This window comes from Neolamprologus multifasciatus, chromosome 16, assembly GCF_963576455.1.
Source record: "Neolamprologus multifasciatus chromosome 16, fNeoMul1.2, whole genome shotgun sequence".
NCBI lineage: Eukaryota > Metazoa > Chordata > Actinopteri > Cichliformes > Cichlidae > Neolamprologus > Neolamprologus multifasciatus.
The window spans coordinates 24,472,920-24,743,685 of record NC_140454.1 but is presented as its reverse complement, the minus strand read 5'-3'; the positions used below and the strand labels follow the sequence as shown (position 1 = coordinate 24,743,685).

General features: G+C 40.4%; 13 protein-coding genes across 30 annotated transcripts in view; 3 read left to right on the top strand and 10 right to left on the bottom strand.

Annotated features, from left to right (window-relative positions):
- Nucleotides 1-11,026, bottom strand: part of LOC146500889 (TSC22 domain family protein 1-like) — a 45,218-nt gene extending 34,192 nt beyond the window's left edge. Inside the window, exons 1-2 of one of the 3 annotated variants that reach the window (XR_014869816.1) lie at nucleotides 7,645-11,026; nucleotides 1,754-7,421 (exon numbers count right to left, since the gene is read on the bottom strand). Coding sequence is in view for 2 of the 3 variants with exons in the window: in XM_085135559.1 (XP_084991685.1) it covers nucleotides 7,422-7,455; nucleotides 7,645-10,250 (2,640 nt within the window). In the remaining variant the exon portion in view is untranslated. Of the gene's footprint in view, nucleotides 1-1,753; nucleotides 7,456-7,644 lie in introns of those variants that run through there. The other 2 variants (XM_085135559.1, XM_085135558.1) reach the window with 2 other exon arrangements.
- A 16,570-nt stretch (nucleotides 11,027-27,596) lies between these two features.
- Nucleotides 27,597-105,145, top strand: LOC146500887 (general transcription factor IIF subunit 2-like). The gene is made up of 8 exons (XM_085134796.1): nucleotides 27,597-27,764; nucleotides 28,999-29,072; nucleotides 29,308-29,326; nucleotides 30,118-30,262; nucleotides 96,801-96,882; nucleotides 99,043-99,142; nucleotides 101,035-101,178; nucleotides 103,186-105,145. Exons 1-8 carry the CDS (start codon nucleotides 27,699-27,701, stop codon nucleotides 103,312-103,314), a joined length of 759 nt encoding a protein of 252 aa, XP_084990922.1. The 5' UTR covers nucleotides 27,597-27,698; the 3' UTR covers nucleotides 103,315-105,145.
- Nucleotides 61,414-63,401, bottom strand: kctd4 (potassium channel tetramerization domain containing 4). Its single transcript, XM_085134795.1, has one exon. The coding sequence runs from the start codon at nucleotides 63,053-63,055 to the stop codon at nucleotides 62,279-62,281; it is 777 nt and encodes a 258-aa protein (XP_084990921.1). The 5' UTR covers nucleotides 63,056-63,401; the 3' UTR covers nucleotides 61,414-62,278.
- tpt1 (tumor protein, translationally-controlled 1) lies at nucleotides 104,828-109,121 on the bottom strand. The gene is made up of 6 exons (XM_085134797.1): nucleotides 108,966-109,121; nucleotides 108,276-108,349; nucleotides 106,637-106,821; nucleotides 106,442-106,547; nucleotides 105,524-105,640; nucleotides 104,828-105,314 (listed from the first exon to the last, which is right to left on the bottom strand). Exons 1-6 carry the CDS (start codon nucleotides 108,991-108,993, stop codon nucleotides 105,312-105,314), a joined length of 513 nt encoding a protein of 170 aa, XP_084990923.1. The 5' UTR covers nucleotides 108,994-109,121; the 3' UTR covers nucleotides 104,828-105,311.
- A 1,406-nt stretch (nucleotides 109,122-110,527) lies between these two features.
- Nucleotides 110,528-133,571, bottom strand: ranbp2 (RAN binding protein 2). 3 transcript variants are annotated; one of them, XM_085134782.1, is made up of 30 exons: nucleotides 133,352-133,571; nucleotides 130,743-130,810; nucleotides 130,543-130,654; nucleotides 128,735-128,887; nucleotides 128,206-128,436; nucleotides 127,914-128,047; nucleotides 127,219-127,414; nucleotides 126,899-127,039; nucleotides 126,634-126,793; nucleotides 126,330-126,511; nucleotides 125,808-126,004; nucleotides 125,180-125,303; nucleotides 124,439-124,600; nucleotides 123,910-124,047; nucleotides 123,512-123,643; nucleotides 123,134-123,361; nucleotides 122,952-123,035; nucleotides 122,667-122,808; nucleotides 122,434-122,528; nucleotides 117,860-122,348; nucleotides 117,367-117,444; nucleotides 115,261-115,437; nucleotides 114,355-114,441; nucleotides 113,987-114,162; nucleotides 113,564-113,804; nucleotides 113,013-113,099; nucleotides 112,758-112,915; nucleotides 112,388-112,661; nucleotides 111,850-112,205; nucleotides 110,528-111,613 (listed from the first exon to the last, which is right to left on the bottom strand). In XM_085134782.1, the coding sequence occupies exons 1-30, from the start codon at nucleotides 133,421-133,423 to the stop codon at nucleotides 111,308-111,310; spliced, it is 9,180 nt and encodes a 3,059-aa protein (XP_084990908.1). In that variant the 5' UTR covers nucleotides 133,424-133,571; the 3' UTR covers nucleotides 110,528-111,307. The 3 variants fall into 3 exon arrangements, with proteins under 3 accessions (XP_084990908.1, XP_084990909.1, XP_084990910.1); XM_085134783.1 differs by having other exon boundaries at nucleotides 113,564-113,795; XM_085134784.1 differs by lacking the exon at nucleotides 117,367-117,444.
- Nucleotides 133,572-135,558: 1,987 nt separating this feature from the next.
- LOC146500884 (LIM and senescent cell antigen-like-containing domain protein 1) lies at nucleotides 135,559-168,479 on the bottom strand. Of its 6 annotated transcripts, none has more exons than XM_085134792.1 (11): nucleotides 168,295-168,479; nucleotides 145,703-145,862; nucleotides 143,729-143,795; nucleotides 143,454-143,574; nucleotides 142,689-142,838; nucleotides 142,291-142,441; nucleotides 141,000-141,092; nucleotides 139,454-139,502; nucleotides 139,149-139,224; nucleotides 138,607-138,794; nucleotides 137,085-137,204 (listed from the first exon to the last, which is right to left on the bottom strand). In XM_085134792.1, exons 1-10 carry the CDS (start codon nucleotides 168,321-168,323, stop codon nucleotides 138,653-138,655), a joined length of 1,038 nt encoding a protein of 345 aa, XP_084990918.1. In that variant the 5' UTR covers nucleotides 168,324-168,479; the 3' UTR covers nucleotides 137,085-137,204; nucleotides 138,607-138,652. The 6 variants fall into 6 exon arrangements, with proteins under 6 accessions (XP_084990915.1, XP_084990918.1, XP_084990919.1 ...); XM_085134793.1 differs by lacking the exon at nucleotides 168,295-168,479 and adding an exon at nucleotides 163,727-163,919; XM_085134790.1 differs by lacking the exon at nucleotides 168,295-168,479 and adding an exon at nucleotides 159,373-161,863.
- A 2,599-nt stretch (nucleotides 168,480-171,078) lies between these two features.
- gcc2 (GRIP and coiled-coil domain containing 2) lies at nucleotides 171,079-191,709 on the bottom strand. The gene is made up of 24 exons (XM_085134785.1): nucleotides 191,486-191,709; nucleotides 190,880-190,942; nucleotides 190,547-190,631; nucleotides 190,383-190,462; nucleotides 190,188-190,292; nucleotides 189,506-190,010; nucleotides 187,533-189,388; nucleotides 186,569-186,644; nucleotides 186,339-186,439; nucleotides 186,001-186,099; nucleotides 183,780-183,899; nucleotides 182,746-182,910; nucleotides 182,456-182,560; nucleotides 181,607-181,769; nucleotides 181,096-181,196; nucleotides 180,813-180,890; nucleotides 180,581-180,718; nucleotides 179,313-179,431; nucleotides 178,645-178,821; nucleotides 178,158-178,366; nucleotides 176,233-176,460; nucleotides 175,876-176,015; nucleotides 173,181-173,382; nucleotides 171,079-172,307 (listed from the first exon to the last, which is right to left on the bottom strand). Exons 1-24 carry the CDS (start codon nucleotides 191,489-191,491, stop codon nucleotides 172,234-172,236), a joined length of 4,995 nt encoding a protein of 1,664 aa, XP_084990911.1. The 5' UTR covers nucleotides 191,492-191,709; the 3' UTR covers nucleotides 171,079-172,233.
- tmem223 (transmembrane protein 223) lies at nucleotides 173,415-174,658 on the top strand. The gene has a single exon (XM_085134794.1). The coding sequence runs from the start codon at nucleotides 173,755-173,757 to the stop codon at nucleotides 174,532-174,534; it is 780 nt and encodes a 259-aa protein (XP_084990920.1). The 5' UTR covers nucleotides 173,415-173,754; the 3' UTR covers nucleotides 174,535-174,658.
- Nucleotides 191,710-217,911: 26,202 nt separating the features above from the next.
- LOC146500881 (high-affinity choline transporter 1-like) lies at nucleotides 217,912-236,125 on the bottom strand. Its single transcript, XM_085136582.1, has 9 exons — nucleotides 234,391-236,125; nucleotides 232,949-233,201; nucleotides 232,559-232,672; nucleotides 231,992-232,147; nucleotides 231,675-231,823; nucleotides 231,224-231,367; nucleotides 230,828-230,981; nucleotides 225,290-225,507; nucleotides 217,912-224,308 (listed from the first exon to the last, which is right to left on the bottom strand). Exons 2-9 carry the CDS (start codon nucleotides 233,130-233,132, stop codon nucleotides 223,655-223,657), a joined length of 1,773 nt encoding a protein of 590 aa, XP_084992708.1. The 5' UTR covers nucleotides 233,133-233,201; nucleotides 234,391-236,125; the 3' UTR covers nucleotides 217,912-223,654.
- Nucleotides 236,126-236,223: 98 nt separating this feature from the next.
- Nucleotides 236,224-241,153, bottom strand: LOC146500880 (claudin-14-like). 5 transcript variants are annotated; one of them, XM_085136588.1, is made up of 5 exons: nucleotides 240,891-241,153; nucleotides 240,042-240,491; nucleotides 239,084-239,147; nucleotides 238,401-238,657; nucleotides 236,224-237,386 (listed from the first exon to the last, which is right to left on the bottom strand). In XM_085136588.1, exons 4-5 carry the CDS (start codon nucleotides 238,632-238,634, stop codon nucleotides 236,877-236,879), a joined length of 744 nt encoding a protein of 247 aa, XP_084992714.1. In that variant the 5' UTR covers nucleotides 238,635-238,657; nucleotides 239,084-239,147; nucleotides 240,042-240,491; nucleotides 240,891-241,153; the 3' UTR covers nucleotides 236,224-236,876. The 5 variants fall into 5 exon arrangements, with proteins under 5 accessions (XP_084992714.1, XP_084992710.1, XP_084992712.1 ...); XM_085136584.1 differs by having other exon boundaries at nucleotides 238,854-240,491; XM_085136586.1 differs by having other exon boundaries at nucleotides 239,084-240,491.
- Nucleotides 241,154-242,662: 1,509 nt separating this feature from the next.
- LOC146500879 (F-box only protein 47-like) lies at nucleotides 242,663-251,962 on the top strand. The gene is made up of 11 exons (XM_085136583.1): nucleotides 242,663-242,803; nucleotides 242,980-243,189; nucleotides 243,438-243,599; nucleotides 243,729-243,805; nucleotides 244,226-244,300; nucleotides 244,649-244,757; nucleotides 244,918-245,091; nucleotides 246,323-246,472; nucleotides 246,660-246,802; nucleotides 247,508-247,667; nucleotides 249,152-251,962. The coding sequence occupies exons 2-11, from the start codon at nucleotides 242,994-242,996 to the stop codon at nucleotides 249,250-249,252; spliced, it is 1,347 nt and encodes a 448-aa protein (XP_084992709.1). The 5' UTR covers nucleotides 242,663-242,803; nucleotides 242,980-242,993; the 3' UTR covers nucleotides 249,253-251,962.
- On the bottom strand, nucleotides 249,781-253,036 carry LOC146500878 (ADP-ribosylation factor-like protein 6). 5 transcript variants are annotated; one of them, XM_085136589.1, is made up of 9 exons: nucleotides 252,466-253,036; nucleotides 252,201-252,251; nucleotides 252,039-252,100; nucleotides 251,864-251,932; nucleotides 251,673-251,767; nucleotides 251,169-251,298; nucleotides 250,640-250,695; nucleotides 250,516-250,528; nucleotides 249,781-250,231 (listed from the first exon to the last, which is right to left on the bottom strand). In XM_085136589.1, the coding sequence occupies exons 1-9, from the start codon at nucleotides 252,586-252,588 to the stop codon at nucleotides 250,198-250,200; spliced, it is 633 nt and encodes a 210-aa protein (XP_084992715.1). In that variant the 5' UTR covers nucleotides 252,589-253,036; the 3' UTR covers nucleotides 249,781-250,197. The 5 variants fall into 5 exon arrangements, with proteins under 5 accessions (XP_084992715.1, XP_084992716.1, XP_084992717.1 ...); XM_085136590.1 differs by lacking the exon at nucleotides 250,516-250,528 and having other exon boundaries at nucleotides 252,466-253,026; XM_085136591.1 differs by lacking the exon at nucleotides 252,201-252,251 and having other exon boundaries at nucleotides 252,466-253,022.
- A 2,301-nt stretch (nucleotides 253,037-255,337) lies between these two features.
- LOC146500877 (ephrin type-A receptor 6-like) overlaps nucleotides 255,338-270,766 on the bottom strand; it is a 185,281-nt gene continuing 169,852 nt past the window's right edge. The window contains exons 10-17 of the mRNA XM_085136581.1: nucleotides 270,442-270,567; nucleotides 269,780-269,965; nucleotides 264,329-264,390; nucleotides 263,786-263,995; nucleotides 260,991-261,140; nucleotides 258,481-258,674; nucleotides 258,039-258,188; nucleotides 255,338-255,918 (exon numbers count right to left, since the gene is read on the bottom strand). Coding sequence (XP_084992707.1) covers nucleotides 255,804-255,918; nucleotides 258,039-258,188; nucleotides 258,481-258,674; nucleotides 260,991-261,140; nucleotides 263,786-263,995; nucleotides 264,329-264,390; nucleotides 269,780-269,965; nucleotides 270,442-270,567 — 1,193 coding nt within the window. The 3' untranslated portion in view covers nucleotides 255,338-255,803. The remainder of the gene's footprint in view (nucleotides 255,919-258,038; nucleotides 258,189-258,480; nucleotides 258,675-260,990; nucleotides 261,141-263,785; nucleotides 263,996-264,328; nucleotides 264,391-269,779; nucleotides 269,966-270,441; nucleotides 270,568-270,766) is intronic.

Sequence of the window (270,766 nt, the reverse complement as noted above, 5' to 3'; positions counted from 1 at the left end):
GTACACTTCAACTGTGAGAGACAGAACGTGAAAAAAAAAATCCATGAATTCACATGGTAGGATTTGTAAAGAATTTATTCGTAAATCAGGGTGGAAAATAAGTATTTGGTCACCTCAAACAAGGAAAATCCCTGGCTCTCACAGACCTGTAACATCTTCTGTAAGAAGCTTTTCTGTTCCCCACTCGTTACCTGTATGAATGGCACCTGTTTGACCTCATCATCTGTATAAAAGACACCTGTCCACAGCCTCAACCAGTCAGACTCCAAACTCCGCCATGGCCAAGACCAAAGAGCTTTCGAAGGACACCAGGAAAAGAATTGTAGACCTGCACCAGACTGGGAAGAGTGAATCTACAATAGGCAAGCAGCTTGGTGTGAAAAAATCAACTGTGGGAGCAATCATCAGAAAATGGAAGACATACAAGACCACTGATAATCTCCCTCGATCTGGGGCTCCACGCAAGATCTCATCCCGTGGGGTCAAAATGATCATGAGAACGGTGAGCAAAGATCCCAGAACCACACGGGGGGACCTGGTGAATGACCTGCAGAGAGCTGGGACCAAAGTAACAAAGGTCACCATCAGTAACACACTACAACGGCAGGGAATCAAATCCCGCAGTGCCAGACGTGTTCCGCTGCTGAAGCCAGTGCATGTCCAGGCCCGTCTGAAGTTTGCCAGAGAGCACATGGATGATACAGCAGAGGATTGGGAGAATGTCATGTGGTCAGATGAAACCAAAGTAGAACTTTTTGGTATAAACTCAACTCGTCGTGTTTGGAGGAAGAAGAATACTGAGTTGCATCCCAAGAACACCATACCTACTGTGAAGCATGGGGGTGGAAACATCATGCTCTGGGGCTGTTTTTCTGCCAAGGGGACAGGACGACTGATCCGTGTTAAGGACAGAATGAATGGGGACAAGTATCGTGAGATTTTGAGCCAAAACCTCCTTCCATCAGTGAGAACTTTGAAGATGAAACGAGGCTGGGTCTTCCAACATGACAATGATCCAAAACACACCGCCCGGGCAACAAAGGAGTGGCTCCGTAAGAAGCATTTGAAAGTCCTGGAGTGGCCTAGCCAGTCTCCAGACCTCAACCTCATAGAAAATCTGTAGCGGGAGTTGAAAGTCCGTGTTGCTCGGCAACAGCCCCAAAACATCACTGCTCTTGAGAAGATCTGCATGGAGGAATGGGCCAAAATACCAGCTACTGTGTGTGCAAACCTGGTAAAGACCTATAGTAAACGTTTGACCTCTGTTATTGCCAACAAAGGTTATGTTACAAAGTATTGAGTTGTATTTTTGTTATTGACCAAATACTTATTTTCCACCCTGATTTACGAATAAATTCTTTACAAATCCTACCATGTGAATTCATGGATTTTTTTTTCACATTCTGTCTCTCACAGTTGAAGTGTACCTCTGGTGCAAATTACTGACCTCTGTCATCATTTTAAGTGGGGGAACTTGCACAATCGGTGGCTGACTAAATACTTTTTTGCCCCACTGTATATATATACACACACACACACACACACACACACATACACACCACACACATACATACACATATACACCACACACATACATACACATATACACCACACACATACATACACATATACACCATACACATACATACACACATATACATATATACACACACACACACACACACACACACACACACACACACACACGCTGGATTCATAAGAGGTCTCACTTTTCCCCTCTTCAATCCAAAACTTTTCATACCTCTAGCAAATATCTTTTCATAGCCCAAATATCACAAGTGTTGCTATGAACCTTTAAAAAAAAATAAAAATAAAAAAATATAAAATGAATCGCTACTACTCCATTTAAATAAATAAACCAAGCATCTGGAATAACATCAGAATTTGCAATTCAAAGACGTCACCACAAAATTAAGGATGCACTGACAGTGAAATTCAGTGAACATACTGAAGCTAACTGCCAACACAAAGAAAAATCTTTAAAGAGAAAGATGCTTTCTCTATGCTTTGCATTATCTGAACATGTAGGTAGAAAAATAATGTTGCAGATAAACATCAACCACCGGCACTGGTTAATGTCTCATTATTTATTAACATGCTGATATGAATATCCAATATCCACCTGCATTCTCAATGAGAAAGTAGAAATATAAAATAAAAAATAAAAAATAACAGGACTGTCTTTAGGATAAAACATCTGAGTATCTGTCACACAGTCATCCGCCCAAACACTGCTGATTGGATATCCTTTACATTAATGTACCAAGATCAAGCCTAACCACTATCATCTGACTACCCATCAAATGGTTTCCTGGTTGGCACTGGACCCTGAGAAAGAACAAATTTTTAAGTGTGTGGGTCTTTTTTTTTGTGCTTCTCCTGTGTTATAGTGTCACACTAATTTGTCTCCTCTGCTTTGCTCACCATTAGCATAATAGAGAAGCAGACAGGTTAAGTGAAGATTAACACTACTCCACTTGACATACACTTGTGTACATCATTACCGTAAGTGCAATGAAAGCTTCCCCACAGATGTTAATCATTCTAAAACCAAAAAAGACATTAAACTTAACATTTGACATAACAATCCTTAAAGCTTTGCAGCCTTGGCAGGGAACCTAGTACAGACCCAAGTATTAGTCCCCCACCGACTTTATGTTACAGGACAAAATTTCACCCATATTCACTGCCTGAGAGAAAAAGCACCTTTCTAGACAATGAGGGCCAAACTTGGCACTTCTAGATTCTCAAAACATTCTGGCCTGGCTGGTAGAATATGTAGGTTGCATATGCCAAACTACACAGACAGGGGTACCTCTATCACAAATTCTAGCTAACAGAGACTGGTACAATTGACCATAAAGTAATCTCCGTCTTCAAGAAATATAACTTGCCTTTTCATTTTGATGGTTGCATCCACAGACGCGCAGAGATATGGGGCAATTGAGAGGGAAAAAGAGGCAGACATGTTGAGAGCAAGTCGATCAAAGCAAGTCGATAAACTGTATATCCAGACACTGATGGGATTCTCATTTCCCAGTGGGTCCTTTAGTGAAATTACAAGCAATACTGCTGAGGTGAGACAAAGGCACAAGAGGAATGCCAATAATAGTTAATAAACTGACCATTTTAATCTCAAAAAAGAAAAAACAAATAAATAAAAAGGAGGCTAAAATAGAGCAAAGTGTAACTGATGAATTGCCTCATTAAAGCTAAAGGGGGAAAAAAATGTGTTACAGTGGTGTGAAAAAGTGATTGCCTGCCAGAAAACATCTTGATTATCGCCAAGACTTGGGAAAATAACTCTGGATTGACAAGACAAAAGTTGAACTTTTTGGAAGGTGTGTGTACCATTATATCTGGCATAAAAGTAAGAGCATTTCAGAAAAGGAACATCATATCAACAGTAAAATATGGTGGTGGTAGTGTGATGGTCTGTTTTGCCACCTCAGGACCTGTAGGACTTGCTGTAGTCAGCTGTCTACAAAAGCTGTCTGGCCATGTGTTCGTGACCTCAAGCTGAAGCGCACTTGTTTTCTGCAGCAGGACAATGATCCAAAACAAACCAACAAGTCCAACTCTGAATGGTTTAAAAAATAAAAAATAAAATGAAGACTTTGGAAAATCTTGAGATGCTGTGGCATGATCTTAAAAAGCCATTTCATAATTCTGCCAAAATTCTCTACAGCGCTGTAAAAAACTCATTGACACTTATCACAAACACCTAATTGCAGTTGTTGCTGCCTAGGGTGGCCCAACCAGTTAGTAGGATTTGATTTTTGTTTTCCCCTTAATAATAAGCACCTTCATTTAAAAAACTGCATTTATACTTATGCTATCTTTGTCTAATATTTCAAACTGTTTGAGGATCTGAAATATTCAAGTGTGATAAACACCCCCCCGCAAAAAAAAAATTTTTTTACTAACATTTTACTTAACATTCTGCACACAGGAACATTTGACATTCTATTTTTAATCACTATTAGCTGCCAGTAAACCCCAGCAGTGGCATTCTCACACTCACACACACCTCATTAATAACTCGCAGGACAGACCCAGGGTATGTACAACAGACAAGCTCCCTCATTCAAAGAGACACATGCAGACAGATGAACTGGCACTCTGAGGACACCTAACTGTTAGCTTTGGCTCCGGAGGGGTTTGTGAGGACAGGGTCATCCCACATAACAAAAACTGAAAATATGGTCATCGACAGTCACAGAGAAGACCACAGGAACTGTACAACCCCAAATACAGCTCACAGATTCCCTGTTCACAACATACTTGTACACATATTTCTACCAGACAGAGAAAGCTAAGAAAAAACATCTCAGTGACAGCCTCTGCACAAAATTACCATAATGTTTCAGCAGAAATTTAAAGTTAGAACAGTCATTCCTCTGTTACTGCAACTAATGTTAGGGAAACAATTCAATAACAGTGGGCAGGAACTGTTAGTGACTGTTAAAAACATAAGTGTTTCAAAACTGTGTGTCCAAAACACACAGAAGGGCACAATGCCACAATGTTAAGCCATACCAATGAGCAAAGCAGTTCCTATGTTATCTGACATGTGGTCAGTTCCTCTTTTGATTGTAGTTTAACAAAGGGCACTTCTGACAGCCCATTTTCCCCCAAATGACCACTGAGACCACATCAAGTATTTCGTTGTTGTTTAAAACTCAGAATAAATTTGAAATTCTATTTTGAGAATGAAGTTGAAATGCTAAGAATAAGGTCAGCTTCCACAGTGCTTACTCTTGTTACCACTATTTATGTTCCAAAACGAAAAGAATTTCTTGTTGCCAAAAGACATTTTCAAGTATCATGTCACTAATTCATCTGCATAAGGCCTTTTGTAGAGGCTCTATATCTTGGGGAAACCTTTCTCAAAAGTCCAGCTAAGATATCTAGCTCCTGTAATACTGACCATGCAACCATTTTTCTTTAGGTGGAAAGCCGTGTTGCACTGGTGGCAAGGCTGCTCAATCATTGTGGCCATTATTGTAATCTTGATTATTCATTAATTTAAAAACCATGCAGTTGATCACAACAGCTGTTCATTTTTTGTCTTGGTAATAAGTGATGCTTTTAAATTAAGTTTTATTTTAACCCAAGAGGGTTGTCATTTAACATAATTTTACATAGCAGTTTGTGATTAATTTACTGTGTTTTGTCTGCACAAGTCCAAATTTAGAATCACAGGGGAAATACCTTTCTTGAAGTATGCCTGTTATGCAGTCACGGAAGTGCATTACTTTTGTCAGTGAACATCAAAGAGAGGCAGAGATATCAGTAATAACCAAAAAAAAAAAAAAAAAAAAAAAAACCGAAAAAAAACCCCTCAAGTTCACCATTATTTGTGCACAAATAATTGCTTTGATGATTAAAAGCTGCTGCCTTCAGTAATTTGCAGCAGAAATACTATAAATTAAAAAGCAATAAACATTGAATTTCGAAATTACTTCATTTTCACACCACCACTTTTGAGCTTTTAGGGAGGAGCCATGAAAACGAAACTATGTGGGGGAAAAGAAATACTGCAACGTTTTCATTTGTGTATAAGTGAAACGATTATCATCAGTTGCCTGTAACTGCCTCTGTCACCAGGTCTCACCTTGTAGCTACCATGAAGGCCTCTTGAGCTGTGCGAGGTAGCTAAGCTGATGTATGGGCTTCTTTGTGGCAGCTACCCTTGTTACACAGGCTTTAAAGTCAAAAACACCTGTTAGCCCAGGTCTGAAACTCTCAGACCTCATGTCTCCTACCAAGCTCATATCTTTTATTCTTTTTTCCCCCTATCATTTTTTTCTCCTATCTTCGAGGAAACTTGCTGTAAAAAGTCTGTTTTCTGTAACTGTACAGTGTTGAAATTACTGACAATAACAAGCAGCATGTTAAATAACTGAGGTTAACCAACAATTTGGATTATTATTATTTTTTTGCCATAATCATTATTTTGCCATAATCAAACAGCCTTAAGTTAAACTAATTTCTCATGTTGCATTAATGTACAGTGCCAGTTATCTGTTGGGTTAAAGTTGTTGCAAAGTTACCTGTCGATTGCCGGGCCCAGTGTCCTGGACCCACTCTTTGTCTCACTTTAGTTGTAAAGAAGCACAATGTTAGACAGGGCAGGTAACAGCCCTGCAAACCAGCACAGTTCTGTTTTATTTTCATCTGCAAAATGTAGGCCGCATCAAAGTAAAACACCTGACCGGAGACATGTTTATTTACACAATGCACAGGTGTTTGCGAGCACAGAAGGTAGCTCGTCCTAGCACTGTTAATGTTAGCCACACAAGCCACTGTATGGTGCAGACTGACTAGTCTAAAAGTAAGAAAACAGAGTATGATCCAGGAAATTAGTTACCAGGACCATTCCAATTCAAAATATTACCACTACCACTGATAGCAGGTAAACTAGACAGAATGAGCATAATTCACAGAGATAATCTGTAAACAGGGCTTTGGTTTGAGTGCTGATCAAAGACAATAATCCACCTGATCCCACATAGATTTCAAATTCCTCAGAGTTAAACATCATGTGATAAAAACCAGTCACCCTTTAGTATCTACCCAGCTGTCCCATAAAGGCAACCCCCCCCCCCCCAAAAAAAAAAAACAAACAAAACAAACTAACATAACTTCCATGTTACCCTCCACATTCCCAGCTGTACCTGGCATCACTTCGCTAAGCGCTGACTGAGACTCAGGTATGCTAAACATCCCTAAAGCTATGAGGGCAAAGGTGACAGTAACACCAACATATTCATAAGACTTCAGATTGTTAGGGGTGACGGAAATGAAAGCAAGTCCCTCGTGCTGCACAGTGATTAAAATTCCTGTCTAACCTCAAAATATGTTCTTAAAACTTCTTGTGAGGAATTTCCAAAGGATTTCAAGTTCGCCAGTAGCAGAGAGAGAGAGAAAGGGAAAAGGCTCTTAATGAAATCAATAAGCTTTCACTGGGGAAAAAGGGAGCCATGTGCCTTCATTTTCATGTGAATAAGCAACCTGGCAACTCTTGTTTCTTTCCTAAAGCAGAAAGAGCAAGACTTGCTTTGAATACAAAACAAAATTGACAATGGCTGTCAGTTTATTTCATACCTGTCTTATTTTATTGCTCATTAAGTCATTGACAACTGCTACTGTAATTTCTGCTTTTCAACACCAAAATGTGCTGAAAGTCTCTACAGGGAACAGTGTGCCCAGCAGAAAATGTGCCCTGTAAGGCAGACAGCCGGGATTTCAAGCAGGCGGGCGGGTGAGGTAAAATGTTGAATCACTGCAGCCACTTGATAAAGACAAGAAACGTCACATCCAGCTGAGCCCTGCGCTGTATCCCACTGACAGAGGACAGAGAGAGTGCAGCAGCTTGGCCTCTGTCAGCTGGTGATCTAGGATAACAACAACACTTTTCTTCCCTCACAGCTGCAACATTAAACAGTGAACTCATTCAGCTTCAAACAGACTTAAAATGCTGAGTACCATCACACAAAACTTTTTTAATACAATACCAAAAAAAAAAAAAAAAAAAAAAAAAAAAAAGCCATAAACCGTTTGCAGATAATCAAACAAATTTAAGAAAAGTGAGAAAAGTATAAAAATTAAGTCTCTTACCCATCCTCTTCTCCATCTACAGTCTTGAGACCAGCTGGTGCTGTTAAGGCACTGGCGGTGGCAGCGTTGCCCTCAGTTTCCTGACCATGGCCAGTGTTGGATCCAGTCTCTCCTCCAGACAGCTTGGGCAGCCCCAACAAACCCGACTGATGCTGGAGGAGCAGCCGCTGGGCATCTTGCAGCTGAGTGGTGGTGAAGCTCGGCAGACTGGCATACAGGGCGCTGGCCTGTGCAGCGTGAGCCAGGGCCTGGGCACTGCTGTGGTCATGGGTCAAGCTCACAGAAGACGGCTGGCTATGGGGAACTCCCTGCGGGGGCATCCGAGCAGTATTCCCAGTGTTGTGAGCTTGGGGTTGGGCCTGGGGATCGCTCTGAGGGTTGGGGGGAGGCACACTTGGTGCAGACGCCTGGCTCTGGTGGGCCGCTGTTGGCAGCTGGTTGCTCAGCCCTTGGTTTTGGATTTGTGTTGGGAGTGACTGCGGCTTTTGTTGCTGGCAATCCAAATGGCCTGGATGGCTCTGAGGCTGCTGGCCAACACCAGCTACCCCGACATGAGAGGGCATACTAGAGGTGGTAGACTGAAGAGAGTGGGGCTGCTGAGGACCTCCCATCATATGGCAGGCTCCGTTAGCCATCCCAGCAGATGTGGATCCAGCTTGGTTGGACAAAGGCTGGGAAGCAGCAGCAGAATGAGGGATGCTTTGCTGCGGCTGTGTGTACTCAGGTGGCCTCATCGACATCGTGTGTGCTTGGGGGGCAGCAGCTGGCTGTTGTGGTAGGGTGGCATAACCCAACTTCTGCTGCTGAACACCTACTGGGGGTTGATTAGCAACTGCCTGGGCATAAGTGAGCTGCTGCTGGGGCACAGCAGTGAGTCCCATGGTAGTCTGGTGGCTCTGCATGGATGGAGGCTGATGAACGTTTGTAGGTGTCGAGGGGGCTGCATTAGTTTTATCATGCTGTTGGGGTTGGGTGTGAGATACTCCCATGCTTAAACCGCTGGGGAGGATTCCTTGAAAGCCCTGAGGAGGGGAGTTGTAATCCTGTGCATGCTGTGGTCCACCAACATCTCCACTGCACACATTCTCGACATAATGGCTCAATGTACTCATAGTACTACTCACAGAACTCCCACTTGTGCTTTCTCTCTCCGACCCCCCAGCAAAGCTCTCAGAGACAAACTGCCGTATGCTGTGGGACGCAGGATCAGAAGAAGAAGTGGGGGCAGGAGCTGGGGTCTCCTTATCATAGAAATCAGTGCAAGTCCATCTGCCCTTCTTGAAGGGCTCAGAGTTAGAGTCCAGCTTCACCACTCTAAAGCGAGAGCTTGTGGTGGTGGCCACCACAGGGGCCGCAGGAGCAGATGATACAGGAGCTGTGGTCACAGCTGTAGCAGTTGCACTCACAGGCTGCTGCACAGCTGATCCAACTCTTCCATGGAGCCCGCTGGGGAGCCCTACGCCTCCAGAGGCACTCACAGCAACAGTAGTTGTAGCAGTCATAGCAATGTTGGAGTTTAAGTTTTGGTGTGGCTGGATCATGCTAGTGGGGGCCATAAGGTTGCTCCCAGCTGTAGCAGCAGCACTTTCTCCTCCTCCACTCCCTCCACTGCTGCTCATCACATTGACAGGATAGCCGCCACTGCTAGTGCTAGCACTCGTGCTGATCCCCCCTCTCACAGGCACGTTGGCAGAGCTCAACATATTCACATTACTAACACTGCTGGTCTGGGGATTAACTATGCTAACTGTATTGCCAGCAGCAGAGCTGTGCATTCCAGGGATAGATCCCGGGACTGCAGTCCCCGTAGGCTGAGTGGGGATACTTGAAGGAGCAGCCTGGGAAACTCTCTCTTGAGGGCCGCCCATATTAGAAGGCATTTTCTGGGTGACACAAGGTAAAGCTCCAGAGGTGAGACCAGACGAGGTGCTCCCGGGGCCAGAGGACAGAGTGTAGACCTGGGCATGGTTAGAATGTGGAGGATGTTGATGGTGTACAGTCCCATTCACCATGGCTCCACCGTGTTGCTTCTGTGCCTGGTTCAAGGTGTGGGGGTGTGAAGGCTGATTTGGAGAGACCGCTCCAGGGGTCTCCGCCTCATGGAAATTATTCAACGTCTCCTCTGAGGAGCTTCTCTCTGCTCCAACTACATCATTAGCTCGGGAGAGGGACACATCCAGAATCTCAGAAGATGACAGATCCTCAGTGTGGGACTCATCCAGGTCGTCGTAGCTCTCAGTATCCTCTGCAATGCTGTTATTGGTACTAACAGATACCTGTGCTGGAGTCACACTTGTGATCTGGAAACCACTCTTCTTTTTTATCTGAGCTCCAGTGGACTGTGTGGGCTGGGAGAGCAGATTTAGGCTGTGGGGGGGAGGAGGATGATGGGGACCCGGGGAGGATGAGCCAGCAGGAGGTTGAATCAACAGGGACGGCGGGTAGTCATCGCCTGGTACGTGGCTGTTATTAACCACCGGGTTAGCTGATGTTGACAGCCCGGGGCCGCTCCCGCTGCCAGTGTTGCTCCCCCTTCTGTGAAAGACAGCCTGGTGCGCCATCTTTCTAACACTGCCAGAGTCTCCTGCAGGGTCCGGATGATGCATTTCGAGAAGATCCGGGCGGTAGTTGGTCTCTGACAGTATGCAATAAGGCTGCAGCTCGTTAAAGGCGCCGTTTTGACAAAACTAAACTCAACAGACAAATGACCAAAAAAAATTATCTAGAAAAAAAACAATAGATAGTTCAACGAAGTGCGCAAATATGAGGCAAAAGTTGTGCCGATATTTACACCCTTGTCTTCTTTCACTCGCTTCGGCGTTATCCTAGCGAGGCAAAAGAAGCTAGTGGCCGCTAGCGTCAGCTGATGCCAGTTCGCCGGTTAACTACCAGAGCTGTCCGTCTGCGCCTTTATTAAACACAAGCTAACATTTCTGTATGTTTTGTTGAAGAGAAAAAGACGCCTCGCTGCAATGAACACAAAAAGCGGGCAAAAAAAGCTGCTGAGTAAGTTAGCGTTATATTAAAAGCTAGCTAGCTGCCACTCTCCATCACCGGCTAGCTAAACACAAACTCGGCTGTTTAAACTGCTGGGTTTTTTATTCTTATTCTTTTAACAAGAGGAAACGAAGTGAAAGCGAGCCACCTTTAATCCGCAGTTAGAAGCTTTAAAAGGCGAAACACTTCTAATAAAATCGCCGTACACGGGTTAAATCCATTCCTCTGGGTCCTCGTTTGGGTTTTGCTGTATCACTGGTCCGCCCCGGCGGTAGCGTCGTTCAGTATGGAGCCTCCCGCACAGCTGCCGTGGTCTGCGCTGTCTGTGACGGGGCCGGAGGGGAGGGGTGCGCAGTAATATGGCGACCGCGCATGGCCGCTGCTGCCAGACATAAAGCAGTCTGGGAGAGGCGGCCACGAGCTCACGTCAATATCCACGAAGCGTGCCGGAAAGTGCCGAGCCCAGCCGCTCCCTAAGAAAAAACAATTTAGGGCCATCACAATAGATTTTGTTGGTCTTTTTGAACCAGAGGAAATCAGTATGGAGTCATTATAGTTTTGTAGTTTCTCAGTACTTTAAAAGTTTATTTAATTTTGAGTTTTTTGTTTTTCATTCAGTTTAGTTTCAGTTAGTTTTCATATCGGATTTTCTTGTTTTTTTATTTTTGTTTGTATAGTTTTCCAAGTTCACAAAATTGTTTCAGTTAGGTTTTATTTTGTTTTAGAATCAGAATCAGAGAAACGTTATTAAGCCCAGAAGGAAATTGAGTTGTTGTAGCAGCATACATCAAACAGACAATAAACTATTCTTATAAAAAGTAGAAGTAGCATTACAGCAGTGGTACACTGGTATGGCTCACTCTAATATTCTTTGCAGAGTGGAAAAACCTGCAGGAAATACTCCAGTTTCATAAATAAAATGCATTACTGTTTCTGACACAGGGATGCCAACATAACACAGGAGTGAAAATGGAAGTACATTTAAACATATTTCTAAATCAAGGGAAGTTGTTTGAATTACAAAAACACAAAATACTCTTGTTTAGTTGAAAAAAAATATTTAGACCCTTAACTGAAAATCAACATCCACCTTAAGTGATGGATTACATACATGATGTGAAGAGCTGCTGAGCCATACAATAAAGCTATGGAAAAGACCTCAGGAAGGAGTCTTTGTGGACTGTAATATTTGCAGATGATGTTGTGGTCTTAGTGCGAGCAGGGAGCAGGTGGGAGAGAGTCCAGAGAGGTGGAGGTGTGCTCTGGAGAGAAGAGGAATGAAAGTGAGAAAAAGCAAGACAGTATGTGAGTGAGTATTTGTAAGACCTGCTATGATGTATCTCTTGGAGACGGTGGAATTAACAAAAATACTTTTTGGGGGGAGTTTAATAACTCAGTTACCTACATTAATACTAGTTTAAAGAGAGACAATTGTTAAAACAAAGGCTTGCCGTTTCAGGCACTAACTTCTAAACAATACAATAATAAACTAAATAATATAAACCTGAATTCTGTGTAATGATTAATTGTATGTCTATTTTAACGTACATGGGAAAATAATAAGTAATTCCATTGTTAGGTTATCATGTTCCCCTTTTATTGTAGAAAAATGTGATTTATTTTGACAGTGAAAAATACTGAAAAGAAGAGGAAAAATGATGGAGGGTGTAAACATTTGTTGTGGTATGAGCAAAACATCCCCACAGCAGTGTTTGTGAAACAAAGGTAGACAGAGAGCTGCTAGATCCCTCTGCAGACACAGGTGTCAACTACACTGAAGGATTATTCTACATGCAGGTGCTGTTTGGGGCCTCTCTCGCCCTCACTCTCTCCCTTTTAAACACAGGAGAGAGAGAAATGTACACATTTGTTGGTTGGTAATGTTGCCACAGCAGGTCAACAAACTCTGATCTCAAAATCGAGCTTCTCCATTTTCTGTGTTCCGGTGTTTTCTGTTCATCACTGGATATACAGAACCAGTTCTAACTCTTCTCAAACAATCTCTTCTTTTCTCTTCTCTTTGCGCTGAAATTTTTTAAATAATATGTTAAATTCAATTAATAAAGGCATAAAATTACAGTGCATATGTTTCTTTTGCATGTATTTTGGTTATCAGAAGCACGCTTTAAGGGAAATTGCATTTCTTTCACATCTAACCAGAGGTCAGAGTTCATGATCCACAGAGGTAGATGCTCTAAACATGATGCAGGTTTCAAGTAATGAGGTCAGCATATTTGCAAGGAATCCCTGACTGCTCCAAACTCTCAGGTTCAGAGATTTGTTGTTTTTTTTCCAATATTTTTCTATTGGATCAGTATGATGTCAAACAGAGTAGATATATCTAATATGGTCATCTCAGGTACACAGCAATAAGCACAGAAGTCAAACCAACCTGCTGTTCAAACCTTCTGTTTGTGTTGAGCAGCCAGTCACAAGGAAGTTGGGTTAAAGCAGCGGCTTTCAGAGCCAAGTCGAATGATGTTGATGCTGAAATGTGGGTTATTTCTTTTTTTAAAAAAGGGTCATGATTGGGGGAAACAATGGTGTTAAAATTAATGCTGGTGGTTTGAGAACCACTAGATTAACTCAGAATACAGAAGATAAATGGACTGGTTGCACCAATAGGCAGTGCAAGATAATTGACTTGAACTGTGAATCATAGAAGAGAAAAAATACTGGAAAAAAACACAATAGGTCCCCATGTAAGAAAAAATAGATGTCTTGTAGAGTTTGAGCAACACTGGCTGTCTGAGCTACTGTGAAATCATACATCATGACGACATCTGTGAGAAAAAACAAAACAAAACAGGGGAGGTAATGCAAAAAATAGAAAGAGGAGGAGCTGTGGTGGCTCACAGAGATAGGAGGGAGTAATAGTTAGTGAAGGAGGAGGAGGAGGGAAGAGAAGAAGAGATTAACTGTCAGGCAAGCAGACAGGCTATACCCATCGATACAAATGATAGAGGACAAGAGAGACAGCAGGAGCCTATTGCAGTGTAAGCGTCTGGTGCTGTCAGCAGCTTTAAATTACCCTGGCACTCCACAAAAAAAAAAAAAGCCCCAAAAAAACACAGCACTATTGTGCTGTGGCTCTAGCACTAATGATGAGTAATTTATACTCTGAACTCTGCATTGATTTTCTTTGCCCTGCTATGAAGAAAAGTAATCACTCAAAGGGGTTTCAGAGAAAAAGGAGAAACATGTTTTGTTCTTTATATCCGACTGAAAGACATCCAACTGTTGGATGTGCCCTAAAGCGATTCTTCCTAATTTAATTCAAGAACACCCAGGCAGTTAGGGAAGACGTATCTCGGGCAGAAGGTGAGTTCGCTTATTAAGTTTGAGCAGGCAGTTTGATTCCTCCCCCCTCTCTCTAAGCTGTAATGTAAATGGGGTTAGCAAGAAAATGTTATTTTCCAAAGAACAGGTGCTCATAAGAAGTGCAGACAGAATAAAAAAAAAAAGTCCAGGAAGTGGAGCAAGAACACTGCTGGGGATAGAACAAGACTCTAACCCTGATAAAAGTTTAGTGTTACTCTGCTATTTTGCCTCTGTAGTTAAAGAATAAATGAATGTGATTTCACTTGAAGATATATTGCCCTGTTATCCCTGCACCAATCAACAGGACTTCCTGGACTTTGTTATTTAATAGAAACTTCATCATTTCTGTCCAATGTGGTTGTTGTTACAATGACAAATTATAAATGAAAGAGGAATAAAAGGTCCAAAAATAACAACGGTAATTCAGCGTTTCTTGATTATGCGCTGCACAGTCAGAGGAACATTAGTGTGATAATGTGTGGACCGCAAAAGCTTTAAAACACTGCATGTTTTCTTTTGGAATGGGGCCATTTAAGTTTATTATTTGATTGTGTTTTCATCAAATCAGAACTGCGTCCACACAAGCTAGGAAATGCTTTCGGTGTGCTTGCACACAGCCCAGACCAAACACAGACGTGACTATTATGCAAAAATTAAACGAATTGAGGGATGAAAGGCTCTACATAAACAAAAAGAGCCTTTTGATTAACAAGTGATTTTTGAAAAGTGCACTTCAAAGCAGCGAAGCTCTGTGGTGCACTGCACAGTTTTGAGATGATTAAACCTCAAATATTTCCATCTTCTGATCATTACAATCTTTCAGAACTGGGAAATATTTTACTTTGTCCTTGTAACTTTGCAAAATACAAACAAACCTTTTTAAAAAAAATGCCTATTCTTTCACAAATAAAGTTTTGATAACCAAATTTATTTGTGAGTACATCTGCATTCTGCTGCACGTTTCCAAAATGTGCGATGCTATAGTAGTTACCTCAGTTATCTTGTTTAACCAACTGTAGCAGCAGGTAATGATTATAATGATTATTCTGCTCTGAATCTAGTCTTTGTTGCTTGTCGAAGTATGCTGGTGGAGCTTTAATGATAAGGAAGCAGATCTTTCAGACACGAGTGGCACTGATGGTGGAATAACTGAGCTAAAATGCTTGAATGCCCGGTGATGAGAACCAGGGTAGCTGAGTCTGTCTGAGGCTTGTGTCCACTGATGTGAATGGAGGCCAGAATAGATGCCAGCTTTATTTCAACCAGAGGAGCCACAACATTCATTCATGAGCCTGTTTTCCCACATTGCTGAGCTTGACTAAAGAAAGATTAGACTCCGAATCCCTTGCAGCAGGGTTGTATTGACACATTACCCCCCAAAATGAATTAACATATATACCTTCCGCTGATTTAGACATTTTACCTGTGATCTATTTCCCTATTCTCTCTTGCACATGAAGAGATGCATTGTTTCTTTGTTACTAATAATAAAATCAAAAAGTCTAGTTAATATGCTATAGATTGTGATGAGTAAAGCTCCTTCTACAACCATCTGTTGCACTTTTTAGGCCAAATGTCACATGGAAACCCAGATATGATGAACCATTTTAAACATGGTCAAAGTTTCAAATACTGAGATCAGTGCCTGTATAAATAATCCAGATTGTTCAGATTGTTTTTTTGTTTTTTGTTTTTTTATTTGGGGGGGGGGGGGGGGGGGGGGGGGAGGGGGTTCTCCTCTTGGCTGAATATGATGTAAAGAGAGGGCCACAGTGCCACAGGGACGACCGTGTTTGTGTGCACCAAAACAAGAGTTTGCATCGTCGCAGTTCCTTTAACAAAAAAGGCCGATGGAATTTTTTCACACACTTTTTAGATTACTGGGAAAAACAAGCTCTGTGAGCAATGGGAGTTTCTGTTTCCTCTATATTATGTTCAGAAAAAGATCATCTTTACAAAGTGGCTCCGCTTTGATGATATCCAAATGCAATCACCACACATGAAATGCTGTTGTGCATCTCTGTCTATTTTGCTGGTAATAGCTGAAATGAGTAAAGAAAATCAGCAGCTTATTTATGTAGGATAATTCATAATTTTATTGGGGGGGTTATATTGGTTGGGTTTGATTATTGGAGGGGGCATAACCCCCCTATCCCCCCTGGAAATTACACCCCTGTATATAAGTGAGACTTATAGTTTTAGTTTTTTAAATTCCCTGAGATGGTTTTATTGTAAATAAATAATGTCAACTGTTACCGTCTAGTTTTGTACTCCTTGGCTACCACCACATTTTACTTTCTAGCAGGTCGCCACCTGATGAAAAAGGACCTCGTGCTTCCTTGTCCTTTTCCCTCATTACACCATTCAACCGGAGTTGAATTTCTGATATCTGCAGATCCTTTTAGCCACTTATTACCAAACACATTTTATGGGACAAAGTATAGACATGAGTATTTTATGTCCCTTCCATTTTCTTCCACTTGTCGATTTTCAGGGTCACTCAGGGGTTGGAGCCAGTCCATTGGAGGGCTAATGGAAACACAGGCAGCCAGTCCCACTCATATATAGAATCACTGGCCATTCCTGCAACAGTCTGTATGGTCATCTTCAGCACACAATTCATGCTCATCAAATCATCAAAAATGCATTTACATATTTTAAAAAAATGAAAGCCCATTTATAAAAACTCTCAAAAAACCATGAGTACATAAACACACTTTAAAGTGAGTTTACTTTTTTGATTAATCCCTGTTTTATATAGAGGTGGCGAGAGAGTCAATTTTGTTTGTAGTGCTGTGGGTATAGTCGTCATGGTCTCTGAGTCTTGGACTCAGGGTTTTGAGTTTTTAGGATGTTTGAGGTTTTTTTGGTTCTGTACTTCTAAGAATATTTTGTAATATTCTTGGTTTTATGGTTCTTTATTTATCCCTTGTACCCCCCCCCCCCCCCATCTCTGTATCTGACTCAGTCTTTTTTGTGGCTGTTTACATTTTAGTCATTATGTGAAGTCTTTTGTCTCTCCCTGTTATACTTTGGTGGTCTTTAGTCTCTGCAGCATGTCTAGTTGTACTACCTCTGGGTCATCATCTGATATTAGTTTCAGCTTTTTGTGTCTTCCATGTGTGGATTCATTGTCTTCCCGTGCTCTTTGTTGCCTTCTCCCTCAAGCTGTGTGTTTCTTATCCTGTGTCACTAGTTGAATTCCTTTTGGTTATTTGTTGGCCCTTATGTCAGGCTTACTTTGCAAGTTCCCAGGAATAAAGCTTTTTTTTGGAGCTTTGAGCCATGCTTTTGGGCCCTTCTGTCTGCTACATTAGTATTCCCAGTATTTGCAGCTTATAGGAAAAGATGCACCATCCAACGTATTTTGTTATTAAAATGCTTTGATTTTAAATAAAGTAAGATATCTACAGGCTGTTTTCCTATTTTAAGAAGCCATGTTTAGTTAAAAGGTGACTCAGCTGTGGTGTAATGCCTCATGGGATCATCAGTGAAACTTAAATGCTAACATACTGATTTTTCCTTTATACCAGTGAATAAGGATACACTGTAAGGCCTCACCTTGCCGATTTATAGCTGCTTAAAGGCCAGTGAGATTCCCTTTAGAAGAATGAGATGTGACAAAAGGGTTTAAAAAGTTGTGCCACAGTAAGAACAGCTGTTTATTCCTTATTGCATTGATAGAGTAACATAGAGTCAGCACAATGAATTAAACAAAGCAGTAACCTTAGAGCTGCATGCCTGAGTGATGAGTGAAAGGGGAAACCTGAGAGGAGCCAGTGGAAATACTGCACTTAATAATGAAGGAGAGGATTTAAGATGCCACAGACTCACATTTAATGAAACAAAAACATTGTCTGATAAGACTTTAGTATTTTTGGTAAACTTAACAGTGAAGAAGTGAAATAATCAAAAACTTTAATATAACCATATTTTAAGGATTTTCACACTCAAGCAAGTGGCAGAATTATACTCAACCACCACCATTTGTCCTTGTTTTCATAACAATAATGTTAAATTTGATGTTACTTTTAGCTTGTTTTGATGCTGTACATGCAAAAATGGCATTTTTGATTAAATTTAAATCCCACTAGAAATTCTACATCTGTAGACAATCCTGACAACCACTTCTACAACAGTATTAACTCCTGTCTTTAAATCTCTAAAAACATGATAACTAAAAGGTGAGATTTGATTACAGCACCCCCATCAGGTTAGTCAGGGTATTTGATACATCAAAGGTTCAAATGGGCAAAGCAATGCTAAGTGGTTTGACATTTTGACAGGAATTTAAGAAATACAAGAGGAAAGTACAATAAATCTGTAATTCCTTGATTTAATAAAAAGCAGAGACAAACAAAAGTCTTCAGCCTTGATTTAAAAGCGCAGCCACGTTTCTACAGAAACCACTTCTGATGAGGCTTTAGTGAATGGTAGACGTGTAAACTGAATGGTCAGATGCATCGCTCAGGTCCTGTGTCAGCTACATTTTCATGTTTCATACAAATCTACCTTATGACTTTACACACTTTAAAAAAACATGTTCTCATCAGAGAAAGCCACATTCAAGAGAGAAAATATTCACTGAGTTCTCAGGCGCAGAGCGTTGCTACACCCAAGCCAATCTCTTGATTAGATTGAGGATTCAGCTTATAAACACATATAATCAGTGGCTTACTTTTTTTAAAAATTGCACATACTAATTACCAGCAAACATTCAGCTCCTCCAGAGTGAATCATGTTGTTGCTTTTCAATATAATGTGGGGCTGAGGAGACAGTTAGACAGCTGTGTCGCTGGGATATTTATAAGTATGTAGAAGAGCAGTGTCATGAATTATACAATAGTGATAGCAAAAAAATAAATAAAAAAATGGAAAAGCATCATCAAAAGTGATCAGGAGTCATTGTTGTGTTTTTTTTTTTCAAATAACAGTTTAGATGTACAAACATATTCTAATAACTTGTGGTTGACATGCTGTTAGGAGTGCTGGATTAAATAATCTTTAGGTGATTACTGCAAAAAAAAGAAAGTCATTCAATGTTGACGTCATAGATCATTGAAGTCATTGTTCTTCATAATTTTGCTTATATATGAATAATAATAACAATTAAAAATAAGCCGTTTCAGTTCGTTTCAGGTGGAAGATGAACTGAGGGGCTACACTCAGACCACTGACTGTAAGTAAAAGATGGAAGTAGCCACCATGATATAATCACGTACTGATTTGTGAAGTCCTGCCGCGAGGTAAGTGTTTTCAACATTGCGGTTCAACATTTTCTTAATCCCAAACGAGGATCATAATTTACAACATGCACTTCATGATGTGTTCACTAAGACTTAAAAACTATAGCGACAACATTTCCGGATACCATCATCACCAGAGGGCAGTGTCACAAAGAACTGGTCTGTGGGTTACTCATCCTGAACTGACCTGTTGTTGGTCCTCTACCCACTTGTAGAGCAGAGTGAGGTTATATCACACAACTTTAGAGTTCACACAGTAACAGACAAGATGACCATTCGCCTACAAATAGGATATTCAATTTGGAGCTACATGCTGTTAGGTCTTTGGAGGACTTCATTAAGGCATATTTGTGTTGGTTGTGTGCAGTTTTTGAATGTAACTGGCATCATACCATAAAACAAATTATAAAAATAAACAAACAAACAAAAAAGGAGCTGCAAATTTACTGAAATTTATCCAAAATGACAGAGCTCACCCCCTGCTAGCCAGTAGTAAGAATGCAGATTTAAGGTACTTTGCTAATTTTTCTTAAAAGTACAGCGTGCAAAATCTCACCACTAGATGTCAGTAGGATAAATAACTTTGGCTGCCGGTCATCTGTAGCAAGTGTTAGCTGTTGGATGGTGTTTACCTCAGCTGTCAATATGTGTCCACTTTTGTTTTCTCTTGAGGAGGCTGTAAAACTTTATGAAAGGAGTCCACTATGAGTCAAAGAGTTAGTGAAGCTAATTTTTGTCTGATGATAGTGATACATTGGTGAGTTTTTGAGGATATCCTGAACTTTTCTGTGAGTAAGCGCTGCTGTTTTTGCTGCTGTTAGCTGCTATGAGCATCTTTTAGCGGCTGTTAGTTGGCTTTGTAACACATCATTTGAAAATGATCTAACATTGCTGGACTGGGACACTTAGCAAATAAACTCTCATATAATATAAGAATGAAATCAAATTGTTTATCAGCGCCAGGGTGTGATTTTTAGAACACTTGACCCTAAAATTAGCTGGCCTACGGTTAGCTTATAACCAGCTTTTGTTGTTTAATGTCATTTGTTAAATGCACTGGACCTTTACAGGCTTATATATTTTACATTAAACAGAGTAAATTGTAAATGGAGCCGGTCTTATATAGGACTTTTCCACTCTGATTGAGCACTCAAAGCGCTTTATAATACAAGCCTCATTGATTCATTCACACACACATTAATCCAAACACTTTTTTCTAAGCCTAAGCGTCTAACATCCAAATATAATCACACTCCAGTGAACACTGTGATATTTATACACAGTTGTGGCTATGTATAAATATCAAGTCAGCATTCTCTGTTGTCACTTTAATTCAGTGACCTGGCTACATCAGTGTTTGAGTGAAAAGTTCAAGAATCTTTGTTGCCCATTGCAGAGAATTAATATTTAACAGTAAAGTAGCTGTAATAAACACTAGAAGCTATTTCCTCAGTATTTCCTTCTTCTTCTTCTCCTTTTAAAGACATCTGTCTAATAGGGGCTGCCATGGCAACAAACCCTGCAGCCCATCGCAAGCACTTAGCTGTAAAAAAAATTATAACAATCATGCCTTACATCACACTCACAGGAAAAGCGTGTCAGAGCCAGGAGATATTCTCATTGAAGTGAAAAAGCAGGTAATTACAATAAAACAACACTTTGCATGTCAGAATGTCTCCCCCGAGCTGAAGGTGAGATCTTGTCGATGGAGATGTCTTAATGTAAATCAAAGCTCTGGCATTTAATTCACCGGCTTAATTATCATCCTTGTCTTTCGCTGATATACATTCAGACTGCACCTAACTCAATGAGAGGATGACCTTGAGCGAGCAAAGCCAAAACTGCAGCCAAGTTGCTGCCAAGTTCATTTTATCCCTGATGAAAAGGCGTTTTTGAATCTTTCACCCAGCAGAGGACATATAAAGGACTGCAGGATTTTCACAGAGTTTGAACTTGTGTTACAAGAGGACGTTATACTTAGGATTTGTCGTCTCACTTTCAACACATTCCAATGATGCTGATAATGTGCGGTCATCGAATCGGTCACTTTGGACCCTCTGTCTCTCGGTCTTGATGTAGACGGCAGCTTTCACTGTGTTCGACTTTATGTGAATGTGCTGACGACCGGACAGTTGACAGAGGTGCGGCGGCTCTGAGGCAAGTCTTTGTGTTACAAAAACATGGATGCTGGTTGCAGGTCACACTGCCGAGAGATGTTTAGGAAAGTTACAGGAAGTTCTTTCTGCTGTTTGTTATGAAAAAGCACCCATCATCTGAACATGAGGGTCTTGTCTTACATTTAAAAAGTGTTTCTAAAACGTTTTCCTGGCAAAAAGATTACACCTTAACTCTACATTTTTAACCACCTATTAGAGTAGTTTTGCCTGAGTCACAGCTCAGAGTAATCCTTATTAATCCTATACAGTGCTTTCAGTTCATCATCTGCCTGAAACAAGCCATTTTAGCTCCTTCCCCTCTCCTTTTAACCTAACAGTCGTCTTATTGGTTTTCCCTTGAATGTCCCAACATGACAAGCACCCATCCTCCCCAAGTACCATGAATTCAGTTTGTAAGTCCCGGGATCCTAAATATAGCTTACTCTTCATCCCACATTTAGTTTGTTGTTCATTCACTCACTCATTCACTGCATTCCGTTCCAGTTCTAGGATTTGTCCACAAGATGGCAGTATATACAAATGAGCTTCAGTGCTGAAGTATGAATGCCGCCCAATCCACGACTTAATTAAAGATAGTTTCAGAGAACATGTCGTTTCAGATAAGCTGTGCCCCTCTGGGTGTGCCTCTTTGACTACTCACAACAACATGACGGTGATAAACGACTCTGATTTAGACTCATGATGTACTGAGAACAGCTACCATCTAAGTTTATCATCACTTATGATGTCACAGTTAATCAAACTATAAATCAAGTAAGGTGTTTAATATTAAGCAATATTGAGAGCACATGTTCAGTATCTCCATGAATTTATCAAGGTCTCCAAATTTTCTGAGCCAGTGCAGTGCAGTTTGCATTAATTACATGCAAGTCACACGCCAATGATTCATGTTAATAACCTCGAAAGCTAATCTTGATTTACTCTGGGCTCAAGCTCTACATGCATAATTTATGCAGTGAAATAATCACTGCAGAGCTCGGCTACCTTGCCTACTGATTCGCGGTCACAGACCTCTTATTTAAGAAGTCATCAGATGTTAAGTCTGAAGTGCAAGTGTGGCAAAAACACTCACCAGACTATCACAGTGCACATACCGGGCAAACAGTGAAGTATCAGAAACGATCTCCACAGCTCTCTTTTGAAGGATAAAGGTCAGTAAATCAGTCATAATCCTACACAGTGCCATCCACATTTGTGTTCCTGTTACTGATATTTCTGATGATGGTGTTTATCATGGTGCATTAATGTAAAATGTATTTGTGCCCTTTCATGAGGGTGACACATGAATAACACCTGCAGGGCAGGTGTTATAAAGGCAGAGTCGCAGGAAGCCGCTGGAGACAAGAGGTTTGAGGCTCCTAGTCTGTTTTTGTCTCCCCTTTCTCAGCTCTCTTTCTCTCTGTGTGTCCAGGTGTGGCTCTCTGTTCCTCTCCTGCATGCTGTTTGCTCACCTGCACACCTGTCGCTTGCTCATAAGGGATCACTGATTCATCAGGTCTTTACCTGCTCTGAGATGACTGTTTCTGTGGACTGGCACTATTTAAACATAAACCTGTGATTTTGTTCTCCAATTAAGCCCCCGCTGGCCAGGCTGTAAAGATTATAAAGGTGGTAGCAGAAGAAAAGACAAAAAAAACCAAACATGTTTACGTCACAGTAGCACAACTCTTATTTTGTATTTTCTTCATCTTGTTCATGTTTAACCATCTTCTCCTCATGCCTCATTGTGTTTGTTTGCTGCTCTCTCTCCCAGTTTCCAGAGTAGAGCTCTGCTCAGCTCGCCACTTATAAGACAAAAAAATGAAGCACTTTGAAGCACTCAGCCTTCCTGGAGTCTTTGAAACCCTCCATCTTTTCCAAAGACTAAAAACACAAAGCTCAGTTTCACAAAACCTTGAACTCCTTTGGAAAAAAAAGAAAAGAAAAACTTCAACCATGCTGGAACAGTTTTATTTATGCTCAAAACCAAATAAATGTTTCAGATCACACACACAGCCAGTCGTATTAAAAACACAGATGACCAGCCATCGCACACCAGATCAAGTAAGAAGGACGTGCGGCTCTTCCCCGTGGCTGGATTAGACTAAAATGGCAAAAAAAATATGAAGTAAAACAGAAACAAACCCCCTCCCCAGCTTCTTCTGTCAATACAAAGTGATGAAACATCAGGAAACAGTAAAAGTGGCAACAGAGGATCACCAATGCATGTATATGCCTCATACTATAATTTTCTTTTGAAAGTGACCATGCTTTCTCATAATTATATGAAAGATGACTCAAGTAAACATCATCTTATATAAGAAAAATGTAAAGGACACTTTTATGAAAAAAAACAAAACAGGTTTTATGTAAAATTGCTGTTCTGGAGCCGGCTCAGCAGCAACAAGTGTGGACAATTTTGAGTTGCTGTGTTTCAGAAATGGCATCTGTGTTGTGGTTTAATTTAGGCCACCTGTTGTTGTCATTATGCATCACAAGTTAATCACTGCGTAAAACGTGCTTTGTAAAAGGTTAAAACAGATCTGCAAATTGTGTCTAAATGCAGCTGAAAACTGTTTGAGGTGATTCATTCAGTGAAGTGGTTTAAGAAAAAACTGTGAAATTCAGCCCACAATCTCAAACGGGGACTGAGAGACATGAAATGTGTTTACGAAAACATTACATTAAGACAACATATATATATACCTGTGACTTCACTGGGTATATTTTGCTTATGTGAATTTGAACCCACTTTCAGCTTCTAGGCATCTTTTCTGTGGAAGCATCTCCCTGTTTGGATTTAAGATTAGGCTTTTTGATGAAGCATTTAGTTGTGGCTGGATCAGGTCACCCTGAATCCTCCCTTAGTTACATTGCAATAGACCTAGGCAGCTGGGGGCTTCCCGTGACGAGTGTTTCTTTTTCGCTCACCATGCATTCAATCATTAGCTAATTTTAATCACTGATACTCTTAAAACAGCTTGTTTTTGTCCCAGCTTCTTCCCCTTAACCCCGACCGGTTGTGACAAATGGCCGCCCCTCCCTGAGCCTAATTCTGCCAGAGGTTTTTTCCTGTTAAAAGGGAGCTTTTCCTTCCCACTGTCGCCAAGTGCTTGCTCATAAGTGGTCATTTGTTGGGGTTTTTCTCTACTTTCTCTGTATTCGTGTAAGGTCTTCCTTTTGAGATTTTGGTCCAGCAAACAGTTTCCTGTTTTCCTGCAACATTCCTGTTCAACCACATCCCAACGATGCACTATTAGACTGAGATTTGGTGAGTGTGGAGGACAGTTGAGTACTTGCTGTCATGTTCAAGTAAACAGAGATGACCTAGAAATAGCAAATTGGGTCAAATTGTGTTCAATGTGTTATACACTCAGAGATGCTCTTCTGCCAATTTGGTTGTAACAACTGGTTATTTGAGTTATTGTTGTCCGCAAGGCCATTCTCCTGTGACTTCTGACATCACAAAGGCACTTTGGCCCACAGGATTGTTGCTCACTGGACATTTTGCTCTTTTTTAAACCCCAGAGACAGTAGTGTTGGAAAATCCGAAAAGATCAACAATTTTGGTAAAATAGAAGTAAAGAAGCATATCACGTTCAGTCTCACTTAAATAACCTTTCTGCCCCATTATGATGGTCGGTGTGAACTTTAGCAGTTTGCCTTGACCTAACAATCTTTATGTTGGGCCTATGTGGTTGGCTGATTTGATATTTGTGTTAACAAGCAGTTGAGCAGCAGGAGCATACCTAATGAAGTGTCAGTGTATTGGGAAAGCAAAATAAAGAAACCTAAGGAGCATGCTGTAGCCAGGCTGATTATGGTGGGAGATAGAGGGCTTCTCCTCTCACCTCCTGCCTGTGACCCGGAAATCAATCTCAGTGCCCCACACTGAAGTGTGTCTCAACACTTTAAATGCATTTGGAGAAGAGAGGAGGCTAACCAGAGGAGATATAATCAAAGCTGCACAGGTCTATCCTCTACAGCAGTACTTTCAGTTTATACAAAAGATGCTGCAATATTCAAACCAGGGTGGAAGGACTCACTAAACAGCTCATCTTTGCATTGATAAATTGTTTTAGTTATTTAAGATGGTCACACTTTCAGCTTTTTAAGTGTTCCTGTGTGTGTGATTAAAAACAAGGATAACATTTATATATATGCCATATTTTGAGTTTAATGAAAAGAGGTTCTAGACAGCCGTGAGCTCAGTTACACCTGAGATATTAAAACATAGCTGCAGTGTTTATTATTACAAAATAATATGAAGCATCACAGTTAAATGACACCGCTTTAAATTGCTGCTGCTCCAAGGTGAAGGTGTCTCATTTCATTAAGCGACCGTCTCTTGTTCAGCTCCTCTACTTCCATCACTGGTGAGAGAGAGTAAGATGCAAGGAGAGGAATCGGGGAAATGAGAAGTTTTCATATCTGAGAACACTGGGCTCAGGTGTAGCTCATGCAGCTAATTGCCCTCCAATCAGCTCCTGCAGGACAAAACAGGGCACAGCACAAAACGACAACACAGACGCCACATAACCTCTCAAATTGCACATCCTCACTTGGTCTTTTTGTGTCTCTGTGCTTTCCTTTAAAGATGTGAGGAAGACCAATAAAGAGAGAGGAGATGAGACAGCAGACATGTAACAAAAATGAGACATCCTTCCCTTAGAGAATCCTTTTTAAGCCTAAGCAAAACAGGTTTTTTTATAGCTCAACTGCAGTTGTTTTTTATGACCACACAGCTTATCACAGGTGACTTCTCCCTTCATGGTTTGTACATTCCAGCTGTGTTCAACACCTATTTTAACACATCTGTGCAGTATTCATCATATCGCTTCCTACAGTGGATAGCTTCTTTCACTTCAAGATGCATTTTTGAGTGACATCGTTCAGCATTGAGCTACTGAGATTAATTTAAGGGTCACAAGCAGGAGGGAGATGAGGAGGTGCAAATTAGAGAAAATAATAATAATTAGTTTCATTTTTGAACGATTCCAGGTTTTCTGTTGATCCACATGATGATGGTACCAGTCAGTAAATGGTTTTGAATTAACACAGTTAGATAAATATGGACATTAGGATTAGGATGAATGAAAGTGGGCAATATGATAATTTAATGATCTCCGTACACATGAAACAAGTCATAAAGTGCATTAATACTTAATATAGTTGGTTTTAATGTCCTTTGGTACTGTATTTCCCTTGTTTTTAGACATGTAATGTCCAAAAATGCAGCATTTTAATGCTGAAGACTTGAGGAAATTTTAAACTTAAGGCACAGTAATTTGCAGCGGTCATTATTTTCACACCTTTGCAGACTGAGATGTCCGTCAATTTTGTACTTTTCACCAGGTTGTTTATGCTGTGATATAAGAAACTTGGAGGCTTCAGCAGTGTGTCCTTTAAAGCCACCTACAGCGTGCACATATAATGCTTTCATTGCAGCGCTTGACCCTGGACTTTAGTGGCCTGACAATCAGACTCTCTTTGCTCTCTTTGAATGTTGAGCGTGATGATTCAGAGGTCTAGACTGTCGTTCAGTCCTTATTTGACCTAAGTATATTTTGCTTGATGCAACCATATGATTACTTGCCCATTATGACAGAATTATTAAAAAAAAAAAAAAAAAAAAAGTGGACACAATTAGCTGTTGAGCTTCCTTTTAACATTTTAGCATTTTTTCTTTTCAATCTAATCTAAATATGCACATACTGAAGGCTTATTTTAGAGGAAATAGTCTAAGACTTGGATGGAGAAGGCTTAAGATCACGACCCTTAATCACTGTCTTGCTCATGGGATGTCATGTAATTTTAATAGGCGGCCTGTAGCTCATAAAATCACACAAGCCTGTGGCATTTGTCCCCGTCATGTCATTACTTCTCCTCCAGCAGATCCGTGATAAATGAAGTCTTTAAAGAGCAAACAGTCCCACATTAATCAAAATGTTGAGAGCTGAAAATGTGTCCACGGAAATGGAGGATGTTAAATAATAAAAAATTAAGATAACAAGCCCAAACTTTTTACATCTGTGCGTGAACCTGCAGATAATGGAGGAAAATAAAGTGGTTTTCTTTTCTCCATGAAAGGATAAGAAGCGAGGTATAATCAGCCTCAGGCTATTTTAAATAATAAAACCAAGACTTGACATTTCTGTGCAAGTATTTTTTTTAATCATAAAAATTCGTTTTATTTTGAAAGATAGAACAGGAAGTCTTATTTTGAAGCCTCCCTGTCTAATTGGATACTCCTGAGTAAATTGAATGTTCACCAGCCAGGCGTCCCTGTTTGTACTTGTTTATTTAGCCAATTCTCGCATTACTGTTTAAAACGATGTCAGAGAAAATGGAGGTTGACCTGACTGGAGTCAAACAAAGTAAAGGCGTGTGGCTTGTGAAGGTTTGTTTACCTGAAAATGATCAAATCACGACGTAATTTCATCTTCACCGACGTTCACAGGTGTTATCAGTTTATTGGTACACACAGGCACTGCTTTGAAAAGTGATTTTTTTAACAATTCACCTTAGTTATTAAAGGTGTTGGCTTGATCCAAGGATTGAAGCTACAGAACTTTTATTGCGCAATCATGTGGCGTGAGAATAATCGGAAAAACGAGCTTCCGGGTGGGGGTAACTTACATGAAATTGGAAAAACGTTTTTTTGTCGTGTTGTGTTGTGTGTGTTTTTTTTTAAGAAGTGCTAGTACTTATTGCTTTACAATAAGTGTTTAAGCGGAATATGTTTGTGAGTTTGTGACCAAGAGAAAAACCAACCTAAGCATTGACTTTACACGAAAGCCCACTTGGAAGAATCAGAGCAAGATTTTAAGCTGTCCTTTATCAATATCTAAGTCTAATAAATATTTCTTGCAATACAAGAATTACAAATAATTGTGACTTGAGAAGAGAATAAAGAGAAAAGGGATCCATATGCTTGATATTCAAAATAAATTAGAGGATGGCTTTGTGACTTATTCCCTTGGTTTTTCATTGTTTAATTCCTTAACGGGTGAGCACTTCCCTCGCAGATCATCTGAATATAAAATAAAATTTAAAATGACTGCAAATTTCCAGTAATAAAATAAAACATCTGTTTTCTGTAAATTAATCTTAATCCCAAATAACACATCAAAGACATTTTCTCCCTCAGTCCAGAAAGTTTAAGATGAAAACATTCATAAAAATAAGTATAGAAAATGTCCAGATAATGATGTTATACTCAAAAGTGGTTTCAGCTTTTCATCAGGTATCTTGGACTCATACCTCTGGGATTACATCAGAAACTGTGTTGTTTTCCAACTTCAAGGTGGCAGCTAATGGTGCCAGCTCCCAGTGCATGTGATACTTATGATTAGAGCCCTTTGATAAAGGGACTAAACTAGCCATTTGATCCTCTATCGATATCTGTATTTAAAACGGCAGCAATGGGAGAAACGTCCTTCAACCATGCTATGACCGTCAACGCATAGTTCACCCTAAATATGCACATCGGCAAATATCAGCATATAAATTGGTCAACTAAAATTCAGGTAAACACAACAGTCAGAAGAGCAACTCCCCAAACTCCACCGACCCCAAGAGCACATGAACGCACCCTTCTTATGATGCCTTTAAACTCGTATATTTCTCTCCAGGTTCCCAAGTATTTATCTCAGCAGTGGGACAAAGCTGCAGAAAAGGGAGAAGTTGGAAAGATTACCATTGGAAAGTAGGTACCGCAGTGTGGATGTGTCCGAATTAGTTTTTAGTGTTAGTGCTGCAGTGATTAGCTGATTGTTCAGCAGCTGTTTTAAAAAGTAATTTTTAACAAAAATGCCAGTTTTTGAATGTTTATATCATCATCATAAACTGAATCTTGGCTGTAGCTGTGGGAAAATTGTAATTATTGACTTATTGAGATTAATGAAATGTTAAATTATTCTGTTTTCTCACAATCCCGACAGGAAGCAAGGCAAAACAGAGGTGAGTCAGCTTTGGATGATTTGGTTTGTTGGTTAAATGTTTGAATAAAACACGCTGGTTTTTAACTACAATGAGATGACATTTAAAGGCCTTTCCGCCTGTTTTCTTCCTGTTTTTTAGATTAGCAGGTTGTTTCTTGTTTCTAATGATATACACACCTTCATACTAAATCAAGTTAGTTTCATATTTTTGGACATGGGTATCATTTTTAATATTTGACTTGTGTATCAAATATTTGCACTTACCTTATGAATTAATGACTTAAAGTGCAGACTCTGGTTTAATTTGAGAGTTTTAGGGATTACACCCTTTATAAGAAAAATTAAATATCACAAAGTCGAAAAAAATTTCTTGTTGGTGTCAAGTGTTTCAGGCTTCAGGTATTTATCGCCTGCAAAGGTTTGTCAACAAAGTATTAATAGTAAAGGTTTTATTACTTCAACGTGTAAAATAATGTGTTTAAAATGACTTTAAAAGTTAATGCAATATTGTTGTTTAACCAGCTGAGAGTCTGCCCTTCATTTGAGCTGAAACGTGATTGTTGCGTATCTGCTGTGATGGCCTATAAGCTGGAATTATTAAAATTGTGTCACTGTCCAAATATCCGCAGTCCCACCTATATATTCTATATTTAAAATCAAGGTTATATCACAGCTAGCTTTGTGTAATTTAACTCTTTCTTTCTTCTATATTACATCCCATCACTGTCTGCTGCTGCTCTGACCCACCTCCCTCTGATGGATCGATATAATTTCAGTGCATCGTGCTTGACCTCCAGCTTTGTTTCTCAGGTATGTTTCAGCCTCAGTGACGAGCTGATAGCCTTGGATGCTGTGGGTGAGAACGATGCATCACTGGAGGTCCCAAAGGATCATCCCTTTACAATGCACCCAGTGGGTGGACAGACCATGGCAGTCTTCAGCCACAGTAACACAGGTCAGTCTAAACCAGCTGTTCTAGCCCTCGTCTCCGTGCTGCTTTCGTGCCGGATCATGAAGCCATCTGGATCATGTTTGGTAGCTGGCTCGAGGGTTCAAACTGAAATAGACAGTGCATGTGATTCCTGCAGGGTGGTGCATAATAAAGTCGAGAAAGATCGGCTTTGATATAAGAGGGAGAAAATATAATAATTCTGTTTTATTTAATAATTAAAGAAACTTCTTTCTTTCAATACGAGCAAATCCTTCCTACATATTCATTGCAACAACTTCTCCAACCAAACAATCGTGATGCTTTTTTGTTTGCAGTGTTCGTAACAGTCCACATAAGGATTCCTGAATCAGCCTACAAGTGTCTTTCCACTTTTAAGAGGTTATTAAGAGAGAGGTGCAGCAGAGGTGGAACAAACGCGTCTTAATTTTGACCAGGAGATTGACTCTGGGGCCGTTAGACCACTTTTAAATGAGACCCACTAAAACCATTTCCAGCTCTGTATTTTTATTCTTGGATTCTATTAAAGTGCTTTGCATAATTCACAGTTTTCAGATTTAACAATGTTATACAAGGCCTTGGTGCAGTCCTGTTTTAGCTCTTGTTTTAAGGAGACCCTTGTTTTTCAGGTAGCTTTCTTTTTATTGGCTGCTACTCACAAACAGAAGGTTTCACTGGCTTACTGACTAATGTGAACATGGTAGGGATAACCACATACATCTATGCATGAGAACTAGTGAGTGTCAGAACCACTGTCCAGGATGAAACGACATGCACACAGGAGTAAATCAGGAAGATGGACATAACTAATCAAGTGCTTAGTGAATACCTCGAGCAGCAGAAAGAAGAGGGGTGAGAATATTAACCATCATTGAAGGACAGGGCCCTGCACAGCATGTACAGGTAGACAAAGTGGCTGATATTGATTAATGCTATCAGTGGGTTGCTAACTGGACTGTTAGAAAGCAGAGGCACTAATTATGGACAAGCTCCAAATACAAGATCGGTAAAGGCAGGGGTCTACCACATCAGGCAAGACCCCAGGTTTAGGCTGTGTAAAGATGCCATGTAGTTATACCAAGTGATGGCAACATGAGGAAAAAGGACCATGAGAGTCTGGAGAAATGTCAAGGACTGAGAGAGGAGCTCGAGAAGATGTGAAGGGTGAAGGCAACAGTGTTCCCTGTGATAATCGGAACAATCGGTGCAATGACCCCAAACTGGGTGCATGGCTCCAGCAGATCCCAGGAATGACATCCAAGATCTCTGTCCAGAAGAGTGATGTTACAGGAACAGCAAAGATGATGCGCAAGACCCTCAAACGCCGAGGCCTCTGGTCGAAGACTCAAGCTACAAGGATAAGACCGCCTGCAGGACAAGAGGGGAATTTCACTTTCAAGCATTGTTTACTTTTATTTTCTCTTGTGATTTGGTTATTTGCAGGCAGCAAAAGTGCTCGTGCATTTTGCACACACATGCTTCTGATTTTTTTTTCTTCCTATAATTACACAGTGAAGCTGTATGTGAGGATGCAAATGTCTGACTCAGATGAAATATAAAACCAGTCTTAACCTGCTGGCTCCCTAGTAGAAAGTCAGCTAATTGACTTGGCTGGTGAGTTATTACGCACTCATTAGCTGGTTCCAGCTTCCATGGTCACCGTCCCGCTGTCTGTATCCACACTTTTCCTGGGGCTAGTTCATCCTGCCCTCCAGTTCTTCTTACAAAAAGCGTCCCACTGTGCTGTTCATATACCACACCCGGCCACAAGCCAGCGAGCTGTGCTTCTTATGCATTTAAAGTTGGAGAATAGATTGAGATTGTTGAGGCTCAAAGACCTCTAGTCATTTACTTTGCCCAGTAAAACAGAAAGACTTGGCTCCAGGGATCCTGAAGGGAATCAGTTGTTTGAGAGATCGATTAGTCTTTCACTTCAAATCAGGTCAGGGGAACAATTTGCACGTCAGGACCACTTTGGGTCTTGACCAGAGCCTGGCTTTGCAGAGTTAGGCGAGAATGTAATGTGTATGGAGAATTCACAGCAAGCAAATAGGTATCGTGCGCACTGCCTCCTGTGAGCTGTACCCAGACAGCAGCTTCATCTAAACCTCAGCTAAAGTGAGACCACCTCTGTGCAGACTTGATTTTATCTATTATCTATTATCTGGAGTTCATGTGTGAAAACAGCTTAAATTGGGTTTAGTTACAAAAACGACTATGTTATGGTTAGAAGTTTAAATACTATTTTTTTACTTTGTTAAAATGTTTAGAAAGCTCAATTTTCAAGGTCAATGGGGCGCAGAGTCATTTTCTGAGGTAGCGTTGTCTGATTAAGAAAAGAGAAGTTGTTGTATAATCAGAAAAACAGGAAAAATGTGGTTTAGATCCAAGGCAGGCATCAGCATTAGAGTAGCTTCCTTGCACACTTGCAATATATTATGCTAATGCTGTGGAATGAGTTCCAGTCAAAGCAACCATAAAAGACATTTTCTGGTTCCTCTAATTGTAAAGTATTGATCGGAGAATAGAAAGAGAAAAGTCTTTGAGCTGCCATGTTGACGACTAATGTAAGGAGGAAGAAAAGCTGGGAATCTACTCAGGATGTGACATTTAAGTAGCCTTCGAGTCTCTTAGGTTTACTTGCACTGATGGAAAGCTGTTTTTGATATATTCTGCACTGATTGCACTGTAAAATTCATGAGGATACTCGGCTTCTGATTTGTGGAGGACGTTCGCTGCCAGGCACGATGTGTCATACCCCGTCTGAGCCAAAGGGATTTGTCGGGATTTGCATCAGACCAAGAGCTTAAAAATAGCTGCAACTGTATGGTTTGGTGTCTGGGAGTGTGTGAACCATGAATTACAATAGATTAGAGTGTTAATTTTAAAGGGATAACTTTATTTTAACACTTGAACAAGTCGAGTGAATCAAAAGTAAAGAACAATGAACTGGATTTAATTAACATTTCTGGGCAATACAAAGGGGAATAACTGAAAGTTAAATTATTAGAAAATGGAAAGAAAAGCTCCCTGACGTGGAATTTTTTTTTTTTTCTCAGTTCAGTGAAAACTTCCATTTAGTGAAAAGGTAAATAAATGGCAGGGGGGGTGGGGTGCTCAAATCAACAAAATGTCAAGAGCAATTCTGCAGCTCCCAGGGTGCCGGTGCTCAGTAACAACGAAATTACTGTTTGTGGTGGTGATGCTTTTTTTAAAAAAAACCCGATAAGGGGGCACGCATTTGGGTGGTGGTGTATTTCGAGCGCTCTCGGGCGTTACCAGATTAGTTTTGACTGGAGACCAGAAGTCTGTCCAGAGTGGAAGGTGTGAATCCGAATGGTGCAGTGAATACATTTCGTGGGCAGTTTGGAGAGAAAAAGAACAGATTTTTTTTCTTGTGGTTTTTTTTTTTTTTTTTAAATATTACATTCTACAGCAAAGAAACAGAACAGAAACACCTTACCGCAAGTAAATTTTAACTTAATCTTTGAAGATATTTTCAGTACACTAATTGGAAAAACAAAGTTTAAATGCTTGATTACTTTAATGTAGGGTTACTGCAGCTCTTGACCCTTTTCTTTTGGACTTTGAAACCTGAAGCGATACCTGAACATCAATATAACAAAAAAATATTACGGATGAAAGCCTGAAACTTTTACTGTCTTTTCTTACCATAAAAATGAACCAGGGGACAGATACCTAAAAAAAATATCTGAGTATTGATTAGATAAAATAGAGTTGCATATTTGAGTGCACACTAATAAAAAAAAAGGACCATTTCTGAATGGTTTACAGCTTTATTTATAAAACACACAGCATACTTTCAGCATGAAATTCTTAATCACAAAAATAAAGAAAATATATTGAATTTAACCTTGAGATCCACTTTATAGACAAGCATATTGCCCTGGAGGAGTCTAATAATTCAGGTTAAGATTAAAATGTGCTAAGAGGCATTAAAACACACATATGTAACAGTTGTCATATGTACAAATGAATAAATAAAAACCATTAAGAGTAATGAAAAAAGAATTAGTAACTCATTTCATGTGAGTAGCCTTGCAAGGTCAATTTGCTGTGTTCACATACTGAGATTAGTAGCCTGTATTATTGTAGGGTAACAATCCTACAGTAATACAGAGAAAACCCCAACAATCAGATGGCCCTCTCTGGTGACAGTGGGAAAGAAAAACTCCCTTTCAACAGGAAGAAACTTCCAGCAGAACCAGGCTCAGGGGAAGCAGCCATGTATAGAACGGCACAATATTTGGACTTATTTTCAGAAGTTTTATAACTCTTCCATGGATAAAGGCTTACCACGTGGTCATTCAACAGAATAATGTAATAAACAGCTTTTTCAACTATTTATGTCATTTAAGAAAATCAGTTTTTACAAGGGGTCCACAGTGTCAAAAGAGAAAAAAAAAAGAAATGGTGCACTTTCTGTGAATTAACAAAACTATATAGTAGCCTTTAAACTTTTGTTTTATAATTACAGGACAATCTGGGCCATGATGAGATTTACTCATTCGACCTGCCTAAGATCAGAATGGGCTGTATGTGGTCCACGATATTTGACATCCCTGATTTGGATGGTTGAGCAGAAAGACCACAATAATCTTCGGTGGAATGACTCCAGAATGAGCGGATGTTGGACTGTGTTACAGAGAAACCGAAGCCGTGCTCCTGCTTTGTGTGACTGACTTGCAAATAGTGACTCAGCCCTGCAGCTTGTATACATGGGTGTCAGTAACAATAGATTTTAAGAGCTGGAGCTGACATGAAGATGGCGGTGTAGCCAAACCATTAGTACAAACACATTCACCGTGTCAAATTTGCAGACATGTTGGTCATGTCTAGTTTGCTGAAAAGGAGGGCAGTGTTCACAGAGTAAATTTACTACATGAGCGGTTCAGTTGTAAGAATGGCTCCCACATAAGCCAGACATGAGCTCATGTGTTTATATTGGTTAATACTAATTTATACTTTAATTAATAGGCTTCAACACCACAAGCACCATTGGGAAATCCAGTCCACGAGTCAAGTTATTTGTCATACTATATTTATGTCTGTCTGTGTAGGGTAAAGGCCTGAGTAACAATCAACACAGACATGCTTGTGTGCAGTCTGTGTTGGTTATCAACAGCAGCCGTTGGCACTGCGCAGGGACAGGAAGGTGATTGGTTTATTTCAGTTTAAAGTTCACCACGAAGAGAAAGAAGTGAAGAAAAATCATTAAAGATCAAGAAAGTTTACATGAGAACTCTGGAAAGTGGATTTTTTAAAATTGTTTTTAACACTCATTAAGCAAGAGGACCAATTACAGCACAGATGCAAATGTTAGCAGCCCTCAGACAAGTTGTTCCAAAAAACTTTAACACTGCCCCCTGGTGTGAGTCTACAGCTATAGCATGTAGAAATGTGAGGATCTAGATATCAAAGTAGCATTGCCACTAATGATGCACACTTTAAAACTTTAAACAGGTTCAAGCCATAAATTTATTAGTTTTTTTTACTGCACGTTGACTTCATTTTTTTTTTTTTTTTTTTTGCTAAAGTATTAAAAAAAGTTAATTAAAGTAAATCCCTGTCGTTTTAAATCTGAACCAGTCTTTCTTTCAATATAGGAAAATTTCAGTTTCGATATTTATTTTCCAGTTCACAGAAACGAATCAATTCCCAAATCCTCCTCAACTCATGTTTCCAAAAAACAAATATGTCCTCCAGCATTTGAGAGTATTATGCAACCCTTTTAAATGTTTTAATGGGACCCTGTGTGCCCGTGTAGGAAAGAAAATTCAATTTTGGTAAAGAGATAATAGTTTAGGCCACTAGACTGACGGTGATGCAGCTTTTGTAGTTTTGCCTCTGTGCACCGTCGCTGTGGATTTTAAATCAAACAATAAAAATGCGACTGAAGTGCAGACTTTTAGCTTTAATTCAAGGGGTTTAAATAAAGTGATGCATTAACTGTTTGGCAGCATTTTGACAGATAGTCCTCCATTTCCAGCAGCTTGAAAACAATTTTTACAAAAGGTTTTTGTTTTTTAATACTTGCCGTCATTTTTGCCTGAAGTCTAGAACCTCCTTTGAAATGCTGTACTGTGCCTTTTCTCTTTAGTAACTGAAAACATGCTGTATTAGGTTGAGATCGAGTAACAAACATGTAGTATATGTTTTTGTTTTTTTATCTGTTCGAACAGTTTTGCAGCATTTGACCAAATTATTCACTTTCTGGGATCTTTTAGGTGTTTCTGTGCTGCGGAGCTGGCAATTGCACTCAGTCCTTTTAAGAATGCACCTGGTTGTTCATTTGAACACTTCTAAAGCCATTCCTCTGTCTCTAGTTTATTAGGTTATTGGTTTATTTTTGGTTTTTCAGCTTGAAGATGGCTTCCTTCACTTGCATTAGCATCTCTTTGAACCTCTTATTGAGAGTTGCCAGCAAACAGCTACAAAATGCAAGTTTAATATTTAGAATCAACTACAGATGTTTTTTTAAGCTTAAAAAAAATGACATACCAAGCCTCACTTGGCCATACAACTGCCTGTCAGTTGTCCAATGACTTTGGAGCATCTGAAAATAATGACTCTGTTTAAAAGGAAATCTCTTTCTTAAACAGTTAATGTGATACTTTTGATGAAATGCTTTAAATAAAGCTGAAAGTCTCTACTCAGTCACATCTGTAATATTTAAAATCCACTGGTTGTGCACAGAGGCAAAATTGCGAAAAATTGTCACGGTTCAAAACCTTTTGGACCTAATTGTGTTTATGAATATTTGCACAATCCCCAAATCACAGAATAATAATTAATATCGATGTTATCAGCCATCTGTCTCAGAAAACTATTACCAAACTGTAATGAAAATTAAAATAAAGCGTTGTCCTTATCGAGGTTTATTCTATCACCGCCTTCACGCACTTTAGATGCACCCACACTTGCATGTGCATGTTAATACCTCCTACATGTGATAATGGATATTTCAGTTTCTCTTTTTCAAGGCTTTTTTCTGTTCGTTCAGTCCTTTATTAAAACCAGAAACAGAAACACTTTAATACGTGCTGAACTGAAAATTTTCAGCGGAAGTTTAGAATTATTAATTTTTTAAAAATAATTTATATTTTTTTAAAGGGAGAAAAACATTATTGCGTTAGTCTACAGCAGCAGCAGCAGCTGTGGGTGGGCACAGGTGTCAGAGGATCACCAGGATTATAATCTTATGTTTGTGAATGTGGAAACGGCACAGGAGGCGTTTAAACCTCTTCATTTTTTCTAGAAGGTGTTGGTGCTCCAGATGGCTGGCCTGACTGCCAGAGTGCACTGGAAACAAGACGTAGGATAACGTCCTCTGAGATGCGGTGGTGTGTAGTCTCTATTTACCTGACCGGCGCTCAGCTCCACCCCCACTCGCCCACAGGAAAGGTGTACTGTATGACATCGATCTCCCACTCGCTTCCCCACAGTCTCGCACTCCGAAGCGCACACGTATAATCACAGCAGCTTTCCAGCCGTAACCGTACCTGCGCACGCACGCACGCCTGCACGGGTTTGATCTGCACTTGCACTCTCGCTCTCACACTTTTTGCCTCACCTACTCAAATGTTAACAGATTCTTGACACCTCGGCCAAAGCAGGTTCAGGCTATATTTTGAAATAATGGATTTTCTGTGTGATACATTTGGGAAATTATATAATCAGCTATTGGCATTTAAATTTCCACTATATTACCTTCTCTTGACTCCTTTTAGAGATTGCAGTGGGTTTGAATCCTTGTTAAACTCAATTTAATCAATGTTTGCAGTCATTGTAGATGTCACATGTTTATAAATGAACCTTTTTTAAGTACAGTTGGTCTGAACTAACTTAAAGGCAGAGACGATGCCATTAATTATATCATGGCTGCAGTTCTAGTCATTACTACTAAAGTGAATTGTAACTGAATTTTATTTTCAGTTACAGTTTTGGCTTCCAAACATTAATAAATCAAGAAAAAAAACCTGACTGTTGTGCTTTGTTTTGAAAACGTTTTCCTGTTTTGTCTTTGAGTGCATCCTTTTCATTTGCTTTGCTTTCAAATTCTCTTTCTACCAGACTGTCGCATGGTGACTTCAGTTCACATTTTATTATTTATTTATTTTTAATTTGAGTTGTAATTAAGGTTTAAGGAAATATGCTCAATTACAAAGCTAGGTTTCTTCTTTTTAATGAATCCACTGGGTTTTTTTTCAAAGTCTGAGAGTAATTTTGTTTAATAAATATATATCATGTTTTTTGTTTTTTTTCCTTTGGTCATAATCAGTCTTACTGCACAGCTGGATTACTGTCAGACCTACACATGCTGGTATTATTATCCACAGAATGTCATCAGCTATGGATCCTTATATAGAAAAGTCTTTGATCAGACTCAGCTTTGTATATGTACACATCGAGGGAACTGAACTTTAACTTTACCCTCAATGTACTCAGTAGAATAGACAAACAGAAAATAACAAGTATAGCATATTTATATGTATATTTCATTTTATAATTGTATGTGCATTTGTGCAGAGTGGAGATTGGGGTAAATTATGGACTAACTGGTTACTATACATGCACTGGACAGTGTAGATATGTATGACAAAGCAGAAGTACAGGATGTTGAAATTGCAAGATTTTAAGAAACTAAATACTAAAATTAGAGTGAGAAAATATCAGAAGCGGCATTATTACTAGTCTTAATTTAATAACAATTTATTCCCTTAAAATCTTGTGATTCAAGTGTACTTACTATTTGCAATCGAGTTTCTTTTATTTTTTTCGTTTGTTTGGTTGATTGATTTCATTGATTTGATCATTTGTTTAGTTTTCAATAGTTTCGATGTCACTTTTTTTTTTGTTTTTGACTGCTCCCTTTAGGGATCATCTCTGTGATATATTATCATTATTAACGCATGACGATGGCCAAAAAATCAAACTCCAGTCTTCAAAATGGGAACCCTCACACCTGCTGTACGTGGTCCGGCTCAGTTCATGACACACTAACTCTAAACTTGATTTCCAGTTGTGACTGGAGTGACTATTTATCACTGACAAACATCTATCTAAAAACCTAAAAAAATGTGTTATTCAGTTGAAGAATTGGAATAAAACGATATAAAACTGTGTGGCAATGATATGCAAATTACATTGTGACGCACAAGCGTTTCTTCCATTTAACGTCCCAGAGTTGGCTGGGCCTGCTTGAGCCATCTCTGTTTGTAAGGAAATATGTAATTTAGCCAACCACGCAGTGTCTAATCCTTATAATCCAAACATTTCAGACTCTGTATAATGCATTCCTCCACCTCTGCTATACAAGTATGCACTGATCCAACAATTGTAAAAGGTTTTTAATTGTGACCATCCATGATTGATACGAGCACAAATGGTGCCTGACATGCCTTTTGTCCTGTAAGGCTGCTAGCTAAATGTTCCTCCATTATTTCCCCTCTCGTTGTTCTGCTTTGTTCTGGCAAAAAGAACCAGGTATTGATTAAGAGGTTGCTAAGCAACAGGCTTAGCTGCCACAGTAGCGTGCAGAAGAGAAAAAAAGCCAGATGTAATGTGCTGCTCTGCTACAGTAGGACTTTACCTCAGCTGTCTGTGTGAAGCTTTCACTCCGACTTTGCAGTCCTTGAGTTCTTTGAAACTATTGAAAACCACAGAACAGTCTGTGCTCTTATTATCAGTGTTTACACAGCTACAGGATTCACTTTGAGTTCTTTTATAACTTTGCACACTTGTTGAAACACTCGGGTGTGTAGTCCCTTTTCCTTCCGGTATGTTCTGGTTCGCTTTACAGTCTGTTGTTTTATTATTTAATAGTCTCATCTTTTCTGAATAGATGTTTTATTTTGTAGGATTGACTCTACCGCTCTTGTGCGGTGTAATCATACAATTCTGAACCCTGTTAGTGTGTTTGAATACATTTTCTTGTAAAAACATTTTAATGCTAATCTATGTTTTAATGCTCCTAAAACTGATAAAGTTAACTTCTAATAAGCTCACACCTGCATACAACAGTCCTTTACCTGCATTTGTTTATGAAACTATAGTTGACTCCTCTTGTTTTAAAAAGTTGGAAAATATCTGATCACTTGATTAGATACAGAAAAGTGCAGGTAGCCCAAAGTCAAGAAGATGTGTAGCTCTGAAGGTAACTATTGATCTTTGAGTCCAAACCCTGCACTGCTGACGAGTGAAAAAGTCGATGCAGAGCTTTGAAGATGCTGCTCTTCCTGTGGTTTCCTGCTGTCTCCTGACACTTGAAGGCACCATTAGAAATATGTGGAAGTCAGTAGGGCTGTGCGATATGACCAAAATCTCATATCCCGATATAAGAATTCTATCATCTCGATAACGATATAAATCATAAGAATTTAACATTTTCTGTAAATTCTGTGAATCTCGGGCAGCTCGTCTTGCGTGAAGTGTTTCCAGCTGCGTGTCCTTTACCCGGAGTCGAGTGTTTTAACCGATGCATGAAACTATACATTTTTAGACATAAGTTGTAACGGCCGCCGTTTTCTTTGTATTTATTACACGGCGTGCTGCGGGGAACAGCCTGTTCTAACGTTTGAGTCTGTTTTTTTTTTTTTAGCACCTGGCGGCTCTTTTTTACTTCTCATCCGTAAATAATCTGCTTTTTCACGTGATTCAGTTTATTTTGAAAAGTCTCAACAGGATCTTGAGCTTTATTGTGAAAGGTTTATGTGGAACATAAACAAGCGGACACGCGAAGGTGTTACGTCGCTGTTGCTAACCACAACGCATAAAAACAGGCGCTTGTCTGTCAGCAGTGTGGTTATATTACATATAAGAGAAAGAGAGAACTTTAAGAAATTAATATAGCCACTACAGTGACCATCAAAACGGTGAAAAAACATTGCCGTAAACAGTTTATTTTGCGACACCACGAAACAAACGATAGCGTAAAATGAAACTATAGATGTTTTTATATCGTCATCTGATATATATCGTTATATCGAACCCTAAAAGTCATAAACATGGGTTTAAAGGTGTTTGTGATGTTAGCTGTCACATAAGTTATGTGCTTTTCATAATTTTATTTTCATAATTCTTTCTTATGCTTTCATTCCCTCTTCGTGCATGCTTACTCCTGCTCAGTGGAGAGGATGGTGCACAAGTCATTTACCGTTTTGATCTTTCTTTCTTTTTCTTAGTGATGAACTTTTTGAGCTTTGTTGTGTTTTCTCCTTTTTAGCGGTGATAGCAGCCTGCCCGTCTCTTTTAGTTTAATTAATAATTAAAACCTTTAATTTATTGCCAGTTTCGCCTCCTCTCTTAATTTCCTTTCAACATGGATACGTTTGTTAACTTAAAACATTCCCTAGACTTTTAGGGAAAAGTAACAAATGTACAAACTGTGTTGTTTGGTTCTTTGACTTCTGTCTTGCTGGTAGATGAAACTGTGAGTGCTGAATATAGAACTCTTCTATAATCGTGGGCAAGGATAAATTCTGAGATGATCTGTTTAGCAAGTAAACGGTGTTTGATTTTTTTTACCTGCCATGTGTGTTGCCTGCTGTTTTTGGAGAGAGGAAGTTGAAGATGGAGCCGCCTGGCAGGAGTAAAAGCGGAAAACCTAAGAGGAGGTTCATGGAGCTAATGAAGGAACACATGCAGAGGGTTGGTGTGACAGAGGAGAATGCTAAGGATGGGATGAGATGGAAGCCGATGATTTGCTCTGGCGACCCTTAAAGGGAGCAGCTGAAAGAAGGCGATCTGTGTGGCCTGCTGTCCACTGTATTAAAATAACAGGTTTAATTTTTATCTGAAAAACTAGTTAATGACAATAAACTCGAGTACCAGTCCAAAGCATCAGCACACCTCCACATTTGAGGATCTCTTTGTTGTGGAGCTGTATATTAACACTTTAGATGAACAGCTTTGTACACTCTCAACCAGGTCATCACCTGGAAAGCTTTACAACAGCCATGAAGGAGTTCTCACATATGCTGAGGACTTATTAGCTGTGTTTCACTCACGCCAGCTCATCCCAAACTCTTAGTTGGTTTCGGTTCAAGTGATTCTTTTAGGAGCCAGATCAACTGATGCAACACTCCACCACCACAGCCCCTGCAGAGACCGGAAGTCTGTTTTTAGGCAATGTCCAAACAAATAATAGTCCCCCTAAACACAAAAGTCAATTACGGTGCTATGAAAACACATTGATTTGTTTGTAGAGACATTGTAACAATGCGTCAATGTCTTTTAGTGTTTAATATTATCCTTACAAAGATTCCACTTACGTTTTATAAAAAGTAATATTTCAGTTCATACAGATATAATCATTCTACCAGACAGGCTGCAGGAGGACATTTAATACACGTGACAGACATGAGTGCCGGTGGCAGCCCTGCCAGTTCTGGTGACTGTCAGTCAAGCTGCACAGGCGCTGGGCTGTGGGCACAGGTCCCAACTTGAGGACGTAGGGCCCCCGTGCCATCTCCATGGAGTCTGTTTCTGACAGTTTGGTCACAAACATGCGCATGTGTAGCCCCCTGGAGGTCGTGTCTTCGGGCTCTGACAGTGTTCCTCCTGCTCCTTCTCACACAAAGGAGCAGATGCCAAACCTACTGCTGGGTTGATGCCCTTCTACGGTCCTGTTCAGCTCATGTTACAGCCTGTCTCATGGTACCACACTCTTTGAAACTGGGGTACAGAGAAAACCTTATGTCGGCACATATGGGAGTGTTTGTCTTATTGAAGGAGCTGGAGTAGCTGTGCAGCCTCAATAGGCTGCAGATATCATCTCAGGCTACCAGCAGTAATGAAAAGCGAAACGACAGAAAAATCAGTCTGGAGGAAAAAGGCGAAAGCTATAGTCTGTGGCCACCACCTGCAAAACAACCAAAGCAGGTGAAATGGATTCACAATGTTTCCTGACTGGACAGAGTGATTTCCCTGAAGGTTGACAAACTTTGTTATACCGTAAAGATGGTGTGTTTCCTTTAGTTCAAAGAACAGTACTGTATCAAGCTGTGAAGGCTTCAGACCACAAATTAATCTATTACTAAAGTCTGTGTGCTTTAGTAATAGATTTATTTATGCTGAAACGATATCAAGTATGTCACAAAGTTTTCTAAACACTTGAAGCAAAGGAAGCAGTTGCGGTGTATCTCGTTTGTTATATTTTAAGGAGCTTATCTTGAATGTGTCTGTGTTTCGTTGTTGATGAGATGTTATGTCACTGTGTAATTTGTTGTAGTGCGTCATCACAATGCTGAGAAATTTCTGCTGAGAAAGATAACCCAGGAAGAAAAGCAGCTGGCAAAGGTGATTTTAGTGACTTTGAACATGGCACGGGGTGGTGGTTGGTGCCACGCAGGCAGAAACTCCTGATGTGTTGAGATTTTACAAACAACCATCTCTAGAGTTTATACAAAATGGTCTGAAAAAGAGAAAATATCCAGTGAGCTGCAGTTCTCTTGTTGAAAATGAATTGTTAATGCCAGAGGTTAGAGAAGAAGTTGCCAGGCTACTCTGAGCTGATTTGAAGGCTACAGTAACTCAAGTAGCCACTCATTACTCATAACATTGCTCTGAATACACAACACATTCAACCTTTGGAGTAGATGGACTACAGAAGCAGAAGACTGCACAAGGTGCCACTCCTGTGGGAAAGGAACAAGAAACTGAGACTACTGTTTGCGTGCACTCACCAGAATTGGACAACAGAAGACAGGAAAAATGTTTCCCGGTCTGATGAGTAGTGTGCTGTGTGAGGGATAGCTTCTTAGCATACTTTGGTACTCTGGTACCAACTGAGCATTGTTTAAACTCCAAGACCTACCTGAGTATTGTTGCTGTCCATGTCCATCACTTTATTGCACCTGCTTCCAGCAGGATAACTTGGCATGTCACAGAGCTCAAATCATTTCAAACTGGTAGTCAGATTATCTCCACTGTCACCAGATCTCAATCCAATAGAGCACATTTAGGATGTGGTATAAAGGGAGATTCATGTCATGGACATAGAGCCGACAAATCCGCAGCAACTGTGTGATACGATCATGTCAACATGGACCAAAATCTTTGAGGAATGTTTCCAGCACCTTGTTGAATCTGTTTCATGAAGAAAATGCAGTTCAGAAGAAAAGGGGGACACACCTAAAATGGTCATTTCAGGCACAGGAGCCTGGCTGTGAGCGCAGGGGTTTCCACCACCTGCTAGTCATACCTTCAGTCTGAGAGGGGCAGCCAATCAGAAGAAAGCTGGCTTAAAGGGAGCATAGCTATAAACACGTGTTTTAAATTTTAGGCCACATGTGAACTGAGGGACTGCACAAAATAAGAAGTATCTTTAATTATCAAGAGAACATTTAAAGAGATAAATATGGAGCTAGAAATGAGCATAAATCAGTTTTAAGTGCGAGTGCAGATGGATTCTGGGCAATATTTGTCATTGCTCACATCGGCCAAGTCATTCTTGGAGGAACGAACGGAGGAAGGCTTTTAAAACTGTGTCTGTAATGGCGATCATTGCTTTAGGTTTTCTAAACGCAGCTAAATGCCTACTACTGTGATTCCTTATGAGAGCATCTATAAAACCAGGGCCTCCTCCCACTCTGCAGCTCCATATTTAAGATGTGACCCTGTGTGTTGGAGTGTGACAGCTTGATAAAGTCACCATCTGCAGTCTGACTGATAAATACTGATTGGCTTGGCTGTTGTTCCGAACAGGAAGCATCCGTTTACAACAACAATATCAGATCTCTGAGAGAGACAAAAGTGGAAATGTGGGCAGCGATTCAGAGGGCTGTGAGCAGGCTAAATATAAAGCAGAAATTGTCCTGTGTTGTTATTTGAAATCCCTGTTGCACAGTAGCATCACGCTCAAAAGTTCTGGAAGCGCGCAGGCTGCTGGTTGGATCCCGGGCAGACTGTCGTAGGTGTTTTATTGAAGGAGTGCGGGTGGCTTAGCTTTATAGGTTCATTCCACCAGTGTGGTTTATGAATTGCTGAGGCTTTAGAGAGGAATATCTCTTGACTGGATACCTCTTGAAAAAAAGCATGGCTTTGTAGTTAGATGACACTAACAGCCGATGCTTGGTTATATCTGGCTTCATTCAGAAGCGTTCAGCAGGCTTTCCAGTATGAATTGTTTGTATTCATCTCCAGCTTTCAGCCATCCTCTTGCCATGCTAGAAGTTGTGCACGAATAGTGGAAAGGCTGGGCTGTTTCCTTGGCTGATGTCAAGGAGCAGTCTTTCTGGTTTTTGTTAGGCGAGTCAAGGCTGCGGTAAGCCAGTGGGGAGGCTTCGGACTTGCTGCTTTCACTGGGCTCAAACCTCTTGGGCATCCTTGCAGTCAGGGTTGGTTGAAGCTGTCCGCTCTCTCCTTTTACACTGCTCTCTCGCAGCACAGAGCATATTTCTGAAAATATAATGTCACAAGTATTGTTGGAAGTAATTTGTTTGCAAGCTGACATTTGTTTTGCTGTGTTTATGTGTCTGGAGACCCTCACTTTCAGCTTTGTGCTTTTATTTCCTCCTTTGTCTCCCTCCTCTCATTTATTCGGGTCACGTTTGGGCTGGAAGCAGGAGCGTAAAAATCCATTGTTACTAATCAACACATACATTTTAAAAGCTCATGACACCCCACTGTGTAGGAAGGAACAACATATTTAGTGCCTGCTCAATTGCTTGCAAGTTAAGCAGAATCGTGAAAGCACCGCCTCATTTACATGCACTCAGTGCCCAATTTATTAGGTACAAATGGTTCAAACTAATGCATAAGTCCTGCAGTAAATTCCTCTGTGATGAAAGTGTTATATTTCCGTTGAAAGTGTTGTAGATTTGCATTAACTGAATTAATTTTTTAAATTAAAGAGTGTGGTTTGTGGTGCTTTTTTCAACTTTGTTGAATTATATAGAGAGGTGGTGGGGTTTGTTGTGTTGTTGTTGTTGTGTTTTGTTTTGTTTTTTTTAGCCTCTGTGATATAAATGGTTTGGACAGTTTCAGCTAAGTGCACTTGGTGATGGCGTGTGCAATTATGCCTAAAGAACAAATGCATTTGGATTATTTATGTGAAAAACATGTTTATATAAATTACATGTAACCAAGAGGAATGGTGTCATATAGCCAAAACCATAGACTGTATTTGAAAGATGGATGTCGTCACCATGATATCACCCACTGGTTTGAAAAGTCCTGTTTTCCTTCTAAAAACAGGAATTCTCATATTGTTTTTAGAAGAAGGTGGAGTGCCAAGTTGTCTGCTCACAGTTGCAGGCTTGTTTAGTAGGATGCACCCACTGTGTATGTTAGAGTTGTGGAAATGGGCGATGACTTTGTGGATCGTTAGTGGTCAATAACTCTCACTTCAAAGCAATTTTTCATCTTATTTTCCGTTGATGGATTAAATTAATATAATTATAATGATAATAAATTAAATCTGCCTCATTGCAGTTTTCATGTCTCCTTTTCTGCACATAAATGACACAACACAGACCCACAGCCCAGATGTGTGTGTGTGTGTGTCTGTTGTACAGCAACATGCAGCCATCATTATCTGTAAATGAGAGCAAGCAGAGGATGTTTCTGACTGCTGATTTGATTTTTAAATTAGAGTTTAATGTGACGATACTTGGAGGGACGGTCCTTTATCTTGTCCCCTTTTTTAAAATTCTTAACTGGATTTTTTTGTTGATTATAATAATAAAAAATTGCATTTTAAACCATTAAAAACTCAGAGAAAAACAGACTGGATGAGTCAGTAGAACTATAGGTGTGAGGTAAAAACCTACAGACTCATGTCTCAGACAGTCTGGGCCACAGAATAGTAACAATCAATATAATTCATAAGATCCATCCATCCATCCATTTTCTTCCGCTTATGCAGGGCCGGGTTGCCGGGGCAGCAGCCCAAGCAGAGAAGCCCAGACCTCCCTCTCCCTAGCTACCTCCTCTAGCTTATCCGGGGGAACACCAAGGCGTTCCCAGGTCAGCTGAGAGATATAATCTTTCCAGCGTGTCCTGGGTCTGACCCAGGGCCTCCTACCGGTGGGACATGCCAGGAAAACCTCCCCCAGGAGGCGCCCAGGGGGCACCCTTGTCAGATGCCCAAACCACCTCAACTGGATGTCCCAATTGCCAGTTTTGGTAGCCGGGGATCGGCCTGCCAGGGCCTCTGCTCCTGGCCGCCGCCCGACCACATTGCACCCTACCCCTACGGTGCCTCCTGCGGGTGGTGGGCCTGTAGGAAGATGGGCCCATGTCCCTTTTTCGGGCTGTGCCCGGCTGGGCCCCATGGACTTAGGCCCGGCCACCAGACACTCGCCCTCGGGCACCCTCCCCGGACCTGGCTCCAGGGCGGGGCCCCGGTAACCATATCCCGGGCAGGGTGAACTGTTCCCTCGATAGTCTTTTCAGAGGTCTTCTGATGTAATTCATAAGATATTTGCATTAAAAATTCTTTGAACGTGACTCCACAAATCCAATCAAGAGGTCTAGTTTTATGACTGTTTAACTGAAGCAAAGCTACCGGTCCTGTGCGCCTACCTGCCACTCAAAGCAGCCTCTAATAATGTATAATTCAAACCCTTAATAAGGTAAAAATGTTATTTTAAATAGAAAGTCAAACTCTCGAGATTAAGAATCTTTGTGAAAGTGTCCTGGGCTCACATTAACCCACAAAGTGGCATTAAACCAGCAGATTTATTTGAAAAAATTAAGGCCCCAAAAGGCTATCCCAAAAGTTGAGTTTGATATAGCAATTTTGTTTTTAAATCTGAACACTACCAAACTACCAAAAAGTAGCTCATCTGTGCTGATCTGAGCTTACCCACATGACCAACTCGCACAACCTGCAAGCCTTACAGGTTGTCAATTTCCAACCCAGTAAATCATTAAGTTGACCTTGAAGATTTTATTGTTAACATGACCCCACTCTACACCCCTACAAAGTTTTTCGTGCTATCATGTTTACAAACTGAATAACACACACACAAAAAGCTACAAAAACATAACCTCCTTGGTTTAGGTTGTGAACATCAAGTCATATTCAGTAACGCTTAAACTCACAATTTAACCAGTTCTCTAATCTGAAAAGGGTTTATTTGGGACATATGACATGAGGTTTGTATTTCCACATAGACTCTTGCAAAAAACACTGGCTTCCTGTTTAGACCCAGAATCAACATCCATCTTTTATATACAGTCTTCTGTTTTTAACATGACTCACTTTTGGAGCCAGCCTCAAGTTTTTTAAACTCTTCCTTGTTCACTCAATTGTTCACCCCAGAGGTTGGTGTTTGGCTAAATTGTATAAAACACTAATAAATATGAGCACTTAATTGTAAATTATCTGATTCAGTTACTTATAGGGGATACATGGACGCAGTATGCCATTGTAGCTTTACATTACTGAAATATTGGCAATATGTTTCTATTACCCACAGCATTAGGACAGGTGGGTGGTTTGTGCCTCGCTGTGCATAAAAAAAGCTACTGCGGAGAATGAAAATCAAAATATGTGGATTAAAATAAAACTTTTTTTTTGCACCCTGCAGGTTTCTCAAAAATGCAGATCTCACTTTTGTTTTTCCCTGTAGTCACAGTAAGGCGAATCACTGGCTCCCATTCTTCTCAGAGAAGCATGTTTTGTTTGGCCCAAGGTGAAAATATGACAGAGTGAGCCAGCAATTGTTTGGCTAGAGAAATGCCATGTGTGTTCTCGTTTCTGTTTTGCTTCTTGAAATAAAGGTTTATTCAACCATCCCCTGCTGCGCTCCCACACAGCCGACACGTGACACCCTGAATAATGATAGAGGGGCTAAAATGTGATGTTCTGTCGCCAGTAGATACAACGTTCGCCTCTGTCAGTGGGGTGCTGAAAGGCTGGAAAGGGTTTTTGTTTTGTTTTTTTAGTAATGCATGCTGGAGGGAAATGTTTTCTGTGAAGTTAGACGCGGAAAATGATGAGGTTTTGTTACTTTGATGACCCATGCTGCTGTCTACAAAGCCCATCATATTAATGGATTTCTTTTTCTCAACCAGCTTATATTTGGCATGTTGTTTTAAATGCATTTCAGTTTCTCTGGCTCTTTTAGACAAAGTGTTCAAAGCAGCGAAACAGAGAGAGCCTCCATGTCAAAATGATTTCTGATAATTCCCTCTTCTTTTCCCTGTTCTCCAGCTCCAATTTTTTGGAATCTGTCTTTTTGTATCTGAGCCTGCACTGTGCTTTATTTCAGCCTCTCCACAGCTGCATTTAAAATGAGGAATCCAATTTACTCTAACAGCCCATTTCTGTATTTAACATCCAGAGGCCGAGCTGACCTGCAGCAGTGGCTTTTTAGAGGTGTATTAGAGTCAACGGTTGCCTTTTGTAGAGAGTCATGCACGCTGACACATGAATAATTATTGTCAGGGCTGTGTGCGCGAGCTGGTTGGAAACTCTGGCTGACATTGGTGCTTCTTTTAAAAATGTAATTATATCCAGTCGCGGGGTTGTCCACATCAAATATTATCTACGCACGGGTCACGCAAACCATACGTTTGCGGCGCAGAAACTTGTCGGATTCTGCCTTAAAAAGCTCCTCACCCACCCGCCCGTGTGGATTTCATTAGAGATTTGTTGCTTTTAATTTTCCAAATAAATCCGGTGCTGCGCTCATTGTTCTCAGATTTCTGCCGCTGAGGATGAGCCAGACGTGGCAGGGATGTCTTAAACCGCTTGACTGCTGCATATTTTATGGCAGGCTCTCTTGTAGAGCCTTGGGCAGTTGTTGCTGTACCTCCTAAAGGCACAAAGACAAAGTTATTGAAGACACACAAACAAATCAAGATTGCACAACACACGCTGCAGGTACACGAATGGAATCGGCTCGCTTACCCACACCTCTACACCATTGTTACAGTAAAACTAGTAATAATACACAATTGATTGCTTTGCCAATATTATCAGCTGATATTGGTCTATCACAGATAAAACCGTGTTGCCATACATGCTCAGGCCCACTTCATTAGGTACACCTTTTTTGTTGCATTTAAGATTTAGCAAGGTGCTGGAAACAGCTCTACTGTATTCGGAGCTGGTGTTTGTACAGTGAACCTATTACCACGTTTAAGAAAGCAGAAAACGACATGGAAGGACATGGTCAGCAAAAATACTCACGTAGCCTCTGTTGTATGTGCCAAAAAATATCCCCAACACCAGTGCAACACCAGCCTGACCCACTGATACAAGGAAGCAGGAATCTATGCTCTCATATGTTTTTACGCCGAATTCTGAAATTACCATCCAACTGTTGGAGCATCTATTGACCTGTCAAACCAGGCAGTGTTTTTCAAATCTTCTGTTTTCCAGTGTTGATGAGCTTGTGCAAATGGCATCAGTTTCCTGTTTTTAACTAACAGGAGTGGGACCTGTTGTGGTCTTCTGCTGCTGTAGCATCAAGATTCTACGTGTTGTGCATTCAGAGATGCTCTTCTGCATACTTTGGTTATAACAAGTGGTTACAAGCTGGGGGATCAGCTTCCCAGCTCCCTCCGCCTGCATGTGGAAGGCAACATACTGAAACCTGTGATGAAACTGTATAGGAAAAAGCATTTTTATGATTGTGTGTATGTGATTGGATGAATGATGCTTATAGTAAAAAGCACTCAGTGCTCAGTTAGAGCAGAAAAGCACTATATCAGTACCAGTGCATTTATTTGAGTTATTGTTGCTTTCTTATTAGCTTTAAGCTGTCTGGCCCTCGTCCGATATCAACCAGGCATCTTCACCCACAGATGATCACTGGATGTTTTCTCTGTTTTTGGGCCTTTTTGTGCAAACCTTAGAGAAGCTTGTGTGGAAAGATTCCAATAGATCAGCAGTTTCTGAAACACTTGAACAGGTATACCTAATAAAATGACTGGTGAGTGATTGTTTTCTGATATGTGGCCATTTTTATTGCAGAACATAAACATAAAAAACAAAAACTGGGTTATTTGGAAATGGTGCAATCATGTAGTTTGTTGAACAGCTCAAAGCATCAAAGCAAATGTGCTGCAGCCTATCAGACATGGATGTAGCCACTGTGATGTCACTTTTTGGTTTATGTTGTTGTCTTTTTGATGCATCAACATTAGCATTTTAGCCATTGCTACTTTGTTTTTGTTTTTGTTTTATTGGAGGCAGAAGTGTCCATAATTGGACGATAGCGTGGAAGTAACAGATAAATAGAATCTTGGACTTTCACTCACCAAAAATGAAGCACAAATTTCTTGGATGAGCTGTTAAGAATACATAATTAATCCACCCTTGTTGCCAGATAAGTGCATCAAAACACATTCAAAAAGGTTTGCAGACATCTAAAAATTGAATTCACCCAAACTGAAATGGGCTTGTAATAAACAATGCATAATTAATTCATGCTAATTCATATAAATTTTAGGCTAATTTCATTAAAGGCACAACAAGTTTGCAAGCAATTGTTGGCCACACCAGTAATAATACATAACTTCCAGTTGTAAAACTAAATAGATACTCATCAGTATAAAAACAAGTCACCCTGGCTGCATTTCTCATGAATTTCACATGACTTTATATAATTCCTAAAAATGCCACAGATGGGCAGCGAGTGCAGAGTATCTGCATTGTGGTCCCACCTGAATAAATTCAGCACAAGTGAAACAGGTCGTTTTGTTTCACCGGCGTCATTCCAGGTCTGCGTGTCATTTCGGAGTCCTGAACGCTGCACAGATCATAAATTATGGAACGGAAACAGTGCAGCATTAATAACATCTCTCCAAAGAGACTTTTTTTTAAAATCACAGACGTTAATTAATTCACACGGATGCACGTAATGCACACAGCTACGCACGCACACTCAGACACACTCGTCTGATTCGGCCTGTGATGTCGTGTTGTGTCAGAGTGCGTTGATTACCACTTTCACACATGCTCTGGAAAGGTGGAGGGCAGGTTTGCTCTGATTCCCTCCTCCACATTATTCCGTCTCTGCCTCGCCTCTGCTGGAGATCCTTTTGGTATCTTTCTATTTCTGATCTGCCCTCTTTACCACTTCTATTGTCTGTGTTTCTGCCTGCCCCCATTTTTTTATTCAGAGTTTATTCATTATTAAATGCGGCGTCTTTTTCATTTTACAGTATATGGCCTATTCCACATTTTTCAGCTTCACACTGGTTCTGTGATATCAGCTTGTTTTTTTTTTTTTTTTTTTTACAACAGCGAGTTTGAGGATGTTTATTTGTTTCTACAACAAGCTGCAGAGGTGCACTGGGAACAAAGGCATTGGTCTCACGCCCAATGAGTGGCTTCAGGGTTGAATTTGAGTAAAAATGCTGTTGCAGGAGTGAGTTTTTAGGCCTTTAGAAAAAAATATAATTGTTTAGGAAAATGCAACTAATGACATCATCAGAAAAACAACTTCTTGCATCTATTTCTCATCTCTTTTTTTTTTGGTTTTCCAATTTGGAAACTGTTCTGCTGTAATTTGGTTACTTTATGGTCCGTAGATGGTGCTGTCTTTAGGTGCTACCTAATAACAACCAGTGTTTTCTTTTCTTGTTTGTGTTTGTTCTCTTTAGTCCTTGCAATGATGATCTTCTTTGTAGTGAAGAGAAACTGAGTATTAGAAACAATTAAACTGTCCACCGTAGCCATGGTCTGTGGTTGCCATGCATGCCATTTTAATCTTTAATGTGTTTTTGTTGTGTTTTTTGTTGTGTTTTTTGTGCTATGTCCTTGAAGAAGCTCTTAGCATTTGAGCACACAGTGCCACTGCCGTCAGGCTCTTTGATTAGCATCTCTGCATAATGGTTGATTTCCCACAGTTACCCTTTCTGCATTGAGCTACATAAATGTACACCAACATGAAACTGTAAATGGTATTTAACAGGCTGTTTATGCATGTTGTTTCTTTGTAGAGTGACACGGGGTGAAAGTGGCATCACAAGTAGTGTCTCGTGTGTGAATAAGTGTATCTGTGTGTATACGGGGAATTTAACAGGAGAATAAAAAGGAAGAAAAACAGTATTACAGCCAGCAGCTTAGGAGCAAAAAGAGCGATGGTAACCATGGAGTCACTTTTAACATTTCCTGAAACCATAAAACACAGAAATACTAAACCACAAATAAGAATGACTAAATAAAACTAACTAAATAAAATCTGAAGGTTAAGCAAAGAGAAAATTCATAAAGGGATCGTTAAAAAATAAAGTCTTTTTATGGAGCTGCAGAAATAATCCAGTAGCAGCCGGCAGCAGAGACGTGTGTCTCTTTTTGGCCTCCGGTCTCAGCGGTGCTGACCTCCTGCGCAGAAAAGATGCAACCCGCAGTTAATTATCCCGACACCAGGTCCCATATTTGGGTGATGAGGAGAAGATGGTACTCACAGGATTTCGGCAGAGGTTTAGTGCTTAATTTAGGTTTAGTGCACAATCTGTTTTCCTGTGATAGTGCCGATCACCTTCCCCGTTTCCATCACTGCTCCATGGGACAACACGCACATCTTCCGTGGCATTTTAAAGTGACACAAAACTCTCAACTTTTCCATTTAGAATGTGCACTACAATGCTAGAAGTATTCCCTCATCTGCCTTCCCGTGCATATGAACTTGAATGACATCCTATTCTTAATCCATAGGGTTTAATATGAGGTCTGCCCACTTTTTACAGTTTTAACAACTTCAACTTTTCTGGGAAGGTTTTCCACGGTTTAGGAGTGTTTATGGGATTATTTAACCATTCTTCCTGAAGTGCATTTGTGGGTCAGACACTGATCTTGGATGAGAAGGCCTGGCTCGCAGTCTCCACTCTAATTCATCCCATAGATGTTCTGTGGGGCTGAGGTCAGGACTCAAGTTCCTCCGCACCAAACTCGCTCATCTGTGTCATGACTGTCTGGTGTCCAGTCATGTTGAAATAGGAAGGGATCATCCCCAAACCATTCCCACAAAGTTTGTATGCAAGTATGAAATTGTCGAAAACCTCTTGTATACTTTCTGTCATTAGAACAAAGGGGCCAAGCCCAGCTCCTAAAAAACAACCCCACACCATAATCCTCCTCTACCACATTTTATACTTGACACAGTGTAGTTAGTAAGAAGTAAAACTATCTACAGACACCAGAAAAGATGCATTTTCAAAATAAAAGCATGAACATAAAAGCATAGAAGCTATAAAACTGATAAAACAAATAAAAACACCACATAAAATTTTAAAAAAAACCTCCCTCCAGAGACATGTGCAGCATTGCTGGGCTCTGCTTTGAGTGAGCATGTCCTGTTTCTGTTGTCATTTCTAAAATACGTCAGTGCACGAGTGTAAGGAGCCCAGGATTTCAGCAACAGTCTGCAAAGATCAGAGAAGAAAACCTCAAGGGCAAAGAAACGTCGCAATCTGTTTGTTTCCTGTTTTGACTTCTGTTCCTAATCCTGCAGTGAAGGCTTGTCTTTCCTGAGAAGATGCGCCTCTCGTTTAGGAGGCAACAGCAGTGAGTCATGAGTGCCTCAAGTAGAAATAGTTGTAGACGATAAGCGGTAACCTCATATGTGAGCTGGCTGCTGCTGCTGTTTAAAATCGGACTCGGATGCAGATATATTTTTAAAAGGTTAATAAAAAGCTAAATAATAATCAGACAATGATCTTTAACTGGTTCTTGGATAAATTTTAGCCAACGCTTCCAAGTTTCCATCAAGTCTATTAAAAGCTTGATGTCCCAGCTGTCCATATTTTATATATATATGCACAAAAAAAGCTAGAACTAACAATTGGCCTACTGTTGCATTAGGAGCTTTTACACATATAGCGGGTGAGAAAGGAATAAAGTACCAATGGAAATGTTAGAACTTAACACGTTTGACCTGTTCAGCTGGTATCAGTCCACTAATTACAAACCACTCTTTGCCCTGCATGAACAGTGTTAACCGTGACTCAGTGCTTTCTCAATGATACAGGCTGTAAAGTGGGAAATAAAAACCCTGTGCTGCAAACAGGAGCACACAAGGCTTCCAGTACCAAAGAATCCACAGATTCTGCACGTTCGTACTTGGATATCTCTTTTTGATATTACTGCTGTCTGCGCTGAGTCTGAAAGCAGTAGGGGCCTGACCTCCCCTCCCCCTCTCCTTCTTCATTTCATCCTTCCTCCACAACCACCACCTCCTCCTTCTTTGCTTTTGCTTCTCTCTCTGGGATTGAAAGATAAAAAAAAGGTATGTTAGTCATTTTCTGGCTGAGCGGCACCACACGACTGAGCCGTCATGATAAGGAGGGGTGTGTTGGAGCGACAGAGGGAGTTGAGTTTGCCTGGCAACAGGTGAAAAGACTGAGATAAGACTGTTGATATTTGAGTTTTCCCTCTCTGCTTTTACCGCCTCTCTCCTCATCGCCACCTGCCCCTGCTACCGCTCTCGTCGCCCTTTTCCCAGCTTTTGATGAGGCGTGGATCTCTTTGACTCCCGCAACTAATAAGTGGAGCAGTCATGCTCATAAAAAATGCATGGAGGTGATGTGCAATTAAAACCTGCCTCGAGTTTGATGTTGTTGACAGTAAAGCGTGAGTGACATGTGAGCATCACAGCTTCACTGGGCGAATCTCCTCTTCAAGGTGTTCGCGCTTTACTTTCCTACCATGTGTGTTTGTGTATTTGTCGTCTGTGCTTGTTTGCGAGGAGTGGGCTGTGGATTAGGTTCGCCTGATGTCAGAGGTTGACGTGGGCGTGTGAGTCATGAGTCGGGAGAGGAAGGTGGTGGCGCCTGGGTTGTCGGTTTGACGACATCTCCCTGCCGGAGCAGATGGTTTCGGCTGCCGTGCCGGGGGGAGCGCAGTTAGAAGTAAAACAAGAGCTGCTAGTCATCAGAAGGTGGCTGATTGTTGCTCTCCATATGGGCATGCTCGGTAACGAACAGATCCAGCAGAGGCAGCGAGAGGCAATGTAACTTGCTTCGTGGAGGATTTTCCACACCTAACAAGAAGAGGAGATGAATGCTTGGCACCATTTGGGATAATTGAATTTAAACATTTCCACTCCCACAAGTTTCCATAAATGGATCTTGACGCATCCCTCTTTGCATTGTTTGAATGTACGCCAGGCTTTGTGTGTGCGTGTGTGTGTGTGTGTGTGTTTGCTTGCTTTGGTGCTGGAAATGTCGCCCAGTACCAGCACGTGTGTTTAAACGCTGCAGCCATCACACGCAAACACTCAGTGTCTGTTATAAACCTGCTGGTTTATAACATGTGGGAGGACATGTGTGTTAAATAGTATGAACTGCAACTAAAATTCACTCTCTAAATATTTATTTTGATTTTAGTTATTTCTTTAGGGCAGGGGTCTCAAACTTAAATGACCTGTGGGCCACTGCTGGCACAATCATCTCATGTGAGGGCCACTTTAGTGTTCAAGTAGTATAAACAAAACTCAAACAAACAAGAAAACACCCACAATTATTTCTGAAAATATTCCAGACACGTGGCAGCGCTTCTGCTAAAATTTTGTTTGTATTTAACAAAAGGAAAATGCCAACGTAAGTGTACACATTACTTTTTGACTGCTTTTCTCTCACTGAACGAACACAGCCAATCCTTCAACATGTTTGTACTCTCTGCCTTCATTTTAAATAATGTTTTGCTTTTTAAAGAACTTATTTTAACATTGCACTCTACAACAAGCAAATCCTCCCTAACAAAAACAGTAACTTCAAGGGCCAAATTTCATCACATTTCTTCGTGTCAATACACAGGCCGCAAGTAGGGGTGACACGGGCTGCAAGTGGCCCCCAGGCCACAAGTTTGAGACCCCTGCTTTCGGGGTATGTGTTTAAATTTCAATTTTAAAGAGAAAGTACAGTAGTTATAGTTGCTACCATGCATTTTTTTCATAATGATTGAAATGACTGCACTACAGTGAATGTTTTGAATACATGTTATATATTTCTCCTCATCAGTGTTACTCAATCTTGTCTCAACTGTGTTTCTCGTTATTGTGTCTCTAATTCAGGGGTGTCAAACTCAAATACACAGTGGGCCAAAATTCAAAACTGGAACAAAGTCGCGGGCTAACGTTAATATTTATTGAAATATATTTATTCCTCCAGATATAAGAATGAATATTTTCTTATGTACTCAAACACGTTTTGCTGAAAAACTGAATATGGAACAAGCAAAGCTTAATACTAAACAATATATATATTAGCTGTATAATACCAGTAGGCCAGCTGTAATAGTAATTTGGTATGGCTTCGCAGGCCAAATGTAATTAGGCTGCGGGCCAAATTTGGCCCGCGGGCCAGAGTTTGACACCTATGCTCTAATTCATCTAAAAGTTGGCATTAAGAGCAAACTATGCACAGAGGATTTGTTCAGTTAGTGTTGTCGGGTTTTTCATTAGTTTATTTCCTTTTGATGTTGTCTTTTTATTTCAACTTACTTTCATTTAGTTTCTCGACTTCAGTTGCTTATATCAGTTTAGCTTTTCAGGGTTTTTTTGATTAGTTTGAGTGTTAGTTGAAGTTTAAAGCAAAGACAAACACTTAACTACAAATGACAAACGTCCAAGTCGCTTTATTAGGTTAATCTGATTAACTGCTTTTTAACACAAATATTTTAGCAGCCAATCACATGGCAGCAACTCATTGCATTTAGGTATGTAGGCGCGGTCAGGACGACCTCCTCAAATTGAACATCAGAATGGGGATAAAGAGGAGTTAAGTGACTTTGGCATCATTGTTGGTGCCAGTTGGGCTGTTGTGAGTGTTTCAGAAACTGCATATCTGCTGGGATTTTCCCACACAGTCATCTCCAGGGTTTACAGAGATTGGTCCAAAAAAAGAGAAAACATAAGTGAGCGCCAATTATCTGGGTGAAAATGCCTTGTTGATGCCAGAGGTAAGAGAAGAATGGCCAGAGTGCTTGAAGCTGATCAGAAAGCAGCAGCAACTCAAACAACCACTTGTTACAACAATAGTATGAAGAAGATCATCTCTGAACATGTTGAATCTTGAAGCAGATGGACTACAGCAGCGGATCACCCGATGCCACTCCTGTCGCCCAAGAACAGGAAACTCTCGTTATCAAAGATGGACAACAGAAGATCAGAAAAACATTGCCTGGTCTTATCAGCGGCGATTTCTGCTGCAACATTTAGATGGATGTTAAAGTTGACTGTAACTATCTAAGTTGGAAGCTGCCGTTTGTTTGGAAAGAGATTGACACACGGAGCAAATATCGTCATGCATTTTACATCAGAACAGTGGGAGTGAACATGAAGATCACCGCCATTGAACCAAGCTTGGTTAACCTGATTTATGTGTTTAAATATGTGTTTAAATATTTGAATCCAGTTTTAGATTTTAAACCATTTATGATCAGAATATTAGGCTCAGTGTAAACACAACCTCTACTTTTAGATCTGAAGCTAAGTTTGTATTCATCACGAGGAACTTGATTTAAGCGGTTTAGAAAGGAAATAGACTCATAGGAGAAACTCATTTGCATATCTCCTAGTTTGTTGTATTGATTTAGTTCTTTTCCATCCTTTGTGAAAGTGTAGGAGTAGATATTTGATGATTTACTGTCTAGTTATTTGCCTCACGGGCATATAATTCTACTTCTCAGTGCATTCAAATTAAAGAAGTTCTCCATCACTTAGCTTTGTACCTGTTTAATATCAGTGCCATTGATTTTCATTTTGTATATTATGTTTGAGCCAGGAATGTTTCACCTGATGAAATCAAAGCAGCATCTTCCATGTTTAGTCATTGATTTGCATTACAGTGGTCTCACAGAGTGAAATATGTTTTCCATTCCTGCAATCACGAACTTATGAAATTTCTGCATCATCTCCCAGGAGGCTGATTAGATCATTTTACTAATCCACCTGCTATTAAAATAAGCACACTGATGGTTAGCACTTTTGACCAGTACGATATTGCAAAGTTGGACTTTGCAGGTAATGATTACTTGTTACCTGTTACTAGCTGCTTAGATGCATGACACAAATCAGGGTACAGTGATAAAAGGGATAAAAAGAGATTCTCCTTGGGGGAGGAGGGCAGAATTCATCCCAGAGTCTGACCCAGTTTTAAAATGCCAAATATCTCCACTAGAGCTGGACGGGTTTGAAGGGGCTCCCTCGAGGCTGCGGCAGGGGAAGCTGCTGAACTGTGGAGGCAGCACGACGGCTGTCAGTTACTGTAGCAGGCGGTGTGAGGGTGAGAGCAGGGCATGTTTTGATTAGACTGTGTGACAGACACTGTTGCATAATAATGGGAGACTTTGCTTTAAACATAATGAGCGTTGTAACCAAGTTGGAGCTACTTACACTGAACTCATAGTTTATATTAGAGATCTTTAGATTAGAGATCTTGCAGGATTCCTGTGAAAATCAAAAAGAAATGCTGTAGAAAATATGATAGGAATGATTAAAAAACTTGAATATGAATATGAACCACATTAGCTAAAGAAGAACATCAATTTAAAACAGCGTCTTTTAGTTTATTGGCCACATTTGTTGAGCCTATAGGTTGTTTTTTGCTAGTAAAAGCACTGATTTTTCAAGTGCTCTTTGAAATTTTTCACCTGAGCCATAGAAAAGTGGGTTTTTGTTTTTTTTTTTGGCTTTTTCATCACTGTATCCCAGTTTCTCCACATTCATACGGTCTGTATTTACATGTAGATTAGTGGAAAGGCAGAAAACTATCACACATAGTTTTTTTCAGCTATTTTAATATTTTGCAACTTCATGATTCAATCAACTGTCGTACAGCTGGCAGATTACTTTACGGAAATATTACACTAGTTAAAGACTTCACTGCAATTTTTTACACTTTGCAGATGTCGGTGGGCTGAATTAGGACGCTTTTTGCAGACACACTGGTGGGGACACACAGTGAGCCTCACTTTATCACTGTTGACGTGCAGTCAGAGATTTGTACCAGAACTCCACGTCAGTCTTTCTCTTTATTTAACTTGTATAAATCTTTCTGTTTACGCAGCAGCACATCTGCATACTCTGCAGCGTTATGAGAAGTACTGACTTTTATATTGATGTCAGGTGCTCTCCTTAGAGTGGACCTGTTGCACTATTACTACTGTTTGCTGACTATAAATATGTTAATGTTATTGCTGTTATTTTCTATTTATTTTTTTTAATGTATCTGTATAAGAGAGAGAGGTTTGTTCATTTAGATATTTTCTAAAAAATATTTAAGAAAGCATGGTTTTGCCGCCACAAATACAGAGCATTCTAATTCTGTACTAACCGCTAAAAAATGTATCTGTAGCCCTTCTGATAGTTTTATGTGGCATATTGCAAGAAGGCAAATGAAACTATAGAGTTTTCTTTCAGATTGAATCAAAGTCCTTCTAGAAGCAAGTCTTGCACCTTTACTTTTCTGACAATTTATTATCGTTTTGTTAATTACAATTTCAGTGATGTGAAACTGCATTAATAACTGCTTTAACAGTTTCCACACTTTTTCAAAAACAAATTTTATGGCACCTTTTCACCCCCCTGGAAGCTCCTTTAGGAATTTCCTGTACATTATATTTCTGAGATCTTTGACTGCTGTGCCTCTATCTTACATTTTTGCTTCCATGTCTTGGGTTTTTTTTTTTTTTTTTTTTTTTTGCAGTTAATGATGTTTAGCTACTTTGTAGCGCTTTGTGATCTGAACAATACATCGTGAAACAGCATCACAGGAAATATTCTGAACAAGCTTGTTAATTTCTACAGGTTTCCACTGGCCGGCATGTAAAACCATGGAAAATGACTCCTTTCTCCTTTTAATTTTCCAGATGTGGAAAACAGTGTTTCACATGTTTGGAGAACTGCAGAAGTGCATCATTTATAGCATGGAAAAGTACTGGCTGTAAGCAAGAGCCAAGTCTGTGTATAGCTCCCATTTGGATACGTAACATTAATAATGCTCCTGTCTGACTCAGTGGGTAACAGTCTCACTCTGTACAGACTGTAAGTTCAGCAGGGTCAGGACTAAATGGTTATAAGTGTAGCTTTTAAGCTGTTGTATGAAAGAAAAATAATCTAATACTAAGACTTGCTGCCTGATAGTATAAAATAAGTTTCCTCATTAACGGAAGCAGTTTTTGTGAGGTTTGTCACACAAAAGCAGCAACATTAAACGTCAAAACACTCTGACCCAAGAGTTTTAGTCTCACTTTTATTTGTAAAATACTCACATTGAAAAGTAATAGGCATTTTATTATTTGTGTCACTGGCTTCACAGAGGCTCACAGCACTAACAAACACACAGTTTATTTAGTGCACATGCATCATGCTAGATTCAAAGCCCTTACAATAATCACAGTTCTTTGCACTCAAAACTCAAACATTTGGTTGTGAAGTTCACTTTGTCCATCCGAATCGATCCGAATGAGCTGTGGCTGTCCCTTCAGGCTCCGGAGAGGCTAATAAACTGAGCACAAGCTATTAAACCAACTAAACACAGCACACAGGGGTGGGTTTAGCAGTGGACACACACGCACGCCAGCACACATACACACACGTGCGCACACACAGAGAGGCTGTAGTAAAAGCTGAATGGCACAGCAGTGCACATCACGCAGCACAAGCAGTTTTTAAAACCTTAATTCGACGCGCTCGTCTTCTGTGTGAAAGGACTCGCCGTCGACTTTCGTGTCACTTAAACTTTTGCATGATACCTAACCAGATGCAGTTAAAGATGCTATAAATGTCAAGATGATATGGGTCATTTTGAGTTCTATAAATACAAAGCAGTGCAAACGGTGATGCTAAAATACCATTCTGCTCAGAACAATCACCCAAAAACATATCCCGTGTGTGTGTAAGCCACTATTGTGCAGTAAACATTTAAAACCTGCCCTGTACGACAGACCTACCCACCAGTTCTTCTATCAATGACACATTACAGCTCGGCACATCTTACAACACTTTCAAACCAATACCTCACAGGGTGGATATAGAAACGGGCTCTTTCCCTTCTCCCTCTATCTTCCCCCTCCCCGCCCCCTTCATCATCTTCATCCTACTTGACAAAATGCAGGGCCTCGGCCACCACCACGGAGCCTTTGCTGCTGTCAAGGCAGGTGACAAGCTTGAAGCCCGATCTCAATGCTAGCATCACTGTCTCTAGTTTCAGACAGTCAAGTGTGCACAGGAATGTGCTGTCCTCCTTCAGAACGAGCCGCGAGCCAGGCTCCGACTTGATGAAGTGTCGGAACTGTATCACGTTGGATGACACCACAAATTCTTCCGGAAAGCCATCCAGGCGGCTCTTGGAGATCTGCACCAGCCGCCCTTTGACCTTATCGATGAAGGCGGGGTCACTGCAGTACACCTTGAGGCCCTGCGACCTCTCGTGGCTATCCGTCACTTCCAGGAAGGCGGGTTCCCGCTGTGCCGCCCGCTGAGTTTCCCACTCGACCACAGCCTCCACCAGTTCAGTCAGGCGGTAAAAATCGGCCTCTCGTCGCAGGAGCCCCGCCTCCCGGAAGTCATCGGGCAGCTGGAGCTCTCCTGTTCGGAGGTAGTTGAGCACATGGCGAAAAACCGGACCATCTCTGTCGATGAAGGGGTTGCCCATGGAATCGGTGTGCTGGACCGCCTTCTTACCGTTGGCCACCTCCTCGAGAAACGAGCCCTGTTGCTTGGCAAGGGTGGTCCGGTGGGCCGTGTACAGGAACCCCCCTACGTTGAGGGTGATGGTGCCCGAGGAGGGCTTCTTGAAGCTCTTGCTGGGCTGCAGCAGGTCCGGGTTGATGTGCCTCAGTTCACTTTCCATCCTGCTGAGGTCCCATTCCATTCTCCAGACGCCCTCTCCAGCCTTGACCCAGCCTCGGAGCTGGTGTGTCTGCTCAGCTGTGCTCGTGTGTCTGTGTGTGCTCTGTACCAATCGAGTCAGTTTTTTTTTTTCTCTTCCCCCCTCTCCTTTGGATCTGACTTTGTGGGTCGGTGCGGCAGCAGAGGAAATGAGAAGGTGTTGTCAGCTGTCGGTATAGTGAGAGCAAATGTGTCTGAGAGCGTGTGATGGTGGATGGGTGAGTGCTGCCTGGCAGAGGAGCGACAGTGAACTGGGAGCTGAAAACAGACTCGCTCTCTGTTCTGCTCCGTGTCCCTCCTCTCGCTGTATCTCTCTCTCTCTTCTACTCTTTCTGTCTCTCTCTCTCTCTCTTTAAGAGTGGGTGGGCAGGCAGCGTCACATACAGGGAGGAGAGAGAGGGAGTATATGAGCAAACATCAGAGGAGTACAGACTCCAGAAGCTCGCTCTTTTTCTTTCTTTCACTCTGTCTTTAATTATCTTGGATAAAAAAGGTGCAAAGCTCAGCTCTAGCTGTTAGTTCACACACACATACACACACATGCACGCACGCCATGCTTTCACCAGATGGAGGGGGGAGGGTTGCTTCCATAATTTTTGTGGTGTGAAATTGTCTCAGCGTGTGTGAGTCTGAATATGAAACTCCTTTTTGCAGCCAGATCCATCTGTTTTACCACACAGCGCTTCATGTGAACTGGAATCTGTCTGAAATCTCCGGTCATGACGGGCAGAAGGAGGCGGCTGGCCTCGCTTCATGTAAATTTATGTGACTCTCCTGCTTTCCTTCTTGCGAGGTAACAGGCAGGCCCTCTGTCTTAGCAAATTGTTTATTGATCGCGCCCGTGTGTGCGCTCACTTTGAGGGCCTTGTGAAGGAAATGGACCAATTACAGTCCACGGTGGTCCGGTCATGAAGGACAGCTTTGGAATTGGTTAATGCTTTTGGCCCGTAGCCTCCTGTCAGGGGAAAAATGGTCCACTGGTCGCTCGGTACTAACGACTCATGCCGTCGCTGTTTATGTGTGTCCGTGTGTGCTTATTTTTGTTCTGCGTTTCACATATTTTGTGTCTCCTCCAGCGCGAGTACAAATGTGAAAGAAATCACAGTTCATATCAAACACGAGGAAACACGCAGAGCGGCTCCAGCAGTGCTGACTGGTAACGGCGTGTGATAAAAACATAAAAGTCTGCGCATACCACGCAGATGATTTGATCTGGTGCTTCATGCACTCTAACACACTAAACACTATGTTAAATAACTGTAGTTGGGCTGAAAATCGACAACAAAAATTACCATTCTAGGAAGCTACTAAATAAATAACGGTAAATGATACGTCTCAGCTTTGTGGTAGATGTTCATTTTATAGCAGAAGCTGCTCTAAAGTGTGAGTGTGCAAAATCAATGTGTACTTCAGCTTCCATGTGGTGATTTAATGATTTTGTTAAACATATAATCCATAAAAGAAACATCTTTGCATCAGTCTTATTATGCAGTCGCCTTTTAAGAACAGGTTTTCCTCGTGTCCTCTTTATTACTTGTTGGCGTTTCTATATTAGAAGTGGAAAATGTCAGCAGTCAGATTGCTCCCATGTTGAACTCCCTGCATTTCTTATTTATCACGCAAGCACTTACACAAACACTCAGGCCCGATAGCCTGCACACTAAATCCATGTTTACTCTTGAGTCTGACCCGCGCAGCTACTGCTGCAGAAATATTTCAGTGCAGACGGTTTGTAACCTACTTTAGATGTGTTTTTACACCAGGGAGGCAATGCCAGTTAATTTGCATAATTTATCATCACTTGCACAGAAGTCTGGCAGTGACAAAATACCTGGATTGTGGTGGTTTGTCACCGGAGGGCAACGGAGACGGGGCGCCTTCTTTTGCAGTGGTGTTTATATGTTTGATTACTCGCTAGCAAAATATTGTTAAGGCATTTAAATTTATTTGCCTTGTGAGAAAATTCAGTTATACGAGTAGTGGAAGATTAGGTTATCTTGATGTAACATTTAGCGGTAGCAAGCTTGTCGAAAACAAGTAAAGCAGGCTAAAAAACGCCCTTTACAGTGGGATAACTAAAGCTAGAGGTCAGAATCCAGCAGTTACGGGCAGATTTCTTGGTGCTGAGTATGTTGTGAATATTGCAGAGTTTTGTGAATGAATTGTATCTGCATTTGGGTGCTTTTGGATCTGTTGGTTATCTATTTATTTATTTTCTTTGTTTTCTTTCTGATACGTAAAATGAAGTCCTGCCTTATGCATGGCTTCTCTTTTACCCCACAATGGATCTAATGAGAATGAGGGGGGGAAAAATTTAAAAGGCAGAAAAGGAAAAAATGCATTATTTAAGAGGTTCAACAAAAGGATTATTGGTTACACCCCAGTGTCAAAAACCTAAAGCTATTCAGTTTAAAGAAAACCAGCAAATATTCACACTTGAGTTTCTGTAACTACTGAAAATTTTGGCTTTATTGCTTTAAAATATGTCAGTGAATAGCTGTTAAATCTAAATATATTAGAATGCAATACATTAAACTGAATAATCCCTGTTAGCATGAAAAATAGCTGCATTGCTGCACCTTTTAAGAATCAATAATGAAGCAGAAAGGTTATAAATCAGAGTATATTACATTAAAAAGTCTTTTTCATGTGTGTCTGCTTATTTGTAGATCCTCCATTTAATTATCCCTGCTCTTTTGCCCTTAATAACAGACAGAAATGAATAAAATAGGCTACACTGATTGCTTTTCCACCTAAAAAGCAACAAGTATGTTCCACTGATGCAACAGGTTATCACCCACTTACTCCTCAGAGCTGCTGCTGCTGCTGCTGTAGATGTAAATGAATCATGTAGGCAAGTGCACTGATTGAAGATTCACTTGAACTGAAACACTTTATTCAAACATGCGAGCGCTCTCTGATTGATGTGACTGAAATGCTTCTTTTCCTTGCCTACGTGGGGTAGTTGATCCCCAAAACGACGGCTCCTGTGCGTTGCCTCTGTGATCTTTCCGTTCATAAGTGATTAGTTGTATCATCGTTAACGACACTCAATTTGAATCGCAAATGAGGACAAGATGCAGCAGAGAGGATTGTGGGAGGTTTGACCTGCTTTCTGCTCTCTTTATAAAAACAGCCTCGCCGGGGACCGCCGTCGTCTTCAAACGTCGGTGGGAATCTGTTAGTCGCGGCTGTTGTCAAAGTGACAGCTTTTTGAATGTTTGAAATAAATTCCCCAAAATGCTGCTAGCAAGGACTCTCCTTCGCTCTTAAAGGTGGTGAATTATTCATAGAGCCGCTCTAAGAGCTTGTGGTGTAACATGGAGTCACTGACTGCTGTGAAGCTGGCATGGCAACCACTTAAAATGGGGTCTTGTGCGAGCTCGGAGCTGTCAATCTCTCGCTTTATTCATTATGGAAGTCTGTCTGCTGTAAAGGGTCTGCACATGTTAGTCCCAGTGGATCGAGCTGATCATATGGGAGCAGCGTATTTTTAAAATAATGACTGTGAATTTTGATTTGATCACAGCTACTTTTTCTTTTTATGAATATCAGCACCCTATCACCAATATTATTTTTTCAGTAATACAAACAAGCAAACAGAATATGACCCATGGAGGAGAAGGGGAAGTATATCATAAACAATGTTTAAATGCACACAGAGCTCCCATCTCTAAAAAATAAATAAATAAAAAATCAACAAAAGGCTGCCTGATTTGTGATGAAAAACTATCCTGACTTTAATCACCACTGATATAATCTGTCTGTTAGTTAAGGATGCTTAATATTACACCTCTTAAATATTGGTTTATTTGTATTTGTATGTATTATATGTAGTATTTGCCTCACAGAGCTGCTGACATGGGTGTAGAGCAGTTTTGTGTAACAAGTCAGAACTTCCTGAATAGAAAGAAACTGCTCAGGTATACATTCACCAGCCACTTTATTGGGTACCGGGTTGGATCGCTTTTTGCCTTTAGATTTATATAGTGCCAAATCACTACATTAGTCACCTCAAGGCACTTTATATTATTATGGTAAATATCCTACAATAATACAGAGAAAGCCCAAACAATCAATTGGCCTATGAGCAAGCAATTGGTGACAGTGGGAAGGAAAAACTTCCTTTTGACAGGAAGAAGCCTCGGGCAGAACCAGGCTCTGAGAAAACTGTCCTAATTCTTCATGGCACAGATTACAGCAATGTGCTCAAAACATTCCTCAGAGATTTTAGCTGTGTTGATGTGACAGCATCACACAGTGGCTGCAGAGTTGTCGGCTGCACATCCACGATCCAACCTCTCCTTCTGTCACATCCCATAGGTGCTCTTTTGGATTGAGATCTGCTGACTCTGGAGGCTTAGTACAGTGGGCATGGTCAGCATCAGTACTCAGGTAGGCTTTGATATTTAAATGCTCAGTTGGTGCTAAGGAGCCCAACATGTGCTAAAAAAATATCCCCCACACCACCAGCAGCCTGACGCTGTGTTTAGACTTCTGCAGGGAATCTTTTCAGAGCCTACGACTTAATGTACATAAGCAGCCAACGTCATTGCTGGCATTTATGCTGGTGCTGGTGCATTATGTGTTAACTACCATGTGGTAATGTCCCAGTGTTTTATATGCCCTCCCACAACACTGATAAGGATAAGCAGAAGGGGATGGATGGATAATTAGTCCTTATATTGAGATGATTATTATTCTCTAAACTATTTAAAAAAACAAGTGGACAAATGTATAGAAGGAATTGACGGTACTGCCCTTATGGGTTTTTTTTTTTTTTTTTTTTTGGTTTGGCTCTTTTGCCATCAGAATTATTGTCTAAAGGCGAAGAAAGATGCCCAACGGATTTTCTTTACCAAATTGACCATCCCAGCTTTGCCGTAATGGTCCATTTGATTCACCTTTTATTCTTTATTTTATTTTCACTTGCTGAATACGGGACAGACTTGACTGGGGGAAAGAAAAGGGAGAAAGAAAGAGGGAAAGAAAAACAGTTGAGAAGAGGGACGGGGGAGAAGGGCAAAAAACAAACACCAACAGAATAAGCAGAAAAAAAAAATACATATATCGATCACCTGGATCACCTGTTGAGAAAGAAAAAAGAAAACAAGCAGAAGAAAACGAGAGTAATACAATAAACAACATCACAATGATATATGGGAATATGACAGTAAATACTAAATATTAAACATTATTGTGCAGCACGTAAGATCGACAGCACAGTGTGCATTGAGGTAGGAGCCAAAAAGGGTGTAGTTTGTGTGTGTGATCACCCGTGTGTACACCTGTGAGCATGGACGCGCTTGTTTTCTTAAAAGGTTCCCTCATGTAATGATCTGCTAGAGGGTGTGGGGGGCCACTGCCCCGTCCTCCAGGGCATGAAGCAGGTATGGAGGAGATCAAAACTCCAGACATCCAGAGGCCCCCAGAACACAAGAGACCAAGGAAGACCAACAGAGGGGCAGCCGTGCCATTGTCCCAGAAAGAGCTGAGGAGAGTCCCAGATGAGGGGTCACCCAGCAGCCACGGAGCAGAAGCCAGGGGGGGTTGCAGTGACGTGCCCGTGAGCTCCGCCGGCAGCCAGCTGTGCCTGAGTGACCGAGCCCCAGGCCGAGAGGCCGGGGGCACCCCACCTCCGAAGTGGCCCAAGCGAGCCCCAGGCTCCAGGCCCCGATAAGCAGCCGCCAAGGAGTGAGCCGGTGTGTACCCGGACGCCCACCCCCGGACACAAAGAACCACCAACGCACCGATGTCTGAGGGAGTCCGCCTCCGGCAGGGGAAGTGGTGGGGGTAGATAGGCCTCCAAACCTTGGAGGGCCTGAGCTGTCCTCAGAGAGGTGGCGTCTGATACCCAACCTGACATATGGACACAGACATACAGGCACACACAGATACAAACATCCATTCCCACCCTCATGCTCTCATATGCACTTACTCCACACTCAACCAACGTGGAGACAGACATAAAGAGACGCTGTACACACAATCACACTCCCCAAGCGTACTCTACGAACCGGGTCTAGGTACCCTTGCCCCTGGAGGGGGGAACTGCACCCAGACCCAGGTTGTGTTACCCTTTTCCCTGCGGTGGGGAGAAGCAGACCGCCCCGACTCCGCAGCAGCAGGGAGGCCCCACATTCCGGACCCCAGTCGGACGGCCAACTCCTCCTCCTAGCCCCCCTGCTCCAGCAGACCGCAGAGAACGAGGGTGAGAGAAGACTCCTAACCTCCCTCCACCCACTCATTGTAGTGTTGATGTATGTGTGTTCTAAGGTGCATTTAAAACCCAGGAGGGCATGGAGCTACCTGCCAGAGAGCAGCAGGTAAGCGCATAGTCCCTCCTGCTAGCCCTCAATGTCTACGTGTATTTAAAATTGAGAGGTGGGCAACGACGCCAGGGGTGAGGTGTACACCCTGATGGTAATTGGGATTCCGTGTAGCATGCCCACCCCCAAGATCCTATATGTATGTGTAATGAGAGTGTGAGTAATGTGAATGTCTAAGTTGCGGGATAAAATTGAGGCAGAGGCAGCCAGAAGGGGACAGGGGGGGGGGGGTTACCTCCTCTGCACCCTGGTGACACACCCCTACTCCAAGGCCCTGCATGTGTGGGTGGTTGTGGTGGAGCGGGAAGAGGGAGGCAGCTGGAGATGGGGAGGGAAGGAAGGGAGGGGCAAGTGACCCCTCCCTGGGGCCAGCTCCCCCGCTGACCCCAGTAGGCACCCCCATACTCCGCGACCCGCCAGGAAAGGGGGGCCCAGGCCCATCCGAACCGGGGCCCAGTGCAGCGGCGCCGCCCGGCCCCACAGAGCCCGGGGCAGTCCACCCAACCCCACCACAGAGAAAACTGCACCCACCCCATCATCCACTCATCTTCCAGACTACATAAGACAATAGACGCCCAGGCTGAGATCTTCCTCCACCTCTCCTGTATCTCCCCCTCTTGCAGAGAGAGTTCCTGAGAGAGGAAAGCTCCTGCAAGATGTGACAACCCCCCCCCCACCAGTTGAAGAGCCCCCCCAGGTGGCTCGGCGCACCGGCGGCACCCTGCGCCAGTGGTGGGCCCCCATATACCCACCGGCCCACAACCCCGGCAACACACCAACCAGGACCCAGGCCCCCGAGGCCCGGCCAGGGCCCCAGGCCAGAGCTGGAGCGCCCCCAGAACCTCACGCCCGTCCCGGACCCACCCAGGGGCAGCCAGGCTACCAGGTCAGTAACCCCCGTCCGTCAGCACAGACCCTCCCCTAGCCCTGCTGCAAGTAGCCACGAGGAAACCGTCACCTAAGAGCCAACAGAGCCCCTAATTGGCCATGACCGCTACCCCGGGTTGAGCCCCCCAAGGAAGATGCTCCCGGGGAACCCCCCGACGCCCTAAGCCTGACCCTACCCCCACACCAATCACAACAGTGAAGGCGAGACCAAAATATGACCCCCCACCCCCACTAGGTGATGGAGCTGATCAGAGGAGCCCAGAGCGATTGATCTGATGTGGTGGCAGAGGCTGTATCAAGACTAATGTAATCTAATAGATAATTTCTATATTGGTTAGAATTAAGATTGTTTTTATTTTTCCAGTTCATGAGGACTGTTTTCTTGGCTATGCATAGGGCAGTGAAAACCATATGGGCTATATTCTTTTCTGAAGTGACATTATCTAAGCTGCCCAACAACAACACTAAGGGGGAAGTTGGAATGTTACATTTCAGACACTTTGATAAGTCTTCACATATCTCGCGCCAAAACTTCTGAACTGGTGGACAGAACCAAAGAGCATGGATATAATTGTCCGGTGAATTGGTTTGGCAGTGTGAGCAGTTGTTGGTAGATGCAAAGCCCATCTTGAACATCCGATGACCTGTATAGTGCACTCTATGTAGTATTTTGTATTGAATTAATTGAAGACTGGGATTTCTGATTAGATGAAAGGTTTTTAAGCAAATCTGAGACCAGAAGTTTTGGTCTAAGTTAACTGATAAATCCGCTTCCCATTTTGCAATAGGAAGTGATATTGATTCATCTGTTTTAGAAAGCATTCTGTATATTTTGGATAGTAATTTGGGGGTTTTAAGAGTAAAATATTGAACCACACTTGGTGGTGTTTGTAGTTCAACTTGACCCGGTTTAAATTTCTTTTTTATTATGGATTTAATTTGTTGATATTCTAAAAATCTTTTCTTGTTGATCCCATATTGTGTAACTAGTCTGTCAAATGAAATAAATTCTGTTCCTTCTAGTATATGTTCTACATATTTGATTCCTTTACCATTCCAATCTGAAAAGTTTATCATATTATTGTTTTGTAATATGTCAGGGTTGTTCCAGATAGGTGTACGTTTGCATGGGATTAATGAAGACTCTGTCAACTTCAGAAACTCCCACCATGCTGTCAGAGAAGAGCTGATGTTGATGCTTTTGAAGCATTCATGTCGTTGGATGTTTGAGCTGATAAATGGTAGATCTGAAATCTCTAGATTATTGCAAAGTGCTTGTTCTACATCTAGCCAAGGTTCATCTAAAAGGGTATGTTTTAGCCATCCTGAGATAAACTGAAGCCTGTTGGCTAAGAAGTAGTGCTGAAAGTTAGGTAGTTCTAATCCTCCTTTATCCTTGGTCTTTTGTAGTGTTTTTAAGCTTATACGTGGGGGCTTATTTTTCCAAAGGAATTTGGACATATATGAATCTAGAGATCTGAACCAATCTTGCGGCGGTTTAGTTGGGATCATTGAGAATAAATAATTTATTTTTGGTAATACCATCATTTTTATAGCAGCAACCCTTCCCATGAGTGATATGGGTAGACATTTCCATCTAGCCAGATCACCTTCTACTTTCTTTAAAAGTGGTGTATGGTTTAATTTAGTTAGATCTGCAAGCTTGGGAGAAATATTAATACCTAAATATTTTATATTTCCCGATTGCAGTGGAGTAGAAGAGGAATTATGGAAGCAGCAATTAATAGGAAGGACTGTAGATTTTGACCAGTTAATTGAGTAATCTGATATTCTTGCAAAAGAGTTTATCAATTCAATCACCCCAGAGATATTGGTTTGTGAATTTTGGAGAAAGAGTAACACATCATCAGCATAAAGGCTGATTTTATGTTCCACGTTCTTGCATTTTATGCCCTTAATTGCTGAATTCTGTCTAATTGCTGCTGCTAGTGGTTCGATAAAAATTGCAAACAGTGAAGGGGAGAGTGGGCATCCCTGCCTGGTGCCCCTCAGGAGACATAAGCTGGAGGATGTCTGGTCATTTGTTCTGACACAAGCTGTTGGGGAATTATATAATATTTTTAACCAGTTGATGAAAGAAGATCCAAAACCAAATTTGTGTAAAGTTGCAAATAGAAATTTCCAGTTAACTCTGTCAAACGCTTTTTCTGCATCTAAGGAAAATATTGTAGTTTCAAGTATGAGTAGTCTATCAAATTAAGTAATCTACGTGTATCTGTTGATGAGTGCCTACCTTTTATGAAACCAGTTTGGTCAGGATGAATTAAGAGGGGGGTTATTTTCTCTAGTCTCTTCGAGAGAGCTTTGCAGATTATTTTAAGGTCTACATTAATAAGAGATATTGGACGATAGCTTGAGGGATATACAGGGTCTTTGCCTGGTTTTAGCAGGAGATTAATGTTTGCAGAATTCATATTTGATGGAAGTCTGCCCTTTTCTTTGATTTCTAACAACGTTCTGTAAAAAACTGGTGCTAGAATCGTCCAGAATTCTTTGTAGAATTCTGCAGGAAAGCCGTCTGGACCTGGAGCCTTATTATTGGACATACTTATCAGGGCTTCCTGGAGTTCACCTGATGTCAGTGGCGAATCCAGTGCCATTGCTTGAGAGTCTAATAATTTTGGGAGAGTTATGTTGTCTAAAAATTGATCAATTTCCTTTTTAGATGGGTTTATTTGTGGTGAATACAACGTTTTATAGAAATCCCTGAAAATGTTGTTTATTTGTTTCGGTTCATATATTGTGTTCCCAGATGAATCTTGAACAGCACATATAGTTGTTTTTTCTTTATTTATTTTTAGCTGGTTTGCTAGAAATTGACCGGATTTATTACTATGTTCATAATTTTGTAAGCGTAGTCTTTGTACTAAGAATTTTGTTTTTCTATCAATTATCTCATTTAATTCTAGTTTTGTTTTGCGTATTTTGTTCAATGTTTCCTGATCTTGGTGGGACGCGTAGGCTTCTTCTAGTGATTTGATGTTTTTTTCTAATTCCTGAATATTTTTGTTTTCTTTTTTCTTTTTATGTGATGAGAAAGAAATTATTTTACCTCTCATCACAGCTTTCCCTGCTTCCCATAAAACAGAAGCTGATGTTCCGGGAGTGTCATTAAAGTCTAAATATGAAGTCCACTCTTTTTTAAAATATTTAATAAAGTCTTCATCTTTAAGCAGTGATGTATTAAATCTCCAGTTTTTACTTGGCATAGTATTATTCTTGTGCATTAGTGTTAAAGATACAGGAGCATGATCGCTGACAGCTATAGGGTGAATCTCAGTGTCTGAAACGTCACTCAGCAGTGAGCTGCTGACCAAAAAATAATCTAGACGAGAGTAGGAGTGATAAACATGTGAAAAAAAAGTATATTCCTTACTGGTGGGGTGAAGGGAGCGCCATGCATCGCAAAGACCAAAGTCGCTCATATACTGTTTGATTATATTTGTGGACTGCCAATTACGCTGAGTTCCTGCTGTATTGAGCCTATCCATTTCTTCATTCAGTCCAAGGTTGAGGTCGCCTCCAAGCACAAGTGTGCCATCTAAGTGTTCAGAGAGTGCACTGAAAAAACCGTGAAAGAATGAGGGATCATCAACATTTGGACCATATACACTTACAATACATAGCTTCTTATCAAGTATAGATAGTTTAATGATTAAGAATCTGCCCTCTGGATCTATAACTGTATCGAGTACTGTGAAATTAATTTTTTTATGGATTAAAATTGCTACTCCCCTTTGTCTAGAATTATAACAAGCTGAGAACACATTAGGAAACTCGGGTGTTTTAAGTTCATTCGAACCTCTAAGAGGTCTGTGGGTCTCTTGTAAAAGGACAACATCTGCCTGTAGTTTTTTGAGTTGGTTAAATATTTTTAACCTCTTTTCTCTGGAGCCAGCTCCATTTACATTCCATGTAACGAATCTTAGTGCACCCATAGATGTCTGTACATAACTAGGGGTGTACTCTGTGTGTGTCGCTTAGACAGGTGGAGAGAATACATCACTTGTTCATAAATAAGGAGAGGGAGAGAGAGAAAAAATGTGTGGCGAGATGCTCCCTGAGTCTGACTATGTGTTTGCATATTTACTAATATGAGTATGCTTGGCTTAAGTGTGTGTATCCTGTAGGTCTGTGTGCGCTGTCTGACTGATGTAAATGTGCTGCCGTTGAGCGCATGACTGTGCGTGATCGTGCAGTGAGTAAGTGTCGAAATAAATGATGTTGTTTGTGGATGAGTGTGGAAGCAGGTGATCGAAGCAGTGAAAGAAATAAAGAAAGAAACCAAGGACGAGGGTGAGCAGCATAAAAACAAGAGGGGGAAAAGAGAGAAAAAAAAAACGAGAAGAGAGAAAAGAAAACGTAAACATTCCAATTAAATCACTGACGGAGAGTGACGGTGTTAATACTGCTATGAAATCACACTTAAGATGCGATTTGATACCGGTAAGTTAAACAGATGTTAATGCAAGTTAGTGTGAGTGGATAGGTGTAGCGGATTCTTATCTGGTCTGAAGTTAATACAGCCACGGAGTGATGTTGGGGTCGCGGTGGAGCTGTCCGTCCACGTACAGCCGGTCCACAGCGATGACAGCGCGGGAGCCTTTCTGGATGAAGCCGCGTCGAATTGGGAAGAGGACCCTGCGTCGTTCCAGGATCTCTTTGGGGAACTGATCGTTCACGCTGAAGTCCGTTCCTTTTAATTCCCTGCCGCGGCTTTTCACATGTTGCTTTTGTTTGAAGTGGCCGAATTTGGCCACGATAGGACGTGGTCTCCCGGCCGTAGCCCGAATGGGGCCGAGGCGATGCACCCTATCGAAGACGATGTTCTTCACCGTGTCCTCCGGCAGCTTCAGGTGGGTTTTGATGAAGCTTTTTACCGTGGTCTCCGCGTCCTCTCCAGCGGCTTCTGGAATACCAGAAAATACTAGATTATCACGCATGCTACGAGCTTGTAGATCAATAACCGTTTCTTTTATTTTTTTATTTTCTCTATTGAGCTGGGTAACATTTTCTGTGAGAGATTTCACCGACTCCCTTAGCGTGGCATTTTCAGCAGCGAGCGTTTCCACTTGCTGCTGGCTGAACTCCAGGGATTCTCGCAAGCATTTAAATTCCCGGTGAAGAATCTCCACCAGGGACAGCCTTGCGTCGAAACTGGACAATCGCTTGTCGATTGACTCCAGTATGTCGGCAATATCTTTGCCAGCTGGCGATGTTGTGCCGGGGGAATCTGCCGGGCGTTGTCTTTTCGACGACGGCGTCTCAGATTTGGCCAGGGAAGCTGCACTCTGGGCCTTCTTCATCACGAGATCCTGAAAGCACTGATCAATATAATCTTGGAGAGCCTCTAAACTCTCCCCGTTGTTCTCCAGGGTGTTGGAGATTATTTAGACAAATATTGTTAGTTATGAGACAATTGATAAGTGTATTTGGTAATACTGAAGCTTAAAGAAATTTGTTCAAATCTAAACTACCATTTGCTTTAATTTTCCGCCAAAATCTCCGGCGTCTGACGTCAGTTACAACATGAGTCGCTTACCTTGACCGTCACTCCAAATAAACTTTATTACCAAAACTCAACATAACATGGCTCTGGTAACACAGCTCACCTCTCGTAACACGGCTCACCTGCCCTTATGGTACTTAGCATGAATCCCCCATCAGTTGATACGAGGCAGCATGCATTCATGCTTTCATGTTGTTTAAGCCTGACCCTCTCAGCCTCAGCTTGAAACCACTCAGTAGACATTTTCTCTTTTTTGGACTGTTTTGCGTAAACCCTTGAGACGGTTCTTTGGGAAAATCCAAGCAGATCAGCAGTTTGTGAATTTTCATACCAGACCATGTGGCACCAACGAGCATGCCATATTCAAAGTCACTTAAATCACTTTTCTTCTCCTTTCTGATGCTCAGTTTGAATTTCAGCAGTCAGACACCATAGCAACGTGCTCAGTGAGTACCTGCCAAGAAAAAGAACATAGACCTGGTCGGGAAGAGGCTCAGATTTATCCAAGCTGCTAAAAAGTTTACTTCCACAATCCTGTGTTCTACATCACAATTAAAGCAGTATAAATGAATTTTATGCGTTATGATTTATACATTATTAAAAATGTTCAGAGGTCAAGATTCATTCAGAGGCTTTATTACCAGCAGGTCCACTGTATAGATCGGATTTGCAGAACAACATTATTTTCTGTTGCATCCTGACTGACTCCTTTAATTAAGTTAACGCTGCTGTGCCACATGCGTAAATGAGCACATCACTCTCAATTTAAAGGAGGTCTTATTGTTTCTGCTGCTGGGTGATCCTTCAGGAAAATTTTACACGTGGCCATCTGTGGGCAACCAACAGGAAGTCACTGAGTTCAGTGATCCCTGAATAACATCATTGCAAGATTAAAGGACTTAACTGTCTTCAATTTTCTTTATGAATCAAGCAGCAACCTGAAATTGAGCCAAGATAAGAGCACATTTACAGGATAGTAAAAAAGCAATTTCTCATTTGAAAACTGACGAGTAGGGATGGGTATTGATAGGATTTTCACGATTCCGATTCCATTTTCGATTCTGTTTAACGATTCGATTCTTTATCGATTCTTTTTAAAAAAGGAGAACACTAAGGTCGATTAACTTAGAACTTTGTTTTATATCTTCTCTTCGAACAAGATAGAAATTTAGGAGTAACATGGCCTTACAAACCCAACAGTGACATCTTAAGAGATCCACAGCCTACAGCTCTTCAATGGGGCGTCACAGGGTCCCCAGGAAAAAAAATTGTAAATGTAAAATAATAAAATAAATATTCTTTTGTAGCAATAACAAAGTATAACATAAATTATTCTGTAGCAATTACACAAGAATATCCAGTAATGTCCCTGCCTACAATTAAACACATTCACTTACCAAAAATCGGGGCATCTGCTGTGGCAAATGGGTGCAAGCCTTTGACCACAAACTTAGTCACAGCTCGGTGACATTCGTCTATTCAATTCAATTTTATTTATATAGCGCCAAATCACAACAAATGTCGCCTCAAGGCGCTTCATAGATACAGAGAAAAGCCCAACAATCATATGACCCCCTATGAGCAAGCACTTTGGCGACAGTGGGAAGGAAAAACTCCCTTTTAACAGGAAGAAACCTCCGGCAGAACCAGGCTCAGGGAGGGGCGGCCATCTGCTGCGACCGGTTGGGGTGAGAGAAGGAAGACAGGATAAAAGACATGCTGTGGAAGAGAGACAGAGATTAATAACAGGTATGATTCAATACAGAGAGGTCTATTAACACATAGTGAGTGAGAAAGGTGACTGGAAAGGAAAAACTCAATGCATCATGGGTATCCCCCGGCAGTCTACATCTATTGCAGCATAACTAAGGGAGGATTCAGGGTCACCTGGTCCAGCCCTAACTATATGCTTTAGCAAAAAGGAAAGTTTTAAGCCTAATCTTAAAAGTAGAGATAGTGTCTGTCTCCCGAATCCAAACTGGAAGCTGGTTCCACAGAAGAGGGGCCTGAAAACTGAAGGCTCTCCCTCCCATTCTACTTTTAAATACTCTAGGAACAACAAGTAGGCCTGCAGAGCGGGAGCGAAGTGCTCTAATAGGGTAATATGGTACTACAAGGTCATTAAGATAAGATGGGGCCTGATTATTTAAGACCTTGTATGTGAGGAGCAGGATTTTGAATTCAATTCTGGATTTAACAGGAAGCCAATGAAGGGAAGCCAAAACAGGAGAAATATGCTCTCTCTTTCTAGTCCCTGTCAGTACTCTTGCTGCAGCATTTTGGATTAACTGAAGGCTTTTCAGTGAGTTTTTTGGACATCCTGATAATAATGAATTGCAGTAGTCCAGCCTGGAAGTAATAAATGCATGAACTAGTTTTTCAGCGTCACTCTGAGACAGGATATTTCTAATTTTAGAGATGTTGCGCAAATGGAAGAACGCAGTCTTACATATTTGTTTAATATGTGCGTTGAAGGACATATCCTGGTCAAAAATGACTCCAAGGTTCCTCACAGTGTTACTGGAGGCCAAGGTAATGCCATCCAGAGTAAGAATCTGGTTAGATACCATATTTCTAAGCTTTTCAGCGCCGAGTACAATGACCTCAGTTTTATCTGAGTTAAGAAGCAGAAAGTTAGTGGCCATCCAAGTCTTTATGTCTTTAAGACATTCCTGCAGTTTAACTAATTGGTGTGTGTTATCTGGCTTCATGGACAGATAGAGCTGGGTGTCATCTGCATAGCAGTGAAAATGTATGCTATGTCTTCTAATGATGCTGCCTAGGGGAAGCATGTATAATGTAAACAGAATTGGTCCTAGCACTGAACCCTGTGGAACTCCATAATTAACCTCAGTGTGTGAAGAGGACTCTCCATTTACATGCACAAATTGGAGTCTATTAGATAGATATGATACAAACCACTGCAGTGCAATACCTGTAATACCTACAGCATGTTCTAATCGCTCTAATAGGATATTATGGTCAACAGTATCGAATGCTGCACTAAGGTCAAGAAGGACAAGCACAGAGATGAGTCCACTGTCAGAGGCCATAAGGAGACGCTACCGGTAGACTGCAGCGAGAACTGCCAGCATCTGAGCCAGACTCTGTCTGTCTCTCTCATCATGGTCACCTAAATGCACAGTAATGGCAGGTTTGTAATAAGGCAGATCACGCAAACATAATATGCAGTGTTAGTTGATTATTTACCTGCCGCATTAACGGGAGAGGACGTGCAAACGTTACCGCTGCTGCTGGGACGAGATTCGCGAGTCCGGAGCGGAATTAAAAACATGAAATATCTACTTTGCAAGTTGCCCCGTTGTCATCCGTTCTCGTAAAGTATAATCAAACTTTTGGGCGCCGTGTTTCCTGCCAGGTAAATGACGCTCCGCAACGTGGTGACGTCATTCGGGGAGACTGGAATCGATAAGGGAATCGTTTGCAAAAATGGCAAACAATTCCAAGGTATTGAAACAGTGGGAACCGGTTCTCAACAAGAACCGGGTTTCGATACCCATCCCTACTGACGAGGTTGTTTTGATTGACACGTGTCCCTGCCACGGGCCTCACCTCGAGTAACAGCAGCCACTGAACGGGACCTTTGTACTGTGTTTGCGCTTTTGGTGCCTTTTTGGAGCATTTTAATGCAATTTTATGACATGGCTTTCTGTGCAGCACAGCAAGCCAAAGAGGTCAGTGCTCCAGTTTTGGTGATTGAAATATTAGTGCTTAATTAGTCTGTTACGTAGAAGTAATTAGCAGATTTGTGCTTTTATGTGTTGCACCTCTAACTGATAACCTAGCGCTTGACCCTCTCGTCTAAATATGGCTAATTCTGGCTTTAAAAATGTATCTCAGCAGCCAAAATGCTAATGTAGAAGTTTGAAAATGCAGTGCCCAGAAACCGTAGACTGTATATAAATGATGACTGTAGCAACCATGACACCACTCTCTGTTTTTAGCTCTTTAAAACCAGATGCCTCAAACACAGGGCAGATCTGACTGAAACTGTGGAACCAAGGCTAATGCTTTGTTAATCATATGTCAATAACTGATGATTATACCCTTGTTTATCCATCTTAGTGGATAATAATGACCATAATTTACAAAATAAACATCATCTTGTATTTAGAGTGACTTCAAAGCATCAACAGAGCCCATAAATTGGTCAGAAAAGCATTTACTGAGGTCACAGGTCCAAGGAGCCGTGAGGAGTCCCCCTCTGCAGGAGATTAAAAGAATCCAGCTTAAAGGCACTTATACAATGGATTCAGTTTTTAGACTGATCCATCTTTTAGGTAAAGCCTATAATCTTCATGGAAACTGCTCAGCTCATAACTATACTTTCATGGCTTGTATGCATCAATTAAAGTTCAGGTGTGTTTGTACAAAGACTGTCCTGAGAGGTTGGCAAATAATCAATGAAAGCTTCTTTAAGGGGTTTATAAGGTGGGCATATTTCATTTTCTACTGTTCTAGAAGAGAATGACCCCCTCCCAAAATGCAGGATTGTATGATACCTGTAAAGGCAGAAAGGTGAGATTTATAATAAAAGCCCACTCTGACATTAAATTCACCCTATTTTTATACCTTTTTTAAAAACTCTCAATGCTCTGTTTTGCCCAAGAGGTTTTAAGGTGAGAAACCGACTCATTTATGCCAGACCGGTCCACTCGTAATTAAATGGCCCAGCACTCCTGTGTGTATTTACGGCACTTCAAAGCCTACTTGTTGCATATGGGTGCTGCTAATCAACTTTAAAATCAAAATGAGTGGGTTGAGTAGAAGTGCAAACGTCAGAAAATCACTTCAAAGTTAACGAATGGAATCATTAAATTTCTTTAATGAAGCAGCCCCTGGGCTTGGCAGATATGAGCTTTAATGGGAAATTATATTTGGAGATCCAATCAGTGACTTTGCCCCCGTTATGTCCTTACCCACCCTAGCAAACTCATTGCTTGCTTGTCATTATGTTTAGACTAGCCTGCCACAGCTGTTGTATATGTATGTGTGTGCACACAGTGTGTTCATGTCTATTTCCCTTTGTCTGTTGTATTTAGTAGCTGATAAAGTAAACTCCCAAGTATAAAAATTTGACGATGTCTAAAAGCTAGATGCATAAACTTCATTCACTCTGTTAAAACCTTCAGAGTACAAAGGGGTGAATCAAAATTCATGTTATTGTTGTTTGAGCATTTATGAGTCGTCGTAATGCTTTAAGTACGGGAGCTGCCTAGATGATATTTTCATATTTCAAGATCTATTTTACTCACTCTGGGTGTCACAATAAATTCACAATTTACTGCATTTTTTTCTATAACTTTTCCATAACAAGCTACATTATTATCATGAGACATCATAGTTTCAGTAGGAAGTAGCTTCACAAATGTAATGTAAGATTAACATTGTAACATTAAAGTAAGAGAAACAAGCATTGGTGCCCTGGATGTCAAATTACCATGTGGGGTTAGTCAAAATAAGTTATCAAAGGTTTCCTTTCTTTCATGTATGTTCCGATAACAGGCTCATCTTCCAGTCACGATTCCTTCAAATATTTTCTAATACAGTGATATTTTAGAACTTTGTGTGGCCATGAAACGGACAAACACGCATGCTGATCATTCGAATTCAATTCAGTTTTTATGTATACAGTGCCAAATCACAACAACAGTTGTCTCAAGGTGATTTATATTGTAAGGTAAAGACCCTACAATAATACAGAGAAAACAGAGAAAACTGTGACAATCAGATGACCCCCTCTGAGCAAGCGCTTTTGGTGACAGTGGGAAGGGAAAACTCCTTTTTAACAGGAAGGCATCTCCAGCAGAAACAGGCTCAGGGAGGGGCAGTCATCTGCCATGACCAGTTGGGGGTGAGGGGGAGAAGACTGAATAAATGCATGGTGTATAAACAAGTGGGGGGGGGATGAAAGAAGAAGAAATGCTCAGTGCATCATGGGAAGCGCCCAGCAGCCTGTACCAATTGCAGTAACTAAGGGAAGATTCAGTGTCAACTATATGCTTTGTCAAAAAGGAAAGTCTTAAACTTGTTCTTAAAAGTAGAGACAGCTTCTGTCCAGATTGGGAACTGGTTCCACAGACTCCCAGTTGTCTAACATAGCAGTAATAAAGGCATGAACTAGTGTTTTAGCATCAATCTGAGGTTTCTAATTTTGGAGATGTTGCGCAAATGGAAGAAACCAGTCTGACATATTTATTTAGTACGCGTATTGAAAAGCACACCATGGTCAACAACAGACTCCCAAGTTTCCTCACAGTGTTCACAGTGTTACTGCAGGCCAAGCTAATAACAGAGTACCAGAATAAGCATCTAGTTACACAACATATTTCTAAGATTTTTAAAGCCGAGTGCAATAACCTCAGTTTCATCTCAATTTAGAAGCAGGAAATAAAGTCATCCAGGTCTTTAAGGCATTCCTGTAATTTAAATAATTGATGTGTTTTATCTGACTCCATAGATTCCACATATTCATTAGTCAAGTTCTGACATATCACAAGGATCAACCAAGAAGTAGTACCATCCATCCATTTTTTGTCGCTGATCTGGGTGCATATTTTGGTTGTAGCGGTCTAAACAGAGACACTGAAGTGTTCCTGAGCCAGCTGACAAATGTAATCTCTGCAGCATGTTCTGAGTCTATCCGGGGATCTCTTCCCAGTTGGATATGAAACGCCTCACCTAAAAGGATTCCTGAAGGCATCCTCGTCAGATCCCCAAACCACCTCAACTGGCTTCTTTTCATCAGTTGTTTGTACTCATGATGTCATTCTTTTGGTCACTGCCCACAGCTCGTGGTCAGGGTAAGGCTGGAAATGCAGATCAAACAGCAAATCAGCAGCTTTTTCCTCAACATTCTCTCTTACAAATAATAGTCTGGAAACAAATGCAAATATATATATTTCTTATCTTTGCCTTTTGAACACATAGAGAGGCCTGGAGAAGCATTTACTGTTTAAATAACAATACTTTGGTCAGAGTTAATAGTTTCACCACTTCTGTAGCGCCAGCAAAGGCCAAAGCAGCAGTCATTATGTGCAGAGCTGTGACTTTTTATAGCCCCATATTATTAACTCATCACATATAAACCATCATCAAGTGTGAAGTCATGAGGTTGATCATATAATAATGAACATTTCTCAAACACCAAAAAGGCTTTACAACAAAGTATAACAAGCTCATGAGCACCTGGAAAAAATGATCCCTACATCCCTACATGCATTTATTGATGATGGAGTCAAGAAGTGTAAAAAATCTATTTGGATGCAAAAAATGAAGAAGTAAGCCACAATTAACTGAGTAAAATAAGTAAGGAAGTGGATGTTTCAGCATCAAAATGATCTGAAGCAAAGCGAGACCTGCTGAAAAAAACTAGTCCAAATCTTTCCAAGGACCAGTGATGTCAGCGTGTTGATGCCCCGGAGAGGATGATCTGAAAGCTTTGCTGCTGAAACGCTGAGCAAAAATTTCACCTATTGCAGAAACTGACTCATTAAATACATATAAAAGCTCCCTTGCAGTTCTTTAAGATCCAAGATCTGAAAAACTAGTTACAGAACGTTGGCGTTTAATGAAGCCACTGTCCAGACATATTATTCTATATTAATAATACATTTATTTTTATGGAATATCTTAAATATCTTACCTACAATGACATTGAAGTTTGGCCTAAATGCACAAACACCTTTTTGGATTTCAGTAAAGTGTCCAGGTTTAACCATATTTTGCATATTTTGCATATCATGTAGCTGCTATAGTAAGTTTATTTGTAACACTTACTTAAATGAGAGTAACACTTCTATATGATGATAGGAATATCTCTGGAAACATTTGAGTTTTGGATCTCTGTTAACTGCAGTGCTTTTCTTTATTGTGCAGTGTTTTTTGTATATTTTTTTTTTAAGCATTGATTTGCTTGTGTCTTTTTTCACCAAGCTACAGTGCTCTGCTTTACGTACATACGCTTGTATTCATGATGAAATTAAGAAAGAGACTAATGTAGGATGAATTATGATACAGTTTGCATTGTTCTTTGTGCTGTTACTCTGCAGTTTTAAGAACAAACATCATATTTTCCTGCATCTCAACTATATAAAAGAAACTGTGCTGCTACATGTCTCTTTTTTTTTTTTTTTTTTTTTACAACTCCCATGTCTGCACTGCTTTCCACTGCACTATATTGTGGCTCTGACTGTGGCACTTTTAGATGGTATTTGTTGTTATTACAATATCAATCATGCTTAACTGTCCAAAAAACTGAACACAGTCACTTTGCTATACATACAATGCAATTTAAAAGCAACCCAAAGCAATAGATCTGCCACTACTACTACTTGGAAAATCATTGAGGTTGTAATAGTGCAGAGTGCAGAGCTGGGTTAGGCCACACAATTTCACTGACACTGAAAAAGAAAAACAAAAAAACAAAACGCTCATAACAACCTTTCAACAAATTTTTATTCAGATGGCATGAGAGGGAATCAGACAGCTATACTGGCTTTAGCTAATCTAGTCTGTGACAAGAGACTTCGGTTAATCAAAATCCTTTCAGGTTATCTGTATGAAAAGGAACGGTGTACACAGAAGGTAAGACTGTGCAGAGGACTTGAACCCGGGATAACAGGGTTGGAATCTTGTGCAAAGCCAAAACTGAGGATTGCCCTAATGCTTGCTTTACACCTTCCCAAAAACAAAAGTACAAGTCACAAAGACATAACCTCAACAAATGTGACTGGTATGTTTGGAAGTTATATAGAAGGACTGGTACGTGTCTGTGCTAAACACCAAACAGAGACTGAGACTCGACAACAAGATAAAAGGAACATGGAGAAAGCGTGATAACTGAAACAAGGAATATAATACGCACAATAGGGTTGGGCGATATGTAAAACTTTTCCGACCGGGTATCGTCAGTCGAACAACGTGTGATATATTTTTGTTTTTGATGGGCGGGGCAATGTAATCATGCACGGACTGATTTGCGCGTTTACAACACAGAAGAAGTCCAAAAATGGACTAACTAATTAAAAAAACAAAACAAAAAACGCTATCAGCGTTAACACAGCTTAAACGCGGTCATCACAATTAAAATTTTTAACAGTCTCAACCCATCTGGAGCGCAGAATGAACAAAATTTGGACAAACTGCTGAAATGTGTTGACAGAGAAGCCAGGAAAGGGCCATTTTTGTACATTTCTGCCTACTGCGGCTTTAATTGAACCATTTCCAGTTGAGATCTGATCTGCTGCTGCACTACATCACACCTAACTGTGTTTACGTCTTCTTGGTTCATGATTGTAAATGAAGTGGGTAAAACGTTAGTTACGTGTTATAACAAAATCCAGCACACGAAGGTATAAAAGTAAGCAGTGCACAACCAGAGTCTAGAAGAAATCAGCTGATTTTCACATGACCATACATCGATTGTAGATTCACACCTTATACTTCCATCTCCACTTCATCTTATCACCTACAGCTGGCTCTAGAAAACCATGTGTATGCCCGTGCGTGCGTTCTCACTGCACCATCTGTCTTTATGAACATCAGTTTGTGTGTGAAATTATTCAAATTGTGCTTTTTTTTCTGAATACTCGTGTGCCTACAAACGGTTCCTGAGAGCAAAAACTAGTGTAAACCCATAAAGATCACAGTTGGCAATATGACCAGGAGGTCACTGGGCTTCAATCCCATCCCAGCTGAGGTCAGAGGAAAGAATGCTGTTTTTGAACAGAAATAAAATTATAATAATAAAACAGAACTGGGGTCACCTGAAGAGCTTGGAGCACAGTAACAAAAGCTGCTTATGCAATGGGTTAGATCTTGTGTTTGTAAGAGCAAAATCTTTTTGTAGCTGCCGAATGAAGCTTGAGGTCAATAAACGTTGAAAAAAAATTAAAAATGGATGTGCTGTTAGGCGAGAAGAGAAAGCATCCGTGCCTGATGAATTTCTTTGACGTATTTATTGCTCTGATTCTATATGCAGGCTTTCTGCATGTTAGTGAAACAGATGAGAACAGATGGAGAGACGGTGTTGGTGGATGAAGGTCTAGTGGGCGGAAAGCTGTTTGTTGTTTTAACATTAGGAAGGTCACAGCTTTGAGGAAAGGGCCTCGGAGCAGATGGAGGTAAGAGATGAGCATGAGGGGGTGGACGAGTGACCTCCTTGTCCTCCTCGCGCTTGTGTCTCTCTTCCTCTGCCGTCTTCACTCGGACATTTTTCGCTTCTCTGCTCTTACAGAATTAGCTAAATGTAATGGCATTAAATGCATTTACACATCTGGATTATAGCTGATACAGGTCTTGACTTCTCCGTGGCCTATTTATTTTATTTTTTCCGTCATTTATTGGTAATTATTCAGCTGTTTAATGCTTTAGTTGTTGAATCAGACATGGCCTCTTATTCTTAAAAGCTTTGCCCAGATCTCAACAAATTTTAAATTATCATGCCGCTCTTTAATCAGCTAATTTACTTAATCTCCTGGCTTCTTTTGTATTAAGTGGTGCTAATATTATGAATAGATTGAACTGCAGTAAATGGGTGGGCTTTTTATTAAGAGGGAAAATATGCCAATGTTCTTGGCACTTTGCATTTTTGTCTGCTCGCCTAAATCACTGTGGGCACCACCACTGTGTACAGTAATTGTTAGCTCTGCTGCTCTGTGATAAAATGATTGGTGGTCATAAAAATATTACCCTTGAACAATTGCCTCACTGGAGCTTCTTTTGTCAGCTTTCTTTTGTCTTGGTTGCACTTTCAAACGTGAGGACATATTGAAGAAATCTGTTTGATTAATAATGATTGGGCGCCTTAGAAAAAGCAAACCCTGAAGACCGCTGAATATATTGAAATGTGCTGCAATTAGAGCCAGCGTGTGCGCTGATGGTCTTTGTTCCCAATCTGTTATCTGGCAGAGCTTCATCTGTGAGAAGAAAAAATGTATTTTTGAATAGATCTGTATGAAATAAAAGAACAAGGGTGCGTGAAGCAGTGGGCTAAAAGCAGAGGGAGGGATTTTCTTTGGGGGGGAACACATTGTCTGATACAAATTTCCAGTTCGAGTGTTTGTCTTTAAACAAAGAGATAAAAATGCAAAATAAAAATAGAAGAAAGGGTCCTTGAATTCAGTAAAGCTGTTATAAAAGAAAAAAAATCCTGTGATGCAGATGTGCTCAGCGGACGTCAGCTCTGATGTGGAGACACCTGAAGCGCTTTCTATTTTTATTGTAATAATTATGCAACTTACGATGTATTTGGCCTTTTTAAGCTGCAGGAACTCGGCACCCAACACAATATGTCTTTGGATGACATCACTGTCAGCGGCTGCACGCATACTTTTTCCTTTTGGGGATCGGACTGTGCCATCTGTATTCGGGATGGTGTTGTAAGTCGGCGTTAGGTTCCAGCCATTTTTGACATTATCTGTGTTAAATTCAGGCCTCTGTAATTTATAGTATGACATGATGGGCAGGCAGAGAGGAAGTGCGAGTGTTACGCAACAATGTGGGAGACGAGTGATTCCAGCTAAAACCTGAAAAAGAGTGAAGTGCATCTGGACATTTCTGTCTCTGCCACTGTTTTCTTCACATGTAAGAGACGCTGAACCGGAAAAGCGTTTTACTGGTCTTGAGTGCACTTTGCAGAGTGAGACTGCGACCTTGAATATATAGAAAGAATAAGGAGGAGTCCAGCAGCATGTGGTATGACCCCCCACAGAGCCCCGATGGCAACATCAGTGAGTCAGTCTAGGATTACATAAAGAGGCAGGAGACACTTAAAAAGAAAAGTTTTTTAGTTTCCTGGACTTTATATGAAGCCAGTTGATTTAAAGTCTCACTTTCAACTCTTTGAACACTGTAAAACACAGCAGAAAGTTACAAAAGTACAGTTTACTCAACTCAGTCTGAGAAAGTGTCTTGATGTAATCTTAAACATCCAGCTAAGGAAATCCCATAAAAGCTGAAATGTTTCTCCAACTGAAAACGCTATGCCCAGACAAATAGAATCAGCTTCTCGGCATGAGTCCGAGATTGTCCTTATCCCCCCAAAAACACCACCAAATTCTTATTTTGACCAACAGTGTAATGCTTTAAAATGAACCACCCTCTAGTGATGATGTGGAGAAAGTCACTGGTGGAATCACCATCTATAGTAGGGTGGGCGATAAAGCCTCAAAATTATTTTATGATTATTACATTTGCGATATATAAATTATACTGAAAATCATTTTATCTGTGACTGCAGTTCGCAGGCAGCAGCAAAATTAAATAAAGGCCATTTTCCACCCTTCTTTTCCAATCAGCTGTTGTCAGTGATGACACACTGCCTAAGTCAAAGTGTGAATCTACAAGCCACAAGCTCCCAAGACCAAGCATTATAGTGCAGTAGCAGTGACACAGCGTTTGTCGAATGTAAGCACTCTGGTTTTATCTGGTGTAAAATTATAAAATAACTGCTGAACACTTTAGTTATTGTTAAACTAAAGTGAACTTTACAGGAGCTGAACAATAATGTCATTAATAAAACTGAAAAATATCTTTTTCACTGGGTTTTTGCATGTTGGATGGAGCTTTTTAATTTTTACCACTGTGTAACCACATCAGTAACTTTTGTCCTTCCTGTCGTATGGACTTGTATTTCCTCCTCGCGGCCATTATACCCCGGTTGTACTCGCCATCGTGTTTTGTCTGAGTGGTGAAACAAGCGGTTTTCTTGCATGTTTTGCAAACCACTGGGCTGTTTTATGTTGTTAAAGTAGCTGCATTTGTAGGTACTAAATCATCATTGAGAGCGGACATACGTTTTGCTCTCAGACATGCCTGGGCTTGTCTTGTTATTGTGCAAATGTATACAGCTGGTTATGTTGCCAACTCTAATCTTTCTGCGTTTACGTTAGTTTTAGCTCTCAGAGCAGTTGATAGCTGTAGTTGTCTTTGGTGTTGCAGTTTTCTCCTGTGCAGTACCATCTAATCTCATAGAGTCATGCATGTATTACCTTTCCGTTCTGCCACCTGAGCTACAATAAGTCTATGTCATGGTTGTGTCTGTGGGTTAAATGAATCTAATGAATAGGATCACGCAGGTGGTCTCAGAATCTCATCTCTGCTTTTCACAGACGATGTGGTTCTGTTGGCTTCATCGGGTAGTGGCCTCCAGCTCGCACTGGAACGGTTCGCAGCCAAGTGTGAAGCAGCGGGAAGGAGGATCAGCACCTCCAAATCTGAGGCCATGGTTCTCAGCCTGGCTGCAGTGATGCGGACGCTGTACCGGTCCGTCGTGGTGAAGAGAGAGCTGAGCGTAAAAGAGAAGCTGTCGATTTACCGGTCGATCTGCGTCCCTACCCTCACCTATGGTCACTAGTAGTGACCGAAAGAACGGGATCGCGGATACAAGCAATGGAAATGAGCTTCCTCCGAAGGGTGGCTGGACACCCCTTAAGAGAGAGGGTGACAAGTTCAGACATCTGGGAAGGGCTCAGAGTAGAGCCACTGCTGCTCCATATCAAAATGAGCCAGTTGAGGTGGTTCGGGCATCTGACAAGGATGCCTCCTGGGTGAGGTGTTCCTGGCATGTCCCACCGGGAGGAGGGCCCGGGGCAGACCCAGGACACGCTGAAGAGATTAAATCTCTCAGCTGGCTTGGGAACGCCTTGGTGTTTTCCCGGACAAGCTGGATGAAGTGGCTGAGGGGAGGGAGGTCTGGGCTTCTCTGCTGCCCCCACGACCTGGGCCCGGATAAGCGGAAGAAGATGGATGGATGGAGGATCATGCAATTCTGCTGATGTCCAATTGTTCACAAAGATCCAAAACAAATAAGGGAGATGGGAGTCATGTGCAAAATCAAACTAAAGCGGAAGAAGACTGAAAACCCACCTCACATTGGGCTGTCCGATTCAGGCTTCTGTTCTAAACCAGTGTTGATAAGCTTAAATTATAAATCCAAACCTGATAACAGGACTGCCACAGTCAGCACACACTCAGGATGAATCAGAGAGGAGAGGACAGGTTTATTAGTTTTTGCTAGCATACAGAGGCATGCACAGCCTGATTCTGAAAACATCACACGATTTTACCCTTGGAGATTCTTTAGCCGTCTTCTGTGTTAGACAATGTTGATTTTAAAAAAACAAAACAAGTCATTCGACAATAACGATCATAATTTCAGCTGCTTTATTCAAGCATCCTCACCTGGAGATTTGCTTCATTCACATGTGTTTTATTCCTCAGGAATCCTAATATGGAAAAGGAAAAAATGACAAAGAGAGAATCTGTTCACGTTGGTGTGGTTGTGTTATGTTATATTCATGATTTCATTGATATGGTTGAGTAACAGCCATGACATTTCTGTATCACTGAAGAGTAATGAGGCCCTGTGAATGATATGTGCGTGGGAGAATTAAAATATCGATCGTCTGTTGAAGGTGTGGACCACAATATTCATGTAGCGCTCAAGTTTTATAGTAAAGCCGGTGTGCAGGAGTCTGCAGCTCGTCTCAAGCGTTCCACCCACACAGACGCCTGAAGCTACATTTGATGTGGTCAGTCATCATCCCATGCTGGTCCTCTCTCTCTGCTGTTCATGCTGTTCATGTTTACAAAGGCGCTTCTCTGCTACAATCAGTGTCCTTTCGGGCCTCGGAAAGAGGAAACTGAAAGACTTGAATGGCAGGAGGAAAACAATCCTCTTGTCCTTGAATCTGTTTGACCGCAACTACTTCATAACAGGGATGAAGGCGAAGGATGCTCAGCGGCGCGGTGCTTGTGTGCACACGTTTCTCATGTGTGGGTGTGTTTTTAGGCGTGTTGCTCTGGCACTCACTGGCCAATAATTGCACATAATTGCATCCATTAGTGGGGAAAAAAAGAGGAACATTAGTGAGAAATCTCTGACACCTTAGTGTTTGTCCCCTCAAGATTTAAAAAACGGACTCTTGGCGGGCAGTTGATGAAATGTTGTGTGACGGTTACTATGGTGACTGTGGCGTTGCACCTGCTTTTTGTTCAGCTTTGGTTAGTACTGAATACGTAAACATATATACATACATGCATGCATACATGCAGTCCCTTATCCTGCAGACAAGGGCTCCATTGTTGAATATAAAAAGTTTTTTGTTTTGTTTTTTAACACAAGCGAGCCGCAGCACTGAGTGACATTGTGCAAACTGAGTGCAAGTTTATCCGCTGCTTATAATAGTCCCCAACAAATTCACTGTTTCCACCTGTTTTCCCTGTTTTCTAAAATGGAAACTACACTACTAAAAAAAATGTAAAAAATTAAAGGACTGCTTTTTAATCAGAGTGTAGCATCAAGTAATTTAAACTTCTTGAATATTGATCTGGTCGGTTACGTAACAGAAGAGGTTGTTAATCAGTTTCAGCTGATTTGCTGTTAATTAAATTGGCAACAATGAGACAACCCCCAAAACACTTTTAAAGGTTGAGGCCACAGACTGATTATTTCTTCTACTCTGGTTTTGCATTTGGCTAAGGTCCGTGTCAGTACTGGTAGTATGAGACAATACCTCTCCCAGCACAGTCTCAAGAGCAAGTAGGAGCTCTCAGGAGACAGACAGTTACTCCTGAAGCACATGTGACAGGTGTGAAAAGGTCTGGAGAAGCCCCAGAGAACATTACCTTTCCTGTAACATCATTCAGTATGACCGGTTTGGTAGCACGTCAACAGTGATTTGGGGAGGGATGTCCATGGAGGGATGCACAGACCTTTACAGGCTAGGCAGCGGCACCCTGACTGCTATTGGTCGAAATCCTTGGATGCACTGTCATACCCTGGGTTTTCTCCCGGTGCACAACGACGTCCGGCCTTATATGGCGAAAGTATCCAGGCAGTTCATAGAGAAGGAATTGATACCTCTGACTGGCCCCCATGCTCACCTGACCTAAATCCAATAGAACACCTCTGGGACATCATGTTTCAGTCCATGTTTTGCTTTCTGCCACGTGTCCATTTCTCTATAGAAGGAAGCAGGTTTCCTGGATCACAAAGGAAGGGATTACGTTGTTCTTTGAGAGACGCCTGTCCAACATTGTCATGGACTTATGGCTCAGGTAAAATAAATAACTCAATACAATAATAATAACTTGATGTGGAGAAAAGAGAAGCCTAACAGAATAAAAATATCTGAACACAAACCACAAGAAACACTTGCTGCTTGTTTGCGGCTCTTGTGTTCTGTGCACCACTCTTTGTCGTCTTATTAGCATTAACACACAACCCCACAAACATGAACAGTGACCAGAGGTCATTAATTGCCTCAACAGTCTAAGTCATGGTGGCAAATTGGCAGCCACACTCAACGTCACCTTCAGACAAGCAGACAAGAAAACACTGGAGTTCAGATGATAAAGTAACAGTAACAATGAAGGACCAACAAAACATAACTACAATAACTGTCATAACATCTTAAATTAACAGATTAACATCAACATGAAATCCCATGAGTCTTTGCACTAGTGACCCCTCACCCCTCAAGGACCCCTCAAGACTGCTACAAGATAATAAATACATTTATATTGATATTAAATGGTATTAATGTCATTCCAGATATGCTGTTGGAATGATCATAAGCATTGTGTATGCACAAATGCGCACATGTATTCAAACTATGAATGAAGCTCACTATCTTCAGTTGCGTTCATGCACAGTGAGAGGGGAGTTCTCAACCTTGGTGGAGGCATGCAGTCTCACGCCTGTTATACGGTTCTGCATTCATGTCCATTTGCATGTCTATTTGCCTACGCAGAGCCCACACAGAGGGGTATGAAACCTAAGTAGGTACGCTTGCGTGCAGGCCTCCAAAGACCCAACAGATTGGTACTCAACATGGATGACATTGTGTGTAAATCAAACGCTGATTGAAAAGTGAGCCAGAACAGGAAGGGCAGCGACGACATCAGGGATCATCAAAAACAGCAGAGATGGTGGCTCCAATTTTCACTTTTTTTGTACAATCCTATCTGAACCACAGTTATATTTGCCTTGTTTCCTTGTTTCTTGCACTTTCATAATTAAAAACTTAGCACTGAGGTTTCCCTCAGAAGGGTTGAGCTTTTTATTAAATGATTCAATAGCTGTTACTTCGCCACAGCGCTACAGTTTATATCAGCAATAAATTAACTTCTAGAGTTTCTTATTTAATATCCTGTTAAAACTAATGGATATGGACAGTACAGTGTATATATTTGGTAGTGTATGTGGGTTTTTTTTTTATTCAGTATATAAAATCCTAAAATTTTCAGGCAGCCTGGATTAAAATGTAATTGTGCTTTCATTATGGGTTAGTAGAGCATATGCATGTGCTTTTAAGGGCCAACATGCAGAGACATATTTTTTTACGTTATTTAGTCATTTGGGAGAAGATCGGTAAAACAATAGCTGCCTCGCAAGCTATGATATGCACCCTTGTAATTATCTGGACAGGATGCTGCATTATCTGCGCTAACGCAGACGAGGGAACAAAAGATGCCGCGGAGCAGCAGAAGCCGACTGACAGGTGATCCTGCTGCGCCTCCGTCATCAGAAACTGACGTTTCTTCGGATGACGCCCGAGAGGGAGAGACGTCTATGCCGGGGGCCGTTTCTTTGCATTATGCCCCCGTTTCAAGTAGGAGGGACTGAAACAAAAAGGAAAAATGCACAGGGTGCAGATGGCTATGAGAGGGTTGGCATGTAGCCATCAAGGATTTACAGGATTTACCACCTCAAAAATAAGAAGAGCCTGTTAAAATAAGTTTGACAGCTGGTCTCTCCACTGCACAGGTCACTCAGGCCTATCAGGCTATTCATTATGAATGCCTCGCCAACTATTTGCTGGCCTCTGCAGCTCTCTGTAGACTCGCTCTTTCTGTTTACCCTTTGAGCGTCTCCGTCTTTCTGCTGGTTTTGTTAAATGATGAGTGTAAAATGTAGTGGCTTTTTGGACCTTTTTGAGCGTCCGGCTACAAACGATGCCAACAATGCACAAAAGCGAGAGCCGCTGCCAATCTGACGCCAACGCTCACCAACTGGACTCCGGCATTTCCTGAACGTTCAGAAAAAAAGAAAACTGAAAACGGCTCCCGATAATGATTGGAGAGGAGCAGAAGAGGCATCAAACGGTTCAGCAACAAGGTTGTGGGTTGGGCAGTTGGATAATTGGCTAAAGCACCTTATGAAAGAACAGCTTGAAAATAAATCTAACAAAAGAAAAACCTTTGTGCAGGGTGAATGACAAATGGCAGGAAATGTCAAGCTGTGAGTTCTGGCCGGACTATAAGTATGTTCACTTGATGCTTTATGCTAGTTGAAATGTACAGTTTCTTGAAGTGAAACTCTCTGGATGTGATCAAATAAAAGTCCCTTGCATCTAAAAGTATGCATAAAGATACAGCAGCTTGTCCGTTTCCAGTCTTATGAGCGAATCCTGTAATTATGCAGTTTGGTGCACTTGTTTAAAAGAGACAGCTTTACTTGATAAACGAGCTATGTAGTTTATTCAGTGCACTCAGCTATTTGTAGCGCTCCACTGACAGCAGTTACAGCTACGAGCATGTTTGAGGCTCCTTCTAGCAGCAGCAGCGCACACCTGGCTTTTGAAGCACTTGTGCTCGTTGCGTATTGTCTCCTGCTGTGGCAGATTGGATTGAAAAGTGTTGGTAAATTGCATTCTGTGTCTAAACTGATTTACAGCTGGGTTCAGGTGCTTTGTGGTGATTGAAGACATTCAGAGGTGTATCACAAATCTCAGAAAGTGTATTTTGGGAGAAATTAACGTAATGCGCTCCCAGAAAAAAAGAGTGTGACTAACTTTAATGCTGATGATTGAATTTTGAACAGATTACAGCAAGTGTATCTAAATGTTTTAACTGCCCTCTTCAACTGTTTCCTGTACTCTCCCCATGAGAGGTGCTGAAACGAGTATAAAGAGATGCAAAATGACCACAACAAGTATTTTTTTTTTTTTTTTTTTAAATTGTGTTTTGTGTCTCCTTGTTAAAGCCATGGGTTTGGCTCTTATGTTGGAAAAGCTCCTAATCGGTCCAGGTTGGGCCCTACTCGAGTCTCAATGGTGCCACCGATGAATGCACACTGACGTTTTTAGAAACACAGTGAGCTTTAGTTTCTGAAAACCAGGGGGCACCACAGCCCCCACATTAAATTACCTTCAATGAGGAATCCTCAAAAAGCTTTTATGCACAGGGGTAGTGAGAGTGGGCGTGCAGGCTGGTTGTTTTTGTTGCTTTAAAATGCAGGTAAACACTCAGTGTGAATATTTGGGAATCTTCAGAAGAGAAAAGGACGTGGTGTGGAGCAAAGGTGTGATCTGCTGTCATCAAAGACTGTCACATCCGTGTAACAACCTTTAATTATCGCGTTCAATTTCACTGTCACAGTCTCCCTCATCTTCATCATCTTCATCTGCCCTTTCCATTTATCCCCCACTGAAGACCTCATCTTCTGCTGTCTGCTGTCATTCACGTTAACCTTGGCCAACGTCGGGATGGTTTTGTGTGCCATTTTAGTTGTTTCTAAATCAAATTCAAGGTCTCACTTAAATGTTTGTTTTCTCCTTCTTGAATATGTACATATGTACAGTCTGTGGCTGAAATATATATCAGTGGAAATATCAGCCTACATTTTTAAATTAAAGACTTAAATACTATTAAATTAAAAAAGAGTAAATAACTAACTTGGTGTGCAGTAAATGCGCAGTATATGTTATCATTATGACAGCTTTCGGTTGAGAGAGTTCAATGTAGCCTTTTACATATGGCACAGTCTCGTCCCTTAGCTTTACTCTGTACAAGATCCAGCTTTAACAATCATCTACAAGGCTACATGATGTGACTATTTAGGAGTGATGGGAGCAAGAGGTTAATAATAACTAATGATTAAATGCAGAGTGGATAAACACTCAGTGCAACATTAATGGGAAAAGATTTTTGAATCAGATGAAGAACGTGGGCTGTGGTCTTGTTCTGTGACCGAGTGAGGAAAACTCTGCCAGGTAACATCAAACAAGCCCAAGATTTGAGGTTTTGCAGACAGGAGACCGTGACATGATGTTAACTTGTCAGCTATTTTGAACGTACATGGTCGCGATGGAATGAGGCCTAGCAACCACCTGTGGCTAGACTGTTTGCCTTCAAAGTTTTCGAACATGTAGTTTTCAGCTCCGAGACACAACATTTACTTCAAAGGTGAGCCGTCTCCATTTCTGCTTTCCATCGTGCTTTTTCAAGGTTTACTACTCCTCAGCTAGTAGTTTGTTAGCAGTCTGCAAACACACAGTCTGCTAGCAACCAAAGCAATCACCAGGAAGTTTCTTCTGCAGCAACATCTGATATCATCTGATATCAGCTGATATCAACCAACATTAAGGAACCACTACCGACCAGTCGGGGAATACATGTTTCCCTAGCAACTGGTGGCTGTATTGTGTCCCATATGGTGGACATCTCACGAGCAATGTACTCATGATGTCAGAAAACCTCAGTATAAAAAGCAAATAAAAATTAAGTAAGAAAGCAAGCATCTACAGCAGTCTGAAGTCTGAACTTCTAACAGAGATTATTCATGAATACCTCATTAAGTGAAACTTGGCCATTTTTTAAAGTATCTAAAATGCAACAGTTTAGATATATAAGATAAAAAATAAGGAAATACATTGCAAGTCCACTTCAAATAGGCTGAAGGTAGGAATGTGTGCATTCACCCAAGTTCTCAAGAGGTTAAAAACAGCTTCTGGTAGTTACTTGTAAACTGATTCTTCCAAATGTGCACTAAAGATACCTGCAGTTCAATAAATGTGTGTGTGTGTGTGTGTGTGTGTGTGTGTGTGTGTGTGTGTGTGTGTGTTGTTTGAGTTACACGTCAATAAAATGTGGATAACAAAGACTTCCCTCCGCTTACAGAATCTGTGTGTCTGAATCATGATTAAGCAGTTGAGTCATTGTCTTTGTTGTAGATGAAATCAGTCTGGAGGGGATGGTGGTGCACCGAGCTGAATGCAGACCAGTCGTCACTGACAGCTACATGAAGCTGAAGAAGTGAGTGAACGCTGAAATTTCTCTTCCAAATGCTGCAGTTTGAAAGCTGTTAAATTCATCTTGCATGAGATGATGTAATCCCGAAAACTTAAACATTACAGTGGTTCTTATTGCAGTTGATTAGAATAATATACAGACGGAAAGGAGAGTTAGGAACTCTATCGAGGAGGTAAGTGTATCATTGTCACATTCTACAACCAAGAGATGCCTTCATGAATGGAAATACAGAGAGTTTGCAGCAAGGCACAACAAGCTGGTTACACTCAAGAAGTCCAAATTAGACTTTGCCAGAAAACATCTAAAAACACAGTTCTGGGAAGAAAAAAAAAGATGAAGCCATGATTAACTTGTACTAGAATTAGGAAAGAGAAAAGTATGAACAAAGATGGAAACAGGTCAAACCATGTCATCTGTCAAACATGCTGGCACGGGCATGTACGTGGCTGCCAGTGGAACCTGGATCACTGGTGTTTATTGATGACAGGCCTATAATCTGTGCTCAGGTTCAGAGCAAATAAGTTGAAGGCATTAGATACAAAACTGAATGCAGAAAAAACAACAAACAAGCGGCAACTGAAGGTGGCTGCAGCAAATCCCTGGCAGAGCATCTCATCTCAGAACACAGCAACCGATTGGTGGTGTCCCTGGGTTCTAGATTGATTGTACGAAAAACAATCCTCATGTTTAAAATTCTGTTAGTTTGCCTAATTACTTTTCAGTCCTTGATAATAGGAGGCTGTATAAAAATATAAAAACAGTCGCTGCAAGTTCAGGGAAGTCAGATACATTGTGGCCCATCAAACGCAGATATTTTAGAGGTGCACTGGTAACAAAGTATGACATTTGGAGAGCATCAAACACAAATGTACATCAAACACACAAAGCAGTAAGGGTGTTATTTGTTGTTTTGGAAGCGTGCTGTTGAATTTGCTTCTTTCACCCCTGAAAAGCATGAAATCTATTCAAGTGTTGTGAATTAATTCCAGCATGAGTAGACAAGTTGGCAGCGTGTTGACAGGATCACGACTGCAACTGTTAATTTGTGTACACTAAACACTCGAGTCCACTCTGGCTGTTTTTTTTGTTTTGTTTTTTGTTTTTTTTATTTCCAAACTGGTTCCTGTCTCCTCTTCATTGGATTATGCTATTCCAACCAGAGTTGGAGGATGGCATTGCTATAGCAACAGCATCACTGTGGCAGATGCACTGCTACAATCCAACCAAAGGCAAACACAAAACACAGCAGTGTGTGAGACGCTTCCTCTGTCGACCATCAAATCAGCGAGGCACATTAGAACTAACAGAAAGCACCTTGAAAACTGAAGTGCAAAAAAGCAGTCTTATGTCCTCTGTCCCTAACATGGCCGGTGTGTGTTCATAACAAAGCTGAGATCCTCCTTAGACATTACAGGATGGCAGTATTTATCTAACACAGAGCACGGAGCTAACTTAGATCTGTCTGATTTGTACTTCGACACAAACTTGAGAAGAAAATTCTTCACTTTTGGATCCAGTTTTTTAATCTCCCAGTTGGACAGCAGCTGACAAATGGCCCTCCATCATTTCAGGCTACAGGATAATGAAGGACATTATGTTGTCATGGTGGCGTCTGTGTGTGTGGACACAATTCAAGAATAGTTTTGCTACATTTTCAAGTGATTATATGAAGCTTTTTGCCACCTTTTTCCGGTACATTAGTGAAAATATTCAATCGACTAAATGTATGCATTAGATCCAATTTGATCATTATTGGGTTTATTTATAAATGGGGAGGACAATTGGCTTCACTAATGGCAGCACTGAAGCAGGAGTGCTTGTGGCCAATATCAGTTATCACAGTGATTATGGCAGGACATCAGGGAGGCAGAGTGCTTTGCTGTTTGATTTGATGGTCAAACTATAATAAAAAATGTGAGTCAAGATTAATGAAAGTCAAAAAAATAAATAAACAAAGCAGGATATCTTCAAGCAAAGCAGCTGCCATTACTTGTTTGCTTAGCTCAAGCGCAAGGTGATGACAGTTGTGTTTTGTGCCAACAGGCCAATCTGTCAGCCGAGATCGCATTAGACGTTAGAGCACAGATGATAGAGGAAACTTTCTCTCTCTCTCACTCCGTGTGTGTGTGTGTGTGTGTGTGTGTGTGTGTGTGTGTGTGTCAGATTGCAGATTAAAGAGTCCATCAAGCCTCAGCGTTTGTCACAGCAGCTGGAGAGAGCCGTCACCACCATCTTCAAGCCTGTGGCCAACCATGATTTCAATGTGAGAAATAATATCAGCAGTCCTTGCATGCATGTGTCTGTAACTAGTTTGACTCATATTATCACTTGTTTGATAAAATGGTTTTAATCCTGTAAAGTCTGGGTCAAAGTGCAAGAAAAGTGCAAAAAAAAAAGAAATTGAATATCAACGTGTATATGTGAGTTTTAATTTGTATTACTGTTTGCTGCTCACAGTAGCAAGGCAAGGAAAAAATACCACTGTTGATGTAGAGGTCTTAAAAACTCATGGATCTAATATGATACACTTGGCATTGTCGGGTAAAAAAAAAGCTGTTGTGCTGACGTAATGTTGCCAGCTGCGAGGTCGTCTTTCATAAAGAAACTTAAAGGTCTCTCTCAACGAGAATGAATCACATCAAACTTCAGACAGCACATTATGTATTAATGACCCAGTTTTCATCACTTCACCAATCTCTTCATCACACAAGCAGATAATAATTTTGTTTGTGTTTTCTTTAATGCATTTTGATCTTCTAATGGTTCGCTTGCTGAACTTGATTCTCCATCAGCACCTTTACTTTTCAGTATTAAGTTCTTTCCCAGCTAAAGACGAGATATAAGATGAGTTCAGGAAGGAACTTTTTTTTGTTTTTTAATTCCTCAGCTTTGTTGTATTTGTTCAGTTCCATCTTAAAATATAAATATTTCATGGAAATTTTAAACTAAATTACTACAAAACAGCTAAAAATGCATTTTATAAAAGTTCATCTTATTGCATTCTTTTACAGGATTAAGGGGAATTCTTTGAAATTATATTTTATCTATTATAAGTTTTGGAAATTTTACAGGAACTGTTTGTATCCAGTTGTGGATCTTTCACGTGTTAGGTGAATGTCTTAACCGCTACAATGTGCTAAAAAAGGTTAACTAGTTCAGTTAAAAAATTTTTAAAATAAACAAGACTTCTCGTTTCCCACCTGCAGTACCTTCACGGCCCACCAAGAGGTTGCAGCCCACACTTATTTATGTATTATGTATTTAAAAAAACCCACACATATATATATGTACTTTTTGTAATGTAACCTCCTGAAGGGAATAATTATGGTATGAAAGGTATTTTACCTTCTGTGGGTCACCATTTTATTAATATTTTAAACTAACAGGTTTTCATAGACTGTACATAAATGATGGACATCCATTGGCTTGTGATGTCCATTTGAGTGTTTTGATCATAACCATTTAACTTTGATGAGTGAAACTTGGATCACAGCATTTCAACAAAGCATACTCCGCTTTATTGGTTAAATTAGAAGATTTTACTGGAAGAAAATCATTCTGTATTAAGGAAAATTTAATGAGCAACAAAGACTTAATAAAAACCTGTTTAAGGTTTTAAGATTATTTCTTCAGGTCAAGTGACCAGTCAGGTCATTTCCTCATAGTTATTTTTGCAGCCAAAAAAGTCGCCCCCTGCTGGCCGTTTGAGAGGATGCAAGTTTAAGCTCCACTTTTGCATTTTTCAGATACAGCCGCTAGACCCATCTGTGATCTGTATTTTCTGTGGTCTTCCAGGTTAATTGCCTCTGGCTCATTTTCCCCTTTGGTGGGGTTAATTAGTGGGGATATGACCTCAGAACCTGTTCCAAGATAACAACAAAGCGCTTCCAGGTTTAGGTCCTAGACTTTGGCTTTCAGTAATGCATTGTGGTTCAGTTTGAATTCTATGTGAAAACTGAACAAGCTAAGGGGGGAATGCAACAAGTGTGCCATCAGTTGCTGATTCAAATCAGGAGAAAACAGTCGGTGCACAATTTTTGGTGTTTAAATCCAACTGAAATGATCTTAGTTGTCTTTAGTCTGGCTATATTATATAGCATTTTAACTGTCACTAATGTTACTGTCATCAGTTTTAATACTGAGTTTGGGTCTAAGGTGGAGTATGAGAAGAAAAAGAAGACTGAAGGGAAGATGGTGAGAGCTGAACGTCAGCTCGTGTTGGACATGCTCTTCTCGGCCTTCGAGAAGCACCAGTATTACAACATTAAGGCGCTGGTGGACATCACCAAACAACCTGTGGTGAGCAGCGTGCACGCACACAAACCCATGTGAAACAGGCAACATGTACACACACTCAAACATGCACACATGCAACAGCATCGCTGTAAAAAGCATAAAAAAAAACAATACACCTGCCCACTATCCACCTTGCTTTGTTAAATTTGAACAAATCGCCCACGGTGTGACGTTCATGCCTGTTCACACTATCTGTTGTGGCTGAAATTTGGGCCAACGTGTGCACACACACACACGCACACATGGCATGAATCGATACAGTGCAGTGGATTCGTTCCAGCTCGCAGTGAACAGAAATGTGTAGGTGCTGATGAGACCTTTAGGTCCTCCTCTCCCTCTGATTGCATCTGATTGCATAACCAGTGGCTGAGTAGGAGTCAAACGCCCCAATACACTCCACACCATCATTTCTCTCCTAAAGCACTTGGCTAGCACTCAAATTAACTGAACTAAAGTAACCGAAATGCCCATTATGAAAAGTCTTGAAACACATTACGGTTATTCATCAGTTGGCGGCCACGTCTTTACAAGCTCAACAGAGACACCTGCTGGTCATTGCAGAGGATTGTCTGATCTACTAAAGAGTAGCCCCTGCTTGTGAGTTCATGCCTGCTGAATAAACCAAAAGTCAATGTTAGCGCATGATTTAAAGTAAGAAGAAACAGCTTTTTGGCCACTTGTTTCAAATAATGAGTCAGTGTATGTACTTGTTTGATATGATCCTTAAATAAGTTTGTTACAATTGCAACAGTATGCTACAGGTGTTTTTGAAAAAAGAAATAAGGAAAAGCATATCAGGTCCACTCTAACCCTCTGACAGCTAAACCAGGGTTGTTTTTGTGCCTAAAGGGGAATATTTGCTCACTGCACATGTCTTTGTAGCTGGTTGTTGATTATTAGGGTTATCCAGTTGCCTAGGTAACCTACTACGTATTTGCCACCCTGTCATATGTCAATCAGTGGCAGTTTTCCTGAAGACACTTCAGTCGCTTACCTCGAAGTTCAGAAAAGTTTGACTCGGGACCCACAAACTGCAACTATTTCTGTTCTTTTTTTATTATTAGTCCTTTATTTATCCAGGTAAAAAATCTCATTGAGATTAAAATCTCATTTCCAAGAGAGACCTGGCATCAGTTGTCAGTTGAAGTTGCTGATGTCATCGACTTTTTGTGGTTTCTAGTTTCTGCTGTTCACTTCCTGCGTGAACGCCCCTGAACCAAGAAATGGATTATACCTAACCTTAGACTAACTGCTTCTACCAGTGGAGCTCTTTTTAGTACTCTGGGAATATACTTGATCCATAACTGAGGGGGAAAAAAGGACACCAGAAGCCAGAAATCTCATATTCTTATAGCATAGAGTGATTGTGGAAACAGATCAGTGATTTATTAGACCTCACAATATTTCCCCTGTGGATCTCAGGGGAAATTTTCTAAACAGTGGTCACCACCATAGTGGCTCGAGTCCATCATGAGGAGATCGAGAGACACGTTCTCTCTCATATGCACTGGGTTTCCTCACAGTTCAACAGCTCACCTGGGAGGGGCCATAGACACGTGCCTAAATCGCCTGAGCTGGCTTCTTTGGATGCGAAGGAGTTGTGGCTCTTCTCTGAGCCATTTGTGAGCGCCACACCCCTGTATGTGGGATGGCCCTCCTGTGGAACCACAACATGCAGGAAGAGGCACGTGGATTTGTAGTATTGTGGATCAGGCAGCAGACAAAGGCAGGGAGTCAATCACCAGCTCCCAGTAGTGTCCTATACTAATAACTGGTACTTAAAGATAAATATGAAGCCAGTACCGGTTTAGCAACTGGTTTAGAACAAGCGCAGGAGAAAGTGGGTGTGAACTGAAAAATGAAGGCATACTTTTGTCTTTGTGTGGGTTAAAGTAACAAGGTGCAAATGTTTGCTCTTTGTGCTCAGTTAGTTACAAATTGTCCACCAAATCATGCAACACATCTGTTTAAATGCACCATGTTTCAAGCTGCTTCTTGTGTCTGGCACAGACCTACCTGAAAGAAATCATGAGGGAAATCGGCACATACAACAGCAAAGGCGTTCACAAAAGCACCTGGGAACTGAAGCCGGAGTACCGACACTACCAATCTGACGAGGAGGAGATGCAGACCACCTAGGCCGAGCCAGAGTCCACTGAAGTATCTTCTGGGCCTCAAATTTGCAATAAATTTGTTTTTTTCAGTAATTTTGTTTTATGTTAACAGGATTATGGGGAGAAAAAGCTTTGTGTGCACTCAAACATAACTAATATGGCACGATGGTGTAAAATCTTTATTTTTGTGGTAGGATAAATTTTTTGTGTGTATTCCAAGAAAGAAATAAACGTCCTCTGCTGAGGAAAACAAAGATTAAGGGGCAAACTGGCTCAAAACTTCTAGTATGCTGCCTCTTTATAGGAGTGTTACTATGGCAACTGTGAACAGCCCTAAACTATGGTTACAATGAATCACACCAGCTGCTGCTGCTAGTCTGACTGCACCCCAGCTGTTAAATGTGTGTCAGCAGGTCTCATTCCCATTAGTTTCAAGTGAGAACAACTTTCTTTTTTCCCTTTTTTTTTTTTTTAAAGCCATGCAATTTGGTTTTTGTAATTAACAAAAGTATTAACTCTTCTGTAACCAGCTTGTTTTTTCAAAATGTGATCTCATCTTCACACAAGTCACAAGTATAGACAAACACTGTCTTTAATAGACAGTTTTACCTCTTTTATTTCCCCCCACCAGCACAGTGCAAAGCAGTTCTGCTTTGGTTGCTTTTGAGAAGTAGCCCACATTTCAAAAGGTTTGAGACCCTTTGAAAATGACACATAACAGCAGTTGGGGTAACATCCATGGGGAAGAAGACAAAAAAAACAAAAACAAAAAAACATGTTTAAGGTTATCATCTAGTTGAGACTAAAGACCACCTTAGATAAACTTAACAAATATATTTGATGTCTGTGCTGTCCTAACAACCAGGTAATTTGACAGTTGGCTACACACGTTTCTTTGTACTGCAGTCCTTCAGCAATGGATTAAACTGCAGATCACTAGGCTGCTCTGAATCACTACTGTAAAACTATGGATGATCAAAATGAATTAAGTCATTAATAAAATTGGAAATTGTATTGAAATTAGAAATTGATATTTTATTACTGACATTTAATGTCACTAATTTCAGCACTTGTTGCCCTCCATATAACTTTCACACATTTAACACCAATCTCATCAGCAACTTCTCATTCAGTAAATTGCATTCCTCATACACCCGACCTTGGGCCAACAGCACTTAGTTCACTCCTGAACAACCTCTGTACGACCAGCTCTAGTCGTCCTACTAATTTGTTTTTATTCATTACTTTGTATGGCAACATTTTTTCTTGAATTTCGCTTTTATACATAAGACTCCTTTTATACATGAAGCTCACACATTACATTGCCAGCAGCTACTGGCAGAGACTGTTCTGCACTTCACAAAAATCTGAGAATCAAAAAGGTGAATGAGAAAACCCAAGGACAACTGCACATGAGATCAGCTTGTCAACGCTACAAAAGCATCTTTTCAAGCAATTCAAAAAGGATATTCTGAAATCCAGCCTACAAACTGCCTCTTTGCAGCACCAGAAGTGAAGGTTGACACAGAAATGAAATGGAAAGTTGTGGTACTCGTTTTTATTCATTTTCAAATTAAACCATAAGTCTTTTTTGTAGATGGAATCTTATTTAATGCAACCACAAACCCAAACTCAAAGCGGTCTGGTGATGCCAACCTGTATGGATTGTTGCTAAAACAGTATGCAGACAGAAGGAAAACAAACGTCTTCTTTCAGCCAGTCAGAGCTTTGCTCGCTGTCCAAGCCTTTTTGTTTCAATCACAAAAACTGGGCCAATCCTGGGACAAAAATCAAACACTGCAAAAGCCAAAAAAGAAAAAGGTTAAAAACTGTATTTGGTGACTAATCATGTTTGATTCACCCCCCAGGTTTGGGAGCGGTTCTGTGGGCCGTAATGTGAATATTTAAGAAATTGGACAATGTTTCTGTTCAGGCATGATGCAAGGTAATGCTCCTCCAGTCTGCTTTGTAGGCCATTTTGGAAGCAGCAGTCAGGTGAACAGCAGATGTAATTCCAGGTAGTTACTGTTTGAAAGAGAGAGGAACAGTGTGTAGTTATTAAATTTAACTATCTACACCCAAGTGGACAGCAGGCAGGATTTTACAAACACGGAACATTCATTTAGAAATCCAGACTGAATTAGTGTGTGTACTGTGGCATACTGATGTTCTCCAGCAGAAACACTTTGTAGTTCGAGAAATGTATCAAGTCTTTCCCACTTCATAGCACTTACGCATTTTTCAATCTCCAGGCCATCTTTGAAGAAAAGCATGAATGGTGTGATGCCATCCTCACGGTAGTCCAGCAGACCAACCATGCCCTCTGGGTTCATGGACTCTCCTGTGAAAAACTGCAAGCAAACAGCAAAGTCTTTAATTAAAAAAAGAAGTTCAGATTACAAAGATTTGCAACTCTTAAACCCATAATTTATTCACAGTAGAACACAGAAAATGCCAATTTTTTTTTTAAATCTAATAAAATTTCATTTCAAATTTGGCAGCTTTTCTTGAATTTGGTGGCAGGGACAAGTCTCCCCATCACCCCCCAAATGTACCTTCATTGAGTCTCAGATTAGGTATGTTTCATTAACAAGGTTTGGAATGCTGGCTGTCAGCCACAGATCAACATGCCAAAGAACTGACATGTTTATTTCAAACAAGCAAGCTGGTTAAACTTGTCTTTTTGACACTACTTAACAGCAGCACCCAGTCTAGATGTCAAGTATTCACACTACGTTATCACACACGGTCTATAAAGCTACTAACTGACAAATGATAGAGGCAAATCCACCTCCGGGATGAAAACATTAGCAATTGATGATGACTCACAAAAGAAAAACCTGTCAGCTGAGAGTCTCCCATAAACTGAATTCTCCTGGTGCCAACATGGTTATTGCCACAGTTTTCAGAGCTTCAGCTGCATGATTCAACTCAAGTGTTGTATAGACACACTCCGAAAGTGACATGCAGGCCTTTCTACAAGACTTGAAAATGTCACTCAGACTCAAATTCCACACATTGTCTACACTCCTCACCCTTCCCGTTGGCTTTTAAGGGTTTCCAAAAATACCGTAGTTACTGTATTCGCAAGGCAAAACTTTATATTTAGTGTGAACATGGTTTAAAATGCCATTTCATCTCTGTATACGTACCTGGTAGTTCTTGATGTTCCCCAAGATTTTCTTGACTTCTGGTTGGATGTCAGCCATAAAGCTCTCCACTCTATCTGGTTTGGTCTCTTGCAGCTTGGCTTTAACACTAGACATGCAAACAGACACATTCACTTAACAGAGCTGAAGATCATTCAAAACCAGAACTCCTCCTCACTGGCACATCAAGCTACTCACGCCTTCACATAATCCTTAATGTAAGTCATGTACTGCTTCTTGTCAAAGCCCGTCTCCTGCAGTTTGTGGTTCAGGACGATGTCGACACCGGAGATTGTGGAAGACTCGTTGCCCTCGGTTGCTTCCTCAGCAGAAGCGTTGGCTGCAATTAGAGAATCATCAAACCCTTCTGTCCTGGTGACGGTCTGTAGTTGAGGAGAGGAAGAAAAAAAGAAAAAACAATTATTACTGGTGCATCATAGCAAGGGCAATAGTAAATGATTGGGAAATACCAATAGATCAGTTGGCCTCATATTCAGTATTTGAGCCATTTAAAAATGTATAACTAACAAGAACAGCCGGCTGACTTAAATGTCGTAGCCTGCAACAGTTTCCCAACCTCTTCGAGGCTAAACCTCATTGCTATAGTATTTGTCATTATACCTGAAGCCCAGTTTATCTGTTGCATTTATGTACTTATGAAAAAAAAAAAAGCATACACATAAATACAGCCCTTCCTCATATACATCTTAAAATTTACAACAGGATATTATTTAGCAAAACCCCGATCCGCCATCCTGATCTGAATCACATCTTTTTTTGTTTAAACCTAAAAATGTTACTTTTTATTAACTTAAAAACAAAGCTTTATTTAAGTATTTGCTTGGTAACTACTTCACCAAGTTTCTTTGACTAATTTTAAAGTATGCTTAAAGACAAACACCAAGCTAACATGATACTTCAAACTGTTCTAGCATTTAAATTTTTTTTTGTGTGATTCTGAGGCAGGTTAAGGACCTTATAGTTACGCCATTGGAGACCTGCAACTATGAGTCATCTTCAGTCATAGTCAATATGACGTCATGGAAGTACAGCCAGAAATCACATGACTCACTCCAAAAAACATCTACCAATCTACTTTAAACATAAGTAGTGGCCCATCCCGAATAATAATACCAAAGCTGTAAGAGAAATTACAAAACTGGGGAATAAATTTAAAAAGAGCATACGCTTTATTTGTTAATTACCATATGATTGTGTCCCGGTGTTTTAGATGCAAGCTCAGCCAAGACAGAAACAAATAAAATGCTAGTACCTTTATTTTTTCCCCACCCCCCTTTGTGGTCAGCTTTCCCCACCCCCATTTTCTCTTTCTGGGTGTGTGTGTTGGTATTTGTCCCTCAAATTCCAATTGCTTTGTACATATATCCATTCCAACAGCTTCAGCAGTCTTCTTCCAGTAATTAGCCGTTTCTATGTTACATTAAACGATGATTATTATTCCTTAGATTGAGATAATGATGGCTACTCTCTCAGTAATGAACTCAAAAACTGGTTAAAAAGTAGCCAGAAGCCACTCACAGAAGGAATGGACAGTACTGAAAAGGCCAACACAACAGTCTTGGGCTGTATTGATCTAACGTGTTGTTACATTTCTAGTGAGGTCTGCCAGATAACAGTTTAATTTCCCACCAAAGCATAAATCCCTAATAAGGGAGCAGCTTAAAGCAGCTACTTATTCTCCGAGGTTTTAAAACACCTTAGTTTTGGGTATATGCCAACTACACTTTAAATTTCGCTGTAAAGCAGCAATGAACAAGCTGTTGGAAAAGGGTGAAACTGGCTAAATCCTCTGTTGAACATGTGGTTTCGAACTCACCTTTCCTTCAACCTCAAAGAAGATCCCGTTTTCACTTTCTTTGACTTTAAAGGCATCTGAGAACATCTCATCACCTGTAGAAGGAAAAGGGAGGAAGGAACATATTACAACACTCCAAGCTAACATCATCATTTAAAAGAACAGAAGCAGCAGCAGAGGCTAAAAAGTTATCCACAATTCAAGGCTGAATCTTGTGCGATTAAAATAAAATGTGAGGCGTAGTGGCGGGGAAACACCAACAATGGCAAGTCTAGAAAAATCTGCCGGACAAAAATAAAACTGCAGCAGAGGGGGGATGCTGAAAGGCCACATTCACCACGTTACTTTACCATGACGAACCCCAACAGGAATAGCCCCAACCCCCGGCAACTACCAAGCTACCTCACCGGTGACTGAGCCGGTGCTCTTTTAGACTTTTATAAAACTTTAATTGAGCCGAAGTGTGGGCAAAGCTAAAAAGCTAACCGGCCACAATCACCGGCTAGCCTAACAGGGTGGCTAACTCCACATACTCTTCTGATTGAGTTAGCATCTGGCTAGCTAGCGCTAACTTCCGAACCATGACAACACGAGTTAGCTTGTTAGTGTGACCAACTCTCACCTATAACATCACAACAAACGTGAAATAACACACGCGACCGTCACGCTACCCGGTCAGCGTGAAAGAAGACACGTAAAACAATCACTCACCGCTGATAAGGTCCCTGTAGATGATCATTTTGCTGCTTCGGTGTTAATTCTTCCCAGAGACAGAGAGCAGGCCAACCGCCCAAACAGCACGGGAGAGGAAAAAGACCGATCAGGCCGCGAGGCGCTACATTTACATCCTGCTGACGTCACTGTGGGTCGGCTCCTGCTCCGGGTTCTGCTGCCACTTGTGGGTGCAGTGGTCAGACGTGGTACTACAGCTGTTCTGAACTAGGAAATTCTGGATCATCACAGCACAAAAGGAGCAGCTTGTAGAATCTGTTGCATGATCTGAAGCTCTTCTGAGGCTCTTTCTTTGAGATTTTTCCCCATGTGACAACCTCCATGGTGGACAAATTCTCATTTCAAGAATCATCTTTACACAATCATTGAATAAGATATCAGTCGGCAATCGCCCCCAGGAACCATTAGTTGCTGGGGGAAGATGTGTGTTCCCTGACCAGTTTACAAGTTGTTCCTGGGGAGAATTAAGGGGTGCTACAGCAAAAGCCTTTAGATTTCTTTGGTTGTTAGCAGTTACTGATGTAGCTTGCATGAAAGACACCAACCTGAGGAATTGCAAGGAGGTTTTTGGTGTAGTACCATATTTGTTGCAGCCAGTTTTAACTAGCAATTGGTAGCAAACTACAACCATAGTTTTCAGGGGGGTTGCTTGTCTCTAGGCCTGTGTCACTGGGGCTTTATGTTTTGTGCATGACAGATTACAAAAATGCCCAAACTTCTTTTTAATGCTGCAATTATCTGACTAGCTTTATGGCTTAACTCAACACTCAACCATTGAGTCTAGAGTGGATCTTTTATATACAGGTTGTAGACCAGGGGTGAGCAACTCCAGGCCCCGAGGGCCGGTGTCCTGCAGGTTTTAGATTTCACCTTGGGTCAACACACCTGAATCACATAATTAGTTCGTTACCAGGCATCTGGAGAACTTCAGGACATGGTGAGGAGCTAATTTAGCCATTTAAATCAGCTGTGTTGGTTCAAGGACATCTAAAACCTGCAAGGACACCGGCCCTCGAGGCCTGGAGTTGCCCACCCCTGCTGTAGACAACTTAATGCACAGGTGTCGAACTCCAGGCCTCGAGGGCTAGTGTCCTGCAGGTTTTAGATGTGTCCTTGATCCAACACAGCTGATTTAAATGGCTAAATGACCTCCTCAACACATCTTGAAGTTCTCCAGAAGCCTGGTAATGAACTAATCATTTGATTCAGGTGTGTTGACCCAAGGTGAGATCTAAAACCTGCAGGACACCAGCCCTCGGGGCCTGGAGTTCGACACCCCTGACTTAATGCAACTACTCACTTTAAGGTTATACTACTTTAAGCTCTGAATTAAAAATACCAGTGGTAATGGAAAGAAAGAGTGCAAGTTTCCAGTTTCCAAATAGTTTGATGCTCATCCACGTTGTCACATTAAATACCTGAATGCAAAATCTTTTAAGTGGTGAAATAAAGTCGATAGAAGTCTAAAAATACCCCGAGTGAACCTGCAAACTGTATCCGAGCAAAATGAAGTCAACAAGGACAAGCCATAAAACCATCAATTATTCGTAAAGCAACTTTATTGTTTAATAATAAGCATATTTTGGTACAAGCGGCACCATTTCAGCCTTTATTTCTCTCAAACTATACATAAAATGAATCCCCTTTGTAAAATTCAAACCAGATTATCATTGAGCCACCACAAAGTGAGATTACTTCAAGTTGCATGGGCACATATGAAGTCCAATTACCTGCATTGTGGAATCCATTGAAACAGAAAAAAAAATCCTGTGGGTGCCCAACAGTTAAAAGTACAGGGAGGCAGCATTTGGAGGAAAAGGCAGGGGAGCAGTGGCTTAAGACTTGTTCAAAAGGGGGGAAAAAATACCAGAGTGGAGCTCATGGAGGGAACAACTGCATTGAAACGGAGCACATGCAAGACAAAAAGGAGGAACAAACATTTAGAAAAAGAAAAAAAAATAGTCCATGTACATTTATACACACAAAATACACATGAGAATTTATTGACAAATTATAAAGACGCAAGTGCAAAAGTTTACAACATTTGTTCCAAAAGCCTCCACTCCTTTACCAACTCGCTTCTGTTTTTGTGAATATGTCAGGACAGTGAAAGAATATCTAATTCAAGGCTACTGTGGACAAGTTTCTGTGACGAACAACTTAACCAGCAGCCCTGTGATCGATGCCTCGTGATTAAAGATTCCGTTTTAGCAGGAATGTAAGTACTGCACAGGGTACACACTGCTCTCATCCAGAGTCTAAGCTGATCTTAACTTAATAACCTACACCAAGCCGTAAAGCTTTATCTTAACATTAAAACGCTACAGCTGTCCGCAGTCTGTGATGATGATCTTCTTTGTGGGAGTGCCTGCCTTTGAGCCCAGCTCTCCCATCTGCTGCACCACATCCATGCCATCCCGAACCCAGCCAAAAGCCACATGTTTGAAGTCCAGGTGTTCGGCTTTCTTCAGGGTTATGAAGAACTGCGAGTTGTTGGTGTCGCGCCCGCGATTTGCCATCGACAGGATGCCCGGGCCTGTGTGCCGGACGTCAAAGTTCTCATCCTCAAACTTGTCGCCGTAAATGGACTTGCCTCCTGTGCCGTTATTCTTGGTGATGTCACCACCCTGAAAGACCAATGGAGCACTTGTTAGTGATGTTAGAGATTTTCTCCTGAAAGTTTTCTTTTAAACAACAGGACTGATTTTCATGGCATCAATAAAATACTTCATACATCAAACTACAGAGCTGTGCTATGATTACAAACAGCAACCAGGGTGTATTTTTGTCAACCCAGAGTAAATTCCACTTTGTTGTAATCAAACAAGTTTTACATTCATCTGATCTTGAAAGTTTTCCTCACCTGACACATGAAATCTGGTATGATCCTGTGGAAGATGGAGTCCCGCAGCCCGAAGCCTTTCTCACCAGTGCAGAGAGCTCTGAAGTTCTCTGCAGTTTTGGGTACAATATGTAAGAACAGCTCTATAGTGATTGTGCCCAGAGGTTGGCCATCAGCTGCCAGCTTGAGGAACACCTGTGGGTTAGTGTCTCTGGAGTGCTCCTGAATTCTGGACATCTGTGGCGAGCACAGAGACGAAGCATCACCATCAATTTGCCCCATCCGGTTCTGACACTCGCAGAAGGTCTTTTTGAAGGATTCAGCTATTTCAGGGGTTTTGAACTTGGCCGCCAGCTGCTCAATCACACCTTCGCCATCTGGATAAACAAAAAGGGGGCGAGGAGAAAGAGAGCAGGTGAAGAACAATCCACATGTTGCCTTAAGAAATAAACACATGCAAGTGGTTTAAAAATCCAAGATGAATGATTATTAGTGAGTATTTACAGACAAATCACACAAGGCAGCACAATACAACATCACATCGATGCTGTATGTATACCTGAGTAATCAGTGGCAGTCCAGATCAGTGCGTTTGCTGAGGCGTTCATGGGTTTGAGCTCCATCGCCTCTGAGATGTTGTGGTTGGCGCAAACCCGCAGCACCTGTTCTCTTCTCATCAGGATTCGGTAGAAATGTTTGGTTGGGTGGAAGAGGATCTTGATGTCACCGATGCCGCGCTCCTTCCACTGGCCGATATCCCGGTCCCATCGATACAGTTTGGCGCGCTCCTTGAACAGGATCTCCTCGTCCTCCTCTCCAGACTTCGTCTCCACCTGAGTGATAAATACAGTGATAAATACAATTTTATGGAAAATAAATACAAGTTTACTAATTGTACTAAAATGTTAGGGCTTAGCACATTTATATACCTCGGGCAGAGATACTATGGGCTCAAAGTGAATGTCCACATTTTTAGGAGCTCCTTCTTCTTCATCACTTCCCTCCTCATCAGCATTGGTTTTAGGCTGAGAGGTCACTGGAGATCCAAACACTGTTGCTCCAGCATTTGCCCATGAGAAATTAGCATCTACATTTTTTTAAAGAGAAAATTAAAATAATTAGAAGTGAAACAAAACAACAGTCCAGATAAACAACTGAAGAAAATGTTTAATGTTAAAGCCAACCTTTTGATCCGAATGCAAATCCATCTGTATTTTTGGCCAACTCAGCAAAAGAAAAGCCAGATGCATTGAAGCCAAAGGTGGAGAGGTCTGCAGCCAGAACAACAAAGACATTAAATACTTAAAAGCCTTTCACCCCCATATCTGTCAAAGTTAAAAGGTTAATACAGGGATGATGTATTCTCTAAGTTCATAAAGCATATTAGAATCAAGCTGTGTTCAGAGTGATAAATGAAAATATCTGAAAAGATGGTACCATAATTATAACATTGACAGGGGGAAAAAAGCCTTTTTAAAATCATATTTTGGGGTAACTCATTTGAATAAGTCTTCATAATAACTCCCCAGAAACATTCTGAGTTTAAAAGAAACCCTCAGCTGAAAATTCTGTCTGCAAAAATGTATTCAATATTTATCATCCAAACTAGCTCCTCATTTTAACATTTTTTTTCAAATTAAAGTTAAAAGTTGGAGCGAAAACGCATAAAGTATGTGGCTGAAGATGGAGAGTTATGTTTCATTTGAAAATACTTATGCCGTTTTTCACACTTTACCTTGACTTGTTGTAGCAGTCAAAGATGCAGGTTTACTCTCAGTGTTGGACTCCAGCTCGATACTCTTCTTAGTTGAGAGGTCAATGGGAGAGCTGCTGCTTGGAGTTGCTGTGGTCTGTTTGTCTGCTGTAGATGTGCTGTCGGCAGCCTCTGCTCTGCTGGATGATGGCCCTGATGCTGGCATTTCAGGGGTCACAGCAGGACTGCTGGAGGCTTCGTTAGATTTGTCTAACTGAGCAACCTGATACACATTTCCAAATTAATAACATGTTCCAAATTAATATCCATCTTAAGATGTCTCTGAGTATTACTGACAGAGTAAAATAATTTAAAAAGTTAACATTTGTTTCTTTTTTTTAAAAACAAAAGTTGAGTTCTCTGCTTGTATAATTTGAATTATCTATGTAAATTCGGCGCCATTACCAGGACTTCATGTACTTTGCGGACTTCTGTCTCAAAGTCTTCAGGCTTATCCTGGTCCGGGTCGCTGTCCGTGGTGCTCAGGCCACAGAAGAAGGTGGGTGGAAGCTGGAGGCTTTTGGCTTTTTTCTCCTCCTCTGGTGTTGGCTTCTTCTCCCAAACCACTTGACAGTCTGACTCTGAATGCAGCAAACAGCAAGTTTAGGCTCAAAATCAACATAACATTTATTAAGGTACACAAATTTTGGACTGTATGACTATAACAGATCGACATAAAAGCCTTTAACATAGTAGCAGAATTAAACCAAACCAATTGTCTTTTGAAAAATGAGTTGGATATAATAACATGTAACAGGGTTTAGACTACATACCATCACCACAAGCTGCAGCGTTCTTCTCAGGAGGATCAGGGTAGAGCTTTCCATTCAAGGCCTTCACTGCTGATTCGTAGTCTTCATCTGAAGTTTAAAACAAATGTTTCCTTTAATTATGTTTGCAAAGAAAATTATAGCGTTTGTTCAGACTTCAACCTATAATGAATTAAAGATTAAAGTCAATTTTGTATTCTCAGATTTAAAACCAAAGAGGCATTACTGAACTTTGATGTCAAAGGAGACCCCCCCCCAAACAAACAAACAAGAAGTCCAATAGGTCCTTTCTTCGCTTTCTGAATGGGACAGTAACTAGTTTGTCTTATAAAAGCAGAAATTACAGTTTCAATTAATAAAATTTAAATAAAAATTCACTCCAAATAACATGTTTTAATTAAGGTTAAGGTTCCACTTTGATATTTATGTCAGGACAGATGTATATCCTTATAGAGAAATACCGTGCACTACTGCTACCTTCTGGCTCTAATAGCTCATTACATCATATGTGGGAGCAGTTCAAATATTCAAAATAAATTACCAATTATTAAAAAGAGTCATGTACACCTCTTATACCACCCTTATTTCTCAAAACTGTCAAATAAGGTGACATTTACCAGTGCCAGCAGCACTTCGGCTGTCACATTCATTTTTGCACTGGATACATTTTTTGGGGTTCAAAAGAAAGGAATAAAAACTGAAAGGCTAACAAAAAATGTCTATATGTGCTATATTGTTATTTTTAACACTGGTATCCATTTCTGTCCAAAACTTTAGCATTCTCACTTTCTTACATTGTCTCCTGGGAATGTTAACAATTCACAAATAAGCAGATTTATTTCAGCAAGTCATATGTACAACCACTGATGTTCACTTTAACAAACCCTCGTTCCATATCTTGGGTCTCACCGTCAGTTTCGTCATCACTGATGTAGCCTGGTTCATTCTTGTAGCAGAAGAAGGTGATGGGCAGCTGGAGCTTCCTAGCTAAAGCTGCCTGCTCAGCTGTGGGTTCCCTGACGTACACAATCTCCACCTCCGAATCCTCATCCGACCTAGCACTGCTTCCCTCTGCCTGAGGGGATCCTATGATAGATGGATATGATAGGAGTAAACAAGTCAGGCTGGGAAAGAACTGTTGGAAGACAGGCCAAAATGTAAAAATTAAAAGCCTTTGCAACCACAGGTGTTAATTACACACACACACACACACACACACACACACACACACACACACACACACACACACAAAATCATGCACAGCAAAACAGAACATCATGCATTTGATTTACAACAGTGAGACATGTTTTATAAGCAGAGGATTTCTGCATGGTCTCGTTTACACCACTTACTCTTGGACACATGGTATCGTAACATTAAACAGCATAAATACCTGAGCTTTAACTCTAATTAGCCTTTGCTGAGGTAAACATCACTGCGAGAAATCAAACCAGATGAGGAATTACATTCCATGCTGTTGCTACAGACCCAGCACTAAAAATGGCACATGTGACGTTTGCACAGTACATTCCTCTCTAAAGCAACGCCCTTTGCTCTCAGCTCACCTTTCAGAAGACCTTTCTGCTGCTAGTCTAACTGCCCCACACTACAATTGTGGCATCGCTGTACTCTTTAATTTGGCCTCTCTGGTATATACAGAACATGAAATGAAGCGCAGTGTAAGACCTTCAATCCAGACTGAAGACTCATATGAAAGAATAATATAAATATAAGTGAACATTTGTTTTTTGCCAAGTCAAATCAAAGAACCTACGTGTTTCCCTTTTGTACAGATTGTCTATAAGAGATGGATGTAGCCACCATGAAGTAACTGACCAGTTTGTAAAGCTTTGAGTTGGGGTCCACACTTCTCTCCAAGTTGAGAAGTGTGGATCTAGCCATGATGCCACCCATTTGTTAAAGCCTCGAGCTGAGGACTTTCATCATCTAGGTGTTTTAAAGCTGAATGTGACAAAACAAGGATTTGATCTGGCTGCAAACCTGAATGCTCACTGGTCAACAATTTGTGGTTGACAGCTCTTTAATTGTGGTTAACCCTGCTCCAAAATTGACTTAATGTTATAATTAGTATAATCTGATACTAGCAACTGAGCCCATAAAGGCATCCGGAAAGTGATTTTCTATTCAACCCCAAATCATTTTGAAACTACTGGTCGCCCCCTGGTGGCCACTAAATAGAAATCTGTAATGTTCTGTGTTGAAGTTGCTTTTAAGAAACGTCCATCTTTTATACCGACTCACACAATTTGTACAAGTGCCTATACTTCACTGACATTTGGTCAAAAAAAAGCTGCTTGCCTGTTCCTGTTTTGACACCCCCTAACGTAGACCAATTTCCAGATTGAATATGTGAAACATGACGTTCAATGAGGCTAAAAACTAGCGACTGAGATCTTTAAGAAATTACTTACTGATGTCATAGATCAAGGGAGTAGTTGGAATTTTCCCATTCAGGTCTACACAATCTAAATTCTTTCCGCAACCAGAATAGTTGCCCCCTCCTGGTCAATCTAAACAGTGCAGTTACATTTCAGCTTCACCCTTCAGACACAGGGGCTACCTCTATCTTTCATCTACTTTCAGCTAATATAAACAAAACTGCGAGCCACACTATGAAAATGACACTCAAATGAAAAGATTGTTACATTTAATTCCAAGTTTTATTTTTTCCCTTAAATATTTCAGTGCTTTAAACACCATTTCCATGATGATTCAGATGAAATCAGATGAAATATTTTCTGCTTTTATGCATTATTTGCGTGCAAAACTGTTTAATCTTGTGACACAAGTGCTACTTAAACAACTACAATTAAAATTACTGAACAATAAAAACTGCACCTTCACACACTTGGCATGCAACACATTAGCTTGACCGTTTTGCTTTTTTTTTTTTTCCCCCTCCACTCCGTGCATCCAGGTTATTTCTTTGTAGTAGTAAGGGCCAGTCACGTGACAGCTGAGAAGTGTTAACACACACTGCAGTGATTAGAGTACCTGGGGGTTCAAATTGGGTGGTTGATGAGCTGGTCCAAAAAGCCATTGGGTTATCTTTGAAAAGCCTAAAATCCAGCCCTAAAGGATGGTGGGTTGTTGAGTGAAGAGAGACTAATTGTGAGGCTGGTGTCATAATCAGAAAATGCCAAAATTGACTGAAAAATGTGAAATACTGTAGCTGTGCAATGATTGATTTGATAACAATCTTATTAACCCTATGGATATGTAAAATATGTGCAGTATAGTCATGTTTTTTTGTCTCTAAAACTTCCACTAAATGTGCATGTTGCAAAACAAATATAAAAGGGGAGCATGTCGACGGAGGAAATACACGTTGTGTTCCAGTTAAAAATGAAAGGTGTGGGCAATGATGAAGCAGTGAGATGCAGATGAAGTAGGACGATCGGGTAAAAATGAAATGAACTGAAACTGTTGAGATACTCATTCAAAAGTAATGCAAATATAATTCAGACCTCCCTTTTTTTATTCTTACCTTTCTCTGGGATTTTGAATGCAGGAACTTGAAGTGAAGTCTTGGCAGTATAACCAGAGTCGTTGGCTTTCAAACCAGATGCTGTAGATTGCTCAGGTTCAGAATGAGATTTAGGAGTGCCAAAAATCTTCTGAAGGGTATCAGTGCCAAAAACAAACTTTGGGGGAGACACCACAGTCTTTCCGGGATTGACAGGACTGTGTGACGCAGATGCATTTGATCCAGTGTCTGTAGGAAGCTCAGTACGTTCCTTAATCGTCTCTTCAAGAACGGCAATGGCTGCTTTGCCACATACAGCTGGAGTGGTCTTTGCAGATCCTGGTGTTCCACTGTCTTGTGGTGCAACCACTCTAGATGTCACTGGAGTCATGAGTTCTTTTTTTCCCTGAGCAACATTGGCTTCCTCAAAAACTTGTTTGAATGTATTTGCGGTTTCTTGCAGCTTGAATCTCACAGCCAGCTGCTCAAGCTTGCCCTCTCCTTCCTCAGCAAAGTCCAAAGCACTCCAGACCCAGGCCTTCTCTGCACCCTTCATAGGTTCCAGCTTCATGATTGGACTAATCCAGTGGTTGGCACAGATCTTCAGCACCTGATCCCTTCTCATTACCAACCTCGCTCGTTTGTTGTTATAATTCTGCAAGATCTTGAGGTCTCCAATTCCTCTCTCCTTCCACTGTTTTGACTCTTTATTATAGCGATATAGTTTGGCTCTGTGACTGAAGACCACCTGCTCATTTTCCTCTCCTGTAGAAGTCTCCACCAAATCTGGCAAGGGGACCACAGGTTCAAAGTACTGGCCGTCCCGCTCTTCATCCTGGGTGACATCCTGCTCATCATCAGTACCCACTGAAGCTCTGCTCTGGTTGAGCTTAGCAGGAGACTTTGAGGGGCTGATGCCAGGTTGAAAGCTAAAGCTGAACCCACCAGTGGATTCCCCGAAGCGGAATAGGTTCTTTCTCAGGGGGCTGCTGGCAAGAGGGGAGGCATAGACGGACGAGTCAGCCGTGTCATCTAAAGCATCTTCTCTGAGGTCGTAGTTGTCCCACTCCAAGGTAGGGCCGGTGGTGTCACCTTGGGGCTTGATTACAAGGCTTGAAATGTCACCAGCTGTTGCAATGTCTCCCTGTGTGTCATTGTCTTTTATCTTTGTTTTCTCGTCAGTCAAAAATGATTTCAGGTCTTTCAAACCAGACTTCATTTCCTCTGCCTTCTGAATGAGGTGTGCTGTTCTACCTGTGTCAACCAGCTTGTGGGGAGTTTGTAAAGGGATGTCCAAGAGAAGTCTCTGACACTCTTCAAACTTTTCCTTAAACTCCTGAGCAAGCTCAGGGCTTTTAAACTTGGCAGCTAACTGTTCGAGTTTAGCATCTCCATCAGAGAAGTCATTGGCCAACCAAATCCAGGCTTTGTCTGAGCCTGCCAGGGGTTTAAGGTTCATGGTGGTGGTGATCCAGTGGTTGGCACAAACCTTGAGAACTTGTTCCCTTCTCATCAGCACCCTTAGCCGACCATTTGTAGTGTTTTTCAGGAATTTGAGAACTCCCACACCACGCTCTTTCCATTGACTGGTACCCACATCAAATCTAAACAGTTTGACACGCTGAGAGTAAAGAACCTGTTCATCCTCCTCCCCAGTTACCAGGTCCACCTTCTCAGGCATCTGGATCACTGGTTCAAACTGGATGTCATCATTTTCCTCTGTTTTATACATATCATCATCCTCAAGTTCATTTGAGGCTTCTGTCTTGGTGGGGGTTGCTTGGAATGATGTGAACAACTGCTCACCAGCTCCAGAAAAACCTTTGAATTCTGGATCTTTCGTGCCAAACTGAAAGTTTCCTCCCGCAGATTTAGCCAAGTCCGCAAAACTGAACGTATTTGCTTTTCCAGATATTAATGGATTTTGTTCTTCCTCCGTTTCCTCTACTGAGGGTGTAGAAACAGTTTCTTTCTCCTTGTGCTTGTCAGCTATACTTTTGAGCATACTGGAGGCTGACCCAGTTTGAGTCTGATTATCATTTGAAGGGGATTCTTTTGGAGGGTCTTGAACACCAAACTTGAAGCCACCAGGCCCAATGGGCATTGAAAAAGAGAAGCTTGACGAACTGATTGTACTAGATCCAGTCTGGGGAGCTTCAAATTTGAAAGAAGCAGGTGAGCTTTTATCTTTGCTCTGACCAAACTGAAAGGTGCCCCCACTTACAAAAGGTATTGTAAATCCAGTTCCAGCAGGCTGACTTGACGAACTCTTTGTTCCAAAGGTAAATTTTGAGGAGGACGATGAGGAACTAGTGCTGCTTGTGCTTTTAGCGTTAGGATTTAGGGTCTGACAGGACACACATTTATCAGCCGAGGCTTCGTTTCTCACGAGACAAGTGTTGCAGTCCCATTCTCCATCCTTCTTACCAAATCTAGCTGCTAAAGATGCATTCTCATTTGGAGCTTTGCAGGAAACACATTCAGCAGCTGATGCATCATTTCTGACCAGACAGGCATTGCAATCCCACTGCCCATCTTTCTTTGCAAAATCAGCTTGTGGTCCCGACACTGTTGGAAGATTTGACCCTAATGAAGCCCCCTCTGTTGGCTTAGCAGCAGGGTTTGGACTTCCACAGGATACACATTTACCAGCAGAGGCTTCATTTCTTACTTCACACACATCACAATCCCACTGTCCAGGCTTCTTACTAAACTTGGCAGCAACCCCAGCAGAGTCAACACTGGACAGAACGGGTTGTGCTGCAGGTGCACCAGCAGCTGGTGCAACTTGTGCTGCGGCAGCTGTTTTAGCCGAGGGTCTAAGAGCTTTGCAAGAAACACAACTGTCTACGTTGGCCTCATTTTTTATAGAACATGATTCACAGTCCCACTGCCCTGGTTTGCTGGTAAGTAGGGCTCCAAAGCCACCAAATGTACTGGAACCAGTGTCTGTAGGTTTTGAGGAGCTGAGACCGAATGTGAATGAAGAGGCTACAGAAGATCCAAAACCACCAAATCCAGTAAATGTGGAGCCAGAACTACTTGGTTTTGCTGAATCAGTGCCAAATTTGAATGTAAAAGAACTAGGTTTAACTTCCCCAGCAGCCTGAATGTCTGGCTTTGAAGAGGCGTTGGGATTAGGGCTTTGACAGGATACACACCGTACATCTGTGGGTTTATTTCTTACACAGCACACAGAGCATTCCCATTCTCCTTCTTTCAGTGCAAACTGGGCTGCAATCGATTCAGAATCTTTCACGGTTTTTTCTTTCCTCTCCTGTTGATTTGTCTTGTCAAGTGATTTGAGTACAATCTTCTGGGCTTCCTCAAACATGGCTTTGAAAAGTGCTGCCTCATCTACAGTTTTGAAACGGATGGCCAGCTGTTCAGGTTTAGGCTCCTCATCTGCATAATCAATAGCATTCCATACCCAAGATTTATCAGAGCCGGCATTTGGTTTCAGCAACATATCAGGTGTTATGTAGTGATTTGCACAGATCTTAAGGACCTGTTCCCTTCTCATTAAGAGGCGGACCTTGCCTTTAGTGCTGTGTTTTAAGATTTTAACATTGCCGATGCCCCGTTCCTTCCACTCTTTTGTCTCTGTGTCAAATCGATACAATTTTGCCCTGGTGCAGAAAATCTCTTCCTCTTCTTCCTCACCCGTTTTCACATCAACCTTATCGGGAAGAGGGACAATAGGTTCAAAGTGAGGCCCATCTTCATCCTCCTCAGCATGAGTACTATCATTGTCACTCTCCACTGCCCGTTCCTGCTCTGCTGTAGGCTTTGACATTCCAAACGCTGGCTTGGACATGTCCCCAAATTGAAATGGTTGATCCACCTTCCCAAACAGGCCTCCAGTGGCTGTGCTCTGTGCAGAATCAACAAATGAAAAGCTGGTAACATTTTTGTTTCCAAAGGTGAAGATGCCCGTTTGGGTGGTGGGCTGCTCCTGAGTTTGTGGTTTCTCTGGAACGGTGTCTGTTTTACTGGGAATGTCTGATGTGAGAAGGCCAAGCAAACTTTCACTGTGCTTATTTTGAGAAGCTGAGAATGTAAAATCACCATCATTGGATTTAAAATTGGAGTTGAATTTAAAAGCAGGTGAGGGTGTTGACTGGGCAGTTACACCTGTACCAAAACTAGGCACTCTGGGGACTTCAGCGGGTGCCTGCTGGCTGAAGGAGAGCTTTCCAAAGTCCATGGGCTTTCCCTCAATGTTCTTTGGTTGTTGAACTGGGACTACAGGTGGCTTGGTGAAATAGCCAGGTTCAGGTAAGGTAGGGTTACTGGTTTGTTGGGTAACACTCTGGCCATAAAAATCTTCACCATAGGGTGAAAGAAGACTTGTGGCTGGTGATTCAAACCGCAGAGGTGCACCAAAGACTTGTTCTTGAGGAGGGTAGATGCAGGCTGGGGCTGTCTGCAGTGGAGGTGTATGCGTGGGCTGCTGGTAGGCATACATATGCTGCTGAGGTGGCATGCGGTTTACGCCATACATTGGGGTCTGTGTAAAGATAGAATAAAAATAAACTTAACAAACTCCATTTTTTAAAGCATTAAAGCTTGTTCAGCATTAAAATGATGATTACCTTGGTGGGGGTTACATTTGCTGCTGTGCGCAAGAGATACTGAGAGTTGTAAGCTTGTGACTGATTGTAGTACACAGAGGGGCCTGTGGTGGCCACTTAAAAAAAGAAAGAAAGAAAAGACATCCAAAAATGTTTTATGTCACTAAACTGCTTTGGTAAAGATGACCAAGTAAATTAAATCTTGTGTTTAAATATAAAATGAATCATGTTTCAGATCCGTGTATCATACTGACCTGTTAGGGGGGCTCCATGATAGGACTGAACCGGGGTAAATGGTTCCTGCAGGCCCTCAGCCCCGTAAGTCTCGCCATACATTTTATGGTGAGGAGAAACTGTAGTGCCTGATGAGTTGTGTCTCAGATCATGAACCTCATTCTGTAAAACAGGAGCATCATGTGAACTCAATCTGAAATGTATTGATTTAATCTGAACTGAAAGTAACACAACAAGTAACAGTGATCACAGTTTAAAAACAAGGGACAATGTTACAAAATATTAACTTAAAAATGAATTCTGACCTTAAGGGCTTCTACTTGCTGACACAACATCTGAAGGAGACTCTTCTGGTCCTCCACCCAATGAGGTTGTGTTTTGGGAGAAATCTAAACAAAGGATGTGAATAAATTATAAAGAGTAAATGATTTTTGTGTTTGACTAAAAACACAAAAACTGAGTCATTTAAATAACAATATGGACCTACCAGTCTTTTTGAAGGAGAAACAATGCTTTTGTTTGGAGAGGGAGTGGAGAACTTAATGTGGGATATGGTTGCACTAGTTTCACCGAGATGAGCAGGGCTGGAGTGGGCTGGTCCTCTTAGGACCCCCTCTTCCTTCTCATCCTCTTCATCCATGACCTCCCCGTTCTCCCCCAGCTGCTGGTTCACATCATTTAGGAGGTCCACAACTTCCTCCATAGAGACAGGCAGCTGGGAAAGAAAAAGTTTAGACTTTAAATTTCACACTGCTTCTACTTTAGCAAAAAATAAATAAATAAAAAAAATAAAGTGTCACAAGTTAAACATCAGTCGTACAAATTTATAGTTTTTGTTTTTTGATTCTTCCAAATTGGGACTTACCTTTTCAATGTCATCTGCATTGGCGCTGTAGATCTTTGACAGGTATGCCCTGAACTTTCTCAAGAACATGATGCACCTGTCTTGAGTCTCCTCAACACCATTGCTGGCCTCTTCTGACAGCCGCTGATAGATCTGCCAAAAAATAAATTATAAAATCACTATACACTCTATATAACACCTCTACAAGTGTTAGAACCACTAACTTGAAACATCTGAAACCACATAACAGTGGACTGTATGAGGTTTAATAGTCAATATTATTTGAAAATCTGTTTTTTACATTTTTTGTTTTTAAGAGATAGACAAAACAAAAACCACAAAGCCAAACAAAAACCATAGTACCCAAGTGCTTCTTGTGGTGTGAACAATAAATCCAGGTAAATATTTTTTATGCTTACCTGAGCTAAATGCCAGATGGAGGACATGTTATTGATGCTTTCCAAGGTAGAAATGGCCTCCTCTGTTTTCCCTTCAATGTCAAGAAGAACTGCATATGCTATCCTTGCTTCCTCTTCATAACTTTTCACAGAAGAAATCTGAAAGGAACACAAAACATAAATTTATGAACCAACGTGGTACATCTTGGTGGCAAATCCTTCAATATAAAAATAACTTCTATTAATGTGAGGACATAAAATTTGCTATGGTTATTTTTTGTGGGATTTCTACAGACCCAATGAGGTGAAGTGCTGACCTAAAATCCTTTACTGAAACTCACACAAACCTTTCTGACCTGACACTTCTGGATTAAATGCATATGAAAGCATTTCACTACAATATGTCACCACAGCAAGATTATTAAACAAAGAGGTAAACTCAAACTGATTTTCAGGTATAGCTGAAAGTGTCAAGGTCTTTAGGGACTAAACCTGAGGCTAAACATGACAACTCTACTCGGATGCAAAAAGAAATGAGAACATTGTTAACCTGAATATCTTTGGAGGGAAAGTGTATAAAGAGAGGGTCAAGAGGTTCTGGTATACTGCGTCTGTTTTTGATCTTCTCCAGCAGTGGAAGGGCAACTTTCCAGTAGTGGACACTGCGGCCAATGTACTCCTTCTGGTCATAGTAGGAGTTCACCCCATCCCCCTGGTTATTAAAAAACAAACAAACAAAAAAAAAAAAACCACACAGAAATTGAGTCTGGCACATGAGCAGAATGGTACACAGAAGCCTTTTGTCACAACTCATTTCTTAGTGGTTTTAAATCCAGCAGACATGCAGCCAAAGAAGTGGCACATGTGGCTGTTTGGACATCTTGCACTTAATTCTGTTTAGCAGCTGCAGACTGAGTGACAGAAAGGAGCAGGTGTGAAAGCCGAGAGAGCTCCGAGTTACCTACATGCTTTTAACTGTCAGTGCAGCTTGTGACTGTAGATGACTGCTGTCTTTTTAAAGCATATGGACTTACTTATTAATAAAGTAAGTATTAAATAAAGGAAGTTGATGACATTCATGCAGCACAGTCAGAATATGCTGGTTTTCCCATTATAAGCTACAATACAAGGGGTACAAAGGTACAAGGGACTTTCTAAATGCCTTATTTAAAAAAAAAAAAAAAAAAAAAAAACATTCAAAAAGAGATACATTAGAATTTTAATCACTTTACCATCCGGCAACTCACTGAGTTTAAGCAAACAGTGTATGCATCTGTGTGTGTTTCTGTACCGTCTGGCTAAGACACTGAGCCCAGTGGATGACCAGTGCTGGTTGAAGCCCATGTTTTTCTCCAGCTCTCAATGTGCTCAGCCCATGCTGCACAATCATTCGCAGCTTTCCTGACACACCAGGTCTGCAAAGCAAAAGGCCACACATCAAAAACACTGAATATATGAACATAGCCAATAATGGGACTATAAATTAATTGCAGTTAAATGTTAATGTACTGTTTTGATAGGTTCATATCACTTATTGAAATGAGGTTTTAGAAATGTATTTTTAAATGAGTTTAGCCCTGTTAAGTACAGTTTTCTAAGATTTAAAACAGACTACAGATAATGACCACTGATTTGAACCATTTTGGGAAAATACTGAGGAAACAAAATGGCTAAATCCATCAAAAAACAATTTGAAAACCAGAATAGAGAGTTGTTATGCAATTATATAAATCACAGAGCTCAACATACAGGAACAAGACAACACTAATTTGAAACAAACTAGATTCAAATCGGGAGAGATCCTCAAAATAGTGTTTAAATCAGTTTAAGTAAACACAACATAACCAATCATATCCCTTTTGCTTATGCAATAGTTCTGGATGTTTTTTCATTTGGCTCTCGACAGTAATAGTACTCACGCTGCTCGCTTGTGAATGAGGCTGTAGATGGCATCCCACCACTCCCTCTGTCTGTCAGTGGTCAAGAGGCGGAGGAGAGGAAGAGGGAGGCAACGAGGCTCAAAGAGCTGTTGTTGTGACTGATTGACTCCAGCATTGATCTTTGCCGTCCTCTGAAGCTGACAGTGGCTACAGAACACCACACCATATAGAAACACCTTGAAGGAGCAAACACAAGAGAAAAAAAACTTTAATACTGAAAGAAATACCAGAACAAAACTGTGTTTATAAATTAAAAGCAGTGCTGTTGGCCTGTCGAAGTTTCATTTTATTTCATTCTGTCTCCTAAGACTTTTCCACAGCCTGCTGTAAGTAAAGTGCCAACATAAGTTTATGAAAATGAACCAAAATGCAACAGGAAAAACTCCAGAAGTCCAAGATCCAGATTTTCATTGAAGTAAAACTTTTCTGTGCTTTAGCCAGGAGGAGGTTTACAGAGTATGTTAGACCAGTACACACAGAGCAGGAGCAGCACCACCTCACCTCTAGGTCCAGCAGGCAGATTGACTCTGGCGCATTGGTATCTAGTTTGGAGGTTTCCAGCGTAAGCCGAGGAAAGAGCTGCTGTAGCCATTCCCGCAGCGGTGGTCTTTGGTCCAGAAGGTTCCACTGGAGTCCCAACCAGCTCAGATGTTGCAACTGACCACTGTGGAGCAAGATGGAGCCTAAAGAGAAAGCAGCAAAGTTATTATACTAGTCACTACTAAATGCTTCTTTAACTTCATGGGAAAACAAACAAACAAACAGAACAGTTTTTTTATTATTCAGGTAGCTAACTGGTTCATACCAGTGTCCCATTTGGCCATTTGAGAGAGCTCTGGAGCCATGGCAGTAAGGGAATGAATGTCATCATTGGCGATAAAAGACAATCCAGCAGAGGCCTGCGGACCCCGCAGGAGGTCAAACAGGGAGTCCTGACCACTCCGGTTCCCGAAAGCTTCCACCACCTACCAAGAGAAAAATAATTAAACACTGACGCATGACGTACGTCATGTTGACATACGAACGCTTCAGTGAGAATCATGTGAAATCACGTATAACCAAGGTCAGACCTCACTGATCAAGGCAGATGAATCTGTACTCAGATTGAACAACATGTGGCCGGCCTGGCTCTGTCGGTCATTCGCCAGCAGCTCCAGAAACTGTGGGGCGGTCTGATCTCTTTTGGTCACTTTTGTCTTTGGTCTGGGGACCTGGAGGAAAAACAAACTTTAATTAAAACAAACAAAACTGCGAGAAAAAAAAAAAAAAAAAAAAAAGAGAAAAAAAAGGTAAAAGGGACAGCACAGTTGCACGATGGTACAACTACTGGAATATAGTTAAAGTAATGACAACATAAGTAAATGAATCTGCTCATTTGGTGTGTCACTACCTGATATGCCAGTAGGTAGCACAGTGCAGCCAGGTCACGAACAGCCCTCCAGGTTTGTTGGCGATCCTGAGCCAGCTTAAGCAGCAGCGTGCCTGCATGCAGGTAGAGGTGCCCTCTCATCTCCACAAACACCTCAAGGAGCTCGTCTGCACTGCGGCCTGCAACGCTGCTCACTTCCTGCATAGCTTGGTCAAACCTACAAGCACAATGCAGATGAACAGTTTACAAAAAAGTTGGAATGCTAAAAACACAACTAACAACAACAATGTTAGCCTTTGTTGAAACAGCTGCAACAATTTGCCTTTTTGACTTGTAAATAGTCAAAGCTTGAGACTTATTTGCTTCTCTTTCTTGTAGATCAGGTGCAAACAACGCCTAACACAACGACAAAACAACCTGTTACACCTAAACAGACTGAACTTTTACTAAAGACCAGAACTTAATGTGATTCAATTACATTTTATGAGGTTGGCAAGTTTTTCTGACATCAGTAATGTTTGAGGAAAAGAATCTGAATGTTAACTTTTAACTATATAACTTTGTTTTTTTTTAAACTTTACTACAAGGACACGTGGTCACCAGAATACACGGGAGAAATTAGGTCGTAAATTACTCCTTAATTTAAAAAACAAAACAAAACAAAAAAGCCTCAGATTTTAGTCCAGTTCTCTTGAAAAATCCAGGACCCGACTTACTCTCTAAGTGCATCTACACTTGGCTGCACGCTGCTTTCAGATAGTGTGATTCTCAGCAGGCTGCAGCGGGTCAACAACAGCTCTCTCTGAATACATCGACTCATCTTCTCATTGCTGAGCTGAGCCAGGTACTCCTGAAACAAAGGTCATCCATTCTTTAGAAAAGTTTATGCACTTATAAAGGTGGGAGGATGAGTATAAGGCCCAAAATAGAAGTACTTAAAGCATACGGGTCCTGCCTATTCAGGTACACTTTAATTTAGCAGGACACTAGTGCAAAGTCTATACTAACCTTCAGTGTGCACACCACCTCAGTGTACCAGTCCAGACTGTTGCGCAGCATGGCTCTTTTCTCAGCAGCCAGGCAGTGTTTAACAGCCTCTTCCAGCCGGCCATCCTGACGGAACAGCTGAACCAACTTCACGTTCACGTGGGCGTCAGCCGGCCGCGCTGCCAGCTCGGTCTGAAGGAGGTCGAACAACTGGTTCCAACCCTGCTGACCCTGACGACTCAACAGGCGCTCCTAAAAGCAGCAGTGGCAATGAACAGAAGACATTCAGTGTGGCATTCTTTCTACTTTTAATTAAGTTGTACCCTCTTCTTGGACTGTTTTTGTAAACCTAAATGACATTAAAACTCCCACTCATGAAACTGGAAATTTTAATTTAAGAATATTAAGCAAAGTGATGGACGGATCAGGCTGTGAACTAGACAACAGTTTGTTAAACAACCTAAAATAGTGGGATCAAATGACTTCACAGCTGACAAAGGCAATGCTTAGTGGATGTAACTGGAACTAAAGAAGAAAGGAGGAGCTTCACCTTAAGGTTGAAAACCGCCGGGTTTCCTGGTAGCAGCTTTGCAGCTTTCTCCACCCAAAACTCTGCCCTGCTGTCACACTCCTGCTTACTGACAAGCAGCTCTGCAACCTTCAGCACCAGGTCTTTCTGGGCTGGATTCAAATCCACCGACCGCTGCAATAAAAGCAAAAAACATTGAGTCTGAAGCTGAACATATGCATCAAAAGCTCTGCCAGTTTTTTCTCTCTCCCTGCTTTATGCTAAGGGATTAAAAACTAATCACCTCCTCTTCTTTCTCACACTGTGCTGATTATTAATTTCTTTATTACAGCAGCAACTGGAGCCGTTTACGTCCAAGTAACAGGTTGCACTACAGTCAGCCAACTGTGCATAAAAAACTGTGTTTTAAGTGGGCCATTTTCACCTCCCACAGGTGGACAGAGCACAGCTTGAGTGCATTTAAAAAGATTGGAAATGTACAGCAATTATATAGCTGATAGTGTTTTGATGAGTCTCAGCACTGACTCTGAATCACTTTGTTTCAGCTCATTAACTGAGAACCAGCTTCATTACAGTACACATCAGTTTTAGTGTTCAGGTGCGAATGAATCAGTAAAAAAAAAAAACCTCCCTCAAGGTGAGTTTAATGTTCTTAAAAGTTACTGCTACAAGAAGGGAGAGCAAATAAATCACAGTTTATTTTTCTCAATTTTCTGTCATCATTCATCTTCTAGATTTGATGCTATAGCAATAAAACCTAACAGTGCCTTTGGGAAGCTGATTATTGATTCCCGAATGTCAGAGAGAGCTTGGTGATTCATCTTTTAAAAAGTAAAACAACAAAGAGCATTTAGCATTCAGTTTGATAGACTACCCAGTGTATTTAAAAAAAAAAAAAAAAAAAAAAGAATCACACACCAAAAGGCAGACAGAAATCACATCTAAAGCCTTGTTGTTTGCTGTGGGAAATTACCCATAGTAACAAAGAGGATACTTATTTTTAACTTTTTTTTTTATATTCATTCATCACAACTAACCAAATTTATTCAAAGTGCATGTGGGTATTTTCCCTTTCGTGTCCAGGTAAATATACGAGTTTGGCTGGTCCATTTAAATTGGTGTGAGCATGAATCAGCAGTTGCACCGACAGCACTTATAGAGCAGTTTTTAAACCATCCATCCATTCGCTTCCGCTTATCCTTTTCAGGGTCGCGGGGGGCGCTGGAGCCTATCCCAGCTGTCATAGGGCGAGAGGCGGGGTACACCCTGGACAGGTCGCCAGTCTGTCGCAGGGCCAACACACAGGGACAGACAACCATTCACACTCACATTCATTCGCACATTCACACCTAATGGCAATTTGGATTTTTCCAATTAACCTATCCCCACAAGCTGCATGTCTTTGGACGGTGGGAGGAAGCCGGAGTACCCGGAGGGAACCCACACAAACACGGGGAGAACATGCAAACTCCACATAGCAAAGACCCCGGCCTGATGTTGGAATTGAACTCAGGACCTTCTTGCTGTGCGGCAACAGTGCTAACCACCGTGCTGCCCAGTTTTTAAACCCACACACATATTCACTTATGTACATAGACAACTGGAGGAATTTTAGGTCAATCATCTTTCTGATTTCTCAAACAAAAGGAAGCTGAATCTGAAAATCAAAGATTGTAACTGACAGCAAATACAGGGTTTGTAGAAGCTGTTCATCATTTTGTCCTTTAAACAATGTTTCCTCATTTCATACCTGAATCTTATGATTTCTTAAACCACACTCTGACACACTTTTAAAGGGAGAAATGCTTCCACTAAGATGTTCTTTTTACCTTGTAACATCCAACTGCTTTGTTGATATCTCCCTCTCTCTCGTAGAGCTGTCCAAGGAACTTGTGTGCTTTAGGATCCCTCTCCTGGACCTTGAGATAGTCTGACACATGCCTAGGAAAAGCATGAAAGACAGGAATTACAAACAATATAGCAATACACAAGCATTGGGTCAAAACAATGGAGAGGCTCACATGCTTACCTTTTTGCAAGATCATATTCCTTTGCTTCAAAGTACAATTTAGCAAATAAAAACCCTTTGACTGGCTTCTGTGGAGAGAAAAAAAATATGTGGACCAGGATGAGGAAATGGATTCATCTTGTTATTATAGTGAGAAGATGCAATTACACATGTCCTGAAGAGTTATCTGGCTTACTGGGATTTAAATACTCACCAGTACTCAGTACCTGCTTAGTAACAATACCCAAAGGCCCATTTTTAGCCACAAATTTATTTATTTTTTTAAAAATCCTGCAGATGGAGCTGCCAGTGCCTAGTTAAATCATGCCCATCCATAATTTTTATAGATGGTTCAAGTAGTTTGTGAAGTGGGAATACATCAGAATAGTGAAAGATATTTTGTTCATTATCCAGTTTTGATCAAGTGATCAGCATTGTGGTATTACACACCCCACCCCACCCCCGCAAAAAAAACAAACAAAAAAAAAAAAAAACCCACAACCAAAACATCTTTTATCCTGAGGAATTAACTAAATTGTAGTTTTGGGAAATTATTCCTCCCAGGGGCTAAAGTTAGTAACATCTTAGCCATCGTGATTACAGCATTACCCATTGTCAGATTTACTGCTAGCTTCTCCTACCCACCACACTACAACTATTATCACTGACTTTTTCAGTGTCAGGTGAACAACGTAGAATAAGTTGATAGTAGATAGTGCTCTTCTGGCTATTCCACAGACCCATTTCAAAACAAAGAGGGATCACGCTTTCCAAACCTTAGTGTCAAAACTGTGGAACAGTTTACCTCCCCCTCTATGCACTATGACTCTTTGGCTTCTTTATAGTAAAAAAATAAAAACAGCTGAAAATTCATCTATTTAGACAGGCATTTGGGTAATGCTCTTGTGCAATACGTTGTTTTTGTCTGATGTATTTTTAAATTCCCTGTAACGCACTTTTTAAAAATAGATTCCCGTCTTAAAAAGTCCTTCATAATTAAATTTTATTTACAAATCACAAAAACATTTAATTTCTGTATGTTTGTTTAGGAATGCATTTTGCTGATGAGAATACAGGTTTAAGCTCTGAACAGCATGACACCCAATGTTGTGATTTAATTCTTCAGGCAAATGTCATCAGACTACACACACTACCGTACACAACAAAATGCACAAGGAGACATTTTGCAGGTATGTGTAGTAGTGTGAATCTATTGTCAAACAAAACTACATTTTTGGCTCTACTGATGCAACTCTACAAATACCATTGGGCTAGACTGTTAATCTTACAATACCAAGGTTTCTCCCGACTGAAAACAAGCCTCTGGTAGGGTGACTATGCATATAAGAACAACAGGTGGCCTAACTTTTTACTTTTTCTATACATATTTCTGTACATTGTTACCTGTATATATACGAACTTCAGTTGCTTATGTATACAGGACCACTCTGTTTCTTCCTTTTATATTCCCGTTGCTCTAAGAGCTGTAACACCTAAATTTGTCATTCGTGGGATAATAAAGGTTTATTCTATTCTAGAGGTCCGTGCATTTTTTTTAATTACTTTTGATCTTAAGCACAAAGTGTATTCTAAGCTTGAGTACAATAAACCACACACACTACATCAATAAAAAAAAAAAAACCCACAATCCTGATAACTTTACTTTGACCAAAATATCGTTGGAATTACGCAAAAACAAAACCCTGACTAGGTAAAGCAACTTGAGAGCATGGTTAGGACCACTGACCACATTTACTCAAGTAATTGACTGATCGACTAGCATATTATGCTGCCATGGTGTAGGTGTAGATATGTATAAACAATTAAACCAACATTTTCAGCTGCAACATTAAAAGAGTATCTACAAAACAAATTATCACAATCTCATAATAACACTAACATATATTTTCTGTCCTTTCAGTACACTTTCGAACTAATCACTATTAGTTAAGCCTCTTTCAGACTGTTGATAAGCCTGGATTCTGATGCATTCAATGTTTTCTTACACTGCATTTATTTCTCATTAAATATTCTGATTTTCTGTGGGTGTAACAGTTTCCCCCGTGACATCCGATCCAAATAAATAAACGAATAAACAATGCTTAAAAAGAACGAAAACAAATCAAGAAACCTTGGAACTGTGCCTGATTAAGAGACAAGTCTGGTTGCAATTAAGCTAAAACCACCAGTTTTTGAACAAAGTTAGGCTTGCTGCTCCTGATACGATGAAGCAACGAGCATTTTTAATTGTTTTCTGAACCGAAACCTCGCTTTTCCAGAGAAATGAAACTTGCACACCCTATCCAACTAGCTTTGTCTCGCTGTCGTGGCTAACTAGCATAGCTGATTAGCTGGCGCTGTTCAAGGGATCCCATGCCGCGCATTTTCCCGAGTATAAAGGGGAGGACACGACGGGGCGTCATCACGCCGGCCGGTTAGCTATAGTCTTTAAGACTATCCGGGGACGGGGGTTATACAGAGAACGACATATGAGTCAACCGAAATACCGTCATCATAATTAAAAAAGCAACGAGTGCTCATTGAACATGTGAACAGGTCGTACCTCATACCGGCTGATCTGACATGATGGCAGCAGCATGCTAACGTTAGCCTCGGCGGGCTTAACTTACCTCTTTGAGTGAGGGAGAGGAACTCTGTACAGAGGAAACGTAACGGTCCACTTCAGCCTTACTTCGCCGCATAGCTTCCAAGGTCAGGGGCTTCTACAGCGGCTGAATGTGATACATAGAAAACCAGAAATTCACTAAATATTTAAAACAAAACTGACGCGAACATCAGCTCGCCTGACGTAAACTCCCCATGATGGTATTGCGCAGTCTCAATGCCGTCAAATGGCAGCTGTCACGTGACTTCTTAACCAATGAGAACAAGAATTCAGTTTGACGCAGACTGACGCATTTCAGTTTGAAGGGTTCTGTTACAAATACCTGAAAATCCGAATTTCTCCAACAATTAAGCCTTAATCCTTAATTTGATAAATATTTTGGCTAACTTTTGTTACATAAATTAAATTAAACAAACACATATTTAAACCCTGTATATGTGTAACCAATACTATTAACTTAAACAAATCATGCTATATCATGCCCATTTTTATAGGCTGATACCTTTGCAGATTTTTCCTGTCTGTTTCTGTTGTTAAGCTTCAGTCAAGTATTTTATTTTTAAGAACATTTTTTAGTCACCTGTTTTATTCCAAAGTGTTCTCATCAAAACCTCTGCACACGTGAATGAGTAGCAGTTGTCAGAGGAAAAGCTGTGATATGCAATGCCCATTTGAACTTTATCAGCTACACACACATTCATCACCCATTATAAACTGAGCATCAGAATGGAGAAGTGATTTGGGTGATTTTGCATGTGACGTGGTTGTTGGTGCCAGATGAAGTCAACTGAGTATGATTTCAGAAACTGATTATCTACTAGGATTTTTACACATAATCACATCTAGGATTGACTAACAATAGTCAGAAAAAGAAAAGTCTTCAATGTTCCATTGCACAACAACAATAAAAAAGATTCTGATTCCCGTGATGCTGTAATGGTAATTATAGGCACACTTGGGGCCCTTTTGTACCAACTCAGTATTGTTGAAATCCAGCAGTCTTAGGTGTTGTTGCTAATCATGTCCATGCACCTCTCTTCTGACGGTTGCTTTCAGTAGCATGACTCTCCATGTCACAAAGCTCAAATAATCTCTTTGCTTGCTTTCTCGAACATGACAGTGTATTCACTGCATTCAAATGGCGTCCACAGTCACCAGATCTCAATCCAATAGAGCGCATTTGGGATGTGTTGGAACAGGAGAACAAATCTGCAGCATCTGCGTGATGCTATCATGTCAGTATTACTCAGCAGCTTGTAAAAAGGCCACCACAGCAGGTAATTCTACATATATTTGATTTAGTAGATTTTTTGTTTTCTCCTGCAATCAAACCAGTAATCTCTTATTTATTGAAAATGTAAACCATCATTTCAACATAAACCAAAATCTCACAGAAATGTTTTCAGAACTTTATTGAATTCATGCCACAGAGAATTAGGGCATTGCTGAAGGCAAAGGGAGGTAGAATATAAATGAAAATACTCCAGCTGGTGTACTCTGAAGATATGTATTAATAAACCTGATGTTCTTTTGCCTGTAAGTATGTATCATCTTGGATGTTGCCTTTCTTTAGTTGATATTGTGCACTGATTAATCTTCCGGTATTTTTTTTTATCTTTAGCTTTATTCCCAAAGGTTTTATACTCTGCATGATTGTCATTGTATAAACTTACAGCATAATTCTAGTAATAAATATTTATTCTATCAGTTTATGTTTTGAACTGGTATTTTAATAGTCAAACATGTTGCAGTTGTATTTCTAATTATTTTCTGTTAGCTTAATGTGACTGAGAGTTAGCTAACATCTGGATATAGCCAACAATTTTGTCTTGAACTCTATTGATTTGTGCTCTTAATAACTCTTAAGTTAGATGGATGCTGTTTCAGATTATGATTGTCATGTTGACTATCCTGCAGATGCTAATGGCTGTTTAGTGTTGCACACATGCGCATAATGTCCATTAGTAGTCCTCTGAGTAATTTCATATGTGTGTGTATATGAGAATGTGGAGATGCTGCTAATATACTTGATAAACGTAAAAATCAAGCGTGTTCCCATTTAACGTGGACCCGAATGCAACATATGTGAAAATTGGGGTGTCATTAAACATTACGCAACACTTGTGAATCCTGAGCCTGCTGCTGGTTTCACGTTACACTTCGAGAATGGTAAGAAGCTGTAAACCAAATAAATCACTACACACACACTGGTAGCATTGGCATATGTGTTTATTCCGATGAAGTGTCAGAACGACATTAAATATAATAAGAAACAACTTTCCAAATTTCAAGTTGAGAACATGCACTTCGGTGTGTTAACATGAATAAATCTGCTCGCAAACATTGCAATGATGGTATCCAGTATCAGAGCAGTATCTGTTTGCACAGAGTCATCTCAGTCCATCAGAGTAGTAAAGTATCAAATAAAACCATGCACTGAACTATTTGTGGCTCGAGGTGCCGAAATTCTGCCTCACAACAATCAGCCCAGAGGATAGTTTCACTTCTATATGACATAGAGAAAGTTGTGCCATCTGCACTGAAATGCACAGCAGTAACATACACTTTATAATGATAAAATAGTGGAATGTGTTTATCTATAGAGCTTGTATTTTAAGCAAAGCTTTGTGATAAAATGCAGCTCATGTGAAGCATTCTGCAAGAATGAGACCAGTTTGGCTTTCTTTCCTAAGTGGGTCTGAGCCCCGAGGAAGTCGGTACACCTTCCTAAGAGGATCACTTTCCCTGGATTACAAACAACAGAGGAAACGTTCAAATGTTCAACATCAATCCCACATCCGGTCTCTGTACATGCTACAAGCCGTCATGTTGTAACACACAGTGAGTTTGCAGTAACCATTCAATAAATCCTGTGGCTCAGACGCTTGTTATGATCAATATTTGTTGACAGCACATCGGTTTTATAGAACACTGGCAGGTAACAGTTATTCACTCACATGTATTTAATAAATCAAAATTTCGCCCTCGGCACTTTGGCTGTATTGAATTAATTCAGATTGTAAACGCAAACTTAAAAAATGCAGAATAAATACCAATTTGCACAGAGATCATGCCACACAAAGATGCATAGCACATACAGTAACAAGGCAATCTAACATACTGCAGTCGATGGTCGAGTCCACCTCTGTAGCATGTTGTATAATATTAAAATGTAGGTCCAAAAAACAAAAAAAAGGCAGACAAAATACTTATTATGCATACTATTAATGGAAATAAACACTACTATTACATAAAATGATACAAGTTGGAAATATTTGAGGTTATTTACACATTTAGGACATTTTCTTTTTTTGGGCTTACTTGATTGTTATAATAATGAAGCAGTAATATTTTTCAATAAAGGTTTTTTGGCATCACAAGACAAGGTGGTGGCAAAGCTTTTAAGTCATCATATTACCTCCAGCTTTCTATGTACTCTTAAAACTCATATGTTACTTTTTTAAATACAGGAAATTAGCAGGCATGTGTAAAACACACAGTGGAGCAATTCTGCAAAAATGGTACAAGGCACAATGTTAAAGCTGTCTGACCGACAATGTGACTGCGGAGCTGCCGGCTGCAGGCACATGAAATTGAAAGCGCAATGCTTTCAAGCTATAACCAACCCAAATGCAACATAGCAGTTGCAAAACACACAAATTCTTTATTTTAATTCTGGGCTTGTACACGGCCACCTCACGGTCTCGTCTATCTTTCCCTCTCCAGCTGCTCCACTGTGTTTTTACTTCCTTGCAACAGTTTCAGACAGCTTTTTCAGTCTCTTCTTCAGCTCCAGGGGGAATTTCTCATAGCACTTCTTACACACCGGCTTCATGTCAAACTCCACAAACTTGTTCCTGTGGGAGAAAGAGAAACAGCTGTATTTCAGAAGACTGGTCAGTGATTAGTAGAGGATATTGTCTCCAGGTGAGAGGACCTGTTTGCTATTTTGTAACATATGATATGTGTAGCATCACTGTATTGATCTCATTCCTTCCGAAGCCCGTTTCTGACAAGTCTCAGACCTACTGAGACTTGAGATTACTTTTAAAATCCAATTTTTTGAATACATTTTAATTCCATCATTAAAACTCTGATTCCTGCAAAAATTGGACGTAGCAACGTCTGAATTTTTAATGTTATTTTTCAGACCTTTATTTCAAAACCCCAAATCCTGGACAAAGATACACACCTTCCCATGTGTGTTTCTGGTAGGGTGCTGCAATTAATCATATTTTTATCTTTAAAGACAATACACAAGAAGAAGACAACTGTCTTAACTTAAGACTTAAATTTGGATATTGATACTGGTATACGGGGATTCTAAAAATCACATTATACTCTGCATTCAAAGTATCATGTCACATTTGACTTCTGACCTAATATTTACATTTCGCATCTGCCTTTCTTTTAACTTGACCTCATCTTTTCCCACCCTTCATAACAAAAACTGACACCCTACAAGGCTGAGACATGATCAAGATGACAGAAACATGCATCCCTCTTTTAATAATTGCAGTCTCAACTTTAAATGAAGTCATTCTGATCATCGTTTTTCAAGCAGTCCCAATTTATGTCTGTTTTAGCGCTGGGATTCATGGGCATTCTCAATGCCTTTTGACGAATAACAATTCCCGGAATAAACAGAATCTTGCCTGTGTTTTCCTTGACAGAAATCACTGTGTGTGCTGACACAGAGTTACAAGAAAATATTTACAGAGATGTCGGAGGTCTTTGGGTGCCTTCTGATTGTGTTCACTTCTACTAACTTGGCCAGCTCCCTAACCAATTCCCTCCAGCTGCCCCTGAACAGCCTTTCCTCCCAAAGTAGATAATCGCTGTATGGAGCGGCGCACGTGTCATAACTGTTAGGACCTCGGAATTTCAACAGCTGATGCCAGAAAGCTGCCGGAAATGATTACGGCTTTGCGCCTTACACCAGACAGACTGGGAGACCCATGAAACAAAGCTTTCCCTTCAACCTGTGATTGATCTGATTTTCCTGTTTGCACAGCAGAGGTTACAAGAGTACCGGCTTAAATCCTTACTAGCATTTCCGACTAGGAAAAGAACATTTTGCTGAAATGTTCCCGGTCTTACGTCACTCAGATATACTCAGTGATCTACAATTCTCTGCTTGTATTTTTGTTTCATGCCTTGGAAGCCAACTGAACTCAGTGTATCAGTGATCTAAGGGTTAAAAGTGGCATGGAAAGTAGGAAAAAACTGAAACAGATAGCAAGGAAGACAAAAACTGACCAAAGGAAAAATCAGCTGAAGTAAGGAGAGAGCAGAAAGAGAGGGATCACAGACACATGGGTATCAATTTCTTCTTCTTCTCTTTTGAGTCACGTTCTCGCTTGGCCAGCCGACGTTTCATGTCATCAGGGAGGCGCTCATAGCAGTGTTTGCACACCGGCTTCAGATCCACCTCCACAAACTTATCCCTGATAGAGCAGGGAGGAAGCAGAGATGGAAATGTGAAAGAGGAGGAAGACATGAGGAGGGGCAGAGAGAGAAGATGAAGGGAAAGGAATGAAGGAGAGGGAAGGGGAAAAGTGGGACAAGACAGGAGGACGATGAAAGGAAGGTGAGGGGAAGAAATAAGCCATCAGAGACACAGCATAAGAGAAAGGTAAGAAAAAAACAGTTTGGTAGCAGCAGCAAACAGTCTCATATGGAGGATAGTGAAAAGAAACGTGACAGACTAAACAGAGAAACTCTCAGACATATCACATGTGAAAGTCTACAGAGAGCCTTCAGAGATTCATAATTCAGTTTGAATTGTCTGCAAAACTTACTTCAGGGTGAGCTTGGTGTTGCAAGTAGAGCAGGCAAAACAGTTGACACACCACGCCTTGTTAAGAGCAGACACCACTGGAAAAAAAAGCAGAAGGAGCAGCCACATGAGGCAGATTGTAGACTTATAGTTTAAATTAAACTAATGTTGGTGTGAAGTTCAGGCTACAAATAATTCTCAAGGCAAAACATGAGAAGAAATCAAGTTAAACTCAATATAATAAAGAAGCAGTAAAAGTAAAAAAAAAAACCAATGCTGATGTAAACAGCCATTATACATTCTATTTATTAAAATTAACTTCCTCACCATCGCCTTCAATAACACGATTGCAGTGGTAGCAAACATCTCCAAACAGCTGCATGTGATGAGGAGAGAGAAACAAAAGATTAACAATGCACTGATACATCTTATCAGTTTTTATTGAGGCTCACATGACACACAGTACTGTGCTCAGAAGGCACAGAAACAAGCACAGGCTACAAGGCATTTGGAGTGAAAAAGAAAAAAGATCCAATAAAGCTTTCGAACACCAGGTGGAGTTGTTACATTGACAATCATCTTTGAGAGCCACTGAAGTGAACACTAATGTAACGTGTCTCATATACAGAAAGACGAGCTTTAAGGCTCCTTTACGAAGAAAAAAAATGATCTCCTGATTAATTTTTGGAAAGCCTGCTTTCCTGATTGCTCCCCACCAAATCAGTGCCTATAATAGCAAACTCCTTACGATCACGGAAGTCTGTGCCGAGCTCATTAGTAGAAAAAACACCAGAAACTGAGAAACCTGAGCTTTTTGCTCGGCTCGCTTCTACGTGCGTTTATCTCATTATTGAGATTTTAGTCAATAATGATTTAGATGATAAAGAGATAAAGTCCACCAAAAAATGTAAGCATTTTGATATAATATTATAGATCTATGATCATGATCATGCTAATTGCATTGGGACAAGAGAAATATCTCTTTCAATGTTACACATATCTACCTGTGCAAGTGGTTTAGACTCACTGGACAAAAACTAATACGTATATATCTGGAACAGATCCATAATGCTTACATACACTTATGGTCACTTTATTAGGTACACCTTTGTTAGTACCTGGTTGAACCTCCTTTTGGAATCTTAACTGCCTTAATTCTTCATGGCAAAAATTCAACAAAGTGCTGTAATAATTCCTCAAAGATTTTGGTGCATATCGACATGACAGTATTACACAAATGATCTTCCATTATGTCCCAAAGGTGCTCTATTGGATTTAGATCTGGTGACTGAAGGCTATTTGAGCACAGTGAACTCGTCATGTTGAAGAAACCTGTTTGAGATGATCTGAACTTTGCGACATGGTCTGTTATCCTACTGGAAGCTGCCATCAGAAGATGGGTACACTGTGGTCATAAAGTGATGGGCATGGCGCTATACAAATACAGGCCATTTACCATGGTCAGGAACAATACTGAAGTAGGTGTTTTAATGATTCTCAAATGACACCAGGAGCCTGAGCTGTTGGTACAGGGCAAGATGGGGCGATGCTTTCATGTCAGCTACACCAATTTGTTGATCAGGTGTACCCAATAAAGTGTCCAGTAAGCATATGGAAAAAAAAAATTGTCCATTTCGATGTTCGACTGCAAATTTTCACGTTTTCATCTTTAATTTATACTTCAGCGGCTGTGGACGAACACACAGTTCCAGTTCACTGCTAATGTAAACTCTGTTACTGATACTGATGGAGTCATGCATACCATAAACTAAGACAGATATATGTGAGTTTAACAACAGGCTAAACATAATAGCATGTTTCAATTTCTATTTTGGTGTTCCACATTAATATTTCAAATACCAGTGTGTGTTACCTGGTTGTAGTGCGTTTCGCAGTAGGCCAGGCCCTTGCGTTCGTAGTGACGGTGTCCCAGGAAAGGTTTCTCACACTTAGCACACACAAAATGCTGCAAGCAAACCCAAGCCAGGCACACATGGTTAGCACAGCCATCAGTCAGTACAGTACCACACTCAGACTGTGTTAAAGGTAGCAGCACAGTCCGTCTTAAATATTATCAGAACATAAATAGATCAGTTGTTTCAAATGTTTTGTTACTGCATCCATACAGAGAGTTGAGAAGTCAGAATAGTGACCTCTAGAGGATATTGGGAAAATATAACATTTTTATGATGGTAATGAATAAAAATCATATCTCAGCTATGAGATATAACATATTTTTGATTAATTAATGTGAGGGCATGGATTTTTTAAATAGCGGATTTTGGTGGATAGTTTTATGATCCACTTTTTAAATGCTAACATTCATTTACAAAATAAATATTATATATATACAGCCAGTATCGTTTTCTGGTAGCACATATAAACTCTCAGACAGAGCTCTAGATGTCACAGGACAATAAAGCTCTCTAGATACCCTTAAATGTTAAGTCAGGAAAAGCACCTCGTTTGAAATTAAGGTGGAAGTATGATTAGGCCCCAAGAAAAAAGTTTGCCAAGATATCCACTTTTTAGTTGAAAGACTGATTAGAAAACTTTTATACTTGTGTAACCCCTTGTATGGAGGCCGGGTGACTGTAGCCAGGCAGGGAGGTGGGGCGGTAACCAACGTAAGGCCGGTGCTTAATCCCCTCACCATATCAAAGTGTCTCTCACAATAGGCACGACCGCCTCGCTCATAAAACGGGTGACCCTGAAACGGGCGCTCGCACACAGTGCACACATGATGCTACACGTGGAGGAGGGAAGACAGAAAATATGCAAGGGAATATGTAAGAATAGAGATGAAAATAGGAAAAATAAAGCCAATAAACGTAACTGTGGAGGTAAAAAATATGGATAAAAAGTATGGCACATTTTTCACTAGGATAAAATATAGATAATAGAAAGCAATCATTTTCTTTTCTCTATGAAATCCAGCTGAGAATTACTGTGTTTGTTCTAAATACAGAAAAGGAAAATAACCAAAGAATACATAATTTAGATTTAAAATAGATCCACATACAATCTGACGAATCATACTAAATAAATGAACACACTGAAATATTATCTCCTTCAAGGTGACTCTATTTTCAGTGAATAAATTGAGTCAAGTTAATGTAACTAAAGCTGTTTTCATATGCTTTTTGGTTGTTTTATTATCACACCTCCACATGCCACTGCTTGCCCATTGCATTAACCACACGGCCTTCAATGGGTCTCCTACAGGCTCCACAGATCGGGACGCCCATCTTGTCGTGGCAGGGTAGACAGTAGAGCTCCCCCTTCAGCTCCCTTGCATCAGCTGTCAGCTCCTTACTGAAAAGGTAAAAAAACCCCACAATAAATAATCCCAGTACAATTTACTGTAATTGAAGAGATGTATTTAGCTGTCATTTACGTACACAACACAATAGAGCATATGTGAATATGATTGGATAGCTGCAATAACACAACCTGTCCAGCAGAGAGCAATAACACGCCTTTCTGAAAATGCTCCTTGTTTAACAATTGTTTCAAACATGTTTGACGGTGATTTTCTTTTTAATAGAAAGTCTCTGTTTACCCGCAGTTGTTGCAGTTGAAGTGATCAGGGTGGTAGGGGTCGTTCTTGAAAAGCAGAGGCTGCTCCTCAATAATGGCGTGGCACTTCTGACAGATGTACTTGCCGAGGCCCCGAGCTTTCTCTCTGTTGTGACATGGGCGGCACAGATGCCTGGTGGGACAGCAAGGGGGAGAGAAATATAGAAAGAAGGATGAATACTTGTTTAGATGCTTTATCACCTAATTATGAGTATTGTAGATCTTTCTACATCTGGTTTTGTCTTCTGTGATTCAAGTGAATCAAACAGATACAAGTATCCTCCATAAATCCTTCTCACAGGAGTTAGATGTGTCCATGACATGTTTTTATACATTAACTGAGGCTAACAGTGAAAATTAGGTAGGACAAATGATGCTTGCTCATTGGTGTGAAAACCACCACACATTTATTTCGGTTGGGCAATAGATCGACTATTTATTACGAGGCTAGCAAAGTTAAACCAGTTTAATATGTTCCAGCTGTGCCAGATATTTTGGTTTTCACATTCAGCGCTGTCGGAAGGTGTTGGAAAAAATTCAAGGCTGTTTTACATCTATGAGCTTTGGTGTAAGATTTCAGAGCTGAGCCAAGACAATATAAAAGTCAGGGGAGAGTAAGACAGGCTCTATATAAAGTACCTGATAAAAAGCATTACAGAAAAAAAATGTAGCTTTCTATATCTGTTAAAAGACATAATTTACAAAGAATTGCAACCGAAACTGTGGTGACTTGATGTAGATGACTGACCTTCCAGCATTCTTAACAAATCCAACATCTGCGAGCACAGCCTGGCAGATATCACAGCAGAAACAGTCTGGATGCCAACTGTTGTTCATTGCCTTGATCACACGCCCAATAATGAACTCACCTGGGAGAAAAAAATACATTTAAATAGGTGTGTTCATGAGCAAACGTTACGCAGACATTAATTATGTCAAGTGAAACACAGTCTACATCCTCCCTTTGAAACAGATGTAGCAGGTAAAAAATATGGATGGATTTAATTAATTCCCTGTACTCACCACACTGGTGGCAGCAAGGTGCAAACAGCATCTGGAAGTCATGCTCACAGTACTTCCTGCCTTCAAACTGTCAACAGATCACATAAATAGATTAGAACAGTCATAACACTGATAAACAATATCATTAAAAAAAAGCTCAAATAGCTAAAATATGCACAAACTTCTAATTATTATACTGTGTGAACCACTGACTGTAAATAAAAGGTGGATATAGCCTTGAAGTTCTTTGTAGTGGCCAGCAGGGGGCGATTCTGGTTTAAAAAAAGAGATTGGACTGTATTGGGGTTTCTTACATGACATCATCTGCAGATTGCTTGAGAGATGTCTGCCGTTGCTGGTTGCTGGGTCTTACTGGGTGAAATTGGATTCAACTAAAATGTTGCACTAAAAACCTCCTAGTGATTGCCACGGCCACTGTTAGTACTTTATTGTTATCTGGACAAACTATACCTGCTAACTACTAGCCAAGCAGCAGTACAACGAATCGGTGATTTTGAGGGCAAACTGTTTGCATTTCTGGTTTGTGTTGCCCTTTCCGCAGTTTTACTACTGGAGAGTAGCTGTTAAATGTTTGTAGACAAGTCCATCACTTCTATTCAAAATACAACTGGAGCAATATGCTATACCTCAAAAAATCAGTTTGGAGGTTTTTGCCATTTTGCCTTAGTGACTTCCATGTGGCTTCCAGGGGTTCACTAACCGGTCTGTAAGTTTTAGACATTATTTACCCAGCAACTGCCATAAACCTCAAGCAACCACTTGCAACCACATGCATCACTAGTTTCAAGTGTTCAGCACAGCATGATGTTTATTTGGTTATTTAAGGTGCCAGTTAGAGTGACATTTAATGAAAAAGTACATATTTTGATTGACAAGTTGCTACCTTATGAGTGCACAGTGTCATTGTTTCTCAGTTGGAGTCAACTGAAATGCATAAATTGACTTCACGCACCACCGGGTAATCTCTCGTCCCACTGTCTGGGTGTAACAGCAGTGTCATGACCGAGCTTTCTAAAGGTTAATCTGGATGAGTGACTGCCACAGTTTATATTTTATTATATCATGAATGTGACTGGAAACACTTACAGGCTACAATCCAGTAACAGGCGTGTCAGAAAAATGGACCATCTAATGACGAAAAATTATAATTCCTTTGAACGATTAAAGGATATGCAGGAAAAGAAAGTGGGTTTGGGGGTGGGGCCAGTTCGGCAGGTGGAATTAAACCCACACTGTTGTAACCCAGTTTTAGAATATAAAAAGAATAAACAGGCTTTTGTACATATTTCTTTGTATACATTTAACTGTATTTAAACTTTATTTATTAAGACTTCCCTTTAAAACAAGAGTTTTATTATCATTCTTATCAAGAGGGTTTTTTTTTAAATCTACATTTTACAGTTAGTATCAACTGACAAAGCAGTGATGAGCAAAAGCTGACAAAATGACAAGAAGTATAGCACAATCATCAAGGATGCACAAGTTGTGAGGCTGATACTGATGCTGATACTTCAAAAGCAAAACAAAAAACTCATTACCAGTCATCCCAGTATTTACTGTCACACAATGGGGTGGCTAATCTTTATCTGAGTATTTATAGGAGCATGTAGCATGAGGAATGACATCTAACATCCTTGGCTTTGATGTTTATTTACTGATCAGAGCTAACATCTGGCCCTGTGTCAAGTATGCAAACGGTTTACTGGAAGAGAGCTTCTAATAGTCCAATAATCCTTTAAGGTTGTGCTCGCCCTTCTTTATTTACTTTAACTGGACAGTTCCCTCACACTAAACATTGATCTAACTATATAAAGAAGGCCAATTTATTGTTAAGCTGCATTGTAAGCTTTGTTAGGCAATGAAGCATATCTGCTATAAAACGTTGACACAATTAGCAGGTGTTTATTATAATGCACAAACCTGTCAGGTACCATCGTGCATATTTTATGGGATTAGTAAAGAAAAAGATGTTACCTCATAGAAGAGCCCCTCTGGGAACTGCTGGAAACACTGGGCACACACGAAGCACTGTTCATGGTAAAGTTCCCCGTTGCTGTTCACTATCTTCTCTACTGGGTCAAAGCCACTCTTGCAGCGCTCACACATGGCATTGGCCAGTGCATTGGCCATGTTGCTGAGGAGAAGAAAAACAAACTTAAAATCAAGGACAATGTATATTTCTGTACTCAAAAGATTAGTTGATATAAACCTTAAATACAATATAATCATTACAAAAAGCTTTTGCAACTGAAGCAAAACTCGCTTCGCTCAAGATATTATTGGCTTCAAATAAAGAAATAGTGCCATAGCAACAGGTCGCTAGTAACAAATGACATTATCATTCCCTTGGACAGAAAGACACATTGTGCTACCATGTTTGTTGATCTATCCAAGGCATCTGATTCTCTTGAGCAAACCCTGTTCTTAGGCATATCTTAGGCATTCATATCTCAGTCAACAGTATTCTTTACTCTCATTCATGGTTGCTTCAGTCAGTCGCAAAGTCTATCTCAGCTCCTACCTACCTATGGTTACCAAATATTCATTCCCATGGTCTCTGGTTGCCACTTCCCTGCAAATTGTTTTTGCCATACTGAGTAAACTACTTTCTTATCTGCATCAACTCCTATGGCTTACAAAACAACTGCTATTAATGTATGAGTAGTCCTCTAGACGGCTCCTCTTTAGGGTACCCAGAGTTTCCCCCCCTATTTAATAAGTCCAACCTTATTTCTCTAACTTAATTATAAAAAAATATTTTATTGTTTCCTACCATTGATTTTACATCTGTAAGGAATTTCTTTCTGTAACATATTTCCCTGAAGAAGAAGAATAATAACAAGGGTCATGCCAGGACACACCTAACACCTAATGTAGTATCGTCCACCAACATGATAACAGTTGAAAGAGAAAAGAGAAAGTAATGTGGGAAAGACCAGTCACACACACACACACACACACACACACACACACACACACACACACACACACACACACACACACACACACACACAGGGTTTGAGGTTTATTTTGGCTCAGCTGATTTGGGAAACAAACTAAAGTTACTGCTCATCCATCCAAGAAATGTGAGTGCATGCACTAACATGGATTCATACAGAAAACAAAACAGAACAGATGTAGTCTAATGATTTTTTTAAAAAAAGAAAAAGCTTGAAAACCTGAGACAGGCAGCAGCTATTGCTGTTTTGCTCGACAATCAGAATTGTTTGTTTTGAGAAACTTTGTGTTCCTCTGATTTCGTATTTTTGATTACTCTTGGTGTCATGGTTCTGTATTATGTTTGTTGACATTCGGGCTTTCTCTTATGATCTTATGGTTACTGTCCAATTATCTGTGCATTTAGTTAATTGAAGGTTGTGTATCCCCTTTGTGTATTCCCACTCTGTTCCTTGTCTTTGGTCTCCATGTTTTGTCTTTTGTCTGTGTTAAGCCTGGTTGTCTGTTCCTCCCTGTATCTTGTGTCTAGTTTTACTTCCTCCTTAGGCATTATGCTAGTTATCTCCAGCTGTGTTCTCATCTGTTTCCCATTCTCTCGTTATCCTTTGTTTGTATCTATTGCCTCAGTCTTCCCTTGTTTTTGTCACATCTTCTCTCATGGTTGTATTCTCCCTCGCATTATCTTTATTAAAGTTTTTTTTTATACCTTCCTTAGCTTGTGTTATTTTATACTTCGTTTTAGTTTAATAAAGGCATTTTTAGCTTAGTTTAATCCTCTTGTTTCCATGTGCTGTATTCTGAGTGCAACTCTGCCAGCCACACAACCAGTCCTTACATTTTTTTTACTGCTGTACTGCTAAAAACACAACTGTAAAGCATCACTGGGGGTGGGCCCCAGGCTAATATTTCCTTATGTTGCAAAAACCGGTGCCAGAACAAGCAGCACATTATGAGGCACACCCAAAAAGCTGCAACAGAGATTCATGAAACCATCCTCAAAAAACAAAAATAATTATTTACAATCTTTTCTTCTGTCATCTGCAAAATCTGTCACAACACACAGTTAAAACCCCCAAACTTTTAGTTCATTTAAATAAAAAGAAAATCTGACACATAAACAGCTGGCACACAGCTGGATGTTTTGATTTTGATTAACAAAATGGAAAACAAGCCAATCTGATCTGGCAACGGGCAAACTACGCTCTCTCTCAAACTGAATGAATCTATTATGAAAAATGTGCAACACATCTGTCAAACAGTCCCCAATCTCAATTCTCCCCAATCTGATCCTTTATATTGTCATAACTCTCCAAACCCACTTCTGTTACAAATTATACTCAGGCTGAACTTTGGACTACTTTCATCTCGACCTCAAGCACAGAAAGCAATCAAATGCCAAAACTGCAACATTCACTGTTAATTAATAAAAGCATATGCCCCCTGCTCAGAATAACAACACCTCCTAACACTTAAGACAAACTGGAGGTATATGGGAATGTGCAGACATTTGCAGAGATAAAGGAACAACGACAAGGGAATAGCGGGACTGTCCCGGCTTCGCTGCTTTGTTTTAAAGGTCACAATACCACAGTGTATCTAAGCAACAGAAGTACGCACACAAGGCCATTGAAGGATGTTTATGGAGTGATGCCATCTGTTCACTTAAACTCACACCAACTTGGGAATCATCAAGAATTCCATAAACTTCAAGACATTTTAACTCACTGTTTAGGGCTTTACTCTAAACTGGTCATCATTCCAAATGTCTGCCAAATGGCTTTAAGAATGCGCGCTACATCAAACGGATAGAGTGAGTGGAGGTTCTTTTAACATGAACACATTGAAACAAGATGTTTCCACTCCTCACATGCTTATCAGACGCATATTGTTTTATATGCCCTGTCTGGGCTGATATCAAACACACTGAGAGCCCTGCCCTGTCCACAGGCTTGGTGGGAGGAAGTGATACATCCTTTAGGCATTTCCACTCTGCTATCAGCTTCTAGCACTCTGTGTGAGCCAAAGACAAGCCAGAGATGCAGATCTCAGACAAAATACGTTTTTTTCTTTAAACCTGGTGCAATCAATGACAATCCGGCTATTTTTAAGGCCGTGTAGGCTGAAAAGAAATTCTCACCAGCTTCTGCATGAACTGCTCATATGGTCAAGTCAAGAGAGGGCAAATGATTTCTAATACAATTAAAATGGGTCCAGATTTCTTAAAACTCCACAGTGAATATAAAGTGGATAAGAGTGGATAAAGAAAATCATTTTTTTATGAGCACCATCTGTTCTCTCTACTCTGCCTTCTCTGGTCTCCATTTATCTTCAGGTCTTCTGATTTGATTTTTCAGCGTTTTCTCGTTCTTCTTATATCTTTAATATAAAAAACCTGACTGTTCTGACTATGCAATGGTAAATTTCAGCTTTTCTTAGAATGATTTCAACACAGATTTACAAATAAGAATTGCCTTATTACACTGGTGAGTGCTCACAGTAAAAATAGCCAAAGTTTTAAAAAATGAAGTCAGCACATGTGCCAGTAATCCCCGTGAACCAACAGCTCGGTTTCGTGACTCGGCCCCTGTATGATGTCATTGAGAACGGATATTCCTAACATGACCATTTTAGGCTGTGAGCACTGAAACCCCACCCATCTGCTGTTCAAACCTTTTGTTTGCTAGGTGCAGCCAGTCAGCGAAAAGTTGGATTACAGGGAGGGGCAGGCTCAAAGATAGAGCTAAAATCAATGGATGAAATGACTGTCTTAGCACATGAAAAGAAATATTATATTGAAAAGTTCCATTTCAATGTTTTACACGACTGACACGGCTCTTGCTTTCCTCAAAACAAAATTTTCTGTCTCTTCTGTCTCTATTGACTGCTTCCGATGACAGGCCTCTAAGCGTCCTTTGGAGAAACCTGTGGGTGACCCTACATTCATGCTTTCCCACATGTGATGATGTACCCTGATCAGTCAGAAATAAAGTATGTATATTTAGCCTTCCTGTGTTTCAGGCACACATACTTCAAATGCCAGCCAGCATATTCTGCTTTGCATAACAACTCCCCCCCTTGGCACAAAAATAACTCTTCCTGTGTGCTCCCTCCTGTAGCGTTCAGAGCTATCCCTGCACAAACATGGCACCTAAGGAAGCTTAAGCTGATAAAACCCAGTAAATAAATCAGAATTCTTCACATTCTGTAACACGGCTGTAAGCTCGGGGTTAACACACTAACGCTACGCCAGCAAATGAGCAGAGTAAAGTCCGTAGTAAAGTCCGTAACCCACAATTTCTCTGTCATAATCCCTTTTTGTGTGCACTGCTACCACTTCAATTGGCATGTTGGTTACAAAAAGCATATTCCTAAGCTGAGAATGAGATGATACCAGTCATCATACAGCCAGGCAAAGAAGACAACTCTTTAAGTCCTTTCGATATTTTGGCAGTGGGACAGCTGAAAGGGGAACGCAGAAGACTACTACACACCTCAAGGCACAATTTGCACATTCAACATCCAACACTGAGGTATATCTTTTCTCACTACACTCACAGAAATCTGTGGTTAGAGGTCTCCGAGTCACAATAAAATCTTACTTCCGATCTACTTACTAGCGAGCATAAAAATCACAAAACTCCTTGTAGACTTTGACATCACTCTTCCGCCTCTGTGATTTGGACACGGGGACCTCATCCTCTGCTCCATCTCCTCCACCGCCCTGAAGCCTCTGATGGTAGCCGTTCATCTCGCTGTGAGGACTGTGGTGTACAGCTTCTCCATCCTCAGGTATCGATGGAGGCATTCCACGTCCGTTCATATCCATGCTTATCTGAATGAACAGCAATAGTCCGTCTACCGCCGGCTCAAGGGAAATGCTATTAAAAGTCCTTACACTTCAGTAAAAATGCTTTGGGATGCTTCAGTGTTCGTTTCCAGCAGCAGGAATGCAGTAGGCAGGGAGAGCCGTAATCCACATAGCAAGAAGGAGAGCAAAACACCAATCACACTACGCTGGGAGTAGTCTTTCTCTCTCTCTCACACACACACACACCCTCTCTCATGGACATACTCCCCCCCTTTCTCTCACACCCCCATCAACTCTCAACACACACACACACTTTTCCAAACTCGCTGTCTATTCTTGGGCAGGTTGCTGAAATTGAAAGGCCCACCCTGACGCCTGTCCAGGCAGAGGTCACTGTGTCAGATCGCACTTACACACACACACAGCATTATTTTAATTTTTGAAATCCCTAATATATAAACTGTCTTCGCCTGATATCTCCTCATGCTATCAATCTGTGTATGTGTGTTTGTGTTAAACAGCTGGAGCTCTCAGCTTTCTGGGAGATCTAACAATGCGGCTCCAACTGAGGATTGCGCAAAGTGGGAATGTCAGACAGCGACGCAAAGAGCCTAAAAGAGTCCAGTACAAACCAGGAACAGAGAGAATAACAGTGTAACAGATTACTGTTTATTCCATCTCATGTAAGACATCATTGGATAAACACAGTTGTGCAAGCCTGCAGGGGCCAGACTTGAATGCATAATCAGCTTCCTGACACGAGGTAAGTAGCTAACACATGCAGGAAAAAACAGAAGTGGCTTTAATTGCACGCAATTCCCTTTGTTATTATTATTATTATTATTATTATTATTATTATTATTATTATTATTATTATTATTATTATTATTTCTACACACAAACATCCCTGTTTCTTCCCTTTCCAGCTGTTGTGTTGTTGTGCAAAGCAGGAAATTCACACACAAGAAAAAAAAAGTTTGGTATCATGTGAAAGTCTTTATCGATGCAAGCTGCCTCGCTGAGTCAGAATCCCTGAACACTTTCATATTCACTGGCTCCAAAAACACCTTTTATGAACTGCTTTTGTTCTTTAAAAGTCTCAGCAGGATTCAAACTTGAATTCAACTGAGAAAATACTAAGAATCTTCTCCAATATCAGTCTGAAACATCAGAAGCTGTCTAGGGCTACAATTATAAATTTGTTAATCATCTTTCTACCCTATATTGGTCCAAGCCAAGGGCATTCCTTTAAAACCACAATTCTCTTTGATAGCTCTTCATGTGGCTACACTAAGCTGCCATCTCAAATTAATGACCACTTCCCAAACCATCAAAACAACACCAGGCCATATCCGCAAATACGCTCCAGTGAGGCAAACATGTTTGACTCTCCACACTGGGGAGCAGCCAGTGTGTTAATCCAGCAGCAGTAAGGGATGACTGATGATTGCTTAAACCTGTAAAGCGTCAGCACCACGATGTTCTAGTCCCATGTGTCATTGTGCGTCCAGCTGAAACATGTCGGAGTCCTTCAGTATAAGTCTTACTACATGACTCCATTCTACAAATAGACACCCAGTGGAGCCTCGACTCCAAACTAGGTGCTGGCAGCTGCTGTTTTGTGTCTGTGTATGTGTGCGAGAGAGTTTGTATACATGATAGAGGCCAACTCTGTCTTCGGGGTAGAGGAAGGCTACATAACTTCACATTCAATTGATTGTATCAAAGTGTACAGGCTTTGATTTATAACCTGAGGCAATGAGTTTCTTGTGAGTTCATGGTCTCAGTTGCTAGTTTTAAGCTTGCTGAATAATATGTGGTGTTTAATCTGTAAATAACTTTCTTGATTTAGGTAAAGAAAAGAGGGGTAAAGTAGGGTAAAGTACTGATAAGGGGCTCCTAGTCATATTTACCCCACATGTGTCATGCCTGCTTTCCAAACATCAATATGGTGAAAAAGCTCAAGGCTTCACAACAGGACTATACTAACCCTTGGATGACATCTTGGTAGGTATGTCTGAACAATCTGGTTGTCATCAAAAGACAAAGTCTGGATTCATACATAGATGACATAATCAGCCAGACATATCACCGGGCACTATTTAAAGCCTCGAGCGCTTTTTCAGAAAAGAGCATTGTCTGTCATAATGTCACGTGGTCTGAGCGGGGAACCTTAGCCACTTGGAATCAGTATTGAGTGACCGGGGCACAATGGACGCAGGGTGGGTGCTGAACAGGAAGCTTTCCTCCTGATTACAGTCACAGCACAGTGTTCCACCCTAAAAAATGAAAGACTTGAATAAACAATTATTCAAGTTCTCTTGTGCCCACACTGACCATAGTTGTCTTTGCAAGTTGGTTATTTTCTAACCATAGTGTCAATTTGAAAATATTGAATGTGCCAATATTGAAACTGGAAAATTCAATTGTTATAACTTTTCTTCTCTAGATATTATTTAAAGGCCAAACAAGTGACTTCAACCCAGAGCAGAGTTTGTCATTACTCAAAATGACTATGTTTAGACATGTGAGGAGATGAAACCGCTCAAACTGTGCCTCTCGTTTTTGTTGATCATTTTAGACACTAGAAAATGTGAAAAAAAAAAACCTCACATTGGACTTTCTGTCTTAGATTCCTGAAGCATCCACGACACAATACTGACAGAGTTTTGTGGCTCTTTACAAGTCAGATTGGACAGTTAGTGTATAGTCTGATCCCAGCACTCAGCCAAAGAGCTTCTCAATACTAGTGAAAGAGAAAGAGAGAGAGAATGTGAGTGTTGATATGAACGTCAACCTGAGCTTAAAATTGGCTACAGCATCTGTCAGCAGTTGGATAAATGTCTCTGGTGTGTTCCTTTAACACGACAGGATTTTTAGGCTTCATTCACTCCTTGTTAAATCTGACGTAATAGTGTCAAGCACTACTGAGGGTTAAAAAAAGATACTCTAATACGGGGATCAGTGTAGCTGGTCTTCCAACAGTTATAATCAGGTAAATAATCAAGGCATCTATGAAAGAGATTTGCTATTTCTTTAATATTAAACACAAAAATGGTCAGCACAGTTTTAATTTTAGAATTGAACAAAGATTTTAAAAATCTATTCAAAAAGTAAAGACAAGATGGAAAAAACAACCTTTAACCATATTATGAGTATCAATGTTGCCTAGTTTGCCCACCAGAGGGCACTCCACAACATCCCTAATAGAAACAAAGTGGATGAGTAGAGCAGAGTCAGAGTTATCTGCGTAAACAAGTAATCCGAGACTTTTTTCCCGACACGTTCCCAGTTGGCAACATGCGTTTGGAACAAACACAAAAAACTGTTTTTGTGTTTGTTACGTTTAAACACGTAAATAAATAACTAAATAAAACAAATGCTAAGGCAATGTGTTTGTGCTTTGTGTATCTGAAAGAAAAAAAATATTTCGTAGATATGTTATTGGTTGATCATATTCGATTTTTAACTGAACAAATATCTGTGTCAGCATCGGCTGCATAACATAAAGTGAATAATAAAACATCAAAAAATTATATAAAGTAGTTTTAAGCTAACATTAGCAACAGTTTTCACTTAAATTAAGGGTCAATAAGTGTGGTACAGTGTCAACATCATCATGCGGGGGCGAAAGCACCAAAAAAGTAGTTTTGCAGTGTTGTGAATTATGTCATCTATATTTTGTTTTGTGGTTTGAATTGTTTGCCACAAAAAAATCATGTACTTTATCTTAATCCTCAACCAAAACCAGAACATGGGGCACTCGAGATAGTGTGTCCAGCATTAGCTTGAAAGTGTGCTATAAATGACCAGTGCTAATAAAAGTCTGGAGAGGGGGAATCACTGGAGGGTTCACAGGTCAGGTTCTAATCAAATGACTTGGGCTTGTCTCCAACTGTGGAGCATATTTAGACATTAGACAGAAAAAGGATAACAGATTTTTTCTTTATGATTTCTGTGTGGAATATTTGAGACCTTTTCTTTTCTTTTTTCTTTTTTTTACAAAAGGAACATTAGATGTGCTCAACCAACATTTGATCCCTTTATAGACTCTATCACTGTCCAAGCCCTTGGCACTCATGATAAGCATCCATTGATTACAAAGGAGCTGATGTTTAGATGTGCACTTTTTTGACTAGCTTATCCTAAAAAGACAAATACAGGTCCTCTATTTTTCAAATGAGCCAATAAACACGGCAGAGCTTCAGCAGAGTTCGGGAGCATACACCGATCAGACATAACATTATGAAGATCTGCTTAATATTGTGTTGGTCCCCCTTTTGCTGCCAAAAGAGCTCTGACCTGGTTTTCACGAGACCCCTGAAGGTGTGCCATGGTATCTAGCACCAAGATTTTAACAGCACTGATCAGTGACGTAGGGCCTTTATAGATCTGACTTGTTTGACCTACACAGTCAACAAATGCTTGATTGGATTGAGATCTGGAGAATTTGGAGGCTAAGTCAACAACCTCAAACTCATTGTTGTGCTCCTCAAACAATTCCTGAAACATTTCTGCTTTGTAGTAGGGTGTGTCATCTTGTTGAAAGAGGCTATAGCCATCAGGTAGTACTCCAATGGGTCGGATCCACTATTGGATTTGCAGCATTGCTTAGGTTTGTGGTATGTGTCAAACTAGCATCCAGATAGATGGAAGGACCCATGTTTTCTCAGCAGAACATTGTCCACACTGCCTTCATCCTTCATCCTCCTATTTGTTTTTTAATCTTAAGATGGAACCTAACCAGTTTTGTTGTTTTTATGTATAGATAATAACAATGCAGGTCATTTATTCATACAATATAATACAGAACATTTATGTTTAAATGTATATTACTGTAGGCTTAATTGGCCTCTTTCTGCAGGCACGCTTTAAAACTGGAATCAGCAGCAGTCCTGATTCCTCTCAGCTGATGCAACACAAGGAGTCTTAGACCAAAGAAACTAATCTGACACACCACCTGTAACATACTCGCAGTGTCAACAGCAGCTATGGAAACACAGACCTGACGTCTCTTTGAGCAAAACCTTTGGCACCGAGTCAAGTGTACACACACCAGCACAAGCATAAAAGTGCACACAAACGTAAAACTGAGCGAATCGATGAGTGTGCAAATATAATTCATGACTAACATTTCCTTTGTTTTGGGCGTTTTGTCCTGAGGGCCACTTTGACCTCCACTATCAAATGTTCATTCCCACTTAACTGCCCAGGACAGGAAAAACACACAAAGCATAACAGCAACATGTCACATGCTCTTTGTTATTAGTGCTGAGTTACTAGCAAGTTGCAATCTTCATCTTCGTTTAAAAATTATTTAACATCACCCCATCCCCAATAAATATGAAACAACTGATCATTACATGTAACGAATAAATAATTTTTACATAGTTATGGATGTTTTTTTGGTTTGGAAAATGTAAATGTAATCTAATCTTTGAAATTGCGGTGTTTGTTTTCTTTGTCAACATTGCAACTGCTCCACCTAATTCTGATGACGACAAGTGGAAGTGTGTAGGCGGATCTAACTGCAGGGCTGGAGGTAAGGGGTGGCCATGGCCACTGACAACAGAGATTAAAATGTGGCCACCCCTGTAGCCAAACCACACAACCAATAGTGAAGTAAGAGGTTATGCACACACTCATAAAACTCAAATTAGACTACTATTTACCGTTCTTCAAGCAGAACCTTTTCTGTGATATTAACTATTATTCCCTCACACGGATAGTCAACAATACATGAATTGTCATATGATTTATACCTATATAAACAAATGATTAGGCAATCAAATAAAAACTGTTTCCACCCAAACCTGTAATCAGTTTGATAAGTGTTTCCTTCTTTGTGTTTTTAATGATTCATTTTGCTCTTCTGATTTGCTTGTTAAGGTTCTCTATTATCAGCTTTACTTACAGCATCTGCTTCATTTCGGTTCTGCTGAAAATTTATCGGACTGGCACCAAAAATAGCCTAATAACCTGCCACTGTTAATCCTGTAGCACTGTTTCTTTGGTTATATTTCTCTCTGAAATATAAATATTATCTCTTTCCCCCTTGGACACCTGCTAGGAATAGCCCATGTTCCTCTTACTTGAACTGTGCAGTTTGTGTCATATTTCAAGCCTGCTTCTAGAGGAATATGACTGGGTATGTATGAGCTGTGCGTAAGCTTATTAGGGCTTGAAAAAACCCAGACCCTGTGGTCGCGTCAAGCTGCGTCTTTATTGATATATGTTGACGTCAAACTCGTCATTGAGAAAGGTTCCCAAAAAGTTGATTCTGTTCACCTGGACGTAGCGTTTTCAGTGGGAGAAACGTTTCGTCACTCATCCAAGTGACTTCTTCAGTCTCAGCTGACTGCAGGTTTCTCCAACCTTATAAACAGTACATTTGCCCAATGACTGAAACCAGCCCAGTGAATGAACAATGGTCTGTGAGGTCAGTTCCTTGCTCATTAATATGCACATTGTATGACCATTGATCGCCATAGCAAAATATGGAGAGTGTCCTCTGCAGCCAGATCGGAGAAGGATGCCACGCTGAGGATGTGGACAAATGGGTGAAAAATTTGTCTGACAGACAACTCATCCAAGCAGAGAAAAACATCCTTGCTAAAGGGTTGAACTTTGCTGTGACGCCGAGACAAATCCCGCTAGTGGAACTGATCACAGCCACAGAACAGCGATTCAAAACAACAACATTGCAGACGTGGAAGCAGAGCAACTACGGACAAAAGTTTCGGCCTGTCTCAGCAATGCAAAGCCCCCAGCATCCAACATCACCATGGAGGAGAGGAAGGCACTCACATCACTTAGTAATGACAACAACATTATCATCCTTCTGGCAGTCAAGGGTAGGTGCACGGTTGTGCTAAACCAGAAAGATCATCATGAGAAAATTTTGTAACTGCTTAGTGACAAAAATGCTAATGAGTCCCTGAAACGAGAACCAGGAAGTGGGTGATCAATTGTCTGAAGCTGTTAGCTATTGACCAGACCTCATACCACAGGCTATACCCAGGGGAATCTACACCAAGTCTGTATGGTTTACCGAAGATACATAAACAAACCAACTGTCTGTGTGATCAACTCAGTCACCTATACCATCTCAAAGTTTCTGGCTTCAATCCTCAACCTGCTGGTGGGCAGCTCTGAACACCACATCCAGAACACCTTGGATTTTGTTGAGAAGGTGAGAGATGTCATTATGGAGGCAGATGAAACCATGGTCTCGTATGACGTTACATCTCTCTTCACTTGCATCCCAGTCACGGAAGCGTTGGAGGTAGTCCGTAAGAGATTACAGGATGACCCCAACGTCAGCAACAGGACCACTCAGCATCGACCAAGTGTGTTTGCTTTTGAAACTGTGTCTTCATTCCACCTGTTTCAGTAATAAAGGCAGAAAAATTGGTGTGCCATGGGTTCCCCAGTTTCACCCATTGTGGCCAATTTGTACATGGAAGAAGTGGAAAAGAGGACTTTGTTATCCTACGCTGGAACACCACCAAGTCATTGGTTCAGATATGTGGATGACACCTGGGTGAAAATCAAATCTCAGGACATACCACAATTCACTGATTACATTAACTCGGTGGACTAACACATCAAATTCACCAGGGAGTATATGAAAAAGAGTGGATCAGAAATACAAGAGTAAATAAATGCGCACTGTCTTTCTCACCTCCGTTTTCTGACTTCTGTAGTTTAAAGCAGTCTTATCATTTATTGATGCTGCCTAAATTTAATTCTAGATAAATACAAACACTGCACAGTCACAACTGTCACAGAGATATTTAATTAATTTGTTATTTTTATGCACTATATTCATATAAGCTGTCTGTGACACTGCATTTGAATACCTGTTAAACACAGCAGCCCTGCTGAGTCGGATGTTATTGCCTCACCAAAGGTTTGATTTTAATTTAGTTGTTTAAATGTTAATTGCACCGCCTGCTCCTCAAACCCTTTTTCAGGGTTACAGGGCGAGGACGGAGCTTTTTTTTGGGTTAGGCTCAACATGCCTCTGAAGAGAGCCCTCTTTCTGTCCGCATTCCTGACATTTTTGCATTCCACATACGACTCAGCATCTCACACACACTCGCAGAAACACACATCAGAGGAGAGGGACAGCGCAAGAGACAGAGAGAGAGGCGTCTGACAAAAAGAAACCAACAGACATCCAAAACTGATGTTATCATATTATAAAAACCAATATTACAAAACTCTGTACATGTACACATCTGTTGCTGCTGCTGCTCACATAACTCACAGGAATTCAACCATCAACCACAATACTTACTGTTCAAACACCACAGAAAATATCACCTTATCCATCCACGCTAATACGCAACACATCAGTAAGTACTTTTCTTCAAAGAGCCTGTAGTAAAGATAAGTATCTGTAGTATACCACATGTGAGACTACAAGTCAGTGCTGATGATAAGGAAGCTGATAAGTTTGACAACACTTGGACCCCACACTAAAAATCAATGTTTGTGAACTGAGATTAAACCCTAAAAGAAACATCGAACAAAGACTTCAAAAACAGATTTGAAGAAGTTAATCGTTTGTTATCTCGCCGAACACTTCTGTCAGCACACTGCAGTACTTGACATGACCTTTGAAGAACCTGCACACTTTTAATGGTTTCTTATTTGAAATGCTAAGTGTCATTGTTGAGCCATTAAAAACTATTTACATGTGTGAAAACCAAAGTGGGCTCAACGCCCTGCGTAGACCACACTTACTAAAAACTGAGTGCTACAGACTGACAATCACATTTAGATGTCGGCCAATACAACACACACAATGACACAAGAAAACTGTGTGCACAAATCGTTATTTCTCACCGTAAATGTGACAGTTTGCACCCACCTGTAGCTGTCCCAAGCCAAACTCTCGCTGACATTTCCATTGTCTGGTTTTTCCTTCCTTCGCCTGTATAAGTCTGAGTTTGACAACTCTTTCAGCCTCAAAGAGTTCATCTCCCCTTCGCCTTGCTTTCTCTCTCTCCCTCCCTCTCTTCCTTCCTTCCTTCCTACCTCTCGTCAGCTGAAAACGCTCAGTCCCCAGTACGAATTGTTGAGTCTCGTCTCACTCCAGTACTTGTCTCTCACATACACCTCCAGGGCTCAAACCCTTGAGCACACAGAGGTGTGGTTATGTGGTTACACACCTATCAAAAAAGATATGCTTCCCCTCCCCCTCCTGCAGCAGGTAGAAGGGGGGGAATGCATCACAGGAAGGAGGAGACGAAAGAAGAAGAAGAGTCCTCGACCTTTCAACACTGTCAACGCAGTCTCTGTTCACCTCCTACATCTCTCTGCCTCAGCACTCTCTGTACAGCAAATAAAAGCTGGAGAAGAAAAGGCATGAACAGCTGATAAAAAGAAGAAGATTTATTTTCTCACACTTAGAATACACTCATACAGACTGTGAGTGCCTTCTGTATAATCCTTAAGAAGGCATTCATGTCAGAGCTTTAAAGTAAAAAAATGTCAATATTGCCAATAAGTATTTGTAGATGTCTTGTTTGTTCATAAAGAAACTGTAAAAAAACCCTCCTTTATTATGATCGATGACAGGAATATAAAGCCAAACTTCAAACTTCTTGTACTTTGGAACGCAGTAAGGACCAGCGCTGATATCTGATCACGGGTACACGGGTCGGCACGGATACTATTTTCACAGCTCCGGCTTCTCTTTTGTAAACTGAAATTATTTCCCAGCAACAAACAACAAACTATTGAGAAAAAGCAAAATGTCACTCTATGAATAATTCATCACAGAACTATGTGGGAGCGCTTATGTGGGAAGGGCTCCTCTCCAGCGAACACAAACCACAACAGATATTCAGGCGCAGACCTCTCAAAACATGAAGCTGTGATGTCATCAAAGAAGGGACGGGGTTCGGTAAACAGCATTCACAGCCATCAACTGACTATCTGCACGCTCTGTCAAGGAAGCTCCCTCACACAGAGCATTTCCTGAGATATAAAGTCGAATGGTGCGTGACTTCTTGCTCTGTGTGCTTATATGTGCTAAAGTGCAGTCTAGCGATCACATGCATATTTCTTTGTCGGCCTTGAAGCCCCCTGATCCTGCCGCGCTTTGCCACAGGTGAGTCTTTTGTCCCTCACGTTACATCTTGTATGAAAAGGCAGGAAGGTTGTCTTTAGCTAAAAGAAGACTATACTGCACAGATGGCCTGTTTACCTCTGCCCTGCGCCTAAATTTAAATACTTAAATGTCTGGTCGCAGGGCACACTATTAGTAGTTACTCTTAAGCACACTTAACATGTAAAAAAAACCTAATTTAAATATTTTACTGCCCACAAAACAAATATAAGGTTGCGTTCTCTTATTTCATTGGAGGATTTTAAAAGGATCTATTTATGTATCTGCAGCTACTCTTGCACATGCCAACTGAGTCTGCTGGGCTTGAAGAAGGTGCTGTGTTCTGAACTAGTAGATAAGACAGAGAACTGACCAGCATTCATCTTTGTCTGTGCAGTTTTACTCATTTTATGGCTAGTTCCTAGAGTTTGTGTACTCTAAACATCTGCGGTACTCTGCTGCATGCCAGAAAGCATACCTGGCTACAACAGGAAGGTGTTTAGTTCAAACTTGCAGAGCACAACAGGTAGCTGGGTTGGATCATGGTGTCACCATAAATGAACCCCTTTGGAGTTCATGTGACTCATTCATTTAACTTCATCTCCTCTAAAAGTGTCCCGGTGCAGCTGGTTTGGTGTTAACATCTGCACAATGCAACCACAGGTCGAGGAGAGGTGTCAAAACACCTTTGAAACAATTATTTCATTTATTATATTATTGTTTATTAGCACATTTTCTAGAAAGTTAACAGCTCAGCTATAAAGGAGCTGGTTATAGAACAACCTACTACTTCTCATGAGTTAATTCTGATTGCTTTCTTAGGAGTTCTTTTTATGATGTTTATATTAAATAAAATGACCATTAGAGATGCAAAGGTACAGCTCAGGTTTGAAAGCTGACAAAAATCATGTATCTCCTCATTATAAACAGACAACTACACGCAACATTTCCACCCCGCAGATTCACCTTCAACAGCCTGCCTTGACCTGTTCAGCATTCCACGTAGCCTTAACAAACACTTGCTCTCACACACACACTCATGCACAGAGTGTGAATTTTGAAATTTAATGTCAGCTTGTAACGTGCGGTGGAGATGAAGCCAGCCGCGGAGGTGTGCAGGTGGATAGCGAATGAGCAACAGCTTCTGACTTTCCAAAAAGTACTCATTTATTTACAATATCAAAAATAAAAGTGCTACCTCTACCACACATTACTAAAGAGCACACTAGTCCGCGTATACACGGGAGCATCCATTACAGGAGGAGAGCGAAGAAGAACAAAAAGGGGGTGACCCACCAGTCATGAGACAGGAGGCGCCACCATGTGGTGATACACTGCATTACAATAGCAACTGTCACAAGCTTCACATCCTGGAGCAGCTGGAACAGGGTCACAGCAGCTCCAGGATGTGAAGTATGCCATAACACTCATGATGAATCCCAGACCGTTCTCTCTCTCTTTCCTCCCCACTCTTCACATGCTTCAGTCAGTTTCTAAAAGTTTCCTCGGAACGAATAAAAGCGTGCCAGCTGTATTTCGAAAAGAGCAAAAGTGATGTTGTGCAATGACATTTGTGCAATTTGGAATTTAAGGGGATATGTTGAGTTGAGACTGACTCATCGTCATCACCGCACATACACACAAGCTGAGCAGACCTTTCCCACAAGCCCAACAAGCCTTCCACCATGAACACGCTGCGACTGTGTGGCCGTTGCTGATATTACAGCTACTCTTACTGACTTAGATCCTAGACTTTTCATATTCGGTTTGTGTGACATGCACCACTGCAGGTAAGAGATGAAACACATCACAGTGGGATTAAGAAACAGTGCTAACAGTAGCACAATGTTGCTTCTCGTTTAATTTAAGGTGTTGCATGCCAGCTCTGCGTGCCTATGTGTGGTTTACGTTCATACCAGAAAACAAACTTCATCACAATGATGATTAATATGATTAATAAGCTGACAGTGGAATTACAGCTTTTTAGTACACCTAAAACCACTGATGTACACTCACTCGAATCTCTGCAGAAAAGAGGAATGAAAGTCAGTAGAAGAAACAGAATAAATGTGTGTGAATGAGAGGGATACAGGTTGAGGGTAGATGAATTTTAATACCTGGGATCATCCAACCAAAGCAACGGACTGCACAAGAGAGATGGAGGAGAGAGTGCAGGTAAGGAGGATTGGGTGGAGATGAGTGTCAGGGCTGATTTGTGAGAAAAGGATGGGAGCAAGAGTGAAAGAGAAGGTGTACAAGATGGTAGTGAACCCTACTATGAAATATGCGATGATGGTTTGCAGGGCGTGGCAGTGAAAAAAAGATCGGAGGCAGAGGTAAAGATTTTCATTACGTGTAACCAGAAGGGACAAGATTAGAAATCAGTACATCAGAGGGACAGCTCAGGTTGAGGGTTTTAGCGACATAGTGGGAGACGCAAGACTAAGATGGTTTGGACATGGTTTGTGGCTGTAGTAAAGGAGGACATGCACGCATAGGTGTGACAGAGGATGGCAGGGTTAGGATGAGATGGAGGCAGATGATCTGCTGTGCCGACCCCAAAAAAGCAGCAGAAGAAGAAGGCAAAGACTTCAGGCCCTTAAGTATCAACTGTGCAACATTTAAGTGCCACAGCCTACCTGAGTATTGTTGCTGACCATGTCCATCCGTTTATAACCACAGTGTACTCGTTTTCTGTTTTCTGTTTCCAGCCAAGCCAAAAAGCCCAAACATCTGAACCTGTTTTTTTGACCACCTAACAATATGTTCATTGTACTCCACAGTCACCAAATTTCAAACCAATAACACACCTTTGAGATGTGGTGGAAGACAGGAGATTGTGCAGCTGACAAATCTGCAACAACTGTGTGATGCAATCATGTCAATATCAGGTCATTTCTGAAGGCAAAGGTGGTCAAATAGGTACACTATATAATGTTAAATTAAAATAATAAATTGATTCTTGCCAAGATTCACACCTGCTTGAGGAAGCACAGACAACTAAAACAGACGAACACCCTGACATGTCTTTCATTTGTGCACGTAGTAAAGCCTCACAGCTGCTAAAATCACAAAAAGTGATAATGAAATGTAAAAAAAACCAACATCTTACCAATATTTTGTCAGACTGCAGTTAGAATATTTCGTCCGTTGGTGCAAAGTCCGCTTTACTATAACTGCAAACACTCTAACAACCGTTATCTCAGTCGACACGGCCACATCACTTCCTGTTCACAGCTGTGTGTGTTTGTGGTCACTTGTGTCTACATGTCAGCACTGTGTGTGTTTGAGAGTGATGGGGGGGGGGGGGGGGGGGGGGGGGGGGGGGGGGGGGGTGGGGGGGAAGTTGTGGGTGGGGTAAGGGGCGCATGTTCAGGGCCACTGGCTCGCAGACTGTTTGCCAGGATGAAGGCAGGGTGTGAGGAGGACAGTTAAAAGGTCACATGGAAAAGGGGGAAAATGGAGGAACGAAGTGGTGCGAGGAGCTGTCAACGAAGGAGCGTTGATAATAAAGTAATTCTCACAGAGCTGCGAAATTTGGTGTTTCTCCCAGTTTTAATCAAGAGGGTAAGGGTGTGACTTCATATGTCTAACAACAGGCTGTTTCACTGTGATGAGACAAAGAGATTGCTAAATATCTCCCTGCTGAAATAACCAAGCGTCCATTATCTCTACCAACAATATGATTGGTTCAGTTTTTCAGTTCCCTGATTTAACTTAGATTAACTCTCTGGATACATAAATTCTTTGGAAAGATTCACTACTACAGGATACAGAGAGAGAGAGAAAAAAATGTTTTCTCATATCTTCACAAATGCATATCACATTAAAATAATAATTTTTAAAAGTCCTGATGTTCAGTACAACATATTACAAGCTAATCTTGATACAAATAATCAAGGAGGAGGAACTCAAGTCATGCACGGTGTGTAGGGAATCTTTAGCTCGCAGTCAATTGCAGCAAAAGATTCCCGGTTTGATCCCAGGAGGAAACACAGATCCCCATGTGGGCTATAAACAACAAAGCAGCCAAAAGTCGCTACTTCTTCTTCTGTCTGCAGGATTAATAATAGCTACATCTGCCTCACCCTATTTAAAGGCCATGTTTTCCACACACAAACACACACCACTGAGGAACTTCTGTAATTACTGTACGATCATTACACATCCTGTTGGTCCATACTTCCCCATGCATCGGTCAGGCTCCCAGCTGACTAACAGAAGAGTTTTTCTTGCTCTGAATGAGCCTTTGAGAGGTGACTACACATGACACCAGGCATGAGTGGAGCATTTATTAACCCTTTACCTCTTAAAAGCCTTCTAGGAGTAACCTTTCAAGCACACTTCTGAACTGAGCAGCTTCTGTCCAATTTCAGGCCTGCTTATAGAACAAAATGACTGAGTGTACATCAGATGTTAGTGAGAGTGGTCTCTGCCTCTGCAGAGAGGAAAAACAAAGAAACTATTCTAATGGCCATGAAATTGCATCTTTATAGATATATCCTGAGGTATCAAAACTTATCATTAAGGTTATAGGGGAGGCTGTCAAATGTCATCTTCATGGGGGAAAGAGTTAAAGGCAGAAGTCTGTGCTTTTTCCTGTCAAACACTTTAATACGTTGCAAACCAGAGGCTAAAAACATCAACGGGGTTTCATAAAAGCCGCAGACAATCCTTCAGCGTACTTACAAAGAGGAACCATAGTGTTTTAGAGCAGCACTGTGGCATGAATGGTTTCTACCTGTAGGAAAGAACTTTGGCGCCCCAAAAGGAAAAAAACAACAAAAACAATTGGGTTTTTTTTATCCGTTTTTTGGGGGGGTTGATTTACTTAAGTGTAATATAAATTTTTGCTCATTAATAATAATTTAAAAAAGCAACAGGAAAATGCAAAGACTTCTGTTAGATAAAATAACACAACCTCATTGCCTTTAATGTTTTAGTAGCAATTAGTCATTAGCCAAGAAAAAACTCTTGCTGTGGCGACGTTACCTTCGTTAATTACTGTGACTGAGGCTAACTGCTGCATCAGTTACAAAGTTATCTTCTTTTTATTTGGACTTTATTTATCAAAAACAGCAGTCCCGACACTTTTAACACTATGTTGTTTTCTTGTCATCAGTGGGTGGCCATAGCTCAGGTAGAGCAGGTGTAGTAATCAGGAGGTTGGTGGTTTGATCCCTGGCTGTGCCAAAGCATCCTCAGACAACATACTGAACCCCAAGCTGCTCTCCGGTGCATCCATTGGAGTGTGAATGTTAAACAGAAAGCAATCAGGTGTAGAAAAAAATTAGTTGTACAGATGAGGCATGCTTTCAGTCCTCAAGTTGAGTAGAAAAGCTCCATTTAAGTTTTGTCAGTTTGCTGTTCCGGAGGATTTGGGTGTGTGTTAAGGCAATGCTACAATCTTACCAGGAAAGAACGTCCCAGCAAATTCACCCCAATGCCAGAATGCACAATGCTCAGACAAACTGCAAACCCCCCCCTGAGCTACACTTCAGACTTTACAGGCCTAATTTAAAGAATGAATAAGTATGTGTTGTTAGGAAGGGTTTCCAGGAGAAAGCCTCCTCTCTCTAAAAAACAAACAAAACAAAATGTGGCGGCACAAACTTAGGTTTGCAACGCTGCATCTGCACAAACCACAAGATTTCTGGAAGACATGAATCCAAAGTTAAGACGTTTGACAATAATGCACAGCTCCACCTTTGGCAAAATCCAAACACCTCATACCAGCTGTCGTGCATAGTGTGAAGGGAGGGGTGTGTGATCTGGCACCTGGGTTGACCAAGAACTCCTCTGTAAGCCAAAGTATTCTAGAGTCAAATGTGAGGCCATCTGTCCAACAGCTAAAACTGGAATCCTGAGCACAGCAGCGAATCCATGACAGAATGGCCAAAAAAGAAATGAATCTTCATGCTGCAACAGCCCAGGCGTTGAAATCCTGTGGTGGGACCTTAAGTGAGCTGTGCATAAACAAATGCCCGCGAACCTCAATGAACTGAGGCGACGCCAAATTCCTCCACAATGATCTGACAGACTGATAAAGTCACACAGAGAACAATTCATTTGACTTATTGCTGCTAAATGTGGCTCTACAAGCTACTGAAACATGGGGTGTACTTGGTTTTTTCCCATGACTATAAATACTTTTTAATGAGCAGTAAGAGGTAGGTTCTCACTGTGAGACAACAGTGTAGACAATTAGAGAAAGCTGACTCAATAAATTACTTAATGGTGCATGGAGATTTTTCCAACAATTAATGATCAAATATATAAGAAGGAACTGTGTCGGAGGAAAATAAAATACCGAACTTATGTTTCTTCTTTTAAAACCTGAATCGTTTAAATAACTCCTGCATTTCAGAGTGATTGAGCACAGAATGAATAATCGCCCACACAGTTAAATCCACCATCACACAACTTGACTGCTTCCAAACAAGGACAAGTCCACACTGGAGACCGAGACGCTGGTCTAAGCTCTGGTTGTATCAACAGAATGTGGGATCAGATAAAAATGTAATGCAATGGGAATGCAGCAATCCTCAGGCTTTTAGAAGGGCTAGTCATCTTAGAGCTTTTAGTGCTTTATAAAAGCCATATTCATCCTAACCCATAATTAATTCTGTGGAAGCATTCATGCTGTTTGGAGAAACTACTGCTCTGAACAGCAGTCCCAAAGGGACTGTTTAGCCAGGAAGTGATTTGGAAAGCAGTACTGTCCAGTTTCTTTATATGAACATTCCAGGGCAGGGTGGAGGTCACAGAGAAGAGGAACATCCTCCTCCGTTTTTTTAAAACGAAAGAAAGAAAGAAAATATCCACAAAAATATATAATGTCTCCCTCTGGAGAAAAATATTCTCCAGGTTTTGAGCTATTGGAAAAACCCACATGTCTGTTTTCTGTGTGAGAAGGGTATGCATCAGTGACTTGCACACATGAGTACCAGGTCAACAAAAATGTATTAAATATAAACCCAAATTTTCAAAAAAAAGCTTGTTAAAAATCAGTCTTGGAGATTTTCATTTGGTGCAAGGCTAAAAACTCCAGATTTTGTGGCCTAAATTCTGCACCGTCATCTAAACACTACATCTCAAAACGGAAAACTTGGATAAAATTGAAAAATTAAAGTCGTAAAAAAAAACAGTAGTGCTCTTTAGAAAATTTGTTGCAATTATTAAAAATATTCAAACATAAGGTAACATCATTTTCAAACCTCCAGACCATGTCGTTGGCCACACAGAGCAACAGACCAAACAGATTAAACCGCCATTTAAACAGAGGTTTCTTAAACCAAACCCACTTCTGATTGCGTATCATTTTACATGTGACAGCTGGACGTGTTTTATTTCTAATCATATGTTATAAAAACTACGTTACCTTTTCCCACATTGAAAGTAACTAGGTAGGAGGCGCTAAAGAGGAGCTTAAGTTGTTCTAAAGATGCAATACAATAAATATGACTGTGTTACTAATGATCTTTACTATTACGTCTATTTTAGAGTATTGCCGCTGGAGTACATTGTGTATTTAAAAAGGTCAAACCGCCTTGGATGACTTATAAATTACCAAACTGCAGTTTTCCACTCCACAAAAGAACAGAGGATAGCGGACTGTCAACTTTTCAGACCAATTTCTCTCTTTTTAGAAAAAATAAAACTTTTTAACAAATCGCTCACCCGTTTGTCATTTCTGTAATGCCGAGCATCACTGTGCCCTCTCTCCCACCAGATGTGCGTCACCCGATCACTGTTGCAGCTGTCCAGATGTTGTGCAGTCCGGGATGTAACGTTGGTTTTCGCACAGCGGAGTAGAATGGCGAAAAGGGGCCTCGCCTCAGTCCGGCCGATCTCGCTCCAGTGAATGAGCCACTTCCAGGTGGAACCTTTCAGTGTAAAACAGCAGGCTTGCAAGATTCAAACAGGACCCTACAAATCGGTTTAAAAAGAATAAATTCCTCCCTTTTTGCACAAACTCGAGCAATACATCATCTTACGTGGGTCTCCCACGATATCGCACGAGACTATTAACACAAACTTAGTTTCCATTTAAGCTAATGAGGAGTCAGGAAAACTGCCTTAAAATACAGTAGGAAACAATTTTCCTTTATACCTTTAACCTGTATTTGTTTGTGTGTGTTTATACTGCATTCTGTTTGCCTCGTATTTACTATACAAAGTTTAATGCACATTAATATAAAATATACAGCAAAAAATATCAATGAATGAATGAATGAAAACATTTTGAAACATTTTTTATTTAGTATTGGTGCTAAAATGTTTTATTTATGGAATTTAAAGATTATATTCACGTGCCTTTTTGCAAATATATATTGACATTGGTCCCCACCCCCGACCTAAGTCACTAAATCACAATAATAACTCAAAACTGAGAAAACGACTTGGATTAATTGGGTTATTAAGACGAGATTCTAAGTTAATAATTTTACCTTTTGGTTTTTAAAAAAGATTTTTTCAGTGTCAGTGGGTTTTTGTGTTTTGTTTTTCTTAAGTGTATGATGCAAAGAGCTTGTTGGTCACTCTGAAAGATCTTATACTTGTTGCTCTTTGCTTAAAAAAAACACACACAAAAACAACAAAACAAACAAAAACTGATGATACTGTAAATAATTTTCCTTTCTTTCGCTACTTCAGACTACTACAGATTTCAGAACTGTTAGAAAGCAAAAAATTTCGATTGTCTGCCTTTCCCCCCTAATTTTATTTTATCTTTTTTTTTTTTTTTTACATTAGTGAGGCGATAAAACAGAGTCCAAACACGTTTGGGAAGAACAGAAAGCCAGCGTTATCACATCAAGTGCTTTTATTTTGGAGACCAGAGGCTCGTGGATTGTTGCACGCGGTCCAAGTGACTTTGTTTTTTTTTTCAGGTTTTGTTGGCAGGATGCACCTAAAACCACCCAGTAAACTCAGTAGGTTCTCTGCGCTCATTATCTCACTATAATATAAATGAGACGGATGCTGAGAGCCGCTTTTACATCCGCTGCAGCTTTACGCTGGGCTGTATCACATGAAGTATCTGGTCAGCATTGATGGAAAATCTGACTTTCAGTTTGCCACCACTGGGAGGACTGTAACTACAGTTCAACATGGCGGGTGGGAGCCCTGAAAAAAAAAAAACATCACAGAATCCACCACATAACAGTAGCAGGCAGGGAGACGGGGCTAACAGCATGTTTACATTACTTACAGTAAAAGATGCAGGAGTTTGTCATTTCCTCTCCCGATTGCGTCATGATAATGCACCCACCATTTTTTTCCTTAAAAGGGAAACCCCTAGACCCTGCTCCCTCCTTCCAGAGGGATGAAGGACTTTTAGAGCAGCACATAGACTGGCTACTGCATCTGTTCAGATGCCCAGCAGTAACACCAAAAACAGGATTATTAATGATGTAAATTAAGGTTCATCTTGTAGTTTTTATCTGCTCTTTTTGATTTAATGTGCAAAACATGTCCATAAAAGTGCTTCCTCACCACATGCATGCCCTCAAAAAAAAAGAGAAAAAGAAAGAAAAATTTAAAACATCTGGCTGCTGATTAGAAGCTGTAGATGCAATGCTACACTTCAAAAATCAATTATAAATAAAGGACACGGACTGAATGCAAAGCATGGAATCATTTTAATCTTTGTTAAGTTCTCTTTTTTTATAGTTGTAAATACACCAGAAAAACATACAAACAATCACTGCTGTAGTCTTTCTTGAGTACGATTTTGCAGTTCAGGTAATCTCTCATAGTTTCTGCCCACGTTAAGCATCATAAATATAAAAGTTTAGATATAAATACAGTCCATTGTGCTGGGTGAATCACCAAAAGCTGCCAATAGGGGGAGAAAATAAACCGGTTAATAATTATTTTTTATCACTGGTCAGCAGAAAACTGTATTCATATGAGTAAGTATATGTTTCACTGGGAGCGGGGTAGATATGAGGTGTTTTTCTAACTCAAAGCACAGGTCAAAAGTCAGAATGTAAGAATGTAAAATCAACACCATCTATAGGTCTGATGAGGAGCCTTGCTCAAGGACACTTTTGCGAGGCAGATGTGCTTTCAGCAATGGAAACTGCAAGATGCAACAAATCTTTGTTAAGGTTCAGTGATTAAATTGCAACACAAATGACAAAACTATAAAACACTCCCATAAAAGAGAGACAAACTATTAAAATAATAGTCCAATATTAAAGTCGCAACTAATATTACAAATTATTACAGGTCACAATGAATCAGAACTCAAGACATGGAAACTGTTAGTGCTCCTGAGTTGAGTATGTGATGATTTAACCACAAAACTGTAAAACCAGCCTGGGGAAAAAAAGGAAAAATGTTAAAAGTGTTCTATTATTGTCTGTTTTATAGACATATATGTATGGAAGTTTGGATTAAACACAAAGAGTGTGCAAATAAGCCCAGGCTTTATACTGCTTTAAACACTCATTTTCTTACACTCTTGGCTCTGTGTGATGTCAGTGAGGGGTGAAATCACTGATATGATCACAGGAGGTCCAACCTTTTGCTAGTGAGGGGCAGCCAATCAGAGGCTGTCTTAAAGGGAGTGAGAATCAAAAGTGGATGAAGGGCTGCATCAAAGCTGAGGATAAGACACAAGCATTTTTTAAAACCATGAAGTCTGAGAAACTACTCGAAAACAAAAGGAGCACAACAGGTCATCACAGTTCCTCACCAACAATCAGTAATGTTGAGGAGAACCTCAGACTTATAAACACACATCCCAGTGCAACTGAAATGAGATTATGGCAGTAATCTGTAAATTACGCACACGTTTCCTACAGCATACTGCCTTACAGATCACCTAATGCTTTCTTTACCTTCCGGGAAACAACCAAGTTAAAAGTAAAATCAGAGAATCAAATTTTTTGTGAAGAAGGTTCATTTCTATACGGCAGAGACCAGTAGAATGGCTGATATGAAGGCAGCTCAATCACATTCAACAGCCTACAAGTTTTAGGGGTACCTCTGAGAAAAGCTAAAATGTAAACCGTGTAAATCAAGCCCATCATAAAATGCAGGTAAAGTTGTCTTGAGAAGTAATTAAAGATCTATAAATCATATCAAGCAATACACCAGCACACATTTCTTCCCCTTGATTAGGTTTCCTTTCACAATTAGTTTGCACCCTTTTGGATTCAAAAACACTGCGATCATCACATAACATACACTTAATTTATTATGCCAATTCATTTTAGTAATGACGCTTTGTGATGCCTCACTGTGTAACCATTACGTCCAGTAAATGTTTGGAATACATGTTTATAGCACGCTGAAGGAAGACATATTCATCACAGTTATCAGTAAGAGACCCATGTAGCTATTGCACTGCAAACTTAAATTGTTATACATGTTGAATATTTTGGTTTTCTTCATCTTAATCATACACTCCTCTTTATCTGATACATTCCTTGGTCCCATCTACTGCATCCCACCAAAGTTGTAAGTGCCCCCAGTTAACCTCCCAGTTGTCACCGTTTTAAAAGTGCAGCTTCAATGACGAGGACAGGTTTTCACATTAAAAATAAAGGCTCGGTAATAACGCCGACTTTGTGCTCCCAGTGTTTTCTTGGCTTTGATTTGTGGTCGGTTTTATCTGATCCCAGACCAGCTGTGGAGGTAGGAGGTCCAGCCTGAGCTCCGAGACCCAGACGCCTCCTCCTCACCTGCAGAGAGGAGACACAAGAACAGGTGGTTAGACATTTATGAGGTATTCTGGATGCTATAACCTGCAGCACTTCAGAAAAGAGGAGATTAATTTAAAAAAAGGGGTTTTGTCTGAAGAAACAAAACAAACAAACAAACACAAAAAAATCAAAGACAGGTTGTCGGTGTGTGTTTGCTATTATGACTCAGCATGAAAATCAGTGTGACGCTGCTCTGTACAAAACACAGCAGAGACAAATTCTTCCAGCGGGGCCGTGCGCTCCTGTAAGTGAATTGGAAATAGTCTCTTTTTCAGGGTGGAATACAGCACACACCTTTAATGACTTGGCAGTTTCACTTTACCATCATAAAATGAGAATAAATTATTTTCAGAAATCACCAAGGCTCAAGCCTGCCACGAGCTGGAAACCTGTGGAGAAATGTTTGGTGATATTTTTGGAAGTGTAAATGTGAGACTTTCAAAACTAAGACTACTGTGACAGCTGTCAAGCATGGTGGTGGTAGCATATATTAATATTAGTTGGAGTGTATGCATATATTTGAGTTTCCAAGTATAATTCTGGCCCTATGTGGATTAGAGAAAATCCAAGATAATCTCAAATTTGTGCACCCAATTCTTGCTTTTAAATTAATTAAGAGAAATATACGGTACAATCATCCCTCACATTACCAAAAGAAAAAGAAGAGCTCACATAAATCATTAAATGTCCAAAGCTCCCATGGCATTCATTTCCATGAGGCGTGGATGCAAATTTCTGACCAAAAGGTTTCTACACTTTAAATCATACATAATAACCTTTTGAACAGGTCATGTGGTGAATAAGATTTTTCTTTTTATAAATGCATGCAAACAAGGTTTACCCATTGCATACCTTGTGCAATGGCAGACAATTTGCTTTTCTCCTCTGGGCTGAGCTGCAGCATGGTGTGGATGACGGGCAACAGAGCCTGCCTCTCGCTGCCGGATCGCAGGAAGATGAACTGCAGGAGGACGTTCTTCAGGTACTCCAGGTTGGCCACACTCTTCTCCCTCTCCTGGTTTCGCTCCAGACGGCGAACTTCACTCTTCAACAGCTAGGAGGCAGAACATACAAGCGCTTTAAAATTTACAAAATCCGAGCGTCCCTTCGGCTAATGCTAAACGGCAGGAAAATAAGCTAATGCACAATAGCTTATCGAGTCCATTTCAGGTTTAAAAATAGGAATATAGGAGGTCAGCTCAGAGTTTTTAGTGATTACTATTACTATTATTCGAAGGGATAACATTAAATTTGGTCCACGCTACTTTCCGTAATCGAGCACCTTACGTCACATACAACAAGCATGGCGGCGTCCTCTTGTCTACTGAATATGAAGCGTTGAACGCGAGTACAACAGCGACTTTTAAACCCGGACTGCAGCACCTCTTGTGCGAAATAGCTTAAAAAACTACAGCGATAGACAAAGATGGGCTTCGAGCAGCTGCTGTGGTGTTACTCCAGGCGGTTTCGGTTCCGTAGCGTTCAGCTAAACCAGGTTGGAAACACGTCGTCGGCGCACACTACGCCTCTCGGCAGCACGTCCTCCCGGCTTGGTGCTTCTCCCGGACTGTTGGGCGGGATATTTGCCTACACAGGCCCCCAGCTGGCCGTACGTCGGAGGATGTGCACCTCCACCCAGCCGCCCAGAGATGTCACCTTGTTCGAGCACGACAGGACCCGCTTCTTCCGGCTTCTCTCGATCTTCTGCGGCGGACAGTTCGTCTTCTGGACGTACTTGGCTCAATTCGCCTACACGGGGCTCAGAGACACGGGCGGCACTAAAGAGAAGGGGAGATCCAAGACGCCTAGCACTGCCACCACGGGTCTGGCGGGAATATGGAGCTTTGAGATGAACCTGGGTTCAAACACCTGGAGGTATGGTTTCACGCTGGGATGCCTGACAATAGGAGCAGGCATAGTGGGACTCGGGGCTCTGTTCTGTCGGCGCTCTGTCAGCAAAGTGGTTTTACACCAGGGTGGGAGGATGGTGACAGTCTGCACACAGTCACCTCTGGGACCAAGCCAAGGGAGGAGAATAACAGTCCCTCTGTCTCATGTAGCCTGCCACGCCCATAGGCAGGAGACCACTTCCTTTATTCCTCTAAGGGTCAAAGGGCACAAGTTCTATTTTCTTCTGGACAAAGAGGGGACTGTGAACAACGCCAAGCTGTTTGATATTACCGTTGGTGCATACAGGCCACTTTAAACACAGCTGCCACACCTGAAGCAGCAGTCTACAGGTGTGTGCTCACGTGGCTGCCACACTAATATATCAGTGTGTTTTTCATCTGATCTGTACAATCCGAATTAATTAAATGACTGACAACAAATACTTGGCTCATTTAGTTCATTACATTGAAAACCTCATGCTTTTGACTCAGTATTATTATATAAATTTCCAAGAATTTAATATTTGAAGTAATGAACTGGAATTTTTTATGTATATTGCACATTTCTTTATGTGTAAATGTAGTGTGCTTTACCTAAAAATAAGAAATTTTATAGGCAGATTAAAATCAGCCCCTGGAGAAAAGCCACAAAAGCCCTGGAAAAAACATCTCTGCAGGCCTGAATCCAGGGCCTTCATGCTTTGAGGTGATATATAGCGAGTACACAACCTGCTACCCGAAAAAAAGACGGGTAACAGACAACACAAATATAAGCATGAGTAAAAATACAGATATTTATCAGTAGAGAAGAACAAACGGTTAGAAACAGTTACCTTTAACGACTTTCTTAACAATGCACAGATCAGTAGCACATACAAGCATGACTAATTCTAACAATTTTTCCACCAATAACCTCCTAAATAAAAGCTTATAGTAAGTAAGAGTTGAGCCTGAATTACAGCAATTCTATATGTGCCTTATAAAGTGCTAGAAACCAGAGAACAGACCTTTTCCTTTAATAACACTTAATAAATATGGCATATTCTAATGTAATAAAACCTATAATGTAAATATACTAATACAATACAATACAGAATAACTTTAAAGATGATCTTTATAACTCAGAATGTATGTAAAATAAATACTTAAAGTTAATCTACTTTTGACTGCTTTCTTATCCTCGGCGGGTCGACACAGTGGATATCTCCACATGTTTGATTTGGCAGATTCTTTTCTTAATTAAATGCTGAATGCCCTGCCCTACCCAACCTGAAAGGGGAGGTAAATAAGAAAGTAATCAGATGGTTTAAAATTATGCCATTCCTTCAGCTAACAGTAGTAGTACAGCAAATGTAGGCAATGTGTTTGCTCTCAGTCTTGAAGAAACATCTTTCAGTGATTTTAACTGTATGTTTTTAAATCTTGCAAGTTGTTCGTTAATAAAGGGGATCATTCTCTTTGAGTTTTGTAACCAATGCTTAGGAGTAGGTCCTATTTATTATAGTGGATGTGTCATATAGTAGATTTGCTAAGTGCGCAGGGGAGGCAACTTTAAAATAGACAACTTGTCTGGGTTATTAGATCTCTAATAATTATTTAGTTTTGAGCAACAAAAAAAAGTTGTTTCTGTGTTTGTATAATTGAGGAAGTATACATACAGTGATCTGCTCCATGAGAATAGCGTTGGTAGCCTCAGTTTCATGCAGCAGGCTGTTCATGTGCTCCATGCTGCGGGTGGCTGTGTTCAGCTTTTCACTTAACTCTTCTTTGGTTGGCTCCACTGTCCACACAAATGGCTCTAGAGATATAACAAATGCCACATACAGGAGGTGATATAATACATTAAACTCTGTCACTCTATTCTTTTTCCCCAAACATAGTCATTCATTGTTCATTGTAACTCTCATCATTATATATTGTTGAATAGGTTGTATATGCAGTCCTTTTGTAAGCTGAATGTGCTTTTTTTTTTTTTTTTTTTTTTTTTTTTTGTGGACCTCTGCTTTCAAACACACCTTGTTTGGGTTCTGGAGATGTGAGAAGCTGCTCCAGAGAGGGTAGGGATGTAGGAGCAGGGGAGAAGCTCTCAGTCTCAGTGGTCTCCATGCCCTCACCCTCCTCCCTGGCCATAGACTGCAGGTCGCTGAGGGCCACTGGTCCCACACCCGCCTGGTTCTGGTCAGTGTTTCTGCGCTGTGGATCTGATGCCAGTGGTTTACGGCTGGACTGGACAGCAACTGAATCTGAGTGGGTGTAAAAGGTTGGGAGAAGAAGATTTGTGTTGGTCTTCTGGGCACATCAATACATTCATATTGAACAAGAGAGAAGGAGGAGGTTGGATTCAAGATGTGTCAAACAAGAATTAAAAATGAAAAAGAAAAAAAGACTTTCTGCTCATGGCCTTAAAATGTTTAAGTAAAATCCCTGGTGGAAAATAGTAAACAAATAAAGGAATTTAAAAGGGTTTCAATTGAAAGCAGCCTTCAAATCTTTTTTTAAGCATCTCTGGATTCTTATGTACAAACAAGTCCGATCACAGCAGCTGTGAGTTAGTGTCCTACTTCACTGTAACATGAGGGGGCACCAGACTACTCCAGGTCTTAACCAGTTCAGCTGGCATAAATGGTGATGTGGGAAGAGAAGGGTAGAGGGAAAAATTAGAAACTTCAGAAGAATAGATTGTGATTAATGAACCTGAACTGATCCAAGAGGCGAGACTCGCTACCAATCCCCCTCACCTCGCCACCTCCCGTCAGGCTCTTTACTTTCCTTGTCATGTAGCCGAGTGAGAGGAGCAAGAAGTCTACCTGCATACTGAACACGTTTCATAATAGTTCAAGTCCAGTAAACTCAAGAGCCCAACATATTTACCCAGTTCTAATCAAACAAATCATGACAACTGCCACTCAAAAGAGTAAAGCATACAGGAGTCCTGATTCAATAGTACATCAGGCTCTAATAGAAAGGTTTAAAGAAACCAATAAGGAAATAAAAGCACCTAATTTACAGGAAAATAAACACCCTGGGGATCATATGTATATCTGAAAAATACTGAGCAGTGTTTCTGCAAAGCCATCACAACAGGCTGCAACAGAGGGAACAGCTGGAAAGGCTTAAACACTGACTGATTTCTAATTTATAAAAGACTTTTTTATGTGTGTGTTTATGTGCTGCTTGAAGGTTTGGATAAAAGATTAGACAAAATATGACAAACGGCATATATAAATGTTACATCTGATTTATTAAAGAAAAAAAAAAAAACGAGGCCGGTAGTTTTATCTCCCGTCTGTCCGATAGGGCAGTAACGCATTTAATCTGGCGTGAAATTGAAGCATAGTGGTAAAATGGCTCAAATATGACTTCAAATTAAGCTTAACATTGGCTCCAGTTTCGAGCTAATCCTTGCATCCATGTGTGAGCCACTAATGATGAGTCTCTCCAGATGCCACAGTGAGCTGTTTGCCACACTGAGAGGCGGGGATAGAGCTGAGGAACCTTGCCAACACCTGGCGTCCTCAAGTGACAGAGAAGAGAAACACACACACACACACACACACACACACACACACACACACACACGCCTTTCCTAGTCATTACTGTGTGTGTTTCTGCTGTTTGACTCCAGCGGGCAGCTGTGTGGGAGGTGATGAATGAGCTCTCAATGCTGCTCTTCTGATAAACACACTGATGCCCTCTTCATGGTTTTCTTTCTGACTCACATCACTCCACTCACGGAGGAGAAGCGCAAGCACCATGGAAAACTAAAGCACTTGATGATTTCATTGATCTCTATATACCAAACCTTTCATGTACTCCTTGAGTCTATTGCTGTCTGCTGTCTTTAGTAAAAGATAAAAATGTTACCTCACCTATTTGCTCTGTTACCTCTTGTAGAGAATCAGGTATTGGCTCAAGTTTACAACCCCACCCCAATGCTTACTGTTCTGGCTCTGCAGGGTAAAGAGCTGCTCCTCGACACGAGTCAGCTGGCCCTGCAGGGTCTCTACAGTGGCCCGGTGGTCATCCTGGAGCTTCCTCAGCTGCTCCCTGTAGGTCTGCCGCTGGGCCTCAACCTGGGAAGACAGGTCAGCCTGGGCCTGGGACAGGTCTGACCGCAGGGTCACATTCTCTGACTGCAATGACAAAAGCCTGTAGGTGGACAGAGCAGGAAGAAAGTTTAGAAAGTGCTCCTTTAGGAGCGAATCAATATGAAATGCTACAGGTAAGTAAAAAAAAAAAAAAAAAAAAAAAAAAAGCGCAATCAGGTGTTCTCAGCATGTGCGATTATGTCTCCTGATTGCAAAATCAAATGCAAGGATGAACAGCTGAAAAGCTAAAAACGTGCTGCGTATCAACAACGTAACAGTACAATGAATTCCTGCCAAGACAAGATTAAAGAACAACATAAAAAATAAAAGTGTGTTCACCTCTCACGGAGCTCAGCTTCTTTGCTTACAGTTTCCTGAAGGATTTTATTGTGTCTCTCCAGAAGAGTGTCATGCTCAGTTTGGAGCTGCTGCAGCTCCGCCGCGTTGCTCTGGAGACTCTGCTGGCTCTCCACCAGTCGCGTCCTCAGCTGTTCCACCTGAGAGACCAACTGCTCCCTGAAAAACACACCACACGTTACTCTTACAGTGATATTTTCTTTTAGAAGGATGAAAATGAATGTAAATTATTTCTCATGGGGGATTTCTTGTAGGCTATACTGTGTCTTCAATAATTCAGCTTTGGTCATTGTAAGTACATGGTGTTTGTGTTCAAAATCAATTATGTGCTATGCATTTTGACATTTTGCATGTTATATAAGTTTTCTTGATCACATCTGAACAACACCATCTTTCCTAACCCTAACTCTGGGTGTACTTGGAGTTTTTCATGTGTTTAAAAGTCTCACATGGAGAGAGAAGCTTTAGAACAGCATCCTTAATCAATGCAGTAAGATCTGAATTCCTCTAATGTAAAGCCAACTGAATGTGTTACCATTAATTTTACATGCAGTGATCTGTAGCACACAGTCCACCAGTTGTTACATACATTTACCAGCTGTCTGTTATTACAGTCTTTGTAGACTTCTATCATTCTTGCATGCCTTTACCTCTCTAGTTTGCCAGAGTCTACTTCATTCTGGGTTGTCTTGTTCTTCTGCTGCTTGAGAACATTGTGGACTCGCACCTTGTAACTCTCAAACTCCTTGGTTGTTGCCTCAAGCTCAACCTGGAATCAATACAAAAGGTTAACAAGACGTATACGATTAAAAGACAATTGATTTTCTAATACATTGTTGGTGAACAAATTTATTTTAGTGAGTCTTGTTAGAAAATCTAATAAAGAAAACTTTTGTTGTGTCTCACACATTTACAAGAATTGAGATTTCAATACCACAGCTTACATAAAACCAGTTTTTCACTGGATGAACAATGATGAACAATGTCTTTTACAGAAAGAAAGCAATAACTTTACTTAAATTGCTCTAGGCAAACAACCCATTCACAAACCTCTCTTACTGTCTAAAAATGTAAAGGGGAAAAAGTAAAGACTGAGCCAGAGCTGGCAGCAGCTGACTAAAGCATTTATTTTACTCTCAGTCTTGGATGTCACCAAGCATTGGAGATTACAGGTAAATCAAGGTCAGATAGATAGTTGGTTGGTCGGGTATTTACCAGAAAGGACTAGTTTGCAGATTTTTGTTTCCTGTTGCAGAAATCCATGGTTATAAAGATTTACAGTTTCTAGATCTAATTACAGAGGTTTCTGTAATGCTGTTTAACTGATCTGAGCCAAAGAATCTTCCTCCATTGACTTCAGATTAGTAGTATGACCTTAGTTAAATTCAATTTATTCAAATCAAATACATTTTATTTGATTTATATAGCGCCAAATCACAACAACAGTTCCTACAAGATACATATAAGATATAAGATATAAGATAAGGTAAGACCTTAAAATATTCTTAAAATAATCAATAAAATTAAAACGTCATGCATAAATACATTACCCAGTTTTATACATATAGTGGAATTTGTTTTTTTCAGTGTTGGTGACCCAAAAATGAGTAATTAAAAGTTTTTACCTTGAGCACTTTTCAAAAATTCTACATACTACAAAGATTTGAGGATTAATCAAAAATAATTCAGATATTAATAATGGAAGTAGCAATTAGTTGCAGACTCATATAACACTACTGAGCCTGAGCTGTAGAAGCCTTCGATTAATTTAATCAAAGCTGGACGGGTCTGACGTAGCTACAGCACCTCAGAATTTACAGTTAAGGTGTCCTTGAACGACTTCGGTGTTGTTATGGTTGAGTTATTATAGCGTAAACTGTCAATTCAACTGTTACAAGTGAAAAGTCAACACGCGCACCTTGGCAGTGTCTCTTTCCTGCTGCAGACTCTGTATGCGTTGCTGCAGAGAGCTGCTGGTTCTCTGTTGTTGCTCCAACGCAGACTTCAGCTGCTCCTGCAGGCGATGGCGCTCAGCTGTCAGGTCACACACCTCAATCTAAATTCACAAACACGGGCTTTATTAAGTGCCACAGGTACGAAACAAATGGGTTTCTACAGTTTATTGAAAGGGATAGTGCTAGGTGTGTTACCTTAGAGCTTTCTAGCTGCTGCTGGTTAGCCTCCAGCTCTCCTTTCAGAGAGGCCTGCAGCACCATGAGTGAGCTTTCCTGCAAACATGCACACTGAATATTTAAATACATACAACCAAATAGGAAAGCACACAAAGAATTCCCAATAACTTCAAGGCCCCCTCCACAGTCATGTCCACACATGGCTGCATAACACTATTTACATTCATCAAGAAGCAACATTACACACATTCATAAGAAATCCTTGGGGACACACCTCAAATACACACAGACACACACAGACCTGTTTCTTGGCATCAGCCAGGTCCTTCTTGGTCTTCACCAGCAGCTGTTTTATCTTAGCGTTTTTCTCCTCCCCCTGGTCCAGCTGGGACTTCAAAGACTCTGATGACACAATTGCACATTTGAATGGGCATGTGCACACACACAAACAGCATAATTTCTCAACTGTAGTCTTCTTATTTTTCTAGTATTTTTCTGTCATTATGGAGCTTGACAGCATGAAGCAACTAAAGGATAAGGAAAAAAACAAGCTATAACATTTCCTAAATAATGATCCTACTGATCCCATGTACTGGCACACAGATACACAGGGCTATGCAAAAGTAATGGATGTTTCAGGTCAGTGAAAGCAGGTGTGTGCTGCTAATATAGAACATAAATAAAACTGAAGTTTTGCTTTCACCAAGCAAAATTTCAATTAAAGATTATTATACGGTGCAACATTAAATACATTTGGATTGTATTATTCTGTGTGCCAGTCATTGAGTGTAAACCTGAACTTGTTATCATACCAATCTCCTGTTTGAGCACTTCTTCCTTCTGGTTGAGGCTGTTTATCTGACCCTTTAGCTCCTCAACACACTCATCTTTTTCTGATAGTTTGGTGTTGAGTTCTTTAACCAGGCGTTCATAGTCGGCCATCTCCATGTCCAACAGAGAGCTCTGCTGCGCTTCCTGCAGGGAGAATCAACGTATTACAGCTTTAAACGGAGCAGAGCTAAGACTCATCTTCAAGTCCATTTATCTGAAACTCTGGATTTCCTCCTCTCTACATTTAATTGAATTATGCTGAATATATTGTGCAGTTAGTATTTTTGAAACTTGGACAGCTGAAGAAAGTGGATGAAATAATCTACACACACATTGTTTTCTTAAAGAAAAGTAAGGATCTGACTTTTTAAAGTCCTAAAATCTAGTTAAATTAAATAATTACAATTACAGCCACACAATACAATCCCTCATCTTCCTTAAATTACTGAACTAACATCTACATATTTCTGCTGCACTTAAAACATGCTTGTTTACTGATCTAAAACTGCCAAAATGAGATTAAAAAAACCTTTATAAGCATTTAATTGTCTTTCTACTATCAGTATCAACCTGAAAAATCCAATCTTTGTGTTCACATGACGTAGGCACATCCTGGCAGCTTTCATGTACACGTCTATACTATGTAGGTCTCCACTAATGGAAAAGTAACAGCGGTCCCTGTACTGTGGGCTAGAATTACTCTCCTTCTCTCCATCAGGTGCTGCTGTAGCTGCAGGCCGGCCATCACTAGCTCAGTCGCTTGACTGGATCGGCCCTCTGAGACGCGCTAGTGTCTGAGAAGCATTTGTGTGTTATTTGTGTGTGTGTACCTTGCGTAGCTGCTCCAGCTCCTGGGCAGTCTGCTGAGACTGCTGCTGCTGCTTGCGGAGCTGGGCTGTCAGCTCTTCTGCCTCCTTCATGGCAGATGACAAATCCTAGAGAGGCAAGCAAGTGCACATGGGGGGGGGGGGGGGGGGTATATTTAAATGTAATACAGATTACATATTATAAAAATAAATTTACTGTGCATGGCTGTTTTTATGATTATTTAAAAACATAAAACATAGAGTAGTTGCTTGCACAAAAGAGGGAGATGACATCCATCTCTCTTCATTTCTACCTTTATCTTTTGCTCTTTTATTGCTCTCTCAGCCAGCAGGTCTCTTTCCAAACTTGCTGACTGCCTTAGCATCTCCTGATTCTTGGTCTCTAACTGTTTCAATGTGCTCCTCATGGTTTCCATACCAGCCAGAAGGTCCTCCTTCTCGCTGCTCAGTGTCTCACTCTGAAAACAAAAAAAAGACTTGTTTATTGCCGCTGTCAGGTGAGTGTGCAGTGATACTCTTGAGGAAACCTGGTGTATTCTCATTTGATTTATTGCTCATAATCTGTCAGCTTTAGTGACTCTACAGTGTGAACTTCATTCTGGTTTCAGTTTACTATGTCAGTTAAGAACCGCAGGAAACAAAAAGGATGATATACAAAGAGGAAAGCTGTCTTGCATATTTTGTAGTCAACATTCTCATTTATAAATACACCAGTTGGCACGTGACACCTAAAAAAATAAAAATAAAAAAATCATTCATGCAAATCTGACAGTAGCAGGCTCTATGGGCTTCCTGTGCAGCAGCTCTCTCCTGTCATCTGTCAGCCAAACAGAGAAACTATGATTGGTAAACAGAGATGCCCAGACGTACTCTGAGATCCCCGACTAGCTCCAGTCTTCGCGCTTCCCCTGAGATCCATGAGCGCACACAAGACTAAGCCTGTGCTTCAGAAAATGGTGTTTCAGTACTGCACGCAGCAGATGGAAACTACAGCCCGCTCCATTTACCTGCCTTTTTCTCTCATTGGAGAGAAACGGTTATGAGCTTGGGGAAAAGAGTACATATAAAAACAATTTCTCCCCAGCTCACCCAGTCACATCTGATGGGCTATTTGTGGGCACCGGGCTGTCAGATATAGCTGGCTAAAGTGTTGTCGGCTAAAACGACTCCCTCTAAATCATACAGAAACTGAATTATGGGGTAATACATACTGACGAAATGTATTACTGGACAAAATCCCCTGCTTTGATTTAGTGGAGGCCGAGAGTTTGTGTGTGTGTGTGTGTGTGTGTTGTCGTGCGTGAGACCGAATGTGTGTCTGTGTTACCTGCGTGACAGCACTGCTGAGTCGTTTGGTCAGCTCAGCAATCTGTCTCTCTGCCGCCTCCACCTTCTCCCTCTCCTTATCCAGTTGCTCTGTCTGCTTGTCGTAATCTATCTGCAGGTTCTAAACACACACACACACACACACACACACACACACACACACACACACACACACACACACACACACACACACACACACACACACACACACAAACAAGTCTTCAATATTCATTACTGGAAACCTGATGAACAGCTCAGTGAAGGTAAACACTATGCATCTCAGTTATCAGCTGCATTTACATTTGAACGTGGGACAAAACTCTCATTAGACACAACACAGTGGTTTTATTCTTTAATGGAGACACAGTCATAAAGCAAAGTGCAATCTGGGGGCTGTTTATGAAGACCACTGGGAGCAATGTCTCACACAGTCTTTTTTTAAAGTGAGCATGCCTCTTCTTGCCAATTAGAAAGATTTTTGTATTAGTAATGCATGAAAGTAATTAAATGCACAATGGAATCTGTCAAGTTTATTTTGCTTTAATTCATGCTATGCTTTTATTTTGATGAAAAGCTAATGACATAAAAAGGTCCATGCGAAGCAGTAACATCTGATACACCCGGATACAAACCTAATAGTTCTGCCAATTTCAAACAGCCATTGAGAAAAAGAGCCGCAGTGTAAACACACTTCACTGCGGCGTCTCTGTTCTGACACGTCTGACATCATAATCCCGAGAGGAAAACAAACGTTTTTCCACTTGGAAATTTCAGTTTCATGAAAGTCCCACTACAGGATCCTAGTGTCTTCAAGTAATATAGACAGGATCTAACATGTAAACAACAGATGCCTTACTTACACCCTTTATCTTAACTGTTCGGAGGTCAGGCCTATTAGAAACAGTGCAGGATTCTTCTTGCAGATACTGTAGCAAGAACATGTTTGTGAAGCCTTCTCAATTACAAGTATTCCTCCAGTGCTGGCTTATAAAATGTGCCTAAAAATTACTCTAATAGACAAACAGCCTGTAATGCAAATCATTACAGTGTAAAACTGTATATGTGTTATTACTTTATTTAAATGCTGTTTTTCAATCATTTTGATCAGTATCAAATTAAATATTAAATGGACTAATTTTTTATAGCACTTTTCTACTCTCCCGGAGTACTCAAAGCGCTTAATATAACATGCCACATTCATCCATTCACACAAGCACTTTCTTCTATGATTTTAAGTGCTTACTAACATTCACACATGTTCATACTCTGATGGCTGCATCGGAAAGCAACTTAGAGTTAATATCTTGCCCAAGGATATCTGGCATGCAGACTAGGGGGAACCAGGGATCGAACCACAAACCTTCCAATCAGTAGATGACCCTATTTTATAGGCAGGAAAGTCAGAAATCCCAGTAACTCCAAAGTGCACCTATATTTCATTAGAAACTTCTCCAGAAAATAAGCCAAAGATTTTCTTTCTCTAGTGAATGCATTATGCTTGTTAACTGATTGAATCAATGGTGCTGTATTAATGGAGTCAACCTTGAAAGATTATCCCTCAGCTTCACTGTCAGGTCAATTACTTAGAAACAAGCAGAATCACTACGCATGTTAAAATATATATTCTCACTACGTAACACGCTAAAATCTAGAGCTTGTTGGTGAGCTGATAAATTAAACTTTGAACCAAAATATGTTGAGGGTACTGCATCCAATGGGAAAGAAAAAAGTGGTTTCCTGGAGTTATAACGCTCTAATTATATAAGAAAATACAAATTTCTGCTTTGCATTTACTTGTGAAAGTATGGGCTGTTTTAAAAAGTTTGCTGAATTCGAGTGTGATGCTGTAACAGGATGCTGACTTAGATATTCTATGATCCACTTTGAAATACTGCCACTGAGAACGTTAGTGTTTAGGAAGTGTCAGCCACATAAAGTTACAGAGCAGATTTATCGAATGCAGACACTGAGTTACTTCAGTAGCTGCAGAGCTCCAAACCTCCTCTGGGATTAAAATCAGCACAAAAACTGTGGGCCAGGAGCTTCATGCCATGGTTTTCATGGCATTAAACTCTCGTAGGCATTAATATGTAGTTGTCCCAGTATTTTATGTTTGTATAGTAAGAAGACAAAACTGTGATAATTCACATACTTTGTGCACTACTTCATGCAAACTATTTTCCTTTGTATGCTACAAGTCTTCTCCAACCCAAGATTCCTACCTTGTAGCCTTCAGCACCATGGATGATATCTTTCATAGAGCTGTTCACTTTCTCCCTCTCTGCTTTCAGTGATTCTACTTCCTCCTTCAGGGTTATAACCTGAAAAACAAACAAACAAGAAACCCCACCGAGCATTCATTTACTGGCAAAAAATATACTGATTATTCATGTTTACATGAATCTGTAAAACAAGAGAATGTTGTGGAGTTCTCCTAAGGATCAGTATGGAGTGCAGGTTTTCTACCACAATGTTTGCTATTTAGAGAAATCTAAAGCTTTTCATTATAGCCTTATTGTCTGTGTTGGTAAATGATAACATTCTTCATTCTTCACAGTACCTCTTTCTTACTGGCGTCCAGCTCCTTCTTTGCTTTGACAGCGACTGCCTTGATTTTATTCATTTTCTCGTCCTTTTCTTTATTTTCTTTCTCCAAAAGAGCTGCAGGAAGTTAAAACAAAGAAGAATATGATTCATCAAAAGTCCGGGAAAGTAACTTTGGTTCTTTTCTGCATAACTTGCAGATTAGATTGCTTTTATAAATAGCCTGAACAGAAATCATCTCCACACCTATTTTCTCTGCAGTCTCATTTGATTTATTCTCCTCAGAGGACGCTGACTGTTCTGGAGACTCCTGAGAGGGTGACTGAGGGAAAAGAGAGAATGTTAGAAAGAGCACAAATGGGGATCCTCAGCCCTTCCCATGAAGGTCGCATGGATGCCCCTCCGGTGGTCCTCCTTGGGCTCTTGCACTCTGGGGCCTCTGGATGTCTGGGGCCTGGATCTCCTCCATGCCTGCTTCATGCCCTGGGGGACAGGGCTATGGCTCTCTACATCCTCTTGCAGACCATTACATGGGGAAACCATGCGCGCCGATCCACACAGGTGTGCACACGGGTGTTCACTGTTCGTAGACTTAAATCACACCTTTCTTGGCTGCTACTTCAAAGCACATTGTGCGCTGTCTGTCCTGCGTGCTGCACAACAACATTCAATATTTAGTATTTACTGCTGTTTACACTTAGCTAGATTAATGCGATGGTGTTGTGTTTAGTATGTTGCTTTGTTTCTTTTTTGCTTGTTTTCTATTCTTTTTCTCTCAACAGGTGATCCCAGAGATATTTTTTCCCCCCTTTCTCACTGTCCCTCTCCCCTTCTGTTTTTCTTTTCCTTCCTCTTTCTTTCTCCCTTTCCTATCCCTCACTCATGTCTGTCCCGTCTGTAACAACTGAAAATAAAATAAAATAAATATTAAAAACAAAGTTCGATCAAATGGACCAATACGGCAATGCCACGATGATCCATTTGGCAAAATAAATCCATTGGGTATCCTTGTTGGTCTTCAGACAACAATTCTGACGGCTAAAGAACCAAATGGGACAGGCAAATAAAAAAAGAAAAAAAGAAAGAGCACAAAAAAAAATTGTCATAGTAACAGTTCTTTTCCCCCTCACAGATGCATTAGTGCTAGCGTGGAGAAGCACTTACTCTCCCCATTTACAGAAAATAAACACACATCACGTGCTCCACTCACCTGGATAGAAGCCTTTTCGGTCCTCAGCTGCGATATGAGTGAATCCTTTTCTGTCAGCTGCTCTTTGAGCTCTCTGCTCTCTTTCTCCATGATCTCTACCTTTCTCACTATTTCCTCCCTCTCTTCCTCCTCCTTGGCCATGAGAGAAATTTGAGCTTGCAGTTTTTCATTCTCCTCGATGATCTTCTCATTGACTGATTTCATATCCTGCAGGTCTTTCTGGAGACCCTCAGTATCTTTCACCACCTCCTCTATGTTGGTTCTCAACATGTTTCTTTCTTGTTCCAGGTCTTTGATGTGGGCCTTGAGCTCTGTTTGCACCTCCTCAAATGTTCTCCCCCCTTGAGCTTCTTCAAGGCTGCTTCTCAACAGGGCCCTCTCCTTCTCCAGCTCATCAACCCGTGCTTGGAGGTCTTTGACTTCTTTCATGGACTCTTGGAGTTCTTCACCCAGATTTTCCTCCATTACTCCAAGAAAACCAGAGATTCGTTCTGCCTCTGTTTTCATTGAATTCAGCCTTGCTTCTTGTTCTTGCTTTTCAGATGTCTCCTGGTTCAGCTGAGCTTCCAGGGCTGCTAGCTTAGAGTCTAAGAGCTCCCTCTCTTCCTGAGATTTGGAAAGCCTTGAGAGAGCCTCTTCCATTTTCTGCTGGAGATCAGACTTTTCAGTGTAAAGCTCTTTTATAGTCAGCTCTAAAGTGGAAACTGTCTGTTCAGATCTCACAAACTCCTCTTTTAGGCTTCCCTCTAACTTTTCTCTTTCCTCCTTTAAACGTTTCACTTTATCCTCAGTTTCTGTTTTCAGGCTTTTCAGCTCCGTCTCTTTTTCCTCTCTTAGCAAAAGCACCTCCCTTTCTTTCTCCTCCTGTAGCCTCTCGATTTCTTTTGTTCTCTCATTATTGAGCTTTTGCATTTCCTCTTCTTTGATCTTCAGCAGGTGTTGCATTTTGTCTCGCTCTTCAGTCAGTGTTTCGACCCTTTCGTTCAGATCTTGAGTCATGTTCTCCTTTATCTCTAGCTGGGATATGATCTCCTCATGCCTATTAACGTCCTCCAACGACTGTTTCACTTCGCAGGCTGAGGACATTTGCTCTTCACCTTGAGAGCTCTCAAGCTTCAGTTTCAGGTCTTGCATATCCCCCATCAGAGCATTTTTCTCATCTGTAGCTTCTCTCACCTTCTCCAGCAGTTCATCCCTCTCCTTGCTGAGCTGTTCCACCTTCTCATTAAGGTCTCGTATATTATTAGCTGCCTGTTCCTTCATGGCTTTGTACTGTACGATAAAATCATTTGTCTTCTCTCCCAATTCTGTCTCAAAACTCTGAAGTATGCCCCTCATATGGTGGCACTCGGCCTGGGCAGAGTCTCGCTCTTTGGTTAAGGCCTCACATTTTGTCCTCAGCTCCTGGTTTAGTTTCTGCTCCTCCTCCTCTGGACTCTGAGAGTTTTGCTCTTTGGCTAGACTGGTCACAGACTCTTCAGCTTCTCTGAGGACACCTTGCTGATCAGGATCTTGGGTCGTTGAAGCTTCAGCAGAAGCACTGTCCTTGAGCATCTGCAGCTCATTAATTTTGAACTCCAGTTCTTCTCTTTCCATTTGAAACTCTTCTTTAACCCTTTCCAGCTCTGCCTCGAGCTCACCCTTCACATTACTAAGCAGGGTCATCTCGTCCTGTAACATGGTGTTCTGGGCTTGAACATCTTCCAGTGTCGCTTTTAGTCTTCCCGTCTCTGTCTCCTCTCCATCACCATGGCTCGAGTCACCCTGACTGCAGCCAGACAGCTCCAGCATTTTGGCAATCCCCGAACCACGGGCAGCTTCTTCATCTTCCTCCTGCACATCCTGCAGGTAGCTATCTGGAAATATAACAGTAATATTTTGATTTAATTGAAACTGAATTTAAAGAAAAAAAGGAAAACACAATATTAATACTTTGATACCAGAAAAGACTTAACTAAAAAGAGCTTTTCTACCTTTGAGTGCAAGCTGCTCAGTTAGCTCCTCTTGGAGCAACAAGAGACGTTCCCTCTCAATCTCGTAGTCCTCTTCTAGAGTCCTCATTTCCTCTTCGTGCTGCAGACTCTTCTGAGCCAGCTCCTCCTTCAAGTTCTCCACCTCTTGCTGGGCCAGTGTCAACTCCTTTTGGTGGTTCTCCTGGATCTCAAGAACCTCCTGAGAATTTCGCTCTTGCATTGTTTGCAGTTCGGCTCGAAGGGTCTCCAGCTGAGCTTCTAAGCAACGTCGGACTTCCTCTGCACTCTCTTTTGCACTAGCAAGATCTGCTTGGCGCTCCCTCTCTCTTTCACTCTCCCGTTCTCTGTCACGCTCCTCTCGCTCTTTTAGTAATTTCTGAAAATGAGACACCTCTTCTTGGTGTTTGCTGGTGCACTCCTCAATGCTGCTCTCTAGGGCTTTGATCTTCTTTTGGTGCTCTTCTATTGCCCGGTCAAACTCACCTTGCAGCGCTGCCAGATCATCCTGCAACAAACCGCATATGTGTTTTAAGAAGATCTGGTTATAATAACAAAATACATTTATTAGACTGCACAAATGTCAAAGTGTGTTCAAATAAACCCGTTTGAGTTTCTCTGAACACAAACCTGAATGTGTAATCAGGCTTACACATCATACAGCGCTGTTAGTGTTATCTTTCACCTTGGCTTGCTGTTTAGTCTTCTCTAGTTCTTTACGAGACACTGCAAGACTTTGCTGAGTTTCCGCCTTTTCCAGCAGCACCACATCCATCCTCTCAGTCAGCTCCTGTTACACACAAATAAACAATTCACGTAACACAGTATGAAAATGAAGCACTGCCTGTTAACAGAGGAAGCTTTTAGCAAACATGCGAACCTGTATCAAAGAGTCATCTGAACTGCTGTCGTTGCTGCTTTTGGATTGCTGTTTCAGGGCTTCAACTTCTTTTTCCAAATCTAAGAAGACAAATAAACAAACTCATGACATAAACTTGTATAGTACTGGCACAACACAAACACAGGATGAATGTGTAATGATACCTGTACATCTGCTCTTCATCTTCTGCATGGCAGCTACCTGCTTTTTTGCATACTTGATGAGATCATCTTTAGAGAGCGTGTCCATCTTAAAATAAGACACAAAGTTAAAAGGAGGCTAAAATATCTTTACCAAAACATCTCTAACAAAACAGAAAAAAAATCCAGCTGAAGAGTGTTGATACATATAACTCTTATGTGTAAGTCGTAACAGTATGCAGGACAGTAATGACAAATGAAAGGAACAGAATAAGTTGAATTCTCTGGAAATAAAAGGGGGGTGTCAAGGTTGTCCTATAATTTCTCACAAGCCTGTAGACAGCTGAAGTACAGTACCTTTGACTTGGGTGTGCTTGCTGCTGATGGAGTCGCAGACTCAGCTCCGGTACCACCAGGGTCCTTTTTTTTTTTTAATAAAAGGAAAATATGAAAAATGTTTTGTTTTTATGATCAACTCCAGATTTATTCCACAATGGTCGCATAATATTCTCTTCGAATTTTACTTTAATGTCATTTTTAACCAAAAGTCTACCTCTGGTGGCGCACGTTTACAACATTTTATGATTAATTACAGACTTATTGTCAATTCGGCAAAGACACAAAGCAGAAGAATTTTTACTGAAACTGCGTAAGCAAAGTTAGTTAAGCATCACCAGATAACGTCTCGATATTAAGCACATTTAAAATTCATGGTTGTTACGGTAGGACTACTGCAGGTGACTTTTATTGTTACCAGCACAGTTCATCGTGATAATTAACTATGCATTACAACAACAGCTATTAAGAAACAGACGCACACACACACACACACACATATATATATATATATATATATATATATATATATATATATATATATATATATATTAGCTAACCTCGAGGTACACATCATTACTATCTGTGAGACTAGCTAACGCTAACCCCTCCACAATGATCATTTACCTCCATCCCAGCTTTTCGGACTTTTTACTGCTTCTCAATCGTCTGACAAGCTCAGAGAGATTGCCGGAAACCTGACCGGACAAAGTCGAATCGATTTCCAAAGTATTTTACGATTCGTCACAGACTAAACACGGAAAACATCTCCTCTGTTATGGTTTTGAGTTAACAAGCTAAAGCACACGCTTCCGCATTCGTCAACCAGGTGACGTCGGTATAATTGACGTCACAACTTTAAACACAGACACCGGCAATCACCAACAATTTAACATTGAAGAAAAAAAGTTAACTATCTATTTTGAACGTAAAGACAACAAACGATGTATTATTGATACATTTCTAACTGTTACATTGTTTCTAAATTGTGATGATTAGTACTTTGAGTCTTATAAATTCATAACAAATAAAAACATGTCAGCAGCTAAACTTTATAACGAACTGCCCCCCATATGCCTTAATAATAATAATAAGAAGAAGAACTTACATAAAAAAATCCCTTATTTAAATGTTTGAAGCATGTAATTCAAATTAAATTTAGTTTAAAAAAAAGAAAAGAAAAAAAAGAGCATAACAGTAGTATAAGTTATACTGATCCTGGCTGATCATTGTTCATTTGCTATGTTCATATTTAATTTATTTATATCTAATTACATTATTTACCTATTGGAATTTGAGTTTCTCCATATCACTTTCACCAGCTCAGCACATCTGTCTTTTAAATCAGAGCCTTTTGCATTCTCTGAGTTGTGCACAGACTGAATTCCTGTTCACTTTCACCTGTTAGATACAAACAACTCGGATTTTTAAAATGTGGAAAAGGCAAAAACTGAAAATAATTTAGATAATAACTTAATTAAATACTGATTATGGTAATTAGTTTTAAATGGCTACATAGATGTGATGTCTATCTGGGTATGTTATATGGCAGTAAAACCTGTAATTAAGTGCTGAACTGATGTCTGAGAGGAGAAATAGTAAGTAGCTGCCTGCAGCAGGGCTTTCAGCATTTAATAAATTACTAACAGAATTTAGTAATATGGTCAAGAAAGATTTTATTCCACTGTAAAAGTAAAATACAACTGCTGTTTATTATACACATACGCTGTATCAAAGCCACTCGATCTAGCCGTAGGGTGAACAGATACCAACAAACTACATGAGGCAAAGTGTATGTTTGCATGGGACAAGGCAGGACGGGGTAGAATTAAATTTTGATATATAACTTAAGAGATTAAGATAAGGAAACTATGCAGGTCATACATTTGGGATTTGGAAAATAAAGGGATATTCTGTTATATTTATTTAAATTAAATGGTTCAGACTTTTATTGATGCCATCCTGTATTTGGCTTTTGTATTGTAACATCTGTTTAAACAGTTTACAGTTATTTCATCTGCTGTTCTCTCTGTTAATCATCTTTGGGTTTCACGGACCATCCATAGATTTGCAAATCTCTTTTTTAGACACATTTTTGTTTTTACTGAAACCATTTGTTCTGCAGTCCCACTAAAGAGGAATACCTTATCAACCTATAGAAAACAAATGCCAGTAAGACAAATTAAAAAAACAAAAACAAAAAGCATGACTGCATAAGAAATATTCAGGAAGAAATAGGCAATATAGAGTGTGGAGTCAAAGACTACATAGGAGTTGGTTGCATACTATAGCTGAGATCCTAAAAAAGAGAGACTTTTTTTTTTTACTGTGTGTGCAAGCCTATAGTGCCATAAAATCATCCCAAAGCTGTCTGATACTACAATGATGTTTTTGGGACTGCTATAGAGAGGTTGGGGGGTATCTGTCCTCCTGCTGACATCAGGGCTGTCATAAACCCAGTGGAGAGCCTAGCTCTGTTTCAGTATTCCAATCACGTGAGGTCCAGTTTTATCTGTTGAATATGGAGAGCGTCTGTTTTGACACAAGTGATAGAAGCACTGACGGAAGCAACTTAGCAAGATGCCTCTCATCCTGACAAGGCTGAGATGCTCCGAGCAGGGGGGTGCAGAGACTCTGCCGACTCCCTGTCTCATCTGGAAGAGACCCATCTCTACCTTCCACCCCGCCTGGGTCAAACACATCCATCCATCACAGCAACTCCCTTGTTTTCTCCCAGGGCATGGAGCAGTATTTTGCTGCCATTTTTCTCCCCCCACTCGTGGCCGTCAGTCAGGGATGGCTTTGCCGTAATATAACTGACACTGGCTGGCGTTCCGGGAGTAATGAATAGCCTGACTGGGTCTATCAGGAGGAGCAACAGACGCTCCTTCATGCTTCTGCTTTTCTTTATTTCTATCTCTCTCTCCTGTAAGTTCTGCTCCCACATTTCAAACTAAACTAACAAGTGAGACACATTCACCTTTTCTTGCTGCTCTCCCTCACCTCATCTTGTTGTATAAGAAGAGGGAGCCACAGGAAGTGGGCTCCTCTTATGCTTTATACGCATTCATGATTTGCATTTGTGACTTTATAAACATAGTAAATATGAAAATCAGTTGTTTTTTGTCATTAAAAAGCATATACACATGCTGTCACAAAAATCACATCTTTCATCTCTACAATTTAACATTAAATATTTATGTCTTGTCAAAATTACCTTTAGAAATTTTGTGCTGCATTTACACTACTGATAGTTGTGACTAATAGCTGGTAAGGACAACAGCCATTCATCATCACCTTAAGCAATGTTGATGTGGCTAACTTGTTACTGGGAAAGTAAATTTATTGTTCAGATTTAGTTCAGTACAAAACGAAATCACAACCACTAATCAGCAACAGCTGTCACATAATACATGTTTCTGCTGATGAGTGTTTAATGAGCGAGTAACCTATGAATGAGAAGACTTTTGAAGCTATTTTCTGTCCTCACCAGCTAGTTGACAGTAGCAAATAAAAGGATTGTTAGAGCATCTTTAGCATCAGCTAAAGATAACTAACTAACTACAATAGGCCTAGGCTGCTGACTCGGAGTGTTTCTTCTTCACTCACCTCTTTTTCCCTCTCTGTGTGCACACTACTCGGCATATTCATCTCTGACTGTCTTCCACTCTTCTGTCCTGTTTCCATCCCCTCACCCCCGAACTGGCCACTGCAGATGGCTGCCCGTCCCCAAACCTTGTTCTGCTGGAGGTTTCTTCCTATTATAAGGGAGTTTTTCCTTCCCACTGTCGCCATGTGCTTGCTCATAGGTGGTCGTTTGATTGTTGGGGTTTTCTCACTATTATAATGAGGTATTTACCTTAAAATAGGGGAGGCAGGGAGCCACAGGAAGTGTGCTCCTCTTATGCATCACACGCATACATGATTTGCATTTGCATTTGTGACTTTATAAATATAGTGAATATAAAAACCAATTGTTTTCTTGTCATTAAAAAGCATATACACATGCTGTCACAGGTATTTGCCTTAAAATATAAGTGCCTTGAGGTGACAGTTGTTGTGATTTGGTGCTTCATAAATAAAAATGAATTGAACTTAATAAAATAAAATAGTAAAGTTGTAGGAAACCTGCAAGAAAACTATAATAATAAGGTTTAAGACACACAGCTCAGTCAAGCTTAGTGATCCAGCAGAGTTTGGCGATCATCCTCAGTGTGTTTGTCGCTACATTAAGCAAGTCTTTGACAGTGTAATGGATTTCTTAAATCAGTGATGTGTAAGGTACCAACTCTGATTTAAACAATATGGAAATCAGTGTAGCTGTAGGGAAGCTGTAGCAGAGCTGAAGGGGAGATAAAATGATTGGCATCTGCGCCCCATTTCTGTCTTTGCTTGCTCCCCCAATCTATTCCACTCGACCTCCTACCCAATCATTGAAAGGTGACTTTGGGGGTGGCGAGGTGGAGTGCTTATGTCACTGACCCCTACAGTGTGATTGAAGCCTCCCAGTGGGTACCCTTCAGAAGTCAAGGCAGTTGTTGATTAGCTCCTGAGTAAGCAACAACTTCACTGAAGACAATGGCATTTTGATTTAGGCTTAAACAAGCACAACTCACTGCTAATAAAGACTGAATGAACAATTCAGAATACAAGATTTCTACTCATCACTAACTATGTACAAAATTCTTTACACACTCTTTAGATCATAATCTGTCATCTTTAATCACCACAGCAGTAGCGACTTCATTCAGTTATTTTTTTGCTAATCTCTCTTGTAACAAAGTATTTGCATTTGTTTGAATGAGTCCTTGAGATAAGATTGTTACCTTTACTCAGTATTTATACCGGTCTCCCCCTTATTTTCTTCATTGTTTCCTGCATTTGTTTCCCTCTTGACATTTTACCTTTGCAGACTGGCAGCACCATTAATAGGGTTGGCATTTTAACATAGAGCTTTGACATTTTAATGTATTAATGTGGGAACTGAACCTCTCAGATTGTTCTTTTCACCACAGACCCCGAGAGCCCAGGTTCTCTAATAAATGATCAAAGCGTGAACACCTGAGAGATGACAGAATATGTCATTATGTTCTGAGCTGCTGTTAATAACTCTGGCTCTTTATGTAACAGGTTAATAGTCAAATCAGTGTGTCAGAATTCCCAGATGAGGCAATTTGTCAGTGGCTGTATTTCATTATTCAAGTAGAGATGAGAGATAGGTAGTCTTTTTGCGTAGTCTTTTAGTTTCTAATTAAATTTAAACAGTTTTTATATGGTGCCACGTTGCAACAACAGTTGCCTCGAGATGTTTCGTAGGTACACTGAGAATGTACAATAATGAAAAGACAACTCCAGCAGTTAGGCAAGCACTTGGCAGCAGTGGAGAGAAGAAACTTCCTTTTCACAGGAAGGAAACACCGGCATAATCATAATCATAATCATCTTAGTTTAGCATACTGAATGTTCATCATTATAAATGGCTCAGTAGAGCTCAAGGTGATGTAAATCACATCAGTGCACCTATAATGATAAATCAAGGCACCAGACAAACACAGCATTATGAAACATCTGGAGCTTTGGAGACCTAAACCTCGATATCAAACCATGCATCAGTAGTTACAACGCAAATAACAATCCATGTCAGTGCTACTGGGCAGCACAGTGGCACGGTGGTTAGGACTGTTGCCGCACAGCAAGAAGGTCCTGAGTTCAATTCTGGGGTCTTTCTGTGTGGAGTTTGCATGTTCTCCCCGTGTTTGCGTGGGTTCTCCCCGTGTTTGCGTGGGTTCTCCCCGGGTACTCTGGCTTCCTCCCACAGTCCAAAAACATGCAGTAGTGGGGATAGGTTAATTGGTCAATCTAAATTGCCCATTGGTGAGAATCTGTGAGTGAATGTGAGTGCGAATGGTTGTCTGTGTCTCTGTGTGTTAGCCCTGCGACAGACTGGTGTACCTGGACAGCTGGGATAGGCTCCAGCACCCCCCGTGACCCTGGAAAGGATAAGCGGAAGCGAATGGATGGCTGGATCAGTGCTACTGGTCATTATAATAGATCATATGTAAACCATAACACCTGCACAAATTATGATGTCAGTGCATAAATATATAGTTCACTAGTGATTTAAGTCTGGACTCATCAAGAGATTGTGAGTCATGTAGGAAGCAGGAAAAGAAGCATCATGAAAGGCATTTTGTGACTGTTAAATGGCCTCCATCACCTAACCCCATGTAGCTTTGCAACAGGAGGTGTTCTAGGCAGGTTGCTAAAAAATGCCAAACAATTTTAAGTTAAAAGAATGACTGCTTAAATGTGATAAGTTAACAAAAATTGGCGGTGGATCTTCTCATTGACTCTGTGTTTCCAGGTGTGGTGTAACAGAAGAAGTGGCGGCCCTTGATCCCGGTGATGCTAGTATATTATTGATGTTGCATACAGGCAGCAAGGCCTCTGATCTGATGAATCCAAATGCATGGGTGACCTTTGATCTCATCAGGATTTTGCTCTCTGGTTAACCCGACTTTTTGAGGCAGATGCCCCTGGGTCCAGAACACCAGTTACCACAGGACAGGGTCAACTGCTTCTGGAAACACTTTAAAATTTTGGGAGAGAACAAGTCTTGGACTTCGCTTTGTGTACAATAGCACACAGTGAGGTATCGAGCAATAAGGAAGAAAGAGTGGTAAGTGTAGCAGTTTTCTCTTCCGTACCTATAGGCTGTCAGTGTCTTGTATATAAATAGTTTGGTGGCTCAGCAGGAGAACAGCACTTCATCAAGGACCACGGGCACAACCTGCATCCGTCTGCACTTACGCTTGATGCACTTGATTACAACCGTCTTCCTCTTTCCCCCTCTTCCTCCTTTGTCCCCACTCTCTGCCTGCCTCTTCCACATGCTTACACCACATTTTGAACATCCTGCACAGATACTGCAGATTCACTGAATTGCTTCCTCCAAAGAAAACTGAAACCAAACAGTCATCTTAAAAATAAAGGTGAAATTAAGGATCAATGCACTTTTGTATTCATATTCATACTGGACCTGATGATTTTGTGGAAACTGCCACAAGAGCTGTAAGGGTCAGTTAACATATCATTTTTCCATAACACATATACTGGTTATGAGAAGATTAAGTCTGCAGCCAGTAGCATATTTTCACATCGGACATTTTCTGAAGTCTGTGCACTCAAACAGCCAGCTGTAATGCAAATCATTTCAAGACCATCAGTGAGTGCAATTTTTCACTGTCATTTTGTTATACATGACCCTGTTGCTTAGTCACCACAGAAGCTAATGTACACATTCATTCAGCCTAGTGAGGCAGCCCTGAAACGTCAGCTCTGTTTAATGCATGAGCCAAACAACAACCCAAACTCATACATGCAGATACAAAAAACGCACACACGCGCACACAGCAGGCCAGTGTTGATTTCATTAGCGGCTGTGGAGATAAAGCGCTGTAGCAGAAGGCTCAGAGAGTGATGAGGCATCTGGATTCACCAGTGACAGCTGTTTGCTAAGTGTGACTGAAATACTGCCTCGCTCTGCGTCCCTCTTACGCTTCTTCTCTCGCCACCTTTTTCTCTCTCTTCTGCTTCTTGTCATTCATCATCAGTCTGGTGGAGCTGTGACCTGTAACCATTGGCCTGTAGCTGTACGCATGAACATATTTTCCAGTGTGTGTGTGTGTGTGTGTATATATATATGTGTGTACTAAAGAGATCTCTTAGTCTTCACATATTTCATCTACATGGTTCAATTTCAATCAGAGCTAATGGAAGTGCTGGCCAACCCTCAGCTCAGCCCTGCTCCTTTGCACACACACAAGTACAGGAATGTGTGTGTCAAATTTAGTGAAGTTCAGCATTCAGCATTTCCAGTAAAAGATTAAAAAAAAAAACTCCTTACATAAATAAAAAGCTTCTCAGCAGTGAGACAGTGTCTTATATATAAAAGCACTGTTTAGGCATTTATAAGCAAACTGATTTTTTGTAGACTAACTGGGGCAAATAAAAGTAATGATACAGGACAATGGTTGTCGTTCAAAATCATTAAGCCTGACCAAGATTCATGTATGCTAATTTTTCACCATAAATCAAAGAAAATGTCAGTGCAGTGAAACATGGCAGAGTTCTGACTTTATTTTCCAAACTGATGAGCAAAGTGCCAAAAAGAGTTCTATGTTTGAAACCACGTAAGGCCCTGCTGTGTTTGCATTGTCCATGCTTGAGTTGGGTTTCCTCCAGGAGTGCTTGCTATTGAAAAACATGCTAGTTTAATGTGCCTATTTGAACCCAGGAAAATCTCTTAGTGTCAATTCTTAATCCCAAGAGGTTCACTTAATAATTAACCATAAAATCACATATATTTAAAATATGACGAGGCTGCACTGCATGACCTTACCTTTTGTCCTATGACAGGTGGGGTTGGCTGTAGCCTCACAATAGGTTAAGATAGTGGCTGGGGCACTGATTTAACTCCCTGAGGCGAGCAGGTGTCCCAGGTGCTGTAAGCCTAACGCAAAGACCCAAGGCCAATTACTGTATGTTATCCAACTGATCTTTCACCCAGGTTCACTGGGTCTTTTCTCCAATGTCCTATTGAATAAAGACTAAAAAGTTCCAAACACATATTTTAAAAATATAAAATGGATGTCACATATTTCTTTGTTGACAGTTGCCACAGGAGCCTAAGATGAGGAGGGTGTTTTGTGTGCATCACATCAGTAAATAGATAGTAACGTAACATTGTGCTGTTTCTGTTACTAACATGTTACTAACATTTTTCTGCAAGCCACCAACACTGTTTTCATAGACCTTATCTGTTTTACTCTCATGCAAATGCACTATTAGGAGTCCAATATTCAGTCTCTTTTAAGTCTCTTCTAAAGGAAAAACCTGGCTTGTCTACCTGCTTAATGCTCCATACTGTTTATATTAACTGTCGCAAAATTAGCATTTAGCATTTAATTATTTTAGTGACTGTATTCACAATACATATGAATACATTCTCTTTTTCCTTTTTTGTTTTTGCTGTGCTATTATAACTCAGCTGCAGAGCTCTGCAAAATAATGACTTTTGATTTTGTTCATGAGAAACAGAAACGCCTGGTTCAGCATTAGTGAGTAGACTTATCATTTCATACTGTTCCCTTGTGAGACCGGCGGTGCTTGAGTGTAACATGTCTTGGCTTTCATGATGAGACTGCCTTCCCTCTCTGTAGCTACCGTTATGCTTAAGCAATAGCTGGGGAACTGCTCTCTTTTTTTCTCCCAGCAATTAAGCAGCATCAGTCACTGTCAGAAAACTGGCCCTGAATGGTAAGCACTCCATTAGTGGAATTACAGCAGCTTCAGAGTACTGCAGATAGAGGTGACTAATGAAGTCCAATTAGTAATCCATCAGCTATGATAGAAAAAGACCATTGACAATAACTTAAACCTGCATTTCACACGAGGGTGTAAATTATGTATCGCTAACATATTCAGGTGGATGTGGGTAGAAACAATTAGTATTTGATCCCATTTGATTTGTGCTGATTAGAAGATTTAGTCTGAGGTTTCTGTGAATGAAAAAGTCGTAGAAAAACTCCTGGTTCAACAAGTTCAGAGCTTTAAATAGGAATAGATAGAAAGTCATTATTTACTGGAAGGAAAATTAGCCTGTAGTTAGCTCAATGTTTTCACTGTCCTGGCTCAGTTAATAGTTAGAGCTGATTTTTTGATTGTTTAGACCTTTATAGGCTTTGCTTCATTATATCAAATTGATTTTCGTTTATAAAATGTAATGTTCCTACAAAACCATTTTAAATCTTGTTTCTAGTGACAAGTGGCATGGTGATGTACTCACAATAAGAATAATTTTTGGTTTGAACCTCTTGGTCATCTGGGCCTTTCTGTGCAGAGGTTTCATGTTCCCCTGTATATGGTCTCAAGGATGTGAGCATTTGAATGCTGTTGACTGGCTTCATAAATCTCCAGAGTCTTTAAGTGACAACATATAACACTTAGTGGTCATGCCAATTAGTGTCTGCTAGTGTCTCTGGAGTATTCAATTCAAAAATGTTAACAGATAACGATGCACAGGGATGCAGTAAAAAGGTAGTTCAAATCCAAGATGGGACTTTCTGTGTGGAGTTTGTATGTTCTCCCCGTGTCATCACAGATTATCCCCAGGTGCTCTGGCTTCCTTTCACAATCCAAAGACATGCATGGGGCTTGATTAAATTGGCTAAAAGTGTAAATGGTTTACTCTTGTCCTCAGCTCAGATAGTAAGACTTGGAGAAGCAAAAGAAAATGGATGGATGGGGGGGAAAAAAAAGTGGTAAACAAATACACTAGTGAGTGTTAACTTCTGCAATCCTTCCTTTTCTGTTCTCTTTTTCAGAATCATAATAGATTCTGATAAAGCAGCACAAAGAGGACTTTAAGGTGAACTGTGAGCTGACATGATTCACAACCACAGCAACAGATATATGACCAGGTGTCATCAGGTATATGCAGTTAAAGATAACACACACAAACAGGATGTCACACTCACATCATAAACTAACATAAGTGTAAGCTAGTTCCTTTATCTGATTCATGACATCACATATTGATGTCACTCCAGCTTATTTTATCTCTGTTTAGCACTGTGTAAATGGTACTCCGGTTTGAAATCAAATGAAATTTGACTAAGAAAAATAAATAAGTCCCGCTCAGAAAACATGTTTGTATGTTTTAACAAGTAAACTGTTGGTGCATCTTTGAAACAGACTTTGCTGTGTATATTTTCGTGTGAAAAAATATGGGGAAGGTCTATCTCCAAAAGCACAAATTTACTGTTTACTGAGAAAAGAATTATTTATTAACTGGGTGTATTTTGCTGCCGTCAGATGGGGTCAGTTGGAACGTCTGACTTCTTTCATTCAAGTAAATACTGCGGATGATAGATCGAATTTAATCACCTTTAGTGATGATGGTAATTAGCATACAGATGCAAGTTTAATCAAAATTTGGCTGGTGTGGTCCAGGCAGACTCTGATTAATAAGAAAGGGGTTGCAGTATCTCCATAATACGAGCTCTCCTCTTTATGTTACCATCAGAACTCCACCTATGCCTGGTCCCTGGGACCCTGCTCTCGACTCGTACCAGGGTGGCCGGCTTCTAGAGGGGTCGACTGCCCGGCTTCTGGGGGCATCGCTGCAGCTTCCCAACCTCATTATCAAGTGCATTTGTGACAAAGAGACAGGCATTCTCACACTCACTCATACACTCTCTATCTCACACTCACTATAGAAAGATTGTTGATTTATGTATGTGTGTGTGTTTTGGGTGCTGTAGGTTTATTCAGTTTAGTTTTTTTTTTTGTCTCTTACAGGTGCAGCAGTAAGAGATTACTCCTTCCTCACACAAAGATCTCTCTTTTTTTGTCACTTGCCTGTCTTGCCTTGGACATACTATTGTAATGTCTGAAGTAACACAAAAACAAATGAATAAATAAACGGATAAAAGATTCACATGAACAGGGGGAGCCTATAGAGATTGTATGTAGATTTGTAAAAGCAAAATGTGTTCTGCACCACCACGCATTTGGATCACAATTCTGATTGTAAACCTGCCAGAGGGACAGGAAAAAAAAACAGTGGTTTTGTAAGTTTTTTACCTAAGCTGCAATACATGTAAGTTATATGTTAGCGCAGGTATATCAACAAAGTATCAATAAAGTGATTGTAAATCACTTAATTTAAACCAGCTCTGATGGTTTAAAGCTGACTTTGAATTTTAACCTTCCTGAGATTAAATGTACCCTCTGTAGTGCAATAATTATTACACTGCTATTATAAAATCAACTGTTAAGGAAGGAGCCTAAAAAACTCTAGAGCGGCTTTAAAATAAGAAGCCTGGTACAGTGCTTTTCAGATGTTGACAATTTTTTAAAAATATATTGATCCATGCACCCATGTGTGACAGGGTGTGATGGGGGCAGGTTGTGTGTATTTCTTCTTCACAGCCACTCACCCTTCTCCTGGGCTGCTAGAAGGATCTTGGTGAGCTTGGAGAGATTGTTAGCGAGAAGGAAGTAGAGAGGTTGATTACTGCATGGCACAGTGGCAACAGCAATGTTTCCCATTTTCATTTCCTTTATTGTGCAGTTCACTGATGTAAATGAAAGAGTGAAAAAGGAGAAATCGTTTGTGAAGCGTGATCCTCCTTTTCAGCCTAATGAGCTAAAAAAATGTGAACATGCATTGAATAAACTAACTCTTACCAACATACACGAGAAAATTACACCTCAGCAAAGTCACTAAGTAAAATAAACAACCGGCTGCTCCCTCAAAGAGATGACATCAGCTGAAATGAAAAGCAATCAGGTGGTCTTACTGAAAACTGTAGTAACCCTTTTGATTATCACTATTCTCCCTCAAGCCTCTTCTCATTATTTATTCTTTCTGTGACAAGTCTTAGCTTTAAAAGACATGTTAGCCTCTTTCTGCCCACTTATTCATGGCTCAGTCACCCCGGAATAAAAAATGTAAAATGAGTGGTTTGTGACTGGATTCAGATTTTTACACTTGGCAACCAGTTGCAAGTAGTTGCTGTGACTAACAAATCAGCAAAGTGACACCAACAACAATGTGAATATAATGCAAATTGATGTGTATGCAGATGGCAACAGATTTGTGTGTGTGGGTCAGTCGCGTATGTTAAGCTTAAAACCAGAGACCTTATTTGTATTGGTGAAATAGACTAATAAAACAACATCTTACCAGAATATGCAGAGTGGAAAAGGCAGGTATAATAAGCTTAAGTTTCTAGCTATACTATATGGGAACATATTTTGTGTTATTTCCATTTTAATTCATGTCTTATTGCTATTCATTCAGTTTGATTTACATTTTTTTTTGTTTTATTGTGAAAAACAGTAAAACAATGGTTTGAGCTACATGCCATCCTCTCTTTCTCTCTTCCCTCCTTCCTATTGGCTCTGTACTGCCTTTATAAATGCAAAGGCTTAAAAAGTAAAAAGTATTAAATGCTAAAAAATACACATTATTATTTATGTGTGATATGTATGTACTTAGAAACCTGGTTAAGAAGGTCAAACGTAAAGTGACTGAATCATAGGGACCGCAGCCTATGGCTTTTTATCAAGACCATCACTGGACAAATGGAGCCAAAGTTTGTGAGTCACATTGTGTAACCTTCTTCATTTCTCAGCCTGGCAGTTTCTTTAACACATATTATCTTTCTGTTATTTGGACCTGTATGAGCATCATACACACATTTCCAGGGGAATTCGTTGGAGCTTCTCCCCCTTGGCCTGCAGATCAAGATGAACTGTTGTGTGCAGCCCAAATTTAATCCAGCGAGACCCTGGCATCAATAATATATTAGTGTAGCAGTTAGCAGCCTAAAGATATCAGTATTGATCTCCTATTTAGATTCAGCTTGTTTGGACCAGGAGACAAATAGCTTTTCTGACTCTCTCTCGAAGAATCCATTTCATTTTACAGAAAGAGTTACTGTACAGTGGTGCATGCCATCTACTGCTGACGTCATTCACAGCATCTACTCTGTAGCAACACCATTACCATTGTTTGAAAATGGGTTGAGTAAAAGGTATTATCCATCAGCCCTGAATGAAACAAGTATAACACTGGATGTGTGCATATTTAGACTTGTTTAAAGGTGGACAAAGGTCACAAAGGGAACTTTGCATCTGACTGATGGAAAGTACTTTCTTCAGAGCTCAGGGCATGGCTTCCTCACTATTTTAAGAATGGGTCAATCAATACCACCTCTCTCCTTCCCTGTTTTCTCTTTTACTTCCTTTTTGTCAAGCAAATCAATGCAGAGGGATTATTTTAATAGACTGAAAGGGACAAAAAACTTAAACCCTTCCTGATCAAAGCTGCATGCTAATGGTGGCATTTATTATGTATTCCCTGTTTTGTGCATCCTGCCTTTTTGGATCAGCATGTTTTTGTCTATTTTCTTATTGGGAAAAATATCAACCAATAAGACAGCAACTGTTGCAGTGCTGCATTTTTTTTTTGGGGGGGGGGGGGGTATTTTGTTATTTGTCTGAGAGCAACAGACTGACTAGCTTCCCAGGGTGGACCCACCTGTATATGTATTTATTTATGCCAAGTTAAAACTAATTAAAACTTGGCAATTATTCTGGGTAAGACACCAAAGAGTTTTCATCCCAGGACATCAAATACTGCTACTAAAAGTTTTCCTTTGCTGAATCAACACTGAGATATACAGTTCTGTTTTAACCTGTGTCCACAGGTGGGGCTTCTGTTCCCTTTCTTACTTTTATGTTTTACACTTTGTTTTGCTTAAGTTTGACACTCACTGTGCATCCTGGAAAATTATGCCCAACCAGTGCATACATAAGTGTGATGGCAAGAGGTAATTTAAAGCTTCCATATTTGATGAGCTGGGAGTGACCTGTGTCAGAACCATTGACTGTAGAAAACAGTCAATGGTCAGAACTGCCATAAACCCAGTGCCAAAAGGATACCTTCTGCCCAAAGGTGTTAGAACAGGCTGCCACACACCAGTTAGCTCCTGATACATGGTAACTTTGACCACCAGTGTGTGTGTTATTGTGTGAACAAAAAACACACTGGTGTAGCTCAGGAGGCAGAGCAGGGTCATTCAATAATTGGAAGGTTTGTGGTTTGATCTCTGGCTGCTTCAGTCTGTTTGTCTGTTTGCCAAACTATCCTTGGGCAAGATACTGAACAAGTTGCTCTCCAATGGGTTCATCGGAGTATAAATGTGCGTGAATGTTAGATAGAAGCACTTAGGTGTAGAAAAAAGTGCTGTGTGAATGAGGCAAGTCGTATAAAACGCTTCAATTGGTGGATTAGAGGAGAAAAGCGCTAAATCTAAATACAGTGGAACCCTGACTTACGAATACCCCATTTAACGAAAAATTCGAGTTACGAATATTTCTGCCCGTGTTACGGCAAAATGCCCAGGTAACGAAATCCGCTGGCTCTGATTGGCTGAGCCCAGAATGCCCACAATGCCTTCCGAATAATGTGACAACCCCATTGGCTTTCGTACTTGCGCTTCGCTGTTCCACTTGAACGACGTATTGTTGTTGCAGTTAGCAATTAGCCTATAGCCTATCGTTCACTCAAAAAGCGTGATGGGTGCTTCGACTTTGAATTTTCGACTTGCGAAAGACCCTCGGGAACAAATTAATTTCGTAAGTCGGGGTTCCATTGTATTTGTCTACTGAAACCATTTGACAAGTTTGATAGAAAAAAAAAAATTAATGAGAAAATGTGTATTTAATTCACTGGGCAGTAGACATCCATTAATATTTTCCCTTCAGGCTAAAATGCAGATGGAACTCTTTAGCTAGTCATAAAGGTGGTGGTTTGATCCTGACGTCTGTCCTTTCTAAGTGTCCTTTAGAAAGGCCGTGAACTCTAAATTGCTCCCAGTCTGTAGAGGAAATAAAGAAAATAATGTTTGCCAAAAGTATTTGCCAAATGATGGTAATATAATGCTTTCAGAGGAATAATCCAGTCTACATCTTTAGGCTAAATACATTTCTATGCGTTCAGTTCATTTTTTTGTCATAAAACATGAAAATCTGAAGCACATGAAAGGGTGTATACACTCTTATACAACAATATATACTACTCAACTGTATCCTTCTCAGTTAGTGACGGACATAAAATGTGTGTGACACGACATCAGCACTAATTCTGGGTCAGCTTTTGTATCTAGAGCAGACAGTCCTTTTGAAATTCTGAAACATTGGTTTTCCCAGCTTCATCAGTCTTAAGGGCTTTGTCCATTTAGCTTTGCACTCTCACAGCCTGAAACCAAAACCTACTTCTATTGTGACGCAGATGATGCACTTTACTTCCTCAAAAAAAATTCCAAGATACAGAAACATGCAGACAGAGAAGCTGTACAGTGTTTATTTTTAGAAGAAAGCAGACATCTGCAACATTCACATATTTACCATCACCCTAATGCAATAAATAAAGATTCACACAAACCAAATATGTGCTAAAAATGTCTAATTTTATCCAAGCAAAACGCATTAGATGTAAACACAAAACCTATAACAAAAGCAAGGATGTGAACTGTGCTGTGTGGGAGCTACATTTTATTGATCTGAATTTAAGGGTCATTCCTCTGCATTCAGGGAGGGTGTCCCAATCCCTAACAGGGGCAATAAATTTGTAAATGGGTTAGCTCATGTTTGATTTAATTATCTTTCCCTATTCAGAACCGGTAATCTAATTATCCTCTGCTGCTTCCTGTACAGAGTAGAAAGAGACAGAAATACAGGGGAGTACTGAAAGTACTGGAGTTGTTTGTGAAATGCCTCCCTACTTCCAAGAATTTGCCTTTTATTTATTTGTTTATTTATTTATTTACTTACCTTTACTCGCTTGGTGTTCCAGAACAATATCAAATAATAACCCCACAGTAAACACTCAAGTTTCCACGTGACAATAATCTATAATTAGTGGAGCTGCACACTATTTTAAATATGACACCTTAGTGTTAGATGTTTGGAGCAATTATATTAGGTAAGCCCGTTTTTAAACAACACATAAATATTTCCAGATTGGCTGCATGGTTTATGGCTGAGATAGCAATGAATCAATAGGCAATTTAATAAGCAGAGAGCCACAAATAGAGTCTCCTTGGTTGAGCCAAGGCCATTAATTTAAAAATGTTTCACCTTCCCTTATTTTCTTGTAGTTGAAAACAAAGTATACCTTAAAAGATGTTGAACTACTTCAAACTCCAAATGTAAAAATGACCAGACCATAAAAGTTTATTTAAAATCCTAAAAGTATTACAGGTACTTTTAGGCTCCTGTAATTGTTCCAGGGGAACCTTCTGAGATAGAAAAATGAAGATCTGTGTTACAAGCTAATGGTGAAGATGGAAAATACTGGTATCTGTATACTCAAGATATACACTGCTTGTCTTAAACCATATTGTAATATATAATAATGTCTCTCTAGTGAGTTGCATATTGTGAAGCTGCTGTAAATCATTAGTATTTTAAGCTCAGTCAGCTGATGCTTCTTCTATCAGTTGCTTCTAACAGGCAAGAATTAATAAATAAATACTGAGAATCATGTTCATTGTCTTCTTCTCAGCCTCCTAGAAGATACAACTATAGTATCAATTTCAAAATCCTTGCTGACTTCCCTCCTGAGTTATTCATAATAAGTTGTTCATAAGATTTTCAAAAAACATGACCTCTAACCCCTGACTTTGAGGTCGAGGTCACTGAGATTTAAACTAGTGTGAGATTTTAATTAGATACAACTACGGTTTCAATTTGAATCTCCTACATCACTTTGTTCTCACGTTATCACATTCACAAACTTGGATGTCCATGTTACCCTGCAGGGTGATTACAAAACCCCTTCACAGTTTATGGCTCTGAAGATCATGCAAAAGTGCCTTAATTGGTCACCCTACACCTGGCTTCAAAATTAATTAAGATTGTGTAGAAGAAACTTTACTTCTCACTTGATTTATGACCTCATTAAACACTTTTCTAAGAGTTTAGGGTCTCAACCTCTAGTTTCAGGTGTTCTTTATGAAAGCAGGATGCTGTTTTTGTAAGATATGTGTAGATATTTATAGAGTACACTAGACAATAACACGAGCCCCGGTTTAGCCCTTGGCTACTCTGAGATTACAGTATTGTAATCTTTTGGCTGTTTATATTTTTTAGTAAGTACTTTTTGGTTTAAGCCTGATTTTCAATCATCAAAACGATCATGTCAATTAATTTGACACTAAGCAAAGAATGCACTGTGCTAACCTAGCTGGTTAGCAACATGCTAGACCTAGCCCCTTGTTAAACTAGGATACCATTCAATTAAAAAAAAAATGTTACTGCCAAAACAAGAAACTAAAGACTTCCAAAGTAACACATTACTTGAATCACATTGTATTTTTCAATGCTGTATGCATGTTAATGAGTTACTGTACTTGTGTTACAAAGGTTCTTTATTTATCTGCACTTCAAAAGTGATTTTTTCTTCCTGCTCACTCACACTACAGTCAGATGATTTCAATTTCTGTCCAGGGAGGAGGACAATGGTGAAGCCTACACCTTTTGAAGATTGGAGATATTAATATGACACTTTTTTTATTGCATGAAAGGACAAAAACGTGATGTTAAAGTGGAAACTGTATCAAAGACGGCAATAACTGCAATTTGTTTCTAACACAACATCAATTCTTTGCATACATCTGCACAGGCAGCACGCTAACACAGAGCTAGCCAAGAATCCAGAGTGACGTTAAAGCGAGTGAGTGTTCGGGGATCCCATACCAGCAGAAAGAGCCCGAACTTCATCATGTAACGATGACAGTGATGAACACGCGGGGCTTTAGCATTGCTGCCTCCATTTGTACATGTACATGTTTCTATAGTAGAGTTAATGTGACAATCTCTTTGAAGTTGCTTTGGTAAGCTTTTCTTCACATTGTATTGCAGTCTTTGTGTTCAGACTTAAACATTAAAGGAAAGTCTTTAATGCATGTGATTGGTCAGATGTGTTTATTCACATGCAAAATTTTGAAATTGATTCAAGAAAAATAAATGCCACAAATTCATCCTGTGAAATCACGTGGTTGATGTGAATGGCTGCATTAAGTATAGGTGAATATGGTATTTATTTTTAATGCACAAAACATTTGTACAAATGTTATGTGTTCGCCGTGTTAAGATCTTAATGCAAACGTAATGCAACGACAAGTGTGACTTAATATTGTCTGCAGGGAAAAATTAAATAACATATGCATTACTTTTAAGAAAAGTAACACGTAATACATTACTTTCTTTTGAGTAACAAGCCCAAGACTGGCTAAAGTTGTCATTTATATACTCTCTATGGACCCATGATAAGGCAACTGAGCACTGAGACACTTGCTTTAATCAGTTAATAAATGGTTATTTATATGTAAGAGTCATTCCCTGCAGGCTGAGTTATGGTATAAGAATACATTAATGTAGCAGTACAGTAACCACAACCTCAAGCTACACTCAAAACAAGAGAAAAAATGCTTTTAAGTTAAAGCTTTTCAAGTCTATCTATCTATGACAGTGTGCGTTCCCTGTGCTGAGTACTATAAATAGGTTCCATTGTGCCACTGGACTCAGATTTTCTTGTTAATTAATCAATTATTAATTGATTAGTTAATAAGTAATGTGTCTCCTCAGTTAATGATTACCTATGGGGCCGTGATAATCGCCCAGGCTTGACACACTGTGTATTGTGTTTGAGTTTTAGCCATGTGCCAGTTTGTGTCTCAGGCACATCTAAAGCACAAACATGCAAGCACAAGCATCAGCATAAACACACATAACAGAATAAACAGCCAATACCCAGAGTCACACACAACCATTGCTCCTGATTCATGGAAGACGTAAAACTGGAAATAAAAACCAAATAAATAACCGAGACTATATATATATATGGCCAACAAACACACACATACACACACACCACAGAGCAGCCGCTTATTAATCTCTGCCTCTCTTTCCGTCCCGGGTTGCCTCCTCAGCAGCTGTGTGTGTGTGTTTGTGTGACGATGGGGGATGTTGGCGAGCTGAATCCCGCTTGTATCATATGTCATTTTTAAATGACAGTGTTGTAAAGCATTACGGAGAGCAGAGTGGAGGAGAGAAGCCCTGTCAGGGCTCTGTTAGCCAGATAAATGTATCTCCCTGTTAGCCTGTTAGCCAGCAGCTGGTATCACTTCTAATCAGGAACACATCCTGCCTGCTGCAACAGGTGCACATGAGCCAGGGGAGGATGAAAAAGCAATTTTGAAAATGACCCAAAATTTATCCACTAGCCCTGCTTGGTCTTTAACTATCTCTCTGGGTCTTCTTGCTGCAAGATCTCACCTTGTGCCATGTTGGATAACTTGTCATACTTTTTCATTACTGAACCTGTCCCATGATATCTCAGTACCTGAGACTAGATTACACTTGCTGCATGGCTTTTTACAGAGTCCAAATCCTCCAAGTTGCCAGTATGGGATTGGTGGCTCATATTGTAGTAGCTTGAAACTAAGTTGGACTCATGCTCAGCCTCATTTTTGGGCATTTTTACTCTAAAGCAAGACTAAAGGTAAGCAGAGTCCCATACCCATGAAAGCTGACACTGCTCAGGCAGGAAGGGAGTTCATTCTACTTTTTAACGTGTGAACTGATTCTTCTCTCCAGCTTCTCAACTGTACCAGCTTTACCATTGCTGAAGAATTTTTTGGGGACCCCAAAAAAGCTGAAAGCTGTGCGGATGAAATGGACCTAAAAAGCATTGGCTAGGTCTAGAAATGCAAGATGTAGCTCTTGTCTTTGCTTTTATACAGAAAAATGTGATGTGGGGTGAGGAAAATAGGGCCTTAATTACCTTTTCTTCAAAGATGGCACAACCAAATTTTTTTTTTACATAAACCTTCTGAATTATAATTTCAAATGGGATAAATTATTTACTTCACTGTTCAGCTGTCCAAAACAGAATGACGCTTGAATAACTGATCTTTTCATTTTTTGCCAAGTGATCGTGTTATTAAAGGAAAACTGACAGCCTCGTTTTGGAAAAAAAAACAACTTTGTTTTTTCCAAATTAATGTATGTGCATCTTTTCACTCGCCAGCTTTCATCATTCTTCTTCATTCATCGTTCTTATCCCACTGTTGGATGTTTTTGTTTTTCTTTGCTTTGTCTCAAACTGAGCATGAATCCTAACTTGTTTGGTACCTGCTTGAGGAAACCAGATGTGCAGCAGTGAAGCAGAAACCACATTTACATGTGGACACATAAATACACGCTCACAGAGGAAGCCCTAACTCTAACACACACATGCACAGCCTTGTCTGCAGCTACTGCATGTGTCTAATATGCAAGTCAAGGCTGCAGTGCCTTCCCCCACTCAACATTCATGGAGAGTCCAGGCATTAACAAAATCACTGTAAAGCCCCACCCTCCAAAACGACACTGTAATACAATTTGTGCATCGAAGGTTGTGTGGGTTCAGCTGATTACGTTAGCGTTGCTGTGACAAGAGTCAGCGCCTGTCAGCTCTTCAGGAAGGAGGAGGAGAGAGCTGGATGGTGTAAATTGAAAAAACAAAAACAAAAATGAGGAAGTAGGCTTTCCTCTGTGACTAACATTACATATAAATTGTAGGACAAATACTCTATTGTCCCTTAGGGGGTTACTGTGTATTGATGCTCAGTTATTGTGAGTGGAAAAAATAGACTTTTCTTGAGCTTGTTTACAGAAATATAGGTAATTATTCTTTCTTACAGGTAACCCTTCACATTTCGTGCACTTCATCTTCTCCTTTTCTCCCGTGCCGATTAAGGCCTAATTGGAGCCAAGCGACTTACCACTGATGGGATAAATGGGAGGACCGGCAGCGGATACACACCATTTTCATTACTTACCGCAGTTCAATACACAGGCAGCCACCGCAGCAATCAGTTAGTGCTGCGGTAATAAGAAAGGCTACAGAATCTGTCAGAAGGCAGAGGCACTTGTGCGAAATGGCAATTTAGTGTAGCTAAACCCTGCTATACCACAGCTATACCCTGTAACGTGGATGGGTCATATGAATTTTCCATGAGTGAACGAAAAACACTCGAACAAGGTAAAAGTGCATTAAAAGCATGATAAAGAAAGAGACTAAGTGAGTATGAGGTTTTCATTTGTGAAAGGTATACCATGTAGGGCACATACACACACACACAAACACAAAGTGCCTTTTAATTTTGTGTTACAGTGACAGAAAATCAATAGGTGTAGTGTATCGGTCAAATGCCCCCAAAAAGCAAAACAAAACAAAAACTCGCAGTCATGTCAGATGATGAGATACAAAACGCTTACGCAAGCTTCTGTCAGTCCTCAGCACTGAGTCCAGTTATAGCCTCTTCACAGCAACTCTGGTTGTTAATGGTGGGTCAATATATGAGCACTGGTAATAAGTTTGAATTAAATTCATGTTTTTTAAAAAACCCTCTCAAAATATTGAAATATTCTGCTAACTCATATCATTGACTATAATAAGCCTCAAACTAATGATGGAAGGATACATAGTAGCTAATTAGCAGTTACCATTTCTTTGACAGTGAAGAATTTCTCATCCTTTACATTATTGACTTATCCAGATCAAAAATGCTGCTTCTAAGTGATAAAAGTCTTGGCTTTTGAACATTTTCATCCTGGCAGCAGTGTAAGGTCATAAAGTGGAAAAAACTCTACTGAACTGATGGTCTAGTTATGATTATATATTGTGGCAGGTGCTTTATATTGTAAATCACAACCCAAAACTTGTACATTTACATAGGTTGTGTCTTTTTCCTTTAAAAGGTGATCTGAATATATGTGGATGGCAACAAATGGAAGATCAACAGGTTTTATAGTGTGTCTAGTATGTAGAAATAGTCCCCTTTAGGGCTCCAGGCTGGTCGCATGACTGAAAACTATTAAATGGAGTCAGAGTTAAAAACGGTAAAATCTACAAACATGTTAGAAAGAATAACTGATTTGCTTCACTGGTGAAAACATGGTTTCTTTGGTTTTCTAACCAAAAGAAAAACAGCTTGACTTCTTTTACTAAATGACAACATTTTGTTTTTATAAGAATAATGAAATTAAGGTGGGTTTACCTCGAAGACTGTGTAGCAACGTCGCCCCAATGTCTTTCCCATGAGCTAGCTACATCAGCACTACCAAATCTTAATGTGGGTCGCACAGAGAAAGGCAGACTGCTAAGCGGCAAATGCTAACTCTACATGATGCCAATGGATGGTGCTGTCTGGGCTGGTGAGATCTGGTGACTTGTAATGCTTTATAAAAGTGGAAAATATTAATTTGGTCTACATGAATAGAAAACCGGTTTATGTAAGAGCAGAGTAATGAGAAGTCATATTCAAGGACATAAAAAAATGATGTTAAAAAGGTTACTGTAAAAAGTCTGCTATGAAACTAATGTCTGTGGAAAATAGTCCATAAAACCTTTCCTCCATGACCTACACACTTAACTAATGAGTTTATGGCCCCAGTTGCTAGTTTCCATGACCAGAATGATTCAGGATAAGATACAAGCAATGCCCCCGCCCCCCAACAAACAAACAAAAAACAAAAAATCAAAACAAAACAAGAAACCATTAGCTATATTTTCTTGTAATGTGCTACTTTTTAAAGCTATCAAGAAAAAAGTTTTGTCAGTGAGTTCAAGAAGAAGAGAAGGAAGAGAAAAGGGTGTGGCAACTAAAAGCTTAATCTTCACCAAAATGGGAAAAGATCAAAAGCATGTGTAGTCCCCCCCCCCCTCCCCTGCCCAAAATATGCCATGATGGTAGCAAGTATTAAATTATATTTGCTGCAGCTGTTTGCTATTTATGACCAAACTGATTCTGTATCTCAAACAAACCAAAGGCGACTATAATAGATTACACTGAACCTTAACACTATTACTGTAGACATGATATTCACCATGGCTTATTATCCATCCTGATACCATACCTATCCAAAGGTATTGTCCAGAGTATATCCAGACCACACATATAATTTAATTGCACTCATTAAAAACCTGCTTTGGGCAGAGCTATATTAGACATTATCAGCTACGATAATGAATGACCGTGCTTACATGAGTGACTCAGATACAGTACTTTATTATTTAAAAACACATGACAGTTTGTGAGGAAATAGCTTTATTTTTATAAAGTAAACATATTTCCTTTTAATATCAACAGCTACATCAATGTCCAAAATCTGTTTAAGTGGAAAGTGTTTATATTTTTAAAGAAAATCCTCTGAGAAATTCAATTAATTTCAATGAAATGTCACTAAAGTATAGATTGTATGTTATTACTGCAGCTACAGGATCGAAAAGTAGCACAGAAGATATCCTACAGATTGCACCTTTAATTTTAATTTGTTACTTTGTTCCCAGAAAGCTGATTCAGATTTTTCTTTTGGTTCAGGCTCATGCTGGTGGTGTAATGGTTTGGGGAACATGTTTTTGGGACTGACCATGTCGCGTTATGACAACAGTGGTTCCATCTTCTGATGGCTACTTCCAGCAGGATAACACATAAAGTCACAAAGCTCTGATTATCTCAAACTGGTTTCTTGGACATGGCCTCCATACTCACCAGATCTCAATCAAATAGAGCACCTTGGGAATGTGGTGAAACAGGAAATTTACTTCATTAATGAGCATCCAAAAACTCTGCAGCAGCTGTGTGATGCTATTATGTTAAAATGGACAGAAATCCCAGAGAAGAGTTCCCAGCACCTTATTGAAAGCAGTTCTGAAGGCAAAAAGGGGTCAAACTTCATAAGAGCAAGGTGTACCTAATAAATTATCCAGTTTAATTAGCAATGGTGTCAGTGCCACACAGGAATGAGAACATTACATAATCAGTGATATTCTAGGATTCACAGGATTGCTCTGAAAATATAAAGAACCAACAAATTTGAGTGTTTGTAAGGTTTTTGTAAACGTTCTGCATTTTCTCTTGTTAGTGTGAATAAAGACATTTCTCCTTTATTCCGAAATGTGGTTCATTTCATTTTAAACTAGTAAGGAGATATCAAATAAATAAATAAATAAAACCCTCTGGTTTTATCCACTTTTCCCCCATGAGATCTGCTCTTAAGTGGTGAAGGACAGAAGCAAGGACAAAAGTGGTAGGCGGAGGCTCTCAGTCCAGGCAATCTCTCATATGAGCTAAGGGTGCCACAGTAAATGTCTGGCCTTCCCATTTATTTCGCTCTCCTTCTTTTCCCCTCCCCTGTCCAGAGAAGTGGAGCACTTAGTCTAATGTGAATAATGACGATGACTGTTTTCCAGACTGGCCCTCATCCACTGCCCTTATTGAGAAAGCACTAAATGGGCCAAGATTTACTTCTATAAACGACATCATCTCTCTTGCTCTCTTTTTTTCTTCATCCAGCTCACATCTTTCTTTAGCATTCTATTTTTTTCTTTTATGCCTTTATGTCTGTTATTGCATTTTATCTGCTACTGTTTTCATTTTTCCGTTTGCTTCCTAACTTAGGCTGATTGCTTAACTGTTTACTTAACTGATTTAACTGATTGCTCATGATCATTTTGCACAGTGTCTTTTATTCATTAAGGATAACTTAGCTTGTAGCCAGAATCAAAGTGAGTTCTTTTTCTTCCACACCTTTCACTCTGTTTCCAGTAGGCTACTTGGCTCTGAGCTGTTCATGCATTTTACCGCTTATTCCTATTAACCTATTAGTTTAAAATGTATGCGGCTATCTAGTCTTGGCTCACACTGTCTCATAAAGAATTATGGATAGCTTACAGTATTTCGCCCCTCTCTCCATCTTTCTCTACAGCCAAACATTTTAGAGTTGCCTGGGATGCAGATTAAAAGTAAAAGCTCCTCCACCATTCAGAAACAGACCATTCAGCAGTCCATTCAGAAACAGACAGCCTTTAGATCAGACGCCATGCAGACCTTGTCTTGTTTGACAAGTCCAGCTCAATATTGTAAAAATGCTACTTTTGGCTACTCTCTTATTAATAAGGGGTCACACAGCAGGTAGCTCCACATATTTTTGATTTGACAGATTTTTACACCCAACATCATTCATGATGCATCCCCCAAGGGATAAGTGTCTCCTATTGGGAGCTTTTGTTTGCTAGAGGCTGCAAAAGGATGACAGAAAAGAGCCAGACAGGCCTTCTCTGACTCCATGTTTCATGGTTGAGTTAAGAACCCGGAAACACTAAATTTGAGAAGTCACAAGAGGGAGCTTGTGTTAGAAATCTTATTTAGCCCCATTAAGAGGAGGAGGATTGGCTATCGGAGGCTTGTGATTCGCTGGCAACCTCTTTAAGTCATACCAGGGCCTTTCCTGGACACGTGGGTATAAAGTAATGACATGGCAGGATTGTTATTCATTTAATTAAGCAGCAGATACTTTTTTTTACAAAATATGATTTCTAAAGGAAGAGCTACTTGAAGTTCTGTCAGTGTGTCTGGAAGCACAAAAACAGCTGCACTTAAGCACTGAGCCAATCACTTATTAAACTCTCAGTCTCAAAAGCATTTAAAATGTAAAATAATCAATAAATAAAAGATGTGAGTCCAAGTCTGTAATTTGTTGTTTCTTCATCAGCATTTTCAGCTGGCTTTCCTGACTTTTTGTCATTTTAGACAGAATAAGTCATGAGTTGTGCTGCAGGGCTGAAATATATATATATGTGTGTGTGTGTGTGTGTGTGTGTGTGTGTGTGTGTGTGTGTGTGTGTGTGTGTGTGTGTGAATTGCATGCTAGTTCAGGGAATGTTCAGGGAATTCTTTGTTGTGTTAAACACAGAGAAAGCTTCAGTGAAGACAAAGTTTGCATTATGATGCCTGAGGCTAGCCTACAGGGTTAAAAGGGAGTACATATATGGATCCATGGAGACACAAAGACATCAGCTGGGAGTTCAGTCAGAGGTTTATGATGATAAACACACGATGAACATCACAGGGTTGCACGTGGAACACAAAGGGCTCTGCTAAGGAAGAAAACATCTACATTACTTATTACACTTTCCAGCTTTTCATCTACCCTTATCCTATCCCTATACCCTATCCTTCTTCTATACATCCATGAATCCTCCATTTTTTCACTATCTACAGTATTCCAGCATACTAAAGCCCTGACTAGTGGCCATAATCTACAGGGTGGGCCATTTATATGGATACACCGTAATAACATGGGAATGGTTGGTGATATTAAAGTCCTGTTTGTGGCACATTAGTATATGTGAGGGGGCAAACTCCTCAAGATGGGTGGTGACCATGGTGGCCATTTAGAAGTCGGCCATCTTGGATACAACTTTTGTTTTTTCAATAGGAAGAGGGCCATGTGACACATCAAACTTATTGGTAATGTCACAAGAAAAACAATGGTGTGCTTGGTTTCAACGTAACTTTATTCTTTCATGAGTTATTTACAAGTTTCTCACTACTTATAAAATGTGTTTAATGTGCTGCCCATTGCATTGTCAATGCAACCCTCTTCTCCCACTCTTCACACACTGATAGCAACACCGCAGGAGAAATGCCAGCACAGGCATCCAGTATCCGTAGTTTCAGGTGCTGAACATCTCGTATCTTCACACCATAGAGAATTGCCTTCAGATGACCCCAAAGATAAAAGTCTAAGGGGGTCAGATCAGGAGACCTTGGGGGCCATTCAACTGGCCCACGATGACCAATCCACTTTCCAGGAAACTGTTCATCTAGGAATGCTCGGACCTGGCACCCATAATGTGGTGGTGCACCATCTTGCTGGAAAAACTCAGGGAACGTGCCAGCTTCAGTGCATAAAGAGGGACATCATCATGTAGCAATTTCAAATATCCAGTGGCCTTGAGGTTTCCATTGATGAAGAATGGACCCACTATCGTTGTACCCCATATACCACACCAAACCTTCACTTTTGTTGTTCCAACAGTCTTGGAGGGATCCATCCAATGTGGGTTAGTGTCAGACCAATAGCGGTGGTTTTGTTTGTTAACTTCACCATTCACATAAAAGTTTTCCTCATCACTGAACAAAATCTTCTTCGTGAACTGAGGGTCCTGTTCCAATTTTTGTTTTGCCCATTCTGCAAATTCTGTGCGCCGATCTGGGTCATCCTCGATGAGATGCTGCAGTAGCTGGAGTTTGTAAGGGTGCTATTTGTGAGTAGCTAATATCCGCCGAAGGGATGTTTGACTAATGCCACTCTCCAGTGACATGCGGCGAGTGCTATGCTGTGGGCTCTTGCTGAATGAAGCTAGGACAGCCACTGATGTTTCTTCATTAGTGACAGTTTTCTTGCGTCCACATTTTGGCAAATCCAACACTGAACCAGTTTCACAAAACTTAGCAGGCAGTTTGCTAACTGTAGCGTGGGAGATGGGTGGTCTCGTAGGGTGTCTTGCATTGAAATCTGCTGCACTGACCCGGTTACTGCGTTCTCGAGATATCAGCACAATTTTGATCCGCTCCTCACGTGTTAACCTCTTCGACATGTCAATGGCTGTGAACAAAGAGAAACTTGTAAATAACTCATGAAAGAATAAAGTTACGTTGAAACCAAGCACACCATTGTTTTTCTTGTGACATTACCAATAAGTTTGATGTGTCACATGGCCCTCTTCCTATTGAAAAAACAAAAGTTGTATCCAAGATGGCCGACTTCTAAATGGCCACCATGGTCACCACCCATCTCGAGGAGTTTGCCCCTGCACATATACTAATGTGCCACAAACAGGACTTTAGTATCACCAACCATTCCCATTTTATTACGGTGTATCCATATAAATGGCCCACCCTGTATAACAAATCTGGTGCAGTATTGGACATGACTCACCTTTTACTGAACGTAATACTGTGAGGAGGAAACAATGCAATTTGAAGAGGTCTTCCACCAGCCAGGGGTCATGCTGGGGTCCAGACTGTTTATTTGTGTGTGTGTGCGTGTGTGTGTGTGTGTGCGTGTGTGCGTGCGTTAGACTGATTGACAGCCTTGACAGTTTTGGCAGTTATCAGATTCGGAGGTGAGCATTTTGATTGATGATTCCATGTGGGTGGCAGCCTGTAGATTAAAACCTCTAGTAGACAACACACACACACACACGCACACACACACACACACACACACACAGTCGACACACAGTCGACACACATTTATTACTTGGAGGCATACTGTAAGCCATAACTATCATTCACTGTCTTACCGTAATGCCGTTCTGCCGTTACTGTCTCATCTCTACATTTAATACACTATAGAACAAACGTGTGGGTATGCATAGATGAAAGAAGACCAACTCAGTACTTTGCTAAATGAATATAATTTATTCAAGTGACCTCACAATTACAACTATACTCTTATAGACACTGCATGAATAAATAAATAAATAGCTGTAATTTCACTGTCAACAAACATCATTTTCAGTGCTGCATTTAAACTAATTTGTTCCTATGCTTTTTTCTTTTTTTTTCTGGTATATACATTTATCACACAAAAATACAGCGTCATTGTTATTTACGACATAGAGCCAAAAACGTGTCAGTCCACCAGCTGACGTTGATTCTTTTCTGCGTGTGCGCTCGGGTTTGTGGATGAACCCTGGAAACTACACACTCATCTGTTGAGGAGAACATTTACATTCACATTTAAGTCCAATGAGATTGCCTGACACTTTGCATAGCATCAGACCAGACCGCCCTGTTTGAAGCTGAAGCTGATTTATCATCGATCCCAAAACTGGTTCAGGTCAGATCAGGATCTAGTAGGTCCTACTATACCTCAGCTGATATGGCTGCACATGGGGATCAAGTCCCCTTTGCTCTCTGTAGACTAACTTCAAGGCCATTCTGACATTTTAAAGGATGAAGGCTGGTGTTATTCTACATCTTTTACATTGCGACCTAATTGCCTAAAAAGGCAAAAATCATAAATAATATGATCGTAACAAGTTTTGCCACTGAAGACGAAACCTTAGCTTTTCTACCCCCAAAACAAAACACCATACTTCTGGGATCAATAAGGATCATGTAGAAGGTTGAAAAAATTTGGGAAACAGCCAGTTAAAATCCTTAAACTTTCCAGATTAAAACAGGACCCATTGCCTGTTCAAGATCACCTACTGGTGCAAGTCCAGACAGCTTCCAGCACATCTGCTATTTTTTGTCACTCAGTAGCAGTCACATTCACTTGTACCTCTGCCAGTTATGCTTGATCTCCGACAGTAAAGCTTCAACTCCATTTATATTTTGGGCAAGTGCTCACATCGTTTGAGGTCATGTTTTTTCAGATGCCAGTAGAGCAGTAGGACTCCACAATGGTAGTCTCACACTTCCTGTCGTACTCATGAGCTGATGTTGCTCCTTCATGGTTTGAACCTACAAACCTCGATCACTTTGAAGCAGATGTTAAGGTTTGTGCACAATTTTGAGGTCTGTGATAAAATCTCACAGAGCAAGTGGTCATAGCAGGACTATCAGAAAGCAACGCAAACATAGCAGCAGCACAAGAAGCTATCTGAGAAGGTGATCTTGAGGGAAAAATTTAAACCAGGTATAGTTCGCTAAACTTTTTGAGGTCAGAGTGGACCAAAAGACCGACTAACACATTGTTGATTTCGGTCTCACTTGGTAATAATTGTTGACAAAAAGGTCTAGAATATTACCAGCCTTATCCTTCAATGGAAAAATATTTCATACATGTCACCTTTTCAACATGTTCCTAAATCACTCATTTTTTACCACTGACGTTTGAATTAAGGCAAGTCCATAAGATTCAAAAAGACACCAACGAACCACAACGATGCTAAGAGGAGATAAACACAGTGAAGTCAACTGGACAACAGTAACACATAACAATGCCAAAAATCTTCTTAACTTGACAGATTTTTTTGTTTCTTTTGTTCTTTTTTCCACACAGGGCAGCAGTGTGTCCGGTAGTTGAAAACTGCCAGGCCCGTGACAATGTAAGGACTTAAAGTGAACAATGTATGAGGGTGCTCAATCAAGTAACACTTCAACGTTCATCGCTAATATCGCACTGTAACACACTCCTTACAAACCATCATTTTTGAACCTCTGTGCAGCATTAATCAAATGTCCTGAGGGCTGATCGACTTGGGGCCGGATCGATGATGACTGGTGCTACTAACACCATCCTGGGAGGAACAATCATTTCCTGTCCCCACTAACCTGCGGTGGCTGGCCAGTCAATACAGCTTTAGGATGAGAAAACAAACTATCATAGGTGCACGCGCACACACACACACACACACACACACACACACACACACACACACACACTCACACATATTTCAAAATGGCTTCTGTGAGTTCATGTTAAAAATAAAAATCACTGAAGTGTTCATGATTACTTTCAAAGTTCACTGTCGCGTCTTGCATTGAGATTTATTTCCAGGCTGCTATTAGGTTCCAGTCATTTATAAAATCTGTTTGCAAAATGAACATCATGTGCTTTTACTGGTGTCAGTGTTACCATTCCAGCTGTAAATGAATGGTAGTTTAAAGATGTATTCCCATTGTATGTTTGACAAAAACAACGATAGCAAATTGATTTTCATAATGCATTGAAATGAAGGGAAGACAATGGCTGCCTGGAAAGTACAAGGGTAAAGAAAGGTCACGGGGTGGCGTGATATAAAGTCAGAGCTCCTGTCTAATTACTCTGATTCATGATGATTCAGCAGCACACAATTTAGGTTCAGTGCAGAACTTTAGCGTCAGTAGCAGGAAGCTTATGATCATTCTTTATGTCTCCCTGTGGCCATCAAACTTTATTTTAGAATAAATACTGGATCAAATGACTACATCACCGAGCTCAGAACCACTCTTTTGTGCTCCAGACTATTGTTGTCGTTTTACTTGCTGTTTTGGTTTTCTGATTTCACTATCACCGTCTCATCAGCTCACATTAAAGAGATTGGGTTAAAGTTACAATAAAGTTGTAACTTTAGGGACTCGTCAGTACTGACAGGAATAGCAAAGATCAAAACAGAGCTGAGCAGAAGCTTCATTAATCTGTAGGGATAGGTACTTTCGGTGGCTCCCTTAGTTACACCACAGAGGATGTATCCGCAGATTTTATTTGGCATGGATTTTTACAGTGGACGCCCTTCCTGACGACACCCTGCCATTTATCCGGGTAGAGACTTGGGTCAAAATAGTGGGAGTACATTAGCTTGTGACCTCCTGAGGCTGGCTTTGTGTCTCCTCTCAGTTATGAACTGGTGATCTTTCGGGTGTAAGGCGAGCGTGTTAACCACAACACCACTGGGCCACCCATTGCATTCAAATGAATGATAATTTTGCCCTGTATCTATAAAACACCCCCACGATGCATTCTTCCTATGCTGTCACTCATTGATCTCTTTTGTTTAGTGTAATCTTGTCAATACAACAAAGATGGTAGTTAGCTTGCTAAGTGTTGGCAGTGAATGAAATTTTTTTTTTATGGAACACTGTTTGGGATTTTGCTGATTTAGTCAGTATCTTCTATTTGGTTAAGTCAGGGTTTGGTCATATAATTATGGACTTCAGCAAGAAGATTAAATCGAGCTGAAGACAGAACATAAAACTTGCAAACATCTACTGGTCTTCAGGTTTAAACAAGACATGGTAAAAATCAAATTCAGTAAAATGTATCTAGCTGTACAATGTGGGTCCTAAAAATATTATTGCTCTATCAATAACGTTGTTCTACATGAAACTCAAAGTATGATAAAAGCTTAGTTGTCAGGTGCATGTAAACGAACTTACGTATATTATGCTTTAAATAATGACTTGTAAATGTGGACACAGTTTCTTGGTTAGATATTGCACTATTTTCATGATCCACAACAAATCCTTGTAGACTTGCTCATATAGGCCCGCTGTACATCCATCCAAAGTTCCTCCGATCACTATAGCAGCACTTAAATGAAAATGGTTGAAGTTTCACAGAGTCATGATAAGAAAACACAAGAATGAGTGTGGCATGATTCGCACAGGTGATTGAGTCCGTTTGCTGTTTCTAGGCAAGGAATCTCAAAAAGAAGGAGGCACCATATTGCCGTCAGAAACTTTTGGAGTCACTTGAAAGCCACAGCAGATGCTCTGTTGATTTGGCTCCCAGTGTGGCAGTAGTAATTTTCCTGAAGAATATTGATGCCTCTTTTGACTGTTCCTTCTTCTTTACATTCCTTGGTTCTAGTTTACTTTGTGCCTTAAATGTCTAATCTTCATTGTGAAAAGCCTCTGGACTAGATGCCCCATCATCACTGAGGACCTCCGTGTTGGTAAAGGTCCCAGCAAGTGAGGCACCCAAGACCTGCCTGACAGGAGCCATCTCTGAAAGAATTATGTTATCATGGTTGCTTACCAGTGTTGCCTTGTCCATTATCTCCTTGCTGTGCTTGGAAACAACAGCATCCAGGAAGTCGTACTTATGTGATAGCATACCACTTTCAAATAGATACTTTGTCAGGTAAGAAAAAAACACATTGGCCAAGAAGGATGCCACCATGGACACAGACTTGAAGGGGAACCTCTGCTGGACAAAGTGCTCTACATCTCCAGTGAGGTGATGGACCTTCTCCTGGGTCACCCAGCCGGGGTAATAGATGAATGGAGGTAGTTTGAGGTAGGGCTCCCCTCCACCAATGCGCAGCAGAAGACCAAAGATATAACCAGCCACAGAACCATAGGTGTTGGTGCCCTTAACGAACAGTACACTGAGAAGTTGGGGGAATATGATGACATAGACCAGATCAGAGCTCAGGTACCACAGGCCGTATACTGATCCTGTTAACAATGCCATGGCAGTGGCCAGAGCTCCGAACACAAAGATGGTCAGGCGCATCACCCAAACAATCTCCCGATCTGAGGCCTGTAAGGGAGATGAAAGGGATAAAAGAGTAAAGAGAGAAACACAACAACTGGAGGGGAATAGGGTGTTAACTTAAATGAAAGTCAGTTCAGATTAAAGATTAGAGCCTACAACTAAAGTAGTGTCTGTGTGAGGTTGCACTTAGATACGAAAGTGCTTGGAGATGTAGGTTCTGTTTGAAATTATTCACTCATTTCCTTCTCCATACTCTTATTATTCAGGGAAACTGGATGTTGAGAAAAGGTGAGCTCAGTGGTACAACAAAACAACACTGTAGGGCACTATTTGGTCTTAAAATCAATGGCAACAGGTCTTATCGAGTGATTAATCCAAATTGTATTTATTTTTTCCCTCCAATCATAATTAATATGTTCAAAGGAAACCAGAAGAGAGGTATAAATATGTGTCTAGCCACTTTTACAACACAACCGAGGTTTGGGTTTGCATTTCAACCAGTGGTGTGGGGGATCTTGGAAAAACTGGCAAGCATCTGATTAGCAATTGTTTCATTTTTCATTTTTTTAGAATGACAATGCTCCCAAATACACAGTTAGTGCAATAAAAGGATGCCTAAATATATTTTTTCCTACCAAAATATAAAGAAAAGCAGGTTGACTTAAGACTTTCGCACAGTATTAGCATCCACAGAAATTTTCACAATTCTGAAAATTAATGTCTGTTACAAATGTGATGGGAATGAATAGCAGGAAATCTCAGTGGGACCAATTTAGCAGATTGTCTAACCATCTAACATTATCTAACAAATAATTATAACACAAACAACTTACAAAGATTTCCATCTTGAGGTTTCGGGTATTAAGCAAATTCGATAAAGTGCACATTTAATTTCTGCTGTAGGCTCTTGTTTGGTTGGTTTTTTTGTGTGAAAATAAAGTTGATTTATCGATAGGCTGACTGATGTTTGGAACCACTTGCTGAAATTGTGCAGACGTACGTGTGTGCTAGGAATATTGCTCTTACCGACTGCCGAAACGCCAGCTGATAAATGTTCCTGGCAAACATGGAGCTGGCTGAGAGTATGGATGAGTCTGCTGATGACATGACCGCAGCTGACACAGCCCCCAGACCAAAGAAGGAGATGTATGGTGGGCAGAGGTGCTGAAGGACTATAGGAAGGATCATGTCAGACTCATCCTTATCCTTTGGAGGGAGGGAACCATATGTAGTTTGGTTCCAGTCTGAATCAGGACATGAGAAATAGATAAAAACTGATAATTGTAAACAATGCAAATTTCACAGCTTATTATTACGGCTCTAGTGAAACATTTAGCCAACCAGTCAATCTTTGCACTCAACTGTCAAGATTATCTATGTGTTAAATTAGAAAAACAGTCATCAGCATTTGTCTTAATTATTGGTTAGAACAAAAAACAGAAAGAAAGTGCCTTGCATGAGGTAGTAACACAACATAACTAAAGATGAACAAACTGTACCTGGCACACATTCACATTTTAAGATTAATAGCATTACTTTTCCGGCCACCCTGCAGAAAATTAAGTGTACGGATTTCTTTATTACAATTTTTGATCCCTTAGCTTTTCAGACAAAAAAAGTTCATGCTCTCAGTGGATACACATGCTTTAAAGCTGAGAAACAAAAGGCCTTAATGTGCCTAGGTGCCTTAATAGCAGCACAGATTCAATCTGCTGTTGGTCTAAACACAATAAACAAAGCCACAGTAATAATAGTACGAATTAAACTGGATACTGACTGAAAACTAGACCCCAGTTCAACATAGATGAGAGTAATATACTGGCTTGTTAATGATCCATGGAAGCATATGAGTCAGTATTAAATAATTATGGACATTATGTTGATTAATTGCATTTAACTGTTGTCGATTAATCATTGATAATGGTTAACATCATAAGGGAGCCAATAGTTCTGACAGGCTATGTTGAATATATATATATAAAAACACCCAGCACGCCCCTGCGGGCGGTTTATCCTTCAAGCTCGGGTCCTCTACCAGAGGCCTGGGAGCTTGAGGGTCCTGCGCAGTATCTTAGCTGTTCCCAGGACTGCGCTCTTCTGGACAGAGATCTCCGATGTTATTCCCGGGATCTGCTGGAGCCACTCGCCTAGCTTGGGAGTCACCGCACCTAGTGCTCCGATTACCACGGGGACCACCGTTACCTTCACCCTCCACATCCTCTCGAGCTCTTCTCTGAGCCCTTGGTATTTCTCCAGCTTCTCGTGTTCCTTCTTCCTGATATTGCTGTCATTCGGAACCGCTACATCGATCACTACGGCCGTCTTCTTCTGTTTGTCTACCACCACTATGTCCGGTTGGTTAGCCACCACCATTTTGTCCGTCTGTATTTGGAAGTCCCACAGGATCTTAGCTCGGTCATTCTCCACCACCCTTGGGGGCATCTCCCATTTTGACCTCGGGACTTCCAGGTTATATTCGGCACAGATGTTCCTGTACACTATGCCGGCCACTTGGTTATGGCGTTCCATGTATGCCTTGCCTGCTTGCATCTTGCACCCTGCTGTTATGTGCTGGATTGTCTCTGGGGCATCTTTACACAGCCTGCACACCTGGGGTCTTGCCTGGTGTGATAGACCCCAGCCTCTATGGATCTTGTACTCAGAGCTTGTCCTTGTGCTGCCATGATTAGTGTCTCTGTGCTATCTTTCAGCCCAGCTTTGTCCAGCCACTAGTAGGATTTCTGGATATCAGCCACCTCCTCTATCTGCCGGTGGTACATACCGTGCAGGGGCCTGTCCTTCCATGATGGTTCCTCGTCTCCCTCCTCTTTCTTGGGTTTCTGCTGCCTGAGGTATTCACTGAGCATGCTGTCAGTTGGGGCCATCTTCGTGATGTATTCTTGGATGTTTGTTGTCTCATCCTGGACTGTGGTGCTGACACTCACCAGTCCCTGGCCACCTTCCTTCCGCTTAGCGTACAGCCTCAGTGTGCTGGACTTGGGGTGAAACCCTCCATGCATGGTAAGGAGCTTTCTTGTCTTTATGTCAGTGGCTTCTATCTCCTCCTTTGGCCAGCCTATTACCCCAGCAGGGTACCTGATCATGGGCAGGGCGTACGTGTTGATGGCCCGGATCTTGTTCTTACCGTTCAGCTGACTCCTCAGGACTTGCCTGACCCTCTGCAGGTACTTGGTGGTTGCAGCTTTTCTAGCGGCCTCTTCATGGTTCCCATTCGCCTGCGGGATCCCCAGGTACTTGTAACTGTCCTCTATGTCTGCAATGTTGCCTTCTGGTAGTTTGATCTCCTCAGTTCTAACTACCTTCCCTCTCTTTGTTACCATCCGACTACACTTCTCCAGTCCGAACGACATTCCAATGTCATTGCTGTATAACCTGGTGGTGTGCATCAGTGAATCGATGTCTCGTTCACTCTTGGCATACAGCTTGATGTCATCCATGTACAGGAGGTGGCTGACAACTGCTCCATTCCGTAGTCGGTATCCGTAGCCAGTCTTGTTAATGATCTCACTGAGGGGGTTCAGGCCTATGCAGAACAGCAGTGGGGACAGAGCATCTCCCTGGTAGATCCCGCACTTGATGGTGACTTGTGCTATGGGCTTGGAGTTGGCTTCTAGTGTTGTACGCCACATTCCCATTGAGTTCCTGATGAAGGAGCCATATATATATATATATATATATATATATATTAGGGGTGCAACGATACACAAAATTCACGGTTCGGTTCGGTTCGATACTTTGGTGTCACGGTTCGATATTTTTTCGATACAAAAAAATGTTCATGCCTTTTTATTAATTTGTCATTTATTAAATTTTCACGGCACATTCTGCACCACATCTCTGTGCGTTCATCATTTGTTTGAAGCCAGCTCACCTCCTGCAACCACTTTTCCGAGAATACGTGCTTCTTTTGTGGTTCGGACTCCTTCTGACATTTCTTTGGAGGTGGAGGAACATCACAGTAACTGCTTAAAGGAGCTTCTTCGACATCTTTAAGAGTTCTAAACAAATGTCTGTCCTCCTCCTGAAAATCTTATGTACGCAAACACGCATTGCAACTTCTTATCTTGTGCGGGTTTTTAGTTTGACAGCGAATGCGCACCTGCGGACCACTTATGTGCAGCCCTGGTTATTTAGCTCGTCATATTGCAGCCACAGAAATTCTTTTGTCCATGAAACCATAAAGCTGCACTTTCTTTTTGCCTTATAGTCTGATTTGTCATAACTTTTCCGTTTTGTCACTTCTTCACCCTGACCTGTCTTATTTGGCTCAGCAGAACTAAAATATATATCCTGCTGCTTTTACACAGGCACTAACGTAAAGCTCAGCGATTCTCTGCGCGATCAACCTCTCACATGTTTAAGCTGCGGGAGATTTCACTTGTCATGTTTGCATAGTAAGCTAACGATTGATAAGACGATGTCAGAGGAATTGGTGCGCAAATTATCATCACTCACCAATCAGTACTGTCGCTCTCTATACACAGTTCACGCGATTGCAAAGTGAAAGCAAAAAACAAGCGCAAATTCAAACGCGATTTCAATATGTCACATATTGACAGTGGCCGATGCCAATGACATAATTACCCAGCTACATTTCCGAAAGAATGCAAAAGCATTGACATATATTTTTCCTTCCTACTATAGGCCGAGGGGCAGGGCAGAGATAGATTTTGGTAGCCCGACTGGAAAAAAGCCCCAGGACGTCGGGCTAGCGATTTTGCGAGCCCTGTATCTGATTGAGGAATCACTCATCTTTGGAAAAGAGAGTTTATTATGGAGAAATGTCTCTTTCCAAAATAAAAGCTATACTATACGCTTCTTCTGGGCTATATTCTCAGCAGCATATTAAACATATCAGGTCCCCATAAGGAGAATCATGTGCTAACGGCTGTCTAAACGACTCGGGTAAAGTTTGTAGCATGCATGCTTGTTTTTGTCTGCATCCACTTGTCTTTGCACTAGGATGATGTCGGAGTAAATGTGCAGTCATATTGGTTGTGTTCCCACTATTGCTGTCAGCGTTAATCTGAAATGACGTTAACGTCACAACACGGAAAATCTCCGTTAACGAGCTACCGCGGATCGCCTCATGAGTGGGGCTGGAAGACGTCAACACATTAACGAGCTAACTGCGCTAACACACTAGTTCCCACCAATTGAGCATTGCTGGCACATCCAACATACTGTTTTACTTTTGTCCATGACAGGCTTACCTTCAGGGTCATACGTCACATGAAAACCAAAATAGTTCCAAACGCCAGATCTGAATGAGGGTGGGGGAGGTTCAATTTGCCATGTTGCAACTAGCCTAGCTTCTGTCTCGCTAGCTTGCCCTGCGCTCAGTGAATCTGTATTCGACTACTCCGCCTAGGCTGCACTGTCGAGCGCAGATCCACTGAGCGCTCAACACAGACAGCATCGTCAGAAGGAAAGTTGATAAAATAAATTAAAAATGTTGTATTGTTCGATACATATGCATACCGAACCGAAAGCACTGTATCGAACGGTTCTATATCGATACGAGTATCGTTGCACCCCTAATATATATATATATATATATATATATATATATATATATATATATATATATATATATATATATATATGTAATATAAGTTCAATTACAAGTCAGGTGATCTTCCTCTCTATCTCCTTCTGCCTTTCCTTTAGACACAAAATATTTTTTTTCACTCACAAGTTGACACTACTTGTTTTACAAACTCTCTCTTTTACCCTAACCTTCTTTCTACTATTTTTTGCCCTCCTCCTCCTCCACAAGAGGTACACAGTCTATGTCTTTCTCTACCCATCCCCAGATATTCATAGGCAGTAGTTGATTAGTGCCAGTTCTACAAGTAACGACTTCAGATGGACCAGATTAATTAGCTTCTCTTCAGATGTAATATTCACTAAATTGCCATGGTCTGATGGCTCTCTCTCCTCTGCACGTCGTGACAGCATCCGTCTGCTGTTTACCCTCCAGACACTGTATACATCTGCATTTACACATCTGAAAAAAGAAAAGGGCTGGTGGGGTGTAAACAACCCCATGAAGCCAGGGTGCTCTCTTTGATCACACTTTCCCGTTTGAATAAAGGATAAGGTTCTTGGATGTTTCGATTGTCTTGTGATGTTTCATTTACTGCTTAATCACTGTGCATGTCTGTGCGTGTGCACATCCGTCTTGGATTAGTCTCTGATTAGCGTGTGTTTGCCTAAAAAGTCTGATTTAACAGCTGCAATCCAGACATAACAGCGTGTGTGCATATAAAGCAGCGGTGGCACTGTATAGTGATTCATACTTCTACCTGTCTTTGTTGTCCTTGTAAATCTGGATGCAAATGACAGCTAGCTCCATTACTGCTTAAAGAAAGGATTATATGTACTACGCTTGGGTACACTGTTTAAAAAGAACTGTTTCTGCACACTCATCTAATTCAGTTTATTAAAATATTATGGGACCCCATTTTAGCTTTAAGAATAATAATGTCTGATGCACCTGTGGGTGCATATTTGTGTTTGTGTCTCTGTGTGTATTATTACCAGTGGAAGCCCCTATAGCTCCTATGAGGACAGAGGGGACAGCCATGACCAAGCAACCGAAGGCAGCAAGGAATGAAAGGACCTGGGCGTAGGTAGCTGAAGAAGCAGAAAGAACCCGTTGAAAATAGACCTGCCAGGGAATCCCCCCCAACATCTAGAAACAGAAACACCAAACCAATGCATTACAATCAGCAGTCTAAAAAGAATACTGTGAATCTCTTTGTTTCTAGTAAAGAACTCCATTTCAGTACTAAGAAACCATTAAATGCTACGTGCCACGAATGGGTCTCTTAAACACGATGCTTTCATTTAGACTTCAGTGAAAGTGTGTCTGCAATTGACTTTAGAGTTGTATACTGTCTCTCTGTGAAACTTCAGATAAAAGTTATGGCTTACAAGCAAAAAGAAGTTGTCCGCCCAGAGCCAATTGTCTTCAGGCTCAATCTTCCCAAGCCAAGGAGATTGATAGATTGTTTTCTTGGCTGTAACACCGATGTCTGACACGGCAGGATTGGACAGAGCAAAAGGCACACTGATCCACTGAAAGGAGAAGAAGAAAATCATAATGCAACATTAATACAATAAAACGTAAATATGGAATTATTGTATTTTTATACCATTTCAAAATCTGGCTGTTGAAATCAAGTTCTACTCTACCCTGTGTTGTTGATACAAAAGGTGCTTTTATCAATTTTATGTTTTGATATGATTCTGTGTGTATAAATTTTGATTTTAAAGTTATGTTACTTAAAAAGTTACTTGAAAATCTTCTAGAACTGATAGAAGATTTGGTTTAAATATTAGCTAAAATCATTAGAGCTGCTGGTCAAGTAGCTCCCAAACTCACCAAACCCAGAAAGATACAGAAGAGCTGGACCACATCTGTGTATGCAACAGAGTAAAGTCCTCCAACAAGTGTGTAGAAGATGGCTATCAGTGCTGAGATCACCACAGACATGTTGATATTTATATCCACTATCACACTGAGAGTTGCACCTGCATGGAAATATAACCAGAGTGAAGAAGAAAAAAAAAAATTCACTAAAATCTGGGTAACCTGATGTTTCACTCACAATGAGTTTGGGCATACAATGCAGTATATTCTAAAGCATAGATTAGATTTAAAGTGGTGAGATTCACAATCTCATCCATTGGGATGCCTACCCAAAGCGGACAAAATGGCTGCAGACCAGAAGATTTCTCCCATGAGTGCAGGGATGAACAGCAGACCACCCATCCTTTTTCCATATAGCTGCTGGAAGGGATCTAACATGGTCACATATCCACGTGATCGCATGGGTTTGGCAAAGAAAAGCCCCCCTGAGTGATGCCAGATGTTGAGGTAATGCAGACAAAAAGCACGAGAGAAGCATTTTACAATGTTGTACAGTACTACTAACTTAACATAAAGTGTGCTGATGCTGTATAATAACCTTAATGAATAGACAAAATTCTATATGCTTCAGCAAGCCAGCTTAAATTTACATTTACTTTAATATCAGTCTAATAGCACAAATATCAGTCTTCCTACACCTAAATATCATATCAATATGAATTTAATGTAAAGGAATTTCTGTCTTAAAAGTAGGAAAGCATATTAATTTCTAGGCAAAAAGTACATTAACTACATTAAAACTACATTACATTAACTACATTAGGTGATGCAACTCTTTCCCTTTTTAATCTCGCTATAAGTAGATCTATTTATCCAAGTTTTTCTAGGCTTCCTACCTAATACAAGGCTGAGAGCATAACCAAAGGGTGCCTGTGCCCAGGCCAGGCCGAAACCTGGGAGGTAGACATATTCTGCTGTTCCATTAATGTAGCCCCCTCCTACCCAAGTGGCTGAAAAAGAAGAAGAAAACTTATTTGTAAATTAACAAATCAAAAGAAAATATACATTTCAAGTTTTCTGATCTGCATGAGTATAATGGTGAAAACTGTGATGGAAATTTCTACTTCTGCGCAATCTGTGCGTAAAATACGGAGCGGAAGACCCTAGTCAGTGGAAAGTTTATTTATTTTTTGTCCTTTTGGACCTTACATGGTATGAAAATTGGATAAAATGCGCACGTGGCTGCCGTCGAACAGACAACAAGAAATACAGATTTAAAGACTCACCGGTCATCGTAAATCCACCAACGAACAAGCCGATGTCCCTTCCCCCAACCATGATATTCTCGCTCCGATCTAAGCCATCGCCAACTCCAGAGTTCTTATTCTTCCACGCAGCCCAGATCCCCACAAAAAGAATCAGGACATAGAAGAGCACGATAGCCACGAGACCCTCGACGTGAATGGTCATCTTCCTTTTCTCCGCTTCCCCGCCGAGATCAAGTGCTGCTGCGCGCGGACTGGATACTCATGGAGAAAACTTGTAAGAAACAAAGGAAAAAACCCTTTAATGATACATTTGTGCTTTGTCAGAAATAATAAAAACACACAATCCCAACCCGCAGAAACACAATTTAAGGAGTGCAGACAAACTGTAACTGCAACTACATGGAACTTCATTTCAAAAGCTATCAATTTAATCAAACTGAAAACAATAATGTGTGACAAATACATTTCTTAAAAGAAACAAAACAGAAGCATTTTATCACCAGTGTGTCGGATCCTAATACTGGCTAAGTCCAAGTGATGCCAGGTGCTTCCAACGCCGTTAGAAATTACAAAGTATTTCAAATTTCTTTTTCAGGTTTTCTGCGCACATGCACGCTTACTGCAAATATTCAGCTGTTACAGTTTTAATGCTCCTTGTTAACCGAAGTTATATTAGCCTGAACAACTAATCATTTCCCCCAATAATAATAATAATAATAATAATAATAATAATAATTTTTACCAAATGTCAAAGTTAAAATTAGTAAAAGTGAAAGTGTAACAAGTAATACATTTATATATACTCGCCAATTATAGTTTAAACTCCTCAGGTTAAACTATATTTTAGATAAAATGACCGATTTGCAAATTCCTGCTCGGAACTACTGCGACCATGAATCTTACCGTATCCAGCAAGGACTCCAGCTTGTTTCACTAAATCAACAGATCGGAATCAGAAACGACGCAAACTCGATCCAGTGGTATCAGTCCAAGAGTGCGCACATCATTAGTGTTACTTTAGTTAGTTCTTTACAACAGCTGAACGTGTTTTACACGCGTTATCCGCCCTCATTTACAGATATTCCTTTCGGTCACTTGACTTAAGTAAGTAAAAAAACACAACGTATTTACAACTTTACGCTTTCAAAGATTTGCACCCACATTTGCCTGTTTCAGGTAACTCTGTTGTGCGCAAAAGTCGGGCACTCCTTTGTAATGGCGATGCATTGGGGAAAAAATCCGGTCCGTTTTCCAACAGATTCATAAAAACAGCTGCATTGATGAGGTTCGTGCTCAAACTCAAACCTGAGGTTCCCCGTTGCGCTGACACCATGGCGCCAAGAGGCCGATGTTGAATTATTGAGCTCTCTTTAAATCGATTGTCAATGCAGTAAAATGCAGTTATATTCGGCAACCACATATCATTTTAGTAAAGTCATTACAAAATATAATTTTCTTACCTTTGCTTTGGAAAAACGGGTCTAAATAGATCACAACAGCTGGGACTCCAAATTCAAAAAGTGTAAGAGACAAATTATATTTGTGATATATTGCGGTGCCAGTCTGTAATCCTCCTGGACGACCAAACACCATTCAACTATGTTGTTTTTTAAATCACAAATGCTGGTCGGCAGCAGAGAGGGAGACGGACCAAGCGAGGGAGGGGGAGAGGCTGGAGGTGGGTGGAGGGGTGGAGATGAATGGGAGTGGTGGGTTTATTGGGTGCTGTCAGGGTGGGTAGATGCTGGATAAATGTCTTCCAGGGCAGGACGAAAATAGCACCTAATAGAGAATGGCATGACGCACAACCTCTGCGGAAAAGCTTTCCAATATCATAATATCATATTGGCAATAGATGAAACCTTTACTTTGCCAGGTTACATTTCAGGCCTGATTTATGATCTTGCGCATGTCCTCGCTCGCTGATGATTAAGGCAAGGCGCCTTTACTGCAAAGGCTTGTTGTATGGCGGTGATGTTGAGAATGTGAGCCACGCACACAGGATTAATTTCCACTTTATAAGTCCGCATTACACATTCAACTCTGACGCCTTTTCGTGCAAAAACATAAATCTACTCGCAAGTTCGTGCGTTTGATCAACATGATGTTGAAGTAAATTTTTAGACATTTGGAAGCAGCACATTTACAGTATTTTATTATATCGCCTTCCTGCACTCTATTACTGTTAAAAGATCTATGAAGGAACCCAGTTCCGCTGTCCATGGTGCTGAACTAACATTTCGTATTTCTAGGTGGTTTAAATCATATTTAAATCATATTTAAACCACCCCCTTTAAAAAAAGTATTTGCTTTGGTGAGTACTTCTCTGAGATGTTTAATTTCAAAAAATGATGTTGTTGAAGCTGAGCTCAACATGTGCACGTGAAAGCAGCGGTACAGCAGGGAAAGCCTGTATTGCACATACACCAAGAAAGGCTTTCACTGATGTAAGAAGTGCCTTAAATTTGTAATTTTTTTAATGAGGGAGGAAATAAAGTTACCTTTTTAGCAAAATAAAATAAGTTTGATCTGATATAAATTCAAAACAGAGTTTTTATATATCTTGCACATGCCCAGGATCTTAATATTACCATAGTGTTTTGCTCATTGAAATCTTTGGCAAGAAATCTTTGGCCCAACTCAATGTACAGTTCATGTTTTAACCTGTGATTTCAAAGCAAATAATTTCTATAGATATACAATTTATCCCTTTTTCTGGAGCAGTCCAACAAGGTTTAATGTAAATAATCTTATAGTTTTATGGCATTAAATAGATTTTTTCCCCATTAATTCATAATGTAATTTATCTAATTGATGTAAATGATGACAACGACTAGTCTGATTGCTGAAATAAGATAAGTCACTTCCTTGAATCGTGACATGTCCTCTCATTTAGTGCCTGTGTGGCTCTTTTATACAGTCATTGGTCTGACAGCCTGCCAGAAAGAGGGCAGCTCTAATTGGAGGGTTTTCCAACTAATAAGCCTCAGAAAGATGTCCACAGTGTTACATGTCAGTAGGCAGACAGCCAGAAAAGTTCCGCAAGGTGGTAATAATTCCACATATATGGCTAATGACTCACAATATGTCAGAGCCATTCAAACAAAAAAAAAAAAGTGCTCAGATATAGCGATGCAACTGGTGTCCTATGCAGTACACCAAACAAGGCAGACTAAATAAATACAAGCAGCTCTTCAAAAATGGTTTGGGATGCCTTTTCAAAAGACCTTTGTCGCCATCCAGTGGCTTCGTCAAGATTTACGCAAATCTGAGAATAAGTTGGCAAAAAGACATTGAAATTATATTTTAATGGAGCTTCACAGACATTAACACATACAAAAAAAGGTTTTCTGGGTGTTAAACTTCTAACAATCTATTATTTTACAAACATGGTTTTAAGGTAAAAATGTCACTTGTGATCATAAATTTGCAGCGGCCTTTTCCAGTCCCTTTCATCAGAGGATGCTTACACTAGTAATAATACTTATAGTGTCAGGTTTTATTTTCAGTGTCATGAAAATCATTTAAAACACTGAGTGCTGACATAAAATCTTTTACTTTAAAGGGAACTGCCTTTCAGAAAGAGTTAAATCCCATCTAGGAAGAAGGCCAGATAAATGATCCAATAACATGAGAGTCACAGCAAAGAACATGGAATATCATTTATATCGTCTTTTCTGTGATGATTTCCTGTAAAACACTGCCACCTTCTGGTCCTTCAGGTGCATATGAAAAGCCTTACAGGGTTAAAGCTTCATAAGACTAGCCAAGGCTCTTGGTTGTTTATGTTAGAGGAAAGACAGAGGCAAATATCTGTTCAAATCTGACTTTGGTGTTTTGCATTATGGGGGCCTTCTCTTTTCTAGCTGATATCCTTTTATGGGTACGCAGGACAAAAAAGGGTCCATGTCGTCTCACAGTTATTGTTTCAGTATTCCTCTTAGTCTTAGACATAGTTATTGAGCCTATAGCCACTGCTGGAAGCGGAGCAAAGCGAGGGAGCATGGTTGCCTTTCAGGGCCTCGGGGGGCCTGTAGGGTGGAGCAGGCGGATGTAAGTTGTTGAAGACAGGGGGAAGATGTGATGACTGACCCCTCTGCGTATGGGGGGGACTCTGCCGTGACCTGTCGCCACTGCTGCTCCAACAAAGCACCATTCCCCCAGCCAGACTGATACAGGCCGAGGCGTATCCGAGATACACAGCCAGTCCGATCTCATACTTCATTCCACTGTGAATTAATGGGTTGTAGAAATTCTTGATGACCTCGTTGGTGGTCCAGGACACGGTGACCAGGCAAAGAAGCCCAGCACAAAGAAAACAAATCCCACCGCTCAGGACCAGGGGAGATTTAATCAACGAACCCCGGGCGAAGCGGGTACATTTCATCCCAGTTACAGAGACCAGAGATGCCAGGACTGAGGTGAGACAGGAGATTACCATGAGCGCCCGGGCAGCCTGATGTGGAGAGGGAAACAGTAGACAACTATTAAACTTTGGACTATAAATGGACTCTTACTTTAACAGGTCTGGGCAATGAACCTGTCAATTAATATACTGCTTTTTAATAAGTGCAAACACTCATAGTCTAGCCTATATTAAGAGTTATTAATAAATTATCCATATTAATAAATATCCAACACGTTACAGTAAATTGAAACTATGTATGTTTTTCTGAATAGTGAGTATGCTGAGTTTAATAATAACAGCAGGATGACTAAAAACTCACATAAGAAAATATATTCAAAGATATTAATATATATGTATATGTATATATATATATATATATATATATATATATATATATATATATATATATATATATATATATATATATATACATATAGTATAATCTATTTATTATATTAATAAAATCCAGGAGTGTAAAGTGATTAAAGCAACGTAAATTTAATATTCAAGAGTCCTTAAGAGAACAGGCTTCTTGACCTTCCACCTACCTGCCCATCCTAAAACTTTATTCTAATAGTGAATATGTACTAATGAGTTGGGCTATAAGTATTATTTTCATTAGCATTTAATCTGATAATTAATGAAAACTGAAAACTTCATATTTAAATTGGTCATTGTGCACATAAATGCTTAACTGGGTGTAAAGGTGGAAAATAACCATATAGCAATAAAGTTTCTGTGCAGCATGCTAATTTAAACTGTGCATTGGAGTTACAGAGTTATGTTAACATGCACGGTTGCTATCAAATGAATTTAAGTTAATGATTTTATATTATTATATGATAACTTAGTAACTGGTTTTGTTTATGAGATGTCAGAATTCCAAAAAGGATTTTTAAAAAGATGCTTACTTCATAATGATCGACTAAACTAATAAGGTTTTCAGCAGGTTTTCAGATAACTTATTATGAAAAAATAAAAAATAAATAAAATAACCACCCTATATGTGTTTTGAGATTTCTGCTCTTCTCATTTCTCCACATGTTGGTGTTCGTGTAGTACCTGCAGGTCGGGTGGCAACGCCAGCAGAGACCTGTACAGCTCGCACTGGTAAATACCAGTGCTGCGCCAGACACACTCCATCCACAGGCCCTTCATGTACCCGGTGGCTGTGATAATGTTACCATCCACATGAGCTCTGCTGCGCCAGTGAGGGAGCAGGGTTGCAACTATAGTTCCTGTAAACCCCAGCAATCCTAAGAAGAAGCCGAGGAGCTGAAGCGCCATGCTGGCCATGATCGGCTCCTTTCAGAGAGATCCTGAAACGGCAAAGTATGAAATTACCGTCAGTAAAAATATATAAACTCCAGTAAAAGGCAGTTAGCAGCATTTCAATGTCCTTTAAAACAAGATGACAACTGCATTGGATTCAGATGTTTCATAAAAATCAGCAAACATAAACCAATTTAAATACATGCCACTTAAAAAGAAAACTTTCAGAACAAAACTACTGACTGTCCCGCAGGCTGAAATGTGGCTGGATTACTCCTCTTATCGCAACGGTTCCCAGCAGTACAGTAATTCCACTGAGCTCACATCCAGTCACAGAGTCTGAGTCATTCCTCAAGTGTCTCTCCCGAGTGTGGGCACAAATAGCTGTGGAAACTTTCAGTATTCTGGCATCCGTCTCTGGTGAGTGGCAGGTGACTGCATGTGTAACTAATGAGTGCGGTGTTCAGCTTCACCTGTTTAACGCTCTCCTCTGGAGGGCAAACCACAGAAGTCTATTTGTTAAGCTCTTCGCGGCCCCTCAAGAAGGCAGAGAGAGAGGAAATTAAACATTTACAGAAACCACCCAAGCTGAGAAGCACCGCTATAAGCCACTAACTTTGAAATTTTTCACAGCTCTGCAGGGTATTTGAAAGCGAAGGACTGAACGACTTGCTGACAGAGCCTCCAGCCGCTGGGCCCCAAACTCTGACAAGAGAGGATAGCAGTGACTGCTGTTGTAATAATTGGCCAAATTATTTTATTTTTCAATGAAAATTTCTGACCTGAGATCCTTTGGCATTTAGTTTTACATTTGCAAATGCATGCTGAGCCCTAAAAACACCATAACATTCAGCTGTAGGCTACAACTACAGATCCCCTACGTGAAAAGTGTGAAAAGGTAAAAAACATCCATGCTTAATCATTTACTTTTGTTCCCTAGACTTTATGTCTCTGAATAATACAATGTGGTAAATAAACGGACGAACAATACTATTAATTAAGGGTGCCTTTTTGCTCCCGCATGAATAAAACTGACTTTAAGTTTCACACCAAAGACCAAACTGTGCTTATACAGACTCATTGTTTTGAATTCCTCAGAGAACAGAAGCTGTTTATGAAGCCTGATTATTGTGCAGTGTTAGACCTGGCACTGCCGGAGCCTCTTAAAATATCACATACACACAAGCTTCCTTGTCCTTATTTAATGATTGACTACGCTGAAGGCATAACAATTAAGCAATGCGAACAAAGGCAAAGCTGTGACAAGTGTCTTGTTTAAAATTTGCTTGCCCTGAAATTAGTCCAGTTTAGTCTTTGACTACTCTGCAAACCACACTGCAATACTTACAATATAAAACACTCAATAACTGCTGCGTAGCCTTACCTGTACTTCTAACATTTACTTAACAGTCTCCACATTTAAATACTCACCAATAAGAGGACTACAGGACCATCATCACAGGTGTCCAGATGGTATACTCGTCCTGAGATGCAGAGATGTACTTCCAGATAAACAGGGCCTTTGACTCCACATTGACCAGCTCCTTCTGTTTCTGCTCTTGTCTGGACAAACAATCTGTGGATGTGTGTTTGTGTTTGTGCGCTGCAGGACTGTCAGCTGTGTGACTGGCCTGTTTTAGATATCATCTTCATCATCATCATCATCGGCATTATCCCTGTCAGTGTCGGCAGCATCATGTCAGAGATGACATGAGAGACAGTCCCGCTGCTGGCTTCTTGCTCCTGACAGATAAACAGGGCCAATGTCAAATGTGGACCTGGAGGCAGGGCAGCGCTGCTAAGCTGAGGCAGACAGAACAGACATTGTCTTCGCTGGCTGTGCTGCTTTTGTCTCAGTAAATCAGTTCTGCACCTACAGATCTGTTGATAATAATAATAATAAAAACAAGAATAAATGAATGCAGAATTAAATCCAACAGCAAACTTGTAGAGGAATGGTTAATGTTTATTAACTGCTATTATAAGCAATTTAAAGAGACAAAACAAAGCTGCAGCCAATTAAGACTGTTTTTAAATACATGACTTGCACATTAGGTAATTTTAGTTAACTAAAATTAAAACGATGTGTAGATGTAATTTAGCTACCTTAAATAAACAAAAAACATACAGCAAATTTATTTAGATTTAGTCAACACTACCAGCACGAGAAGGCTTTGGCTTATATAAATCTGTGTATTGCAGCCTATATAAAACTAATAATAGAAAGTAATGAAGATTTAACTAAAATGTCTAAAATAAACAAAGAAAAAAAAAACTTACCTGAAAACAAAACATGACTAATAATGAAACTAGTGGACTATAACTCCACTTGTACATATTGTAGGGCAATCCAGGAAATGCTGGTGAATTCATCGAAGTTTGAGCTTCTTTCTCCGTGCTTTTCCTCATTCTGTGTCCCAAGTTTAACCTGCTGTGACATCCTCTTGGTATACAAGAGCATTTTCCCAGTCTGTCCCCTGGGCCCTTCATACAACTCTCTGTGACAGCTCTATAGTGAAGAGATGATCCTCTCCAAGGTCTGCCTGTGGGAGACGCCATTTGAATGTGGAACACTTAATAATCTTAGTTAAGCAGAATAATCCTGTGATTAGCAGCTGAGCACGGGTGGTTTGTTGGATAAAGTGCTAGAGGGTAATGTGTGTAGTACAGGGCATTCTTTTTAAACTGGTCTTGCCTGTGCCACAAATATTTTGTCAACACACTTTATGTGGATTAACGACAAAACAGCCTACAAAGTCACATATCTAAAAGCCCCTGCTTACGCACAAAACACACACATAGACACAGGTGTTTTGGCCATTTGGTTGATTAGACCTCTGATATGGGGGTTGAGGTTGGTTGGACCAAGAAGGCGAGTTAAGTGAGGTCAATAAATTCTATCAGCAAACCATAATGGGAAAAAAGCATTGGTGTGGATGTCATACAGGGTCTTTCAGGTCACAAATCTGTATTTACTGCACACATTGTGGCTTCTCAAAGCATTACAATTAGTTAGCATAAAAATGATAAATCCATTTAGCACTGGGCCACACCTAAACTAACATAAAACCACTTTGCTTTCCTGACATGTCAAAATGTCTGTTGTGAATATGGTCTATATCAGGGATATTAACCTATTTTACATTGTGGCCCACATACCTCCCACTTTGATCTTAAGTGTGATGGACCAGTGAAACTCACACTTCTGTCAGTGCAAAGAGGTTTATCTACATATGTAATCCTTGAGATATCTTAATATGAGAAAAAATTTAATTTGTCACCATGACTTGTTGGGCTTAATTTTTTAGAAATGTGTAAAATTACAGAAACAGTACTGGTATCCCAAACTGTTTCTGTTAATTCACAGAAAATGTAAATCAACATTTTCATTTTTACCGTGGACACATTTTGAAAAACTCACTAGTATATAGTGAGATAATGTATTTATTATATATATGTTTATATTTAGTCTTCATAAGTCAATTTACTAATACAAGTAAACATACTACCCCCCAACCACCAAAACAAAACACATAGAGACATCACAAATTAAACACAATTATTACACAATACTTCGCCAATTCGAGTCCCCAGGCCTTATATTTGACACCCAGGGTCTATTGGCTTGATAATAGGGTAATGGAACAATGCCACACAGTATACATAAGATGTAGGCTATTTAAAGGCTATATCTATCTATCTATCTATCTATCTATCTATGAAAGAACTGACTGTATCATTTAACAACTATCTTACTATTATGTATTAAACATTAACAATACCTTATTTCATTATTTAATAATACCATAGAGGAAAAGTCTCTATGGCTTTCTGGGATAACAGCTAACCCAGCTATTAGCTACAACTAGCTATCTGCCACTGTTTTTCAATGAGCAATTTTATTATTTTTTTCTTTTTTCGTTTGATTTACTTACAGTCTGTGCTGACATTTGCTTTCTTTTTAGCCTTAATTTATATATATATATGTTATAATATATATAACATATATATAAAGGTGTTGTAACTTAAGGATATAAATATTTTCCCATCCCTACCGCACAGATGAAAGGAAAGAGAGAGAGAGGGGGCAGTTTCGCGCCGTTGTCTGGTAATGTGTCAATAAAAAAAGCAGCTAGGTTAGCTGCCAACTTCTTTACTTCCAGGATTTGCTATTCACGGTTTTATTTGCACAGGTAATATTTTGTAATGTCAGCTTGTAGCCCTGTTAACTCTGTGTCTGAATTTGTGACTCTTGTGAGGCTCAAAGTTGATGAAAATGTAGTTTTATGAGTTACTTTTACCTAACTATGTTAGCTGACTTTGTGTTAGCCGAGTGTTTCCCAGTCATATTTGCTTATCTTTTTGACAGTCACTTAGCCAGCGATGACAATGGTCAGAGGGAAGCTATTGAGAAATGTTGGTAAGTATTCACAGACACATACGCCTTACAAGAAGAACCGTAATGGGCCCACACCTTCTAGGACCATTATGACCCGCAGCCAGTGCTCCACTAGCTGCACCAGCTTCTTCAGCAGGATCCCTGCAGAGGTGTTTGACATGATCCTAGACAAACTGTCTGGTGAGTTTCACCTATTATTTTGTACCTGTAACACTGTTCCCCGATTAATATATAATAGGAGCTCTGTTATTTTGTAAGGGGCTTTTGGGTACAGCTCAGACCTTTTGTTTGTATAACTTATATGAGGTACAAAAGCTTTTACCAACATACATGTGTAACTATGTGTAATTTTAAGCACTACTTTTACAACACTTTCCGCAATAATAGCTCCATTCTGGAATGTCCTGATGTGTTTGTGTTTTTCTCAGTGCTGGAGATCAGTGTGTTCAGCATGGTATCAAAGGAAATTACTAGATATATTGCAGACTACATCTCCACTGTGGCCTGGAAGAATAAAATGATCCTCCAAAGCTTTCACCACTCCAGCCGCATTGAACAGAAATCCACCACTGGACACTACAGAGACCTCGGTATTTCAGTGTTTTGTTTAGTATAGCTCTTCTTGCTGCTTTTTAAGGTACCACATGTATTTCTGACAGCCTCAGCTTCTATTTAACATACCATCGAATGGTAATGTGACCTCGTGTTTGATGTCTTAGGTGTGTTGTTCAAGAGGTGTACCCTGTTGCTATCCACAAAGGACAGGTTAAAGTTTATCTTTAGCAAGATTTCACAGGTAAGAAAGGGGCAGGTGAGATGTCAGGCTATAACAGAATACTGTAACTTTTTAAATGAGTTACATTTATTTTTAATTTTCCTGAGTGAAGGCAACAATACATCTGGTTTTTGTAATGTGTTGCAAAAGTTAAAAAAAAACAAACATTGATTGCATTGCTGTTTTATGCAGCAAAATATGGTGGCATTTTAACAGGTTTATTAATAATAATTATATGTTTGATGTCAGGCAATTAAATAGTACATATAATTTAGCATGATGGTCCTAATTTGTCTACATGTATTAAACATATATGAAATGTTGCTATTGCAGAAAAGTTAATGCAGTATGTTAAAAAAAAACAACTAACTGAATATTTGCAATCCCACTTTATATCGGTGGAAAAAAAGCCTGTCTTATTGTTGCCTTGATGTGTTTCAGATTCCCTGCTTCCTGTTGGAGAAATGTGTAGCACCAGACTGCTTTGCTTTCTCCAGCTTTGGAGTCTTCCTCCAGGTGAAGACCCTCATGTAACGACTCTCATGTTTATGAAACCTGAATCTAATAAAAGGAAATAACCAACCAGAGCCCCAAAATGTGATAACATGCAAAAGATAAACTTTTTAGCAACAAAGACTATAACAATGTTACAGATATCTCACCCTAAAGTTACTGTACAATAGGCAGTCTTGCTCAGGTAGTAATAATAGCATAAACAGTAAGAAAAAAACACAGTACTTTAGGTTAGGAAATCTTTAGCTTGGTATGATTAATTTTGTCTTTAGTTTTTCAGCTTGGTGTTAAAGAAATATCTGTAAAAAAGAAATAGAAATATTGAGGGGTGGTTTATTGATTCTTTTACAGACTCTGATTGCAGGGTGGGATGAGCTGGAGTGCCATAGAGTATTCAACTTCCTCTGTGATCTCACAAACCTGCAGCAAAAAACTGAAGGAGTCATCACTGCAAAACCAGGTGTGTGTGTTCCAGAGTTATCCAGAGAACAAAGCAGAAATATGATGCTGAGAACAATCCATGGCTAAAGCTCCTATGTTCAGTTACAGCCTCTTGCTGAGCCTGTGTCTTTTGTGATGGTCTTCGGGAGTTATGGATAAATTTGTATGCCCATTTCCAGGTGTGAAGTGGTATCAGGAGCTGCAGCTGCGGCTATTTTGCCGTCAGGTTCTTTTGGACCCGTGGCCGAACCAGCCGGAATGTCATTTCTGGCTGATGCAACTCCTGAAGCCTTGGCCCTTGGTCAGCCAGGCCCACTTACTGTTCATCCTCTATGGTCCTCTGCTGCCTGAGGGTGAGATAACGTATTACTGAAATATTAATGCAGTTGGATAGTATCGACATTATGGAAACATATTAAAGTCATAACAAAAATCCTGTTATTTTCAGTGCAGCTTTGTAAATCCTAGCATGTTTTAACCTGAAAAAGGGCTTATTGCTCCAGAGAAAGTGTCAGCAATTATTTTTTAAACAAAGCATAAAAATTAGAGAACCAGAAAAAGCACTTTCAGTGTTGTGAGGTGGCACAGGAGACCTGAGTAGGTTATGCTGGTGTAGTACAATTTGACATTTAACATAGTCATTTGTTTGTTAAAGTAGTAGTGGTGCAACGGATCAAAAATCTCACGGTTCGGATCGGTTCACAGTTTTAAGTCACAGATCGGATCAATTTTCGGATCAGCAAAAAAAGAAAAAAGACAAAAAATTAACATTTACTTATTCACTTATTGAAGTATTTTTTGCCTGTTAAAAACATTAAACTCAAGACTCATTCCACGCAATTATTAAAAAAAATAAATTATGGTTCAATATAGGGCCATATAGGTCTTTGTATCTACCACTCAATTCAATTTTATTTATAAAGCGCCAAATCACAAAAACAGTCACCTCGAGGCACTTTATATTGTAAGGTAGACCCTACAATAATACATACTGCTCATTATATTGCACTCCGCTGTGATATAATGAGCTGTCACGGTCACGTAGCTTTCCGTTGCCCTGGAGGTCCACCCATTTGTAGTAGTTAGGGCAACAGCCTGGGACAGCTCAGCCATAACTTTAAACTTTTCCTGCTCATACATGCTTGGAACGATCTTGGCACTAAAGTGGACGCGCAATGGGATATCATAGCGTGGCTCAAGCACGTTGATCATAGTTTAAACCCCTTGTTTTGCACAACGGAATACCCATCTGCAGCTAAACACCCCAATAGCTTTTGTTATAGCTTTAGCCCGGTCGGACTGGGCAGCAAAGGGCTGCTTAAATACCCCAATTTCCTCTGCTCTTCCACTTGGACCGCTAGCGCTGGCCATAACTATCGCTGGCCATAACTATCGCTTGACAGACCCACCACACGCACCATACACATACTTTTTTTTCTTCTTTTTCGAATCTTCGGATCACGTGCGTGCCGAACCGTGGAGTGGGATCAGTTCGGATTACGGATCAACCGTGACCCGTTGCACCACTATAAAGTAGTGTGCAGCATTTAATAATAAATAACTGAGGTGTACTCCTTCATGCAGGTACACTCGGCTGGCAGGATCTGGTGGAGAGGGGGCTTCCTCACACCGCTCTGTGGCACTTAGCCAAAGCCATCCTCTTGCTCTTTGGCAACCTACATGTCAAAGGCTGGAGCACTGACTCGATGATCACAATCATGGAGGAGCTCATTGGTACGTTTGATGAATAAGAGAGAGATGCACACCAGGACATACAGATTCCCAAGCAATAAGATGAATAAAGGATCTGTTTCAAATCTATGTAAAACATTTCTGTTTAATGATTCTAAGTAGAAAAATCTCATATAGACTCCCTCAAGTGATTGTAGATGCTGGCTATTTGTTTCCTTGCTGTCTCCAGTCATTCCTCATCCATGGCATGTGGAGAATGTCGCTCGTCTTTTGGTGCTTTGTGGCAGCAATCTCTGCTACACTGTTCTGGCCAGCAAGGCTCTCAATGGACGACTCCTTGAGATCTCAAGAATCATCGTCTACATCATACTGGTGAGAGAAATAATTTCCTGCTTTTATCCTCAGGTATTTATACTTCGTTTATAGTTAAGTTTGGTATGTTGTATATTAGAAAATTATTGCCTTGTAACTGAGAATGAGCAGTTGCTTGAGCCAGAACCAGCATGTGTAAGACAAAAGGTATAGTGAGTTTTGGACGAGCTTGCTATTTTTGCAAAGGCCACATTAGAAGGAAATCTGTGTGTAAAAATAACAAGAGCCGAGGTTCAAATGTAAGACCTTTCTGCTTTGGGGTGCTGAGTTAGTGATCTCCACTCCCTGATCATTTTTCCCCTATGTAATTTAATTAAAAATTGTCTCCAAATTCACCCAAAATGTAAAAACGGAAAATATATTAATATAATATAATAATATAAAGACAATATTCTTATGTATTATTGTCTTTTCTTTCTTGAAAAAAAAAAACAGCAAAAGGAATCACTTGCTCTGTCCATGGTCCTAATATTGATTGGCTATTTTGTATCTTCCCCATAGGGGAATAGTAGCAACTTTAATATATATGTGTTTGAGCTCATTAGTGTTGTCCCTATTAACAGTGTCCCAATTGAATTTTATGTTTTATTCCCAGCACTGAAAATATCTTACCTTTGCTTATTTTGATTTATCATTACAGGAAGAGCAGAAACATTATATCATTCAAGACTGGCTCAATGTGTTCTTCTTGTGCCTTCACATTAGGTGTGTGAAAAGGACGGCTATCACATGAGTTGGGCGGTGAAGCTGGTGCAGGAGATCTGCAAGGTCTTCAATACGCCCCCGGAAAAGTTCTACTTCATCCAGCAACTGGAAAACACATTTTCAGAAGTCACCCGGGAATTCTTTGAGTTTTCTGTAGCAGGTGAGGTTGCGTAGCTTAGCTTTCTGTCCACCACGGCGGACAGCATCGCTCCAGCTGTCGCCCTGATCCTTTTGTAATTTTGCATGCAAACTATTTTTTGTTTCTATAGCCCATTGCAGTTTCTTAATGTTGGAGGTGTTCTGGGTAAACTCCACTAGGAAGAGGCCCAAGGGTTGACTCTGAAGTTGTTGGAGACATTATATATGCCTTTATATGTCTCTGGCTCTCCAGCAAGATGCTAATGTTTACATTTTGAACATCAGAAGACAGATGGTTTCGAAAGGAGTAAAGGAGGCCATGTCCACTGTGAATGACTGTAATTGAACAGAGGTGGTGGTTTAGGACACCAGCTATAAACCAGCAACAATGCAGCCTTAAGATCCATTCTCAGGTGTCTCAACCCCCATTCACACCTTGCCTCAGGTGACCTCAGTAGATCACATGATGGGGTCGGGCAAAGTCTGACAATGGCTTCCCAGTGATGGTAATAATTCACACATTTCTTCCACACCTCGGCTCATTTAACGACTCACACGATCAATAGTGGGTCAACAACCCTCAGGACCACCTGAAAAGGGGAAAATCCTCACTTTAAATACTTTGTGGGGCTATTCACCATTTGATTTTAGTACAGAAGAAGCCTTTTGGATGAGAGGTGACCTAAAGTTCAGTTGCCTTATTATTTTAATCTCTCAAGAAAAAATTCAAAACATTTCCATGATGTGATGTGGTCATTTTAACCTTATCGAATGAAGGAACAGCAGAAAACTGCAGCACTGGGAAAACTACAGTAACAAGCATCCATGAACCCTGTACCACCCATGTTGTGTTCAGATAGACTGGGAAGTTAATGTGCTCATTTAAAAATGTTCAGATGTACAACAAGAAAGTTAATATATTCACATAAAAAGAGGAAACACATTTGCAGTAAGGGTGTGTGTAAGCATGGTTAAGGTGTAGATGAGAAAATGATTTTGTCTGCAGTGTGGAGCAGCTTGTTTTGAAAGTGTGTGTGTGACTGTGTACTTGTGACAGCTCAGACAGATGGCATTTACAGGGAACTTATTATTTTTCCTTATTTTAGTGAAAACATTGGGATGGATGTGTTTCCACCTCCTTTTTTCCCTCCCACAGCAAATCCTTGTGTGAACCTTTAAATTCTGCTCCACCAGTGTTAATGGCTTCTAATACATCTGGAGGGACCCGCTTGTTACTCTACGCAAGTGTGGATTAATCCCTGCTATGAAATGAATGGACTGGACTGAAAAGATCGGGCAGTAGCTTTAAATAAAGGCCGTAGAGTGACATTTCTCGACTCAGCAGGATACTGAACGTGTATTTAATATAATTGTATCCCTTACACCAATAGTTCCCTTCCCACATTATTTATTTTTAACGCAGCCACTTTACGACCCCACAGAGGAACCTCTGAAGCATATTTAGACTGATATAGAAAGTGCAGTAATGCTTTTATCTCTTTCCAGGGAACAACTTTGATGACAGAGAGACTTTCCAGACCCTGTGTATCCTTCTGGACTCCTGTGCTCACTTCCACACTAAATTTCTTCACATGTTCCTCAGATAGGAATCATGCATATTAAAAGTGACAAGATGCAGAGGAGCGAGGGAAGACATGGGAAGAGATAAATGTCAATAATGAAAGGGCTTAATGAATGAACTGAATGATAGAGAGTGACAGGTTTTTGTAAAATCAGTTCAGATTTAGACAGACTTGAACAAAAGGATGTTGCCATGGCGCTCAGAAAGCTGGGGGTGGATTTGAACCTTCACCTGTAGATTGAACACACATCTGTTTGAATAGCTGTTCAAATCATATCACTATTTATACAAATATTTGTGTCAAAGTTTTATAATCTTGTTCTTAAGACAACTTTGAAGTTGACTTTTATTATACTATTTTAATATTTATTCATTACAGTCGGGTTATTTAACTATTAAGACTATTTATTTGACAGTTTATTTATTCGCACAACATGTAAGTGTGGTACTGACTAAATGGTTCGTTGTGCTTCTAATTTATTAAAGTGGAATTTTTACTTTGATTTTGTCTGTTTCTCCAGCAGTATCACGTCTGCTACAAACACAGCGTACACTCAGCAAATAAGCTTTTATTAGACAGTGCAATATTCAGCATTGACAGCGTTTTCAAAAAAGGATGTAATTAAGAAAGCATTGTGTCAATAAAAAAAAGCAGCTTCAATAAAAAAAAATTGTACTGTATACAGAAACAATATAAATGATTATTTTTAGTTTACAGAGTGTGCTCATAATGATATATAACAAGGAAATCTATCAGGGAATACTTTAAATAATCAGAATATATTTGATATTTTTCTTTTTTTCCCAAAGTAAGTAAGTAGTAAGTAGATCTTAGAGTTATTGCGTGCTCAGGAATTTGTAGGTTATTTAACATGTAAGTTTAAGGCCTACAACATCAAGTGTGATGAATACTCCAGATGATGAATGAGATCCAGTTACCACGTCCCCTTTGTCCGTAGTCACGGCCATTTCAGTCATTCATGTGTTCATTGTTTTCAAATGATCTGACAAAAGGAAAACAGAATTGTGATTGGGCTTTTTTGTCTAGTGGTGTGGAAACAAAAAGTAACTTTTATTAAACAGAAAATCAACTAATTGTGGTATTTACAGAGGACTATGGATGGAAACAGGACAGAATACAACACATAGTGGAGGAAAGGTCTGATTTAGACAGGATTTACTTCCCAGAGAGTGTTTTAATGTGGCCTCCCATACAGAGAAATACATTCTACAATCACAATCACAGTTTCATAACACCGTCACAACAATAAAGCATAATTATACTTACTGTGCAATTTGATCTAAGGGTATGAACAAAACAACAGCACTTAATACAAGATGCAGAAAGTATTGACATTTAAATTGTCCGACCCTCTTTCTCTTTCAGCTCAGTATGACATCATTAAGTTTACCTTGTAGCCAGTCCAGCCCTTCCTGAAGGCCCTCTCCTTTGATAGCATTGCTGGCACTGAAAAATAAGATGTCCGGGAGTTAATCTGCTTGTGACACACATTCACTTTCTCATGACTTTTCTTGGATCCTGGACATTTAAAGCTGTCAAGCTTTTAATCCATCACTCTACCATCTGTCTAATGAGTAACCAGGTGGAACACACACATACACATACGCACTGATGGCATGTTGCCGTGCCCCTCGGTAATGTTTAACCCATGAACCATAGACAAATCAAATAAACAGGAAGTAGCCGGGGAGCAAACGGTACATGTTATCTTTATTTAAGATTTCAAGCTGTAACTTGGGGAGAATAAAATGGAGTCGATAGGGTGTGACGAGACTTGGTTCTGTTCAGTAAGAACACTTCCTTGAAGACTACAAACACCTGAATGACTTTGGTAACAAATTACACAACAGTGTCTCTGGAGGTGTTTTTATTGTGTGCTACTTCTCAGCAGGGTGAACTCAGGGTGGCAGATAAATTACCAGATGTGCCAGGGCTTGTCTTTGATGTTCTCCAAACACAACATCTGTGAGACCTTGACAGAAGACATTGCATCCTGCAGATCTATCTTGTTAGCAAAAAATAATACTGGTATCCTTTTGCTGTGGATATCTGCATAGAAGAAAAAATGTCAAGACCAGTTTATCGTGATCTAAGAGCCAGAGGGGAAAAAAGCTTTTAGGAGGGATTTTTTGTTTTTTATTCCACTACAGATAGTGTTAGATGTTGGACAGGATATCTTCAAATATGATCACTCTACTTGATGCTACCTAGATTAAAGCCACTAAAATGTATCAGTTCAAGCTTATAATGAATGGTGCAAATATTACTTAACTAGGGTTTAGATAACTGGCCTCTTAATTCAGGCATTTTAAACAAGTTGTACACACAATCTGCATCAGTTATATACTTCAGTTTCTTTTGTTCTTTATACCCGGACAAACTAAATTGTGTAGAAAATGTGTCTAAAAACAAAGATTGTGTACCTTCATGGTTGAGAAGAGTGTCTAGCTCCTCTTTAGCAACAACCATTCTCAGCTTGTCACTGCTGTCAATGACAAATATGATGGCATGGCTCTCTCTACAGAAGATAGGAGAAGGAGATGTACAGTGTCAGTTTTGAAAGTTTGAATATCTGACCAGCAAAAGGCTTGTTGTTCATGTTTGTGTGCCCTACTTGTAGTAATGCTCCCACAGGTTCCTGTATCTGCTCTGCCCAGACATATCAAAGACTGTGAAGGACAGGCTGCATGCAGAAAGGAGGAGAGAGGAAGGAGGACAGCTTAACATCATAAAAAACTGCTGGATTAGTCATTTTAAATATGCTGTAAAATTGCGGAATTACTTTCTACCTTGAACTCTTGAACTTTTCGATGTTGAAACCAATTGTTGGGACGATTTCTTGTGCCTGTGTCTGCATTCATCCCCGAGCACAAACACACAAAAACAGACAAGTAACGGCAAAAGTATGTCAACAACAAAATAGCATAATTAAAGTGTAATACGGGCTTTACCTGACTAACATGTTTCCACTCTTCTGACAATGGGCCTAAATGATTCGAATGCTGAAAACAAGCAACCAGTGAAGGACTGCAGCGAAATATAGATTGTGACAGGCCTTCGTACAGCGTGTTTACCAAATTAGCAGGTGTTTAGAAAAGATTTACATGTCTTAGAAGCCTCTGTACCTACAGGACTATAAACACAAATGCCTCTCAGTTCCACTTTAAAAAAAAGATATCAAAATACCTCACTCTTGAAGCTTAGTTATGAACTTACATTAGGTGGTTTGAGCTGGTTGATGATGGTAGTTTTGCCGCTGTTGTCCAGTCCAAGACACAAAACGTTGACTTCTTTCTTCTTCAGGCCGAGCCAGCCCGTCAGTTTATCCAACAACCCCATTACACTCAACTGATGCTATGCCAATTAATTTTTCAACACATCACCCCATAGATGGTCTGATTACTGGGAATTAAATGTGTTCAGACTAGCAAAAAATAATGATAAACATAGCCATGAATGTTCCTAGTACATGCCATGAATAGAGCCGCAAGCTGAGATGCTCCCTGGGCATCCCAGCTTGTGCAAGGTAATCCTATTAGGACGAATTAAGCTCGGTGAACCACCCGGCGACCTGATCATGAGGAGTATGGAGCTTCCCAGGCCCCCCGGCCTGATGCATTTGATTTATTACTCAAACGCTTTACCTCTCTGGAGGCCCCCACCCGCCTCAGATCTGGGCCCCCCTTGAAGGTGCAAAAACACATGCAAACAACAGCAGTTTATCATCAGCATCCTCTGCTCACTTAATGACGGCAGCCAAACTCAGTCTGTCGTGCTTTACAATCTAATTAAATCCATCTGTTAGAGAATACTGTAGTTGAAAAAAAAATACAGAAAAATAGGATATCTAAAATTTCACATTATTTGGCCACATTATTCTCATATAGAAGCATATTCTAAGACCTGAAATGTAAATTTTAATTAATTTAACATTCAATGGAACAATTCAGAAATGAGCACACCTCCCAGCAGAAAGTATATAGCGTACCCAATCTGAAAATTATGCACGTAGTCTTTATTTTTCATTATTATCTAAGTAGTTAATATTTTAATCTTCTCATATAACAGTTTTGAAGCTGCTGAGTGGTCCAACAGCTCCATCTTTTGGTTATCAGTACCTTGTAAAATGTCAGGATAATTGCCTAGTTTAAAGAGAAACGTCACATACATTTGACAATAACTTAAACGCAGATCAGAGAGATGGAGCTTAGTTCTTGAGCTTTGTTAAATCATGTTATCTTCACTGACAGGACAGCCTGTCCTGTCTGACCGAAGAGACATTTTCCTTTCCTCGAGCCGCTCTGCATCTCATTCAAGTGATAGTGAATGAAAACAAACCAAATGAAATGAGCAGTCAACCGCCAGAACTGTTCATGTTTATTTGCAAATAAATATTCGCTGTAACTGCCTCTTACAGTGTGCAAGATCTACAACATCTCTTTGGAAATCATAGAAAAATAAAATACAAGAATTATAAGTATACTTGTACTTTGTACAAAAGAACGTTCTAACATTGCTCAGCAGTAGAACATGCTAAACAAACAGCATCTGATATTCCCCATATTCTGTAGAGCGGCGGTGACTGCGAGCGTGTCTGTGTGTGTGTGTGCAAATGTGTGCGTGTTTGAATGTGTGCTGTGCGTGCACCTTTCCTGCTCCTGAAGGCCTGGATGCATGACTGCGCCGTGACCGAAAGGCACAGATCTTTGTATCCAGTCTGCCCTTGACATTAATCATTGAGCTCCAATTCTTATTAAAACCCACAGCTGTAGATGGGAGGTTATTCTCATACAATTCAGACTAATGGCTAGGTCCTGTGACTGCACTGAAACTTATAAACGGCTTGCATGGTCCGCAGACTGTAAGGCATTCTGTGTCTGTTTGTGTGTTTTTGAGCATTTGTGTTTGTTACTGTCGATGTTACAATGACACATGATGAGTTATGATGCTGCTGTTTATGTTGGCTCTCCGTCTCCGTTAAGCCTCTCTGGCGAACACATCTGTCCTAACCTCACGTAACTAAGACTACTGACGTTTTTCACACCAGTTTCCATTAATCAGCTTTTAGCTACTTCTGCTGCCTCCAGCTCTAACTAAGTACTTTTATTCTTCACCACTGCATATTCCCAGCTGACTTAAGAGTATGAAGAAAATGTTCATCTCAATAGCAAACATCCAACAACATGACATCTACTGCCAGTTTGAAATTAGGCTATGTTTATGTACACAGTTTTCCCACATCACAATCTTTACACCACCACAATTACTCCATCTGGTGATCTTGCGCCCAGATGAGCTATTCTCTGACATCATGGATCAGCTTTGTCTCTGAAGTGCAAACCTCTGTCAGTACTGTCTGTGTGAGTGTGTGCAAGAAAAAAACAAAAACAATAACGGCATGGAAGAATTTCATCATTATAAGTCCCTGTTAAGTTTCCAGCCAAACGTCTCTCCTCTATAGCTAAGCTCCGTGAACATTCATATATTAAGACAGTGGAGATTCGTGTACTTTCAGGCAATGTATGACATTCACAATCCAAGTAAATAAATAAATAACCCAAAACAAAACAGGCTGATCACACAATTGGGTGTACTATGCACAATTGGGTCTAAAACATATCAGATAGCCTTTGTTCATCTAAAAGCAACAGATCCAGCTTTGGGTATGACACTAAAACTGACGGATGGTGTTATGTGAGCCTCATGTTTGTATGTCAACAAGAGTTCTCTCATTGCGCAATTCTTCATCTTTCTCTGAGATACTGAGGTGACTGCATAATACTGTATTGCTGTTTCTGATTAAAAAAACAAACAAACAAACCAATTTTCTGTAAAATCAAATATCTAAATAAGATCCAGATTTACTAGGGCTTTCACATACAGGACCGCACATATATTCATATTAGGTTATAATAATTATTATTACTTGTCTATACACTTTTAAACATTCATAAACTTCTCGCTTCTTTCTTCAAGTATTAGTGTACCAGATTCTCTGGAGAGAGGGTAACTAAAGCAATCCAAATAAACCTTTATGATAAAATATCAAACTCCAAAATAAAAAATATTGAGGATATATATATATATATTTTTCAAAGGACAAAATGTTTCCATTGCACACTCGATAGCAGCTACATGAGCACATAACTCAGAGCAGAAAGAAAAAAAAGGAACATACAAAGAAAAAGAATCAGTAGATTACATTTGCAAATCTACACCTCTAGATATTGTTGCGCCACACACAAAGTACTGTTGTTGCAACAAGGCATTACATTCCCCTAAGTGAAGGCCTGGGAGAGCCTGAACAGTCTATCAGGCTGAAATAGTCTGGAAGAACCAGGCATACTGTGTAAGGGGTGTATAGTAGAAAAAGTTTGTTACTATAGGACGTGAAGGAGACCAGGGGAGAGTCTGCTGGAGTAGTCTGTCCAATGACCTCCTGTATGAGGGGTTAAGACCCAGGCACAGGCTGTAGACTGTCTGTCATATGGTCTAGACCTCACTTCCATCTGGTCCATCTATCTGTCCATCCCAGGTTATAATAAAGGGCGTCCTTATACATGGAAACCCTTCTCGTGTTCGTGCAGTAGCTGAAGGTGAAGGGTCTGTATGCTGCTGATGATTCGCCTCTGGTGGCCGATCAGCTCCACACCAATACGCCTCACATCTCTAGGCCGAGAGGGGAAACACAAGCGCACAAGGACACATGCAGAAAACACTTTAACTGTGTTAGGACTTATTTGATCACGTGTCACCAATTAGATGTGCTTTAATCTTAAATTATACAACTAGACAAAAGAACGACCAACATTTGCAGTCACTGAGATGAATATATTTCCTGATAATTAAAAAAATAAATTGATTATAAGTTTGAATATGTGACCCCACTCTAAGTCATACTAATGATTTAGGGGTCTCACAAACTCACAAAACTCATGTATCAAATATGATACACTTGGCTTTACAGGGTTAACCACCTATAAGATGATTCATATATAATTAAAGAGGTACTACAGCATTTTACTGCTGCACTTCTATAAACGTTTGAAGCATAGAAGACACAAAAAAGCATAACTTAATACATCCTGTTTTCACTGACTACTGACATTATTCAAGTAAAATTAGCAATACTGTTGTATTTATTACAGTAATTTAAACATACTCACAGGCCCTTCAAGTCTTATTTATGTATGTAAATAATAGCAAAATGAACCTGAAGTATAAAAGTATTCAAGATACAACAAAATGGGTGGTGTCAGTGTGTGTTACTGTGCTAGATCGATATCAGATTGACTTGATATTAATAGCACATTAATATGCAAGCAGCATGTGTCTGCATATGTGTCTGTTCTTTTCTCCATGAGTGTTCATCCAATCTACTTTAAAACTTGGAGAGTGCATGGCTGAGCATCGAAGTAAGTGCAGTGTGGAGTTGTTTGGATGGGTGGCTCTTATGTCATGGCTAAAATCCATTTTCAGTTACGCAACCAGCTGCCTGCGAGACCTTCAAGGAAAATTAGTAAATTGTAGCCACGCTGACTAAGACCACCACAGTCTGTAGAGAAACACTGCAGTGAAATTTGGATACAGCTTTAATTTTTGGGCAAAACTACCATGATACAGACACATTAAACTACAGCAATTGCTCAGACATGGAAACTGATGCCATATAGCTTCCGGTGCACAGATTTTATTCTGATGTTAATGCCAGAGCAGGTTTGGAGCTCTACAGTTAGTGAGTCAGCAGCGATGTTGTGAAATATCTAGGAACCGTATTACAGTACCAGTTCAAATTCAGTGACCGCTTCAGAAACAATTCATTCTTTAACAAATGATTGTAAAAACAGACTGCATGGCTATGTAACTAATGTATTACACCTATGGCAATAGGATGAATTCAAAGATTAAACGATGTGTCTTAATATTTGCCACATAAAAATCTTTATCACCGTGTACAATTTGTTCCTCTTTGTTCCTCTCTTTCCTCAGTGTGTCAAAGTGTCAAAGTAAGCATTTTTATTACTTAAAAATTGCTCCAGATAACATTACCTCAATTATTCAGGCTAACTTTGTATTATGTTTGCCTGTAGTCTCACACTGTAGATTGCTGATTACATTAGACAACAGTATATTTTATACATCCTTGGGTTCCGCTTATCCTTTCCAGGGTCTCAGGGAGCGCTGGAGCCTATCCCAGCTGTCATAGGGTGAGAGGCGGGGTACGTACTGGACAGATCGCCAGTCTGTCGCTAACAAATAGAGACACAGACAACCATTCGCACTCACATTCACACACAGATTCACACCTAGTGGCAATTTAGATTAATCAATTAACCTATCCCCACTAACTGCATGTCTTTGGAAGGTGGGAGGAAGCCGGAGTACCCAGAGGGAACCCACGCAAACACGGGGAGAACATACAAACTCCACACAGAAAGACCCCAGCCTGATGGTGGAATTGAACTCAGGACCTACTTGCTGTGCGGCAACCGTGCTAACCACCGTGCTGCCCTATATATTTTATACAGACAAATAAAAAAGGCAATATTTGTCTTGAATATAGTGAAATAAATGTGAAAAGTAGTGTAACATTAAAACATTACATTAGTATAGAATTATCTTACTTTACATCATTGCCTATCCTTGTGATTTCTACCTATCTATACAAAGTTTTCTCTGGGAGCTATAGAACAGCTTCACAGACTGAACTGCACTTCTTGTAACATGCAAACTTGACATGCTTTTGTGACATTTAAAAAAATGGTTATGTTTGAGCTGTTTCTACTCACTCAATACTCATCCTCGCCACTGAATCCAATGTGTTGTAGCCTGCTGCCATGAAATTGCTCTTGTACTGACTCATCTTGATGGAGTCCAGCCAGTCGCCGACAGAGATGAACATTGGGTAGTCCATTTCCTCCCCCGGAGATTCTGGTAGACTAATGCAAAAAGGAAAAAGAAAAGAAAAAAAGGTTAATGTCATAGTATGTCCATATTCAGTCATCTCAAAGTTGAAAAACTAGTGAAACATCAAAAAGTTCTTAGTGCGTTACTTATTTTAGGTGTAGGAGTGAAAACGTTTGTCAGTGTTCAAGGAAAATAACTCATACTCTGTCCTGGGGTAAGAATACTCCTACAGAAAAACACATTCACTGGTTCACTGGTCATTTTTAGCCAGAGTGCATTTCCTTTAATTCATTTCATGGCACAAAAAGTTTTTCAGTACTGTACCTCTGAATGTCCTCTACCAGAGGCAGCAGGCTGCTTGGGTTACGGATTAGTTTATCCAAGAAAGAAACAATATCTGTAAACTTTGGTCGATGATTCCTCTCCTTCTGCCAACAGTGCAGCATTAGCTGGTGCAGGGCCACTGGGCAGCCCATTGGTGCAGGGAGCCGATAGCCCTCTTCGATGGACAGAATCACCTGGAGAAAGAGTTGGACGTGGTAAATGGTCTAAATCTGGCTGAAGCCTGCCAATTAAACAGTCTGGTTAAAAGTTAGAGATTTCTTTGTGATTTATATCAGTTATACACATGACAACGTTCCCAGATAGCAGACCAGTTTTGGCCTCTTGGCTACTTACAGCAGCTCAATTAGAGCACTGGCAAATGCTGTGTGCGCCAGATGTTGCACAAAAGTCATTAGCTTGGCTTGACATGGATTACGCCAAGTGTTTTGTGGCTAGAGGTGGCACAAATGCCAGAACACACCTGACATCTGGCTCATAAAAGGTGGAGCTGTGGCAGAATAGAGGCAGCCAGATGCCATCAGTCAAAGCCAAATGCGGCACAGAAGAAAATGCAGATTTGGGCCACATTTAGGCTAAACCTTCAGTGTGATCTCTGTTTTGTTTCCTTTCACATACTGGTTTAGAGTTTTGTTATGTTATTATTGTATTTATGCCACATTATCAGTCACTTTTCACTTGTTCTTCACATTATTATTAGAGTTCAGCTGACAGTGTGTCTTAACATCCATACGTTATCTCCTCAGATCCCCTCAAGGAAAGCGGCGTATCTACAAGTATCTTTGTAGCGAGCAGTGGTAAGTGGCTGACCAGGATGAGATAGTCTTTGGCAGATTTTTGTGGCTTGGCTGGCCTTTTGACTTAGAAAGCACTTCTAAGCAATTCTCAAACAGCACAAATCCTCCCCAAACCTGGGGACCTTAGTGAATGTGTGTGCCGGGTCGTCTGGGTACGTATGTGTGTGAGTCTGTCTGTAAAGGGTTGAGGGGATTACAGTCAAGCTTTCACACTCAGCGGAGAGAGGGATGGATATGCTTCCACCAAGGTCCTTCCAATCCCTGACCACAGCCCAGGGATCAGCGGGTTGCTCAGCTGCACTGAATCCACAGCTATAAACTCTCCCTTGAATGGCCCGCAGTCCTCTGAACCTCTGACCTTTACTGCTCTTTCCATTCCCTCTTACTCATCTTTTTCATCCTTTGGGTGGATATCACCAGTATCTTTGTTCCTAACCTCGATTCTCTCAGAGGTAGGTTTTTGATGTGAGCAAATAGTCATAGAGCAGGTGAAAGGGCATCGACTTTAAGAGATATAATGGAAAACAAACGTAAAATTTACACAGTGAAGCAGGAACGAAGGATGTGAAAAGTCAATATTATTGTGGATTGAGGTTAAAGGAGAGGTTTGTGAGAGAAAAACGTCTCATCAATATAACTCTGAGCAGAACACATGAAGGAAACAGTGATTCAAAAGCAAATAGTACACAGCAATCGCACTCTACAGGTGTTTTATATGCTTGACTGCATTGATGAGAACATTTAAAAATGAAAGCAATTACCTGGATGATTTTTCAATAAAACAGGTGGTGGTATTGCATGTTAACACTGGTTCCCACCAGCCATACAACAGAATAAAGACGAAGATAGCAGCAAAGTATCCTCTAGCTGCTACCACAGTGTGTTGTTACTATTGCTGTGCAAAATCATGTTAGAGACAAAACAAGACCAACTTTTGGCTTCTTGCCACTCACAACAAATGATGAAGCCTGTTAGGTCAGGTTATCCATTCAGTCAGTAGCTGTTGGTCCCACATGGACACATTTTAATGGTGCATCCAACTTATGAGCTATGTCAACAAACTACTACTGTATGTACCAACAATTAAAATCAATAAATCAAGCAGTATTTCCAAATGTTCTTTTTAATTTAACTGAAAACTATAAAAAAAGATTATTTTATATGAATCCTGATGGTGTACACAGTGACATCTGCTCCAAAAGCAAACAACAGCAATCTCGACTACACTGATTAAATACAGGAACAAAAAACATTACAAAACGAAACAACCCCCAAAATAACAGTTTTGGCCTGACCACCTACTTAAAAACTGTCTGGCGTAGTAGAGATATCTTTATTCTGCAAGTAGCCTCCAGCTACAATTCCAGTTCAGGTAACCATGACCTGTAATACCACATGCTGGAATAGGTGTTACACGTTCTCTTGGTATACCTCGTGAAATATATATGCTTATCTTTTACACATGTAAAGTTAATTTTACAGGATAAAGAGTGAAATTAAAAATAAAATAATGAAATGCCGAAGTAATAGACTGAATGTGCAATTTATTTGCTTCACAGCATCAAAATCCAATTTCAGAAAATCTTACATCATGTATCTTGAAGTACATTATATTAAAAACACAAGCTCTATATTTTTATCATGAAGTCCTGCTAGTTTTAATAGTTTTTCTCCTCATATGACAGGAATACTCACATCCTGATTGGACATCTCCCAGTAAGGTCGTTCTCCATAAGACATCACTTCCCACATGACAATGCCGTAGCTCCATGCATCACTGGCCGAGGAGAATTTTCTGTATGAGATGGCCTCAGGAGCTGTCCATCGAATTGGGATCTTACCACCCTGCTCATGAAAAATAAAAGGTAAAACAAAGCCACACATAAATAATGCAAACACACATATGAGCAAAATGCCAGCATATAGTAAATTCATTCCTCAAGTTTATTAAAGTCCCCAAAGTCACATCCACTGTTGAAACCATTCAGTTCAGACTAAAAATACTTGGAAAGTCACTAAACTTTAGTTATAATATGTAAAACAGGCTGTACCTTCCACTGAGGTTTTTCTACTGCGTTTGATGCACCTTGGACTCCTTGTACAAATATAAAGTGAGATGTACTTTATTGTAGCATCCAGTACATCTGTCCTATCTGTTTCACACCCTTTTTGTGAGATATGCTGTTCCTTTCATCTCGAAAGTCTGATGTCAGAGTAAAAGAGCAACATCACATTTGAGCAGTAGTAATCACAGAAACGGGCAGCGTGGAGCCATTCAGCCGGTAATATAAAGGTTTAAGGTTGGTAATATCTGAGGTACAATGCCATACCTCTTTTATGTGCTTAAACGTCACAGCAGGACGTTCACAGATATAGCCTGGTCGGTGCTTTGTGTATGGCTTATGTAGTAATTCACAAATGCACAGCGGTGACAGTACATATTACAAATTCTGCAGTTTTACTGCTGTTTACATGTGCTGCTGCCTTTTGGATTGCAGAATCAGGGTTGGTGTGGGTGCTCTGACTTTCCAAGGTGGTGTTTATTTAAATTTAATAAGTGAATAATTATCAATTGCACCACCTAATTAATAAATTAGGGAGTGCATGGCATATGGTGCCTAAGTGCCAGGTCCTCTTGTATTATTTGCAGTAAAGGTTTCAGTGCTTCTAGCTTTTGTTTTGAGTATTTTTTTTCTCAGTGTTCATTGTTATTCTTCCATTTATGACCTTTTGCAGTTTTGGGATCTTGTCTTTTGTCTGCTTGTTCTTTTTGCCCTCACTGACTGCCTCCAAGTGTACAACCATTTCCTGTTTTCAGATTAAAGATCGGAATTTTTTTGCTCTGCACATTTTTGCATTCGAGTCATAATTTCAAACTGAATGTGCTTAATGTGCAATTGTCCAAATAGGTATGGTAAATATGCCTGGACTCTCTCATCCTGTATGATATAACAACAAAAGGTAGTCTTCAATAATGCTGCTGTCACTGTGCTAAATATTCTGTTTTTTTTTGCCTCTTTTCTCCCCTTTCTCCTTTCAGCTCACCTCACCTTTCACTTCCCTTTTGTGGATTTCAACCACAGTGTTGTGAGGCAGAAAGTTCAACTTGGAGCCGTAAACACAGCATTTCCCTCACACAAAAACCTCAATACAATCCAGGAAATGGAGGTCACTGTGGGCTCAGACAGATTTAGCACATGAGCGCCGAAAGTTTCACTTTTGCAATTTAAGGCTAGTCCATCTTTTGCTTGCCTCAGCCGGTAAAGCAGGAAAATCTAAATTAAATCAGCCTAATCTAGTTGGAGCAATGCATCGGGTTTCTTATATAGATAGCATCAGCATACACGGTAAATAGAACCGTTTAATTGAAAATTCAAAACTTTCAGAGTCATATTTCATTTCTGATTTTCATTTTACTTTTCCACACTGACATCTGGGGATTTGTTTGAGTGAAACAATGATAAGCAGCAACGGGTGCTGAAAGAAAAAAGATCCACAAGACTCGTCTCCTCGCTTCAGTATTGATGCGTTTTTGAAAACAAGGTTTCTGGAGATGCAAAGTTTTCAGAGTACGTGTAGAAGCTACTTTGGAAATCCGTTTTTCTTTTTTGATACTGCCATACTAGTCCAACCTAACAGCTAGGGAACAGCTGCTAGGTTGGACTTCCGTGCCTTTTGCGTTTTAAAACTTTCAGTCTCTGTTTCTAATGAGATTGGCTACCAAAGCCAGATTTACACCAGCTGGCTGTGAATAAGACTGGAGTGAGGGTAAACTTTTATCATGGATATTACTGTGCTGCTGTAGCTATTGTCGAGGCTCAGATCTCCTCACTAACTTCTGATTACCTTTCCTCACTATCCCCTGTGTTTCCTTTGTCTCTCCTTGTGTTTTCAGTGTCACTGTTTTATTTTGGTAATCACTTTCTATGTGCCTCTTTGGTTTTGTTTCCTTTGTTTTCCTGCCTCTATGATTGTCTGCTTTGCACTTATTGTCCACCGGTGCCTGATCCCTATTCGCTCCTCATGTGTATATATTGTTCTGCGTCTCCCTTGTTAGTCGTCAGTCTGTCTGTTCTGCAATCGATTACACTTCCTGCTTACTTTCTTTGCCTGCTCATCTCTTCATGTTTCAGCGATATCCCCTCTGAATTTGCTACTTGTTTTTCATCTTTTGTTTAGATTTCTCTTGGCTTTACCTGTCAATATTTCACATCTAGCAATTTTCGAGGCGATAAAATGCAACGATGGAGAAACAACTTAAAAAAAAACAGAAGCTTTTTACGCATTACGCCTTAGTTTCCTAAAATGGTTCAACATTAAAATCCCAGGAACATAATGGATCGATGCAACCTCAGTGCAGGCCCTAACAGTAACATTTTTCCCAGTTGTGACATAGAACAAAATGATTTCAGCTTTGTGAAAAGCTGTAATAAATTAGCAGCAGCTGCTTGGTTTATGAGGGCTGAGTTATTGGAGGGTGTCAGGTGTACCGTTGTGGTGTAAGCTGCCTCCGGGTCGTCCTCCAAGACTCGGGACAAGCCGAAGTCTGACACTTTACACACCAGATTGCTGTTGACCAGGATGTTTCGAGCTGCCAGGTCTCGGTGAACGTAGCCCATATCTGACAGATACTTCATGCCCGAAGCGATGCCACGCAGCATGCCAACCAACTGGATGACGGTGAAGTGACCATCATGTTGCTAACAGGAAGAATAGGATATTGAGGAAAGTATGGGGTCAGAGAAGGAGAAGGCAGAAAAAGGAGGGTAAGGATGGATAAAGAGAGCAAGACAAAGAAAAATTACTGACAAAAAAGAAGAAGAAACTAGTTTGTTTAGAATTAAGCTGAGCAGCAAACTGAGAGGAGAGTCTGCTACAGTAAATACATTACATAATTCATATAAGTGATGAGTCACAAATGTTACTAGAAGTGATCTCGCAAAGCCTTAAGTGCAAAGGCATGCAGAGGCAGTAAAAATATGTATAGCAGAGATCTGAGGAAATAATCATGCCTGCGACACTCCAACACTTACTCTCAAAAATGAGTCCAGTGATCCATTTTCCATGTACTCCACCACGATCATAACAGGCCTGCCTGCAAAAACACACAAAGACAGCACATACACTGTGTTTATTTCAGAATATTTCTGTGGCATTGTGGCCCGTTTACAGTGTAGGGTGGAGGATAAGATCGAAGGAGCTTGGCAGAAATTGAGTGAGACTCACAATGTCTGTGGTCCAAAGCACATACTGTTTATAAAGGCTGGATCTAGCCACCCAAATGTCACCAGTCGGCCTCTTAAGTCGAAGAAGTGAAGTGAAGAAGTCCTGCCTGAGAAACTGAGTACGCTGCTTGCTCCTACCATAGCTACTTGCTATTTATAAGGTAAACATGGCTTTCTTTGCAGTAAATACTAATTGTATATTCAGTCTGTAGTATTAATTCAGTTTGCATGTTTTCGAAATAAAATTGGATTATGTTTGGTTCTGAAACAGCCAACTAAACTCAGCTAGACTGTAAAGCAGACTTCAAAGTGAAGCGTGCATTAAACATACAATAAGAATGATTTTTTTATTTATGGAGAAGACAGCTAGTAGTCTAAAGCAGTTAAAGAATTGGATTAAACAGATTAATTATGAATTTTCTGATAAAAGAAGAATATTGCATGCTCTCTCTCATGCCATCCTACATGATCCACTGATCATCTAAAACATTATAATTGAATTAATGTAGAAAACGCATTATGCTTATAAAGAGTGGCTGACAAAATAACAAAGTATTTCAATTATTTTAAATTTAGTTACTATTTCAGGAAATCCAGGAGGGGAAACAAAAACAACCTCACAGAACATGAGCAGTTTATTGATGCATCAAGTCAAGCTGCTCAATTGATAAAATCTGTCCGTTTCAAATTACCCAGCCGGTCAGTTGGGACCCGTATTTAGTATTCAGTCCATGTATGACACGAAACCTTAGTTAGAAAAAATGTAAGCCCAGTTTCTCTTTCCAAATGTTTTTATTTCCCCACCGAGGATCCCTACAGAGTTACTGATTGACTGGTTTACAGCTAGAAACCAACTGTCTAAGGCCTGTTTTCTGGTGAGCTGTAAACCCTCCTGAACTGCTGGGAAGAGAAAGACAAGTATTTGATTGGTGAAGAGACACCGTGTTATTACACTTTCAGTTCATGTAATTTTTAAAACTCACACAGGAATATGAAAATGACATGACGGAAGATGGAATATTTTACAGACATTTATATAATGGGGTCTCCCAACACAGTTTCAGGTGAGTATTTGCCGTTTCATAATTCAACAGACGACTGCCATCTTACTTTTAATTTCTATCCAATATTCCTAGTTTTCCACATTTTTTTCTGTTTCAAGGATATTTATAGATCATTTTTTACGAGAAGGGAGACAGCAATATATGAACAAACCACAAGGTTTGGACACTTCTGATATATGCATATAATACTTGAAATGCTTACAAAATGATGCACATTGTTATGTATTTTTCATCTGAACTGATGAATAATAGTGCTGTTTTGAAGCTGAAGGACAAACCTAAAACTTCAGTTTTGGGGTCAGTGTTTTAGCTCAGTAGAGACAGTAATAGTTTGATTAGGTTGACACAATAATGTGACTTAAACCTATTTAAATGTCAAATCTAATTCGAATTTAAATGACTTCTCATTTACAAGTTGGACTATAATTTGGACAATATAGCAGCGTGTTTACAGGCACTGACATGATTGAGTTTTTGTGCATCTGGATAGTGCAACTCTGCTGGAATTTGACAGAAAAAAGCTAAATTGTTAAAAAAAAAAAAAAGACAGGCAGCAGAAGTCTGCCAGCTTTGCGCTATAATCTCAATGACAATATTTGCTATTGTTAGAGTGACTACAACATATTAGTAAGGCATACTGAGCCAAGACACGTTTCTTGTATTGTATCATGTGCAGCTGTTGAAAGTGAAAAGTTTAGAGGAGTAATTAGACCATCATTCCTTCAAATGAAAAAATCATTCAGTCAAAACAGAAAGTTTTCACAGGACTCTGCAGTCCTTTGAAAAAACTACTCCGCATGATTCAATAGCTTGTAATAATTCCTTTATTGCATTAACAGTCTCTCACATCACTGCGGAGGAATTTTGGCCTGGCCCACTCTTTTTTTAAATTTATTTACAAAACTGATTCAGTTTACTGCGGTTGGCAAACATGAATTCATGGATAGCTCTTTTGAGGTTTCCCCTTAGCACCTCAGTTAAGTTGAATCCTGGACTTTGACTTTGCAACAACTTGATTCTTTTCTTTTTCAGCCATTACGGTGTAGATTTTCTAATATACTTGGGATCATTGTCCTGTTGCGTGACCCAGCTTCAGTCAATTTTTAGCAGTCGGGCAGATGGTACATATGAGTCTCGGTTGCTTTGGTTGAACAGTTCATGATCGACTCATTGACTGCAAGAGGCCAAGGTCATGTGGCTGCAGAACCAGTCCAAACCATCACTCCTCCACTACTGTGCTTGGTAGTTCATGCTGATGTGCTCTGTTTGACTTTGCCAAACTTGATGTTGTGCATCTAGACCAAGTGCTCCACTTTGGTCTAGTCGAGCTAAAAGACACTGTTCCAGCAGTGGTTTGCTCAGATGCAGCTTTGTAAACTTGAACTATGGGTGTTTTTTTTGTGAGCTTCCCAACTTTTAATATTTTTCTTATTGCACAATCATGAACAATCATGAACATTTAAAATGGTAACTGAGGCCCGCAGATTCTGAGATGTAGCTCTTGAGTTTTTGAAGTTTGTCTGAGCATTGCATGATCCGACCTTAGGGTAATCTCTCAAGGACTGGGAAGATGCCGTTGTATCAATACTCGCCTGAATGCTCCAGACCAGCAAACTGCCCAAACATCTGCTTTTAAAGATCTAGTCGAATTTGATGATGGTCAATATTTGATTAGCAGTATCTGGCTACTACTTATCTACTTATCCTCCTAATTCCCATGGGCGCTGTAAGGGTGTACTTAGTTTTCCACAGGACTTGACTGTAAAGGTAAATTGCTTTTGCACTTTTTACAAAAGAAAAGATTAAAGATGCTAAATGACAGGTTGATTTGGTGAATGAATGCTGGGTTAACTTTTATAACGGCTTTGAACAGCAACTTTTCCAAAAGAAGTATGCAAAGCTGTCTGAAGTATGAGATAATTATAAAAATAACAGATGGTGCGAGTTATGGTCACTTGAGCACCAGCATTTCATTGTTCCTATGGATTGCTAATGAAGCATCTTCCACTTTGGTTTAAACAGAAATTGTAAACGCTGCAGGCTTACAACATTTCTGTTAAACAGAATGTGCTTGGAGCATTTCTACTGGAAAAGACCGAGCACCTGTTGTAAATGGCGTTGTGTGATGAAATAATCTCTGAAAGTCTACTGTGGTATTCAAATCGACAAGGCAAACAACTTAAAATAAACACACATTCAGGAATAATATGTGTTGAGCTTCATAATGTATAATCCAGTCACAAAAATGGAAGACATGGAGTATATATACAGGCATATGGCTAGATAAGTAAAGCCTTGTTTTTGCTGAACTCTATCACCCGAGACCAAATGAGCACATGTTTTTGTTTAAATCTGCAAAAGCCTATCACTTTTAAATATCATCCCTCCTTACACAAATCCAGCAGGGATAGACAAGAAATTATTTGATCAAGCTTGGCTTTCCCGAGCTAATTAGCAAGGTCTGGAAACAATATATAGTTATGCAGTGCAGCGCCTGAACAAAAACAAACGCACCTGCTTGCCAGAATCTAATGTGTCACCTGTTATTTCAGAGCAGGTATAGCAGTCAGTCACAGCACAATACTCTCCATAATTAGTCTCCGAAGAACAACAACAGATGGAAGGAGTGAAAGTTGGAGAGAGTGAGAGAAAGGACAAAGACAGATAGGTGAACACAGATAGGATACATACAGCCTCTACATACAGTCTGATGCCCCACTGCAAACACAAATGACTTTTAATATGTATAGGGTGCTGTATGCATATGTTCACTTTTGAATTCGCAGTCATGGAAGCAGGTTTATTCAGATATAAGATATATACTTATATATCAAATTTAAAAGTTGACATTATTTAAAACCTTAAGAACATATGAAACGTACAAAGGGACCAGATGCAATATTATGACTAGAGAGTGATCTCAATGGCTTTGAAAGAGGTGCTATTGATAAAAGATGTCTATTCAGCGCAGGCAGACACAGTTGTTGACCTCTGATGTGATGAAAGGTTTCTCAGTCACAGTCACTGAAAATGTTTTTAGAGTCTTACTGCACAAGTCAGCTCTGTGCTGTTGGGAGGACTTTTTTCCACTCACTCCCTTCAGAAATGTTAGTGCATAAAACGCTTAAATATGTCGCTGCAAAAACCAGCCATCATTGCCTTAAATGTAATAATGACAGTACTGGCTTAGACACAAACAAACAAAAAACCCTTATCGCCTGGGTTTTTATCACTTGGGGGTCAGAGCTGAGGAGTGTCCTCTATTTGCATTCACAGAGGGGTTGAAAGTCTTCAGGGGACACATTTATATTCACAGCGATGTCTCAGTTTATACAACCCCTGTAAAAACAACCATATGTTGCACAGGGTGAGCCCAGTAAAACAGAGCTCGTTAACAAGTCCACACTCAAACACTCACGCACACGAGTTTTGTAGAAAAAGTGTTTTTCTTCACAAAAACAGGACTTACACAGTCATGCAGCCCCGGCCACTTGCAAACAAAATGCACACATACACACAAATTTACACAATAAGTAAGCAGAAATAGCGACATTGAGCCACGTATAAACAGAGCAAAGTCATTTCACATGGTGACTAATTACTCAGTATGAAAAAAAAGTCTGTTCCAGCCCTAAAGATTGTTTTTAGAGCAACCATAAAAAAACAAACAAAGAAAAAAAAAAACAAACAAAAACCCAAAGGTGGAACTTTATTGCTTTATAAGCAAAATGCTTAATGTTAATTCAGGATTTAGCGCAGACTACAACAGACAGCCAAACTGTTGGGGGGGAGGGGTCTTCTTTCTTTTTGATAAAAATATAGCAGCAGAGTTTCAAATGTTTATATAACGCAATGTTCTTTTCTTTAATTCTACATGGAAAAACGCCAAACTCATTAGGCTAGAATGTGCAGAAGAAGCAGTAGACTGGGTTTGAGTTTGTGTGTTGGCAGTGAATACAGCAAAGCAGCAGCAGTATGGGGGAGCGAACAGAGTTATGAAGAAAAGATTTATCTCGTAGCTTAAAAATACAGTTTTTCATCAGCGGCATCAGTTGTGTACAGGCTCCTCCATAAATCACTGCCAACTATGTTTCAGACTATATTAGAAGAACGTACTGAAGAGGTGACACTGCATGTACATTGGAACGATTTGAATTTGCCTCAAGTACGCAAACTCTCTCACAATCCTCCTTACTTTTTGTGACCACGCCCTCCAGCCTGATGATGTTAGGGTGGTCAAACTGGCCCATGATAGATGCCTCACGCAGGAAGTCCCACCTCTGACGCTCCACATAGCCTCCCTTTAGTGTCTTTATCGCCACGGCAATCTCCTTCTTCCCTGGTGTTCTCAGACGACCGCTGCACACTTCTCCAAATTCACCTGGAGAACACACACACACACACGATACGATGTATATCAGCAAGCGTCGCGGCATCAGCAGGTAATGCAGCATACCACCTGGGGGCAGTGTTGGAGTTCCCATTTAAACTCCAGCCTTATTAGCTTTGCTCTGATTAGGTTAACTTCATAACATTCTCTCTTTCACCTTCTAAAAAAAGCCTCAAGTCTATTCTTACATTTCCTTTTGTTCTCTAAACCTGTTAAAGTTTTAATATTCCAACAGCGTGTGTCAAGAAAATGACAGGGAGAAGCTGGCAGATGAAAAAGGCATCCTCTTTAGTATATACAAAGGAGAAAGAGAGAGGCGTTTAGAGTGGTAAAAACTGATAATCTTATATAGACATTTAAAACTATTGTTATCGAAAACAACATGAAATGATACTCTTGTGATCACAGGAGAACATTGTGTCAGTGAGCAAGCGTATAAGAGTGTGTGCACGTCTGCGTGAGCATACCGGCTCCGATCACCCTCTCAATGCGGATCCTGGAGGGGTCGATCTCCTTGGTGAATTCGTGGACAGCCTGTGTGGGATCTTCATATGTATCAGGATCCACGTAAGTCTTTATTCCTGGGTAAGGGACTGTGGACAAACACAGCGAGTAATCAATACAGTGAAGTGGCGTACATGCAGTTTGTTTTTTATGGAGTTTACTGATGGTACGGCTGCAACTTCATTATGCATGCTTCAAATACTACACAATCAGTGGTACTTGTACCCCACAAGGTATTTTTACATTCACTGAGGGAATGTGGAAAGGATGAAAATAAACACACTCATG

Coding starts and splice junctions, on each gene's coding strand:
- LOC146500887 (XM_085134796.1), top strand. CDS start 27,699: ATGTCAGAGAAAATGGAGGTTGACCTGACTGGAGTCAAACAAAGTAAA. Junction 27,765..28,998: donor AAGGCGTGTGGCTTGTGAAG/GTTTGTTTACCT, acceptor ATTTCTCTCCAG/GTTCCCAAGTATTTATCTCA. Junction 99,143..101,034: donor TGGCCAACCATGATTTCAAT/GTGAGAAATAAT, acceptor TTTGGGTCTAAG/GTGGAGTATGAGAAGAAAAA.
- kctd4 (XM_085134795.1), bottom strand. CDS start 63,055: ATGGAATGGGACCTCAGCAGGATGGAAAGTGAACTGAGGCACATCAAC.
- tpt1 (XM_085134797.1), bottom strand. CDS start 108,993: ATGATCATCTACAGGGACCTTATCAGCG. Junction 108,350..108,965: donor CTACAGGGACCTTATCAGCG/GTGAGTGATTGT, acceptor TTCCTTCTACAG/GTGATGAGATGTTCTCAGAT. Junction 106,548..106,636: donor ATTAAGGATTATGTGAAGGC/GTGAGTAGCTTG, acceptor TTGCATGTCTAG/TGTTAAAGCCAAGCTGCAAG.
- ranbp2 (XM_085134782.1), bottom strand. CDS start 133,423: ATGCGGCGAAGTAAGGCTGAAGTGGACCGTTACGTTTCCTCTGTACAG. Junction 128,437..128,734: donor CGGCGGTTTTCAACCTTAAG/GTGAAGCTCCTC, acceptor TGCTGCTTTTAG/GAGCGCCTGTTGAGTCGTCA. Junction 123,362..123,511: donor ATGCAGATGACATTGAAAAG/GTAAGTCCCAAT, acceptor TTTCTTTCCCAG/CTGCCTGTCTCTATGGAGGA.
- LOC146500884 (XM_085134788.1), bottom strand. CDS start 150,512: ATGGATATGAACGGACGTGGAATGCCTCCATCGATACCTGAGGATGGA. Junction 143,796..145,702: donor CAGAGGGGCTCTTCTATGAG/GTAACATCTTTT, acceptor ATCTGTTGACAG/TTTGAAGGCAGGAAGTACTG. Junction 142,442..142,688: donor TTCAACTGCAACAACTGCGG/GTAAACAGAGAC, acceptor TTACCTTTTCAG/TAAGGAGCTGACAGCTGATG.
- tmem223 (XM_085134794.1), top strand. CDS start 173,755: ATGGGCTTCGAGCAGCTGCTGTGGTGTTACTCCAGGCGGTTTCGGTTC.
- gcc2 (XM_085134785.1), bottom strand. Junction 190,011..190,187: donor AGACTAAACAGCAAGCCAAG/GTGAAAGATAAC, acceptor GGTTTGTTGCAG/GATGATCTGGCAGCGCTGCA. Junction 179,432..180,580: donor AGGAAAGAGACACTGCCAAG/GTGCGCGTGTTG, acceptor TATTGATTCCAG/GTTGAGCTTGAGGCAACAAC.
- LOC146500881 (XM_085136582.1), bottom strand. CDS start 233,132: ATGACCATTCACGTCGAGGGTCTCGTGGCTATCGTGCTCTTCTATGTC. Junction 230,982..231,223: donor CGGACAACTTCTTTTTGCTT/GTAAGCCATAAC, acceptor TTCTGTTTCTAG/ATGTTGGGGGGGATTCCCTG. Junction 224,309..225,289: donor AGCTGGCGTTTCGGCAGTCG/GTAAGAGCAATA, acceptor TCTCCCTTACAG/GCCTCAGATCGGGAGATTGT.
- LOC146500880 (XM_085136584.1), bottom strand. CDS start 238,634: ATGGCCAGCATGGCGCTTCAGCTCCTCGGCTTCTTCTTAGGATTGCTG. Junction 237,387..238,400: donor CGTTGCCACCCGACCTGCAG/GTACTACACGAA, acceptor TCTCCACATCAG/GCTGCCCGGGCGCTCATGGT.
- LOC146500879 (XM_085136583.1), top strand. CDS start 242,994: ATGACAATGGTCAGAGGGAAGCTATTGAGAAATGTTGGTAAGTATTCA. Junction 243,600..243,728: donor TGGACACTACAGAGACCTCG/GTATTTCAGTGT, acceptor TTGATGTCTTAG/GTGTGTTGTTCAAGAGGTGT. Junction 246,473..246,659: donor AATCATGGAGGAGCTCATTG/GTACGTTTGATG, acceptor TGCTGTCTCCAG/TCATTCCTCATCCATGGCAT.
- LOC146500878 (XM_085136589.1), bottom strand. CDS start 252,588: ATGGGGTTGTTGGATAAACTGACGGGCTGGCTCGGCCTGAAGAAGAAA. Junction 252,101..252,200: donor AGTGGAAACATGTTAGTCAG/GTAAAGCCCGTA, acceptor GGATGAATGCAG/ACACAGGCACAAGAAATCGT. Junction 251,933..252,038: donor GAAAAGTTCAAGAGTTCAAG/GTAGAAAGTAAT, acceptor TTCTGCATGCAG/CCTGTCCTTCACAGTCTTTG.